This window comes from Microtus oregoni, unplaced genomic scaffold (genome assembly GCF_018167655.1).
Source record: "Microtus oregoni isolate MIOR12 unplaced genomic scaffold, Mior012 000029F_ref0000214, whole genome shotgun sequence".
In the NCBI taxonomy this organism is placed as follows: Eukaryota; Metazoa; Chordata; class Mammalia; order Rodentia; family Cricetidae; genus Microtus; species Microtus oregoni.
The window spans coordinates 8,411,897-8,700,254 of record NW_024543088.1 but is presented as its reverse complement, the minus strand read 5'-3'; the positions used below and the strand labels follow the sequence as shown (position 1 = coordinate 8,700,254).

Here is a 288,358-nt window from a genome sequence, read left to right as displayed (position 1 = left end):
TTGAACTCGTGGAGATCCACCTGCCTCTGTGTCTCAGAGTGTTGATATTAAAGGCGTGTGCCACACGCTTTTTGCTCTGTTGGTTTCATGGTGTTGAGAGGCGAGAAGCACACCCAACCAAGTCACCTTTCTTCCAGACTTTTATCTTGCTCAGTTCATTCCCACCTTTGGGTTTCAGAACCCAAAGTCTTCTATTTTTATTCCTTTGAACACACTGATTGATTGGTTGGTTGGTTGGTTGGTTGAGATTGGCTTTCTCACTGTGTATCCCTGGCCGGCCTGACACTGGCTGTGTGGACCAGGCTGGCCTCGAACTTGGAGAGATCCACTTGCCTCTGCCTCCCCCATGCTGTATTAAGGGCATGTGCCACTACAGCCTCTTGGGTGAACAAAGTTTAAACAAGTTGAACAAGGACAAGATTGTGTCAGAAAATGAAGTGTCCCATAAATTGCACAGCACCGCAGCTGCCAAGTTCACAGTTTCTGTCACTGGAATGCCTTCCCGGAAAGGACTCTGTGACGGATCGTGTAGAAAGAACAGCCCAAACCACGGCATCTGCACACTCATTGAAGAGGGGAGAGATGAACTATTGACTTTAGTCTCTCGTTTTCCTCATGGGCCTACGAGCCAAAACCCAGCCCCGTGGAGGTAGCAGATACCCACACACAGTTTTAATTCAGAAAATTCAAGCACGCACAATTGCACTCAGATCTGGTGCTGGGCCGACACAAGCATTTCTCCTGGTCCCATGCACATGAGGCTTGGGTTTTCTCCTAGAACATCAGAAATCATCCTAGAACTCAGAAATCATCCGGGGGTGTGTGTGGGGGGGACAGTGGTGACTGCTGACTACCCTGGCTGTTCCTGACCCCGCCCCCACGCACCCGCCCCGCAGTAAACCAAAGGCCCAAAGTTGAGGGTTCTTTGGGCAGTACGAGAGGACCAAACACTGTTTCAAATGATACAGACGCTAAGGTAAAAGCAAAAGTTGCTTGTTGTCTTGTCCTTTCAATAGCCACTCTTACATTTCCAGAGCCTGCCTCCTCCCGTGCCCTGTGTACACACTTTTACGCCTTGATGGCCAGCAAAGAGCCGGGGAGAGATGATGGCCCACTCCATTCAGAAAGACAATTTACAAGGCCATAGCTGGGCTACAAATTTTAATGCTTGTAAGCGTCACCTGTGGAGCTTGTAAAAAAAAACACATTCCCAGTCCTGACTCAGGAATTCTGCATTCCACGGATGCTGAGAGAGGATACTGTTGTCTCAGAAGTGCACACCTCATACCCCAGGCTGGCTTCCAGCATCCCTTCCTAAGCTGACAGATGCCAGGGCTCCCTGGTCAGGCCATGCCTTTGCGTGAGATCCCGTGGGGGCCTTCACTGGGATGGGAGGAGGGACAGGGTGTTCTAGGTCATTGCCCAAAGCAGGAAAACCCTCCGAGGTCGCGGCTTTTCCAGGAAGCTACAGGGAATGGTAGGTGTGGGTGCTGGCACTGCCTCTGCCTGGCTACCTGGCCTTGACCCATCCACTTCCCCCAAGGCCAGCTTCCTCAGGTGTGTCAGGCACAGTGTGGCAGCGCTGTTCCCATAGAGTCACAGCTGGGGTGGTGACATAATGGCCTTCCTGCTGCTGTCCTGGCTTGACTCATTTAAGTTCTTGTGTTGAGTGGTATCACTGGGGATTGTGGAATTGGGCTATAGACGACTGTCCTGGGGGCCAGGTCCTCAAGAATTCCCAACTAGGACATGTGGCCAGGGACAGATCTCATGAGCCTGTGGTGACAGCAGACGAAATAGGGGCTTTGAAAGAATCATGCACTTCCAGTTTCTTTCATTTGAACCACTTGGCAGCAGAAGTGTCTCAGATTCTGGAGTTTGTGGGGTTGGGGGTGGCGGTGGTAAAAGTCTTTGATTCCAACACTAAGGAGGCAGAGGCAGGAGACTCTCTGTGACTTCCAGACCATCCTGGTCTATGTGGTGCTTTCCAGGTCATCCAGAGCTATATAGTGAGGCCCTATCTTTGAAAAGGGAGTGTGGCCTGGGGGTGGAGAGATGGCTCAGTGGTTAAGAGCACTGACTGCTCTTCCAGAAGTCCTGAGTTCAATTCCCAGCAATCACTTGGTGGCTCACAGCCATCAGTAATGAGATCTGGTGCCCTCTTCAAATTCACACTTCTAGCTGAATCTTTAAACAAGAGTCATGTATTTACTGCAGCATTTTGGGGTTTTGCATAGATTCACATAGCACCCATGGTCACCTCATGTTGCAGATGAGGAACTGAGGCCTGCCCGGGATGCTCTGTTCCCATGCCTGTACTTCCTTTTATTTCTCAGCGTCTTCAGGGCAGCGATGAGGTCGATGCTAATGGACTTCTACCATGCACCCCTGACCTTTTCTGTCCTCCTGGGCCTTGCTCCCGTGGGCCCCCTTGACCTCTTGACACCTCTTGACCTGCCTGACACAGGCTGCTCCGTACTTATGTAAAGCTACTGCTGAGTGTTTGGAGACCCAAGCCAATCAAAACAAAACAAAGCAAAAACCAGAAACAAACAACAACAACAAAAAACCAGAAACAAAAAAAAAAAAAACAAAAAAAGACAAAACAAAACAAAACAAAAAAAAAAAAACCATGAAGTAGGGGAGGCTGGGATTGCAAAGGAGGCCAGGAAAGGCGATCTTACTGTGTAAGAACTTGGGACAGGGCTGAGTGAGGAACACTCAGTATGCAGAGGGTAGCTTTGAACAAGCTCTAACAGGCACAAATCGTGACTTCTTGCTATGCTCACGGAATTGTGACGTAGGCAGGCAATACTTCTCACACTGGAACGGACTGAGATGTCTCCCGCAAGCTGATCTGCTTGAATAGAACATGTAACTGAAGTCAGTGTCTGCACATGGTACTAACACATGAACACAGGCCTCGGCCACAGGGAAGTGTCTGATTGGCTCAGGAGGAGAGAATCTGGTCCGTTTCCTGGATTAGGGCCTGATCTTGCTTCTGTGCTTCTAGTCCAGCACAAAGAGATTCCTAGGGATGTTTTGCATGACTGTTGAGGATTTCAGCCCCTGGGCCCCACCGGATGAGGCCTGCCTTAGAAGTTAGTGGGTTCGCAGATTGCTGGGAGAGAAAATAATTAGCAAATAAGTCATGGTCAGTGTGGAAGTGGGTGTGGGGTCCAGGCAGTTTCTGTATCTATTTTCTGCAGCTTTTGCTGCTATCAGAAACGGTCCAAAGACAGGCTATGTCGTGTCTTTCTTCGGGGCAGAAGCAGGATTGAATATCTTTCCTCTAACCCATCCTGTGTTCACCTTAAAGGATAGTCCTAGTCGATAGTCCTCAACTCCCAGGTCTCTAGGGGCCCCCCACAGCCTCCATGGCCCTGGGTGGGTGTTAATTGGATGGTGTTTGGATTCAAGCACATGCATATATGCAAAAGGCTTGCAAGCGTCTTTAATTCTCAAGGCACCAAATGTTCACCAAATCATAGGAAAGAATGGATCAGCCCCTCCAATCTAATCAGACAGGTATCGGTGTGTACACAGCTTTCTCTACTCTGGATCTTCCAGTTGCTACATCAGGTGCCTTGTGACATCTCGTCTGTCTCTAGGCTTCGAATTCCAACGAGCTGGTAATCAGATCTAGGAGCCTGGATGGATTTGATTCTTTTCCTTGTCAAGGCGTGCCAGTTAACCTCCCCTGACTGTCACTCTGCTCTGCGTATGTTGTATGCATGCATTAAAATGTCACAGTGTACCTCACAGATATGCATAATTCTATACGTAGATTAATATATATACACTATATGTAATAAATATATAGTAGGTTGCTACTATCCTGCATATCTGTGACTTAATCAGTAGTCAGTTATTAGAAATAAAAATGCCCGACTCTAGGTGATGTTTTATTAATTAATATTTTAATTTATTCTTTGAAAGTTTCATACATTTGTACTAAGTTTTTTTTTTTTTTGATTGTATCTGTCCACCACTATCTGCCTTTGGTTCCCACTTAGGTCTCCCCAACTCCATGACATCATTTTCCACTGTTGTCGTTTTGTTGTTGACTCCCCAAGTGTCCCTCCTTCAGCAACCAGTAAGCGATGGCTCCTCCGCCAAGGATGAGGCCTTAGTGTCCCGCTGCATCCCTGCTGGAATTCTGACTGCTTGATTTTGTGTGGGTGAGCACAGTGGCTGTGAGCTGATGTATGTAATGGCCATGTCGTGTCCTGCTGTCTTCCTTTCGCAGCTCTCCTCCCCATCCTCCAGTTCTCACATCCTCTCCGCCCCCACATCTGTGACATCCCTTGAGACTCGGATGGGGGAGACACAGCTGAGTACACACAGACACCTATACTTGGCACTTCGGCCGGATCCAAGCCTCTGTGTTAACTAGTACTCATTGTAAAGAGAACTTTCCTGAAATGTTTTGATTGTGACATGTTGATAGCAGCAAGCATCTATGAGGGTTTTCTTGTTTTTTTGGTTTTTTTGGCTTTTCGACACAGGGTTTCTCTGTAGCTTTGGAGCCTGTCCTGGAAGTAGCTCCTCAAACTCACAGAGATCCACCTACCTCTGCCTCTGGAGTGCTGGGATTAAAGGCGTGTGCCACCACCGTCCAACACATCTAAGAGTATTTTTTAATGAATGCACATTTTATTTATTTATTTATTTATTTATTTATTTATTATGTATACAGTGTTCTGTCTATCTGTCTGCTTTCTGGCCAGAAGAGGGCACCAGGTCTCATTCCAGATGGCTGTGAGCCACCATGTGGTTGCTGGGAATTGAACTCAGGACCCCTGGAAGAGCAGTCACTGCTCTTAACCCCTGAGCCACCTCTCCACATCTAAGAGTATTAACAGAGAGATTTAGAATGCATTTTGACAGCATGGCCCTTTAGCAAGAAGACAAGAGCAGGTTTCCTCCAGGGTCCTGGGCTTTGGACCAGCTTTAGAATAGCAAGCATAAAATCCCTCCAAGGGAGCAGGCCTCATATTCCATGAGAAACTGGATGGTTACCCCTATAGCAGTCAGACCACTATTGAACCAGTGGGCACATCTCACCAGGTAGGTTGTATTGTAGCTTGCAGGGGCCAGTGTTGGATGAGACCATTAATATCTTTGGTGTTCCAGTAGCCTGCACAGCACATCTCAGGCAGGGGGTGTTATGTTCAGTTGAGACTGATTTCTCTATGTCCTACATCCAAAATCAATGGTGTCTTCAGAAATAGGGTCTTACTATCCTCTTATGGTGGGCAAGTGAGAGCAATGGCAACAATCTTTGTTCTTTCGGGGATTTCTGGGGCCTCCCTGATGAATAATTTATAAGGAGGTATCCTATACTAGACACAGAGATGTTCAATTAATAACCAATATCTTCTAGGAGCAGCATTGCTTGCCCACAAAGGGTACTTCTGCAGCATGTTCCTCCCAACATGGTCCACCTCGGAGAGACCTGTGGTCTGTGTCCAGTGTAAGCAAAGAGCTAACGTTCTGTCCTGAGTGTTGACATCCTCGTGCATGGACTCTGCATTATGATTTTGCTTGTAACTACGGGTTTAGGGCACCCCGTTGGTCATCATCTTTAAGGGAGGCTTCTAACTGTTTTATTTTATATATTTTTATTTTTAATTGTGTGTGTGTGTGTGTGTGTGTGTGTGTGTGTGTGTGTAAATGCAGTGCCATGGATACCAGGAGAGGGCATTGCATCCTCTGAATCTGGAGTTACACGTTATTGTGAGCTGTCTGATTTGGGTTCTGGGAACCAAATTCCAGCCCTTTGGAAGTGCCAGAACAGCTCTTAACTGCTGAGCCATTTCTTCAGCCCTTTGTTTTGTTTTGTTTTTGAGGCAGGGTCTCGCTACATAACCAGGGAACTCTCAAACTCAGGACCCTCCTGCCTCAGCCTCCTGAGGGCTGTATGAATTTTTAATTATTATTTTTAAACCCTCTTCCTTGACCTTGCTGATCCAGTGGAAGGGTTCCTTTTTTACTGTGTGCAGGGAACCTCAAGAGTTCACAAAGCAGGGGTGTGGGAGACTGAATGTAAACTGAGGCCTAAGTTCTTCTTGACTTTGGTTAGGAATCTCAAAGGAGTTTCCAAATTAGGACATCTTAAAGGGCAATGAGCATCCTAAGGGGAAAAGAAGATCCCAACACTCAGGAGACAGAGGCGGGAGCACTGCCAGTCTGAGGTCAGTTTGGGCTACACGCCATGAGCCTGTCATTAAAAACATGAATGAATTAATTAAGAGAAGGGGCAAGAGGAGGAGAGGAAGAATTAGGAGGCAGAAGATGGAAAAGGAGGAATATGGAGGAGGAGGAAAAAGATGGAGGAGGAGGAGGAAGACGATGGAGAAGGAGGAGGAGGTGAAGGAGGCAGAGGAGGAGAAAGATGGAAGAGGAAGAGAAGGAGGAATCAGCAGCACCTGAAAAGTCCCCTGAAAGAGTCCGTTCCTACTTTCACTGGAACAGAAAGGCCCTCTGTGCCTTAGGACAAGCCAGGCCATAAAGATAAGCCCTTAAGCCCTTCTACTTGGAAAGCCTTATCAGTCTTGGGTTTGGGGAAATGCAGCCTCCCAGGAGGACTCAAGTGCTCACCTTGGACTTTATAAGCCCGTTCTCTCAGTCTGTGGTGTCAGGGCTCCTGTGTCTGTGATGGGAGGGGAGTGAGGCCCCCACTCTTGGGTGGTTGAAAACTACACCCTCAGTGGGGGTGGGAAACTGGTTAGCAGTGATGCCAGGCTGGCTTCTTCCAGGCCCTCTGTACTTGGGGTAGGTTTAGAGGAGCTTTCTCATTATCACCCTGACCTCCAGGGGCCCCGGGCTGCTGGTTAATCATTAGTGAACAAGGGCTGTACCCCTGGCTCCAGGGTCTGTTTTCACAGCGCTGGGTTTATTACTGGCCAAGGGGCCTTGGCCATGTTTGGATTATGCACTGACAGCCAGCCAATTGGCTCTGGTTCAGCTGTCCCCCACGCCAGAGCCTAGCCTCTCGTGGGAAACTGGGGTGTCTGGGTTGGTTGAATCCCCTTCCCTATGCTGCTGATAGTCATTAAAGCGCCTCAAGTCTCCACTGTGAGAAAGCCACAGAACAAAACGGCTGCCCTAGGAGGCCCAGACTGCGAGCAGGAAACCAGTCAGAAGGCCAGAGAGGCCAGCGTGAGTCATGGCCACCTTCCTTAGGGACTCTGATCCTGAGCTGACATCTGGACTGACGGTGCATCCTGTCCTGAGAATTATCTGCTTGGTGATTTACACACACACACACACACACACACACACACACACACACACACACACACCATCCACAGAGAAGTAAAGATAAGCCTGGGATACTGAACACATACCCTGAAAAAGAGTTCTCTTCTACAGCGCCCCTGATAACCATGGGGAAGCCCTTAGTGATTAAACGTCATTGGGGAAGCTTGACCCCTATGTCACACTGTATGCAGAATGTGGCACCCACTGGTTCATCTGCATCTGAGCTTCAAGCTCCATGGCATCTCAACGCCTGGGCCCATGGGGACCCTGACAGTCTCTGTCCCCATGTCTGCTTTCTCATTGTCCTGTGTTCAGCCATAGCCTAGATTCCTGTCCTTCCAGTTTGTCTCGTCATCCGAGTTGGGCCACTGTGGGGTATCCTGGGCTCAGGGTACCTGGCTGCCCAGCTCCCCTCTGCATGAACACAGGGCACAGCTCAGGGTTGTAAACTGTGTGCTGCCTTGAGTCTCTGGGCAATGATTCAGGTCTAGGGAGGTACTGTCCGTGAGGTCAGTGCCCCTGGCTAGGGCCTGGCTCCCCTTCCCTTAGAGAGCTTCAGGTAGGTATTACAGAAGCGAGCTGAGTTCAAAGGGGACCCGCATCCCATCAGAATCGCAGGGGTAGAAATTCGTAGAAAACAAGGACTAGCCACTCTCCTCTGCTTCCTTCCCCGAACTGTGTTTGATGAGGCCTGCTCAGTGATGGACATTGGGGTGGGAGGTGTTGAGGCTTGACCACCTGCTGTATTCCAAGCCCCTCCATGGTCCACAGCTCCTTGGCTGTGTGTGTCCTTTTTGTCACCAAGCAGGGCTCTGCTATACGAAGACAGGTGAGAAGGTCAGGTGGGTCCAGCATAACCCGCCTGGGCCCGGGCTCCTTCTCTTTCTCTTCATCCTAGAGACACCTCATCTCCCACCCTCTTCTCTCCCTTGACAGCGACGCCCTGCTATCTGTGGTCCAGGCTTGCTTGGCGCGGCTGGAGAAAACAAATTACAAAGGAGCCAATGTCAAGACTTAGGGACTACTAAGGCGTTCAAGGAGGAATGGGATTCCAAAGACAGGACAAGAGGCCTGGCCATTGCTTCTGATGTGGCTTCTTATATAGCAGAGCAGTGAGCACTTTGCTGATCTCTTTAAAGGGGCAGGGTAGGGGCTGACTGGTTGAGAGTCACCGTGTGCTCACTGTGTGCAGCGAGGCCCAGCTTCCAACACTATCATGGCTATGACATTTGGCCTTGTGTGTGTCCACTGTGAACCAACAGGAGGGTGGTAGGGCTGAGGGTGTCATCCCCCTCCAGAAGAGCCCCTCCGCCCTCCACCTCCGAGTTTGTTTGAGTGGAGTTATGACTGTGGTGGCAGACAGTGAGTCTGAGAAGTGACTCCTTGGGATCCTGTGAGGGCCTCACATCTACGGCCCCTCATAAGCTCTTCCTCAGGGTTTGCCTTAAGCTCGTCAGACAAGACTTGGTTATTACAAATAGGGCTTCCTTCTATTACCCAGTAGATAGTGTCAATTTCCCGTAAGATTCCCTTTATCAGCCTCTGTTTTTATTAATCCTGTGGCTGTGGATGATAATGATCTGATAAAAATAGCTGGGTGAACTATTGCTGCAGCAGCCTGCTTAGATGTTTGCTACTGTGGTCCGCGTCCTGCAGTGTTGGAGCCCAGGACTTTACAGTAAATACACGGCTGAGAGACCAATAGGCGGATCCACGGGAAGTGTATACGTCCACGTCCACATGGAACAACCCGTTATACAGAGGGGCTCCAACACCGCAACAGACATGTGTAGTGTTTGAGTAGTCTGAGTCTCTCTCTCCCCCTTCCTGTCTTCCTCTTTCTTTTTTGAGGTTGGGTCTTACTGTGTAGCCCAGGCTGGTCTGGAACTCTGCCTCCCAAGTGCTGGGATTACAGAGGTGTCCATCTATCCCCAACCCCTGCCCCGGGGCACCGCCAGTAGTGAGAGTCTACAGCAGTGACCTCTTTCATACAGGTCCTCGTGTTGTGGTGACCCTATCCATAAAATTATTTTTGCTGCTACTTCATAATGCAACTTAGCCACTGTTATGAATTGTGATGTACATATCCGATATGCAGGATATCAGGTATGTGACCCCTAAAGGGTAGCGACCCACAGGTTGAAAACCTTCTAGACTCTGCTCTTTACATTTTCCTGCAAATGCAGCTGATCGTGAAAAACGTTCTTAGCGAGCAGGGCGGTCTGTGTTCCCTGGAAAAACAGGGCAAATCTAGCTGAAACAAAGAGGAGGCCAGTTTGAACCCGTGATGACACTGAAGACAGCCCAGCAAATAGCGCCTGGTGGGAGACACGGATCTTTGTGATCTAAAGCTTCCTTCTCCCTTTCTAGGTCTCTGGTTTTCCTCGGCCACACTGCTCTGGGGCATGCAGGACGGGAGGAGACTCTAGGCGTGTGGTGGTCCTGCCCATAGCAGGGCACACACCCGAGCCTCTCTTCGTTTAGTCACAGCTTTGACTCTGCATTTACATCGGGCACCTGCTAGTTGATGGACTTGAGTTAGACTTTCAAATAAAAAAAAATGACTTTAATTGCTTTGCATTTTATGAGCGAGGTATGTCTCAGGGCAATAGAAAGAAAGCTGTACAGAATGCTGAGACCTGATTACTTTCTTTTTCTTTCTTTTTCCCATGCCGGATCCATCCTAGTAGCAAGTGTTCTACTGCGGGGAGAGAGAGAGATCAGCACCATTTCTCAGTGCTGGCTTTTACAGTGAACGGACAGAGAGATAATCAGGGAAGCTCCGCCTAATCTTTCTTCTCTTCTTGTCCTAAGTTAATTGTGGACAGTCACATCAGTGGTTTTTAAGAGAGACGCCCTCTCCCTGGGTCCTTGGTCATGGGTAGAGCCTTTGCAGAGTTCTCCGTGGGAAAAAAATATTGAATTCCTTGCAGCGGTCACACTGGGAACCCATTGGTTTCTAGTCAGATGATGTTCAGTGATTGAGACAGAAGGAGCCTGGCCTAAGGACAATGAGGAGCTTGTGCTGATACCTGCCTGGGAGGTGACAGAGGCCCATGAGCTAGGGACGTGAGACATACCTGAATTTTCACAGCTTCTGACAACATATAAGCAAAGCGGGGATGAAGCGCCCCATCTTCTCATGGCTTTTGAGTCCATTACTACCAGGAACTTCCTGCTCCTGAGCTTCAGGGGCAAGGGAAGTGATGTAACAGCCCCATCCCAGTGACCCCAAGGCCTTCATCTTTGTCCAGTCAGTCTACCACACATACTGGACACTCTTGGTTTAGTGTTTATTTATACATCTCTCTGTCTCTCTCTCTCTGTCTCTCAATCTGTCTCTCTGTCTCTCTCTCTCTCTCTCTCTCTCTCTCTGTTTGTGTGTGTGTGTGTGTGTGATAGAGAGAGAGACAGAGAGAGAGCATGTTCCTGTGTGTGAATGCAGGAGCGCCCATGCCTCTGTACATCCTTGGGCATCCGTCCTCAGTTCCCATCCCGTTTTGGGGTCATGGGGAGAGTTTTCTCTGTTGGTTGCCACTGCTCTGTGTTCCAGGCCAGCTGGCGGTGAGCTTCGGCTGTGGGTTCTCCTGTCCATCCTGCTCTAAGCACATTGGGAATGCAGACACACACCGCCTGGAGCTGTGGTGTCCCAGGATGAGAACTCAGGTCCTTAGGCTTGCGTGCCAGGCCCTTTTACCAGCTAAACCTTCCTGGCTCCCACACCGGACACGCTTTCCACACCACTGCATTCCATATGTTCCTGCACACATAGCCCCTACGTCTAAGTCACATTTATGACCCACTGGCTGGGACTTGGCCTCTCTTTCTGTCTCTTCATTTATCTCTGCTTGTGCTGTGTAAAAGTCAATACTACACGGACATTCCCTTCTCAGACTCTGGGCTGGCTAAGTCAGAAAAGAAGTGTCTTGCATACCCAGCTCTCATTTAGTCTCACCCAAATCCATTTGTTCCCAACACAGATCTCTTTGTTGCAACTTCCCCATCACACTGTGCCCTGGCCTCTTCCGCTGTAGCCCAAAGCAAGCATCAGATGGGGAAACACAGACCAAGATTTCCAGTGTGGCATGAGTGTACCAAACTGTGCTACATCTGAAGACCTTCCCACCTCATAGAAAGCCCCACCAAGGCCTCGCTGTCTTTGCAAAATGGAAACAGTACAGGCAGGCATGGCTTGTTATCAGTAGCAGGGCATCGGCTCCAGGAACACACAGCTATCAAAAGCCCAAGATGTTCTAACAATGTTTGCAAGAACACACAGGGCTTGATTTTTAATACCTAATATAATGTCAATCCAATGCAAATACTACTATACTGGGTTGTTTAGGGAATGCTGGCAAGGATTTTTTCCTTTCATCTGTACATGTTCTGCATAGACATATATTTTCTCATTATTTTTGATCCATATTTGGTTCACTCAGCAGTGCAGTAGCCAACCCATGAAAAATACAGGCACAAGCATTTAAAAAATTTAATTTTATGTGTATGAATGTTTGGTCTGCATGTATGTCGGTGCGCCATGTGCATGCATGCCTGGTGCCTGCAGAGACCAGAAGAAGGCTTTAGATCCCCTGGAACTGGAGTTACCAACAGTTGTGGGCTACCGTGTGGTTGCTGGGATTTGAACTGGGGTCCTCTGGAAGAGCAACCAGTGTGCTTAACCACTTAGTTGTGTCTCAAGCCCCTGCACCTGTATTTTGACATATGCTGGCCAGAACTATAGACAGTTCACATTCCCTGGGGAAACAAACTGATTGGAACAGCACACGTCGTGTTGCTGAGAGAAGCCAGATGCAAGAGAACCTCCAGGAAACACGTAGGCAGGGAGGGCTCATCTGGGGCTTTTGGTGGTGGCCAGGGTAACGGATGTCACTGTGGCTTGGGTGAGAAGGGACACCTGGGGTGCTGGCAAAGCCATGTTTTGAATCTGTTCAAGTTAGGTAAGTAGGCCCACATGGTGGGAAATTACGAGGATTTCCGTAATTCATCTTGTACTCTAAGATTTTCCGGAGAAAGCCCCCTCATCCTCCAATTTTACAGAGGGTGTCTAGGGGACTATTCTTTCAGTCGGTTCCCTGTTGGCAAGTGATCTACTTTTTCTTTTGCTTATTTTGAGACAAGGGCCTCTCAACTCTGGTTACTCTGGAACTTGCTCTGTAGACCGGACTGGCTTCAAAGACACTGAGATTCTTCTGCTTCTGCCTCCCCAGTGCTGGGCATGCGCCACCACACAATGGTTCCCCTCCCACCCAGTTCTGCCCCAGAGCACAGGAAGTTCCAGTGTGATGAGCAGAAAGGCAGGTTTTCTTCCATCCTGTTTGGAGCCACAGAGAGGACGTCCGAGAGCAGGAAGCTCATCACCATGGCCGTGGCTGCTGTCATGCTAAGGGGACGGGCACAGCCACCCATACCTGGACGCTGGACAACCTGAAACTAACCCCTCTGTTCTCAGAAAGAGTGATCTCATGTTGCTCATTCGGCCTGTGGGGGACTTCGGCTTCAGGCATCCCACTTTGCAGTGGGTTTGTACTCCAGTGGAGGGTGACAAGGCCCCATCAGGTGGAGTAGGAAGTGAAGAGCTGGGACACAAGGCTCAGCTGCCCTAAGAGTGGCACCCACTCAGTTAGGCATTAACCAGGGATCAGCCTCGTGGCAGGCCGGGGCTGCAATAGAAAACCGAAAGGAGATGTTTATAGCCGGTGGCCTTCTAATAAATTACCTCTCCTGCCAAAAATGTGCCCTCTCCCCTTTTCCATGTCACCTTGTCTCAAAATTGAAATGACAGGTGAGCAAACAGCAAGGTTCAACAAGCAAAGAGGCCCAAGGTCCGACAAGCAAAAAGACCCCCTCCTCACCTCAGAGGGCCACAAAGCTTCCCTCAGTCTGACCTGAGAGTTTCATTATCGCTTGGGAGCAGTTTGTACAGATAATACTGTCCTGGGAGAGAACCCGGGAGGTCTGGGAGGGGAAGGGAGGAGACGGTGCCTGGACCACGAGGGCTGACGGGCAACCCCCTGCCTCAAAGCCTCCTCCGGGATTGGGTCTTCTGAGTTTCTTGTTCTGTGGCAGCAGAAAGCAAGCAGGGGTGAGGCGGGATGAGTGACTTTTATTGTGAACCATGATGCCACTCACACTGAACCCAAAATTCTGGGCAGTAAGACAGAGTAAAGGAGATAGCAAGTCCATTGAGGAAGGCCCAGCAACCCACTGCCGGTCTGTCCTGAGACCATATTTGTACACCTGGAGTGGTGGTGGGTTCTGACTGATGGCGTGCGTGTCTCCATTCTGTCTCTCTGGTCTGTTTTCTCACACCTCCTCTCCCGCCGCTCTTCACGTTTCTCTTCTGTATCTTTTAAGCACCATGCATAGCTCATCTCTGCTGCGGTAGCAGCATGGAACGCAGAGGGAAACCAAACTGAGCGGATTTTGCTGCATGCAGTTCCCACCAGTTGGGAGAGAGTCAAGTATGTGGGGCCACCTCTGACCCTACAGGTGGCCAGTGGCATCTGGGGAAGCACCTCCCTGGGCAGAGCCAAGCCTCAGGATCAGAGCTGGAGGAGCAGGCCCATTGTGATAAAGTTTAGCCACGGTCTGAAGCCCAGAGCCAAACCACTTGTACCTTGGCTCAGGTACTTTTGTCACAGTGATGGAGCGCTACCTGACCTCCATTTCCTCTTTCCTGTGATAACCCACTTGATGTGAGGTGGAAGTAGCACCTGGCGCCACTCTCCTCGCTGTCCTTCCCTTTAGCTCCCCTTCACTTACGCTGGAAGAGATTCATGCAAGTTTCCGTGCCCTGACCAGCCACGCTACGAAATCTTGAACACTGCCAACTTCCACTGCCTTGTCTGTAAAACACCGATGATAATTATATCCATTTCATGTGTGGCTAGTAATCATGAGCGTGGAGAGAAAGTTCAGTCAAAATGTAAGACTATATGAGAAGAAACAGGGACGCCAACCTTTGGGCAAAGTCTGAGCTTCACCCTGAAGAGGCTGTGGTCCTCGGAAACACTCACGGGTTACCAGTGGTTTATTCTAAGCATCAATAATCAAAGATGCTAGGTACAGCAGCAGCAGCCTCTACATCATCTGACCCCGCAGATTGTGATCCTCGGTGTTTACAGATGAAGAATCTGGGGCTCAGAGTGTGATGTTCAAGGTGTTGAGTGTTGCAGACCGATGAGGACCGGTGCCCTCGACAGAGTCTAAACTCAGGGCCTGCACACACCAGGCAAACATCATCCTTCTGTGTCTCATTCCAGACCTGCGTGTGCGCTCCTGGTCACCTCACTTCGCCGATCCTTGACTGAAGGAAGATGTTGGGTGACTTCCTGTCCGGGTGAACATCACCTGCATTACAAGGGCCGCTGTCCCGGGAGCTGTTGATCTTCTCTCTCCCATCTGGCCCTCCCCAGGCTGCTTAGAGGTGGCAGTGGGCAGGAAAAGGCCCATCTTACCGGGGTTGTCTGGAGAATGCAGCTCCCTTGAGCTGCAATCCCCATGAGAAAATAGCTTTAACTGTGTTTTTCAGGGACGAACCATTGCCTTTTAGCTAAAAGCATTGTATGTCTTAAAAGATGCATTGTTTTGGCCTACTTTAACGGCTTGTGTGCAAACCAATACTGATTACTATTTACAACTAGCACTTAGGGACATCTTAGACACAGCCAACACGTTGTGTGTCCTGCCCTCACTCTCCAGGGACAGCTGAGCCCCGTGTCCACTTCTGCTTCTACTGTTTACAAACCCTTACTCCAGTGGCCTGGACCCTGAAACCCACTTGATCTCACTTGTCCATGGAGCCTACCTCACCTGCTGCCAAGGTGCTGCCCTGGCAGGGCCGGCTGTGGAGCCTGCAGGTCCTCTTCCTTTATCTTCCCTGACCCACATCCCCATTAGCTCTAGGTACCCAGTGCATGCTGGGGCAGGGATTTTACAAGGTTCACCAAACAGTGCTGCCCTGTGTCCTCAGCCTAGGAGCACTGGCATGGAGAGTGGGTCGGGGCTGACGTGCAAGGATTCCTAAGGATTTACTCTGTGTTAAGCAATGAGTGTGAACAGATAGGGCGAAGGGAGACCCAGCAGGCTAAGATACAAGGGGAAGCATTGGCTACCCTCGGGACACGGAGGATATCTTGTTCGGGGGAGTTGCTTGGTCATTAGGCCCCTGGAAACTTCGTTCTTTGCTTAGCCACAGCAGACTGGGGTGGGGGTGAGAGGCTGGAAGACCTCAAATTCACACACCCCTTCCTCAACCAGTCCTACTCTTTGTTGGCTTTGTTACTTCTTATCATCTCCAACCCAAGACTCTAAATGAAGGTGTGCTCATATGTGCTGTGTACAGCACCCCCCTCCCCGCAACTCGTGTCCTCTAGGGTGTGGTTTGTCTTCCTGCGCCTCGGCATCACGCCTCGGTAGCGAGCATCGCTCATTGCTTCTGCCACCCAGCTCCCCAGCGCTCAGCACACCAGCCCTCTCTGAGTGGAGGGGCTTGTGTTTCCCAGGGCTGTTCCAGTTTTCTCCTCTCCACTCTGGCTCTATTTGCTTCCGAGACCTCCTGGGTCCAGCAGCTCAACTCTGGGATACCTTCCCAGAAAAGTCAACTAAGGAAAGTCCCGATAGTTACAACTCGTGTCTGACTCCTCTCTCTTCAGAGAGCCTCATCCGTTTCCCCCAGAACTCGTTTCCCCTGTTTAGAGACGAGAGCAAACACCTCCCAAGTTACAGAGCCAAGGCTGCCGTCTCTTGCCTTGCCTTCCTCGTCTGAACTCGGTTCTGGGATATCCGTTTACTTTGGGGCGTTAGTGACTCTTTATTTCTTCGGGCCTTGTATTTATGTCACCCTTGTGCTTGATCATGCCTGGTGCTCTTAGCTGTGGCCTCCACGCTGAGAATTTCGAGCAGCGGGAGGGGAGGGGCTCTCTGGATCTGGGTAAAGAATCCAAACACTTTCTGCTAATCGCAGGGTTTGTTGAGGCTCTTTGCTTAGAGGCTTTATGGCCAGTGGGAATTGATGCTTTCTGTTTGCTTTCCAAATAAAGGAACCTCGGAGGTAGAAGAGGGCATTTTCTGTGGATCTGCTGACTTCTGAAATCTCAAGCCCTCTTCCTTATCTGCCCGGTTTATTACAGGTTTCATAAATGTTTTATGAGGGACTGCTGAGGCTGCTGACTAGGGGCGGTGGCAGCTGTCCCCAACTTTCCACATTGTTGCCAAGATCAAAGGACAGATTTACCACCTGATAAGATAGTCTGGATAAGATACAGCAGATCCTGTACTGACTTCTTGCCTCCATGCACACAGGCAAACAAAACTTGCTAGATCTGAAGCCCCCACGCCCACCTCCTGCTTGGCACCATCTATAGGGACCACTGGGCCTCCTGGCAATTTTGGCCCCTCAAAGCTGACAATAAATTTTCCCTCATGTCAACACTTTTCAGAACGTAAGGCAAGAAGGTATGTCTTCAAGACATAAGTATGTTTAGTGATTTTATGGAATCAAAAACACTGAGCATGCCAGTCTCTGCTCTGCCGGGGCAAATGCCATTCATTTGAAAGTGTGTGCAGTGTGGGGCTGAGGAAAGAGTATATGAAAATAATTTATGGCCAAATAAATCATCTCGAGAACGTTTATACTTTCAGGTAGAGAAATTGTATTGACTTTATTTCTAGGCATTGTTGACTTTGCACTACAACTGCCTTAACAATCTTTGACAATGTTCTTTAATTTGTCCCATTACAATTGAATACTAGGAGCTCCCTTTATCACTAGAAGGCTTTAAAGGTGGTTTTATTAATTTTTCTTTCTGTTCTTTTTAAGAAGCAAAGCCCCCACCCCATCCTTTTTACCCCTTGTTGCCTTGCTGGCATTGCACAGACCAGGGTGAGGGTGATGGTGGAGGGGACAGCACAGACATGGGGGGGGGGCACAGTCGGACATGGATCCTGAGGCATCTGCCTGTTAAGGGACCAATTGGGAGGAAATGAGGGGTGTTTCCACAAGGGTAAAGCAGGTACTGGGGCAACTCAGCAGGTTCCAGAGCCGACCTAGGTCACCTGTGTTTTCTTTGTGGTGCCTTTCCCACACTCCACTCCCTTCCCCCATCCCAGGTTCTCCTGGCGCCCCAGCACCCTGATTTTCCTTGGCTGTGGTCACCTGCGGTGTATTCTGAGGACCCCTGAGGATTTCGGAGGACATACTACACACTCTTCCACCCTCTCATTTACAGGTTCGTAGAGAACGGAGTGTTTGGTGACATTGCAGCCAGGGAGGATCCCGTGTGTCTCCTCACAGGCACATACATCCTGGGACTCCCGTGTATGAAGTGTGTTCATCTCCCCAGCTACATCTTTGACTCCTGTGGTCCAGCACGTTAACAGGTGCACATCAGTGATGCTGCAGGCCTAGAAGCAGGCAAGAACTCCATCTTTTCATTCCTATATGGGAGAGAAAAACACACCCTTGTTCTGTCCACTCTTCCTGGGGCTGGAGTTGTCTATTCTAGAGGCTGAAGGTCCAGCCTTGGAATGGGTCAGGCCTGGGGATCCTCATAAAGCAAAGAATTCTTGGAAAAAGATTGGGGGAGGGGGATGGATAAAAGCAAAGGTGGTTTTGGCTTTGTTTTTAAATTTTTTAAAAATTCATTTACTTTTATGTGCTTTGGCATTTTGCCTGCAGGTAAGTCTGTGTGATAGTGTCAGATCTTGGAGTTACAGACAATTGTTAGCTGCCATGTGGGTGCTGGGACTTGAACCTGGGTCCTTTGGGAAAGCAGCCAGTGCGCTTAACCACTGAACCATCTTCCCAGTCTCCTTGTTTTGTTTTTAAAGATCCATGAGAACCTTCAGAAGCACTTATGTATGCCCAGAAGGTAGGGAAGCCTCTCCCTTAGCTCTCCCCAAATACTCTCCCCAGACTCCCCCCCCCCCCCAACTATGTAGCAACAAAAGGTGTCCAAAGACATTGCCTCATCTCCTCCACTGCACGGGTATTTAAGCCCTTAATTAAGACATACTAAGGACTACGTGTGTCTATTTAAAAGGCTGATTCCCAGCTCACAGAAAACAGCTGGCCTGGATGTCTGCCTCAGATACAGGACACCAGTTGGCGCCCTGGAACTTACCTAGTGGGATGAACAATCCAGGTACCTTCTAGTCTCCTGTTAGCCTCTAGTCGGCAATGACTTGGGACAAGTCACTTGCATCTATGTTCAGAAAGGCCACACAGTGTATCCTCTGATCCCAACCATAGCTTCCAGATGGTCAGTTCAGGTCAGTTCAGCTTGTCGTCAGCCTTCCTGGGCTCAGAAGTGAAATGTTCTAGACCTCAGAGAAGAGGATGGTGAGCAGGGAGGCTAGATTAGCAAAAGAGTGTTCTGGCTTTCCCCAGTGGCTTCGCATGCCAGGCTGACCTGGGTTCTTGGCAAGCCCAGCTGTGTGTACTGACCGTGCTGTGTTCTTCTGAGCCACAGAGCCTTCCTCTCCGGTGTGTCAACGAGCAACTGCACTCAGGACACAGAGCATTCAGGGTACCCCAGTTCTTTACCACCTGTGTGGCCTTGAACTCCTGCGTCATCTCCCAACCTCAGTTTCTGCATCATTAAAACAGAGATGATGATAATGACGATGATAAATTCTCTCATAGATTTTGGGGGGAATATTTTATTTTTATTTTATGTATATGGTGTTGTGCCTTCGTATATGCCTGTGTACCACATGCATCCTTGGTGCCCACAGAGGCCAGAAGAGGGTGACAGATCCCTTGGAACGGGAGTTACAGATGGTTGTGAGCCAACATGTGGTGCCGGGAATCGAACCCAGGTTCTTTGGTAGAGCAGTCGGTGCTGTTAACTGCAGAGCCATCTCTCTAGCCCTGGAGGAGAAATCTTTAAAGGTGTCAGCGGTTATAAAAGTGCTCAGCTGGGCGTCTGACTTGTGATGTGACTGCTTGCTTGGTGTAGCTTCTGTTTGTCATCGTGATACACTTGACAGTTTACAAAGAGTTTCTGCTATTTCCCGTTCCCTCTGACTTTTCACAAGGGCTTCCGCAGGGAGTAGGTGGGTCAGGAATTCCACAGATAAACTGCTGCCGCCGTGATGATCTCGGGACTCTAAGCCAGGGTCTGCTGATGCACCAGGAGCCTCCTATTGGTGGATAAGCCTCTTTTGAAAGGATTCTAGTTCATGGTCTTAAAGGTGTTCTGTGCCCACAGTTGTTTGGGGAGCTATTCTCTACCCAAGCATTCCATTGTCCCTCAGCCCTCAGCACGCTGGTAGGTAAAATTGCTACACTTGCCGTTGGGTGGGATAGGGACATCTCTTTCTCCTCCATCCCTGTCACTGTATCCCAGGCCACCAATCCCTACTGGGATCATGATGCTGACAAATGGGGAAGGGAGTGCAGGAAACAACCTCCACACAACCTTTCTACACAGACAGCAGCACCATGGACTCTATGGGACTAGCGTTCCCACTGAGCTCTGATTCAGGCAGTCAAGGACCCCAGAACTGCATCTGCTTCAAGAAGGGAGAACTTTCTTCTAGATCAATGAAAATATCTCATGGGAGATACTTGGAACCCAAGGCTGCACAGGCTCAGCAACTGTTTGGAAGCCTTTGAGTGACAACAGGCTCTCAAGCTCTTAGGAGCTAAGGGGAACACTGGCTCCTTTTCTTCCAAAACCCATAAAAGACTCAAAAGGGGGGTCCCTAAAAGCAGCAGAACCTCAGTACTGTGGTCTCAGGGCTGCGGGACACAAGTGAGAGACTGTCAGTACAGACTTTATGCGCCAAGTAAGCATCGCTTACACCAAGCACCACTTGGGGGACATCGGGGCAAACTGATAGTCTAGACAGTGAGAGAGCTCAGTGCCCCTGAAAGAAATAGGGGCTGAGTGTGGCAACACACACTTGTAACTCCAGCACGTAGGAAGTAGAGACCAGAGGAGCAGGAGTTCAAGGTCAGCTTCAGCTACTTAGTGAATTTGAGGTCACATGGTCCCTGTCTCCAGATTAAACAAAACCAAACCAATCAAGAGGAGAATGAAGGAGAAGTAGGAAGAAGAGGTGGAGAGAGGAGGAGGAAAGAGGAGGGAGGAGAAGGGAAGAAGAGGAAGAAGAAGAGGAAGAAGAGGAGGAAGGAAAAGAAGAAGAAGAAGAAGAAGAAGAAGAAGAAGAGGAAGAGGAAGAGGAAGAGGAAGGAGGAGGAGGAGGAGACGATGACGACGACGACGACGAAGAAGAAGAAGAAGAAGAAGAAGAAGAAGAAGAAGAAGAAGAAGAAGACAATAATGAACCAAGTTTCAAGCTTCTTGTTTAAAGACCATGACTCCTTTCAGGAGTGTGTTGTGCTCAGGAGCACCAACACTGACCGTGAGGCCCCTCCCACAGACAACTGCACATCTGTGGGCCACACTGCAGAGGGAGGTCCTCTGGGGACAAATGGTCCAGGGGTTCATCTTTGCCTGAACACACTCACAGCACAGTTCTCTCCAGGGCCCCCTATATCAGTGATTCTCAACCTTCCTAATGTTGTGATCCCTTAATACATTTCCTCATGTTGTGGTGACCCCAACGATAAAATTGCTTTCATTGCTACTTCATAACTGTAATTTTGGTATCATTGTGAATCATAACATAAATATCAGATATTCAGGATATCTGATATGTGGCCCCTGTGAAAGGATCTGTCAATGCCCAAAGGGGTCGCAACCCACAGGTTGAGAACTGCTACCTTAGATCATCACCCACTCAGGCAGTAGGAAGCCGGAGAACTGGTGGTCTTCCATGTAGAGGAACCACAGAAGGCTCCCAGACCCATCCTGTTCTAAGGAAGAAGCCCACAAAAGCAGAGGGAGCCGAGTTCAGTCTTCACAGGACCAGCTTCTTATGGTGCAGTCCGGGGAGATGGCTCTTGGGATTGGGCAGAGCGGGTGCTGAAGAAGGCCAGGAAAGGCGCTTTTATTATCTATGAAATTGTTTCCGAAACACTATCAGCTCAGATTATTGGCCACACATTTTCATCCTTAAATCAGAGAGTAATAGGTTTTTACAGAGCTGTAAAAAGCATACGAGCTGGTCCTGGGGTTGTCTCTCCTCCCATTGTCTCTAATGTTTTATCAATATTGCCATAATTTCACACTTGTGAATAGAGGAAGATTGTAAAGTGTCCATAGATCCCGTAAACCGTACTGAATACAGATTAGTATTACAACTAAGTTTAAACCCTAGTAAAAGATAATTAAGTTGATGGATGTGGCTGTAAATCTCTCTTTTATCAAGTGCTTACTCGTGCGGGAGCAGCCTGTAGCTTATTATTTTACAGCACCATTAATGCCTTGGCAGTACCAGCATCTTACATGGATGCTGCTACCTGCGCAGTGAGGAGACGGTTTGATGCACCGGGCAGATGCCTGTCTCACTTTCTCCCAGATTTACTGTGGTGCTTAGCCATGGTGTGAAAGCTCGTGCAGCGGGTTACCTGGTGCACACTGCCAGGCAAAGGCAACCCAAGAGCATCTCCCAGCCATAACCCATTTGGATCCCCATATTTCCTCCAGAGTGCACAGAGACTACCGTATCCCATGCTCTCGAGTGGGACGATTTTCTAGACGCCCCTCTGGGCTTGCTACAGAGGTGGTTTCTTTTGTGGCATAACAATGCTGGGTTTGGTGAAAATAAAACTGCCAGAGCACCATGAAGTGGAGGGTCCTGAAACACAAACGTCTTAAGTCAGCTGCAGATGGTGCCACTGAAAGGGGTGGTCCCAAGACGGTACGCTCTGAATGGTCCAGTCCTGGCAGATGCCCCTCTCACCCCAGGCAATGGGAGCGTTCTCTACCTTGACAAGGTTTAGTGTTGAGAGCAGAGTTTGGCTGCCACTGTGGAGCCCTGGGACTGTCCCTCTTTGAGGACACGTCTCTGGGGCTGCCTACTAAGAATTGCTTGTGGAGAACCCTCATCCCTACTCCATCTTTCCCATGTCCACAAGCAGATTCTGTGATGAGACTTGGTCAAGGGCAGAAACAGTGAGAGCCAAGGAGCGCTACCTGGGACTGACTTTTGGTCAGGGGTCAGGGCTGGCCAACACAGCATTTGTCTATCTGCCCAAAGACAGTTCACCCGCCATCTAATTCCTTCTCTCCAGGGCACCTAGTACCCACTACCAACCAAGATTCTTGCCTGATGGTGCAGCACCTGGACGCATGGCCCCAGGGCAGGTCGAGAGAAGGTGAAGCAGGCAATGTGGGGGCATTGTGTCTCTGGCCTTACACTGAGCCTAGTTCAGCTCTTGCCTGGTGCCGCTGGGCGTCCAGATACCCTCTTCTGCACATGTCAGCTTTCCTTGGCTCACCAGAGTTCCAATCCGGCTTCAAGAAGGGATTTATTTATTTAGAAACCTATCGAGAACCTGGAGGCCAGAGAGCTTTCTCAGAACAGCTCCTGACTTTGACTGTGATCTCGAATGGGGACTTTGGGAACCGGGTCCTGCTGCCTCCATTGAGAGGCTGGGTTCTCAGGCTTTCTGGAAGAGCTACCCTGACTGGCCTTGACTGGGAATTAGGACACAGAGAACCAGGAAATAGCCTGCTGGAAGAGTCATCTGGGAGAGACAGGATTTGACTCCAAAAGATAAACATACTTCTTTTTTTTTTTTTTTTATTGCCTGAACCTGAGCGATATGGACCTTGGTTGGAATTAGCAGGCTGAAAGTTCAAGCGATAAGTGCTTCTCAGGGGCAGGAGGATCAGTGGGGCCAGCTTGAGGCTCGTCAGGAGGCCCTGGCTGGGGCTGCTCACCTTTTGAACTGGGTGTGGATGGATATGAGCTGGCTCCCTTGGCCTGCTTCATCCCAGCATGGTTGTGAGCAGAGAAGGGGGGTTGGGGGAAGGAAAGTGGGGGGGGGGGGAGTGGGAGGGGAAGATGACTGGTTAGCCCCCTAGTTTCTCATGGTTGAGCCCTTTTCCTTTCTGATTCTGAGCAAGCCTGTGCCTCTAGGGAAGAGGGTGTAGCCAATATGCAGAAGCCTATGGTTCTCAAGGCTTTGGAGCCTTTCCAGGCCTCATCTTGGAGGAACCGAAGTGGGGTTGAGTGGCAGACTTGTGACCCACACTTCTCTTTGTGGGGTCTTGAGAGGACAAAAGACTGGTTGGAGTGATGTCCATGGGAGCATCTGCTAGTTCAAAAATGCGCCTTTCAGAATCCTCTCAAGGCCTGCCAGGAGGCCTTGAGACCTGACTCACTGACTAAAAGTCCCAGTCTCAACAGGGTTCGTTCCTCTCTTTGGTTCAGAATCTACTTGCCAGAGCTGAGAGTTCAAGTTCTCGGGGTTAGTTAAATCCCCAGCCTGGCCTTCCTGGACCTTGAAAGAAATAAAGGAGACAGACTGTGTGCAGAGAAGAGTGACAGTCAGCACATTGTCCCCTTACCCCCTGGACACACAAATGTGTGGGCGTGTGTGGGGTGGGCTCTGGGCTGGCATGCCTGGGGATAGTGTGCGCTCGTGGACTCTTTAGACCTCATTCTGCTCCACTAATCCAAGTCAAGTCCTAAAACCGCACACACCGGGCTGAGGCCAACTGTAACGTGCCCTAAGTGACTTAAGCTAATAAACCCAACTATCTTGAAGAGCAAACACCGTATTGTTGCGCCAACTATTAGCTCTTTACTACTCTCCAATAAAGCGAGCGCTTTATTCCTTTCAAATAATATTCCGCCCATTGCTTCCTAAAGATTAACAATTGAAAGAGGTGTCAACAGGTCTCACTCTTTAAATTAAGTATAATAGGCTTTTTATAGCACAGCATAAAGATATCAAGGAGAAAAGCTGCAATCACTACGGAGGAACCGCTAGGTCTCTTTATCTGTCCTTGCAGCTCCAACGTGACACTGGTGGGTTGAGCAAAAAGATCAGCAGACCCTGGGAAGCCGGGAGCGTGCAGATTAGCAAAAGGATCAGCAGACCCCAGGAAGCCGGGAGCGCGCAGATTAGCGCTGGAGCTAATTGCAGGCTCAGTAAAGTTGTGATTTAATTAACTAGCGGTGCTGTAAGCAGAATCTGTAGGTCATTTTCCTTTCCTGTAAGCAGGAGCCTGCACCTGAATATGCCTCAGACCACGCGTCAGACCGGAAAGGAACGTTTGCCTTGGGGTCCCCTGTCCTCGACTTGCTTCTGTTCGGGGTGTTTCTGTGGACTGGGCAGTTTATCAGTTTAATTTAGTTATGTGTATGAGCGTCGTGCCTGTGTGTGTATCTATGTGCCGCTTTTGTGCCTGGTGCCCGAGGAAGTCCGAAGAGGGCATCGTATCCCCTGGAACTGGAGCTGCAGATGGTCGTGAGCTGCCACGTGGGACTTGAACCTGGGTCCTCTGGAAGAGCAGCCAGTGTTCTTAACTGCTGTGCCATCTTGCCAGCCCCCCTCATTTTGAATAGTTTCACAGAGACTGCAAACATCTCCCCTGTGGGTGTTGACCTGATTGCCCATGTATGCCTTAAACATGTAGATGCCAGGGCCAGTGTGCTGACATGTCTGTGTTATGGAATGGCGGGTCTTACAGGGAACGTCTGCCTTCTGGCTTCACCTCTGCTACCAAAGAACTGGCTTCCCCATCCACTCGGTTAGGACTTGCATGCCAGCTGGGCTGCAAACTCTCCTCCTGGCAGAGGGAGAAGTATGGGTCAGGAGTCTAATTGCCCACTTTGGATTCTTTCCAGAAAGGTCAAAATCCCTCAGCGAACAACCCACTGTCCCTCAAGGTGCCCTTATCTTCTTTGGGGGCCCAAGAGGACAAAGAGCCTGGAGAAGGGGAAATCAGTGTCTCAGGCTAGGGCCCACTGAGCCCCCCCCCCCCAAGTCTCTGAGAGTGGTAGGATGGCCAGGGTCATAATGGGTGGGTGCCAGGGCTGGGTGCTCTTAGGTGGGGCTCTGGGGAAGGTCAAGCCTTTAGCTGCAAGTTGACAGTAGGAGGTCAGTGCTGAGTTTGAGCCAGATTCTGTGGGAGGAGAGAGATCCTTTTGATTGAGGAACCATTATTGAGTTTGAATTTTACCTTATGTCTTACCCAGAGCCACAAGCTCTAACCACATGGACCTGTAAAAGCAAAATACTTCTTCGTAATGTAGTATTTTAATTTGAGAATTTCATACAATTATATTCCGACATTGGCTCCCGCTCCTCCCCCAGCTCCTTCCAATCCACCCCTCCACCTTCCTACTCCTCTCGAGTCCATGTCCATTCTTTTTTTTTTTTATTTTAAGGAAGATACTCTTTAACTTTGATACCATAAAACTGACCACACCGGCCATTATCATACGGGCAGTTCAGGGGCGTTAGGTCCCCTTGAGTCATCGCGCAACCCGTTCCAGCCATCCAGCTCTTCAGCAGGCAGAACCGAAACTCTAGCCAATCTCATTATCCATTAACTCCCCGCCCCCCTCCTGCCAGCTCCTGGTGGCCAACGGCCTACTCTTCCTCTTTTAGTCTGACCTCATTTAAGGCATCTTCCTTTAGGGTCTGGCTTATTTCAGCTGGTGTCATATCCTCAAGTTCCAGCCACGTTGTAGCCTGCGTCAGAATTCATTCCTTTTAAGGCTGGGTACTGTTCCATCGGATGCAGAGTCTACTTTCGGTTCATGTTGGTGGGTGCTTGGCCACTAGGAACGATGTGGTGATAAATGCAGGTGAACTGGAGTCCTTAATTCATCCTACCTGCAAGGGGACACAGTCCAGGACCACGCTCCCACCCCACTCCCAGCCCCCGCCTAGGATGCTTGAAACCGCAGGGTTCTTGGGCACAAGCACTGTGATCCTGGGGACTAGGACAGTCAGTCTGAGAACTGAGCTATCTACCAAGTGATTAAGAGGAAGGTAGCATATACTGCGTGGAAACACTGGACATAAGGGTGGCACACCCTAGGCAGGGAGGAGCGGTATGACAGGAGGCATCATGCCTCTCAGAAAGGTGCGCAGTTAAGAATCCGTGCAGCGTTTACTCCTGAAATTCTCTGTTTTGTATTTTCAAACGGCAGCCGACCACAGTCAGGGCGAAAGGACTGCAAAGGAACTGAATGGCTTTAAAGATTCCCTGAGAGGTCCCAGCAAGCATCTGAGTCAAGAATGCCCAAGGTTGGGGCTGGAGAGATGGCTCAGAGGTTAAGAGCAATGACTGCTCTTCCAGAGGTCCTGAATTCAATTCCCGGCAACCACATGGTGGCTCACAACCATCTGTAATGAGATCTGGTGCCCTCTTCTGGCATGTGGGCATACATGGAGGCAGAATGTTGTATACATAATAAATAAATAAATCTTTTAAAAAAAATGGCCGAGGTTAAGGACTTTTGAGAACGTATTATACACCACTGGGTGCCGTTCAAAATATTGAATGGGTGTTTGCTAAATGGGTGTTTGCTCAGTAGCTCCTAGGCTCAATGAAGTGGGACCCATGATCATTGTTGCAGTCAGAAACAAGACACGAAAAAAGAACACTTGGCTTGGATGCGGTGGGGCTAAGGTACATTGCAGCTGGAGCTCAGGGCCTCTAGACCAGCGCTATGCTATTCAGTCCCCGACGGCCTGGTGGGCGCTTCCACTTCAGGAGAAAGTGTAAAGGGACCCTGGGGTAACTGCTCTGGGGGCGCTATGGCTTAGAAACTGCGTCAGAAAGCAGGCTTCAGCTCCACCCTGGAAGGGCTTTTTTTTTTTTCCCCACATCAAATATTTAGTGAGGATTTTTAAAAAAAGGTTGTTTAACTTATGTAATCATAGTTATTTTGTTTTTACTAACAACCTCGTGGTTACTTTATAATACTTTATTGAACTAGGATTCCTGCCTGGATATTTTCTGAGGTTCTGGAAAGTAGACGTAGTGTCCTGTGCCTCAGGCTTTGTGTTACCTGTGACAATACTGCCCTCCTGTGGCGGCCTGGAGCACCGTCATGTAGCTAATTCCGCATCCGTTCCAGCCAGCGCAGGTGAACCATCAGGCCGTGTTTAAACGCTTGATGTCAGTCAGACCATGCACTCGCTGTTTCAGAGTCCAGGGCACACACAGTTCCTGCTCCTTTTGTCACTCGGAGGCTCCTGCTCAGAAGATGGGCTCAGAGGTTAAGAGCACTGATTGCTCTTCCAGAGGTCCCGCGTTCAATTCCCAGCAACCACATGGTGGCTCACAACCATCTGTAATGAGATCTGGTGCCCTCTTCTGGTATACAAACATACATGGAAGGAATATTGTATACATAATAAATAAATAAATAAATAAATCTTAAAAAAAATAAGGTGTATGATCAGGGGCTGGAGAGATGGCTCGGCAATTAAGAGCACCTCTTGCTGTTTCAGAGGACCGGGGGTTCAATCCCCAGCACCCACATGGCAGCTCACAACCATCTGTAACTCCAGTCCCAGGCAACTCGGTGGCCTCTTCTGGTCTCTGCAGACACCAGGCATGCATGTAGTGCACAGATATGTGTGCGGAAAACACCCATGCTCATAAAACAAACAACAAAAAAGTAAAATGAAGTGTATGTTCAAGCAGAATTTATCTCGCATGGCCACGGATTTTGAAGTCATCAACACAGTCAATTCTAAAACATTCTTGTCTTGCTACATAGAAAGGTCAGACCCCTTAGCCCCCCCGCCCCAGGTCCCCAATGCCCTGTCCACAACTATATGCTACTTCCTGTCTCAATGGCTGAATAAAGACAGGGACTCAAATGTCTCCAGTGTCCCCAAAGACCACCGTCATATCAGAGGCTTTGTCAAGGCATTGCTGTTAGAAAAAGTGCGTATGGGCATTAGCAGGGAGGTGCTGTGGGGCGAGGTGGACCGGGTAGACAAGGCACCAGGAAAGGGCGTGAACTCGAAGTAAGAGTTCGGTGGAGGAAGGCAGAAAAGCCAGAGTTATGCCATCCCTGACAACCATTCTGCCCTCGGGGCTTGGTGCCTGCCGTTGTTGATACTCAAGAGTTACTTTTAAATTTATTTTATCTTTAATTGCGTGTATGTATGTGAGTCTGTGTGTGGGTATATACATGTGAGTCTGTGTGTGTGAATCTGTCTGTGGGTGCGTGTGTGTGAGTCTGTGTGTGTGTGCGAGTCTGTGTGTGTGAATCTGTGTGTGGGTGCATGTGTGTGAGTCTGTGTGTGAGTCTGTGTGTGTGTGTGTGAGTCTGTGTGTGGGTGTGGGTGTGAGTCTGTGTGTGGGTGCGTGTGTGTGAGTCTGTGTGTGTGTGTGTGTGTGTGTGTGTGTGAGAGAGAGAGAGAGAGAGAGAGAGAGAGAGAGAGAGAGAGAAGGCACCCTAGGAGTCTATTACAGGCAGTTGTGAGCAACCTGACATAGTGCTAAAAACCAAACTTGGGTCCTTTGCAAGAGCAGTATTGGATTTTAATGGCTGAGTCATTTTTATAGCCCCAATACATGTTATTTTCATAAGTTAACGAATGTGAGACATAGAGCAGAGTGTGAGGGACTAAAAGAACAGTAAATCATAAATGTAACAATAAAAGATTATTTGTATTAGTTTAGGTGTTTTTTTCTGCATGGATGTATGTGAACCATATATATGCCTGGTGCCTACAGAGACCAAAGAGGGCGTTGGATCCCCTGGAACTGGAGTTATACATGATCGCAAGTCACTATGTAGGTGCTGGGAACCGAACTCAGATCTGCCAGAGCAGTGGGCGTTCTTAACTCCTGAGCCATCTCTCTGCAGCCGGTATAAAAGTTCTAAAGACGAAAGGAACAAGACATCTGCAATTACAGTGGCTACCATCCACTTGGCCAGGGTGCCCTGGATCCACCCAGCTTACAGTCTGTGGGGGATTTTTGAGCTCAGGGCAACCAGCTACACAACCAGTGTGTGTGGTCTTTCCTCTCGACCTCACCTCCCTCCTTCCCCAGTAAGCTGGACAGACACACAGACATGCCCCTCCCATCTTTTTCTTTTTCTTTCTTTCTTTCTTTTCTTCCTTTTTATTTCTTTGGAGACAGGGTCTCGCTATGCAACCTTGACTGGCCTGGAACTTGCTGTGTGGACCAGGCTGGCCTCAAACCCGGAGATCTGCCTACCTCTACCTACTAAGTGCTGGGATGCAAGGCATGTCCCATCACGCCTAGTCCTTCTCTGCTCTTCGCCTTCCCCTGAAGTCCCTGGGTTTCACTTTGAGTCACTGCTCTGTGCTTCTCCCTGGCCCATGTTGGGTTCCTTAGTGGTCTAACATGCAGTGGACTCACCGGGACTAAGGGGGCTGTAGAGAAAATGGGCAGTTTCAAACCAAACATCCCCAGGGCTGGGGAGACGGCTCAGAAGTTAAGAACTTTTATTGCTTTTGCAGAGGAACCAGCACCCATACTGGGTGGCTCCCAACTCCCTGTGACTCCCATTCCAAGGGATCTGACACCCTCTTCAGGCCTCTTCAGGTACCAGGAATGCACATGGTACACAGCCATATTTACAAACAAAACACCCCATCTACATAAAGTAAACTAAAATGCATAAAATATTAAAAAGGAAAACTTCTTTCCGGAGTCCACAGAAACCTTGAGCACTGTGAGCTTCCCAGGACACGGGGTTGAGGTTAGAACCCGTTTAATCTGGTCCCACCAGCTGGTGGAGCTCACACCAATCCTTCAAAGGTGGGTCTGCTGATTTGTAAGTAAACTGAGGTTCAGAAAATCTTAACCATTTGTCCCATGCCACAAGACCCAGGCTTAGAAATTCCGAGCTAAGGGCCAGCCCCAATTTGTCCTCCCAACTCCTATATCCCCTTTATGTCAACTTGACACAAGTTAGAGTCATCAGAGAGGAGGGACCCTCATGAGAAAATGCCTCTATAAGATTGGGCTGTAAGCTCTGCTGGGTATTTTTAGTTGGTGATTGATGGGGGAGGGCCCAGCCCATTTTGGGTGGTGCCATCCCTGGGCTGGTTGTCCTGGATTCTATAAGAAAGCAGGCTGAGCAAGCCATGTGGAGCAAGCCAGTAAGCAGCACCCCTCCATGGCCTCTGCATCAGCTCCAGCCTCCAGGTTCCTGGCCTGTTTGGGTTCCTGCCCTGTCTTCCTTTGGTGACGGACTGTGATGCAGAGGCGTAGTGAAATACACCCTTTCCTCTCCAAGCTGCTTTGGCCATGGCATTTCATCACAAGAATAGAAACCCTAACTGAGACAGGGGATGATGGCCGGCTTGCTTGTCTGTGCGGCACAGACCCAATCCCATGAGCTAATGACAAAGATCTCCTTAATGCCGCATTTCCAAATAAAATGCAATTTCTCTAGAAACTTCCCTTCATAAATCCCCAAATGCCTTGTGCTTCTTCAATAACAGTGACCTTTGTTATTGAAGCAGCGCTTTTGATGATCTGAATTCTGTGTGATGCATCAGAATGGCTGCCTGTGGTTCTTCGGAAAGAGATTTATTAAGCACAGCCAATTCCGGAAAATGATGAAGTTACCACCTACCACCACTAGAGGGAGCGGAAGCACAGCTCTAGATGGTACTGAATAAAATAACAGTAATCACAATGATTGATTGGCTACTGTATTCTTCGCCTTGTACTCAGCCTTCTGTGGATCTCCCATTGCGTTCTCCCAGCAGTTATATTAGTACATTAGTCATCCTATTCTTGGGATCTTTCATGGAAACGCAAGCACAGAGCTCCTGATGTGCTCAGAAGTCTGTTGTGGGATTTCCTCCCCTGCTGTGGCTATCAACCAGGAAGCCCCGTGAGTACAGAGGGCTGACTGGGTAGACAGATGCTGCTGGTGCCCACAGAGACCAGAGCGGGTGTCAGGTCCCCTGGAACTGGAGTTATATAGGTGGTTGTGAGTTACCAGATTTGGGTGCTGGGATCTGAACTGGGGTCCTCTGGGAGAGGGAGTGCCCTTAAGCAGTGAGCTGTCTCACCAACCTCAAGAGGTGATAATTAATGGCCAATAAATAATTGGTGATTGCATGTGGAGTAGGGAGCTAAGTGATTTGATTCACTACTTCTAAAGCTCGTGACAACCCGATTACAAGATACTGCCACAAGCTCGCTGATATTCTTCACTTTAAGAGCAGGTTGTAAATGCACTAGGGCGGGGGACCAGAGAGAGTAGAATGCAGACCCTCAAGTTCATCATTTGATTTCTTACTCTGTCACCTGTGGCTGCGTTTGACATCATCATCATCACTGGCAATCATCACTTGGTTGTTATCTTAGAAAATGGCATTTCCCATAAAGACACCGTAATATTGTGAAATGAACGAGAATCTTGTAACATCTGTACTCAAAGTATAGACTCAAGTTGTCCCCCAAACGTCCTTCTTAAAAAAATAATAGTACTGTGGCTGGGCGGGGGTGGCGCACACCTTTAATCCCAGCACTCAGAAGGTAGAGGCAAGTGCATCTCTGTGAGTTCAAGGCCAGCCTGGTCTTCAAGAGCTAATTCCAGGACAGGCTCCAAAGCTACAGAGAAACCCTGTCTAGAAAAACCAAAAACCAAACCAAACAAACAAAAAAGTACTGTGTATGTGCATGTGAGTGTGTATATATTCATGTGTCTGTGTGTGAGAGTGAGCATATGGGGGTGTGTGAGCATGTGTGTGGCGTATGTGTATAGACCAGAGAACATCTTTGTGGAGTCTATACTCTCCTTCCATTTTTACAAGGCTTTCAGGGGACTGAACTCAGGTTTTTCAGGATAGCACAGTAGGTATTTTAACCAGCTGAGTCCTTTTACTCCAGTGCTCTGACCAAATTGTCTCTTATAATTAGTGTCTTTCAACCAGAATCCTAGCAAGAGCCACTCTTAGACATATCTTTAAAACGGAGACCTCAACCACTCTTTGTTTTAAAAATGGCTTCGGGCTGCTGGGATGGCTCTGAGGGTGAGGGTACTTGCTGCCAAGCCTGACACCCCAAGTTTGATCCCCAGAACCCACGTGGTGGAAAGCAGACACTGACTGGGTTTACAAAAGGGAATTCATTTAAACCCTTTTGTAAACTACACAAAGCAATGTGACTTAGTCACGGGATCATATACGTGTGTCTACTGTGAAGATGGTAAGATACATTTCCTCTTTGAGAAGCCCACACCCTTGCTTGGGAAGGCATTGCAATCCATTTTAATAAATTCCAACTCTGCTTCCTACTGCTGTGTCCCAACACCCCCCCCCCCAACCCCTGTGGTGAATCAAAGAATCCTGGGCTTGCTGGAATGGAAGCCTCTGGAAAGAAGTCCTCAGGAAAAGAACTCCAGGATGTGTGCCTCTGTTCTTATCACCTGCTGACAGTCCCATAATTGTCAGGATTGTGGGAAGTCTCTTTCTTAGGGGCAGCTTCCTCCTCTGGCTGGCAACCAGCTACAGTTTTTTTTTTCCTAGCATGAGAGTCCAGTGACATTCATTTTTGGTGGTGGTGGTGGTGGGTGTCTGTTATTTTAATAGTCTGACAGTCAAAGGGAGGGGCATTTACCTCTTCAGAAGCTTTTCATTCCTGCCAAGTGTTTATAATTCTCCACTCTGTTTTTATGCCTCAGTCTTGAGGTGAACTTTGCCTGTGTTTAGAAAAAACAAAAAATGAAAAACAAAACAAAAAACCTCCCCACAAAACACTAACAGAATACAAGAAGGAGATGTGATTGGAATGCATTCAGTCAGTGTCAGGAACCCCAAGAACCACACCGTGGACTGGAGTGCCAACCTAGCAGTTAAGAACATTGGCTGCACTTGCAGGGGACCAAGGTTCGTTTCCAGCACCCACATGGAGTCTCACAACCGCCTATAACTTTGGTTCCAGGGGATCCAATGCCCTCTTCTGGCTTCTGTGGGTACTGTGTGCAAGTGGTATACACACACACACACACACACACACACACACACACACACACACACAGGTAAACACTCACATACATAAAATAAAAATAAATAAAATATCTTTAAAAATACCTCCATAACCTCTTGACCTTAGTTTTGGAAAAGGCTGGCATAAGAGACTCCATTTTTGTTGTTGGCTTTGAGACAGGGTTGTGCTGTTCCCCATAGCCATGTGGTATCAGCCTTGCCACCCTATTCTTTGACATTGCGGTCTGTGTCCTTTTGAGCTCAGAAAACTTTCATGTTCTGAGCACCTGAGAGAAAGGGCCTGGTATGAGGGCTCCTCCCATCACAGAATTATCCCAGGATGTATGTGCCAGGTTGGTGACCACACATGCCGTGATGGTATTGGCAGCAATTCTGTCAGCAGAGGCTCGAGAATGAGAATTTCACCCTGAAGTGTCAGGTCCTGGTGTCCTGTTCTCGGCAAACGCCTGACCTCACAAATGGCTCTCAGCCTTTTCCCTTTGCCCCGGGTGTGAAGTTCACTATCATGGCAGCGCCTTGGCTTCATTTGGTTCTGGCTCTCTGAGCTTTCCTTTATATTTTGTGAGGAGTCCTTGCTGTTCTGTACAAGCTACCCAGTGGGTTGCTGTTATGACACCCACAATGCCTGGTACAGTAACAAAGTCATTGAGAGTCCAGGCCTGGTGGATGGCTGCTTTACCCGGCAGGAGTCTCAGCTGAGGGAGCTGGAGATTCAGACCCAGAAACCTCCGTGGTTTGCCTCCTTGTCCGGGATGTTACCAGGGAATGTGGAACACGACCCGGTGTACTTACTGACTTGTGTGCAATTTTCCTATGGAAGTCAGTTAATACTTTGGATCCCTTGATGGCTTCAAAGAGCTCACTGGGAGCAATGAGAAACAAGAGTAGGAGAAAACATACATTTTATTGTCCTAGATGCAGGCCCACTTCTTGACTTGGCGTGGCTGGCCTTGACTCCGGGGCTGCAACCTGAGCAAGTATGGAAGAAGCGACCTCATTCCTTCAACACTGGCTTCCTAACCTGCCTCCCCCGCCACACGCCCACCCAGGTTGGTATTCAGCTCTCCAAGACTTCCCTTGGCCCTGTGCTTATGCCAGGCTGCCAGCTGGCTCCTTCTGGTTTTCTGTTTCTTGTCTTTCATCTCCTTGTTCACAGCACTCTGAGCACAAGGAGCTCTTCCCTTCCCACACAGGACCATGGTGCCTGATTTATTTTTTCCTGGAATACTATCCTCGGACCATCTTACATTTTGTTCCTTCTTGCCTTTGAGGTGTCAATTCAAATGTCGCACCTTTTCTGTCTGTTTCCTTCGAACTGACCATTTTTTGTTTGGTGTTTTCTTCATCTTCCTCCTCCTCCTTCCCCTTTCCCCTCCAACCTCTTCTCCTCCTTCCTTCCCTTCCCCTCCCTCCTCCCCCTTCTCCTTCCCCTTCCCTTCCTCCTCCTTCTGCCCTTCCTTCCCCTCCTCTCCTTCCTCCTCCTCCCCTCTCTCCTCCCCTTCCTCCCCTTCCTTCCCCTGAGACAGAGTCTTTGCTTTGTTGATCAGGCTGACTTCAAACTCATAATTGTCTTTCCTTTGACCCCTGAGCACCAGGATTACAAGCTTGCTCCACCACGCTGGGCAGGGCATGTCATTTCTTAATTCTCTTATTTCTTTATAGACCCATGCCTTCTGCATGGTAGTTACTGGATAAAGTTTTACAGAATAAAGAGACATGAGCTAGTAAGCAGAACTTTTGTGTTTGTGGGTATATTTGAAAAAAAATTAAATTTTGTATCATATCTCAAAATATTTCCGCTCATGTACTATAAAACTATAAATTGCCTTAACACATGGGAAGTTAATTTACACGAATGGGTAAATTCACTATTTCGGGAACAAATGAGCGATGGATGAAGAGTTGGTGATCGCAGGGAATGCTCCAGTTTTATCCTCAGGCATCTTAGGCTTTCTGGCACCGTATGGGGTGCACAGGCCCCAGAGAACACAGTCCCATGGATCTGCAGGGAACACGATGCTCTGTCAGCCTCTCTCCTCCTTATGGGGAAGACAGAAGGAGCGCAGAGTCACAGTGTCCTCGGAGAAGTGAGGCTCCGGGCTGCCCTCTGCTGGGGGTTCACAGTCCTCTCTGGACTCAGATGGCTCACGTCTCCCCAACCCAGGCTCTCCTGCTCAGAGGGAGCAGAGTTCCTGTCCTGAAAGAGCATTCCTGGCTCAGTCTCTCCTGCTCTTCTTTGAAGAGCAAGTCCAGAGGCAGCCGCCTAGTTGTTTCTGCTTGTTATTGAACTTGGGGTCACACAGCTTGTGGCCCCAAACAACAAAATAAATTGGTTTATTTCTAATAAACCAATCAAAAGAGCCAAATCAAAAACAGGAACTAGAAAAAGGGGTGGCCACGTTGGGAAGAGGGACAAAGAAATCCAGGGAATGCCTCAAGTTTGTCTTCCGGGTAAATGTTAACTAGAGGGTTCAGGGTATGGACATCTAAGCAGCCTCTGGCACGGTGTGGTCCCACCCTCCACTGACCCGGCTTTGTCTGGGCTTCACTCTCCTGCTGTCAGTGGCCTGACAAGCTGTTAGAACCCTGTGGAATCTCTCTCCAGAGACAAGGGCCCCTCTGGCTGGTCCTTTTCCTTCTCCCAGCGTGAGATTCCTGGGGAAGGGGGAACATTTCCCATTTCTTTGGTATCAATCAGATCAGGAGACAGAGTTGGAATATCTTCATTTCTGCCAGGTTAGTATCATCCTGTATTGCTAACCCTGCACTAGCAACTCAGTGTTTGACTCACTTTTAAGAGCATCACAACCCGGTTGATGCCTGCCTTCGCCTAAAGGCTTTGGGCAGCACCCCCACCTCTGTGACCTCAGGAACTTACACAGAGCACAGCGTGAAAGCATCCTCCAGGAAAGAAACAAGAAGAGGACTACAGCTGTGTCCATCAACTGGCAACGCCCCTCCCCTGCCATTCAGGCAATGCCCACCTTCTTCACAGTACAGCTTCCTGCTTACAGATTTTTGCGTCTCTCTGAAAGAAAACACCGAAATTCTCTCGTCTCCATGGTTCCTATTCTGCAGTTCTCCCGAGGGACTTTGTGAGCATGGGCACAGATGAAACCCTTGCAAACACACTGGAGATAAAAATAAAATAAAACAAAACAAAACAAACAACAAAAAAAACCCAAGTGTTTCTTTCTAGGAGGCAAGGCATATTTGCATCTTGACCAGTATAATCTCCCCAGCACAGAAGTTGGGAGTTCCCAAAGGACAAGCTTCCCCAGTTACAACAGGGACCCACGGTGTATGCAGCCTCCAGGAACTTGGTGAAGGGTCAAAGGGACCTGATGGGTGACAGTCATGCTTTCTGCTGTACTTTGTTGTCCTCTGTCTTCTGATACCCAGGAAGCCACGGCAAGTTAATTTGTTAGCTGGGCAAGCAGGGTCAAAATACTTTGTGGCTTTGGAGAGATGGCTCGACTTTTAAGAGCATGTACTGCTCATGCAGGGACCGGATTTCAATTCCCAGCGTCTATGCCAGATAACTCACAAGCACTTGTAGCTTCAGCTCCAGGGGAATCTGGTGCCCTCTAGTGGCCGCTATAGGTGCTGCAGTCATTTGTTCAACTTTCCCCACACTTGTAACTAAAACAAACAAAAAACCTTCAAAATTTTATCTTAGGAATCTCTGCCAGACGGGGCTTGAGGCAGCGACCTCCACAAGAGCAGGAACAAGAGAGTGACTGCTGAGGGAGAAGGCCCGAGCCAGAGACCTCCGCCAGAGTAGGCCTGAGCCAGCAACCTCCACCAAAGCAGGCCTGAACCAGCGATATCCACTGGAGCAGGCCTGAGCCAGCAACCTCTGTGGGAGCAGGCCCAAACGACCCCCTGTACTGCAGAGCAACCCCAGGGAGCACTAAGTGACCTCCAGGAACACCGAGTGACCTCTGGGGTGACTGGAACCGTGACCGTGACTGCACCCTGAGAAGCAACCATCTGGGCCTTGGATCCACTGACACCTGGAAGATTGATCACCTGAGACACAGACAGCCCCAACTACACCAGAGGAAAAGATGGGTAGACAAGGTAAGAACACACTCAACATCACAAAGAACACCATGACACCAACAAAAACTAGCGGCTTTACAAAAGCAAGACTTACAACCAAATACAGATTAAGCAGAAGAAAATTACTTAAAAAATAACTTTAGGAGAATGTTTGAGGCCTTTAAAGAGGAAATGAAAAACACCCTCAAAGAAATGAAGGAAAAGGCAAACAAAAAAATTGGAAGAAATCAACAAATCCCTTAAAGAAAACCAAGAAAAAGCAATCAAACACGTGAAATAAATGATTAAACACTTGAAAACCAAAATAGAGACAATAAAGAAAATACAAACCGAGGGAAATGGAAATTATGAGAAAACGATCAGGAACCACAAATGCAAGCATAAACAGCAGAATACGAGAGATAGAAGAAAAAATCTCAAGTGCTAAATATACAATAGAGGAAATAGACTCATTGGTCAAAAAAACATTAAATCTAACAAAAGCTTAACACAAAATATTCAGGAAATATGGGACACCGTGAAAAGACCAAACCTAAATATAATAGGTATAGAAGAAGGAGAAGAACTCCAGCTCAAAGGCACAGAAAATATATTCAACAAAATCATAGAAGGAAACTTTCCCAACCTAAAGAAAGATATGCCTATGAAGATACCAGAAGCTTACAGAACACCAAATAGACTGGATAAAAAAAATGTTCCCTCGCCACATAATACTCAAAACACTAAACATACAGAATAAAGAACGAATATTGAGAGCTACAAAGGAAAAAGGCCAAGTAACATAAAGGCAGACCTATCAGAATTACTACACCCGACTTCTCAGTGGAAACAATGAAAGCCAGAAGGTCCTTATGAAGCATTATGCAGACTTATTAAGAGACCAGGGATGCCATTCTAGACTACTATACCCAGCAAAACTTTCAATTACCATAGATGGACAAAACAAGATATTCCATAACAGAACCAGATTTAACCAATACCTAGCCACAAACACAGCCCTACACAAAGTAGTAGAAAGAAAACTAGAACCCAAGGAAGTTGGTTATATTCACAAAAACACAGACAATAGATGATCTCACAGCAGCAAATCCCAAAGAAGGGAAACACACACACAATAACAACATCAACAACAAAAACTAAAATAGCAGGAGACAGCAATCACTGGCCATTAATATCCCTTAATATAAATGGACTCATCTCACCTGTAAAAAGACACAGGCTAACATATTGGATATGAAAACAGAATCCATCGTTCTGCTGCATACAAGAAACACACCTCAACTTCAAAGACAGATATCGTCTCAGAGTAAAGGGTTGGGAAAATTTTTTCCAATCAAATGGACCTAAGAAACAAGCTGGTGTAGCTGTCCTAATATCTAACAAAATAGACTTCAAACTGAAATCAATCAAAAGAGACAAAGCAGGACATTTCATATTAGTCACAGGAGAAATCCATCAAGAGGAAATCTCAATACTGAACATCTATGCCACAAGTATAAGGGCACCCTCATATGTAAAAGAAACACTTCTAAAGCTTAAAGCATACACTAAACTCCACACTAATAGTGGGAGACTTCAACACTCCACTCTTCCATGGGACAGGTCAGTCAGACAAAAAATGAACAGAGAAATAAGGGAACGAACAGATGTTATGACTCAAATGGACTTAACAGACATCTATAGAACATTCTATCCAAACATAAAAGAATATACATACCTTCTTCTCAGCACCTCATGGAACCTTCTCAAAAACTGACCACGTACTAGGTAATAAAACAAACCTCAAGAGATTAAAAAAAAAAAGTGGGATAACCCCATGTATCTTATCGGATCATTATGGCTTAAAATTAGAGTTCAGCAACAACACTAATTCCAGAAAGCCCACAAAAACATGGAAATTAAACAATACTCACCCGAATCATCAATTCAGGTCAAGGAAGAAATTAAAGACTTCATAAAATTCAATGAAAATGACCACACAACATACCCAAATTTGTGAGACACACTGAAAGCAATATTAAAAGGAAAGTTCATAGCACTAAACACCTACATAAAGAAGCTAGAAAAATCCCAAACAAGTGAGTTAACAGAATATTTGAAAACTTAAGAACAAAAAGAAGCAAACTGACTCAGGAGAACTAGACAGCAGGAAATAATCAAATTGAGAGCTGAAATCAACAAAATAGAAGTAAATAAAGCGATATAAAGAATGAATGAGACGAAGAGTTGGTTCTTCAAGAAAATCAATGAAATAGACAAACCTTTATCCAAACTAACCAAAAGGCAGAGAGAGAATATCCAAATCAACAAAATCAGAAATGAAAAGGGGGCATGACAGTAAACACAGAGGAAATCCCGGGGAATCATCAGGTCATATTTCAAAATCCTGCACTCCACAAAGTTGGAAAACTTGAAGGAAATGGATAACTTTCTGAATAAATATCACTTACCAAAATTAAATCAAGATAAACGGGGGAATCTCAATAAAAATCAATAAAATAAAAAAGACCAGATAAGCAAATTAAATAGACCTATAACTGCTAGAGAAACAGTCATCAAAAGTCTCCCAACCAACAAAAGTCCAGGACTAGATGGTTTCAGCACAGAATTCTACAAAACTTTCAAAGAACTAATACCAATACTCCTCAAATTGTTTCATACAATAGAAACAGAAGGAATACTGCAAAACTCTTTTTATGAAGCTACAATTACCCTGATACCCAAACCACATAAAGATAAATTACAGATCAATTTCTCTAAGAAAGAGATTTACAGATCAATTTCACTTATGAACATCGATGCAAAAATACTCAATAAAATACTGGCAAACAGAATCCAAAAACACATCAGAAAAATCATCCACCATGATCAAGTCAGCTTCATCCCAGAGATGCAGGGGTGGTTCAACATATGGGAATCTGTCAATGTAACCCACCATATAAACAAACTGGAAAAAAAAATACATGATCATCTCATTAGATGCTGAAAAAGCCTTCGACAAAATACAACATCCCTTCATGATAAAGGTCTTGGAGAGAGCAGGGATATAAGAAATATACCTAAACATAATGATGGCAATATAGAGCAAGCCAACAGCCAACATCAAACTAAATGGAGAGAAACTCCCAGTGATTCCATTGAAGCCAGGAACAAGACAAGATTGTCCACTCTCTCCATATCTATTCCATACAGTTCTTGAGGTCCTAGCTAGAGCAATAAGACAACAAAAGGAGGTCAAGGGGATACAAATTGGAAAAGAAGAAGTCACACTCTCACTATTTGCTGACATGATAGTTTACATAAGTGGTCCCAAAAATTCTACCAAGGAACTTCTATAACTAATAAATACCTTCAGTAATGTAGTAGGATAAAGAGTAACTAAAAAAAAATCAGTAATCCACCTTTACACAGATGATAAATGGGCTGAGAAAGAAAACAGAGAAACATCACCCTTCACAATATCCACAAATAACATAAAATATCTCAGAGTAATTCTGACCAAACAAGTGGAAGACCTGTATAACAAAAACTTTAAATCTTTGAAGAAAGAAATTGAAGAAGACACCAAAAAGTGGAAAGATCCCCCTTGCTCTTGGGTAGGTAGATTTAACATAGTAAAAATGTCAATCTTACCAAAAACAATCTACAGATTCAATGCAATGCCTATCAAAATCCCAGCAAAATTCTTTACAGACTTTGAAATAACAATACTCAATTTCATATGTAAAAGTAAAAAAAATAGTATAACCAAAACAATCCTGTACAATAAAGGAACTTCTGGAGGTATCACAATCTCTGACTTCAAACTCTACTACAGAGTTACAGTACTGAAAACAGCCTGGTACTGGCATAAAAACAGACAGGAGGACCGATAGAACCGAATCGAAGACCCAGATATAAATCCATACACCTACAAACACCTGATTTTTGACAAAGAAGAAAAAAATATAAAATGGGAAAAAGAAAGCATATTCAACAAATGGTGCTGACATAACTGGATGTCAACATGTAGAAGAATGAAAGTAGATCCATGTTTACCACCGTGCATAAAACTCAAGTCCAAATGGACTCAAGTCAAGACCTCAACATAAAGCCAGCCACACTGAACCTCATAGAAGAGAAAGTGGGAAGTACACTTGAACACATTGGCACAAGAGACCACTTCCTAAATAAAATTCCAACAGCACAGACACTGAGAGAAACAATTAACAAGTGGGACATCCTGAAACTGAGAAGTTTCTGTAAAGCAAAGGACATGGTCAACAAGACAAAACGGCAGCCTTACAGAATGGGAAAAGATCTTCACCAACCCCACATTGAACAGAGGGCTTATTTCTAAATATACAAAGAACTCAGGAAATTGGTCATAAAAAGAACAAATAATCCAATAAAAAAAATGGGCTACAGACCTAAACAGAGAACTCTCAACAGAGGAATCTTAAATGGCTGAAAGATACTTAAGGAAATGCTCAACATTCTTAGCCATCAGAGAAATGCAAATCAAAACAACTTTGAGATTCTGTCTTACATTTATAAGAATGATGAAGATTAAAAAACAAACAAACAAAAAACATGGATGACAACTTATGCTGGAAAGGTGGGAGTGCAAACTGGTACAGCCACTTTGGATATCAGTATGTTGATTTCTCAGAAAATTAGGAAACAACCTACCTCAAGACCCAGCAATACCACTTTTGGGTATATATCCAAAGGATGCTCAATTGTACCACAAGGACATGTGTTCAATTATGTTTGTAACAGCTTTGTTTGTCGTAGGCAGAAGCTGTAAACAACCCAAATGCCCCTCAAGTGAAGAATGAATAAGAAAAATGTGGTACAATTATACAATGGAGTACTATATATAGCAGAAAAAAATAATGACATCTTGAAATTTGCAGGCAAATGGATGGATCTAGAAAACATCATATTGAGTGAGGTACCCCAGACCCAGAAAGACAAATATCACATGTACTCACTCATAAGTGGCTTTTAAACATAAAGCAAAGAAAAGCCAGCCTATAATTCACAATTCCAGAGAACCTAGACAACAAAGAGAACCCTAAGAGAGACATACATGGGTCTCAACTACATGGGAATAAGAAAAAGACAAGATCTTCTGAGTAAATTGGGAGAATGGGGACCATGAAAGAGGGAAGAAAGGGAGGGGAGAAGAAGGGAGGGGAGCAGAGAAAAAATATTTTCAATTAAAAAAAATTATCTTAGACCCCTTATAATTCTTGACACTTTCCTGGTCTTTATCGACTCTTGTTTGATGGTGTCCCCCCCCTCCCAAATTCATGGATCAGGACTTTAATGCCCTGAGTGTCAGAAGGTGAGGCTAGGTAGAGATGGGGTGAAGCCTTTATGGATGGATCAGGGCCTTCCCTGCTGAGAGCTGGCATACTGACAGGATTAGATCAGTCGCTCTGAGAGGAGCTGGTTATGCAGCACGGTCCCTCACCTTGTCTCTTATGCACATAGTCACGTGCCCTGTGCTTTCTGCCAGGAGTCAAAGCAGCCCCAGATTCTCCCCAGCATTTGATCCTGGTCTTCCACCTTCTATAACTGTGGGCCCAAATAACCCTGTTAATAAAAAATAAACTACCCGGTTTCAGGTATTCTGAAAAGAGGCCCATGGCCAGAGTGCACCAGCTACTCTTGCAAAGGACCCCAGGTTTAATTTCTGGCTCACAAATACCTGTAATTCTAGTTCCAGGGAAATCCAGCTTACTCTTCGGGTTGCCACAGGTATTGCATGCATGTGGAGAACATACAGAAATACAGCAAACACTCATACACTTGAAGGAAGGAAGGAAGGAAGGAAGGAAGGAAGGAAAGAAGGAAGGAAGGAAAAAGAAAGAAGTCTTAATCAGAATCCCAGACTGATAAGAGGTTTCTAACAGGCTCACTTTGGTTCTCAGGAAGGAAAGTGGTTAAAAGAGAACCAGCTCTTGTGGATAAAAGTGTCTTGACTCACTGTCTGCTCCCCCAACTTGAGTTTGGGGGAAAGAAGAAAGAAGTACTATCCAGCCAAGATCTGAATGTACGGTTCCTAAGTTCAGTCTGTGGTGCCTTCCAGGCTTCAATTCTGCTTCTTGAGAAAACTTCACGGTGACCCTGCTGTGATCCTTGCAGCTTAGTCCTGGACACCTGCCTGGGAGTGAGGAGTGAGTGAGTATAGGATAGACCATACACACGGACAGGAAAGCTGGGATCAGGTGGGGTGTGCACTCTGGCGGAGACACACCGGCGACCACTGTGGAACCGAGTACCTTATTTTATACCTCCGAATCGAGGAGCAGGTTACTGTGTGTGGCTGAACAAGGAGGCAGGTTCAGCTGACCTTGGTGGGCCATCTCTGCAGAAGTCGCAGGCTGTAAATATCCGGGCAGGAAGCTGTGTTCTGTTCTTTCTGTGCACACTGCCTACAGCATCTGCCTCTCCATTTCCATGGGTCTGAGACCGTGGGGTCCCTGATGTGTCGTGACAACAACACCCATTCGCTTAGGGCTTCATCCTCTCTCCACCAACCAGTGAACCAGCCACCTCCAGCAAGTGACCTTACGGTTTTTCCTTCATAAAAGATCATGACAGTCAAAAGAAATGATGCCCGAGGGAAGGGTTTGCTGTACCCAAGATTACGACCTAGTTATTGTAACAACAAGCAGAGATCACTGAGCCACAGGCTCAGGAACAAACCAGAAGATGGCGCTTTGGTTCTGGTACACCTGCAGACCTCTGCAGACCCCAGAGATTGGTCGAAACAATGAAGAGGAGTCCAGGTCTGTATTACATTCTCTACACATTATTCTGAAATATAAAGTCAAGGTACTAGAGACTAATCTTTGTGGCAGCCTGCCAACTCTGCTTTAAAGTCATTATATCATTGCACTTCCAAGAGGCTCGTGAACTGGGCAGTAGCTTAATTCCTATTTACTGACATTTGTTTGTGCCTTAGCCGTGTTTTCTCCTCCCGTTGCTACATCTCTAGGTTGAGAGATGGCACGGCCGAACATGGACATGGACACCACACACTGTGAGTGGCATAGGAATGTTTCCCAAAGCAGGTTGGGGGGGGAGGGACATTAGGCGCTTCCTTTCCCATCGTCCCTAAGGATGTCATCAGTTCCTCAACACACTCCTGTGCTTTCTCCAGAAAACGGGGAAGGGAGGCATGTATCCCTGCCTTGCCCTGTCCCTCCACATCTGGTCCATGAGGCTTCTGTGACCCAAGAGCCTTCCACGGTATTTTACTGGCTGACTGGAGGAAAGAAACAAGCGGCTGGGACGCAGCGCAGCCACCCGTCTCTTGAGAGAGTGTGGTATAGCCATGTCTTAGTCTATTCAGATTGCAGGAGCGCATCTCCCAGACTGGGTGGTTTGAGCGACAGGAACGGACTGCTCAGAGTTCCAGAGGCTGAGAAGTTCCGAGTGAAGGTGCTGGCAGATCCATTGTCTCTAGAGGATATGATTCGTAAACAGTTCCCTCACCACACCCTCAACAAGGTGCAGGGGGCACGGTCACTGTCTCGGGTCTCTCTCTTAATTATTTTTAGATTTATTTTATTTTACATGTACGAGTGCTTTGCTTATGTGTATCTATGTGTATCGTGTACGTGCGTGGTGTCTTCAGTAGAGAAGAGGGTGTCAGGCTCCCGGGAAGTGGATGGTTGTGAGTGTGGGTGCAGGACATGGAACCCAAGTCCTCTGCCAGAGTGGCCAGTGCTCTTAACCGGCGCATCCTCTCCTGAGGCCTTCTTGGGCCTCTTTTAAAAGGGCACCAATCCTATTTTCCAGAGCTCCACCCTTGTGACCAAATCACAAAGGCCTCCTTCCCAGCCTGTCACATCCGGAGCCTGGGTTTCAACCCATGAGGTCTGAGAGGACCCAGGTACTCATCCCAGCTGGAATTGAAGTCTCCCTGACAGACTGATCTCGGGGATGATGCTCCGTGAGAAGAAAGGCCTGTATCATCTTTGATGCTGGGAGACTGCTTGCAGGTCTTAGGACCTGAATGCATGAATGCCCTCTCCTGGCAGCTCTGTGCTGCTGGGAGCTCCTGCTTCTCAGATAGAACGGGACGAACAACAGAGATCGTAGATGTCAATGAGCCACTGTACCAATTACTGTTTTGTTTCTGTGACAAAGCCCCATGGCCAATGTAATGTTAAGTTGGGAGCATCACCCCAGTCCCTGGCATCCATCTCAGATCCCTAGCCTGCTAGTTGCATTGGTCTAAACTCCAAATTCCAGCATGCCAGGTCCTGACCCCTCCCCAGGGGCGGGTCAGGGCCACTCCCACAGGGTATTTAAATGGGTGCCCAGAGGCGGAACACGTAGTCCTGGGTTTTACACGTGCTCCCTGGTTTTCTGTCTCCTCTGCCATGCTCTTGGCCTCCCGAGAGTGCTGTATTTATTAAAATATGGGCATTTTAATTTTGTTTGATTTGACCTGATTGGATTTCTTTGCGCCAGCAGAGCGGCTCGTCTTAGGATTTTTCCTAACAATCAAGGCAAATTATGGAAGAAAGAGTTTTGGCTTATGTTCCAGAAGGATAAGAGTCTGTTATGATGAGAAGCATGACGGCATATGGCAGGCATGGTGGGGTGGCAGGAACAGGAAGCTGAGCACTGGCATCCTCAGTGGCAAGCAGGAAGCAGAAAGAGAACCGAAGTGATGTGAACCTTTATCAAAGCCGCCCCCTCCAACCTCCGTGATGCACTTCCTCCCGCAAAACTGCACCGCCCGAACCTCCCCGAGTGGCACCACCAACTTGGGACCACGTGTTCAAATGCCACGAACTATGGGGGACCGTTCGTGTTAGGTAAAAGTTGGTGCTAGTCTACCTCAGGGACGGTTGACATATTTCTAGACTTGAAAAAAGTCCTAGACTAAGGTATTAATTTTTCTTCTAATGTATATGGGTGTGCACATGTGTGTGAAGGTGCACATGCGTGTGGAGAAACACATACATATGTGTGCACGTGTATGTGAATGTGTGCATGCATGTGTGTGGAGGTGTGTGTGCACATGTATGTATGCATGTGTGTGAAGGTGCACATGTGTGTGGAGAAACACATACATATGTGTGCACATGTATGTGAAGGTGTGCATGCATGTGTGTGGAGGTGTGTGTGTGCACATGTGTGTGTGTATGCATGTGTGTGAAGGTGCACATGCATATGGAGAAACCACATACATATGTGTGCACATGTATGTGAAGGTGTGCATGCATGTGTGTGGAGGTGTGTGTGCACATGTATGCATGCATGTGTGTGAAGGTGCATATGTGTGCACATGCATGTTGAGGTGCACAGGCATGATAAGGTATGCGTGTATGTGGGTGCCCATGTGTGAAGGTGCACGTGCGTGTGTATGCACATACATGTGGCGGTTGAGGACAACACCGAGTGTCATCCTCAGAAGTACCATCAGTCTCCGTAGAGACAGGGCTCTAATTATCCTGGAGCCCATCATTTAGTCTAGAATCGCTGCCAGAGAGCCCCGGGGATCCTGTAGGACTCAGCAGCCATGCATCCCACCCTAACAGACTGCTGGATGCCCCTAGGAGACCAGAGTCCCAAGAGTCCTTCCGTGTGCTAGAAGTGGCACATGCCGACAGCGGGAGAGCACTCAGTGTGGCTGCCATGCTGTGTGGGCCTCATGGTCAGGAATACATGTTTGTAGAGGGATATCAGAAGCCAGCAAATTAGACCAGAGGGTTGTGCATCTAGAAGAAAACATGGCGTAGTAAAGACATGCTTCTTAATATTTGGCTTTTACTTTTGGATATGAGTTATTCTGGATAAATATAATCACATTGGTGGTTTACATTGTGGGCACAAACAACTCATTTTTTGGTATGTGTGTGTGCGCGCACACACGTGTGTGTATATATATCCATCTGTATACGTGTGTGTTTCTGGGTGCAGGTGATATACATTTGTAGATGGGTACATGTGTGTGGGGAGACCAGAGGACAACCTCAGTGCCGTTCTTTAGAAGTGTTCTGCTTTGCTTTATGAAGATAGACTCATCTTTCCTGGACCTTGCCATGTAGGCCAGGCTGGCTGGCCAGCGACTCCTAGACCTCCATCTGTCTAACTCCTCCCAGAGATGGGGTTACTGTGTGCTTTTTATACTTGGGTTTAGGGACTTGAACTCAGGCAATTTACTGACTGAGCCAAACGGCTCTTTTTTATGTTAGGCAAACATTTGCCTGTATATAGAACAGTGTCCACTGCTGATTTCCCTGTGACAGCCTGTTCTGGGTCCCCCTGGGATCTGCACAGGTTTGGCTATTGTGCTAAGATGAATGACCCTGTCATCGTTAGCGTTGGTTGTCCAGTTGATATACCTGGGAAGAGAGACCCTCAGTGGAGGAACCGCCTCCATCAGTTTGGCCCATGGCCATGTCTGTGGGACATTTTCTTTATTGGCTAACTGACAGGTGAGTGCCCCGCCCACTGTAGATCACTGCCTACCCCTGGGCAGGTAGGTGGTCCTGGATTATACAAGAAAGCAGGCTGAGAAGCCAAAGTGAACAGTCAGTAAACAGAGTTCCCCCATGGTCTCTGCTTCAGTTCCTGCCTCCAGGTTCCTGCTTTGGCACCGCTGGAAGACGGATTGTAAACAGGAAGACAAATAAACCCTTTCCTCCCCAGGTTAGTTTTCATTGTGTTTCATTAAACCAGCAGAAAAGCAAAATATGGACAGACTCCATACTTTAGGGATCACTTCTGGTACGCTTTGGGACTGCCTTCTCCCATTACCCACGCACCGGGTGATGTGTTTGCAGTCCCAGAGTGGGCTCCTCTGCCTGGGGTAGATTTCTAAGAACATCTTCAGGGCAGCCTCTTCTCTCTGCTCTCCACCGTTGGCTGGGCCAAGCTGGCAGCACCATCGTCTGTGCCAAGCTTTCTCTGTCCTTCTCAAGTACCATGGCACCCAGCACATAGGGTACTTAAGCAGCCACACCTCAGTGTCTCAGACTAAAGGCAGATCTGGAACGGGTAGCGGGCTGTGTTTTCAGGGCTAGCCCCGGGTCCTGTTTCTCAAGCAGTGAGTGAAACTCAGAATCGGGTCTGCTCGTGAAGCCTGGCACAATGAGAGATGGTGTGGGAGAGGAGGCTGGGTTGGAGCAGCCCCAGATTTGGGTCCTGGAGCCCCTTTCTTCTTGTCTGAAGCCGTCTTCATAACTGAAAAGGCCGCTTGTTACCCTATGCCTAGGGTTGCACTTGGGGCTTTGAGACACAGTCTAAAGTGCTATGCCCATGCTCCTGGCCTCTGGAGGAATGAAAGCCAGTGTCAGCCTTGTTAACTGGTGGTATGGTTCGCGAATGAAATGCCCCCATAGGCTCATGTGTTTGAATACTTGGTCCCCAGATCGTAGCACTGTCCCCTAAAAGCATTGTTATTTGGGGCTGTGGAACCTTTCGAGGGTGAGGCCTCACTTGAGAAAGTGGGTCCCTGGGTGTGGGCCTTGAAGGTTTGTCTCTCTGCTTTCTGATTTTTGGGGATGTAAGGGGACCCAGTCACACATGCTTGCTGTCACGAGGCTGCATGCTGTTGTGCCTTCCCTGCCAAGATGGATAGCATTCTCTTAAACTGAGATAAATCATCCCTCCCTTGAGTTGCCTTTCACAGCAAAGAGAAAAAGAACTGATAAAATTGGCGTGTGAGTGGATCCTAGGCAGGAGACAGACTTGGTGCAGAAAACACGAAACTAAAGAACTCTCTTTAGAAGTGGGGCCTCGAGTTAAGATATATCGCTCCCAAGTGACTAAAATCAGAGCTCTTTTGGAATGGTTGTGGTGGCCACAGAGGCCTGTGGGTTCCTTGAGGGCATCACCCCTCTCTTCTGGTCCGGTGGGCTCTTGAGGTTTGCACACACTTCCTGGATCACAGCTGGGTTTGTGGCATCTTAGCAAAGGGAAACGAGTCAAATATAAAATGGTGACAACATTCGTGACCGGCAGAAAACATTGCCTCCTAATCAAAATAGCCTCAATTAGCCTGTGAAGTCATGTTCATATCTGGTGACTGTCTTCAAGATGCTGATGACACCATGGCAACCTCAGACAGTTCCGGAAGCCAGTTCTTTCTCGTGCACCACCTTAGGTCCTCATCTGCATGAGTACATCCACGGCGGAGCACGGAGGCCTGCTCTCCACTTAAACGCGGTTCCTCTGGGTACACATCAGGACTGACGCCCTCCTGGTGTGAAAATGGTCGCCTTGGATGGCTTTGAAGGAGCCCCCAGGTAGTAAATAAGGTCTTTCATCGCAGATGCTGAATAATGAGAGTTATTTAGAGACAAAATTTTGGCAATTCTTTACCTGTCAGATGGAAAAGGCACAGAAAATAAGCGTTTTAAAATAGCAGAGGGTCACACAGCGTGACGAGGTGGCTTGGAGCCTGAGAACCACAGTCTAGCAGCAGGGCATAGCGTGAACGTCACCCTCACAGTTGGTCCCTCCAGACCTCTTTGGCCAGGAGCCTTCTCTATTAGGTCTGAAGGACCAGGAGGGGCTTTTCCCTGGGGTGTGACCTTGAGACAAGGTCTCATTCCCTTACTTCTCATTGGAGTCTGAGCTTGGCCAGCATCTCCATTCGGTTCCTCCCCACCTGAAAAACAACACACAGACACGTGTGTGTGCACGCACGCACGCACCCACACCCACACACTCACATGCACGCAAACTCTGCAGAGGCAGATGGATTTTCACTTCGCATGAGATTTTTTTTTTTTTGGAGGTGATATATAGAAAAGAAGGTCTAGAATATTGGGGATATGCAAGTCAAGATTATGACGAGATGCTAGCTCACCCCAGTTAGAAGGCCGGCAGGATGGGTGCTAGAAACTTGGGTGCTGTTGCCGAAGGTAAACTGGTAAAGAGCCTGCAACTTCCGTGGTGGTCCCGGTCTTTCTAATGGAGTTTGGCAAGGTCCTCCCTATTCTGCTTCTCTAGCTCCTCGGGAGACTTTTGGACCAGCTTGACATTCAAGGTCTGCACCCGTACCCAGCAAAGCAGCTTGCATGGAAGGTTTTAGAAACACAGCAGTAGCCATGGTGACCAGATTTCAGCAGAACTAAGAAGTATGAGGCCGATCTAGTGGGGTTCTTGGGTTCCCGCAGAGAGGTACCGGGACATTGTGGTGCTGAATGTGACTTTACTGACTGGGAGGGCTTCCCATCCACCTGAACCAGGAAATCATATCTATCCAGATTTTCTTAAAAACATCTTTTCATCCTGGAAATTCCTCAGATATAATTGACTGGAAATTGACTTGGGGAGTACAGGCCCCTCCTCCCTTCTTAACTGAATCTTCAAGCAATTTCCATAACTGTTCTGTCTTCGTGAATTCTGAGGGAGGAGCATAGGAGAGATGCCTATGATATATAGTTGTGAGGATGAAGTGGGACGGGAAATTGAGATGTCAGTCAGAGCTCATGAGCAAACTGTCTCGCTCCTTTCTCTTTCTCCCAGCATCACCCACAGAAGCTGGTAGCCATCGGCCCCGGTCAGTCTTTCTTTCCTCGTGGTTGTTAGGAAAGACCTTGCCGTACAGTAAATGGGAACGCTTTGAGCAGTCAATCTGCAGATGTGGCTGAAGGGAAGGCTATTAAGCTTTAGAACCTTTCTTTCTGACTCCCCCCCCCCCCCCCCCCCCCGTGAGTAAGCTGGCTCTGGAGGGAGAGATAAATACAGGCTTGCTTGTCAAGGCCACAGAAGAACTTCAAAGCTCTCCGCAGCTGAGCACTGGCCCAATCTACTCAATATTCATCCCGTTCTTTTCCTTTCTAACAAGTTTCAATTTAAATTTCTGCTGGCCGAAGGCTCTGGGGCTCCCCCCATTCTGCAATAAAAACAGGAGCTATTACCCAGACCCTGTGTTTGCAACCCGCGAAGGGGACCTGCACTGACTTGTCAGTGGTTGAACAGGGCCACCTGAACCTCTTCCCTCGGTGGCCACAGGACCTCCAGAAAGAGAGGCCTGCCTGGGCTACACCAACCTTCGGTTTCTAACTAGAACAGTAACTTTCTTTCCAGCTTCTGAAGGAGGTTGGGGGGGATGGCAGAGGGGGTGGCACCTGGCTTTCTATTTTCAATGCCTTCGTTTACCATGCAGGTGGGAGTTTCCAAAAAGACACATGCGAAGTTTCTGAGTGTCGGCTCCAGCAATCTCTTCATTGCATTCCCGAGTTCCCTGAGAGGAATAGATAACTGAGGTCTCCCTGGACAGCCTGCTACCCCATCTCACTCGGAGCTGACGCCCCACATCCCTGAGGCCATGGGGTAAGCAACCTGCCTCGACTGTTCCCACTTTCAGCTCTCGGCCTCCAGAGAGGAGGTGTGGAGCCCTCTCATGCTAAGGCTGATGTCCCTGGCTGACTCTGGCCTCTGGTGCCTTTCACTTTGTCAGGGGCCTGGTCTGGATGGCTCCACTCTATGCTCCTGTGCCCTGCTTAGCTTCTCTACTGCTGTTGCAGTAATGAATTTAAGTGTGACTCAGTACCCAGTGGCTCGTTCAAGGACCCTAGCTTACCTACAATGTCTCTAGCTTACCTGCAAAGATCCTAGCTTACCTGCAAAGATCCTAGCTTACCTGCAAGGGTCCTAGCTTACCTTCAAGTGTCCTAGCTTACCTGCAAGAGTCCTAGCTTACCTTCAAGGGCCCTAGCTTACCTTCAAGGATCATAGCTTACCTGCAAGGGTCCTAGCTTACCTTCAAGTGTCCTAGCTTACCTGCAAGGGTCCTAGGTTTCCTGCAAGGCTCCTAGCTTACCTTCCAGGGTCATAGCTTACCTGCAAGGATCCTAGGTTACCTTCAAGAGTCATAGCTTACCTTTAAGGGTCATAGCTTATCTGCAAGGGCCCTAGCTTACTTGCAAGGGTCTTAGCTTACCTAGAAGGGTCCTAGCTTACCTTCAAGGGTCATAGTTTACCCTCAAGGGTCATAATTTACCTACAAGGGCCCTAGCTTACTGCCTGCCCTTCAGGAAGGAGATGCTTCATAACACCGCCAACATTTGCTGGCCATGAATGCAGAGTGAGAATTAACACTTTGAATAGCCATAATTTGGATGATTGTTGTCCCCTCCACCACGTGGCCTGTATATTGATGGTTTGGTCCCTGTAGTGGCACTGTTGGTAGATGGTGGTACCTCTCTGAGGTAGGATCTAGTGAGAGGTCTGTAGGTCACCGGAGACCTTGATTAGGAGATGTAGAGCTGGCTTGCCAAGTAACCTCCAAAACTGAGGGCTGACTCAGCACTTTTCTCTTGATAAGTTGATTACCTTGGGCATTCTGTTACATCAGGAGAAAGTTGACTAACATACATAGCATGCAATTCCGTGTCCAAGACTATGTTTCCTTGCTTAGGTCCCGTGCATCCTCTATTGGTAGACAGTAAATTCTCACTTAAAAGTAACTGAATTGTAAGTGGATACCAAAATTAGCAGGAAATCCAGGGAAAATATGTCTTAAAAACCAGCCCATCACCAAAATTTTGTGAAATGAGATAAAAGATGCCCAGGTATTTTTTTCAATTAGTCTTTCTAGCTTTCTGTAACTCTGAAAAAAAAATTTAACCTGGGGAAAAGTCCCCGAGACTAAAATAGGTTCTGTGAGTTTCAGGCCCACTTCTCATGCCTGAAGCCCTGAAGGCCTTCCTTTCCCTCCGCTCACCACTCAGACCATCTCCACCCCAGGAAGTCACATACTCCTGAGAGATCAGGAGCCGTATCTTCATGTCACTTACGACACCAGGGGCTGTCCCATCACTAGCGCAACGAGACAAGGAAAGGCAGGACCAGCCCACAGCTTCCATTCACCCCATGGCTCCTTTGCTGATAAGGGCAAAGCTAGACTCGGAAGGAAGAGTCGGTTTGCTGTATTGCACCTCCACTGCCAGGGCATCCCCTGTGCTGAGGCCAGCCCTCCCTGTTCTTGAGGCCGGCCAACTCTTGGCAGACTCCCGTGGCTCTTTTCCAACCAGAGGGTTCGTCTCCTCCTTGTCTTTGAGCACAGTGGTCCTATTGGACTTGTTGGGCTTTGTCAACTTAATACAATCTGGGTCATCTGGAAAGATGGAAACAGTTGAAAAAAAATGTCTCCATCAGACGGCCCTATAGGCAAGAGTGTAGAATATTTTCTTGATTAATGATCATGTGGGAGGGCCCAGCCCATTGTGGGTGGTGCCATCTCTGGACTGGTGGTCCTGAGCTCTATAAGAAAGCAACCAGCACTCAGGAGGCAGAGACAGGTAGATCTCTGTGAATTCGAGGCCAGCTTAGTCTACAAAGAAAGTTCTAGGACAGAGAGGACACAGAGAAACCTTGCCTAGAAAAAAAACAAAACAAAAACGAATACAAAAACAAAAACAAAAATCCAAAAGCAAATCAATCATATAAACAAAACAAAACAAAAAAGGAGGAAAGAAAGGAAAGAATACAAGCTGGGTGAGTCATGGGTACCAAGCCAGTAATCCGTGCTCCTCCATGGCTTTGGCATCAGCTCCTGCCTAAAGATTCACACTTCAAGTTCCTGCCCTGACTTCCCTCAGTGATGGATATGACGTGGGACACACAAGCCAAACAAACTTTTTCCTAGTCACATTGCTTTATTCATGGTGTTTATCAGAGCAATCGGAAACAAGCTAGAAGAGTTATTGCCGATATTTTTCTATTTACAATAGTGTTTTGTGTAGCCCAGGTTGGCCTTGAACTCCATGTGCAGGCAAGGAAAGATTCTCTTGAATTTCCGGTCCTCTCCCCTCCACCCGCAGTGATGGGCTTACAACTGTGCACTACCTTACTGTGTTCTGAGGTGTCGAGGATCAAGCCCAGGGTCTTACATGTGCTGTTAAGGACCCTACCAGCTCAGCTACACCTCAGACCCAACATACTATGGTACTCCCACTGTGTGCCAGCCAGATCATAGTGTCCAAAGAACGCCAGACTACCCCCCACTTCCTCCTATGAATATTATTTTTTAATTATTTCAGCTATACAAACAGGTTAACTCTGCTTAGAATTTGCACTTATCTTTTATTTGAGAAAGGGTTAGGCATTCAAACCCTTTAACACTAGGGTCCCACATCTCTTCAGGGATGGTATTTAAAAAGATGGTATTTAAAAAAAATCTTTATTAAAATCAGATTGAATGCATCAGGGCGTGTTTGAAGGACACGAGCGTGGGGAGAGCCCAAATAGTTATTGATAGCATTAGAGGGGCCTGCTCTGGCTGGTCCTATTCTGGAGAGGGCTTGATGTGTCTGAAGTCCTCCTGGGAATGTTGTTTCTGTGGGGTGTGAGCTGATTTTCCTTTCTTAGGAACTGATGGAGGAATGTAGGGCCTGGAGTATGCTAGGTACACACTCTATCTCTGGGCTGCACCCAGCCATTGAGTGTACATTGTCATATCAGAAGAGCCCTAGGACAAATTTTCCTCCAAACAGTGCCCAGCTTTGAGATAGTTTCAACCTGAGCCTTCCCCTGGGGAAGATTCCTGTTCCACAGCTCCATGACAACAGAAGATCAAAGAAATTCACGCTGTCAGAATCCCATCTGACAAGCCCAGGCAAGTATGCCATCCCTCGCTTTTGTAACAGAGGCTCTGAAACTGTGCTGTGGAGAGTCGGAGGAATTGGCAGTTTCTATAGGCTGAAGTCACAGCCCAGAACCTGGGGGAGCAGAGAATGGTCTTCCTGGGATGTTAGAGTCACCAAAAGACCCAGAGGGCCCTATGTATGGGCTGTCCCAGCCAGGGTTAGCTGAGTGGGGGAAGAACCTCCAGTTATATAAACGGTCCCGTGGCCGGGTGAGCTCAGCTTTGACTCTGCAGACAAGCAAATCTCCCTCCTCTGTGGCTTGGCTCTGCCTGGTGACCTCAGAACACTGCGCTCACATGGCTCATGCACACTTCAAAACCAAAAGGAAAAGGAAAAAATGCCAAACAGGGCCCCTCACCACCCATCTTTCCTCCTTGCTGTGCAGCAGTGAATCAGTCATGACAAATGTCAGGGAGTGCGTCCCCTGGGAGGAGAGCCCTGTGCCCTCACTCTGTGTGGAAGAAGTCACTGTGAGTCACACTTCAAACCATTTTTGAGTATGTCTAGTCTTCCTAGGATGGCACAATAAAAGAAAAATCTCTTTTTTTCGGAAGGATCCCACCCTGAGGGCTACCAAACGGTCCCAGGATCTGGAGCACTCAATAGTTCTCACTGCTGACCACATCCTGCTCAGAGGTGTCACAGTTCCAACAAGTGACACCCTCCTTTGTCAAGGAATGTCACCGCCTCTCCTCATGCGGTAACCGTGGATGCCGCACTGAGTTTGTTTGCTATGGCCAGTTCACTGTGTGTTGTTTGGATTAGGCTCTCGGAAAGCCACTTGGTAAATTGTGCAAGTGAGTCTACTCAATTATGCTGAAATGTGATGGTGTGTTTCTTTCCAAATTTCCTAAAAAACATTATCTTGTAAACTATTCAGCATGGAAATCCATCAATTTGCCAGTGCAGAAACACCTACTGTGTGCTAAGTTTCTATCTATTTACTTTTATGTGTGTGAAGAATATATTGTCTGCATATCTGTCTGTGCACCATATGCATGCGTCTATTTTGGCCTGCGTGCATGTCACGTGATGGTATATATGGCCACACTCGGAGGCAGTGATGAAAGAACACCTTGACCAGATCTTTACACATGGAGTTTCAAAGCTGCGCTCATTAGCAAGCACATTACAGCTAGATTACTGCTAGCAATTACGAGGGGAAAACAATAATTAAGCAAACAGAACTGTGGAAGATGAGATACAGTACGCACGGTATGTATACCATATGCATGGCACGAGAAGGGGCAGGGGCTCCGTGGCAAGTTTGAGATAGAAAATCCAAAGTCTCTAGTTTAAAATGTCCCTGCAGTGCACCCACACACTGTGACAATGGGGATGTTCTATCGGGAACTCACCAAGGCCAGCTGGCCTGGGTCTGAAAAAGCATGGGATAAAACTGGACTCCCTGAACATAGCGGACAATGAGGACTACTGAGAACTCAAGAACAATGGCAATGGGTTTTTGATCCTACTGCACGTACTGGCTTTGGGGGAGCCTAGGCAGTTTAGCTGCTCACCTTACTAGACCTGGGTGGAGGTGGGTGGTCCTTGGACTTCCCACAGCTCTTCGGGCTGATGAGGGAGGGGAACTTGATCGGGGGAGGGGGAGGGAAATAGGAGGCGGTGGCGGGGAGGAGGCAGAAATCTTTAATAAATATATAAATAAATTATTAAAAAAAATAAAATGTCCCTGCATTCAAGGGCCACTGCAGACGATACAGGGCAAAAGAAAAATAGGAGCTCCAGTAATTGAGGCTGCCAGGGATCCCCTGGGTCTAGAGCATAGGCTATTATTAAACCTTCTTATTGCCAGGCTTTAGCGCTCTCTGAAGCTCAGGCACAGAATTGCCCCACTGGGTGACTTGTGGTTTATTATACAAAGCCCAGAAGAAGAAAAAAGAGCCAGGACTGAAGAGCATTTTGTTCTTGGGTATGAGAAAATTCAAATACAAAGAACTTGACATTCTTAGATGTTCTCATCAGATACTGGACTTTCTCTCCCTTCCCCTCACCCCTCTGCTTTGTTTGCCTAATACATACCGATCATGGTGACGTTTTTTTCCCCCTGGGCCAGCAAGGTGCACATATTGTGGGATTTGAGAGGCAAAGGTGCCACTCTTGAAGGTCTTCTCTTTGAGTCAATTGGGATAATCCATCCAAGAGAAGGGGACCTGTCACCAGGCCCCAGGGACTTATGCAAATGTTAACAGTCAGAGCACAGAGCAAATAGGACAGGAGTATCACTGTGACTACAGGTAGCAGGAAGCAAAGACCTGTGTGACAATCTTGTCCCTGTTGGGAGAAGAGGAGCATTCAGTAGAGAAAATGAAGAGGGCACAGCTATCTGGGTACACGGAAACCAGGAAAAGGAGAAACAGGGAGGAGGGAGAGCTGTTCAAGGAGGCAGGGGCGAGCATCTGCATCAGTGATGGACACAGGTAAGGAGGCAGGGGCGAGCATCTGCATCAGTGGCGGGGACAGGTAAGGACACAGGAGCGAACATCTGCATCAGTGATGGACACAGGTAAGGAGGCAGGGGTGAGCATCTGCATCAGTGATGGACACAGGTAAGGAGGCAGGGGCGAGCATCTGCATCAGTGATGGACACAGGTAAGGAGGCAGGGGCGAGCATCTGCATCAGTGATGGACACAGGTAAGGAGGCAGGGGCGAACATCTGCATCAGTGGCGGTGACGGGTAAAGAAAGAAGGATAAGAACAGGTCATTGAGCTTATGATGTGGTGACTATCCATGGGGACCTTACACTATTGGGGAATGGACCAAAGTCTGAAAGGAAGGGTCGGATGAAGTGAGGAAGGAATGTGTAGCTCTTTCAAACTTTGCTCTAACTCAGAATAAAATAATGGGGTGGTCAGAGTTTTGGGAAAATGTCCTCAAAGATCCAAATGTTAGGTGCTGTTGGAAGATAGTAGATCTTTTAAGGGGTGGGGTCTAGTGAGAATCTGTTTGTCACTAGAGGTATGGCGTTGGAGGTGACTGTGTCACTCCAGCACCTTTTCTTTTTCTCTTTTTTCTTGGACAGGCGAGGTAGTTTTGCCATCCTACTTCCCCTCCAGAACCTTCTGATCATGAACTGGACCCTCGAAAACAGTGAATCAGGGCAACAACTTCCTCTTTAGAGATCAGCTGCCCCCATGTGTGTCTTACAGTAACAGCCAGCTGACAGATACAGGGAAGATGGAAGTTTGCGAAGGGAATGCAAAAGATGGGAGATGCTAGAACATTTGTGAGACTAGCAAGTGATTCAAAGTCAGGAAAAACTTTGGTGCAGAGAGACAGTGTGTAGTTGCTAGAGCAAAAGCCTTGAATCAACGAGAAGAGATGATTTCCAGAGCAGAGGTTTTTTTTGTTGTTGTTGTTTGGTTGGTTGGTTTGCTTTTTCAAGATAGGGTTCTTCTGTGTAGCCCTGGCTGTCCTGGAACTCACTCTGTAGGCCAGGCTGGCCTCAAACTCAGAGAGATCTACCTGCCTCTGCCTCTCAAGTGCTGGAGTCAAAGGTGTGCACCATTACTGCCTGGCTGACAAAAAGTGGTTCTAATGGGCAAATGGGGGAAAGAAAGGGATGAAGGGAGATGACTTTGGTCTCCATTTCTTTGCTCTTTACGGATGGGAAGAAGGTCTCTTCTTTCCTTGAACTTGCCATGCAGCCAAGGCTAGCCTTGAACTCTATTCTCTTAACTACACCTCCCAAGGGCTGGGAGTATTACAGGCACATGCTCACCAATACAGGAGCAATGCACTTCTCATGAATACTGAATCATGATGTACAAAGACTAGAAAGAGGTGAAGATTGATTATTCAAAAACAATTGCCTTTGTTATCAAAGCAAAATGACCTGGGGGGAAAAACTGGCACTGAAGAAAAACAGAACTGGAAAAGAGCAAAAACAATGTCAACCCCAACACATAGAGTTTGTAAATACAAACAGGCAAATCTGTGGTATGCAAGATTTGGGAAGGCCCCACAGAAGACCTCTGCAGGCTGGGAAAAGGGAGCTTGATATTAATTTCTTAGGAAAATTAGAATGTAATCAAGCTACCCAGCTTGATGGGCTTATTCTGTAACCCTAGTATCCAGGAGGTGAAGGTAGGAGGACAGATGCTCAAGGTCATCCTATTGCAAGTTTGAGACCAACCAAGGATACTTGAGAGCCTGTTTCAGAAGGAAGGAAGGGAAGAAGGAAGTCTTCATATAAAAGCAAAGAGTTAGTGAGGATAAAAATGCTGAAAAGTGCTAAAATTTTGAGAAAAGAGAAGTTGAGCATCCCAGAGATGAGAGTGACTAAATTTTCATTGAATTATCTAAAATTGGTATGGTAAAAGTGGCAAGAGAAACACAACATGCCACCACAGGAAGTCAGCAGCCTGGTACATGGAACATAAGGGAGGCAAATTCTAATTTGTTATGGGTGGTGTGAGGAATTGATATTTTAAGACAGGGAAGATAAAAACGAGGACGAAGTATTAACACAGAGAATAGCTGTGAATGTCACAGCCACCACACCTGCTGCCCAGATGCACTCTAGACTGTGTGAATGTGTTGTTCAAGTAAACACACACCTGCTCATTCCTCTCCATGGGGTCTCTTTCCATCATGTTTTTCTGATTGTACTGGTTAGATAGGAACCCAAAACTTATCCTAGGGAGTCTTCCCTCCTCCCCTCTCCTTCCCTCTCCACCTCTCTGCCTCCCCCATGCTGACTCGCCCCACTTTTCTCTCACCAGATATTCTCCCCTGTCACCACAACACACCCATAACCCGGTGCCTTCAATGCCCAGAGGGTTTGGTTTCAGGGTAATCTGTAGTCAGTGCTCAGCCCTTGGGTGGCGTTTCAGGACCATGGACAGCGTCGCCACACTGGACTAGGTGCCTCTTGCTCATTTAACCCACATTACTATGTGTAGGGTAATGTGCGCTGTTCAAATAGCAACCAGCCCTTGTCTCCAGTGGGACTCACAGCAGTGAGTGACACAGGCTACTCTGTTGAGAGCTGTGGTGTATATATAGGACACTGGTGGGAGTCTTAGAAAGAAGAGTTCTGAATTAGTATGGAGGAAAACACTATAGAATAGTGGAGCCTCAACCTTGAAGGCACTTGGCAGTCAGGGGAGGGGAATCAGAATTAGCATATTAGCAGCAGCAGCAACAAAAACATTTGCAGTGGCAGAAGGACCTGACTCACTTGGAGTGATGCATATAGTTAAAAGTGTAAGGAAAAGAAGGTTCCAAAGAAGAGCAGGTGTGGACACAGGTTTGAAAAGGGACAAGGAGAACACAACTTTGGAATGAACAGACTCTCAGGAGTGTACTTGAGTTGACATGGAGTAGTAACATTCTATTTTTCTTTGGTGCACTAGAGATTTCTAAATGACTATGGGAGTTGGGGGAGGAGGCAAGACTGGAGAACATTCGGTCAGAGCTTTGATGCGTCAAATATGGTCACTAAATTTAATAAATTAGCCAGGTGGAGGTGGTGCACACCTTTAATCCCAGAACTTGGGAGGCAGAGGCTGTCAGATTTCTGTGAGTTTGAATCCAGCCTAGTCTACAGAGTGAGTTCCAGGACAGCCAAGGCCACACAGAGAAGCCCTGTCTCAAACCCTCAAAAAACTGCACTGTGGCTCTTGCGGAAGACCCAGGTTTGGTTCTCAGTACCCACATCGTGTCTCACAACTGTCTGTGACTCCAAGGGATCTGATACACTCTTCTGACCTCTATGAGCACCAGGTACACATAGACACATAAGCAATCAACTCATACACCTAACATAAAAATAAATACATCTTTAAATTAAAATTGAATAACACTAAACATTCAGTTTCCAAGCCAGGCTGGGCCCATTTCAGGGACTGGATGGGGATGGACTTATAAAGCCCAGATCTATAAAGCTAATTCAAGTAGAAGCTACGTGGTCTAGAAGGAACATTAGCAAGTAGAAAGCCGTGAGAAGAAGACATCTGGTCTTTCTCAGATAAGGTTTTATAAAACATCACTTTATACCGCATGACTTTATGCTTGCTAGCTTTCCTAGCTGACTTTCCTGGTCTTCACCTTGTTGTCTGCCACCATGCCACACACTGGTATTCCTCGGATAGCCACTGTATTGTCAGCCTTTCCACACACCTGAAAGCTAGTCCCAACTCTATGTCCCTGTCAACTCTATGTTCTATGAGTTGTAGCTATGGGAGAGTACAGAGGAGTAGAGTCTGGCTTTGCAGGAGGGAAGGCTGCAGATTCTATAGCAAGCAGCCCAGTTCAAGGCCCCTTGTCATTTACTCCTCAGAGAGTCAGGCCTAGATAATGGTAAATGTGTTTAGTAACGGATCCCTTCCATACGCACAGAGCTCCCCGCTCATGAGCTGGGATCCAGAATGAGATAGAGACGGTAAGATCTGCTGGCGTGGATTCACCATCATGCTGCACTGATGGGTGGTGATGGATTGTGCTCACTTCCCTTTGAGCCCAGATGACAACCTGTGGAACTCAGCTCAGGGTCCTTGTGTAGGGAGAAGGTAGTGCTGGGTGAGGACTACCCTCAACCTCAGGTGTCTCTTCCACCGGAGTGGATAAGTCTGGGCTATTCTGAGCCCCACAACCTCCTCATTTTAGGAAGTAGAACCCTGTCCCGGGCTAGCAAAACTCTTAACATCAACTAACCCCTCCAGCCCACAGAGTGCATGATGGTTGGAGTTCAGTAGGAAGCAAAGCTCACTCACTATCTGGATGAAGAGTGGGACAGATGCTAGGGAAGCTGGGAACCCCAAGCATTTCCTGTCAACATTCTTAGAATTCTAGCACTGAATAGCAGGAGACATTTTAGTGTCTGACCCAGCATCCTTATTTGAAAACAAAACCAAAATCTATGCTTGGAGAGATGGCTCGGTGGTTAAGAGCACTGGCAGCTCTTGCAGAGGATCCAGGTTTGATCACCGCCACCCACATAGTGGGTTATGACCATTTGTAAATCCAGTTCCTGGGGATCTAGTGTGCTCTCCTGACCTTTGTGGGCACCAGGCGTGCATGTGGTGCACTTACATACCCTCATATACATTAGAGAAAAAAAATCTTAAAAAAGAAATTAAGAAAAGCAAAACTCAGACTAATAAGGAGTGTGTCCATGGCGACGCAACACAGATGTGACAGAGGCAGGATGCGAGCCCATTCCTCGTCCAAGACAAATACTTGTGCCACTATATAAAGCTCATTTCTCAGGGAAAATGTTGGGAATGAGCCTTTTGCTCTGAACAAAAGCCTGGTGGCCAGGATAAATCCTACAAGTACAGGCAGCACAAATTTACTTGTTTTTTTGGACAATATTCTGTGCTTGTCACTGAGCTAGCCTTGACTGAGTTCTCTGTCCAAGAGCCTTGGCTACTGCCCTCATCCTTTTCTAGGCAGCCAGCAGCTGAGGGGCAGGCAGCAAGCACCATGGGCTGTGAATAGAGATGAGAGCTTGCCTTCAGAAACCTTGCCTGCGATGTGGGGGTGATCAGCCAGTCCTTAGGGTGCTGAGAATGCAAATAGAATCCTACCCAGAGCCCGGTCTTGATCAAACACACAATATGGAGATGTTGTTATCCAGGCACCAGACTCCAAAAGAGGCCAAGTGAAAAATACTTTCAGTGATTTGAAGTGAGGCTCAAGACATGGATTGGGCAAGACAACATGAAGTTGCTGCCCCCAGAGTTAGGCAACTTCGTAGGAAGACCAGCATAGGTATAGCAGGGTTGGGTATAGTATGAGCGGAAAATGCTGATGGGTGGTCTGGAAGCTCAGGGTTGCTAAGAAACCAAGGACAGTAGAGGCAGGAAATGAGAAGCAGTGTGTCAGACAAAAACCAAGAGTTCAGCAGGGCTCAGCTGGGTGAGGATGTGAGCCACACAGCACAGTGCAGTGAGTGAGGGCAGCTGTGAGGATGACTATTATCATCCATAAAATGGGGTCACCCAAGGCCGGTCCCACCAGGGTCAGCGTGGGTACCCTGGTGGGTGGGAGACAGACAGATTCGTCATGCAGAGAGGGCTTGGGTATAGAGTTTATTTAGTGGATATTGGGAATGGTATAAGAGTAAGGGGTTATGGAGGGGAGGGGAGAGGGGAGAGAGAGAAGAGGTAACACAGAAAGAGAAAAGAGAGAGGAGAGAGGTAGGGGGGAGGCAATAGTTACCTCCTCAGAAGAGTGAGGGACAGAGAGAGAGCCCAGGCTAGAGAGGAGACCCCTTACCTTGGTGGGAAGGGAGTGAGCAGGGCTTGTCTCTTAAAGGGACAGGGTGCCAGGTGACAGGCCAGGCCAGCAGATCACAACAATGACTGCCGCCCACGGAGGGAGTTGAGGCTCACCAGGTGCCTGAGATTAAATACCCAGCAGGAAGAACCTGAGCCTGGCAGCCTACCTTCCCCAGAGAATGCCTGGGGAAACTGTCCTCTGGGGATAACCAGGGAAGGCTCCTACAAGGAGGGAAGCCTCCTTCCTAGAGCAACAGGGGAGTCTGCTTAGTAGGCAAGGTCCTGGAGAGGACATGGAGGAAACACATGGTGACATGATGCTGAGAACCTACTGAGGTTTTACTAACCCCCATCACGTGCTAGGTCCTGGGTTTTATATGTCCCTCAGAACACAGCTATGGCAGTCCTGGACCAATTCATGGGCCAGTAAGCTGAGATGCACACATGAATAGCAAGGAGAGGGCCTCTGAAGGTGCATTGGAAACTTACAAAGTAGACTGAGATACAGGCCTGTTGCCCGTGCTCAGGTTGACTGTTTATCAAAAAACAGAAAGCTGTGGTTATTAAATTGAAGGTGTTCTTTGAATTATTATTATTATTATTATTATTATTATTATTATTATTATTATTATTATTTTATGTGTATGGCTGTTTTGTATTATGTAGTTAGTGCACCTTCTACATGCCCAGTGCTCATGAGTATAGTCTCAAGGAGTCCAGAAGAGGGTGTCAGGTCCCTTGGAATGGAATTTACAGGTGGTTATGAGTCACTACGTGGGTGCTGGGAATTGAAACTGGATCCTCTGTGGCCGGAACTCTTAACTGCTGATCCCTCTCTCCAGTTTTTTGCACATAGTGACTTCTTTCTCTGTTGCATCGTGACAACTGCATGAGCAACGACGTCAGCTACAGAAACACCTCATGGACCTCCCCAGGGCTCTCTGTCCAGATGTCGTCACGCGGTGTGCAGGTCTGTTTTCCTCACTTCCAGCATCCAGATGTGGAGTCACTCTCTGTTGGACTGCCGTGAAAGCAGCAGAACAAGCCTTCCAGAAACATCTAGAAGCAACATGGAGGAACAGCTGGTTCCTAGAACTCTAGAACTAGATCCTCCCCCCTCTCCCAGACCACATGAGCCTTGTTCTAGCAACACTTTCTGGGCCTTCTTCAATCTTTATTCATTTTTAATGAATACAATGGAATTTAATTATAGCAGTATTGAGCCAGGGAGAGGGGTGGGGTGGGAAGGATCCTTCTGAGTAGAAAATAGCTTTATTCATTCATTTAAACAGAAATAAGCAAGGGAGATATGTTGATCAGTCAAATAACATTGATATAATCTTACTTCATTTCCTGTTGCTATAACAAATTACCCAAGACTATATATTTAACAAAGAAGAAGAAGAAGAAGAAGAAGAAGAAGAAGAAGAAGAAGAAGAAGAAGAAGTTGTTTATTCGGTTCGGTTTACCATTCTGGAAGTTGAAAGCCCATATTCAACTTACATATATCCATCTCCCAGCCTCCACATGGTTGCTCATAACCATCTATAACTTCAGTTCCAGGGATCCATCGCCCTCTTCTGGCTTCTGTGAGCACTGCACACACATGCTGTACACATATATATGTAGGAAACACACACAGATATATTTATATTATATATATATATATATATGTCCCAAACAAGAAAAATTATAATAAATCCAACCAGGCATTAGATCTTTAGAGTTAAATGTATCTACCTTTCTTTGTCTTGCTCAACTGATTCTCAAAATGGGAAAGGGAGTATTTTTCTTCTATGGCTAAATATCATACTGCCCAAAGAAGCTTAATTACAGAATGCTAAAATCAGGCCACTCGAATTAGCTGAGCGAATTATAATTAGTCCAAAGCAACGGTTATAGAATGCCAAGCTGAAAGCCCAACGACATCCCTGGGTCCTAGAGTTGGGATGCTCACCACAGCGATAGGCTGGATTTTAACTTGCATCTCAATTGTCACTTCTTCCTCTGTGCTTTGTGTAACCAGAACCACTATCCTGGTCTAATGAAGTGACATTTTATCTGAGGAAAAACTACCGAGTGAAAATGAACTTGACCATGATCACTCTGTTTACAAAAGGATTTACCATGCATTTCTCTTAGGTCTTAGAGAGTTTTGTACAATGTGTGTTGACCATATTCACCCTCTCCCCCAATTATTCTCATATCCACCCCTTCCCTTCCCTACTCATCAACTTTGTGTCATAATCTCTCTCTCTCTCTCTCTCTCTCTCTAATGCTTCAAAACCAATTATCTTCTCTATATATTCTTGGGTGTCTATTCTTCCACTGGGGTGTGATAAACTTACCAGGGCTACACTCTTAGAGAAAATGGTCTCTCTTCCCAGCAGCCCCTTTGTTAGATGTGAGATTTAATGCCCCGCTCCTGTCTTGGTGCTGGGATTTAGTATAGCTGGGCTCACATAGGTTGTGTGCAAGCTGTCACAACCATGGTGAGCTCATATATGCCGCTGCCTGACTGTGCCAGAAGTCGGTCTTCTTGTGATTATCCATTGCTTCTGGCTCTTCTTCACTCTCTTCCACAGTAATACCTGAGCCTGGGAAGGAGTGCATTAAAATATGCTTCCTAAGATTGAAAAAATTCCAATTCTTTGTTTCTAGAGAATGGAGCTAAAGGGAGCTGCCAGGAGATGGATTTCCCTCCCTCTATTCCCCCTATCAGAAGAAACACTTCTACATGCCTTAAAGCATGGTGGCGGAGTCCCTCTCCAGGAAGCACTGGAGGTGATGAAGAATCTACTTAGGAGAGGAGCTGTGGACTTCGTGTACATGTTGAGAAGGATAGAAGAAACATTTGTCTCTAGAGCTGGTAGGCTGGGTTTGTGAAGACTGGCCACCACTAGTTTGTGCAGAGACATCGTGTAGCCCAGCAACAGCAAAAGCCTGAAGCTGGATAAGCCTTAGCACACTTGGTCTGAATCCCTCATTCCACATAGGCAAATGGACACTACGGTCAGTGGCGACACTCAACATCACCACAGAGTCATCGTCAGCAAAAGCGGATGTGCTTCTCAAGGGTTAGAGGACCTGATGTTCATGTGGTGCCCCCGATGCCCTCAACCTGGGGTTTTACACACTGGATGACTGAGGAACAAGAGTCAACAAGGGATGCTGATGTCCAGCACACAAGGGATATAATTTCCCCTGCCTAAAATAGCTCATCAGTTACATTGGAGATGAACTGAGAGAGGTTCACAGATAGGAATGTACCTGGATGAATCAGGATTCCAGTCCGGGAATGAAGGAGTATAGTGTTGGAAGCCAGAATCGTAAATCACAGAGAGGCACAGAGTTCTTGAAAAGTATCCTGTAAGTCATGTTGGACAGGGTGGATGGTGAGATGAAGTAAATGGGACATCTGAGGCCGGTCCAAGCCATGCTTGGCCAATGTGTCAAAGGGTTGAAGAGCAGAGTGGTGCTATGAATGCTGGGAGTCTTTAAGGGATGGAGCCTAGCTGTAGGCCACCGGGATCATGCCTTCAAGGAGATGGTATGGTCCTGGCCACTTCCTCTTTCTATATATCATTCCCATCCACAGGTTATACATCCCTGAATATTTACATGATCGGAACTGAGACATTCGTGGGAGGATTCCCTTTAGATTCCTTTCATTTGGGTTATTACTACTCTCCTAGAGTGCAGTAGGATGTTTTGGTCAAGGGTGGACAGTGTATGTGTTGGTGGTATCATAAGAGTATGGTGCCTAGCAACATTATAAACATTTTGGCTTGTGCAAGCACAGTCATTATGTTCAGACAATGACAAAATCACCTGACAACACTGTTCTCAGGATGCACCCTCACTGGTATGCCATATATACCTATACTCAGGAACCCATTCTTTAGTAAGTCTTTATTGTGGTCACAGGTATACAAAGTTGTAACAAAGACCATTTCTGGAAGCCAGTCCCTGGGCTGAGTGCACCAAGCTCCATGGATGTGGTAGATACCATAAAAATCACATTTTGATGGATGAGAAAAATGACTCAAAGCTGTCTTACTTAGTCAAACAGCTACAGAGGTTATAGCGATTTCTTCTCAGATAAAACCTTCCAGCTCCTAAGACATTCTAAAAGGCAATGGGATACTCTATCCTGAGGGAAATTCCTGCAGGATGCTCAGGAAAGGACACAACTCAAAAGCTTCAGGAAGTCCCTGAAACTTATCAGATTCATTAGGTCCTTCTTTCCCCAAGTATACATAAGCAGTAAAGGTTTCTGAGATGTGGTTTTAGAACTGCTCAGCTGCCAAGAAGACTCAGGCCAGCCAAACTGCTTGGCAGAAGCAGAGACTAGCTGAACTGCCTAGAGATTCTCAGACCAGACTAGATGGCTGGAAGAGACTCCGAGCAACTGATACCTGGAAATGACACCTTCCAACCTGTGGAGCTGCCTGCAGGCTGTGCAGTGTGCTCCAGGTTTCCAGCCTTCATGGACTGTCACCCATGCTGGGGTGGGACTTGGTGATGTAGCTGTCTTTGAGTCATTTCTGCTCCTGTAAGTCACCCCTCCCCCATATTTCTGTCAGTAACCCTGATAAACTCATGGTTTACTTGTCAGACTTGGGTGATGTCTCTGCTTTGGTCTGTCACGGGTTCCTTATCTGGGGTGAGTAGACGTTTGCTTATGTCTCCTCAGAAATGGTGTCACCCAACAATCCTAGACTTCTATCCTTTGCTCTCCACTTCTCTTCCTTGCTACTCTTCTTTCTACTCTTCTCACTTCTGACTTCATTCAAGAAAGAAAATTAATAGGTCATTAAAGAATATCTTCTCCAATCAGTGTATAAAAGGAAGGCAGTCAAGGTGTTGTCTAGAAAACCCCAAGTCTTTAGAGAAAACTCCTCTGAGTGGGAAGGACCGACCAGTCCCTGAATGGGAGTCTAAAGTACATGATGGTGGCCAGCCTGCTAGCCTGGTGCCTGGTATCTGGTATCTTGTTTAACCCATTTTCCTTTCCCAGGGAGAATGCCACCCACTGCAGATGGCAGTGTTGAACCTAGAGAGATGTCCAGTGATTTCTCCATTGTCACCTAAGGGTAAGGCCAGGTCCACCCTGTAGGTCCTGCACTGTCCCTGCCTGGGTCTACCTGAGCCCTCAGAATGCCTCATGGACTATCTTGGAGTCATTCAGCCTGCATAACGATGGTGGATCAAATTTCCTGTGTAGGGACTCCAAGACTGAAGCTCTCATGGCCAGTGCTCAGCCCCGGTAGCCAGAACACAGCCCCTGTCACTCAGACTGCTTTGCACAATAATTAGCTCTCTAAGGAAAATGAAATCCTATTTCTTTCTTGAGTCCTCAGAAATGGGTGACATATAGCTTTTTGGATTTCTAAAGATGAAAAAAAAAGCATTGTTTATTATGATTGTGATTTCCCTGTTCTATAGATGTACCAGTCTCCTGGAGTTTTAATCATAATTTTTATCTGTTCCTCCATGTGGATTCAAGCCTCACTAATTCGCTACTCCTGCCCTGAGACTAAAATGGAGATTGACATCTTTATTTATATGGATTCCAAAAAAATCTTTTGGTTTTCTCTCCACGTAAGGTGGGCTGAGCAATAGTCTTCTCTTTCCATTAAATACTTTTTCTGGTTCCTCTAGGAGCAAGTACCACAGCCAAGGTGAAATGGCTGTCTGGGGATTGTAAATTAGGGAGAACTGAATGGATATACAAATTATATAGGTCTCCAGCAGAGTGGAGAGCAGCTTGCCTGAAAAAGAAGGCAGAAAATCACACTTAACAACCAAATCACTGGGATGTCTTTCTACATCAGTTCATTTCACTCTCTGTCTAAAAGGAAGAGCAGTGGGCTGGAGAAATGGCTCAGCAGTTAAGAGAGTATACTGCTCTTTGAGAGGACCTGAGTTCAGATCCCAACACCCATGTTGGGCGGTTCACAGCTCCCTGTAACTACATCTCCAGGAGACAAGACACCCCTTTTCTGGCCTCCTTGAGCACTGTACTCATGTGCCCACCCCCAACATAAGCATAATTAAAAAGCTGAGTATGAACAAGGTCTGTACATAACTGTCAGACACACCCAGATGTAGCCACATAAACATAGCCACAAGCACATGAGTTTTTCATGAGTTTTCTCTGAGCAATGAAAAAACTACCAAAGGGGCATCAAGGACCAGTTAATTCTGTGGTCCCAGGGCTCTGTGGAAGGTATCATCATGACGACCACTCCCGTTGTGTTCTGAAGTCCATAAACCCTCACTGAGAACTGGACCGTAAAGCGCCAGATGTTTAAAGGGGAATAAGCTGGGATTTCCTGGTTCTGTAACAGTACCCTGTTACAGGCAGATCCGTCCAGATCACTGTTGTAAATTACCCATCTGGAGGCATGCAGGGTGGCTCACTCAGAGGGGAAAAGCAGGCTGATTGAAAATTGGATTTGGTTCAAAGCCAGATGACCTTTTTTTTTTTTTTTTGCTTGTAAAGCTCTGGACTTGAAAAAGTGGCTTGCACCCCAAAGCATCTTACCTAAGTCCTTGCGCCCATCTCTGCTGCTATTTCTAAGGTTTCTCTACTATATTGGGAAAGGATCTATCAGTTCATTCAGAGCAAACATTAAATGAGTTTCTGTGAACCCCTGGCTCAGATCCACCCACCTCCTTAGATCCTGGGTGACAAAAATCCCCTCAGGCCTTGGTTTCACCTTAAGAGGCTGGAGTAGATTGCAGTTCTGAGAGAATCCCATATTCTTCCCCAAGCAGAGACTATTTAAGGTAAGCACACCTTTCTCTCAGGTTCGTACGTCCTGAACATGACTTCCTGAGCACCGCTTACACTTAAAGCAAACTACTATGTGTGGGGTCAGCAAACACGGAAGAGAGTCCCCCGCCCCTCCCGCACTGGAGTGCGTGCGTTTGAAGATTGCATTGGCAGGGTGGTGTGTTCGTGTAGGGACAATCTGAAGTTTATCAGAAAGGTGAATGCAAAATTATGTGCACTGAGAAAAACGTGGTTTTCCTGTTGAAGGTGGTTAGCTTGTCAAGGGCCCATGCTTCCTGAACCTCCTTTTCACCTTCAGGTTGACTATCTGATCTTATCAGATTGGGAAGTCAAACCCCAACCAATGGGTTGAGATTCAGGCACCCCTTCTGGTAAGGAGAAAAGAGAGAGGCCATCTTGGCCATGTGTGCATGCATCCTTTTTACAAAAAGAAATCACCTTGTCGAGTTATTTTTGCTTTCTTCGTGAGGTCCTTCATATGGCACCAAGAGTATTCTTTTCAAACAGCACTTTCAGATGAATTTAGAGAGGGGGACTAATGGAAAATCGTCTTACACGTCAGGCCTGTAGGAGACGCATTCAAACCAGTCTAGGCCATGCACCAGGTTCATGAGAGTTAGGGAGGCTGATAAAACGGACCCGGAAGCAGGGTGCACGGAGCTCCATGGTCTGCTAGCCACTGTTTGCAATAGTTAGTGAGCAATGGCTGTTGGGGGGAACTTGGCTCTGCCTTGAGTCCTAGGAGACCACAGCAAAGACAGATGTACTGTGGGGACAAAGTAGTTACAGCCTACCGGGGAGAGAGAAAGCAATGGTGCCCTAGAGCGAAGACAGTGTAGATCCTGACATGCCATCGAATGCCTCCCTCGAAGGCATCTGGATTGGTTCCGAAATATGTAGACTATTATTAGCTAGGAAGGATCTGTGGGTGGTAAGTGAATTTATCCTTTGGCCAGAATAGGGAGAATAGTGGCTTGAGTGTGCCACTAGAGGGCAGTAGACTGGGCAACAGCTACAGTTTGGCTTGCAGCATTAGCAGTGGGCGGTGGCGGAGGGATGCTTTCATTTTGGAGTGTTTGATTAGGATTTGCCAGCGTGCAATTTGCTGACATGGAGGTCACACCTCATGATGGACGGCAGTCCCAACTGGCCACTGTGCAGTTCTGGGAGGTGACGTGAACCACTGAGCCACAGAAGTTCTTTTGACCAAAGGTTAGATCTGGGCAGAGGTTTGGGTCACAGGCCAGGCAGCCACAGTTTGGTGTCACGAGGTCAAGGCATTCCACAGCTCTCAGGAGATTTTCCTGTTTGGGACTTCTGAATCACACGTGTAAGAATTCTCTAATGGGGACCGAATTTATTTTCTGAGCTATTAGGAATGGCCTTCCCTTTGCATGACACAGCTCAGAGAAGTGTTGGGAGTGTGACGCTTCTGGGACAAGAGACCAAAAACAGAGCTCCCTTAACCCGGTTGCTGACAGAGTCACTGGAAGAGGTGACCACACTCCAGAGTCTCAGGCCTGTCACACATGCTCCTGCGGAGGCCAGAGGAGGCCACGGCTTTACCATATCACTCTTGTTTATCCCTCTCTACCTTATTCCTTTGAGACAGGAGTTCAAGACTTCCCCTCCCCCAGCTAGGCAGACAACCTGCAAGCCCCAGAGATTCTCCTGTCCCCCAGACCCCCCAGTGCTGGAATTACTGGAATACACACTGTCGTGCCCCACTTTTCACAGAGGTACCAGAGAGCCAAACTCAGGTGTTTGCATAGCAAACACTCTTACCCCCTGAGTCATTGTTCCAGCCCAGAAACCCATTTTTGAAAACCGATTCTTTCAGTGGCATGACGCTAGCTCCTGGCACATAGTTCAGAGGATAACAGACCCAGGGAGATGACCTTCGCGCTTCTGTGCAAGCTGGTGGGTCACTGCTGGGATGCTTTAGCCTATTTTATGTGAGGCCAAAGATGGGTGTCCTAGCCATCGGCTCCTACTTAACAGAAAAATTAGAATCTGAGTGACGGGCTAGGGCTCTTGATCTGTAACGCAATATCCATTTTCATTTCAGGGAATCTACTGAGTGGACGCCGACTGCACAAAGTCAGAGAATAGACCGATCTCAGATGCCAGCCCTGGGGTGACATCTCTTCATCTTATCAGATATATGAGTCATGAGAGAGTAAAGGAAGAGATCCCAGCAGAGGGTAGATCTGAGTGTGAAACAGATGCCCATCCCCCAACCCAGACCTTCCCCAACGCGCTAAGCGTCGCTTTGGGGACACGTATTACAGTCCACGTCCACAGTAGTTTCCAGCTGCACTTCCGTTTGCTTAGCAAGCCTTGGTGGCGGCTCTCTCGCAGCACCACAGAAAGGAACAAGCCATTCTTATCACGGTTGACAGCTCAAAGGGATGCATTAAAAGCAGGCAAGCAATGTAATTCTTTGTGATTCAGAAGCGCAACTAGTCTTTGGAGGAGACCTTGGGAGGATTCCTCCCTCCACTGTCAAGCTCGGACTCCGCTTGGTTATTAAGTTGGTGGCAATTCACAAGTAAGAACCGATTCCAAGGGTGTCGGGCATTGTTGTTCCTGAACAGTCCAATTGCTTGAAAATGACTCTGAGAATTGCTATTTCTGGGACACAGGCCAACCATGTCCCTGCAGAAACATTCTGACCAAGTGAAAGCAACAGCAAAAAGCAAACAATTGTGTGGCAGTGGACGGCTAAGGGTGATTAGCGCTAGACTCCTCCTCCATAGGAATCTACTGAATATGAATCCCCATGTAACTCTGGCTAAGCTGGAACTTGCTATGTAGACCAGGCTAGCCACAAACTCACAGATATCCAGCTACCTCTGCCTCCTCAGTGCTGGGTTAAAGTTGTGACCATCATACTCTGCAACTTAAAATTTATTTTGCAACAATTTATTGCAAAATAATAAAAGTGTTTTCCTGCCTTCTTTTAAATTAATATACAAGGGAGAGATGACTCAGCAGTTAAGAGCACGGGCTACTCTTGCAGAGGACCCGTGTTCAGTTCCCAGCACCCACATGGTGGCTCACAACCACCTGTAACTCCAGTTCCAAGGGATCTGATGCCCTCTTCTGACTTCTGAAGGTCAAATAAAATACTAGATAACCGGACTGCAGTTCGGGTTTCATGGCTGGATGGAAGTGCCCCACCCCCAACTCTTATTTACTGAAAACGTAAAACACAAATGTACAGAAAGGCTCACTCAAAGTTCAGGGATGGTTGGTGCCTGGAATGGAGTCTGTCTTTGTTCTCACAACTCTCCTGCACTGGAGGGCTGAGGCCGACAAGGTCCTCTTAACCACAAACCTCCCACTTGAGGGAGGCTGCTACTCTTACATCACAAATCACCTGATGGCTTGGGCACTTTAATTTGCTCCTGGAAGTATCTAATAACCCAGGCGTGAATCTGAAACACGGAGGGGAATAATCTCGGTGTTCATCTGACTAAGCCTGAAAGAACCCAAGGCTCCTCGGCAGGTTGGGTTAAAAAGCAGTTTATCCTTCTCCAAGAAGATTGCCTTCTCTTTTATTTGGGTAACTTATCTTGATGTCAGCTATGTGCCCAGCATCCTGACATGCCTTGGGGACACTGAGGTGACCCAGACACTATTGTGAGTCTAGTGGAACAAGGAGAAATGGGTGACTCAGCAACAGGTCTGCAGGGGTGCTCTTCTGTGACCTCACAGCTTCCGGTAGGAGACTCGCAGGCCATCTCCAGTGCAGGTTTCTGTGTAGTCCGTCTCTTGTGGTGATCTTAGAGGATTCTCCATGTCCTGGACACTTAGCGTCTAGTTGACACAACTCCTGTCTTGCCCAGCTTCCACTGCTCTGACAAAGGACCTGAGAATATAAAATGAAAGGAAGAAGTTCATTTGGGCTCGTGATTTCAGAGTTGTTAGTCTGGCCAGTTGGCCAACACAGTACCTCATGGTGGAGCATGTGGAAGAGAAAGTTTACCACCTTATGGTGTCTGGAAAGCAAAATAAGAGAGAGACAGAGATACACAGAGACAGAGTTTCCAGAGTCCCAATGTACACTTCCAGAACACATCTCCAATGTCCTAAATTTCTTTCTCTATTTTTTCTTTCTTTTTTTCTTTCTTTTTTCTTTCTTTCTTTTCTTTTCTTCCCCCCCTTTTTTTGAGATAGAATCTTACTGTGTAGTCTTGGTTATACTGTAACTCACTATGAAGACCAGGCTGGCCTCAAACTCCTGGAGAGCCTCTTGCTTCTGCCTCCCAAGTGCTGGTATTAAAGATGTGTGCCACCACCAACGACCTATTTTCCTTCCATTGGGTCCTGCATCCTCAAGATCTCACCATCTCCATTAGTACTGTAGGCTGGCAGTCAAGCCTTAGCACCCAAGGGTGCTATATGTCTAAGCCAGAAACCACAACAGTTCCTAATCCTTTGTGCAGGGGGCAGGACGCTGAGGTCTGCTGCTGGCCTCCAGCTCTAGCTGTGCCGAGCTTTGCTCCTCTGTGCTGCTCATTTACATTCGTGAGCTGTGCTTTTATTGAACTGGTCTGCTGTGCATCTTTCGTTCCTGAACTGTAAGAACCTGAAGGCTCTGAGCCCCCAGTGTCTCTCACTGGGTTGTTACACATGAGATATATAATAGGCAGTTGTTGAAATGATCATTGGACAATATAAGTATAATAATGTATTTTGCTAGCATTTTAAGCCATCTGCTGGGTAATTACTATATTAATAATGCATATGTATACCGTATACACACCATGGCCATCGTTGTTATTTCAGAGGTTCATCTCTGAAAAAACCGTAACAAACCGTAACATCTTGGCTTTCTGAGTGGATATTGGCTCTTTTGAGGATCGTTTCTTCTCTCTGGATGGGTCAGAGTGAAGTGGTAGATACTAGATACACTTTAGCTCAGGGAGGCAGGATACCCACTGGCTTTCTCCTGTAACCACAGCAACCATGGAAGTGTTGACGGAAAATGAATAGTGCCATCCCACCAGCTAAACTCACTGCTACTTCCTGGAAAGGATTAGAAGGCCTTTTCTTGCCTTTGGGAGTCTACCTCTCCGTTTGGGGTCCCTGGACTGGAGAGGCACCCTTCATGAGAACTGTCCTTACCAAACCGATGATCTCCTGCACCCCAGTGTGTCGTAGCTAGTCTCCGACTTGCCTCTGCTGAAATGGGAAACATCCAGCATCTGCCATTTGCATAACGTGTGTGTTTTTACAGCTTAGAATTTTCTGTTTCTGCAAATAAATGCTCGTTATAATGAAACTGAAGTGCCAGAAAAAGAGAAACAACCTACTTTAAGGTCGCCACTGCCTCCCAGCAAGGATGTTTAAAAATAACCCCCAATCTGCTGTGTACTCTCAGCTCTCAGTGTACCTGCTTAGTGGCAGAGCCGGTGCCACACGGACATCCTGGGCCCTGTGTGTGTGTGTGCGCACACACATGTGATCTCACTCGTGTACTATGTACACGACATGAGGTGTCTGATTCTGATATCTGATTTGAGGGTCCCTCCATGAACATGGTGAGGGGCATGAGGCCGGCCCTTCCATTTTGCCACCAGTTTTCCGAGGGGATGAGCTGGTTGAGGGCAGGCAAAAGTCCACCCCAGGAAGGCTCTGTGACATTGCTCGTTTGTAACTTCAGTCTTATGAAAACCAGTGGTGAAGGAAACGTCATCCCGGGACTGCTGGACTCTCAGCATGGTCATCCTAGGATATGTCACTAACAAAATGTTCTGAGGCCGTTTATAAATGACGTGTCTTCGATGAAGACAAACAGATCAAAAACATTCTCCTGCAAGGCACGGCTCCTATGGCACAGATGGACTCGTGTTTCTCCTCCTGGACTCTACACTCTGCCTAGACACAGTGCTCGCTAGAGAGAAGCTGTCTTGGTGTGCCGACTAGCTGCAAACCTAGTCCTATAGAGTCTTGTTCACCCTCGTCCTCAGGCCCTCACTGGGCTACAAGGAGGAGAGCAAGCTCAGACCAGCCTGCCGGGTGAAACTAGTGACCTCATGTATCCCTGTTTGTCAGCCAACTGCCAAACAACCACTGGTCATAGGAAGGATTGTTGTCAAAACCAAATGGCTGTTCCAGCTCAGTATCCAGTTAACAGAGAAGAGGAGGCACAGCCTGGTCAGAGTAGCGGAAGTGCTGAGCTGACTTTCAGACTTTGTGGACGAGAATTTACATTTTAATAAAATATATATTTTAATGCTTTTAAAGCTACTGAGTTTCTAAGGTTTATTAAATGTTACTTATTTATCCCTATGAATGTTTTGCCTGCATGTATGTGCCTGGGGTCCACAGAGATCAGAAAAGGGCATCAGATCCCCTGAAACTGAAACCATCTAGGTGCGGGGAACGGAACTTGTGTCCTCCAGAAGAGCGGCCAGTGACCTTAACCGCTGAGCCATCTCTCCAGTTCCAGAAAGTCACTCCGCCCCACCTCACTGGAGCACACCCACACCCCAGGCATCATTCTCAGTGAGTTGGGTGTTCCACCATTGTTTCTGAAAGCTGAAGATGACCAACTCACAAAGAGACCGGATTATTGTGGCCTTGGAGGTTTCAGCTCACAGCTGATCGGTTGGCCCCGTTGGTTCAGACTTGTGTGTGGTGAGGAGAGCACCGTGGCAGGTGCATATACTCATTTCACAATAGGAAAGCAGAAGAGGGAGATACCAGGTTCCCACAAATCCCCTTCCAGGACATGTTTCCAGTGAATTGATGGCCTCTCATTAGGCCCCACCTCCACAAAAGCTCACTCCGTCCTAAGAATGCCAGCCTGGGGGCTGAGGCTTGCATGCCTGTGCCTTTGGAGGACATTATCTAAATCAATATCTAAACTACTGCAAACTCTTTTGAAAGCAATAATTCAGCTGCATCAAATCAGAACAAGTATAAGTTAGATTTACAGCTAACCTGCTCAGGGCACAGTAAAACAATACTCCAGTGTCTTGCTCGGCAGTGTTATAGTTCATATAATTTGGATTGATTTAACTTGCATGATATTTGCCATAAAGAAAAAACCTGTGAGTCAGTTTGCCGTGCTGCTACAACACAAATACTAGAATAATTTGACTGCACTGTCCAGGTAGTACTTAAAAATGTCAGAGTTAAATTGTCAGAAGAGCACTGTCTGAAGCTGCCTTCCCAGGAAAAAACGTTGCCCACAAGCACCTCAAGTGGCATTGTCATGGTGATCCCGGCTGTCTTTGTGTGCTTGGTGCTTCCTGAGAGCGTCTCAGAACTGCATTTTCCTGCCTGGAATCTGGGGCACAGGGTTGATGAGCGATGCTGAGTTTCATTACCACCTTCATTTCTACACCAACGGCTCGCTCGGTGGTGGCTGAATCATCCTCGTTTCCAATTTTAAGACATTGTTCAAAAGTCAGGGATCTTTATATATTTTGGAGATCAAACCTTTGTCAGTTGCAGGGTTGGTGAAGATCTTCTCCCAGTCAGTGGGTTGTCTTTTTGTCTTAGTGACAGTGTCCTTTGCTTTACAGAAGCTTCTCAGCCTCAGGAAGTCCCATTTATTCAATGATGCCCTTAGTGTCTGTGCTGCTGGGGTTATACATAGGAAGTGGTCTCCTGTGCCCATGTGCTGTAGAGTACTTCCCACTTTCTCTTCTATCAGGTTCAGTGTGTTCGGACTGATATTGAGGTCTTTAATCCATTTGGATTTGAGTTTTGTGCATGGTGATAGATATGGATCACAACAAGGACTTCTTGAATTTTGCATACAAATGGATGGAAATAGAAAACACTATCCTGAGTGAGGTAAGCCAGACCCAAAAAGAGGAACATGGGATGTACTCACTCATATTTGGTTTCTAGCCATAAATAAAGGACATTGAGCCTATAATTCATGTTCCTAGAGAAGCTAAATAAGGTGAATCCAAAGACAAACACATAGGCATCCTCAGGAATATTAACCTTCATCAGGCGATGAAAGGAGACAGAGACAGAGACCCACACGGGAGCAGAAATCTCAAGGTCCAAATCAGGAGCAGAAGGAGACGGAGCACGAGCAAGGAACTCAGGACCACGAGGGGTGCACCCACACACTAAGACAATGGGGATGTTCTATTGGGATCTCACCAAGGCCAGCTGGCCTAGGTCTGAAAAAGCATGGGATAAATCCGGACTAGCTGAACATAGCGGACAATGAGGAATACTGAGAATTCAAGAACAATTGCAGTGGGTTTTTGATCCTACTGCACGTACTGGCTTTGTGGGAGCCTAGGCAGTTTGAATGCTCACCTTACGAGACCTGGATAGAGGTGGGCAGTCCTTGGGCTTCCCACAGGTCAGGGAACCCTGATTGCTCTTCGAGCAGATGAGGGGGGGGGACTTGATCGGGGGAGGGGGAGGGAAATGGGAAGCGGTTGTGGGGACAAGGCAGAAATCCTTAATAAATAAATAAATTAAAAAAAAAAAAGTCAGGGATCCGTCACTAAAGAGTCAAGGTTGTTCAGGGGACAGTTCCCAGAACTTCAGAGCAACTTCGCAGGTCTACAGACTAATGAAGAGTTTTCAAAGGAAAATCATACAAGCCAATGACTTTAATAGGCTTTCCGTCCCCTAAACATTGTGCTCAGAATTACTTAACTAATAATACATAGCAGATACACAGTCCCCTGGGTCTTTATTCTTCATTCATTCAAACCCGCTCCTCCCTAAAGATAATTAAACGATATCTAGAATTCCCACCGCTAACATAAAGATATTGCTAGTGATTTAGTCGAAGTCTTAGATAAAATCTGTGTACACAATGACTGTATCTATGATACCACATACACCTGTAGTCCCGACACTCAGGAAGCTGAGGCAGGAGGATTGCTGCCAAGTTCAGGTCAGTCTGGGCTACAGAGTGAGACCATGGCTCAAAGCAAGAAAACAACAAACAAACAAACAAACAAAAACACCAACTAGTTAAATTAGTATAAGATCCTTAGTGAACCATACCATTTCTTTGTTTTTAGTCTAGGTCACGTATTTTGATTAAAGCGTAAATTAGTAAATGACCGACAAGGGTCAAATCATTTCCTCAGTACTCATAACAGTGTCTCAAACACGAGAGCAGTGTATTTGCTGAAAATCCACTCTGCACAAGGCACCGTGGGAAACACTTTACTTTTTCAGGGCATCCTCACAATGGCTCCTTGAGGCATATATTAAATCCCTGGCTTGAAGACAGCAAAACCAAGCCACATGCCACTCAAGAACAGGTAGAGAAGCAGACGGTCTCATGCTCACTGGGACAATATCTGTGTCCCTGCACCCTGCATCCCTGCATCCCTGTACCCTGCACCCTGCATCCCTGCATCCTCTTCCCTGCACCCTGCATCCCTGCACCCTCATCCCTACACTCTCATCTCTGCACCTTGAATCCTACATCACTGCACCCTGCATCCTGCATCCATGCACCCTCATCCCTGCACCCTGTACCCTCATCCCTGCACCCTGTACCCTCATCCCTGCACCCTCATCCCTGCACCCTGCATCCCTTCACCCTGCATCCCTGCAGCCTGCGTCCCTTCACCTTGCATCCTTGCACCCTCATCCCTGCACCCTGTACCCTCATCTCTGCACCCTCATCCCTGCACCCTGTACCCTCATCTCTGCACCCTCATCCCTGCACCCTGTACCCTCATCTCTGCACCCTCATCCCTGCACCCTGTACCCTCATCTCTGCACCCTCATCCCTGCACCCTGTACCCTCATCTCTGCACCCTCATCCCTGCACCCTGCATCCCTTCACCCTGCACCCCTGCAGCCTGCATCCCTTCACCTTGCATCCCTGCACCCTCATCCCTGCACCCTGTACCCTCATCTCTGCACCCTCATCCCTGCACCCTGCATCCCTGCATCGTGCATCCATGCATCCCAAATAGTTCTTCACAGTTTTTCTAGATGCTCAAGTAACATTCATACTAGACTAATGACAGTTTTAAAACGTGTGCTTTTCATCTTTCAAAATTTATAATTCCTGATTTGTAAAAATCCAGACTTCCTTGACTTTCTCACGATTTTAGAATGTGTCTCTGAGCCCTGATCTAGAGGCTACACCAAAGACAAATTGAGTACACACTGCCTTTTGAAGATTCAGTCAACTCCCTAGGTCCTTTCTTCCATGCCTGTTTCTCCCAGCCAGGGACCAGTGGCTCAGACCCTCCTTTCCTGGGCTCTCTTTGTCAGAGTGTTCTTGAAGTTTCTCCATCTAGACACCTTTGACCCACCCCTCTTAAGTGCCCTGAAATTCCCCGAGCAGCAGCTACTGCCCCCTTTAGTCATGGATGCACCCAGGGCTTGTGATTGTGAGCAGGTCCACTGTGCACCAGTGACCAATGTGTCTGAGTGCTGTGACACAGAGCTTATTGTGAAACTGACTTATTCCTTAAAATTGGTTGCAGGGAGCCAGGAGGTGGTGGCGCACGCCTTTAATCCCAGCACTTGGGAGGAAGAGGCAGGCGGATCTCTGTGAGTTTGAGACCAGCCTGGTCTACAAGAGCTAGTTCCAGGACAGGCTCCAAAACCACAGAGAAACCCTGTCTCAAAAAACCAAAAAAAAAAAAAAATGGTTGCAGGAAGCAGCAGAAGCCTGGATGCATGCAAGTTGGTCCCTCAGGGTGCAGGGAAGATTCCAGGGTGCACAGAATCTTGGCTGTTTGTGTGCTACGGTTCGTCTATAGGTTGAACATCACACAGAAGCTCAAGTACTAGGAGCTTGGTCTCCAGTGTGCCGATACTGAGAGATGGTGGAATCTTGAACAGTGAGGGATGGTGGAAGTTAATTAGGTCACTGAGGACTCTGCTCTTGCAGGAATTGACACAGCTCCCATGGGACCACAAGTGGTTTTGGCAAATGTGAGCTGTTTAAAACCAAGCCAGTCCCTTTGCGCCTGGATTGTTTTATCACCTAATTCTCTCTGTCTCTCTCCCTCTCTCATGCATTTTACACCACAGCACTATCCACTATGGAGTGACACAGTGGAGGGCTCATGAACATGCTGCTGGAACTTTCTGTCTCCAAATCTGTTCTTTACAAATTACCCAGCTTCATGCGTCTCAGCACAGCAACGTAAACTAGACTCGTGGAGACTGTCTCCCTTGCGCTTCAGTGGGGTGGACCCTATGTTGATTATTTTCCCATTGCTGTGATAAACACCATGACTAAAGCAATTTGGGGAGGAAAGGGTTTATTTCAGCTTGTAATGCCCAGGTCACACTCCATCACTGAGGGAAGTCAGGGCAGGAACTCAAGGTAAGATCCTGGAGGCAGGAACTGAAGCAGAGGCCACGGAGGAGTGCTGCTTACTGGCTTGCTCTCCATGACTTGTTCATGCTTTCTTATAAGACCCTGAAGCATCAGTTCAGAGGTAGGTTGGGCTTGGGCCCTCCCACATAAATCACTAATTAAGAATATGCCCCACAGATTTGCCTATAGGCCAGGACGATGGAAGCAGTTTAGCACCTTCCAAGAGACTGTAGATTGTGTCAAGCTGATAAAAACTAAACTGGACAAGCTCCAAAGGCAGCATACCCTTGCTTATACACCGTTGTGTGTTCCTCAGGAGCAGTGCGATGTGCTGAGCTGCAGTACTGAAGGTGCCCTGTTTCTAGGCGTGATTGAGAGCCAATCCTCTTCCACCTCAGAATCAGACAGCTCCTAACAGTGAAATAGTCAGTCTATTGTTTAAGGAGTACAAATAAGAAAATTGTATATGTGTGTGTATGTGAGTATGTGTGTGTGTGTAAATGTATGTGTGTAAATATGTGTATGCATTTGTGTGTATGTATGTGTGTGAATATGTGTATATGTGTATGTAAGTGTATATGAGAGTATGTGTGTGCATGTGTGTATATTCATGTGAGTATGTGCATGTGTATATGTGTGAATATGTGTATGTATGTGTGTGCATGTTTGTGCGAGTAAGTGTGGGTGTGTATGCGTGTGTATGAAAGTATATGTGTACGTGAACATGTGAGAATCTATGTGAGTATGTGTGGTGTGTGTGTGGGTGTGTGCATGTGTGTAGAACTGGGTCTGCCCAAAGGTCAGTCCAAGATCACTAAATGAACAGCCTCACACTCCAGTATGCATTAAGGCCAGCAAACGAGAGAGTGCATCTCGGATGGAAGTCAGCTTTTCTGACACACAAAGATAAGCTGAACAGAAATCTTCGGATGGAAAATAAGTTCTAACATAGCATAAAAATAAAACCCTGCCCAAAGGACCAGAAAGGTCATTTCAATTTTTTCTTCTGTAGCAGTGACTAGAAAAATTCAAAGACCTCATCTGGTTCTGGTCTATCATTCTTAATCGATAGCACTCTGAATGGAATGTCTGATGGAGTGGGCACAGACCAAAGGCTGGGGTGACGATGCATGCTTGCTGTTCTGAGTACCCTGTTCATCACAGACTCACGCTTGTAATCCCAGCACTTGGGATGTAGAGGCAGGAGGAGTGTGAGTTTGAGGCTAGCCTGAGCTAAAAGTGAGTTTGGGGCCAGCCTTGGCTACAGAGTACCTCAAAGATAAACAACGAAACAAAAGACTACCCTAGCTCTACTCTCAGCTTGTGTTCTGATGGAAACTGAGTTCTCTGACTTTCCTGGTTATGATGCAGTGAAAACGAGGGCTTGGGGTCTGGGGTCCCCGACAGTAGGCTCCTCCCCCATCGCTATGGTGAGTCAGCCTTCTCATGCTATGTTCAGAGCAGTGTGAATAAAAGCTCCAGGTCACAGAATGTGCTGAGCACTGAGGCCTCTAACACCCTTTTCTGATGCACAGTGGGAAAGGAATGTGTGCATACAGAAGTCTGCAGTGCATCCTGCGGAGTAGCACACACAGACAGGGAAGATTTCAAATGCACAGAAATAACTCAAAAGCAAATTTCAAAGCGTTGTATATGGAGTGCAATAGACGAGCCAGGCTTCTTGGTCAAGGACTACCAAGGTCAGAGCAAACTAACTCTTGGGAGCTCAGGGCTGCCAACCTGGGGAAGGTGGCATCATGTGAACACTGTAGACAGGGGGCAGCAGTCCCTTTGCAAGGTTGAGACCCAGCCTCTGATTAGGTTTGAGAACTACCTGTATCATTGCCTCCGTCTCCTTGCAAGGAAATGATGGAACACTGACAATCTCTTGGTTAGGACAGTGAACCCTGCCCAGTGGTGGTGAAGGCATGCTGCTGCTCAGCCTCCTTTCTCTTCCTACAGGGTTCCTCCCATCTCAAGAATTTAGTCAACACAAACCCCTCAGGTGTGACAGGGGCCTCTCTCCCATAGGATTCTGGATTCAGTTAAGCTGGCAACACTGACCATCACAAAGATCAATAAAATGTAAATCTCCAAGGGATTCTGGACTGATAAAGGAAGGTAACAGGTGCTATGAAGGAGGACCCTAAGAAACTTGCCTGGACACAACACACAGGCTGAAGCCCCAAAGCCCCTGAAGGCCGATAAGTCAAGGTTGGTGGCTGGGTCAAGCATCTGAGTGTCAAATACTGAGAGCTTAGACTTTGGAGGAGGCTGGTTACATGATCCATTTTCCCAGCTAGAAACTGAGTCAAGCTTTGAGATACATAGACAGCAAACTAACCCCTTATCCCTGACTATTTTTATGCTAAGCTAATTATAAACGCTCTATTTCTGTATACGTCAGTGAGGCTGCCATGCATCTGTGACTTCAGCTTCTTCTTTTTAAACATTTTATATTTTAAATTATTTTACTCCACTATAATTTCAGGAAATCACATTTACACCCCAGATGCCTTAGGCAGTCATTTCTCAGCTCTCTCCATCACTAGCTTATTTCCCCCAGAAAGATGACATTCGTCATAATTTAAACACACATACACACACATACAAATTCATGCACGCATACACACTCATGCACACACAAAATCTCTCGTCTTTGAATTTTTTTTTTCATCCAAATACTGCCACTTTTAAATCAGACTCTCAGTTAAACTCACACAATACCAGAGTTACTTACAGAAAAGTAGAGAGAAGGGGGAGGGGACAGTGACAGAAGAGGGGGAGGGGCAGTGAGAGAGGGTAGGGAGGGGGCAGTAGGAGAGGAAGGCAGGCTTAAGGGACCTGGTTAGCAGGAACCAGCAGAGAGGGAACCGCCCCCAGGAATATACTCCAGCTCCAGACTTGGGGGAGTCAGATCTGCTTCCTCCAGTTGGTTGGGAAGTCAGTCCGGGCTGAATAGGATTGTCTCCTTGCAAGTCAGGTCACCCGGTGTGCAACTTCGAGTCACACCTGCCCAACGTCCCGTCTTCAGTCACTTTGGAGAACTCCTTGACACTGTGTGTTCAAGCACAAGGTGGCTTTCCTGTCCCTGGGGTGTGACAGGCTCCTCCTGTCAAGGGGGTGTGGCCGGCTGATGACTTGCAGTTCACATTTTAAAACTATTAAAGTTTGTTTGGGACCCTGTTACTAGTTTAGATGTCAAATGCCTCCCTTCAAAGCTCCTGTACTCAGAGGGTTGTCTCCAGGAGGGGGCGCTGTTTTGGGAGGATGTGAGGTCGAGGTACAGCAGGCTATCTTTGTAGACTGTGCTATCTTTGTGTTTTCAAAGTTGCTAGGGTCAGGGTCTGGCAACCCTAGCAAGCTAGTGTGGATCACATGTTCTGCTTTTTTTTTTTTTTTTTTTTTTTTTTTTCAAGAGAGGGTTTCTCTGTGTAACAACTCTGGCTGTCCTGGAACTCTCTCTGTAGACCAGGCTGGCCTTGAACTCACAGAGATCCACCTGCCTCTCCCTCCTGAGTGCTGAGATTAATGTGCCACCACCCCCCCCCCAGCAAATCACATGTTCTTAATAGCCACACAAACAAATCATAGGGAAAGGCAGAAAAAAGAGATTTTCTCAGTGTGTCCACGTGGCTTAGAAGAGGAACAAACAAAGAGGTCCAGTGACGCCACCACAACACACACCAAGTTCATTTTCTAGGCTCAGACATGAGCTTTAGATTTATAGAGAAGTGTGCCTGATTTGGTTAACATGTGGTCCTGCCCATCATCGACCCATCAGTTCCTCAGCTAAATCTCTCCTGCAAGGTGCTCTGGCAAGTCATCAGAACTGTAGATCTCTTCCTAAAAGACAAGCACTCCCTCCTGCTGCCCTAGGAACGCAGCCTCTTCCTTCTCCCAGCACAAGACTCCTGGGAAAATTCCAATTTCTTGGAGACTATTGTAGTTTGAGTGAGAAATGTCCCCCACAGGCTCACGCATTTTAACACTTGGTCTCCAGTAGGTGGCGCTGTTTGGGGCAGTGGTGCAGCCTTGTTGGAGGTGGCACATCACTGGAAATGGACTTTCAAGGTTTGAAGCCTTATCCCCATCTCTCTTTTTCTCTCCCACCCTCTCTCTGCTGCCCACGTGTGGCTGTAAATGTAATCTCTCAGCTTTTTGTCCCAGACACCTGCTGCCATGATGAACTCTTATCCATCCAAAATCATAAGCCAGCTTCCTTTCTCGCTCCCCGGCCATCTTGGCGGCTGGTCTTGGTTGGGGGCCGTCCCGCACCTAAGGCAGGAAGATGGTGGCAGCAAAGAAGACGGAAAAGTCTCTGGAGTCGATCAACTCTCGGCTCCAGCTTGTTATGAAAAGTGGGAAGTACGTGCTGGGATACAAACAGACTCTGAAGATGATCAGACAGGGCAAAGCGAAATTGGTGATCCTTGCCAACAACTGCCCCGCCTTGAGGAAATCTGAAATAGAATACTATGCCATGTTGGCTAAAACTGGTGTCCATCACTACAGTGGCAATAACATTGAGTTGGGCACAGCGTGTGGAAAATACTACAGAGTATGCACACTGGCCATCATTGACCCAGGTGATTCTGACATTATTAGAAGCATGCCAGAACAGACTGGTGAAAAGTAAAAAGTTTTCCTTTAATAAAACTTTACCAGAGCTCCTTTTAAAAAAAGAAAAAAAAAACAAAAAAATCATAAGCCAAAGTGGACTTTTTCTTCTATGAGTCACTTTTGGTCATGGTGCTTTATCACAGCAACAGAAAGGATGGATATGGTACCATTGCTTTGAAGGTTTGGCGGTCAGGGTGTGTGTGCATGTGCGTGTGCATGTGTGTGTGCGCACACGTGTGTTTGTGAGTGTGTGTGTGTGTGTTAGGAAGATCTTCATTCCTACCGAGGCAGTAATGTAGCCCCTTGCTGTCACTCTTAACAGCCGTCTGTCATGGTGTGTGATATTCCTTTGCCATTCCTGCAGATAATCTCTGCAATCATGATCTCCCCAACTGCCCATAGACTGAACTTTATGGAACTGTGAACCCACTGTTCCTCTCGGGTATTTTGGTCACACTGACACAGAAGACATTGCTAGGAACCCCGGGACTATGGGGGACCCTTTCTTTTTACCAGATTTGGTTACTGGTCAACTGATCTCTATTGCCGTTACGTCTTGAGTTGGAAATTTTCGAGGCAGGGTCTACTCCAGAGATTTGTGACCTTAGGACCTCATGGTAGAGACAGACCTTGATAGTTTGTCCCCACAGAGCTCACGTAAAGCAGGTTTCAGACCCTAAAAGTCCTGGACAACCCCTAATAGTTATGGGACCCGCCCCCCCCCCCCCCACCAAGGCAGAAACGAAAGCCCATCACGCTACAGAGAAACAATATGAGGTTGATTTCCAGGCTCTCACTGACTGGATGATCTGCTGCTTATTGGTCATCAAACTTCCAGTGACTGATTGGCTATAGCTACCTGAGATTGCTAAGTGGCCCAGAACCCCCAGATGTGTCCTGAATTCCACTGATTCAAGTTTTTCAAAATGTAAGCCCCAAGGATGGTATTTTCTATGCCCTCTCTATTTTGAACTATGTCTGTGTCTTTGTGTCTGTATGGGGGCATGTGCACATGAATGCAGGTTTCTACAGAGGTCCCTGGAGCTGGAGTTCTGAGCTGCCCAGTGTGGGTCCTGGGAACTGACCTTAGGTCCTCTAGAAGGGTAGTGTGTGCTCCTAACCCAAACCATCTCCCTATCTCCCTTTTAATTCTTTTTTGAGTCATGTGTTCATACGGCTTCTCTGTGTAACAGCTCCGGGGACCCTCAAACACAATTGAAAGGGTTGAAGAACATGCAATTATAGTCAAAGTGTACAACCTTTTTGTATTTCCATCAGAAATATAAATGAGAAAGCATTTAGGTTTTCAAAAAGGCTATTTTTTTCTCCTAAAATACACAGGGTATCCTATAAAGATTCAAACTAGGTTACAGTTCATGAATATGAAAACCACAAGTCAAAGCTGTTTAAATAAGGCTTTGGATTTAATGTACATTGCTGAAGGAGCGAATACATCTTGTTAAATGCTCCCCTGAATAGAAAGCCATTTAAACCTCCAGGACTGGATATCCATCTAGAGGAGCTGAGGGGGAGGCTAGCTTCACCTGTGTAGGTGTTTCAGCCTGCACACACGCACACGTGTGGGCATGACCCACCCCCCTCCACAAGCAGCTGCTGCAGAAACCTCGGGCCCAGGAGACAGGTGTCTGTCCCCCAGGAAACGAGGTTTGTGGGGCAAGAATTGGCTGCATTTATGCTGGGAGGAAGGGACTTGACAAGTTAATTAATTTCTTTTGTCTAGAAGCATCCGCAGCTCAGTCCGGCCCAGGCTCTGAAGGAGCTTTTCCAGAGTCACTGATGTTTACAGTGGCGACAAAGCCCTCCCATCGGAGAGCTTGCCTTCCTCAGGCCCGAGGGGCTATTATTAGCTCTGGGAGTAAACATTTAGGATTAGAGTGTCCTGGACCAGCACAGGGTGTGGGCTGCTGAGGGACTGAGGCATTTGTGCTCCTTAGCGAAGGGTTGATCTTTGATTTTCCTTTTGACTATTTGTGACCTACAGGCCCTGGCATCACTCACAGCAGGGTCGCTTTTGCCCTGTTCTGGAAAATTGCTGACTGCTTTCCCTAGAAGACTGAAGCCCTAAGGCCTTATGTATGCTACCTGGGCCCTGCCCAGCCCCTTCTGCAAAGTGGTACCTACTGGAGGCTAGGGAAAAGGCTCTCAGCACGTCCACTGTCCCGAACTCAGACATCTTCTACAGTAAGAAGACAGGCAGGACTGCGAGGGACGAGAGGTTTAGCAGATGTCTTTGGGAGGGATTCCGGAATTATCCATAAACAAATTTGACCTTAGGGAAAGGCCAGCTGAAGGAAATTGCTTTAACTGTCTGAGTGTCTGCTGGCCAGGAAGGCTCATGTCTTTAATTTGTCCTTAAATCATTTGCTCAGCTATTTATAAGCCTCTTCATGTCTTCCCTCCAAATTCTGTTCAACCGGGGAAGAAGCTGGGGTGAGGGGTTATTTGCTCATTCCAGATGTTTCATTCGCCTATGTCACCTGTCCAGGGATGGAGGCGAGCTTGTCATGTCTTGTCCCATTAGAGCGGAGAGGACTGGTGGCTTCCCGCTGTTCTTCTTCCAAGGTCATTTCCCATCTGCCCTCGGATTATCGTGACCTCTTGTCATGGGCTCACCACGTCAGAAACATAAATGATCTGTCTGTGTCTTCCCACAATGTTAGAATCTTCTGCGAAGAAAAATAAAGCAAAAGGTGCTGCAGGACGACATTCACAAGTGCCGGGAACTACCTTGCTCACATTTCAGTTGTCACTAATAATAACTCTTGGATCATGCATTACACATCAATGTATGTATGTATACATGTATGTATGTATGCATGCATGCATGCAGGTAGAGTACAGAACAACTACGAAGGGTTAAAGGTCAGGGAAGTCTACGAGGCAGGGAAGTCTCTGGGATAAGCTGACAAACCTCATCGAGTCGAGAGGCTGCTGTGGCTGGTGGTTGCATTGAGTCAGGCAGCAAGGTCAGAGTTGAGCCAAAGGAGTAAGGTGCACTGAAGGCTGTAGAGGCTAAGGGCATGCCCAAGTCCAGCTTGCTGGCTGCCTGGCTGGCTGGTCCAGATGCATGAACAGGAGGATGGGCAGATGACTGTTTGAGTCAGTTGCATCCACAGTGGACACAGAACTGACCTGAGGTCCCAAGGACAGTGAGGAGCTCTCTGCCTTGACACACATGGGGTGTCCAGATGTCGGGTTGGTGAAGCGACTGCCGACTGCCGTTAGGTATTAGGGTCCAGATGGAGGAGTTGCACCTTTCCCTTGTCTAGTGTGTCTGCTAACTTTTAATGTGTCCTGGGTTTCCTGATGGTAATACAAGGTGACTTTCTATTCCCAGGAAGAAATTATTTGTCAGTCTATGTTGTGCTGGTGACACTGGACAGACAGAGTCTTGGCCATATCCAGTAAGGCCGAGAGTCCTCCTTCATCCTCAAAATGGAGTCCAAAGCTGCTTGTGACATGGAGTCTCTCAGGACAAGATATGGTCTAGAAAACATGGCTTTATACAATCTGGGGTAATCTAGGACAGGCCCGCTCATAACACGTCTTTATTCCACAATTCTGGAACACCCTGTTTTGCTGAGTCATCTGTTTCCAGACAGACTTTGTCTGGCACAGGAAAAATCTAAGCTGCCCAAGTAAAGGGTCTTGAAACTGCCTTTCAAGCCGTCAGTCTGGGTTTAAAAAAAAAGGGGGGGGGGGGGTTGCCTCTGTGGATAGCCTTGAGCAGGAAAGTTCTGCTGTAAATCTCCAGCAAGATTACAACCCTGCAGCCAGGACACCCACAGACCTGGCAGCTGCTGTATGTAAAACAGGGAAGGGGGCTCAGTGGGTAAACTGGGTTCAGATCCTCAGCTCCCATGGAAGAAGGCCAGAAGCAAAAGTAGGCCCCCACACAGGAAGAACACAGTGTGAAATTCAAGTTACATTGCTGTAAACCAAGACGTTACCACCATTGATACCCACCATCCGTGAATAATACCTGTGCTAGGGCCCAGCACCACCCATGGAATTGTCCAGAGCCGCAGAGAGGAGCTGCAGGTTACCTGTCTGTCAGGGTCTTTGGTCAGTAGAGGGAGCAGGGAAGTTTGCCTAGTGCTCAACATCCTGGCAATCCAGGAGAAACTCAGTCAACCTTTGATTGGTTCAACCCCCAGAACAGAAACTCGGAGATTAGGACAAAAGGGTGATTGCTTAAGTAATGGACCTGGGTCGGGGGAAGGAGGGGATGGCACCTCTGTTCTGGTTACTGAACTTGCTTTCATTGACAGAAGAAAGTTGACTCCACAAAAGGCAGGGGTTGGGCTGGATGCTAACAGCCCTCGTCTCTGCTCTCCCTCTTCTTCCCCCTTCCTTTCTTTTCTTTTTTCTGTTTTAGACCCAGGGCCTTCCACATCCCAGGCAATGATTGCCTTCTTTATTCTGGGCAGTTCTTATTTTTCTTTGGGTTTGGAAACAGAACCAATGTTTTTGCTTTGATTTCAGAAACTTATGGTGAACTTGACTGCTTCGTTAAGCCGTTGGCCGTTACCACCCTGCTTTTAATTTTTAAGTGCATGGTTTAGCTTTTAAAAACGGTCTCACAATTTGTGGGAGATGAAGACAGCAATGCACAAATGGAACAGTAGCAAGCCTTTTAAAATTGTTTCATTATGGGTTGTTATTGTATATTCACATAATGTGCAGGTACAGTCCATTACTGGGCTACGGCTGGCTAGGCCCAAGGTCTGCATCTTCCCTACTTTACTTAATAAAAAATTGGATTCTGGGTACTGATGTTGCAAACCTGTCTACATCCTAATCAGTCTATCTTTGCTTTAGGTTTTATACCTAGAGCTCATGGCTATGTTTTAACAGTCGATCCAGGCTTTACAATACACATTTTTAAAACTTATCTCAGTCCAGCTTCCAGTAAGGCTATATGATTTTTAGTATTATTTCAGAATAGTATGATAGTGTTTTTGCATTTTATCTGTCCTGGTTTTTGTGCTATTATTGACATAAACTTTAATTCTATTTATGTTATAAACCCCACAATACATTGCTAGTACTTCACTTGAAACGGCCAATTGTTTTCCAGTTTCTCAAAGAGATATTTGATGGCTAGAGAAATAATTGAGCAGGTAAAGGCATAACCACCAAGTCTGACCTGACAGTTTGATCATCGAGTTCTCCGTAATGGAAGGAGAGAACTAACCCCAGCAAAAATGGCCTCTATATGGCACATTTGTGGGCTCACACTCATATGGGTACCAATGTACACATGCACATGTGCACACATATGCACACATGATAAATAAAAGCAACTATAAAACAAAAAGACATTTGGTATTTGAAAAGTGAAGGGAAAATGAATTTGCCATTTGTCCAACATCTGTATTTCCTCTCTTCTGTGTTCTCTTGTGGAAACTTCTCGGCTGAAAAATAGAAACCCCTCCCCACAAACGTCCTTCACTATGGCAATGCCAGACTGCTGCTGTTGCATCCTTTAATTTGTGTGTGTGTGTGTGGGGGGGTCTTTGTTCTGCTTTCATTGTTTGAGAGTGGTTTTGTTGAATACAGGATTTCGCCTGATCGCTTTCTTTGTGGTTTTTTAATGATGTCACTCCATGGTCTTTGGATAACGATGTCACTCCGTGGTCTTTGGATGTGCACAGCTTCTATCGAGAGCTCTGTAGCTTTGGTTCCTCTGTAGCCAATGGCTTTTTCCTCCAGCGGTTCCAAGATTTTACCTTGATCCTTTGTTTTAAGCATCTGGGCGAAGATGTGCCCTGCCTTCATTTTCTTTTTTCTTTCTTCCTTCTTTTCTCTCTTGGAATATGTTAATATATTTTTATGTGTGAAATTTTGAGTTTCTTTTGTGTTTAAATGCTTATTTGGGCCATTTAAAAAATTATTCTAACTTTTTTGTTCTGCTCCCCCAACCCCAAGGGGAACGCCAGCTTCACAAATCATATTCTTGATATTAGTTCCCGGCTGTGCTAGCTCTCTCTCTGTTGCTGGTATAAATACCATGATAAGAGCAACTTGGAGAGGAAAAGCTCCCACCTCCGTCACAGTCTCTCACTGAGAGAAACCAAGGCGGCAACTGAAGCAGAGACCATGGAGGAGTTCTGGTTACTGGCTGCTCCCCCTGACTGTTTCCTTACACCCTTCACGACCTCCTGCCCAGGGGTGGCCCCACCCTCAGTGAGCTGGGCCCTTCTAAGATGGTCAACTTGTAAATGGGTCGGACTTATCCTGGCTGTCAGCTGTGGTCGTTTGGCTCTGTTGCTTTGGGGCCTAGAGCAGAGCCCAGTGTTGTGGCATGGGGTGTGGGGCGGAGCACAGCTGCTCTCCTCAGAGCCGCCAGAGAGTAGAAGGCTGGAGAAGGGCCCAGGAACCAATGTCCTGTTGAAGGGTAGGAGGTGGCTAGGGCCTCAGCACTGCATAGCTCCTCAGCACTGGATAGGGCCTCAGTGATGGACAGGGTCTCAGCGCTAGGTAGGGTCCCAGGGCTTTAGGCCAACGCAGAGACGCCATCCTGTCCTTCTCCAGCTGACTACAGTTGGGAAAATGGATCTTCCAGGTTTGATTTTCAATGTTCCCAAGGCTCAGTGTGGAGCAAGCAGATTTTCCAGAGCCAGGGCGAGGGACAAGGTGGAGCCAGGAGCCCAGCTGCAGCCCCAACTGTCCACTGGCAAACACTGTCCCTGTAGACCTCTTTTTCTTGGGCTTGCTCTAGCCCAGCAGACCCCTTGGGCATCAGATACACACCTGGTAGCTTCTTCTATAAATAGTTGCACGAGACCAGACTTGCCCGAGACTCCTGACAAACACTGGCTGTTATCAGGCCATACTGCTGCTCCCAAGAAGGAATTAGCTAACGTGTTATATTTCTTCCCTGAACCTGAATTGCTCTCTGATTTTTTTCTTAGGTAGAAAAAGAGACCTTCAGGTGAAGGTGACATCACCCAGTCCTCCAAAACCATTTGTGGCATGATAAAGGACACACATTGGCATCTCCTGCGCTGGAGAACTGGGTCCCAGACACTCACATGAGGGTCACATGATCAACAATGAGTGAGAAGTTGGGGCAAATTGAGTGGAAACTAGACCTGCAGTCAATGTCTTAATCCCCTCTTCAGATGCAGGACAAAGTCACACACATTATATTACAGACTTGCACTGGGTCATTCTGACCACAGATGCATTGATTTGGTGCCTGTTTTCTTTTGCTTTCTGCCGCTGTAAGAAACACCATGACCAAAAACAACATGGGGAGGGAGAGGTTTGCTTTAGCCTACAGTTGTAGGCCATCACTGAGGAAAGCGGGGTCAGGAACCCGGAGGCAGGAACTGAGGCTTGCTCCCCATGACTCACTCCTCCTGCTTTGTTAGAGTGCCCAGTACCACCCGTCCATGGATGGCACCGCCTGCAGTGAGCTGGGCCCTCCCACATCCATCTTTTATCAAGAGAAGGTCCCACAGACTTGCCCACAGGCCAGTCTTCTGGAGATATTTTCTCAGTTGAGGTTCCCTCCTCTCTGGCGACTCTATGTTAAGCTGACAAAAAACTAAACAGGTCACATAATTTTCACTCGGACAAATTTTAGGTGGCTTACATTTCTTTCTAGTCAGTCTTCTTTAGACAGAGATGCACCAACTTTCAAAGAGGCGCCGACACAGCGCCTGAGAACCGTGGCTTCTGCTTTCCCCTCAGCTACCTAGGCAAGGAGAGATTTGTCTCTCAGCCCTCACTGGCTGGCAGAGGAAGGCCCCTAATGAAAGGCTGACAGGACAGACACTGGTGCCTTTGTTTACTATAGGTTTGAGGTAGTGTGGGTAAGTTCAGATTTTCCTTTTGGAATCTGCCGAAATCAAGTGTCAAGAGACAGATAGGGGCAAAGGCAGAAAAAAAACAGTACCCGGAGAGCTGGGTGGGTGTGGCTTAGAGACCCTGGGAGGGAGAGGGGATGGGTTTGGTGGGTCCTATGAATGAGTTTGGAAGAGTAGTAAATAACATATATGTGTATGTATATATACATATATTTATATAAATAAATAAAATTATATTTGCATGTATATTTAAGTGTGTGTGTGTGTGTGTGTGTGTGTGTGTGTGTGTGTGTGTGTGTTTGGGGGAGGAGGTAACCAATGAGACTTGAGTGTCCTGGGACAAAGGTCCCTGGGCTCTGAAGTGCTGCATTTTGAGTTTCTCTGTGATAGTGGCTCGATCTTCCTGGATTGATGAGCTTTCAGTCAAAAGACTGGAGACAGTTGAGTTGCTTTTTGGCGGATGTGTTCTTTAGGTAGACAAGGGAGGTGGAGAGAAAGAGGACTGGGAAAGTGGAAAGGGGTGTCCCTGAGGCTGCTTCAGCTAAGCCTGGCAGTGAACCTTAATTTGGGTGTATTATTTTCTGAAGCCTAACAGTGGTGTGGGAGGGGGAGATGGTGAGCCGAGCCAAATGCTTGCTGTGCACACATGAGGACCAGAGTTCAGATCCAACTAACCCTGACATAGGGGTGGCACAGAAAGGTAGATCCTGGGGACTCACTGGTGGGGGTGGGGAGTGGAGAGGAAACAGGGGACTTGTGAGTCTTCACACCCTGTTGGATGAAGAGTGGATAGGTATAGAGAGGTACTATGGAACAAAGGGGGTCCTGGTGTGCTGCTTGTTACACTTGGGGACACGGCACACTCGTCTTGTTCCGTCTCCTCTGCAATGCTGCATCTTCAAGCCCAAGCTTGACCCTTTCCCTGGGTAAAGAGAGGGTAGATCATCTAAGAGGAACCCTTCGTAGGTGGAACAAAGGTGAGAGTGAACCCCTCCCCATGCCTGAGGCTGGCTCCATGCCAGGTGTCCTATTTGGGATGACACATCCTGAGTCCCATCAGTGACAAGCTGACTGTGTGGCCATGGTCAAGATGTCCTCCTACTTGGTTGTCTCATTTAGTCCTAGAGGATTTACACTAACAATGACGTTTACCCGGGAATATTTGAGGGTAGGAAAGCCTACTCTGGGGAGGTTTGGGAGCCATAAAGACGAGGTGTATGGTTTGTCAGGGTCTTCTACGCATACACAGAGCGAGTGTCTGAAGCTGGAGCTTAAAGTTGAAGTCTGGCCCGAAATCCCACAGCGGGCATGAACAGTGGAACCTGCCCTTGTAGAGAAAGCACCCAACTGTTTACAATCTGCTGTGACAGATGCAAGGTCTAAGCAACCTGACTATGCCTATCTCATCCCCAACGTCTGCATGTCACCTCCTTTCCCCTGGCTCCACATGATAACCCACTAGGATGATAACGAAGCATAAGCCAGCCCCAATGGGATGCGTTCCTTTATAAGAGTCGCCTTGGTGGAGGTCTTTTTACAGCAGCAGAACAGTGACTATGACAAGCCCCCTCCCAGAGGGAGGTTCCAGAAACAGTAGCACTTGCTGAGGAGAGGAGTCTGGGCTGGCTGAGCTCCCCGAAAGGCATGCAGGGAACTCCTAGGATGCAACTTTCATGAGCCGTCTTGCCATCTTCTTTATCAGCTTGTTGGCTTGTTTTGAGACAGGCTGTCTCTTTGTAGCCCTGGCTGTCCTGGAACTCACTATAGCAACCCACCTGCCTCTGCCTCCCAAGTGCTAGGATCAAAGGCACCTTTATGCCAGGCTACTTGTGTCCCGGTAAGGAACCCTGCACCCACACTCCTGTAAGTAATCCCAGTAAACTCACTGTTCCCCAAGCTAGGCATGGGCTGAATGGCTTCTTTGGTCTGTCACCTGTGCCCTATCTAGGATGAGAGATGTTTGCTCATGTCACCACCAGAGAAGAAGCACAGAGCCACGGACATTTCCCCACCCCTGAAAGCTGCTCCAAGGCTTTCAAGTCTCACATCCAGATTCGTGGAGCAGGCTGGCTGGTTAAGACAACTGTGCAGGTTGCTAAAGCAGTCAAAAAATAATCACAGAGTAAGAATTTGATGACCACAAGCAGTTATTGATTAAAATTTAATTATGGAGAATTAAATTAATTACGTGTTCAGGGCTTTTGAAGGGATGTATGGCTCCTCGCATTTAACACGCACAAGTTGGGCACCTGCTATCTGCTGCCCGAAATATGGAAAATTTGGGCCCTACAGATAAACAAACATTCCTAGAATTACAGCGTGGGGAGAAAACAAATGTGTTTCCATCATTTGATTATGAAGTGTCCCACCAAGGGCTCACGAGCTAAAGGCTTGGTTCCCAGCACAGCCGTGTTTAGGGTGAGGCTTTGGAGAAGTGACTCTGACTTCATCACTGGGTTAATCCTCTGAGGGACTCACAATGCAGCAGCATTCTTGAGAGGTGGTGGAGAGCAGTGGGTGGGACCCAGATGGATAGAGTAGGTCACTGGAGTTGTACCCTGGAAGGATTGACCCTGTTCCCACCCGTCCCCCACTTTCTGGTCGCCGTGATTTATGTCACTCTGTTTCTCCATGCCAAAGCAGTCTGCCTTATCATGGCCCAGGGAACAATGGAGTCAGGCAATCTTAGATGGAGACCTCCAAAACCGTGAGCCAACAGATTGTCTTAAACCAGTGGTTTTCAACCTTCCTAACACCAAGACCCTTTAATACAGTTCTGCATGTTGTCTTGACCACCAACCAAAAAATTATTTTTGTTGCCACCTCATAACTGCCATTTCGCTGCTGGTTTGAACTGTAATGTAAATATTTTTGGAGCGAGAGATTTGCCAAGGGGACCGTGACCACAGGTTGAGAAACTGCTATTTTTAAATCTTCTTTCTCAGCACATTTACAGCCTGATTTCCTTTCCTTCTAATGACCGTGCCCTGTGCCCCCGTCCATCTGGAGAGCAAGTGCACCCGATAGCTAATTAGGACTAAGCCACTTCATCTCCCCAAAGAGCCATGCAGACCGTACAGAGGCAACCAGGCCCCTCCATCACTAGGCATCGGCAGGGACTCTTTTTCTCAGCCTCTTAAGTGAACAGATCTACAGTCATCTGCACAACCTTGAGGCTAGTTGTATTTCAGATTCCAGAGAATTCACAAGACAGGGCAGCACGGGTGCGTTTTATTTAGCTCTGTCCTTGGGGACAGTCTAAGACAGTAGTCTATAATTAAACTCACCGTCTTTTCTGTAGCAAGGGGTATGAATAGACACCCCAAGTGCAATGAATTAAGATCCTAATTTGCCATGACATCAGAAAGAAGGCAAATACCTTGCCAGGTCTTAGACCCTGGAATCATAGCTCCCGGGGTGTGGGCTGGTTCTATTGCTTCCTTAACCCATCTAATGCCAGCCAACAATACATCTTTCTCCCTTTGTTCACGTTATTGGTCTGAGATGGAGCCATGTCCCAATTCTGACTCAAATGCTATCCTTACATATCTCTAGTATAATTGTCAGAATAATTATTCTCAGGTCACAAAGCTACAATCCCCTCCGTGCAAAGAGAACAAACAGGCATAGAGAAACCTGGTCTAAACTCATGTTTTCAATTTCTTAAAACAAATTAGTGTCTTGCTCAGCTCTGCAGACTCTCCAAATCTGAGCAATCTATGTCGGGGAGGGGGAGGTGGGCCTCTTGAGTTTTGAGAACACAAATGGATGTTTTAAGCGAATGACTCCCTCATCCTTCCTTCATCAGCTAAATCAATGAGGATTATCAAATGGTTCCTAGGCAACGAATCTCACAAGAATGATCCAAGAAATGCTTTCTAGTGGCAGATGACTTTCTGAAATAGCATGGTGTTACATGCAGATGATTACGCCAAGAAATAAAATTTTAAGAACAGGATCCAGCAGAATCTAGTAGATGCTTCGAACATGGATCTGAGAGCACTTTATACCCTGGGCGTGCTGACCTCGCGGCTCTCCCGGGGCCCAGGTTGTGGCCACTGCTCCGTGTCTCATGGACTTTACTCAAGAATGGTTGTTCTTACTTACACGTTCTGTCTTATTTACACATAGCAGCAGTGTCTGTAATAGCTAAAATGTAGAAGAAACCCAGTGTCCACTGGGGAATGAACTGAAAAGCAAAACGGCTGTAGAGACAGCTAACTGAATGTTAATATGTTTCGTAGAAGAAGGAAATCCTGGCATGTGCTATACTGTGCGTGAGCCAAGAGGACTTCACGCTAAGTGAGATAAGCCTGCCCCAGAAGGAGAATATTACAAGATTCCACTCCCATAAGCATCCAGATGAGTCACCATCACAGGGCAAAAAGAAGGATGGAGGTTAGTGGGGGACCAGGGAAGAAAGTGAGGATGAGAAGTTGGTATTTATTCCGTGCAAATTCTCGGTATGGGATAATGAAATGGTTCCCAGAGGTGGGAGGTGGTGGTGATGGCAAGACAGAATGAATGTCCTCAACACAACCGGGACGTAGACCTCAGAACAGTTACGATGGTGATTGTGGGGCTGGAAAGATGGCTCAGGGGTTAAGAGTGCTGGCTGCTGTTGCAGAGGAGCCGAGTCCAGTTCCCAGCACCTACGTGGTGGCTCATGACCATCAGTAACTCTAGTTCCAGGGAAGCTGATGCCCTCTTCTGACATCCTTGGGCATCAGACGTGTATTAGAGGTGTACATGGGGAACATACATATATGAAGGCAAAACATCCGTACACATAAAATGAAATAAAAAATTAGAAAGTTTAAACACAATAAATGTGTTATATATGTGTAGGTGATATATATTGACTCATAAAAAGTAAAGAATCGACACAGTCTGTAAAGGACATCAAGCTAAATGAAATACACAAGCACAAAAGGACAGCTTCTGTCTTGTGACCTTTATAGGAGGGTGCTATAGCAGCCAAATTCAAAGAGCAGATGGAGACTGCTGGTTGCAGGAGGCCTGAGAATGAGGAAGGAGGAAGTGCGGGCTTCTGGGTAAATGAGCATGGCATTGCAATTTGGAAAGGTGAAAGGGCTTTGGAGGTGGTGATGGACACAGTTGCTCGCCAGCCTGAACCACCCATCACAGGAGCTGGTAAAGTGTCTACTGTGCAAACCTGAGGACCCAAGTCCAACCCTGTCACTCACTTTAAAAAATGCTGGATTTAGTACCATCTGCTTGAGATCTTGGTGCTGGGAGGCAGAGACAAGTGGGTCTCTGGAGTTTCCTATCTACCCAGCCTCTCCTGATAGGTGAGTTCGAGGTAAAGTGAGAGGCCCCGCCTCAAAGGAAAAAAGTGCACAACATCTGATGAAATGTACCCAAGCTTGACCTCTGACCCCCATACATGCACTCCTACACACGTGCGCATGCTTGCCCCCTCCCTCAACAAACACGCACAGGCATAAAACAAAAATGCCACAGTGGGAAATTTTATGCTGTGTCTATTTCAGCCACCAAATTCCCACGTAGGAAGAGTGACTTTTTGACTTGTAGCTTTCAAGAGTGTTCTAAGTTCTAACAATAGAACATAACAATGAAACATCAGAGCATAACTTAAGCTGAGAAGCCCAGATAGGAAGAAAAAAGGAATCCATTACCTCAGCTAAGTAAACCTTCTGTCCATTCTGGCACCGTCGTTTTCACGTGTGAACCTTCTGACAACTTTGACAGAGGGGAGACGAGCGAGTCTCAGCTCGGGAAAGCAGGGCATGGAATCTTTCAGAGAAGTAGGCGCAATGGGTTTCTTATGTGGATGCTTTCTCTTCTGTCTTGTTGATAAATAAAAGCAGACACCATGTCAAATAAACTTTGCTCACAGATGTTGCCAAATGGCTGTTTCATGGTGACCAAATTTATCTCCACGGGCCACGTGCACTGGTTTCTCAGTCCCATGGATGATGCTTGTCACAGCGCCTGCTTCCGCAGTGTGGGAGGCAAGTCATGATGCCTTGCAGTGTGGGAAACCATTTGCCAGATACATCCCGGCTGTATCAAAGCAAGTCACCACAACCCTGCCAGCTTTGACTGTGGAGATTCTCAATTTCAGCTGTACCCCAGTACAAAAAAATTAGGGTCTGTGGCCCTGGGCATCTGGGTGAGAGCCACTGTCCTAAGACAGTGCAATCCCTTACACAAAATCTTTGAGAATAACAAAAACTATCAAAATACTGTCATTAAAAACGCATCTTCAGGGACTGGAGAGATGGCTCATCAGTTAAGGGCTCTCACTGCTCTTGAAGAGGAACCAGGTTCAGTTCTCTGCACTTACGTGATGCCTCACAACCAACTGCAATTCCAGTCCCAGGGGATAGGATGCTATCTTTCAGCCTCTGTGGGTACCAGGCATTCAAGTAGAATGTCAACATTCATGCAGGCAAACACTCATATACATAAGATAAAATCATAACTTTTTAGAAATGAAAAACATGTATCTTTAACAAGAAGTGGCTGTATACATAGTCTTTATCTTTAATCCGTACTCACGAGGCACAGGGAAGTGGATCTGTGTGAGTTCAAGGCCAACCTGGTCTACATAGTGAGCTTTAGGCTAGCCAGAGTCACAGAGTAAGACCTTGTCTCAAAAAGTGCATATATATATATATATATATATATATATATATAATGTTTCAAGAGAGATTTTGAATGTTTTAACATAGAAATTTAAAATATTTTAGTAGATGAGTTTACCCTAGTTAGACATATTGAAAGATCATATGGAGCACTACAAATATGTACAATTTTATGTTTCATGTGTTAAAGTACAATTTAAATACATTAAAATTTTGTGTGTATACACACACACATACACACACAGAGTGGTGGTGGTGGATACCTTTAATCCCAGCACTTGGGAGGCAGAGGCAGGCAGATCTTTTTGGGTTTGAGTCCAGCCTGGTTTACAAAGCAAGCTCCATCCCAGCCAGGGCTACATGTAACAGACCCCCAGATCTTAGCACAACTGACTCCATGATGGAAGTTCCATTCAGGCTGTAAAACTCAGCACATAGACAGTACTACCTGCCAAAAATGAAAATAAACACATGATCCATCAAAGTCCATACAGTTCTGGAAACGTCTCTAAATGTGCTAACCTTGCTTTTAAATCTCTTTAGTTCTGCTTCTGGTTCTGCTACCATTCTTGTTAATTGAAATATGTCAACCCAGAACATGTGCTTAAAAGCTCATGCTGAGAAAGGTTCGGGCTACACTGGGATCCTGAACACCCAGTGTAGTCACGGACCAGCTAATAAAGACTTTCTATTGGCTTAAACCCATGTCTGAGCAGTCTTCACTGGTCTTCACTGGTGAATACACATGGTGAGATACCGTCTCAAAATAAGTTAATGTGTATGTATATCTCAAATTTTCTGTTCTTTTTTATGTTCCATTCCTTAAAAGTACGGCAATAGCCCAGTGAGAGTTTGCATCTCAAGCCCACCTGCCTTACTTCTGAAAATGATCTAATTAACTGCAGTATAAACTGTCTTTGATTGAGTAGCACAAAGCACCTGTCCCAGGCTCTGGGAATATGCGAGTGGACATGGTAGCATGTCAGCCTTCTTGAAAGCTCACCTTTCTGAAAGCACGTACCCTCTGGGGCAGGATGTACCCAGCCAGCTGTTCCAGCTGTGGGCCACCAGTAGTTCCTACTTAAGTCCCTCTCTGGGTTCCTTCTCCAGGGATGGGGTAGGGGGCACACATCCAGAAGATGGTGGATAGGAAATGGGTTGCCAAGCCCCTTTCTTCTCATCTCAGTTTAGGGTGATCCCAAACCACCCCAGAACTTCTCAGGGAGTGGCAGAGGCTTTGAAACTACCAGCTCTCAGCTGGCCTCTTCTCTGGTCAGGGGTGCCTCTCCAGGTCCTCACAGGTATTGGTCCCACTTAGTACACCCACACAAAGTCCTGTGGAACTCATCCTAGCCTGTGACATAGCCTAAAGCAACCTACATAGCTTCCACCACTATAAATGCAGCCAGCAGAGAGGGGGTTTCCTGCTGGAATGTGAGTTCTCTACACTCTGTAACCAGACTGTGTGGTGTCCTCAGCAATAAGGTCTTGGCATCCCTCCCTAGGGGGCAGCCAGTGAATTTAGGTCGTCTTGCTCCAGTGGCAAGCACTTCATCAGCTGAGCTATCGCCCCAGTCCTGCATCCATTAATTTCATCTTAAATTACATCTTGTGAAGCTGGTGCCCCCGCCCCCCCCATGCATCTCTTTCTCAGTTCACAGATGCAGGGTGAGAGCCTGGGGCCATCACTTGCTCCATACCTGTGGTCACTTTACAGCTGTGGATGGGAGTCTGATGCTGAATGTGTCTTATCTAATGAGACCGAGATGGGCCCCTCGGGACTTCTCTGAGAACCAGATAAATAGATTAGGGAAGGCTGTGAATTCAATTGAGCTAACTCAAGTTTTATGCCATTTAATTCTAATAGGAGATGATTAGCTCATAAATAAGACTTTTAATGAGTTGGGATACAGATGTGTGAGAGCCAACATTGAACTGAAGCCATTATTTCAACATCATTTAATCTGATTCATCTCAAGGAGAATTGAGAAGGCATTTTTAGTGACCATCGAGGCTGCTGATTGGAATTCTAACAAACCGGGTGTCTTAATCAGTGTTCCATTGCTGTGAAGAGACACCATGAACAAGGCAACTCTTATAACAGGAAGCGTGTAGCGGGGGCTGGCTTACAGTTTCAGAGACTTAGTCCATTATTATGGAGGGGAGCATGGAGGCACACAGGCAGGCATGGTACTGGAGTAGTAGCTGAGAGTGTTACATCCTGATCCACAGAGGCTGGGGTGGGGGAGACAGACAGACAGACTCTCTCTCTCTTTCTCTCTCTCTCTCTCTCTCTCTCTCTCTCTCTCTCTCTCTCACACACACACACACACACACACACACACCACGACTGTCAGACAAACAGCCAGATAGACAGATTGACAGACAGACAGACAGAAAGACAGACACAGAGAAAGTCAGAGAGAAAGAGACAGGGAGACAGAGAGATTGGGCCTGGTGTGGGCTATAGAAAACTCAAAGCCCACTGCTAGTGACACATCTCATCCAGTGATAAATCCACTCCAACAAGGCCTTCCAAACAGCTCATCAACTGGGGACCAAGCATGCAACTATGTGAGCTTGTGGGGTCATTGTTATTCAAACCCCCACACTGGGTCTGGGAAGGTGGAACTCCCCCCTATTAAATGGTGGCCGCATTGTCAGCATCTCTGAGTCAGCAGGTAAAAATTCTGCCATCACAGGTATTAATTCTTCTCTTTATCCGTCATTAAGGCCCCAGGATCCAGAAGCAGATAATATGATGCGGACCACACATAGACTGCCCCACTGTGATTTCTACCATTTCACTCTGTCCCTCACCAGCTCACGGGCTCGGGGAGGCAGGGGTTGAGCTCTTTGGGGCTTTTGTCACTCCATCTGGCTCAACATGTTTGAGTGACAAAGAGTTTTAAGACATACGCACTTCATGGAATAATGTTACTGTATCGGCTCCTCCTGCATCAAGACATGTTACTTGAAGAAGACAGAAGGCTGAAGTGAGAAGGGTTGCTTCAAACCAGGTGCTGCCAACACCATGGCTAACTCTGACACGGAGTCCTCAGGCACCTGCTGAAGTTCAGTGGGGTCAGGAGCAGCCTCTCATGACCACCAGACACTGGAAGTACCAGGTTCCCTGAAATCCTGGTTCTGCTGAGAAGCACGCTGCAAACAGCTCAGCTGTCTTCTCTACAGAAGCCAGTGTCTCGGGCTTTGGAGTGAAAGTCGGGCTCCTGCGTTTGTTGGGCTGGTAGGCAGGAAGACAAAACCGAATGAGTGCTAGCGAGAGCTATGGAGAAGGGCAGAGTGGAGACAAGGTTTGTGTGTTGGGGACACGCTAGCAGTGATGATAAGACTCCCTAGGGCAGTGGTTCTCAACCTTCCCTTTAAAACAGTTCCTCATGCTGTGGTGACCCCCAACCATAAAATTATTACATTGCTACTTCCTAGCTGTAATTTCTCTACTACTATGAATCATTATGTAAATATCTGTGGTTTCCAATGGTCTTAGGTGATGCCTGTGAAAGGGTCATTCCACCCCACCCCCCCCAAGAGGGGTCGCTACCCATAGGTTGAGAACCGCTGCCCTAGGAGAAAACAGACTATCGGAGAAAGCCCAGAGGAAGGCAGGTGCCAGTCATGGTCAAGCATAGGTGCTCTTTTAGAAGAGACAACCAGGGTAAGGGCCGACTCCAAGTGGGATACAGGGTAAGGGGAGATGGAGAATCAGGGACACAGATTGCCTAAGAAGGTACAAGGAATTGGGCTTTCCTGTGTGGGGATTGGGACCCTATCAAGGGGCTTTGGCCAATAGAAATCATGTGGTTTATATACAAGAAGAATAAGCTGGACAGTAGGAGGGAGCCAGCAGGGAAGTCCATGGAGTGAGCTAGGTGAGCAGAGCAGGCTCTTCCCCTCTCTCTCTCTCTCTCTCTCTCTCTCTCTCTGTGTGTGTGTGTGTGTGTGTGTGTGTGTGTGTGTGTGAGAGAGAGAGAGAGAGAGAGAGAGAGAGAGAGAGAGAGAGAGATTTGGACCAAGATGACAGAGTGGACATCCTGAGAGGTAGGGGAATCTGGAAGCAGTGTTTTCATTTCTTTTTTTTTAATATGTTTCTTGCTAATATTTGTATTTGAGCATTTAGTAGTTGATTGTTTGAATTTATTTCCTACTCTGTTAGTCTTTATTTAATAGGCTAATTTTAGAGCAATTTCAGATTCGCAGCAACAGTTGAGCAGAAGGGTACAAAGCGTTCCCATCAGCCCCCCTTCACCAAGGCTTGCACAGCCTCCCAGACTGTCACTGTCTGCCACCGGAGTGGTGCGCTTGCTATACTTGATGAACTTTCCTTGACAGGTTTATCACTCTGAGTTCACAGCTCAAAGCTCAGGGAGTTTGGAGCAATGCACCCCACACATGTCCGCTGTTAGGATGCCACTGCGCTAGAATCCTCTGCTTGCCACCTTCCTTGCCCCGGGAAGCCATCTGTCATTTTATCACATTCCCGCTACAGTTTGGACTTTTCCTGAATGCTAAATAGTTGGAATCCCATAGTCGAGAGTGGAATGACCCTTTCACGAGTGTCACCTGAGACCACTGGAAAACACAAATGTTTACATTACGATTCACAACAGTAGCATACTATGGGGCCTTTTTAGATTGACTTCATGTAAGATTCTCATGTACTTATTTGTGCTTTCATGGTTCATTTCTTATTCCACTCAATAATATTCTACTGCCTGTACATGCTATGACTTATTTTCCCATCTCCCCACTGAAGGATACGTCGGTAGCTTCAGTGTTTGGGCAAATTAGGATTCTGGATATTCTTTGAAGGTAAAGTTGATCATTTCCTCCAGATTTGGGTGTTTCCTTTGCCCAAAGTATTTGGTCAGTGCAACTGAAGAGTGGAACTCTCGTTTCCTCTTGTACGAGGGCAGTGGGGGGAGGCAGCACAGGCTTGGAGCGGCAGCTGTCACTGTAAGAGTCTCAGCTGTGTGCCAGGCAGGGTGTATGTGCTATGGGTACAGCCCCGGTGGCTGGTGCTGTGAGCATTCTCATTTTACAGATAACAAGGTGAGTTGCCCACTTGCTCAAGGCCATGTGAATCTGTTCATGCCTGGCTCCCGAGAGCATAAATATTATACAGAAACTGGGTTCACATGAGTCAACTCCTCAAACATGAGGCATTCACCATGCTGGCAGAACTAATGTTTGAGGGTATATAAGGCCTGAAATCAGGCTCCAAAGTGAGCCGCTACTAAGGATGAATTAATATCCCCCTCCTATTAATAATAGGCGACTGCAGTCTGTGTGCTGTCGACAGCATGTGTGTGCTCTTATTCCCAGGAAATGCCCAGTGCACAGTGGGTGTTCCATCGACACAGCCACTAGCCTGGAAGGTGCCTGACACCCTCGAATTGCTTAGAGAAAAGCTGCTTGGAATCTGAAATCTCCTGAACACTTTCCCCACTGATTCAACTACAAGAAATTCTTCTGTGAGTCCTTTGAATATATACAAAGTCCACACCACACAGGCACATTCAGCAGCAGCTCTCAGGAGACATGGCATTTTCTCTCTGATGAGGGACATAAGAAAAATCAGCAATGCCACAAGTTTTCGTGGAACCAGATGTGTTTAACTCAATGCATCCTCCTCTTTCTTACCTGAGGTCTCTGCGTGCTTATGTATGCTTATGATTATAAAAACATTTACCTTAGGAGGCTAGAAAGATGGCTTAGCAGTTAGGAACACTTGCTGCTCCTGCAGAAGACCTGGATTTGAGTCCCAGAACCCACAGGGAAGCTCGGTACCACCTGTAAACCCTGCTCCAAGGGGGGTCTGATTCCCTCCTCTGGGTGGAACCAGGCGGGCACATGGTGCACAAATAAACATATAGGCAAAATATCCATTCATATAAAACAAATATAATCGTTTTTAAAATTAATTTTTACTGCAAAGTGATCATAAAAATCTCCAGACACAGGCTGGTCTAAATGAGCATATTCAGCAAAATGATAGTTTGGAGAGTCCATGTTAGTGTCTCCTTTCCTTGGCTGTTACTTTACTGACAGTAAAATGCAGTAGCGTATGAACCCCATGTTCCTGGTGTCATAAATGTTATGTGATCAGTGTAAACTCAGACATGTGTAAGTCTCACATGTGGACAGAAACACACATGGGAAATAATCTACCATTAAACTGGGCCATTCTTCTTGCCACGCAAGGCATGCAACAGTCCTCTCCAGGACAGGCTCCAAAGCTACAGAGAAACCCTGTCTCGAAGAAACACACACACACACACACACACACACACACACACACAGCCCCCCCACACACACCTTCCTTCACTGTTGGCAAGAACACAGCTGGAGCTCTTCCAGGTGCACTCCGCAGAAGCGTAAATTTAATATGCCAGGCTTCTTTGCATTGCTGAAGGAATTAAATACAAGGGATAATGCATTCACTGCCCCACCTCTTCCTGCTCCTGCTTCATTTGTCAGCACCTCAAGCCAGGATGGGAAGTGTGGCAGGCCATGCTAACACACACTTTGGCTGAAACATATCCAGTATGGTTGGCTTCTGAAGTACCCTAGTATAAGACAAACATCGCATCCATAAAACGCTCTGTTTCCCCATGTCAAGCTGCCGCTGATTGCAAAGTAAAAAAAAAAAAAAAAAAGTCACAGTTAACACCAAGGCGCCAGCATTTACCAACCTCAGAGGAAAGGGCATTTCTGGGCTCACAATATCTGCTTTCCTCAAACCACTCAGAGTAGGCCACTGGGTGCTGTTAAACGTAGGACACAAGGAAAGAGAGAGCTGGCAGCTGCTTTCCAGGTGCCTTAAGGACGGGTCTCCTGGGAGGTCCGCTCGGCTGCGGAAGCACAGTGTCAGGCTAGGTGGCAAACACCAAGCTTCACAGGAGGGCTCCTGACTGCCTCGTCATGTGAAAATCAATATCACGCTGGTTAAAGCAGACACCAGAACCCTCCACACATATGGTATGGGAGTTTGGATGTAGGCTCTAACCAAACTGGAAGATTTAAAATTTCTTAGTAAGCGGTCAGAAGCTAAATATTGAAGAGTCTATAAATGTCACACACACACACGTCACTAACAGTGTCCTATAACGCATGGAGAATTAACCAAGGAGACAGAGTCACAGGCAGGTCTCTTCTGACCCTCATTACGGAAGGCTCTGCAAAACTCTCCAATCGGCCCATCCATCCCAAGTTATAGAGGGCACCCACAGGTCTCCACCTCTCCACTCCTCCGGGAAAGTGCCCATTTGGGGAAGTTTGGGGGCATTCTATTAGTCAACTTTTTGTCCTGATAACAACCTACCCAAGACAATCAAGTTACAAAGAAAAGAGGTTGACGTGGGGCTGCAGTTTTGGAAGCTTAAGAGCGTGTTTATTTGGCCCCATTGACTTGAGCCTGAGGTGTGCTAGCACATTACAGAGAATGCGTGAGGAGAAGCAAAGGCAGAGGACAGAGCCTAACAGCCTAAGCATCTCCTACAAGGCCCTCCCTCCTGCAGGTTACCCTACCCACCAATAATGCCACTCTGGGGGAACCACACCTTTACAAATTCATATTCTCTCTCTCTCTCTCTCTCTCTCTCTCTCTCTCTCTCTCTCTCTCTCTCTCTCGTAGCCCAGCCAAGCTGTGGTTTGAAGGACAATGAGACCCATAATAGGCTCAAATGCTTGAATACTTGGTTCCCCCCACCCCACCCCCACCCCCACTGGTAAACTGTCAGGGATGGATTAGGAGGTGTGGCCTAGTTGAGAAAAACCTGCCGCTAGGGGTGGGCTCTTGCCACCCCAGTGCTCTGCTCCCTGCTAGCTGTTTTGTGAGAGGTGTGAGCTTTCAGCCCCACCATCATGGACTCTAACCCTCTGGAACTGTAATCCTAATGGAATGCTTTTTTTTTTTTTAATAAACCACCATGGTTATGGTGTTTTGTTATAGCAATAGAAATCTTAATTGATAAACCAAAGATGACCTTGAACCCCTGATCCCCCTGCCCCCCTGCATCCTTTTCCTGAGGTTGAAAAGCAAGATACTGGCAAGCAGAGAAGCAAAGAGAAGCAGAACTAAACCAGCGAGGAACTGACTGCCCAATGCCAGGGAAATGCTTCCTGTAGCTTCAACTTCTTTCCCGTGAGTTACTCCAGAGTCTTCTCAGTCAGACAGTAAAATGCGTTAATCTAGTTTGAACTGGATTTCTGCTTTGTGGCAACGAAAGTCTTAAGCACACCAACGAATAGGAAATTTGAAGTAAAGTTACAACAGTCATTCAAGGGGTGAGGAGTCCTCTCTTCTTTGTCTTATACCGTACCACATATAATATTTAGACTGTGTTAAATATATGTACATTTAGAAAAGCTAAATATAAGGGGACAAGAAAGGACTTCATGCCATGAATGGAAGTGACGAAAGAGGATGTAAAGTGAATTGTTTCTCTAGTTCTAATTCTTCGTGGGCTTTTTGCCTGCCGGTGGATAAGTGCATAAAACCATTCAATGCTGAAAGTGTGAAACTCCCTTTGAAGCTCCACAGTCCCCATTCTGAATGCAATTTCTAACAGTATAGATGCTCTCTTAGTCGTGTGACTTAGAGTCTGGTTAGTCTGGGGGCGGGATGTTTTTATTTATCTGAAAGTTCTTTGAGACAATAAAACAAATTTTTTAAATGGTGGGGGGGGGGATGACAGGGAGTCAGCTGATACCAGTCACCTGGAGTCACTGAGCAAACACAGCTGCCAGCTCTCAGCTCCCAGGCTCCTCCACATGACAGGACTCAGCTCCAGGTGTGTGTCTACTTGATTTCCCCTCTTCCATTCTTCTCGGGTTTCCTCACGAGACCCTGCATACCTCTGCTAGATCACCCGGCACTGTGCACTTGGTTCCTTGTCCATGTTTCCCAAACATGCCACAGAGTGTGAATTCCAGGTCCAAGGAACAGCTCAGGGGCAGGACACTCTCACAGCAGTGAGAGGTTGTGGTTTCAGGTTTGATCCTTAGCTCTGGGACACGTGTAGGCAAACTCTACTGCTGAGTAAATTGAGCAAGCGTGGTCAAAGTCTAGGTTGTTGATATTGTCCTATAAATTCACTTATCCCGAACTGCACAAACAATGGGAGGCTCCTGAAATTTGTCCCAGTGGCTTCATCTGTCTTTTTTTAAACTGCTTTTTTGATACAATATGCAATTGTTTATTTATCTACCTATTTATTTATTTATTTATTTTTGATTTTTCAAGACAGTGTTTCTCTGTAGCTTTGGAGCCTGTCCTGGAACTAGCTCTTATAGACCAGACTGGCCTCAAATTCACAGAGAGCCTCCTGCCTCTGTCTCTCGAGTGATGGCATGTACCACCACCATCCAGCACCATTTTCCATTTTTAAAAATAAAAAAGGTGTTTATTTTACAAGTGCTCATCTACAAGTAGAATGTGTACCTTGGGCATGTGATGCTCAAGGAGGCCAGAAGAGGGTGCCACATTCCCTGGAACTGGAGTTACAGATGGTTATGGGGCACCTTATACATGTCTAGAACTGAACCCTGGTCCTCTGCAAGAGCAGCCAGTGCCCTTAACCACTGAGCCACCTCTCCAACTCCACATTGCTTTGCTTATCCCATTTCTGCTCATCATGCAGAGATTAAAGGAGAGATGGGAAGCCCTTTACTGCAGCACTTGCTACCTGGGATGCTATTGATTTTTATCTGATCACTGGACTATGCTGTGCCCTTGAGTGCAAAGACTACATCTTACTGAATTTCTCCAAGCAGGCTTTAATACAGTCCTTGGCACAACAGGCACCTGATGTGTCCTTATACAAATGACTAAACTCCACAGGGGGACCTCACTTCTCAAAGTGTGATGTCAGCAGCAGCAGCAGCATTGAGAACTGATGCTGGGACCCCTCCCGGGAACTGATGCTTTCTAAGTTAAATTTCGAAAGTGTTGCTGCAGAGAATATAGGACCCAGAAAAAGTCTGGGAGCCTTCTGTGGGACACGACGAGATACAACACAAACTAAACAACCCCACTGCGGCCCAAGGCAGAATCAATCTGTGCAGGGAGAGTTCCGAAGCAGACTAGATGGAACAGTGCCACACCTTGGCCTTGGTGAGGCCGAGGGAAGGGGACGGGTACCTGAAGCGCAGGTGAGAGATGAGGACTTGAAGTGGAGGGTCTTGGCGGCAGGAGAGCTGGAACCACCCTGCAGAGCCAGCAGCTGATGGATGTGAATAAAAGAATTTAGGGGATGAAAGGGCTAAAGCTGGGAGCAGGAATTTCCGTGAGAATCAGGGGAGGCAGAGGAACCAGGTGATGCCCTATACGAAGGGTCCTCAGGATCCTTTGCACTGCACATTTAGGTCACACGGAAATGTGACATCTCCCACCTTTAAGCTGGAGATCATGTTTAAATTTAAGATTTGATCCCGTTCCGGGATGAGAGTCGCAGGTCCACCCTTGTAAGGCAGACAACCTTCAGGATCTTAGTCCTAGACTCCACGGATGTGGTAATGGAAATAATAAATTAACAGTGTCACTTTGGTACTTAAATGAATATTGGGTTTGGGCCAGTGCCTGCAGGAAGCTTTTGCAAGAACGCCCTAAATGATTTCCACTGGCAAACAGTTCCAGGCGTGCTTAATAAGTAAACTGGGCGATGATAACGGCGATCCAAGGAGCAGTAGCTTCCATCCGGTTAAGTGACCATCCCCAGGGAACAATAACACCGAGTTTACAGAGTAGCCAGCTGCAGCTTGCTACTGGAAGGCTCCTCGGCCACAAGCTGCTCATCGCGCATCCCTCCATCACATCCCGAAAACCCTATCGCCCTTTGCAATTCTTCTGGTCCTAAATCCGGTAGTTTAGGGAAAACCATGATGAGGCCGAGCCCTGGTGGCTAGGACTCCTCAGGAAAGTCACAGGAACCAAGCAGGACTCCAGGCTTTCCTCCAGGAGCGGGTGCAGAGCGGGTCTCCGCATAACTGCGCGGGCGTCCACGGTAGCGGGCTCCAGCCCGGCGCGCGGCAGCGACCTGTGGGGGCGCGCGCGGCCTCCTGGGGTTCCCGCGGATACGCGCCGGGCGGGGAGCGCGCAGGGCGGAGAGCCGGGCGCGAGCGCCGCCGCTCACCTGCCGCGGGCGCCACCGCGGACGTGCCACGCGGGTGGCCCGCGCTCTTCGGCAGCACCGGTGGAACCCCCCTCGGCCTGGGCGTGCCAAGGTGACCCCCGATGAACCCCTGCCCCGCAGGCTGCGCATCCCCGCCGCTAGGGAAGCGGCCAAATGCATGCACATCCTTCTCTCTGTCTGTCTGTCCGGGCACCTTGGTGGTACACACCTACCTTTTGTGGCCCTTGCTCTCTGAGCCGTGCACACGGGGAGAGGCTGGGACACCCCCCACCTCTTTGTTTGGGTCCGGAGGTGTGTTTGGGGGTGTGCACGCTCGTGGGGGATGTTTGGGAAGGGTGGGAGTTCGAGGCCCTTAAAATATTCTACCTTCCTGCAGACTTGTAGCTGCTGGGCGGTGCTCTCAGCTGCCCAGATGTCAAACAGTTGTTGCTTTTTGGCATACGAGATGCAATTAGACAATATCGGTTCTCAGCGTTTTGGCGAGGGCGCTTGTGCTGCCTCGGGAGTCCTGTCCCCTGTTTTCCTAGATGACAAACGGCGGTTCGGTTGTGGGGTTTAATCCATGCAGACTTCAGCTTTTGTTTCTAATTCCTGAAGCTCGTGGCAGTTTTGACACTGGTTATCTGAGTCCAGGACTGTCTGTCTGTTTCTGTGTGTTTTGCATGATCTTGGATTGGCATCCTACCGTACCCAAACATTAAAAAGCCTGTCTTTCCGTTGAAGAGGAAGGGGTTAAAATGAACGAAGACCCGAAGGTCAATTTAAGCGGGCTTCCTCGGGATTGTATAGATGCCAGTGCTCCGGAGAACATCTCAGCCGCTGTCCCCTCCCAGGGCCCTGTGGCGGAGTCAGAACCTGAGCTCGTTGTCAACCCTTGGGATATTGTCTTGTGCAGCTCAGGAACCCTCATCTGCTGTGAGAATGCCATTGTGGTCCTTATCATCTTCCACAGCCCCAGCCTGCGAGCCCCCATGTTCTTGCTGATAGGCAGCCTGGCTCTGGCAGACTTGCTGGCTGGCCTGGGACTCATCATCAATTTTATTTTTGCATACCTGCTTCAGTCAGAAGCCACCAAGCTGGTCACAATTGGACTCATTGTCGCCTCTTTCTCTGCCTCTGTCTGCAGTTTGCTGGCTATCACTGTGGACCGCTACCTCTCGCTGTATTATGCCCTGACGTACCACTCTGAGAGGACCGTCACATTTACCTATGTCATGCTGGTTATGCTCTGGGGGACCTCCATCTGCCTGGGGCTGCTGCCTGTCATGGGCTGGAACTGCCTGAGGGACGAGTCCACCTGCAGCGTGGTCAGACCTCTCACTAAGAACAACGCTGCGATCCTCTCCATCTCTTTCCTCTTCATGTTTGCACTGATGCTTCAGCTCTACATCCAGATCTGTAAGATTGTGATGAGGCATGCCCACCAGATAGCCCTGCAGCACCACTTCCTGGCCACGTCGCACTACGTGACTACTCGGAAAGGGGTTTCAACCCTGGCTCTCATCCTGGGGACCTTCGCGGCCTGTTGGATGCCTTTCACCCTCTACTCCTTGATCGCGGATTACACCTACCCCTCCATCTATACCTATGCCACTCTCCTGCCCGCCACCTACAATTCCATCATCAACCCTGTTATATATGCTTTCAGAAACCAAGAGATCCAGAAAGCCCTCTGCCTCATTTGCTGCGGGTGCATCCCTTCCACGCTGTCCCAGAGAGCACGGTCTCCCAGCGACGTGTAGGAACCTTCCAGCCGCAAGACACTGCTCTACCAAGCACCCCCACTGTCCAGGATGGCCACTGCGTTCCTCTGCTTCAATTCTTTGCACTGGATTCTCACAAGCAGAAGTGATGACATCAGTCAGATAGGCGAAGACAGTGGAAATCATGTCACCAGTGTTAAAAAAAAAAATGACGTCTCTGCTCAGCATTATGTTGCTTGGTTCGGAAGTTACATTTATTATTATTTTTTAAATATTTTATTTAACAAGTTTTGTTTGTTTGGAGGGTGCTAGTGGGGCCCCATGTGGCCATGAAATTATGCACAAGTCCCAGGATTTTTAACCTAGACTTGAAAATAAATCAGAGTTTTTAAGGAACCTGGAGAAGGGATTACTTTTTTTTGGACTTTTTTTAAAATCAAGGTAGATCTTCCATTCTGTATGTATCTAACAGGATATGAACTTTTTCAAATGACCAAAATAGTTTACATAATTACGTTTGGAAAGACTTGTTTTCAGGAACATGAACTCAGTAGTAAGTTATAAATAACAAAACCCCAAACAGCCGCTGCTCGTGAGAATTTCCTTGCAGTTTCTCTGTGTTACAGTTTGGTATGCATGGTTACTTGTGGTAGTTAGACCACTAATTGCAACGTTGCCACGTGAAACCCAGAATTAAAAGAGTCATTTTTCAATACAGTTTTAATAGATTCTTTTCAAAATGAGTCTCAAGAAAACATTTTGAATTACATGTGAGGTAGCTCTGACTAGATATGCCATTGTAATTTTTAAAACTTCAGTCTGGTGGTTTTCAGAAAACATTAATAGTATCTATTGAAAGCAGATTGTATTTATTTTTAATATATTCTGAAAAAAAATAAACGAGTCTGATGCTGTTAAGAAATATACAAACATCACCTTTCATCTTTGTCTATGAATATATTGTTTTTCCTGCTTAAAATGGGTAGAATTAAGTATTATAAGCCAAATTTTTCTTGTTCATATTGTTGGTAGGGCAAAGTGCATCTGAAGCAAGTGGTTTCCTGTCTTAATGACCAGGTCTGTGAAATGCCCAGCTAACATGACTGGTGTGTGCCATCTGTGATCTGTGCCCTGCGGGCTCACGAGAACAATGACCATGTGTTTGCTGGTGGAAAGTTTAACTTATTTTCACCAAAAGATTCTGTGAATGCAACAAGGGCTCTGTTACCTGTTTTCAGAGAGCAAAGGTATAGCTGGAAAATTATAACAAGAAGGGACTTGAAACGCTCAACAAGGTCTGAATGTCATTTTCCGTGAGAGCAGGCAGATGCAGACACAGATACCATCCCTCTGTTTGTAATGGGCTCATTGCTATGTCTCTACAGAAGTGTAAGAATTCCTGCATGGTGCGTCAAGACCAGTATCCTTAGGGGGATTATTTGTAATAGGTCATCCTCAAAGATTTGTCCCAGTCAGTATGCCCATGGTGGTTTTAGGACCAATCTACAAAGCCTGCATGCCAAAGCCAATCCTCCAAAGCTGCTTCTCAAGCTTCACAAGTGAGGATAAATCCTCTACCTGAATCTGCAACTCCTCTTTGAGGCTCTTTGCAGAAGCACGTGAGGGGGTGAAAGAGTCAAGACGTGGGGAGGAATTTTCAGCACTGTGTATTCACGCCCAATCCAGATGACAGCTTTAAAACATCTCTTTGGAATATCGGATAGGCTTGGTAGAATGAACAGGTGGAGTCTGTTTATTTATTTACCTAAATATTTTATTTATTTTACTTACATGTAGATGCATGTGTATGCATCCGTGTGCGCGCAAGTGGGTGCAGGTGCCCAGAGAGGCCAGGAATATCCAGCTGGCCTGGAGCTGGAGTTACAGATGGTTGTGAGCCACATGTAGATGGTGGGAAAGAACCTGGGTCTTCTGCAAGAGCAGCCGGTGCTCTTAACCACTGAGCCATGTCTCCAATAAGTTAGTTTAGACATGGGCATGGGAACCTTCACAATGAGTTCTTAAAGCGACAGACGATGTTTCATGGAAATGGAAGCTCTCATTTGCGTGTCTCTGGTAGGAATTACAGGACAGCAGTACGTTCGCCTGGACCACGTGTGTTCTCAGCCCCACATGTGGTGTCTTAGCAGCTTTTTTAAAGACATGGTGGCTGCGAAAACACGCTGGTGGTGAGAAAACTGCAGCTGCAGAGAGAGGCGAAGAAACAGAGCAAGGCTACAGAGCTGGAGTGGGGGGCTCGAACTGACAGCAGGCTTTCCTCAGCATAGATCGGGTCCCTTCCCTGCATAATGTTGTCTTTGATCCCTCGCTCCATAGAAAGCTGCTCTTTAACAAGTCCCTGTCACAAAACCTGGGTTCTAGAATTAAGAGAAAGCTTCCAATTTAAGATTACATGGGGACCAATAGCCACTGTGGGTAAATGCTTTTGTACATAGTGAGTTGTGTGAAACGGTCTTATAAATATTTATGAAGTAGTTGTTTAAAGGTTTTTTCATTAATTTGTGTATGAGTGTATGTGTACATGTGTATGGGAATGTGTATATGTATGTGTGTGTATATGTGTGTGTACATGCATATGCATTTGTGTGTATTATGCGTGTATGTATGTGCTTGTGTATGTATGTGTGTGTATATGTGTGTATGTGTGTATGTGTGTGTGTGTGTGTATGTGTGTGTGTGTGTACCATGGTACAGGTATGGAAGTCAGAGGACAATCTGAAAGTTATTTCTCAGATCTTTCTTTCTACATGTGGGTTCTGGTATTGAACTTGAGACATTAGGCTTGGTGGCAGGTGCCTTTTACCTCCTGAGCCATCTTACTAGCCCAGTGGTTGCTATTGACCCATGTTTTTGAAGAAGAAAAAAAACACACACCTAATTTTACCTGAGAGGTTTTTCTTCACTCTCATTTCCTACAAGATTTCTCTATATTTTGATAGGAATGCCACTAAGAAATGGGCACCTTTCTCAATATATGTATTTGTGTACAAGGCTATGAGTATATATTAGTCATATTTTGGACCACTTTAGAACAGCAGAGAACAATTGCAATTCCTACTTACTAAGTAATTTATAGTCTTGTCAGTAGACATAGTTGTATCTGTGAGACAATTTAATTATTTTACCAGACTCCTTCATTAGTCCTGAGTATTTACCCAGATGGTGGCTGAGTTCTGTCTCATTTTATTTTTTGCCTTTCTTTATTTCAGTCAAGTCCACTTGGTTTTCCCTCTTTTTCTTTTCCCTTGTTGAGGTTGAAACTCAGCTCTTTGCTCCCGCTAGGCAAGTTCGCTGTCACTTAGCTACATACCCAGCTCCTATCAAGTTTGTTAGTGGTAGGAGCGGTGGGTCCTTCTCCCTTCCTGGTAGCTGAGATGGGGGCCATGGTCTTCCTCACTTAGATGCCTAAATCAAAGAACCAAATTGTGGACCAGAAACAGTCATAGACCTCCCCAGGCTTTGGAGCAGGATGGGAACACGATAGAGACAGGGGTCAGAGATATTTCATACCCTAAAAAGCAGAACAGAGATTCCTTAAAGTTAAAAAAAAATATACTCATCAGTTACTAAAATACTGGTTACCTTTGCTTCACAGTCTCAGGAAGCATCCTGCGGAGGGGAGTAGACACCTTCCCACGCTGGAAGAGCACACTGCATCAGTGACCACTCTGGTGTGATTTTGAGCCATGTTCACACTCATTCCTACAGTGCTGATTCTCACAAGGTGGATACTGGAACATGCTGCTTTCTTGTCCCATCTGAAAGCAGTAGTGCTTATTGGGGTGGTTTTGGTGTTCACTTAGGACCTTTAGATCTCTCTTGAACTTTTAGGAATCATTTAACTTGTGGCTGGAGAGATGGCTCAGTGGTTAAGAGTACTGGCTGCTCTTCCAGAGGACCCGTGTTCGATTTCCAGCACCCACATTATAGCTCAATACCGACTGTAACTCCAGTTCCAGGGAATAGGATGCCCTCACACAGATATACATGCAGGCAAAACAGCAACGCATATATAATAAAATAAAATAATAAAAATCATTCAACTAAGGATTTTTGTAATAGTTTTATGCATTGTAATTAAATTAGGAGATGTATCTGTTTCCTTGAAAATAATGAAGGAAAAGATTATAGTCACTTGCATAAAGGTGACTAGAATGTTCTATATTTAAGAGCATATGAATCCCCCAATAATCTTGTTAAAAGTCCAGATTCAGGCTCCTGGGTCCTGGGCATAGCTGAGTGTCTCACTAACTCCTGAGGGATTCTGATATTGAGTGTCTGTAAGTGACACTTTGAAGTCTCACAAAGAAAATGTCAAATTTCCAACATATGCAAAATATTAATATAATACATAAATATCAACCCAATAAATACACGTCTTTAAAGTGTTTATACTCCTGAGTGCTAGTGACTAAACAGAGCATGTCCAAAGGCCATGAACCTTAACCCTTTCCTAGAATTTCCCAATATGTAGCTATAAAGACCTAGGACTGTATGGGTTCCACGTCATGGTCTCGCTGTTCTAGATCTAACTGTCATGATCTGAAGGCAGTAATTTCCAGAAACTCTATGTAGTGTCCCATCTGCCGATGCCCCTCCCAGCAGCAAAGGTTTTCAAGGACAGAGGCTCCTCGTGGCTTGAGTGGTTTGTGTGTGTGCATGGGCTCACCTTGGGGTAATTAAAATGAAAACCTTTGTTCTTCAGGCTCAGCACTGCAGCTGAATTCACCACAAAGCAATCGTTCTCCATAGGGACATCAAAGGCCTGTGAAGCGATCTCACTTCCATTTGACATTTATCTGTAACCTTTTTCTTTTGTAGCATTAAACATTCTGTTAACCTTAACCCCAAACATCCATCTCCTGTGCTTTCGTTCTGTCCAAAGAGACGAGAATTTTGCGTTTTGTTTTCTCAGACAGAAGTAGGTTGAAGTAAATAGTTGTGGTGAATACCAGCACACAACTTAAATATTTCCTTTGTAGAAAATAGTTTTAAAAGTGATTTAGGTTTGTTTTTGTTTTTGAGACAGCATCTTTTTATGTAACCTAGGTTAGAATCTGATTTTTTTCCCTTTAGATTCCAAGTCTAGTATGAAAGGGTAGGCCTGGGACACTGAGGCAAGAGGGTCTGGAGTCTAAAGCTAGCCTGAGAATCTAAGAATTTTCCTCTTCCTCTTCTTTCTCCTCCTCCTCTCCTCTTTCTCCTCCTCCTCCTCTTCCTCCTCCTCATTCTCCTCCTCTTCTCTCTCTATAGGAGTCTAAAGTTGGGCAGCAGTGAAAGACTTTTCACTTGAAAGTAAGTTTAGAGGCGAAATGAAAATACTTACTTGGACACAGATTATGTTGGTGTTTGGTTATTTGGATAGATCATTTAGTAGAACATTTTAAACACTAAACCAAAGAATAATAAGACTACAGAATTTTCAGTAAGGTTCGGAGTTGCATTTCTCAACCAAGCAACTTATTTTGAGTCCAGAAGAGTCTTGCTTGGGTGACTGAAAATGTGAGCTTTTCCACTGGGAGGGGCTGTGGCCATTCTTCTACAGATGTCATGAAGTCATTGTGGTAAACCCTGAGAGAGAGTTGCTTCTGATCCGACTGTATCTTCCTTCTAGGGCCATTTGAACCACAATAAATTGATTCTTGTTTTCTACATCATCTAGTACTTGGAAGGAAACCAATAAAGATGTCTTTTCTAGGCCAAACATGAATCATCTAGGTCCAGGTAATTTTGTAAACAGAAGCTGTGAACGCTCCGGTAATAATGAGCAGCAATATGTTAGTATCCTTACGCCCAGGTTTTCCCCATTGCCTTAGAATTCTGTTTTGTCTGGACCTAGCATCCGGAGGTACGGAGACACTTTCCTAATCCCAGGAGTTATGATCACAGTTTTGTGTTGAAAAAGATGTGTTTGTGGTTGGCTGGAAAGATAGCTCAGTGGTTAAGGTAGTATACTGTTTTTCCAGAGGACCTGAGTTCATTCCCACAGCCTGTCAGTTGGCTCACCTGTTAGTCCCAGCTCCAGGGGATTGGGTGCCCTCTTCTGGCCTCTTTCGGTACTGCAGTCATGTTCACAAAGCCACACGGAGACCGCACTGTTTAAAAGAAAAAAAAGAAAAAGAAAAACAAATCTTTGAAAAAAATTGTTGACTATTAATGACTTTTTCCTTCAAGTAAAATCACCCCAATTATCTAAATCATTTATTTTGAATTTTATTTTGTGTATTTCTGGTTATTTTCCCCATTCGTTGACAGTGTTTCTTCCTCTGAACAAACATTTTCTGGCATCAAGTCATCGAAGTGGGGAACCATTATCCACTAACAGAATATTTACTGGTTAGAGAGAGCAGTGTTGGCCACTCTGTTCTGCAGAATGCAGGTGTTTAGAGAGTGGTCCATCGCCATCACCACCAGCAGCATCTCATGGGAACATACTCTAACAGATTTTCCAGCCTGGCCCCATTTACTACTTAGAACTCAGGGAGTGGGGCCCCGTGGTCCAGGGTTAGCCCTCCAGGTGTTCCTGATGTGCAGAGTTTGCTGCGCTCTAGCATCAGATAAGACACTGGTGTCTCTGCTTCATCGGGACCCTCTGGAGTCGTCTCTGCTTCATCGGGACCCTCTGGAGTCGTCTTTGCTTCATCGGGACCCTCTGGAGTGGTTCGGCCACATTGGTGCCAAGCAGCCCCTAGAGACGATAGTGAAATCAGCCTGTAGGTTTCTGGTTACTGTTTTCAAGGCATTGCTAATTTCTCAAGCTCAACTAAACTCCAGCTCCCATGAGCTCTGTGTCATGGTCACCCTGTATCTGATGTCCCTCAAATAGAGAGCAACTTGGCAATGAGACATGGACATTGCGGAGTCTTTTTCTGTTCCTGGGTGACGGTGAGTGACTGAATATTCTAGCTGGGCTTCATCCATCCATCAATCATCTCTCCATCCACACCTGGTCTCTCTAGTCCTGTGCTGGAGTACACACGAGTTCACATACATGTGTGGGTGTATAGACACACTCACACTTTGCCTCCAGTCTAGCTTGATAGTAATTTTAGGGAGGGGGGGCACCTTGGCAAGCCTGGGTCAGAAGGACACCTTTGGTATTTTGCACTGAGTCCTGGAAGGTCTGGGTCTGTACCATCTCGCCCACCTTCACACCAAACTCGTGTGACTTCGCACCAGCCTCTGTGACTTAAGAGTCCAGAAAGAGCAATATCCAGTACCAGTGAGCAGACCTGAGGTGAAGCTTTTCTGGGTTTGACAGCCGGCTGGGTTGCACCTGCTGCCTCTAAGCTTTGATATTTGGTGATATCAATAGACCGCTTCATCACCCACATCATGGCACTGTTTCAGACAGTCCCTTTAGAAATGCCTGATGCCAAGGGACCACGTTCCAAGTACTCAGAATGGCTATTATTGAAGCTGTTCCCTTTTGTTGAGGTTCTGGTCCCAATCACAGAGGTGGTGACTGAGCTTCCTCCATTCTCCTGATGTGTGCAGATAAGATCTGTATCCAGTCTCTCTGGGATGAGATGGGACTGGAGCTCAGAAACCATTGCTGTCACCTCACCTCCTGCTCAGCTGACCTTTCCTCTCCAAGATGGCAAGTTCTGATTTGCTAAACTGAGCATGCTCCCTGAACCCATCTCCATATTAGGGGAGACGTGATAAATATTTAATATGCGCAGTACAGACAGGTTATGGGTAAGGTCCAGGAGCACCTGAACGGACACCTGTCTGCTTGGATGTCACATTCTGTGGTTAATGTCACCATTGCTGCCTTGGCATTGTCCTCACTGCTACTTCCCCAAGGCTTGTCAATTGCTAACATTGCTTCCATTTGTCCATAAGTGAAGTACCCAGATCTCAGGTAATCATTTCAGCAAAGCCATGAGGTATGCACTGATATCCCACCACAGATAAAGAAACGGCATGCACAGAGAGGTGAAGCTACTTGCTCAAAGCCACACAGTCTTTTGCATTATACATTACTGTTAATACTTAGGAATAAGTAGTGCATACTAGGAAATTCCAAGTGAGGCAACCCAAAGACGGATGGAGAAGGACAGGGAGACTGTCCAAAGACATTCCCAGCTCAGGGACAGGGGTGTGGTGCTGGACCAATGGGCTACAGAGGCAGGTACGATTAATACAATATGTGCACATACACATGTGTGTGTATATATGTCTCTGTGTGTGTAAGCCTGTGTGCATGTGTGTATGCATATATGTATATGTGTATATATGTTTGTCTGCATGTGTAGTGGCATTTCACTTGTATTTTAATAAATAAAACTTGCCTGAGAATCAGAAAAGTAAAACAGCCACACTGACCAGCCTTGTAGATAAAGTCCTTTTAAAAAAAAGAAATATAGTAGGATGTGAAGGCACACACCTTTAATCTCAGCACTGGGGAGGCAGAGGCAGGTAGATCTCTGTAAATTTAAGGCCAGCCTGGTCTACAGAGTGAGTTCAGACAGAGTGAGGACAGCCAGAGGTACACCAAGTAACCCTGTCTTAATAAAACCAAAAAATAAAAAATAAAAGTAAAAGATATAGAGTTAAAATAAATCCATGTAAAGATGGAAAATACTCAAGTGAAGGCATAAGTCACAAACAATGCCACACCAGTTTGGAATTATGATTAATAGGGTGGTATTTATTTAAAGGGGAAAAAACTTACAGATCACCATCCAAGACAACAGCCCTCTACGCAACCAGGAAGGGAGTCTAGTCGCCAGCGGAGCAGGAAGTGAAGAGAGAGAGGAGAGGGAAGTGGCCACTTTTTTAAAGGGAGAGAGACCACGCCCCAATGGGCTGGTATCTCAGCAGCTATAGGCTGGAGGAGTGGGAGGACCTCCCGCAACACCTCCCCCTTTTGTTTAAATAAGAGAGTTCTAAACCTACTATGAAATTATATACAATGAGTACAAATATCCCATTCTAACTAGCTTAGGTCTTGTATAATAAATAACTTGGCCAAGTCATGAGAGAAAGTAACTACATTTATATAGTCTTCAACCCCATCGAAGATCTGAGAAGGGAAATAATGTTACCTGGGTAATTAGGAAGTTCAGTAAAACAACTTCCAAAACATGCAACAAATCACAGAGACAACTAGCTACCTGGGCAACCACCTAAAGTCACGTTAGCAGCGTTGAAGCAACCAACTTTGGCTAAGGCCTAACATAACTGACATACCATTTTCAAAGGCAAGCAACTTTTCAAAACTATCTTACCCTGTCTTGGCAGGATATGACAGTCCTGTTTTATCCATTGATGCATGCTCTGTATCTTTGTCAGTGGTTGAGGTATGGGCATTTCTTTGCCCAAAGGCCAGTTCTGCCAAAAAGAAAGGTTCCACGTGGAGTGTCTTTGGTGTTCAACATTCTCTCGGGAATAGAGTGGTGTTGCCAGGAGCAATTGTGTCTCACTACCACAAAACTCTGAGTTAGATTAAAGGCCATTTTCTACAGCTCTTTGAAGAAGTTGAAGATTATCTATCTATACTGAGTATAATCTCTATATATCTAAAGAACCAGATTAGTCTAATTATAAATGACAAACTTAGATGACTATTTATCTATATAATTCTCAATATCTATCTAACTTAAAAACTAAGACAATAAACGACTGTGAAGCAAATGAGGACAATGACCTCCAAATATAAACAATGTACAAATATACATTGCAGTAGGTAAATATATATCAATACACAAACATTATATAAGTATCTTAATCAGAGGTAGAAATGTACACTGCAATATGGTAAATAAATACAATATATATATCAATACAATATATGTCAATACATAAAAAATGTTTTAAACAGAGGTAGAAACATGCATGCATACAATAGTCAGTATAATTTAACTTTGTATCAATATACAAGAATCGATACCAATATATTTGTCTAAAACAGTAATCACAATTACAAATCTATTATCCCATCATCCCTCTTTTTTCTTTTCAAAATGATCCCTGAGCTTATAAAATTCCTCCCCCAACCCTCAGTCGTATACTAATTATAATCAACCCCTAAATGATGTCCCTAAACCCAAGGGCAAACTTTACTGGGAGAGAGGACGTCGTCCTCTAGAATTACGTCCAGCTGTCATGGTGGCGACGTTCATTCTGGGGGATCCTGTGAAAGTAAAATGGTGGTTAAATTTCAAGATCAATGTCTTTTAAAATTGCCAATAGTCTCTGAGTATTTTGTGCAGGTCTGGCCAAAATGTTGTATAAGATGTGCACCATTTCAGCTAACCAAGTTGGAACTGTCTTGTGCAGCTGGTACCTAAAGCAGGTCTTGTAGTAGCGCTATCAGTATCATGACGTCATATCAACCAGGTGGAGTTGTTGTTATGGGGCCCCATCTTCTTTCTGGAAACTTCAAATGTCACTTCAGGAAAAACTCATTGTTCATTGTGAAAAACTTAAACATTAATCATATAGACATATATGTATATATTCACTGAAAGGCATGATAGATATATTCAATGAAAAGTATGATAGATATGAAGAAAAGCAAAGATGTTTTCTAAACTCATATTTCTTTCTGTCCATATCATGGCTCTTGACATGAGACAGAAACTCCAGAAACTCTGGGTTTTTCTCTTACTAACAGGCTTGGAATTGGAGAGGGACTGAGCCAGAGTCCAACTTCAAAACCAGCTTTATAAATTTAGAAATATGGTTTAATATTACTTACACAACCCATTAAGTTTTCTTGATATTTCCTATTGGGCAGGTATTTTTCCATCTGTCAGTATCCAAACATTCAGGGTCCCTTGAATTTTTCAAAGATGAGTGTTTTCCTGTGGAGATAAGAACAGAACCCTGCCCCCATTCTATATGTTTTTCTTACCACCTGTATGAATATCATCATTGTGGATGAGTTGTCATTTCTCCTTTCCAAGAGGTTTCTCCTCTTCAAATCGAAACTTTATTAATTTTGATGGTATCCACAATTTTTCTTCTCCTGTGGAAACAAGAGCAAAACCCCTCCCCCAACGTAGCACATCTCCTGGCTTCCACTGAGAGGTCAGCACATCTTTGAAATAAATCGGTTGATTTAGTTCAGCAGACTTTTCCATTATCCAATGTCTTTCTGCTGCTGTCGTTCCTTTCTCATTAGCGTTAAGAAAATTCAAGGTTAATAAAGCATTATGTAATCTATTTCTGGGGGTATTTTCAGTCCCTTTCTGTTTGTTCAGCATATCCTTTATAGTACGATTTGATCTTTCTATAACTGCCTGACCTGTAGGATTATTTGGTATACCTGTAATGTGTTTTATATTATAATAATCAAAAAAGCGTTTCATTTTCTTAGATACATATGCTGGACCATTATCTGTCTTTATTTGCGCAGGTATACCCATGATGGCCATAACTTCCAATAAATGTGTGATTACTGAATCAGCCTTTTCTGAGCTCAGGGCAGTAGCCCATTGAAAACCTGAATACGTGTCTATGGTGTGGTGTACATATTTTAATTTACCAAATTCCATAAAGTGGAACACATCCATCTGCCAGATTTCATTTCTCTTAGTACCCTTTGGGTTACTCCCTGCAGACAACGGTGTTTGATTATAGAAAGAACAAGTAGGACATCTCTTTATAATGTCCTTAGCTTGTTGCCAAGTAATGGAAAATTCTTTCTTTAGGCCTTTACTATTGACATGATGCTTCTTATGAAATTCTGAGGCCTGCAACACACTTCCAATCAATAATTGATCAATCTCAGTGTTGCCTTGGGCTAGAGGACCAGGCAGACCTGTATGGGACCGGATGTGTGTTATGTACATCGGACAAAGCCTGTTCCTGATTATGTCTTGTACCTGGATAAACAATGAAGTCAACTCTGTGTCATCTGGTATAAATTCAGCGGTTTCAATATGCAAGATAATTCTTTCTGCATATTGTGAATCTGTAACTATAGTAAGAGGTTCTTTAAAATCCCTTAGCACCATAAGAATGGCATATAATTCTGCCTTCTGGACAGAATTATAAGGGCTTTGTTCTACCTTACTCAATTCATCTGACTTGTAACCTGCTTTCCCTGATTTATTTGCATCAGTATAGAACGTACGGCCTCCAGTTATTGGAGCATCACGTACAATTCTAGGAAGAATCCAAGAAGTTCTTTTTATAAGGTTAAGTCTACCACTTTTGGGATAGTTGCTATTAATTTCTCCCAAAAAAATAGCACAAGCTCTTTGCCACGGTTCATTGTCTTCCCATAACTTTTTTATTTCTTCAGTAGTAAAAGGCACTATAATTTCTGCTGGGTCTATACCTGCTAGTTGATGAAGTCTCAGCTTACCTTTTATAATTAATTCAGAGACTTTTTCACATAAGTTTTTAATTTTTTACTTGGTTTATTAGGTATAAATATCCACTCTAAAATAATATCTTCCCTCTGCATTCGAATCCCTGTAGGAGAAATTCTGGAAGGCAATATGACTAGGATGCAGCTAAGATTTGGGTTCACCCTATCCACATGTGCCTCCTGTAATTTTTCCTCAATCATTGTCAGTTCCTTTTCTGCTTCAGCTGTCAGTTTTCTTGGACTATTCAAATCTTTATCACCATCTAAGGTTTTGTTTAAATGAACTATTAGATCAGGTGTTATCCCAACAGCTGGTCGTAGACTGGAAATGTCTCCTAACAATCTTTGGAAGTCATTAAGAGTCTTTAACCGGTCTCTCCTAATTTGTGCCTTTTGCGTTTTAATTTTCTCTAACCCTATTCTGTAACCTAGGTAATTAATAGAATTTCCTCTTTGAATCTTTTCAGGGCAATTTGTAATCCCCACCTAGGCAAGACTTTCTTTACTTCTTCAAACATCCTTTCTAAAGTATCTTTATTTGAATCAGATAACAAGATGTCATCCATGTAATGATAAATTATGGACTTGGGGAATTGTTTATGAATTATTTCCAATGGCTTACTTACAAAATATTGGCACAATGTAGGACTATTGAGCATACCCTGTGGGAGGACAGTCCATTGATATCTCCTATTAGGCTGAGAATTATTATAAGTAGGCACTGTGAAGACAAATTTTTCTCTATCCTTTTCTTGTAACGGTATAGTGAAAAAACAATCTTTCAAATCAATAACTATAAGAGGCCATCCTTTTGGTAACAGAGAAGGCAAAGGAATTCCAGATTATAGTGGGCCCATAGGTTGAATTACTTTGTTGACAGCTCTTAGATCTGTCACCATTCTCCATTTACCAGATTTCTTTTTTACAACAAACACAGGAGAATTCCAAGGGCTGGTTGATTCTTCAATATGGTGAGCATCTAGTTGCTCTTGCACCAGCTGTTCCAATGCCTGTAGTTTATCTTCAGCTAGAGGCCACTGTTTGATCCATATTGGCTTCTCAGTTAGCCATTTTAAAGGTAGGACTGTTGGTACCTCTAAAGGTTTGGTATTTGCTGTATGTTCTTGTACAGCCTGAATGGCTGGTGACCTTTTTCCATAATACCTCATCATATCCTTCCCAGAATTATGAGTTCCTGGAACTACAGGAATGTTAATCTGGGTATTCCATTGTTGTAGCAGGTCACGGCCCCATAAATTTATGGCAATATTGGCTATATATGGCCTTAGTCTTCCTTTTTGTCCTTCGGGCCCTATGCATTCAACCCATCTTGTGCTTTGTTTTACACGAGATAGGGTTCCAATTCCCAGGAACTGAACATCTACCTCTTGAAGAGGCCAATTTGGATGCCAAGATTCTGGGGTAATGATACTTACATCCGCACCTGTGTCTAATAAGCCTTCAATAAAAGTGCCATTTATACAGACTCTTAGCTTTGGTCTTTGATCATTAATAGAAGTCTGCCAAAATATATGTTTACTCTGTCCTACTGGGTTTTTTGACTCATCCTCCACATGTAATTCATCATTTAGACCAGTATTACTTTTTACAGCAGAAATTGGGGCTTTTAATTTTCTTGGTGAGGCACGTTCTCCACTGTGACTGGGAATGACTGGGTCACTGTTGGCTTGGGGGCCTGCGAGAGGCCCCCCAAGGAGTTTCCCAATGATATCGGATTGCCCCATCTGTCTGTTGTTGACCTACATTCGTTGGACCAATGCCGGCTTTTACCGCATCTCCTACACATACCTGAAGGCCGAGGTCTCCAATTTTTGTCATTCCCAGAAGATACTTTATTCCTAGAAATTCTTTGCCTGCAATCCCTTTGCAAATGTCCTAATTTACCACAATTAAAACACCTGGCAGTTTGATGTCTCCTCATTGCTTTGGAAATCGCTTCTCCTACCCAAGATTCATCATTATAGCTAAACACCTCAACATTCATCGTATGCTGAATCCATTCATCCATAGGTGCTGATCTAGACTTTAAAGGCCCAGGCCGCGGCTGAGGAAGGAAGGCTCGCGCCAAGCCGAACTGGCGGCCGGCAGCCGAGCGGGGGAAGGAAAGGTCCTAACACCAAACGTTGGGTGCCAACTGAAGGTGTAAGTCACAAACAATGCCACACCAGTTTGGAATTATGATTAATAGGGTGGTATTTATTTAAAGGGGAAAAAACTTATAGATCACCATCCAAGACAACAGCCCTCTACGCAACCAGGAAGGGAGTCTAGTCGCCAGCGGAGCAGGAAGTGAAGAGAGAGAGGAGAGGGAAGTGGCCGCTTTTTTAAAGGGAGAGAGACCACGCCCCAATGGGCTGGTATCTCAGCGGCTATAGGCTGGAGGAGTGGGAGGACCTCCCACAACAACTCAAGGATCTGGATACTGTATGCTATTGTGTTGTCTTTGAATTGTTTGACTGCTGAAGAAGGAGCAAAAGCTGCTAAAAGACATTTGATTATAAATGCTGCTAGAGCCAGGCGGTGGTGGCACACGCCTTTAATCCCAACACTCAGGAGGCAGAGGCAGGCGGATCTCTGTGAGTTCGAGGCCAGCCTGGTCTACAAGAGCTAGTGCCAGGACAGGCTCCAAAGCTACAGAGAAACCCTGTCTCGAAAAAATAAATAAATAAATAAATAAATAAATAAATAAATAAATGCTGCTAGATTAATCCAACCTATATATTTTGAAAATGGCTTAGTTTAAAATTTTAAGTCAAAATATAATGTTAGTTTGGAGAAGAGGTTTTATTTTGTCAAGACTGCTGGCTGAGATGTTCCAGCCTCACAGAATACCCAGTCAGAAATTGACAATAATTCTACATTTTCTTTGGGTCCCCATAAGAATATCAGTGCCTCCAAATGAGCAGGAAGTACCCTAGAAAACTACAAAAAATGGATAATGGATGTTTATCTTTGTTTAGTGTGTTGTTTGCAAGTTGTTATGGATAATGGTGAGGAAAAAAACTAAACAAAGGAGATAAGACTCAGGGTCTTGCTTTAAAAAGAAAAAAAAGGGAAGTGGTGTGGGCCAATGCTTTTGTACACTGTAAGATTTGTCACTTGTATTTGTTTAATAAAATGCTGATTGGCCAGTAACCAGGCAGTAAGTATAGGCGGGGTGACCACACTAGGAGAATTCTGGGAAGAGGAAAGGCTCAGTCTAAAGTTGCCACCCAGACACAGAGGAAGCAAGATGAGAATGCCTCACTGATAAAAGGTACCAAGGCGTGTGACTAACATAGACAAGAATTATGGGTTAATTTAAGTTGTAAGAGCTAGATAATAATGAGCCTGAGCCAATAGGTCAAACAATTTGAAATTAATATAGTTTCTGTGTGTTTCTTTAAAACTGAATGGCTGCAGGACCAGGAGGGACAGAAACTCCACCAACATGTGTATGCATGCATGTGTGCATGTATGTGCACTCTCAGGTTTTGGCAATGAAAAACTATTGAGGATATGTAAAATAAAGATAGCTGAAATATGGTAAAGAGGATAGTGTCAGACTACAGAGTTCCGGCAGTATGTGCTCAGTTTATCCCAACTTGTATTTTTAAATTCTATATTTTTCAAAATAGACCACTTAACAATTAGTGGTTTTTCACGGTAATGTGTCATGCTTATCTTGGATCTTTAACTTCAGCTGGAAAATGTTTAGTCTAGAGTGGTCAAAGGCAGATGACTTGTTTGAAAAGTTTGACCAGGAGATGGGACGAAAGGTGCCCATAGGGCAGTCTGGGTCCTCATGGTCTGGCCTGTCTGTAGCATCCACAAGGCACCAGCCAGATGGGTGCCTTATGACAAACAAGTGTGTTGGAGATGTGGAGAGAAAGAGGCACTGAATGGTTCATGTGTTGTGGAAAGAGACACATCTCTTCTGAAGAAGAGAGGATGCTAGGGAATGAGTTGGTATTGACACCTGCTTGCCACCCGCAGCCAGGGTGGCATCATGGCATGGGCTGCTACCTAGAGCCATGTCTGAGTCTGTGGTCCTACCGCATTTGGGGTGTGTTGACCATGACCGATATTGTCACCAAGGTCACTGGGATGCCAGGCTGCTACCTGTGGCCATTTTGGCATCCCCAAGGCCTGTGCTACCATTGGGACCACGGGGCCATATTGATCTGAGTGGTCTGCACTGCCACAAGGTGCCACGATGATGTCTAGGCCCTGGGTCCGTGGCCTTACCACAGCCAAGGTCTCCTGATACCATCAAAGGCCATGCCAGTGCCAGGGGTCTGGGCTGCCAACTGGGGCCATGTTGGTGTTGGAGGGTCAGGCTGCCATGGGAGCCAAGCCAGTCCGAGTGGCCTGTGCTGCCACCTGGGGCCATGGTGACATCCAGTCCTGGGCTGCTACTGAGGACCTGGCTCCATGGTCCTACCATAACTGGGTTCTACGTTGATGTCCATGGTCCGTGATACCACCAACGGTCACATGGATGCCCAGAGTCTGGGCTGCAACCTGTGGCTATGTTGGTGCCTGAGACCCATGCTGGTGTCATGATGATCTGGGTGGCCTACACTGTCACACAGGATCATGGTGTCCTCCAGGACCTGCCTGCTATCATGGGTCATGTCTGGGTCTCTATGACCAAACAGCAGCCAGAGTCTGGATTGATGTCCACAACACCTGTTGCCATGGGGGTTGGGTGTGGTGAGCAGATGCCCAGGGTCTGGATTGCCACCTGAGATCACGTTGGTGGACCTTACTGCCAATAGGGCCATACTGATCTGAGTTGCCTGTGTTGTTACTGGGGTCATGGTGACTGAGCTGCTACTGTCTGGGTCAGTGTTCCTGCTACAGCTAGGGTCTGTGATGATGTCCATGGCCCATTGGTAACAGGAACCATATGTGTTGAAATCTGAGAGCCATACTAAGCCAGCCTTGCACCTCACTGGCCCTGGACTAGCTGGCCCTGCCTGTTGTTGAATACTCGGGAGAGTTGGTCCCACCTCTCACCATGGGTGTGGGAGAGCTGGTCCCAATAGCATGGGCCCAGGAGATCTAGCTCTGTCCTTTGCCTGAGGGGGCAATTCCAGTGTCCCTGACCAACCAGCTCAGCTTCCATTCAGACCCACATCCTGAGTCTTGGGTTGGCCCAACCTAGCATCTACTCCATCTCTGACCTGCTGGAGTGCATGAAGGGACTGGTCCTGTGGAACAATAACTGGAGCATCTCCATGACTGGGGGCAACAGCGGGATATCCAAGAGGAGTTTCCGTGCAGGTCCGGTGATGATGCTGTGCCAGAGGACCAGACCAATGACTCGCCGTGATGAACATTTCACGGGTGGGGCTGATTGGACAAAAGGGGCAGACTGCATTCGACATGGACACTCTTGACGCCACTAGGATGAATGAAGAGGTGTTGGAAAGTTGGAGTTGTTATTGGTTTCGTTTTTAATTATTTTTTGGAGGTATGCTGCAGGGTAAGGGGTGGATATGGAGAGATTGGGGGCTGAGTGGGATTGGGGTACATGATGTGAAATTCCAGAAGAATCAATAAATTAGGTTAAAAGAACAGCTTAGTCAGCCACAGTTTCTGCTTATTGATTACGGAGGAAACAGAAGGACTTCCTGATGGAAGTTTCTGGTTTGAAACTTGCTTGTGTCCTTACACCTCACCTTCTGTGGCTCCTGAGTGTTTGAAGGTGGAGCACAGGTGAGAAACTTAACCTTTAGTTGCCCTTACTTTTAGCCCACTTACATTTAAAAGCCACACCTAGCTGCTAGCTGCCATGTTGGGCAGAACATACCCAGGTATAAAGGAAATTTTTTGTGGAGACATCTATAAGAGATTTTTCTCAAAAAATTATTTTATGTGTACGAGTGGCTTATCTGTATGTACGTATGTCCATGTACCTTGTGTGTGCATACCCACGGAGGTGAGAAAAGGGTATAAAGTTACAGATGGTTGTGAGCCACCATGTGGGTGATGGGAACTGAACCCAGGTCCTTGGGAAGAGCAGCCAGTGCCGTTATCTCCCGAGCCATCTCTCAAGCCCCAGGAGATTTTTTTTTCCCTGCCTTTTCCAGACAGGATTTCCCTGTGTAACCCTAGCTGTCCTGGAACTCATTCTATAGACCAGGCTGGCCTCGAACTTACAGAGATCCCCTGCCTCTGCCTCCCGAGTGCTGGGAATAAAGACGGATGCCGGCGCCTCTGAGATGATTATGGTAAAACCAACAGTATTATTTTTGGAGGCCTGGTTCCTGCTTCTTCCCTAATCATTCTACCAGCTTGAAATTAGACACTTCGCCTGTTTCTTTTCTTTTTTTAATTAATTAAAATTTTTCATTTTTTTATATACCATGGACCAGTTTCCTCTCTCCTCTCCTCCCACTCCCCTGCCTCTCTTCAGTCCCTCCCCCATCCAGTTCTCCGTCTTCATTCAGAAAGGCCTCCCATGGGCAAAGCATGGCACACCGAGTTGAGGCAGGACCTCTGCATCAAGGCCCGGTGAGGTAACCCAGCATGGGGAATAGGCCCAAAAGCCAGCTCAAGTGCAGGGGCCGGGGTCAGGTCCTGATCGCACTGATGAGAGCCCCACAAACAAACCAAGTGATACAACTGTCATACACATGTAGATGGCCTAGGTGGGTCCCCATGCAGGCTCCCTAGCTGTCCGTCCAGAGACTGAACTCTCACATACTCTGGTCAGTTGTATAAGGGGGTTCCCCCATCATGGTCTTTGAAAGACCCTACAGACCCCCTCCTCAAAACCCGCAGCTAGCATGCTCCCGGGGTAACGTCCTGTTTGCTTTAAAAAAATTCTCCGGATCAGCAGCCAGCCTGCTCTCGTAAGAACATCCCATGTGCTTGAGAGAGCAGGATGTCTATGAGATAGGAAGACTGCAGGGCAGGATGTCAATAAGATAGGACATCAACAAAGCAGGTTGACTGCAAAACAGGATATCTATGAGATAGGAACAGTCATGCCCCCCGCTTCATTCTGATAACCACGCTTTTGCTTCTGTAAACTTGCTTTTTGCTCTTCCCTATAAAAAGACCTCCCCCCAGTCTGCAGGCGTGCAAGTCCTCTAAAAGACTTTGCTGCCCGCAGGTACCTGTGTTTACTCAATAAACCTCTTGCTAATTGCATCCTGTGGTCTGGACTCGGAGTGTCCTGGTTCTGGGGACTTCATTGGAGGAAAAGGTCCTCTCTGAGGGTCTTTCAATCTTGACCTCCCTGGCTTGAACAATCTCTCCTTCCTCACTTTAGTAGAGCTCCCGGAGCTCAGGCCAGACCTTGGCTGTGGGTCACTGCATCTGCTTCCATCCGTTACTGGGTGAAGGTTCTATGACGACAATCAGGGTAGTCACTAATCTAATTACAGGGGAAGGCCAGTTCAGGCACCCTCTCCACCAATGCTAGGCGTCTTAGCTGGGATCATCCTTGTGGCTTCCTGGGAGTTTCCCTGGCCTCGGGTTTCTTCCTAACCCCAAAATGCTCCCCTCTCCCCTTTAAGACAGCTCTTTCGTTTCTCTCCCACTCCATCCCCTCACAACCTGATCCCTCATGTTCCCATGTCCTTCTCCCCCCTCTTCCCCCACCCAGTTTACCTGAGAGATTTCTTCTATTTCCCTTCTCAGGGAGTTCCATGCGTCCCTTTTTGGGCCCTCCTTGTTACATAGCCTCTCTGGGAATGTGGATTGTATCCTGGTTATCCTATACTTTACTCCTAATATCTGCTTATGAGGAGTGCATACCATGTTTGTCTTTCTGGGTCTGGGTTACCTCACTCAAGATGATTTCTTTCTAGTTCCATCCATTTGCCTGCAAATTTCTTAATGTCATTTTTTTTTACAACTACGCTCTGCCTGTCTTAAGAAAATTTAGCGAGCAGGGCGGTGGTGGCGCACACCTTTAATCCCAGCACTCGGAAGGCAGAGGCAGGCGGATCTCTGTGAGTTCGAGGCCAGCCTGGTCTACAAGAGCTAGTGCCAGGACAGGAACCAAAAACTACAGAGAAACCCTGTCTCGAAAAATCAAAAAAAAAAAAAAAAAGAAAGAAAGAAAGAAAGGAAAGAAAGAAAGAAAGAAAGAAAGAAAGAAAATTTAGCGTACAGAGATATCAAATCAATGAAATAGTAAAGACTGGAGTGATTGTCACTTTGGGTGATAACTGTAGCCCTGGAAGGTTCACTGTGGCCCTTTAAAGATAATAGCCTTTCCCTCTGTTCTTCCTTTAAATTGAATTGATCTGTGCCAAGTGAAACGAGCTATAACCATTCCTGGACACATTCCTGGTGACAATTCTGGGCTGAGGGCCAGGGCCACTTGTTCCTGCTCCAGGTCAGGCACCATCTTTTTCAAGCTGTGTCTGGAGCTGCTTACTCAGGTATGTGGGTACAGAATAGGACTAGGCGCAACCTGGCTCCACAGAGAGACTCCGGGGTCCCTTCTCTTCTGTCAATCAACTGCCCAGACAATTTTAGTCCTGTGTTTAAGGATTTCCTTTTGCCTTTTTAATCCAACAGGCTTCTGGCAATGTTTACTGCAAACATGCCGTTAAGAGCTTTATGGAGATTCGTAACTGGGCCAGGTGTCCTAGGCAGCTTCTTATTTTATCTCCTGATTCCAGAAAAGAGAAGAGGCCAAGGACTCATGAGGGTCTGATGACAAAGAGCCTGTAGGACATGGAAGGAGGGTTGTTTAGGAAGCTAGAATTTGAAACGGTACTGTTAGCCCTGAACCATCTGTATCCTGGGATTGGTGGCTGAGGTGGCACCAGACCGGGAGGGCAGAAGGTAAAGTGGGAAGGGTTGGGGACATCGTTCAGCAGTTAGGGGGTCTCTGTTGTGAGCAGGATGCTGAGTTCAGTCTCCAGTAACAAAGAAAAGGCAGAAAACCAGACTTCTGGTTTAACAGCAGAGAGAAAACATCACTGAAACTGGGAAGAGTTAGGTTCCTGCCTCCTTGACTCAATGCGTTCCTGGGAGAGAGCAGTCGTCATTAGCAAGTCAACTTCTCCCTATTCTCCTGATGGCCTGCAGAGGGCGATGCATCCTTTGGGAGGCGCTTCAGCGATTTCTGAGACATGCGCTGTAACTAACTGCCTGGCAATAGCTTTCCTTTTCAATGATTTGTCAGTAAACATTTTGCTCAGGGAACTTAACTGATCTCCATTATATGATTGCAGTTGGATGTCCACGCTGTAGGAGCGCTGCCCCTGCTAACAAAAACAGCCTTAACTAAGGATCTGACTGTGTGCACACCAAAAGGCCACTTGTGCACAGTGGTGTGCCTTACCTGGTTACCTACTTCGTTTTTCACACTGCCTCTTAAAACTATTCCTGTAGCCAGGCAGTGATGGCGCACACCTTTAATCCCAGCACTTGGGAAACAGACGGGCGAATCTCTGTGAGTTTGAAGTCAGCCTGGTCTACAAAGTGAGTTCCAGTTCAGCCAGGGCTACACAGAGAAACCCTGTCTTGAAAAACAAAAAAGAAAAGAGAAAAGAAACCACTACCACCACCACCACCACAACTAAAAACAAAAAACAAAATTCCTGATTCTTCGAACCTCAATCTTTAAATGTTTAGTGTAAGAAATAAATTTTTTTTGGCAAAGCCCTCAAAGACTTTTCACTGTGGAAGGAAATCCACTCATGGGACCTGAATGATCTGTGCGGTATTTTAATTTTTGAAACAGCGTTAACTGTTGTCTTGGAACTTATTCAAAGTCACGACTGTACGATGCTGTAAGTCGATGAAACCACTCCTCTCTCCAAACTGCAGAGCTTAATTCTGCAACTTTTGGCTTAGAAAAACAAAGAAAAATCCCAAAAAATTAAGCCAGAGGAAGGCAGAGTCCTTTTTTATTACGTAGTTATGAGAACCTGGTAAGAATAATTTTGTATAAACAATTGAATTTTAATTTGTTATCCTTATGTAATATTTGTGTGTGTATGTGTGTGCATGTGTGTGCAGTACACCAGTGAATTTCAAAGGACACATTGTATTTGTGTATGTGTACGTGTGTATGTGTACGTGTGTGTATACATGCGCACACATGCATGTGTGTGCACACCTGTCACAGTACACCAGTGAATTTCAAAGGACACGTTATATTTGTGTATGTGTACGTGTGTGTGTGTATATATGCGCACACATGCATGTGTGTGCACACCTGTCACTGTACACTGGTGAATATCAGAGAATACCTGGCGGGAGTGTATTATTGTACTTATGTGTGTGTGCGTGCCCGCACATGTGTGTGCATGCACGCACATGCAGCACACGGGTCACAGCACACCTGTGATGATCTGAGGACACCTGGCAGGAGATGGCTGTCTCCTGTCTCCTTTCAGCATTTGAGCTCTAGGGATCACACTCATGTCACCCAGCCACTCACCAGTCACCTCACCAACCCAAAGCACATTTTATATCTTAGGTTTTTTTGGGGTTTTTTGTTTGTTTGTTTGTTTGTTTAGTTTATTTAGTTCCCTTTCTTTTCTGTTCTGGGGACCCAAACCAGGACTTTTAGCCAAGATAGATAAGCCTTCTACCAGTAAACCACACCCCCAGCCCCAGAGAGCAATTTTATCAATGTAAAAATAAGCAAAGATTTATGTGAGTCGTTCCACAACCGAAGCAGCAAATGAATATCGTTTTCATGTACCTCAGAAAATGAATTCTGATTTTCCCTCTGAGAATTTACCTTGCTTCAACAATTTAGGCTTCCTAGCACTAATAATGCTACAGATTCCTCAAATTTTTCTACACACATTGATAATGGACAAGTTCATTTTCCCTGTGGATAGAGATGACTGCTAGACCTCTGCTGGCCATCCTTTCTAGCTACTGTCCTGTCTCTACCCTCTGTGCTGGACAGGCTTAAATTGTTCTACAGAGAAGCCTGTCTCCAACCTGCAGCCTGAGTGGGCTTTCCCTCAGCCTGGCCAGTATTGCCTTGAGTATCCAGGTTCCCAGAGGCATTAGACATGCCAGCTCTGGGACCAGATGACATGTTCAGCTCACTTCTTCTTGATGAGACATGGACTAGCCTGATGTATATAACCTTTCACCAAGCCACATGCCTAGGTGGCCCATGATGTGGTGTGTGTGTGTGTGTGTGTGTGTGTGTGTGCGCACGCGTGTGTGTGCGTGAGTGCATGTACATGTACGTGAGGGGGTGTCCTCCCTGATCAGAGCCCACATGAGCTGCTCTACACCCTGAAAGACCCCCCTGGCTCCATTCAGTGCCCTCTATGTGGTAGAAGGCTCTCATATGCCCCGCGTGAGAACCACAGTGAGCCATTTTTGATGCTGATCTCTAGTTTTGTCCTGTGGAGGGTTGTCTGTGCACAGTGAACAGTGAGACTGCATCCAATCCACTGCCCACAGACAAACATGTAAAACATCCATGGGCTCAACCTTGTCATTTGTTGATAACCCCAGAATTGTGGGAAAGCCTGGCAATTCTTTATAAAAATGATCTGTTTAAACATGTTTGTTGGGGTGTGACAGTGTCACAAGGTGTGGTGAGTGTGTGCACAGCTCTGGGCTCTGGGTTGGTGAGAATGATGAGCACCATGACAGGTAAGATGACTTCATCCTTTCCTGCATGGCCCTGCTGTCCAGAGACAGAAAAGAAGCCCAGAGAGAAAGGAAAACCTATGTCTGTGACCCCCAGTGTGTATCTGAGCTCAGAATCTATGTCCACTGGGGGCGCCACTGAGCACAGGACTGTCCGTTCACACTTGTGTTCGTTGGTTTCCTCGCCACTGCTGCTATTTGCCCATTTTCTGCCACATCATCAGTTTGGTTTTCCCTGTTGCCAGGATGGCCTGCAAGGGTCTTCCTTCCAGGATTGACCTGTTCGGCTCAGGGCTGCAGTTTCTAGGTTGACCTGAGTAGATTGTACCACATGGGAAACAGACATCACGTCCTTGAACCATACCATTTAAAATAAGTAAACAAATAAATGTTTATTAATAATAAACTATAAATAAGAACTCAACAAAAAACAACAATAAAAAATAAACAAAATGAAATAGTAACCATGAAAACAACAATATAAAAGAATTAAACAAAATGAAGAGAGATATTTTCTCTAAAGTACCACACAGGAGTGGAGCTGCTTCTCTGTAGAACTCAGCCGGTAATTCCACTACCTAGCCTAGATATCAACATCAGGCAGCGGGAAAAAAGGCTCTGGGTCACCTAATCCCACAACAGACACTGGAAATAAGAGCTTGACGTGGGGGACACGTGCAGCTGCATCTAGGGAATCGGCTGGTGTGGGCAGAGGCTGATCAACATTCAGAAGCTGCGCTGGTTCAGCTTCCGACTCAGTAGGTTCCCCAGCCGCCGGGTCCACGACATCAATGTCCTCTTGAGTTTTCAGATCTCCCTGTGGCTCTGCCCCAGAAGCTGGACTTAGATGCAGTGTCTCTTGCATCCCTGAGGTATCCTGTTCTGGGGCTTTGATGATCTCACAATCTAAGGACAGAGAGATGGACCATTAGTGGAGATGGTCTAGAAGTTTCCAGGATTGGGGGGGGGGGCTTCCGAGAGATGACCTTGCTGGTCACACAAGACCTGTTCATGCCAGAGAATCTCCACTCTCCTCTCCCACAACAGGACATATCACCTGACTGGTGTCCTCTGGCAGGTTTTTTCATTCTTTGTGGGCACTACCCAGCTCCCAACTAAATACGTGGAGACATTCTTTCTTATGAATGTGCAGCCTTAGCATGGCCTGTTTCTAGCCAGCTTTTCTAATTTAAAGGATCCTGTTTCTCTATGTTTTGACTCTGGACTTTTTACCTTTCTTTCTTCTATATAACTTCCTTTCTTTCTTACTCTGTGACTGGCAGTGTGGCTGTGTGGCTGTGTAACTGTGTGGCTAGCCCCTGGCATCCTCCTCTCCTTTTCTTTTTCCTTTTTTTTACTCTCTTCCCTAGTTTTCTCTTCTTATTTATTCTGTTTTCCCACCAGCCCCACCTATTTTTCTCTCCTGCCTAGTTATTGGCCATTCAGCTCTTTGTTATATCCATCAGGTGTTTTTAGGCAGGCAAAATAACACAGTTTTACAGAGTTAAACAAATGCAACATAAAAGAATGCAACACATCTTTGCATCATTAAATATATATTCCACAACATAAACAAATGTAACATACCTTAAACTAACATTCCACAACAGTATCCAACTCTGGTTCCAGGTCATGGCTTCTGGTGAATTCCAAAGTGCAACCCATCACCAAAACCAGCTCCTACCTTCTTAGACACCTACCTCTGGCCTCCTCATCCTCTTCATGTATTTCCTGGGACTCCTGCTCCTCCAGCTGTGATATCAGCTTCTGGACGTGGAGGTGGAGGTTGGAAAAGGGCATGTGGAGTCGCAGGTAGATCAGAAACTTGTTCAAGACGACCCAGTCTGGATTCTTCTTAAAATCCTGGGGCACTGTTTTCATCATCAGTCCCAAAAAGAATTCTATGGCGCTGCAGGAAGGCATACAGATTGGCAAAAAGTAGAGTCAGAAACCTGGCCTCCCTTCACCAACACAGCAGTGGTCCCTCAGATGAGTAAAAAGATGCCCCGCACCAGTACTGCAGGGCAGAGTGGTCAGGGCTCCAGACAATTTCTGTCCTTTAGAGGACAGACTGGGCAAACTGGGCTGGGCTGTGGTGGGGATGGATTCTTCTAGGGCCCTTTAGCTTCATCCTTCCCTCTGCTCTCAGAACTAGGAGACTGTTGGCGATCTCTGCTTTTCTCCACCTGCATGTGAAGTCTCTGGTACCATCTCTCTAGTGGAAATCCCAAGAGCACGGAGACTGGGAATGGCTTAGCTTAGTCCTCAGTCCTAGCCACCCCAAAGATCCCACTCCGCATATGGGCTCTTACCTCCCTCTTCACCCAAAGCCCACTCACATCTTTGTATTCTGATCCTTCATGCTGTCAGACTGCAAAGATCCATACCTGTGGAATTTCATGCGTGTGTCACGGCTAATGCTTTGTGTCCCCCAACCCACCCAGAGATCTAGAGGGAGGTACTTGACTCTGGTATAGGAATAGAAGCTAGGGAGAGGGTAGGAGTGTAGGGGGCTCTTTGTACTCTTCTGACTTCCATGCTGAGGGCCTGGGAATGGGCATCTGGCCACGGATCTTCAAGGACATGAATGCAATGGATGAAACCCAAGTTGCTACCTTTTAGGTTTCCAAAGTCTACAGGATCTCCTGGGGCCCCTGCAGGAATCCTTGTCTGGCTCCATTGATCCCATATAACCCAGATAGGGTCTAGAACCTTCTTTTCCAAGTGGGAAAAGACTACTCGAGGCATAAGAAGGAGTAGTGTTTGACACTTCTTGGGAAAAAGTGAATATCACAAGCTAGATTCATCTCCCTGCCCTCAATCTCTGGCCATGACACTTTAAAGGGTCAGACAGCACACTAACACTCCTGAGGTACAATCACTCTTCTCCTACACGAGCACACAGCCCTGGAGAAGAGCAGTGTCCTCCTAAAAACCGAACCGGGAGACGCGAGGGCCGGAACTCAGGTGTCGACACTCACGTTTTCATTATCAGCTCCAGCACCTGCCAGGTGGTGGCAAAAGCTGGGTAGACATCAAGGAAAGTCATGACGAAGTCATAGTTGCCAGTGTTCAGAGCAGTCGCTAGGTACTTCACATTTTCCAGGAGGCTTGACCGTTTGTGACCAAACCTGAGGGGCTTAAGTAGGGAGCCCAGGCCCATTTGACCCTGAGGAAGGACCAAGGAAGGAAGGAGGGTTTAAATGTGGAAACTCTGAGAGACACCAACAACCCATTACCACACAGTGAAGTGAGAAGTGGGCATAAAGAATGTTCCTCAGTCTTCTCAGAGGATCATACCCCCAGGCAGGGACCGGAAAGGATTCCTGCTACAGGCTGGCATGTCTTACCTTATCTTCCCTGTTCTAAAGTAGCCAGAGGTGTGTGAGAAGGCACACCCAACGTCCCCAAAGGTGGCCAAGGACACCTCCCTTGCCTTTTCTGTGGCCTGAGTGGCTAGATTTCTGGAAACAGGAGAACATCTTTAGTAGAGGCTGCTGCTGGCCTCTGGCTACCTGGTAACCAGGTTTCCAAGTTCCATCTGGACCATTGTTAAGAAAGTGAGGTCACTTCCTAGGGTCCTCTGGTCTGAACCTCCTCCACACAGGCTTTCTCTAGGGCTGACCGGGGCTGCCAACTTCTCTCCTTCTGCCTTTCCCTGTGTACAATGGGACACAGTTGTGTCCATATGCTCCTGCCACACACTAATCTGAGAAGCCTGGCTTCAGCCAGACCCTCACCAAACCATTCCATCTGTACCACATGAGTCCCAGGAAAAAAAAAAATTTCCTCTTAGCATCTTCCCATAGTCATAGTCCTGTCCTGCTCCCTGAAGGTCAGTCTAGTGTCAATTTCCTAGTATGGCATTACGTGTGTGTGATCACAGATACCCTACACTAATCTGGGAAACCCTATTCCAGTGTCAACAGAGGTAAGACAGAAATAGGACATGTACCCAAGTCCTCACACCCACACTCACAAGGGCACACAGAGGACCCACTTACAAATGCCCAGGAGCTGGGGCTGGAGAGATGGCTCAGTGGTTAAGAGCATTGCTTGCTCTTCCAAAGGTCCTGAGTTCAACTCCCAGCAACCACACGGTAGCTCACAACCATCTGTAATGAAGTCTGGTGTCTTCTTCTGGCCTGCAGACATACACATAGATAGAATACTGTATACATAATAAATAAATAAATAAATATTTCAAAAAAAAGGAAAAAATGCCCAGGAGCATGTAAGTGTAGAAAGGGCCATGCTTAGGTGGCCTCCGAGTCATTTAGGTTAAGGTTAGTATTGGGTAATAGACAGATTCAACCTGTATGCACTTGTGTTTAATCGTGCATTTCACAAAGAGGACCAGGCTGGGCTCCTCTCCTTTTCTATGATGTCTAGTGTTTACTCCCTTTGGGCTTCCACAGGCAGCAGTGTGCCTCCAGGCATTGCAGTCTGCGTACTGGTTTCCAGAGTATTCCAGCTACTTTCAACATTCCTTACCCTAAGGAAAAAGTGCACACTTGATGATTGTTTAAGATTCATTCATATTTAAGTCTCAGGCTTGTTAAAGGAAAAACAAGAAGCTTATAAATTCAATGCAGAGATGTGGGTGGCCTGTGTTACTACCCAGAGCCATGGTGGCACCAGGGCCTGAGCTGCCAAGGGCCAGGTCTAGGTCTGTAACCCTACCATATCCAGGGTCTGTGCTGATGTCCATGGCTCCTGTTATCACCAACGGCCATGAAGATGCCCAACATCTGGGCTGCCAACCGAGGCTATCCTGGTATTTGAGAGCCATGCCTTCACTGGGGACATACTGATCTGAGGGGCCTCTGCCATCAACAGGGTCCATGGTGACATCTGGGTACAAGCTGCTGCCGAGGGCTATGTCTGGGTCTGCTGTCATGCTACAGGTGGGGTCTGTGTTGATATCTGTGGCCTGTTCTTCCACTGGGGCCATGCGAGTTGGAGTGATGAGGCGAGCAGGCCTGCTTTTTGTCCCACCCGGCTCCCGCATGGCTACTTAGCCCCAGAAATAATAACACAGAAACTGTATTCATGTAAACACTGCCTGGCCCATTATTTCTAGCCTCTTATTGGCTAACTCTCACATCTTGATTAACCCATTTCTAATAATGTGTATAGCACCACGAAGTGGTAGCTTACCGGGAAGATTCTAAACTGCGTCCATCTTGGGTAGGAGAAGCATGGTGTCTGCCTGACTCTGCTTCTTTCTCCCAGCATTCTGTTCTGTCTACTCTGCCTATCTAAGCTGCTGTCCTATCAAAGGCCAAGGCAGTCTCTTTATTTGACCAATGAAAGTAACACATAGACAGAAGTCATGTGTATTGAAATCCAAGTACCATGCTGAGAGTGTCCTGCCCTTTGCTGACCCTGGGAGATCTGGCCCTCTCCTTTACTAGTTGCTGCATCAGGAGTGTTGGCCCTGCCCCTCATGAGAGAGCTGGCCCCAACCCTCACTGGCCCTGAAGACTCCAACCCTGGGAGAGCTGGCTCCGTATTCAGGAAAGCTGGCCCCACACCTCACCACAGGCATGGGACAGCTAACCATGATGGTGTAGATGCAGGGGAGCTGGCCCAGACCCTCACTTGACAGGGAAGGTCCAAGCAGAGGCCTGGTTTGACCAACTGAGCTACGGCCCAGGCCCACATCCACAGCTTTGAGTTGGCCCAATCCAACATCTACCCCATCTATGACCTGCTGGAGGATATGAAGGGACTGGTCCTGTGAACCACAGCTGCAGGGTCTTTAAGACTCAGGGAAACCACAGGATACCCCAGAGGACTTCTGGTGACGGTCTACCATTAATGGTGTACCTTGAACCAGACCAACCACTCATTGCAGTGAACATTTATATATAAAGCTGTTTGGACAAATGCATCTACTGCATGACACACCACAGCTCCCAGTGCCACTAAGACAAATGAAGAGGTGATGGAGAAATAGGGAAAAATGAGAAGTGAAGTACCTTTTTTTATTAGTAGTAATTTTTTCAGCTTTTTGTTTGTTGGAGGGAACACTGCAAGGGTGAGGGTCAGATACGGATGGACTGGGGAATGAGTGGGATTGGATGCATGATGTGAAATTCCCAAAGAATCAGTAAAAAATATTATGTTTAAAAATGTTCAATGCAAGACGTACAGCGGCACATGTTTTTAATCCCAACACTTGGGAAGCAGAGGCAGGCATATCTCTAAGGTCAAGGACAACTTGGTTTTTTTCTTTATTTTTTGTTTTTAATTAATATTCTTACTGTTTTTTATTTTTATCTTAATTTTATTATTATTATTATTATTTAGTTTTCCTTTGGGAGGCCAATGGCAGGATAAAGGGCAGATATGGAGGGACTTGGAGGCAAGTGGGACTGGGGTGCAGGATATAAAATTCTCAAAGAATCAATAAAAATTATTTTAAAAAAAAACAAGAAAGAAAAGAGAGAGAGAGAGAGAGAGAGAGAGAGAGGAGGTATCCATCTCAATCGACATCAACATGTATATATCCTATGCATCAAAGCCCAGAAATCATGCAAAACTATCTCTAAAGAGAGGCCAATTCTAAATTAATTTCAAATTTGCATTTTAAGTTTGTCTGGCAAAAAAGAAAACTTGGAAAGTTTCTTAGCGCTTAATAAAACCATATTTTAAGAATTGAATCACCATTTAAATGTAAGATAGTGCTAGTCTCTCCAGTATACCCATAACAAGATCATGTCACAACCTCAGTTTCCAGAATTAACATGTGAGGGCACCAAACCCAAACCACTGCAGCCGGAGGGAAGCTTGAAAGGCCTGTGGTAAGCAGTTACCGTTTTAGGGAGGCTTGCCAGGGGAGACTCTCCTGTGACCGTTTTCTTGCAGTCTCGGATTGTAAGGAAATGATTGACTTCTTATGTCTTAGGTGAACATCTTGTGAAAGGAAAAAAGGAGAAAAAATAGGTAAAAGCAACAGCTCTTACATATTAAATATGTAATCTAAAGTCATTCCCACCCAAATTCACCAGGGCCCACCTTTCAGCCCAGCACTCTGGAGGCAAAGCCTCCCCACTCACCCCTCCATCTCCTCTCCATCTGTCTGAGACTACACCATGAGAAGAAACATGTGAGATACTCAGCTAAAGTACGCAGGGAAAACTAAAGCTGGGAACAATTTAAAACAACCTTAAAATCTGTAGCTGTAGTTCAAGCATAAAATTCGTACAACCCAAATATGTCTCCGTGTGCTTTAGCAAACACTTTCAAAACATGAAAACCCCACATTTAAACGTTTCGCTTTGTTCTCTTTTTGTAAAATATGGTATTGGAAGCAACTTGGATTTAAATTTTAGACTAAATCCAATTTGCTGAAATACTCTAAAAATAATCTAAACTGAATTCTAGCCACTTTCCACTCTTATAAAAGTCACAGAATACAACGGGGCAAAAGTTTTCTCACTGGCTATGTAATCAAACCAAAGCTAACTTGCTGATGAACCCAAAGGACAACCCACAACTGAGAAGCTGATGAACACATGCAAATCAGGTCCTACAGACAGCAGGCGCTCAATGACAATTTTACTACATCAGCGTCTGGGAGATTGCTTTCACTGTGCAAGCTTGCCACAGGTTCGATAACATGTGTTAGCAGGCCAAGTAGTTTTGATGTGTATGTAAAGCATCTTTGTCTATAATGGACCTTATCTATTTTCTTTTGGAGTTAAGGATGGTTTGCTCATTCCTTCTCACTGTGTTTATTCGAGGCCCCTTTTGTTCAGTAGGCGAGGGCTTCTTCAGCCACAAAACCAAACGCTCCAAAGGTTGGGTGGAGAGAAGACATCATAACTGGAGTGTGAATTCCCCTCACGAGTCCATATGTGTTCATCAAGGCATTTGTGTTCCAAAACACCTACACCCAAATTTACCTTTGGATGGAATCCAAATGAAGATATGCTTACTCCACCAACCTTGATTCATTAAATATTAGTACATTCACTAAACAAATTCGGTGTCTGTGCATAGCACTCTCAACCATGTAACGTGAAGGAAATCATGAAGCACGTGACTGAGATATGGAGATTCATCTTCTCTCCACTCGACTCGACACTTGAGCCCTGATTAGAGTATGTGATGGCCTGTGATTTTATGATTTTAATAACAAGAAGAATTACGATTACTTTTGTAGTTAAATTCATGGCAAATGTTCTCCATTCGATATTTTATAATGAACATTATGTGGAGAATACTAATATTTCTAATGTTTTGTTTTGTTGAAACGGGGTTTCTCTGTGTTCCTTTGTCTGTCCTGGAACTCACTCTGTAGATCAGGCTTGCCTCAAACTCACAGAGATTCAACCGCTGGGATTAAAGGTGTGTATGTGCCACCACCACCAGGCTGAGTACAACTATTTCTTTTCAGACCTATCCGACGTCTTTCTTCAGCACCACGCCCAGCTTGCAGTATCTATCACTGCAGAGACTAGGGCACCAGGCTGGTAGCCAACCCTGTCCAGTCTCTACATCTCACTCTAGAGGTTAAGAGTTAGGAGCATTGTGGAGTGACATCTAATCCACAGTGTACACGCATGTGTCAAAAGAGGAGCAGAAAACTTTACACTTTAGTTCACCACATGATGGGGTTGTGTGTGGCTGGGCAAGTGTAGAGCACACTTTTAATCCCAGCGTTCTTGAACCACAGGCATGCAGGTCTCTGAGAGTCTGAGGCCAATCTAGTCTACATAGTGCATTCAAGGCCAGCAATCTGAGAATCTCTCAGCAAATCCCAACCACATGGTTAGAAGGTCTGGCTTTGTTGAGAGTGGACTACCGGCCTTTATCAACTGCACATAACCACCTCTTCTAGCCACATGCTCCTGAGGAGCTACAGGTGTCATAAACAGGTAGGGACTTAAGTTCTTGGACAGTAATCAGAACTAACATTGTCTACCTAGCTCTGTGTAGTACGGAGCGGAGCGGCAGGGATGCATTCCCGCCTAGCTCTCGCACGGCTAGCTTTATACCCGAAATAACAACACACAAATTGTATTCTTTTAAACACTGCCTGGACACATGTGGAAGATGAATGACCCAGAAGGTTAGCTGCTGAGCCTCACCTAAAGGTTTCCTCTTAAACAGCCAAGAATGATGAAGACGCATCCAGGGAGCCGAGCCGACTTGATCCCTTTTCCTTCAATGTATACGTCAAAGGTCTTTCCTTAGTGGTTGACAAGAGGAATACATGCAACATGCTAACATAAAATCATCACTTGTAAACTTACTTAAACTGACTGAAAGCTGTATAAAACTCCTGCATTCTTTCATTCCTCCTGCATCCGTTATACTATCGACATCACAAATCTCTCTCTCTCTCTCTCTCTCTCTCTCTCTCTCTCTCTCACACACACACACACACACATATACCAATTATGACTGACATTTTACCCATTTCCTTTTATATTTTATGAAATGATAAAGGGGGAATATTTCCCAAATTATGGGAATATCTTTTGAGATTTATTTATATATTTAATTTTACCAAAGAATTTTACAGTATCTCATGAACTGATACTTTCTAGTGTAAAAGTACACATTGCACTCATTGTAGCCCATTAGAATAGGAGCAGAGTGTTAGACAGCCCATTCCCCTTTCCTATGAAGTATTTCCAATCTGTTGTCACTACAGTAACGCCATCAGGACTGACTTTTCTCCCAGATAACTTAGTGGCTAGGAAGGCATTGGATTCAGCAGGCTTCCTTGGACCCTTTCCTTTGGCTGACATAATTTTTGGGTCTGTTGTTGACTGCTTTTCAACAAGTAGAGTAGTTGCTAAAGGTTGCTAGTTTCCTTTAGTGCATCTGCCTGAATTTGATTGATTAATATCAGAATTTACTAAGAATTGTTAATTAGGCGATTTGTTTGGTATGATTACATTAGTAACACTGCTACAGAAAAACATAACATACATGTCATTACTAGTACTTTTTCCACATCTGCCCCTAGGGTTCATTTAAACATAAATTACCTGGGAGATTCAGTAAAAGACAGGACTTCCTGAGGACAGCAGTACAGATGTTCTTAAGTGTGTGCAGCTGGGCTGAGCCAAATCCCTACTGTCAGAGTTCGCAACACAGCGTGAGGACAAACTGAAATTCGTGCAGTTCATGTGTTTAGTCGAGGTCGCTGTTTAATACTTAACCAGGGTTATCCCAGTTTGAAAATGCTGCAAGTCAACCAACATCTGTCCTTGTCTGTGGCGTCAGGCAAACTGCAACAGTCTAGAGAGCAAACAGCTTCAGTCGCCTGTCTCCCACTGATCTCTTTCCCAAAGGCCGCATCCTTGCTCTTTTGAACTTAGCTCATCGTAAGCTCATACTTGGGAAACAACAACAGGTGCTTCTGTGAGCAGGACCAGGGCAATGGCGACGAGAAATGTCTTTCCAAGGTGAAGCGAGCGAGTGGCAGGTGTGGAGTGCTTCTCACGGTGTCAGAACCCCGACGGTGACTTCCTTTCGACAGTGCTGTTAGGTCACCCTACCTTTTCTTCTAAATTGCATGTGTGGTACGACTTCCTGTCTTAAACCTCTCTTGGCCTTGCTTCTATCCAAGCCCAGAGCTGTGTCTTCACGCTGGAGTATAGACATGGCCATAACAACACATCTGGGTATCCACTTCTGACCCACGCATGTATGATTACATAAGGCCACCTTTCTGCACCTATGTAATGTTCTTTGGGCATATCCTATATAATAAGCTACCTTCTCTTTCTCTCCTCCTTCTTCCCATTTGTACCCTCAATTCCCCTAGACATCTTCACTTTACTGTCATTTCATGTGTACATAAATAATTTTTGTGTCTACGAACACTAGGACCCACAAACAACTGAAACATCCAATAGTTATCTTTCTGAGGCTGACTTAACTTGCTTAATTTGCTTATTTCTGGTTGCATCCGTTTCCTTACAAATAATATAACTTCATTCCCCTTTTGTGACTGAAAAGATTCTATACCATATTTTCTTCAATACCCATGTTGGTTTTATAACTTAGCAATCACAAATTATGAGTACTTCAATAAACATTGCTATGCAGATAATGTTGACACTGAGACTTTGGTGTATGAAAAATAATTTATGTATCCAGTGTTTTGGAATATATGATTCTGAATAGTTTATCACTGACTACAGAACCCCTAGATCTGTGAAATCATGGCAGGAAGCATTGTGGTGGAGCATCATTAAGAGGCGGAGATCATACGGCAGGGCAGGAATCTAGCATGGAGTGGGAGCCAATAACCACTTCCCATTATGCTTCTTCCCCTGAAGTTTCTACCACCTCTGAACACCACCATACTGGAGTTCAGTCTGTGACTCATGAACTCTCAGAGTTCAAACTATATCCAACCAGGCAGTGATGGTGCACGCCTTTAATCCCAGCACTCAAGAGGAAGAGTGAGTTCAAGGCCAGTCTGGTCTACAGAGAGAGTTCTAGGACAGACTCCAAAGCTACCGAGAAACCCTGTCTTACGCCTGTAAGAATGGCCAAGATCAAAAACACTGATGACAACTTATGCTGGAGAGGTTGTGGGGTAAAGGAAACACTTCTGCATTGCTGATGGGAGTGCAAACTGGTACAGCCCCTTTGGATATCAGTATGGTGATTTCTCAGAAAATTAGGAAACAACCTTCCTCAAGACCCAGCAATACCACTTTTGGGTATATACCCAAAGGATGCTCAATCATACCACAAGATATGTGCTCAATTTATGTTCATAGCAGCATTATTTGTCATAGCCAGAACCTGGAAACAACCTAAATGTCCCTCCACCGAAGAATAGATAAGGAAAAATAATGGATAAGGAAACATTTACATAATGGAGTACTACACAGCAGAAAAAAATGACATCTTGAAATTTTCAGGCAAATGGATGGATCTAGAAAATATATTGAGTGAGGTGACCCAGACCCAGAAAGACAAATATTATATATATTTACTCCTAAGTGGCTTTTAGACATAAAGCAAAGAAAACTAGCCTACTTTAGCTTAGAATTCACAATCCCAGAGAACCTAGACAACAAAGAGGACTCTAAGAGAGACATACATGGATCTAATGTACATGGGAAGAAGAAAAAGACAAGATCTCCTGAGTAAATTGGGAGAACGGGGATCATGGGAGAGGGTTGAAGGGGAGCAGAGAGGAAGGGAGGAGAGTGAAGAAAAATATATAGTCCAATAAAAACAATAAAAAGAAGAAAAAAAAAACAAAAAAAATCCACTAATTATTATGGTAGCTGGAGAGAAGGCTTAGTGGTTAAGAACACTGACTGTTCTTCCAGAGGACTTAGGTTCAATTCCCAGCACCCACATGGCAGCTCATAATTGTCTGTAACTCCAGTGCCAGGGGACTTGACACTGTCACACAGTCATACATGCAAAACATCAATGTACATGAAATAAAATAAGTAAGTTATTTTAAAAAAATCTATATCCAAACTATAGTCCTGTAAGTTTTAGTTAGTAATGATGGTGAATTCATTAATGAAATGTATTATTTTCTGTTTTGATACAGGTTCTTCCAAATACAGCCATTTATATTGACATTACAACAAACGTCAATCAGGAGTGACCACATCTCATCTGCTCAGAGTCCAGTGGCTTCTGTGTGAGATAGTGCAGGAGGAGATTTACCTGGAGGAGGAAAGAGTCTCGGGATGGTTAAGACTGGATCAGGCACAGGACGGAAGATGATTGGCAGGTCAGAAGACAGTTTATTGCAAGAGATCGCTTGGCAGCAACTGAAAGTGGGTGGAGACAAGAGACAAGAAGGCAGACCTTCCGGAAGCACTGTTGCCTTGGGCATCTTTATGCAGATGGCCATGGAAACAGAGGACCAGAAAGCAGCGTGACACAGAGGTGGAGGAGCAGTTCCTTCACTTTTCCGGGCCTCAGTATTCTTTTCCAGAAAGTGAGGCTGCTGACTATATCCACCTTGTAGCGCCTATGGAAGGGTCAGTGACTGAAGCACATAGCCATTTAAACTGGCCTTCTTCAGTGATGGCAGGCCCTGGAATGTTTTCTCTGCTGACTTATTCCCTAGTATGAATTAGGGACAAGGGATACCACAAGTGACTGTAGGATTGATACCATGGTGACAGTTGTGGACACCACGTTTCTATTTTCCATGCTCCGAAAAAGAGCTAGCTTACTTCAGGCAATAGGAAGCAAACGGTGCCCTCTCAACAAACTCTCAATTTTTTGATCAATGCAAACTTGAACTCTTATCTCTTGTAGATACAAGCAAATACATCGTATAAGGGAAAGCTACTCTGTAACTTTTGCCCCCGATACCCTATTGAACTCTTTTCATCTGCAGTAAACATTTGTGGGTAGAATGCCAAGTCTCAGGAACTGGATAGCGTCCTGTTCTCACTAGATAAAGGCAGCATGAACCCAATTTGCCATTTTAGGTCCTAAGTCCAATCTAGGTCCAGGATTGGTTTAGTCTGTTGTGAGGTTGTTGTGGAGGGAAAGACGCTGTTATTAGCATCTGTTTTCAAGATTAGATATTTTGAGGGTGAAGTTCAAATCAGTATAGATGCTATGCTCCAGAAGAACCTGACAAGCATCATGCTAAGTGAAAGAGTGTCATCTTCGTGATTTGAAGGACCCAGAGTGAGTCGTCCTACAGAGACAGACACAATGGTGGGTCAGAAAAGGTAGAGAGACTAGGAAGAAATTCATAGCTTCAGATTAGCTGAGGTGTCTGCACTAAAGTGAGTGTGCTAAATAAATTGTTCACTTAAAAACAGTTCTTTTCTGCCAGATGTAGTGGCGCACACCTTTAATCCCAGCACTCAGGAGGCAGAGGCACGTGGATCTCTGTGAGTTCAAGGACAGCCTGGTCATACATACTGAGTTCTAGGAGAGTCAGGGCTATGTAGAGAGATCCTGCCTCCCTCCCCCCCCCCCAAAGAAGTTAATTTTCTATTGCACTAATTTTTATCATAATACATTACATTGGTTAATAGCAGCATGTTATTCACAATGGATGTTCATATCTGCATGTACTGCAGTTTGGTCACACTCACTGGGGACCCATGAACCTCTCTTCTCTGTTCCAGTCCACAGACCAGCTTCCCAGCTGGTCTCCCTCCCACTTCCATGTCTGTCTTTTCTGACCCACTGGGGTTCTTAGGCTTCCTTACAGGATGAGGGCTCATGGAACACCTGCTGCGGACCATGAGACATATCATCACTCCGGCGCCTACGAAGGACAGAGATGCTTCCAGGGGCCTGGCCAACCTGCCAACTGGTCCAGGATAGAGTCTTAATGCCAGAAGCATGTGACCCATCGCCTTTTATATACCCTGATAGCTTTCTTATATGAAGGGATTTTTAAAAAAACAAACACCATTGTTGTAATTCAGTAAGTGCAATTTCTGAGAAATCGCCAATTAAAAAAAATGGGATACAGACCTAAATAGAGAACTCTCAGCAGACGAATCTCAAATAGCTGAAAGACACTTAAGGAAATGCTCAACATCCTTAGCCATTAGAGAAATGCAAATCAAGACAACACTGAGATTCCATCTTACACCTGTCAGAATAGCCAGTATCAAAAACACTGACCACAGCTTATGCTGAAGAGGATGTGGGGTAAGGAGAACATTCCTCCATTACTGGTGGGAGTGCAAATTTGTACAGCCACTTTGGAAATCAGTATGGCAATTTCTCAGAAAATTAGGAAACAACCTTCCTCAAGACCCAGCAATAGATGTTCAATCATATCACAAGGACATATGCTCAACTATGTTCATAGCAGCCTTATTTGTAATAGTAAGAACCTGGAAACAACCTAGATGCCACTCAACCAAAAAAAATGGATAAAGAAAATGTGGTACATTTACGCAATGGAGTACTACACAGCAGTAAAAAAAAATGATATCTTGAAATTTGCAGGCAAATGGATGGATCTAGAAAAAAAGCCATATTGAGTGAGGTAACCCAGACCCAGAAAGATAAATATAATATGTATTCATTCATAAGTGACTTTTAGACAGACATAAAGCAAAGAAAAACCAGCCTACAATTCACAATCCCAGAGAACCTAGACAATAAAGAGGACCCTAAGAGACACATACATGGATCTACAAAGGAAGGAGAAAAAGACAAGATTTCCTGAGTAAATTGGGAGCGTGGGAGTCTCAGGAGATGGTAGAAGGGGAGGGGGAAGAAGGGAGGGGAGGGGAGAAAATTTATAGCTCAATAAAAACAAGAAAAAAAATCTAGAAAAAAAAAGAATGGGACTTTAAATCAATACAAAGTTCTAAGACATTTTTGTGGGCCGACAACATTTCTTAAGTATAACTAGTTAAGCTAGAAGTTTGGGATTACTAATTGTAGAAAAGTGTAGCAGTGCTGGTGCTCTTTCTGAGCATTTCCACTTCTTTTCCTGGTGGCTGGGAATATAGCTTTGGTAACCATAGCAATACCCGCACCCCCCCACCCCAACCCGCTCCTGCCCAAGGGAGGAAGGAAGTGCTTGATTTGCATTGACGTCTTGATCGTTGAATTAAAGGGAATTTCTTTGGAGACTTTCCTTTCAGGTCCAGCTAGGTTCCTGCCTGCACCCAGGTGAAAAGTAATTTCTTTCTCGGGAGCTTGTTTAGCGACCCAAGGCTTTTTCCTGTGTCTCTAGGGGTAAAAGCATAAACAGTTAATCTCCTGGGCTATGATCTTATGTTAATTGAAACCAAGGTGAAGGGAAAAAATAAATAAAAAATAAAAACTCAAACACCATTATTGTGATTCGGTAAGTGCAATTTCTCTGATTTAAATGCATACCCTCAAGTTTATGTATTCGAAACAGTCTAAATGCATCCTGACAAAGAGACTGAGCCCTCAGGAGAGACAGGCTGTGCTGGGTCTGTTTTCATATATAGATTAAGGCTGTTGTTGCAGTCATGAGCCAGTTGCTGCAGGACTGGGGTCTTGAAGAAGTGGTGAATCTGGCCTCTTCCTTCTCTTTCATGCTCCATTGTCCTTCCTCCCTTTATTATTGGGAGTTTCCATGCGTATTTTCCTTACCAAATTGTGAGACTGTCAAGGAATTGTTTAGGTAATAGTCAATATTATATCTGTAGGCCCTTGCTGGATATTTTGTATCTAGTGGATATCCTGGCCAGTAAGTTGAACGGGACCTATGTATCCAGCCTGACCATGTTACCAAACTTCCGTGAAGTGCCTCTGTCACAGCCACCCTTAGTATACGCTCAGGATGATTGACCAGGATTCTGTTGACAAGTGGTCCCTACAGGAAAGACCACAGATGGATGGATGGCATTGAAGCTGATGGATCTCTAGGCAGTGTTTAGCAACCTCTCAAATTGCCCTGTCATAGACTGCAAGCTAGACAAATCATTGGCCAAGATATGTACCCATTCAGCTGAAAAAATTATATATCTAAGGACAATGGGTACAAAAGAAGCAAGCAGCAGTAAGCCCTTCAGCCACCAATAGTAAGGCAGTTGTCACTATAGCGGCACCCCAGACTCTCCCAACAGTAGTAGAGTTTAGAGAGAAAATTGATCAGTTTTGCAGGGAGGAACAAAGTACTCCAAAGTAGGATGTCTTAGTCAGGGTTACTACGCTGTGATGGAACACCATGACCATGCAGAAGCTATAGAGGGGTGCTTCTTACTGGCTTATTCCCCATGGCTTGCTCAGCTTGCTTTCTTATAGAAGCCAGGACCCCTTGCCCAGGTGTGGTCCTATCCCCAACGGTCTGGACCCTCCTCCATCAATCTCTAATTAAGAAAATGCCCAACAGGCTTATCTACAGCCCCATTTCATGGAGCCATTTTCTCAGTTGAGACTCCCTTCTCTACAATGATTCTAGCTCCTGTCTGATGTGGGATTTGCTCTGTATGCTGTGAATACCATTGGTTAATAAAGAAGTTGTTTTGGGGGCTGGAGAGATGGCTCAGAGGTTAAGCGACCAGCTGTTCTTCCACAGATCGTGAGTTCAATTCCCAGCAACCACATGGTGGGTCACAACCATCTGTAATGAGATCTGGCGCCCTCTTCTGGTGTGTCAGCATACATGGAGGCAGAATGTTGTATACATATAAATAAATCTTTTAAAAAAAGAAGTTGTTTTGGGCCTGTGATAGGGTAGAACAGAGCTAGGAAAACTAGATTGAATGCTAGGAGAAAGAAGGAAGCGAAGTGAAAGATGAGAGAGCCAGATGGAACTTTACCTGGTAAGCCACAGTCATGTGGTGATACACAGATTAATAGAAATGGGTTAAATTAAGATGTAAGAGTTAGCCAATAAGAAGCTAGAGCTAATGGGTCAAGCAGTGATTTAATTAATACAGTTTCTGTGTGGTTATTTCCGGAGTCTGGATAGCCAGGAAATGAACAAGCGGCCTCCTACAACAAATTGGCTCTTTACTATATAGTGGTCAACTATATCCATGTAAAACCTGAGAAAGCTTGGAAAGGAACTCTAGACACAGAAAAACAAGGTTTAGCTGCATTTTTCTTTCTGGCTGGTGGTGTGCTACAGCTACCTTAAGAGAAGTTGTCCTGATTCAGTGGTAGCAGAAAAAAAGCAGAAATGGCAGCTTTCTGGGCCATGCTGCCAGCGCGAACTCTGGCTCTTTCAGGAGGTCAAGCATTTAAATGGGGTTTGTGAGCAGAGTGCCACAACTTCCTTAATGGTGACAGATCCACTCTGTGCTTGAAAATGGGGCACATGTCAGGGAAAACTAAGCTAAATGCTGGGACAAAGAAGGCAGAGTCGAGGAGAAACCATGGAACCACTTCCAGAGACACATATGTTGGAACTTTGCCAGTAGGCCACAACCTTCATGGTAAAATATAAAATACTGGAAATGGGTTAATACTAGATGTAATAAAAGCTAGCTAGCTAGCAATACACTTAAGTGATTGGCCAAGCAGTGATTTAAATAATAGTTTCTGTGTGATTATTTTGGGAGTCTGGGAAGCTGGGAAAACAAACAAGTGGCTTCCTACTACGTGTGTCAAGTTGACTTAACTAGCTAGCACACAGGGTGAGTCTCCTTGTTGGGTGTGATGGGTGAGAAATCACTCTACCAGGCTCAATTTTTTTCTGAGTTGTGTTTGGATGAATAATTTCTAGTCCTAAACAGCACAGAGGAGCCTTATAGGAAAAATAATTTGGGGCTATGGAAAAGACTCTGAAAGGTTGCTGGGAAAGGGACCCAAGTTAAAATTTCTAGTACCCATGTATTCACTGGGCTGGTGGCAAATGTCTACAACCTTAGAAATGAGAGGAAGGGTATGTGTTAGAAAACGGTGGTTCCCAGGGCCTGGCTTCCTAGCCAGTCTAGCTGAAGTAGCAAGCTCTGGGTTCAGTAATAGATCCTGTCTTGAAAAATAAGGTGGAAATAACAGAAGGCAACACCCAGTGTCGACTTCTGCATACACTGCACACACACGCACACACGCGCACACGCGCGCGCACACACACACACACACACACACAACTAGAAAAGATAGCCTTGCACTGGTAAAGATGTAGATGTGATTTATCTGTATGTTTAAACGAGTTTTGGAATGAGAATGGGCATGAAAGATCTCTGCAAATTAGAAGAAATGGAATGCCAATGGATCTATTTGAGTTTCTAAAAGAACAAATATTCACCCCGAATATTTGTTCCACTCATTCCACTCAAAAGAGGTCAGAGCAGAATTCTCCATGAACTTTTAACAGTTGTCACTGAAAAGGCCATCTCAGTTCTCCAAGTTCAGGCAGTGCAAGGGAGGACTTTTCTCCTGGCTGCCTCGCTGACACCTCCTCCTTTCCTAGCACATAAATACCGCAGACTGGCCTCAAGGATCTCAGCTGGGCACAGCAGGGAAGCGCTGCAAGACTCTCTGCTGGGAAGGAAACTTGGAGCCAGAACTGCTGAAGGAGAGCTGAGATGGAGCTGATCCCCAACTTTTCCACAGAAACCTGGGTGCTGCTGGCTACCAGCCTGGTGCTCATCTACATGTGAGTAGCTGCCCAAGCTTCTCCCTATCTGTAACTGGAGTTGGGGTGATATCCAGGCCCCCCTTTCCCTTTCTTGGAACACCCGAAGAGAACATGGAGGAGAAGTTGAAATCAACACTTGGGTAGTACATTTGCTACTGACATTATTGCTGATCCTTTGAGCTCCCGGCTTTATGGTTCCCTCCCACACTCAGAGGGTTTTGACAAGACTTGCTCCTGGGAAGATGTAGCTGACTCTCGGTCTGCACCTAGACTAATCAACATCAAATCAGAGAACTCATTAACAATTGGCCACCGGGGGCTGGAGAGATGGCTCAGAGGTTAAGAGCATTGCCTGTTCTTCCAAAGGTCCTGAGTTCAATTCCCAGCAACCACATGGTGGCTCACAACCATCTGTAATGAGGTCTGGTGCCCTCTTCCGGCCTGCAGGCATACACACAGACAGAATATTGTATACATAATAAATAAATAAATGAATAAATAACAATTGGCCACCATAACCCTTCTGAGTTTTAGGAGTGGCAAGATCACGGAAGGTGCTTAAACTTTTTCTCACTATCCTTGCCTCCTGGCTTTTCTTAGCATGGAGGGAGGTGTGTAGGGTTGAGGGTTGTCCCCTGTGCATATGTATGCCTATTGTTTTTTCTCATCCCCCAACGTACTTTTCGCAAATTCCTATTATGCATCCTACCGGAACCCTCACCTGAAACACCCTTCCCTCTGGATAACTCGTTCATTTTGCCTTGCAGTATCCAGAACCATTTCCCACTCAGTGCCCGTTTTTACAGCAGAGGACAGGTAGCACGGGTCCCGAGGGAGGGTCTCAGTTGACCACGCTGAAATGTTCCTGGCATTTTCTTTTACTTTACAGATATGGGACCTATTCTCATGGGGTTTTTAAGAAGCTTGGCATTCCTGGACCCAAACCTCTTCCTTTTCTGGGCACTGTTTTGGGCTACCGAAATGTGAGTACTGTTTGAGCTCTTACTCTTCTTCTTATGGATGCGACTTCGTGTGTATCCGCTTATGGGTCACTTCCATAGATGCAAACGCCAGTCCTCGGGATGAAGTGTAGGGGTGTTAGACCACCGAAAACTTTGTGTCCTTCCAGGAGTGTGCTTGGGCTTCCCATTAGGACTTGTTGACATCCCTTTAAAGGTTGCTTTTGTTAGGAAACAGTGGCTGCAGACACGTTAAAGCCCAGCGTTCAGGACTTCGCACACAGGTTGTAAGGAACTCTGGGGTTTTCCTCAGTGGAGCCTCCAGGAAGGCAAACGTTCCTAAGCCAGCACTCATGGGAGACCATGCCTGGTCACGGTAGCGCCACACCAGCCTGTGTGCACTAGACTAGACTTCACACCTGACTCTGGAGCAGCATTTCTTTTCTTCCTGCTGGCCAGCTCTGCAGTATCCGGGCATCAGGTTGTCTGTGAATTGACTACAGGGAACTCCCCCTTACCAGAAACCTCCCAGGGACTGCTAAGTCCCCTGCAGTTACTTCAATGGCTCCATGCAGCTTTAGTACCCAGGCCATTTTTGAGAGTTTGATAGAATAACGGTGTTCTGTGTTGCTTCTTTTCCTCCAAGGCAGCACGCTGAGGGCCAGTGTGAGCAGGATGCGGCTGGGCTGTGACTGAGACAAGGTGGTGCTTGTTTCTTGCCCTCAGATATACACAGGGCAAATGAATTTTTGCTTTTCTAAGTGGAGGCAAAGTCCTTCATAGAAAGGATGGTTTTATCAAATCTCTAGAGCTCTTGAAAAATGCACCATAAATGCCACACGGGTCATTAACGTTGCCTGATTCATTGTGACTTGCTTGGTCAGTAGAGGCTGGCACCTGACTAGCAGATAACGAACTCAGGCACTGAAGGCCATCAGCAGAGCCTCAAGCAGGCTGCTCTCTGCTAGAATTTCCTTCCCCAAAGACTGCAGTTGCCTGTCAGAGTCCAAGTTTCAGAGTTAGATGCCTACTGCAGACCTGAGGTCTAGATGAGACCACCATTGCCTCGTGGCTGCCTAGGAAATCCTTGAAAGGGGAACAGTTTTCATAATCTTCCCAGCACATTTCCCTTCCTGAACCTTCTTTTGCATTAAGTCACAGCTTTAACACCAGGAAGAACATTTCCTTTTCTTACCTTTGCATCAAAAACTCAGATTTAGGGCTGGAGAGATGGCTCAGAGGTTAAGAGCACTGGCTGCTCTTCCAGAGGTCCTGAGTTCAATTCCTAGCAACCACATGGTGGCTCACAACCATCTGTACTGAGATCTGGCTTGCGGGCATACATTGAGGCAGAATGTTGTATACATAATAAATAAATAAATCTTTAAAAAAAAAAACAAACTCAGAGCTAGTGTTCCCTTTGCTCTGTTCTGCTGTAGAAAGGGAGCCTCTCATTGATTCCCGCATTCCGTCACGATTTTCCCATCGTATCCACTCACCCCCTCACTTTCTCTGTCTTTCCTTTTTATCGCTTAATTTTTTTGATTTCCCTTGTTGTTTTCTCAATTTTCCTTAGTTCTCTGAGAATTGCATGCAATACATTCTGATCAGATTCACTCCCTACCCGAGGATCCCCTTGGACCACCCCTCCTTCCCTGCCCATCCAGTCTGTATACGCTTTTTGAAAGCCATGAAGTCCAATTTGTGCTGCCTATATACTAGAAGTTGTGTGGTCATGCACAGGATCACGGTTGGTCTATCAAGAGCCACACCCTTAAGAAAAACTAACTAGTCCCCTCCCAGCAGTGGTCAATTGCCAACCGCTCCCCAGGTGGGGGTGGGATTTCATGCCCTTCTCTCCTTTCCATGCTAGCAGTTTGTCTGGTTTGTTCTCAGGTCCTGTGCATGCTTTCACAAGCACTGTGAGTTCCTATGTGCAACTGCCTTGTTGTGCCCGTGGAAACACTTTGTTGCAATGTTTTCTGTCTCTGGCTCATGCAGCCTTTCTGCCCTTCTTTTACAATGATCCCTGTGCCTAGGGAAGGGGAACTGTTATACAGATGAGATGGCCCATTCCGTGCAGTTTCTGCAGTTTCTTATTCTCTGCACCTTGACCAGTTGTGACTCTTTTTGTTCCCGCTCCTCTAGATGTTGAGATGAGGTCTCAACATGCAACCCATCCTGGCCTCAACTTGTCCATCTTCTTGCTTTTTCCTGAGGGTTAGGATTACAGGTGTGTGCCACCAAGTGTGGCTTCACTCTGTCACTTTCATACTAATAAAACAAGTGGGATAACCCTGAACGAGGAGACAGAACAGTCTATACCCTGGGAGGCTTATACACATTCCCTTACTTTGGATACTAATAAAACAAGTGAGGTAACACTGAACTGGGAGACAGAAGAGTCTAGACCTTGGGGGTTTTATACATATGCCCTTTGGAATCTTGAGGAACAGCTCAGAGTGGTCTAGGATTTCAAAGACAACTTACACACACACACACACCTCAGATGACAAGCTGCTTGGTATCCATAAGTAAGGACAGTTCTTTAAACAGATCCAACACTGAGAAAATCCAAAAAAAAACAGCCTTAAACTCTCCATTCCAGATACCACTTCTAGCCTCCCCTATTCCCTTCAGGTGTCTCTAATAAGAACTTGCCTCTAATCACCAGTGAGGGACAGGAAGCCTGACTTCACAGAAATTGAGTCATTTGCACCCCAGTTAGAGAAAGATCCATTGTATACAGGCTAATAATGGATTTAACTTTATTTCTCTCCCCAGGGTTTGTGGAAATTTGATATAGACTGCTATAAAAAGTATGGGAAAATATGGCGGTGAGTAGTCTGGAAACTTCCATTGGGTAGGCTTGTAGAATGAAGCACTCACTGCATGAGGACAAAGTCTTTGGAGGTTGTCCTGCCAGGATCTAATCCGTCACAGTTGTTAATTCGAACAGCATGAATTCCATTAGGGCTGTTGCCTACTAGGACATCCTCCAGGACATCCTCCAGACTGACGAACCAAGGGCTCCAAGACTCTTTGCACCTAGTGCTCAGAACCTTCTGATATGGGCTCAGAAATGCAAGATCATATCTATACCAATTCACTTTTAGTTAAACCCAGAACTTCTCTATATTAACTTAAAAGTAATGTATGCTTTTGAGAGACAGACTGGGAGATGTAAGTAAGCAAATTAGGAACTCATTTATATCCACTTTAAAAACATCTTTATCATAAAAAAAATTAAATTTACTGGAAGTGTATATGGGTATTTTCTGTCTATTTAATTCTGATGCCTTTGAAGAAGAGATCTCTGGGGGTCACACACTTGATAGACAAGGGCTCTACCACTGAGCCACACCTCCAACCCAGATGCTGACAAATTTAGACACCAAAGGATGGTATTGGCAATAACCATGTACATTTGCCTAGCCTTAACCTATGTTCCAGAGTTCACTCTTAACTAGGACTCTTTGAAGGGCCATTTCATCCTAAGTTTCTCTTCCCTGCTTTAGCCACGCTACCCTTCATTTCACGTGACTCCAGTGGCTTCTATGGTTAGAACTTGAAGTTGGGGCACATGTTGCTGTGCTATATATATAACTGGGGGTGTGGCCAGTGCAGCCTCAGGGGTGGAGTCTAGAGTCCCAGGTGTGTATCCAGGTGCAGAATCTGGCTTCTGAGGTTGAGTCCACTTATTTTCCCACCTCAGGTTTTATGATGGCCGACAGCCTGTGTTGGCTATCACGGATCCAGAAATCATCAAAACAGTGCTGGTGAAAGAATGCTACTCCATCTTCACAAACCGTCGGGTAGGTGTCCTTTTTAGAAAATAATGACTTACTTTCATTCAATTTTATTTTATTTATTTATTTTTCTTAAAACTTTCGTCATAATCATTCCATTTTAATCTGGAAAGAATTACATAATCACGAGAAAGAGCCATCACCGTGCTCAGAAAAAGTCTTGGTTTTTGTAAATGGTAATGTCTTGTATGAGTGTAAATATAATATATTCCAGCCAGTATATAAGATAAGGTCAGTATTGCTATCACATTCTGAGTGGCATCCCTTCATTTGAGTGTGTGTATGAGTAGTGTGGACTGTCCCTTCACCGTGGAACTTCCTCTTGTAAACGTGTGGTAGTCACCGTCAGAATCTTGTCTTTTCTTCTTGGCAATGTCTGATGCATTTTTATGGATGCTTTCAGGGTCACGTTTGAGAATATTTTGCTTAGCTTTCTTATTTTTTAATGGTAACTAATAGTTTCATATTTTACATTTACATCTATGGTCTATTTGCAATTTTTTTGATATGAGATACACAGGTCAGGTAAAGATTCCTATTATACCATGCATGTCCAACTGTTCCAATACTATTTTGGGAGAGGCTGTTCCTGCCAAAGCTTATAAGTTCTATTACTTGTGTGGGATTCTTTCTCATCTATTTTCTTCAATCAATTGACCACAGTGTTTTCCCCTCTTTGGGGACCATTCCCTCTTAAAGAGTGACATTGTGTGGATTAATTCCTTCTTTTTTTTTTTTGGTTTTTCGAGACAGGGTTTCTCTGTGGTTTTGGAGCCTGTCCTGGAACTAGCTCTTGTAGACCAGGCTGGTCTCGAACTCACAGAGATACTCCTGCCTCTGCCTCCCGAGTGCTGGGATTAAAGGCGTGCGCCACCACCACCCGGCCCTCCTTTTTTTTTAAAAAAAAAAAAGAATTGTGTGGTTGTTTCTCAGACCTTTGCTTTTCTATCTTAATTATGAATATTTTTGTCTCAATTTAAAAGCTAAGTGTGATTTTTGATAAAAATTTAAATAAATATAGGGGAAATATTTTTTTCTGGTTTTTTGAGACAGGGTTTCTCTGTAGCTTTGGAGCCTGCCCTAGAACTAGCTCTTGTAGACCAGGCTGTCCTTGAACTCACAAAGATCTGCCTGCCTCTGCCTCCCAAGTGCTGGGATTAAAGATGTGTGCCACCATCACCCAGCAAGGGGAAATATGTTTACTGTGCTCTGTCTTCTAATCCATGGCTACCATGGGCCTCTCTGATTTTTAGTTTACCTTTGCTTGCCACATTGACAATTTCAGGTTAAAGACTCAGAACATATTTTGTTACATTTATGCTTTAAGTATTTAATTTCTAGTTATTGCTATAACATCACTTTCTCAATGTTTCTCTGCTTATCATCGCGATGATGTGCAAATGCGTTGACTTCTGAGTTGTCATTGCAGCCTACAACTTTCCCAAACTCACTTCTTCCTTCCGTACATCTGTTCTGTGCGCTGCTTGGTGTGCTCCCCATGGGCAATGGTGGTGCCTGAAAATCAGGACATTTCCACTCATGGCTTTGCAAGCTGTGTGTCTTCCATCGGCTTTTCTTACATTATTGCACTAGCTGGCATTTTGAGGATAGTACTGAGTTACAGTGGTAAGAGGAGACTTCTGGATTGTTCCTGGCTGGAGGGTCAAGCATGCAGGCTTTCACATCAAGCGTGAAGCTGGCTGAGGCTTTTGTATACATTTCTTCATGGAGTAGAAGTTTGGTTCATTCCTTTCCTTCTGAGCTTCTAGCATAAAGGGGTTTAAAAAGAGTTCATTTTGGCACAAACTATAGAGTTTTGGAAGAGAAGAAAATTCATAGCTAGGAAATAGAATTATCTTTCTTGTTTCCTTGTGCCCCTATATATAAAATTGAAAGGATATTCTTGTGGGGCTGGAAGGACGTCTCAGCAGTCAATCAAACCCATGTTGGCTGGTTCACAAGTGTCTAGAACTCCGGTCTCCTGCCACCTGAGGCTTTCTTCTGGCCTCAGTGAGCACTATACACACATAGTACACCAATATATATGTAGGCAGAACACCCATATGCATAAAAATAAAAATAATTTTTAGCCGGGCGGTGGTGTCTCACACCTTTAATTCCAGCACTCAGGAAGCAGAGGCAGTCAGATCTATGTGAGTTCGAGGCCAACCTGGTCTACAAGAGCTAGTTCCAGGACAGGCCCTTAAGCTACAGAGAAACCTTGTCTCAAAAAAAGAAAACAAAATAATAATAATAACAATAATTTTTAAAAAGCAAAAAAGATAAAAAGATTTCCATGTTATAGTTCTTTAAAATAACAGATAATTCCTTAATCTTTTTTATTATTGATAAGGGTTTTTTTTTTTTTGCTTTTGTATTTGTTTGGTTTTTTGGTTTGGTTGGTTGGCTTTTGTTTTTCAAGACAGGGCTTCTCTGTGTAACAGTCCTGGAACTCCCTATGTAGACCAGGCTGGTCTCGAACTTAGTGAGATCTGCTTGTCTCCCTCTCAAATCCTGGGATTAAAGTGCAGGACCACCGCAGGCTTATTGTTTTATAATTGTGTGTCTGTGGGGGCATATGCACATGGAAGAACTGTTGAAGTCCAGCTTCAGCTATGTTAAGGTCCCAAAGACAAGGTGTGGAGTCAGCGGGGAACTGAATGTACTTCTGAGGGCTCAGCTGCTTTCTCTCTCTCCCAAACAGAGATCTTCTTTATCTATATAGCATAGTGACTACATAAAACATTTGGCAAACATCAGAGTCCTGGATCTCTTTTTCATTTCCCCATTAAACATCCCCAGTGGAAAAGCAAAGTACAAAACAGACTGTTGAACCTGAGGCAGCATCCTTGGGCAGCAGCTGTCAAATCTGGAAGTTACAAATTTTGGGGGGGTCTGTAAAGCATAGGATCTTGTATTTTACAATCTGTGTCTAGCTTGGATGTTCATGCAGGTACAATATGTTAGACAGTCTGAAATTATTTGTACGTTAACAAAGTTACATGTAGAATCATTTGACGTTTTCTAGAATGCAAGCTTTACAAAATATCTCACAGTAAGCCTTTAACTGACTGATCATAGCGTTTTTGTTGTTCTTTAGTTTTATAGTAGGGATCTCTTGTTTTCAATGTGTTCCCAGGAAGGAAGGTTCTGGGACCTCATTTTTTCTTATTCCCTCTATATAAGCTCCAGTGTAGGGCAGTGGATATACTTGTGACAGCGTGCATACAGAGCTGAGCAAGCAGTTTCTCAGAATCTATGCTACTGGTACCAAGGTCCTTGGGGCGCAAGAAAGACTTCCTTCTCTGGCTCTCAGGCCAAGACCCTCTACCTTTGAAGTTTTCTCTTGGGAAGATGCATAGATTTCCCTAGGGGCTGCATAAGCAGAAAAGTCCCTTTATGTAAACAATTGCTTCTAAAATGGAAGCAGAAGCCAGTACCTTGGCGAACACAATGCTCTCTGCCTCAGGACCCAAGCAGCCCCATGTGCAACAGCCTGCACCAAAGAACAGTTTTCCCCTGTGCAAAAAGGGTTTCCACTTAAGAAGAGACTTTGAAATAAAGACATGAAGCCATGCCCTGTAGATAGATGACATCCATATTTATGTAGGCTGTGAGGTGTCTTCAATGAAGATGTATTGAGAATAAACAAGGGTCTGCCACTTAAGAAGATCAGTAGATACTTATTAGGCAAGTGATATTTGTTTGATATATTTTCTGTGGCTATGAACATATACATAATTTCAGCAAGGTAAGCTGTCTTTCAATTTGAACTCCAGACTTTTGGTCCAGCGGGTACTATGAAAAAGGCCATCACCATATCTGAAGATGAAGAATGGAAGAGACTTCGAACACTGCTATCTCCAACTTTCACCAGTGGAAAACTCAAGGAGGTGATGATGGAGAGGGAATTTCCTTAGATAATGAATCTGGGAACAGGTAGGAAATAAGCCCATAGTCCCTTTCCAAGGGTCAGTCCTCTGTGATGGGCTTTTGACTTCATGCCGAGAGGACCCATTATAAAATTCACTGTAATCCAGGTGTGGTGGCACACACCTTTAATCCCAGCGTTTGGGAGGCAGTGGTAGGAGGATCTCTGTGAGGCCAGCCTGGTCTACAGAGCGAGTTTCAGGACAGGCCCCAAAGCTACACAGAGAAACCCTGTCTCAAAAAGAAAAAAAAAAAGAAGAAGAAGAAGAAAAGAAAAAGAAAAAAGAACAAACAAACAACAAATAAATAAACACATAAATAAATAAAAATTGCTGTAACATCCCGTTCATTGCTTTGTGACTGGGGATGACTTGTCTTTCTGGGACCTGAGTTTCTACATTTAGCTACACATGCTGTGCTTTGTGCTTAGATGTTCCCCATCATTGGACAGTATGGAGATACATTGGTGAAAAACTTGAGACGAGAAGAAGAGAAAGGGAAGCCCATCACCATGAAAGAGTAAGTGGTGGTCCAGTTGATGGGACTGTAAGTACATTAATGTCCCCTCAACTCCAGGAAAAGGACATCCGCAAACCAACCACAGGTAAACATCCCATGTGTGAGTGTTATAGAAACCTCGGTTCTGACTGTGTGGCTCCCTGCCTGGGTAGCTCAGAAGGAAGAGCTGCCTCAGATGCAGATGTTGATTCTCATCTTTCTCTCTCTACTCAGCATCCTTGGAGCTTATAGCATGGATGTGATCACTGGGACATCATTTGGAGTGAACATCGATTCCCTCAACAACCCACAAGATCCCTTTGTGCAGAAAACCAAGAAGATCTTAACAAATTTAGATTTCCTTAACCCACTTTTTCTCACTATATGTAAGTAGCCACTTCCTCTCTTTTATTTTCCTCCCTCACATACTTCCATCAAAATAGCATCATTCATCCTTACTGAGATACAATTTATATTGAAAAATAATGTACCTGGGCTGGAGAGATGGCTCAGTAGTTAAGAGCATTGCCTGCTCTTCCAAAGGTCCTGAGTTCAATTCCTGGCAACCACATGGTGGCTCACAACCATCTGTAATGAGATCTGGTGCCCTCTTCTGGCCTACATACAGACAGAATATTGTATACGTAATAAATAAATATTAAAAAAATAATGTACCCATTTACAATGTGTAATTCAATTTTTGCAATGTGTATTCATTGCCATTGTCAAACCAGGGAAGATTTTATCCAAGAAAACCTGCAGCTTTTCATTCCTCCCTGCAATTAAAACACCAGTTTACTGCTCCTGTAGATCTGCCTATTCCTGGTATGCCACAAAAATACATTATAAATGTCATAGAATGCACAGAATTTAGTGACTAGCTTCTGTCATTTAACATAATATATTCAACAGAACCATTTGTTGCTACTCCCATGTTCTGTAGACAAACCAAATTCCGTACCATATGACGGTCATTCCAGTTATTTTCAGATTCAGGGTATTGCAAATAAACTCTTATGGACATTGGCATCTGAGATTATGATTGAACATTTTTTCATGTTTTCTTGGTAGGCACTTGGGGTGAAATTTGCAAATGACATAGGAATTCTGTGTTTGACTTATTGAGCAACTGAGAAGTTTTTTCTTTGATAGATGGATTTTATGTTCTGGTTAGGAGATCATGAGGCCCCCCATTCGACACTTTGGGTTGTTGTTGTTTCATGATGGTCATCCCAGCTCCCTAGTGGACATTCAATAGTATAACACCAGGAGAGCTGGGTTGTACTTTCTTTAAGTTGTAATCACACTCTCCCATTTGGGAGACATTTTTGTCCTTAGATAAACATTTGTTCAACCTTTGCTCCTGTATAGCTGAATGGTTTGCGTGCTTGTAAGTGAGGTGTAAGACTGGCGTGTGTATCATGAATAACAGTCATTTTCCAGATATGTAATTGACATATTTTCTCTATTTTTAGATGTCTTTTAATGTTCTTAATAGGATCCTTTGAAGTACACATTTAAAATTTTTATGATGTAGAATTTTATGATGTGCTGTGATTTAATCTCTAAATCACAAGGTCAGAGCTGAAGTTATGAACATTTAACCCCTCCCTCCAGTTTCATCTTAATTGGGCAGCATATTCCTGAAACTTTTTTTCCCCTGGATACAAGTTCCTGGTTGTCCTGGCCTTTGTCTCACAGATCCACCTGCCTCTACCTCCAGACTGCTGGGATTAAAGGCATGTGCTCACCATGCCAATCTTAGACCTTTTTATCTTTGGCCCACTTTTAGTTAAATTGTATGCACTGTTATCAAATGTATTCCTTTCTTGCAAAGAGGTACAAAGAATGTAAAGGCTGGAAGGTGAAGAGGAATGTCATCTTCTGGACACAAAGAGCTATCACACGCTCAAACTCAAAGCAGTTCCACAAGATCAAGCCAACCAATACTCCTTCCCTAGATGCTCTCTAGTTCCCACCCCTTTCTGAGAACTTTTGGCAGTTGATAGCTGCCAGGGAAGAGAGAATCATTCTTCTTTGTTGGTGTGGCCACTGGTCAGTTTCCCATGCTTCAGTGGATGGCCCCACGCCCATGCACATGAGAGCAACACTTAAGAGTTTTATTAAATAACAACAACCCAAAGTTGTGAAAGGGATGTCTGAGGGGGATCCTGGAGAAGCTGCAGAGAGACTATAGAAAGTGGGGTGAATATGTTGGTTCACTGAATGTAACAAATATTTCTTCCTACATTAAGTATTTTTTAAATTTTGTTTTATTTTTAATTATGTGTGCATATATGTATGTAGACACGTGAGTGCCGTGCCTCTAGAGTCCAGTAGAGGGAGGTGGGCTTGCAGCTATGAGCCATTCAGAGTCAAGTACTGGGAACTGACTTGGGTCTTGTGTAAGCAGCAAATGCTCTCCACCATCTGAGTATTTCTCCAGCCTGTATCTTGAGTGGTTTACGTTTTGATGTATTATAAACACAACTATTGTTAACATCACTTAGGCACCTTCCTTTGAGTTGAATAAAAATACAAGTGGATCCCGGAGCTTAGCAGAAGTTGCATTTGATTTCTAATAAGTGAATAAGAATTCAGTGCAGATTTTCGTTACGCTTTCTCTTTTTTCTCTGTAGTTATGTTTCCATTCCTTACTCCAGTTTACGAGATGCTAAGTATCTCTATTTTTCCAAACCGGCTAATGGACTTTTTCTACGAATTTATAAAAAAGATGAAGCAAAATCACCTTGATTCAAATCAGAAGGTAAAATGTGGTTACTGTCAGAATGCTCATGGTTTGATCATGTGTCAGGCTGTGAACATGTCATCTCTAAATGTCCATCATTGACTTTTCTCTCTCCAGACCCGAGTGGATTTTCTTCACCTGATGATGAACACTCAGAACTCCAAAGGCAAAGAGTCCCAGAAAGGTAACCCATGATGGTTCATGGCGCATGAATCAAAAAGCCCAGAGGAAAGAGGGTGTCAGGACATATGCATGGGGGGAGCGGTCAAGGATGGAAGCATTTCTGCCAAATTTCAGAAAGATGCAAACATGGATGGTATCTATGGAGTCCACAGGATCTTTCTAGAAGTAAACTGGTTACATGTCCAAGAGCCTGTAGGGCAGCCACAGAGAAGCATTTTGTGCCCAGAAGTCCTCAGTGGTGCAGGGTCATCTATCAGAGCAGAGTTTGATTCTCAGTCCCTTCCAACCCCACTGATTCTGGATCTCTGCTGGGAATTTGCATCTGGGAGTGAGTGGTGGAATTGTGTTCAACAGCTTCATCTGCTCTGTGTAAATAGTGTCTGAGAAATCATGTACCCTGCTCTTCTTCATCCTTCAGGCCCCCGGTTTATAACATAGTCCATGCTAGCTTTGTGACAAAAACTATTATTGTGGTGATTTTTAGTTTGTATTTTGAACCAGGCGGTGATCGCACACATCTTTAATCTCAGCACTCGGGAGGCATAAACAGGTGGATCTCTGTGAGTTTGAGGCCAGCCTGGTCTACAGAGCGAGTTCCAGGACAGGCTCCAAAGCTACAGAGAAACCATTCCAAAAGCCTCCCCTCAAAAAATTGTATTTTCATAAATAAAGCTTGCCCGAAGATCAGAGAGTAAAACAGCCCCACAAGTCATCTTACAGACCAGGCAGTGGTGACACACACCTTTAATCTTAGTAGCCACACTAGTTTGCCATAGGAACCTGGCAGTAGTGGTGCATGCCTTTAATCCCAGCCCTAGAGAGGATTATAACACAGGAAGAGACAGCTTTCAGACACAGTCCCATTCTGAGATTCCTGGAGGCAGGATCGCCATTTCAGACTGAGGTAGCGGTAAGAGCAAGTGGCTGGCTGTTTTGCTTTTCTGACCTTCAGGTTGAATGCCAGTATCTTTCTCTGGGTTTTTATTAACTGTGCTACATATTATTACTATTATAGCTACAGAATGACTTTTAAATTCTCATATTTGTCCCACATTTCTAGATATTATCCAGCATAAGAAGAGTTTTCAAGCCTTACTTATTTGCTTTTTTAAATATATCAATCAGAAATATAGCCATTCATTTTTAGCGGTGTGATCTTTTGCATCCCCTGTTACTTTCTTCTTGTGATTAGTTACTTTGCAATTCAAGTTGTCATGCATCATAGTCTTTTGGCCTCAGGAGGCCTTGCATTATCTGTTCTTTAATTTCGAGTGCGAGGAGAGACTTTAATTTTAAAGTGTTTTCTGGTCGAAGCAGAGCTTGGGGGAAGGATACAGGAAGATTCCCTGTATACCTCTGCATACACTCCTCCACCGCAGTGAAGCATCTGCAGGACGAACACTCTACCATTTCCCGCCTGGTTTTGTTTTTTCCATGAAGGAAAAATGATCTCACATTTACTAATAGTAAGGTGTTTGTCCTGGTCACTCATGCTGTCACTGTGACAAATGCCTGACAAAAAACCCTTTGGGACAGGATTATTCTGACCCACCATGGTGGTGAAGAGCTGGTGACAGCAGCGGGAGGCCGCTGGTCACATTGCATTAGTAGTCAGGAAGAGGAGAGCTGAATGCTGGTGCTTACCTCATACTCTTCTCTTTATTCAGTTGGGGACCCCAGGCCATGGGATGTCCCACCCACATTTAAGATGGGTCTGCTGACATCAGTGAAGATAATCCCACATGGTAATGTTCAGTCTCATCTCCTAGGTGATCCTAGATCCTGCCAAGTTGTCAGTCAGTATTAACCACTACCTTTCTTTATAAGTGTGTGTGAGGACAGGCTGTGGTGGGCAGAGCTACACATTTGTGGTGGCGAGTCTGCTCTAACAGGACAGACAGGCCACAGGTGGGCACCAGAGTGGAGTTCAGTCCCAGTGACTCTCGACCTCCTTTCTCTGTTCTTCCCTAGACAGCTGGGAGCACCATTTGAATTTCTTCTCAACTGTGATGTTCTGCTTTGATCTTCCTTATCCACCATGTTCTTTTCCTTTTAGCCCTGTCTGATATGGAGATCACAGCCCAATCAGTTGTTTTCATTTTTGCTGGCTATGAAGCCACAAGCACATCCATTTCCTTCATTATGTATACACTGGCCACACACCCTGATGTGCAGAAGAAACTTCAGGATGAGATTGACAGAGTTCTGCCCAATCAGGTGAGGGGATGGTACCCAGAGAGGGAGGGCAGAGGTAAAGGATTAGAAGAACATGTCTCATCACTTGCAATAAGAATTTTTACAGAGAGTCATACAATGGTTCTTCCATCCTTTTTAGCAAGCGTCTAAAAAAGAAACAAAGAAGGGACATAGGAGATGAATGCAACCCATAGAAATACTCAATCTTTAATACAGTGCTGGCTCTGATGTATCTTTATCTATTATGACAATAATATCAAGTAAGAGACACCCAGAAAACCTGTGTGACACTTGAGAATAAGCACCAGTCCTTAAGGTATCTGGACAGTTATCTCTACTGATGTCCTTGGGTGCTGCCCCCACTATCTACGGTGGTAGGGTGGCCTTCACTGGTCTCTGCAGGCTGGCCTGACACTCCTCTCGATGGCTCTGCTGTCCAGTGCAATAGCATGGCATTTATTGTGTGGGTGTGTGCATCAACTAGGGGATTCTTTTCTCTCCTGCAGTTTTCACAGTGTATCAGAGGACTTGCTGTCTGAAGCCCTGACTACAGTTAGTATCAATTTCATAAGTTCCTTGAGTGTCAGTGCCCTCTGCTGGCCATAGCTTGCATTACAGTCCGTGTGCAGGACAGGTTCTCTCAGGGAGTCTCTAGGTCAAACCCTCTGGGGTGGCTAATGTCTCAGCTTCAGCTGAATGGGAATGCAGCTAGACGTGCTCAAGAGAAGTGCTTGCATTTGTGCTTTCCACACCTCCTAAGTGCTGGTCGCCTGCTGGAGGGACGCAGCTGTGGGTGTGTCAAGGACAGTACTAGGGCTTTATTATAGGGGCTCTAGAACAGAGAGGGACCCAGCTATTGAGTTTGGGCTCAGGGCTGTCACACTCTACAGTTATTCTCAGTATAGGAGACCTGTTCAGGACAATCGATGGGGTACACCTTTCTCTGAGCACTTTATTTCCTCAGCCTCCTGCCACATGTACTTTTAAGCTCCTAAACATCTAACCCTCGCACTTTACAGTCTCTTAGGTAGTCTCTTGCCCTAGGGTTGTGGCACATTAAGTTCAGCCTCCTTGTCTTGTGATTGGTCCCTATCCTCTGCCTCCCTGAGCAGTTCAGTTTCTAACGAAAGGTTCTCTATAAAGATGTCAACTATCGCCGGGCAGTGGTGGCGCACGCCTTTAACCCCAGCTCTAGCCAGGAAATCTGCCTTCTTCTGGACTCCTTGGGCACCTGCAGTGATACGTACATAGATGCGTGCATGCATGTGCACGTACACACACCCACACACACTTCAAAACTAAACATAAAACTTAAAAATAGAGGCAGAGGCAGGCGGATCTCTGTGAGTTTGAGACCAGCCTGGTCTACAAGAGCTAGTTCCCCGACAGGCTCCAAAAACCACAGAGAAACCCTGTCTCGAAAAACCAAAAAAGATGTCAACTAGCTTCTACTTTCTCAGTCATTCCCAGTGACGACACTGGGAACTCCTCCCCACGGCTGCAGAAGTCAACCCCCACGATGTCACCTCACTCCTCACTGGTTCTGAAGTCTGTGGAGGCTGTGGGAGTGTCCTGGACGTAGGACTCCCAGCCCCTTTCACCTAGCCTCTTGGTTTTTTTGGAGGGCCTTTGCCTTCCTCCTCCCCTGGAACTGGGGAACAGGGAAGCCAGTGCCATCTTCAGCTTGGTTTCTTTTCTATGAATCATCCATTTTTTCCACCATGCTTTTTTGATGTCCTACTGCCTCCTTTGTGTCTCTGAAGCTCCTCCTCTCTCCTTGATATAGACTGTGTTTGGTCTGTTTACTTGTTCTGACTCTTCACACACAGAGGCAGTTTCTAATGTGCCATGTTCCCAGGAGTTTCTACTTCATTCAAACTCACCCCTCTCACTACTCCCAAAGGAGGTAGTTAGCAGAAACTGCCGAGTCTGAGAAGCTGGGGACACAGTTCAATCACACAATGCTATTTATGAAGACCCGAGCTTGATTTCCAGAACCCATGTGGGGAAAAAGTTGTAAGTGGAGCACTGAGGAGGCAGACAGTGTGAGCCTGTCTGCTCTTGGAGCCAGCCAACCCAGACTACTTGATGAGTTTCAGACTACTGAAAATCTGTTTCAAAATATGCATAGAAAGTAAACTCCATGAGAAAAGACACCCAAGGTTGTTTTCTAGTTCCCACAGACAGGCCAACGCACAGCAACTGTGCACATGTCCTGAACATGCACACACATGCATATGCAAAACTGGAATAATCGAAAAAGCCTGATGGGAACCGAGTGGGGAGTTTGTTCTTTGCAATGATGTTATTCCCTTGGTGTATACGGACAGTATATGGTGATGAGACAGTGACCTCAGTGGACTCTGTCTGACTGTAACAGTCATAATACATTGGTCATATATGATCACATGATAAAGAAATCAAGAGCACAGCAATGCTGAGGACGAGGGGATCTGGACAAGGGAGTGTCCCAAATGGCCCCTATATTAAAAATTATACTTCACAAGCCGGGCGGTGGTGGCGCATGCCTTTAATCCCAGCACTCGGGAGGCAGAGGCAGGCGGATCTCTGTGAGTTCAAGGCCAGCCTGGTCTACAAGAGCTAGTTCCAGGACAGGAACCAAAAAGCTATGGAGAAAAATCCTGTCTCGAAAAATAAAAAAAAAAAAATTATACTTCACATCCTAATGGGCCATAATCAGGACAAAGGTCATCATAGGTGCAGAATGATTTATTAAGGCTAAGCTAATTGAGGTTAGCCCTTGGAGTTTCTGATGTGTAAGAGCACCACACACTGGGTTGAAGAGTGAGTCCAAACCTCATCTGCAAACATGTTTCCTCTTCCCAGGCACCTGTCACCTATGATGCCCTGATGGACATGGAGTACCTGGATATGGTAGTGAATGAAACTCTCAGATTGTACCCGGCTGCTAGCAGGCTAGACAGGATCTCTAAGAAGGATGTGGAAATCAATGGAGTGTTCATTCCCAAAGGGACTGTAGTTATGGTACCAACCTTTCCTCTTCATCGGGATCCTGAGTACTGGCCAGAGCCTGAGGAGTTCCGCCCAGAAAGGTACAGAGACCTCGGGAAGGGGTCCCCACTAGGAACCAGGCGAACTAAACTATTAACATGTTGTTTACTGGAAATGGCATATATGTGATTTCGTATCCCTTTGTATCTTTCTGTCTTTTGGGAATCAGACCTTTTAACATTATAAAGTGAGCTTGGCATGGTGGACACGCCTTTAATCCCAGAGTTTAGGAGTCAGAGGCAGGCAGATCTCTGTGAGTTCATGGCCAGCCTGGTCTACAGAGTTCCGTGACAGTCAGGAAAGCGCGTCTCAAAAAACAAAAACAAGCAAAACAAAACAAAACAAAAAAAGCCTTACGGTGGTGACACATGCCTTTAATTCCAGCACTTAGGAGGCAGAAGCAGGCAGATCTCTATGAGTTTGAGGTCAGCCTGGTCTACAGAGTGTGTTCCAGGACAGCCAAGATTGTTTCACAGAAAAACCGTCTAAGAAAAAAAAAAAAGAAAATGGGCTGGAGAGATGGCTCAGTGGTTAAGAGCACTGCCTGCTCTTCCAAAGGTCCTGAGTTCAATTCCCAGCGACCACATGGTGGTTTACAACCACCTGTAATGAGGTCTGGTGCCCTCTTCTGGCCTTCAATCATACACACAGACAGAATATTGTATACATAATAAATAAATAAATATTAAAAGAAAAAAGAAAATTACAAAGTGACCGGGCAGTGGTGGCGCACGCCTTTAATCTCAGCACTCGGGAGGCAGAGACAAGTGGATCTCTGTGAGTTGGAGGCCAGCCTCTTCTACAAGAGCTAGTTGCAGGCTAGGCTCCAAAGGTTCAGAGAAACCCTGTCTTGAAAAATAAAACAAAACAAAACGACAACAAAAAATGAAAATTACAAAGTGATAATTATTGATGTTGTAAAAACAGACCAGAAAAAAAATTATTCATGGCCATTGAGAGTCCCAATATGCTAACATTAATTCCATTAATAGTGAAATGTGTCCTCAAGAATTTATTTGTAGGCATGTAAAGGGTTTGCAAAAGCTAGTATATTTTAGTTGTATTTTGAATCACTAATCACCTAAACACTAACCTGTTGTAGAACATTACTTTTAACTATGTAAAGACGTCTTATATTTGTGTTGCAGAATATTACTTTAACTATGTAAAGGTGTGTTGCATTTGTTTATGCTACGTTTGTTTAATGATGTAAAGAAGTGTTGCCTAAGGCCCCTGATTAGTCTAATAAAAAAGCTGAATGGCCAATAGCTAGGCAGTAGAGGGATAGGTGGTGCTGGCCTGCAGAGAGAATAAGTAGGAGGAATGTAGGTTGGGGGAGGGAAGGAGAGAAGAGAGGAGAGGGAGACAACAGTCATGGAAGAAGCAGGAAAAGTAGGACATAGAGAATGAAAGAAAGGTGAAAAGTCCCAAGGCAAAACATAGATGAAGAGAAATAGGTTCTATTAAGTTATAAGAGCCAGTGGGGCAAGCATAGGCCGAGCATTCCAAACTAATAATAAGTCTGTGTCATGATTTGGAATCTGGTTGGCAACCCAAGGAAAGCCTGCTCCACTAACCTATGTACCACATCTTGTCAGACAGACAGACAGATAGATAGATTGATCGATCTTATTTGGTGACTAGGCAGTAGTTGGTGTTAAGTGATATCTAAACTAACACATGTAGGATTCTTGGTTTTTTTTTTTGGGGGGGGGTGATGTATGCTGTGTGCTGGTCCCTAAATTTACCATTAGCTTTAAGAACTTCCCATTATCTGTCTAATTAGAAATTGCCTTCTTGAAGGTTGAGGCAGTAGCATACTTTTTGCTCTAATTCTGACTTGACTTTCAGAATGGGAACATATACCCATCCCAGACAGAGTTTTGGTATTTAAAGATACACTTCCTCTCTAAAAGCATTCAACTCAGTTCAGTTCAACACCAAAGGCTCCTCTATTTTTATGTGTATGGGTGTTTTCCTGCACATGTACCTGGTATCTGAGAAGGCTACAGGAGGGTGTCAGATGTGCTGGGAATCTAATCTAGGCCCTCTGGAGAAGCCCCTGACTCACAATTTTATACTGAGACATCCACAGCAAGGGTTCAGCTCCAACTGAGGGCTGTGAGGACTCAAAACACAGAGCTCTTGGGGTCTTTATGTTCGATAGCCTCGTTTTCATCCCTACTGTGTCTCCAGGTTCAGCAAGGAGAACAAGGGCAGCATTGATCCTTACGTATACACGCCCTTTGGGAATGGACCCAGGAACTGCCTTGGCATGAGGTTTGCCCTCATCAGCATGAAACTGGCTGTCATCAGTGTCCTGCAGAACTTTACCCTCCTGCCTTCTGAAGAAACTCAGGTGAGGCAGATGCCTTGTACAGAATGAAGGATTTGAGTAACAAGTGACCTATGAGCTTTAAGGTCCTTCCATTCTGGAGCTGTAAGTCTGTCTGGCTAAAGCACAGAGAAACCATTTAGAGTTCATGCAGATCAGAATGACTTAAGTATAGTGTCTTTGAAATCATGTCCAATTTTTTTAAAGATTTATTCATTATGTATATAATGTTCTGCCTGAATATGTTCTTGCAGGCCAGAAGAGGGCACCAGATCTCATTACGGGTGCTTGTGAGCCATCATGCAGTCTCTGGGAATTGAACTAAGGACCCCTGGAAGAGTAGTCAGTGCTCTTAACACAAAGTCATCTCTCCAGTCCCTGAAACCATATCCAGTTTTAAATTGTGTGGCTAAATGGAAACGGGGAAACCATTGCACACACTCATAGCACGGAATGATAACCTTGCTGTGGTTTGTGAATGGTGGGCTTCTAGAGCTAAGTTCCCAGGAGTCAGGGGCTTCCCAGCATTGGCTGTGCTTTTAATTTTGTAACTTTAAAAACTCACCGTGCCTAGTTGTCTCAGATACACGGAAATAATTTACCCAGAGCATACATTTAAGAGATCCACACTGTGCACAGTGTGCAGTGCACACTGATTTCAAGCACTATTATATTATATAAAGAACTTCTATGGGTCTGGAGAGATGGCTCAGTGGTTAAGAGCACTGGCTGCTCTTCCAGAGGTCCTGAGTTCAATTCCCAGCAACCACATGGTGGCTACAACTATCTGTAATGAGGTCTGGTGCCCTCTTCTGGCCTGCAGGCATACACGTAGACAGAATATTGCATGCATAATAAATTTTTAAAAAATATTTTAAAAAATTTAAAAAACAAAAAAAATTGTAAGAAAAATTTATAGCCTGATGGTGGTGGTGCACGTCTTTAATCCCAGCACTTGGGAGGCAAAAGCACGCAGATCTCTGTGAGTTCGAGGCCTACCTGGTCTATAAGAGCTAGTTCCAGGATAGACTCCAAAGCTACAGAGAAACCCTGTCTTGAAAAACCACCCCTCCAAAATGAAAAAAACAAACAAACAATACATTTAGACAAGTTGAAATGTTGCCTCCTCCCCAAACTTAACACAATTGTCTTTTGTTCCAAATAAAGCAATGACTGATAAGGTCATTTCTAAGCTCATGTATGCAGCTCCTCCCTTCAGTTGTCTTTTCTTTCTGGGCCATTAGAAGAGAGGTAGTTATCACCTCATTTGGTCCCAAGGACAGCTGGGTAGCTAGCCTGTGTGTACAGTGGTTCAGAAAGATGGACAGAAAAAGACTTTAACCTAGATAGCAGGCAGGTCTCAATCTTTAGTCACCCATAAGCTGACATTCTTCAAATTCCTTGATTCCCTGGCTTCCATACCCTCTACCAAGACCAGATTACTCTGTTGGTGGCTTCCCTTCTCCCACTTAGATGGAAGAGACTTAGGCAAAAGGATTAGTGAAAACATTGACTAATGCAGTTCACTATTTATATTACCTAGGGGCTAAGAGGAGAGATGTTAGGAAACAAGGCTCAATGCTCCCTGAAGTTCTTGCCCACCCTTAAACTAAACAGGCACAACCAGCCTGAGAAATTGAGTCGGGCCCATAGAGGTAAAATGTCTGACATCTGTTCAGGATTGGCTTCTAAGTGTCCACAAACATAAGATTAACTTCATACTGCCAGTCTTACACACACTTAAAATGTCATCTAAAGTTTTAAAACTCAGCCTTTTCACTTAAATTCGCATCAATGAAGAACACAAGTCAACATGTTCCTCCCCTGCGGGTTCTCTACACAATAATTACTCCAAAAATAAATAAATAATTACTCCAAAATGGCTTTATTGCAGGAACAGATAGACTAGCATCACTACCCAATGCTAACGAAGATGTATATATAAAGAATTCATGACATATAAAGACAAAGGTGCTTTGCATATATAAAATACTACTGTCCTGAATGTGTTCTGCTTTGCTCTGTGATTCCTAGCTCATTCACTGCTTCTCAATGTGCTTCTTCAACCACCACAGATACCCCTGAAATTAAGCAAGAAAACACTTTTCCAACCAGAAAAACCTATCATCCTGAAAGTTGTGTCAAGATAAAATCACAAATGGAGCAAGAATTTCCCTCAAGAGTTCTGCTGTTCTTCAAGGGGGCTGTGCCACCCAACATCAGAAAAATCTAATTTGCCTGTGAATGAATCAGCTTAATTTCCTTGATGATTAGGTGTTCATTGAGCAAGCTCAGTGTTTGTGCTGAGTATCATATATTGTGTGATTTAAAGGAATGAAAGATATGGAGATTTTTCTTCGATTCTAAGGGGACCATCCCCTTTGAGCTCTAGTTTGCTACCTGCATTCTGAGTGTAATAAGCATTTCTCTATAATCTTATCAATCACTTTTAATGAAATGGGAAGTACTGTGGTGATTCTTGAAATAAATCTGTTTCAAATGTTGTTCATAATATTTTATATTACAAATAGAAATCATCTTTCCAAAATATGTGATGTCTTCCTATGCATCAATGGGGGCACTAAAACAGAGTTGATAAAACTGAGAAACAGCATTTCCGATCATGGTCACTCTGCTTGGATCCGGTTTGGTCTCCATTTGGCTTACCAGAGCTTCATGATAGTCACTTTCATCTAGCACAATGCTTAGAAATTTTATTTACAGCTTATTAATTTTCAAGATTTTTAAATATAACTAAAATGGGGGGCTAGAGAGGTGGCTCAGTGGTTAAGAGCACTGACTGTTCTTCCAGGGGACCTCGGATCAAGTCCCAGCACCCACGTGGCAGCTCCCAACTGCCTGTAACTCCAGTTCCATGGGATCTGATGCCCTCACACAGACATACATGTAGACAAAACATCAAAGCATATAAAATTTTAAAAAAAAAAGTGACAATGGGGTGAAGTTTTTCTCACACCTGATGTTTATGCAGGGCAGAGATCATTTTTCCTTTTGGAATCCATCTTGAGCTCCTCCCTGTCCTACAACAGTGGACATAAAATAGAAGTGGCCGACCGGTCAATGGACTGGGCGACAAAAACTCGTGTTCCAGTCCTACCCGGTATCAGAAGCATCACTGGGTTCCTCCATTTTAGTTTTCAGCCTTCCATCCCTTCCTGAGTCGTTCGGTCTAAAACCACTGCACGGGGCACATGAAGGTGTCTATGTATTATAGTGGAAGAGCAAGTCATGGTAACTTCAGATGAGATCCAGTAGTGCAGGGAGGGTGTCTACAAGGAAAGCAGTGTTGCCTGCCTCGCTGGGGGTCACCAAGAGGTGTCTTTACACAATCAACAAGTAAGATGCAGAAAACCAAAGATGGGTAAAGAAAGCACCCATTACTGAGAACTCTCTCTGTAGACCAGGCTGGCCTTTCACTCAGAGATTCACCTGCCTCTGCCTTGAAAGGGCTGGGATCTTAAGTTTCAGAAGCTGAGGTCATTATCTCAGGGAACATGGTGGCATGCAGGCAGACTTGTGCTGGAGAAGAAGCTGAGCGCTACATCCTAATCCACAGGCAGCAGGCAAGGGGGTGGGAGTGGGGGCAGGGAGGCCTGGTATGAACTTTTGAAACCTCGAAGTCCACCTCCAGTGCCACATCTTCTCCAACAAGGCCATATCCACTTCCATGAGACCATACCTAATCCTTCCCAACAGTCCACCACCTGGGAACCAAGCATTCAAATACGTTAGTCTATGGGGATACTACTACAGTATCGACAGGAGAGTAACAAAAAGAGTAGTCACAACAATACTAGATGATATTAGAAAAATTCAAAGAAACAAAAAGATACTAAAAGGATGTAAATTTAAGTTAGAGCAGCCAGGAAGCTGCAAATCTCAAAATATAAGTCTTCAAAGATAGCTGCAGTCTAGTATAGAACCCCATCTGCAGATCACACCGTTTAAACGACACAGGCAACCATTAGTTTCTTCCTGTATTAGACCCACAAGAGACACAATATTACTAAATAGAAATTATCCATTGTTACATAGCCTTTGGATATGCCAGCTTTGTTTACTGGAAAATGAATGATAGTATTACAGAAAACCCTTCTTTGTTCTTCACTGCAATACCAATATGTCAGAAACATTCAGTCACACTATGACTTCCAGGGAATCTCCCAGACAGTAACCCAGCCCATTGTGTTTCAACTGCCTATCTGAAACCCCTTCTAATGCTGTTACAGCCACCACATCTTGCAGGAGACTTAAGTTGGGTATCGTGGGGTATGCCAACAATCGAGGCACTTGGGAAGTTGATAGAGGTGGACTATGAGAACAAAGTCAGTGTAAGCTACAGAGGGAGACCTTGTTTCAAGAACAACAGAAACTAAGTCCAACAAATACCAATTTTCTTTCTTTTTACCACTACCTTTTATTTATTCTCATAGTTTTTCCAGCTAACCTGGATAGAGTGTTGACAGAGGTTTGGACAACTATATCCACATAAAACCTGAGAGAGCCTGGGAAGGAATTCTAGACACAAAGGAACAGAGTTAAGCATGGCTTCTTGGTAGCAGCATTATCTCATTTAAGAGATGCTTCCTGGGGCTGGAGAGATGGCTCAGAGGTTAAGAGAACTAACTGCTGTTCCGGAGGTCCTGAGTTCAATTCCCAGCAACCACATGATGGCTCACACCCATCTATAATGAGATCTGGTGCCCAGAACACTATATACATAATAAATAAAATTTAAAAAAAAAGAGAGAGAGATGCTTCCTGATTCAGCTTTAGGTGCAAAAACCTTGCAGCTCTTTTAAGAGGCCCTGCCACCAAACACCAAAATGGTGTTTATGAATAGCCAACCCATGCTTCTTGGTGGTAGCAGGGACCTTGAAACTCTATAGAGTTGTAGCATTAAACATGGCTCCCGCCAGTATCTCTGCCATGAAGCTAGACTCTCAGAAAGCTAAGGAATGGGGTGGATCCAGTCATCAAAGCCATGGCTTTAATCCTATCGCTTAGCAATTTAAAGACTCATGTGGTCAGAGAAAGAGAGATATACAATAAAGATAGATTCAGACAAAAAGAAAAAAACCCCTAAGCGGTTTACAATGTGTTTAAAAATATATGTAGGCTTGGGAGAGAAAAGAAAAAGGATAGCTAAAGTCCTTAAAAAGAAAAGAAACAGAGTAGTTGGGTGTGGTGGCACACACCTTTAATCCCAGCACTTGGGAGGCAGAAACAGGCAGATCTCTGTGAGTTTAAGGACATCCTGGTCTACAGAGTGAGTTCCAGGATAGCCAAAGATGCACACAAAAACCCTGTCTCAAAATAAAATAAAATAAAAGTGAGTTTAAAATAAAGCCACATAATGATGTAAAATACACAGAGAATCTGGATACTGTATGTTATTGTCTTTGAATTGTTTGACAGCTGAGGAAGGAGCAACAGCTGCTAAAAAAACATTTAGTTATAAATGCTGCTGGATTAATACAACATATATATTTTGAAAAAAAATACCCTGACTTCAAAATTTAAGTAAAAAGATATGTTACTTTGGTGAAGAGGTTTTGCTTTTGTTTCCACAGGAAATGAGAGGCTGTGGATTCATTCTGGGTTAAGAAAAATCAGGTTTTATCAAGGAAGAGCCCCTGAAAAATCTCCGATAGGAGCGGATGGCCCAGATGACCCAACATTTCAGAGGACCTCTGTTGGGAGTTTCCTCTGAGTTCTACATCCAGAACAGCCTCAAGAGTGTTGGCTGAGATGATCAAGCCTCACAGCATTTTTCAGTCAGGACTTGATCTTAATCTTAAATTTTCTTTAGGTCCCCATAAGATTATCAGTGCCCCCAATCAGCAGGAAGTAGCCTAGAAAACTATACCCACATTCCCCCCAAAATGGATTATGGATGTTTGTCTTTATTTAGAGTGTTGGTTACAAATTGCTATGGATAATAGTCAGGATAAAAGCTAAACAAAGATTAGAGTTCTTGTTTTGAAAAGAAAAAAGGAAAAAAAGGAAACTGTGGGACAATGGTCTTGTACCCTGTAAAGATTTGTCACTTGTATTGTTTAATAAAACATGATTGGCAAGTAGCCAGGTAGTAAGTGTAGGTGGGGCAACCAGAACAGGAGAATTCTGGGAAGAGGAAAGGCTCAGTCTGTTGTTGTTACCCAGATGTAGAGGAAGCAAGATGAGAATGCCTCACTGATAAAGGTACCAAGCCATATGGCTAACACCGACAAGAATTAGTTAATAAGAAGCCTGAGTTAATAGGCCAACCTGTTTATAATTAATATAGGCCTCTATGTGTTTCTTTGGGACTGAATGACTGTCTGCCCTTAGAAAGGACACAATGAAGATATATGTGATCTCTCTGAGACTCGGGCAAGATATCTAAACTGGTATCCCTGTATTTGTGATGTGTCAGGACTCTTTACTCCATTCAGGCTCTAGTCTCTCCAGGAATATGTGATTCTCTCTACCTTTCACACTAGACACCAAATTTCTTTCTAGTTCCACTGCCATCAGACTACAAATGATGAGTGTAAGTGATAGAATCATGATATTTTGGTTTTTGTGTTTTGAGACGGAGTTTCTCTGTCTGTCCTGGAACTAGCTCTGCAGACTAGGCTGTCTTTGTCCTGCCTCTGTCTCCCAAGTGCTGGGATTGAAGGCATGCACCACTGCTGCCTGGCTAGTCTGGGCGCTTTCACGTGTTTGTGCTCATCTGTGTGGAGGCCAGAGGTCAACTGAAGTGTCTTCCTCAACTGCTCTCTGCTTTTTGAGTCAGGATCTCTCACTGAATCAATTTGGCCAGAATGGACAATCAATGAGCCCTGGGGATCTGTCTGTCCCCCAACTCTAAGAGTATAGGCATGCTTCACTATGCCCAGCTTTGACCTGGCTGCTAGGGACAGAACTCAGTTCCTCATGGTCTCCTGGCAAGCATGTTACTGACTCCAGAGCCCCAGGAGTGCCATTTTATTATAACACTTCCTTTATGGTTTGTTTCCATGTCTGTCCATTCTGCTGCGTCCCATATGTGGTACTAATCTTTTTTTTTTAAAGATTGATTTTATATATTTGAGCACTCTACTGACTTTTTGCCAGAAAAGGGTATCAGATCTCACTATAGATGGCTGTAAGTCACCATGTGGTTGCTGGGAATTTAACTCAGGACCTCTGGAAGAGCAGCCAGTGCTCTTAACCACTAAGCCATCTCTCCAGCCCTTTAATCTCTCCAAAGTAATCTTTAACCATGAAAAACTACCCCTTGGGGCTGGAGAGATGGCTCAGTGGTTAAGAGCACTAGCTGCTCTTCCAGAGGTCCTGAGTTCAATTCTCAGCAACTACATGGTGGCTTACAACCATCTGTAATGATATCTGGCGCCTTCCTCTGACATGTGGGCATACATGGAGGGATAATGTTGTATACATAATAAATAAATCTTTAAAAAAAGAAAAACTACCCTGACACTTGTCACTAAAACCATCAAGGGATAAATGTATAAATCTTGTCATACAACAGCTACAAAATGAAATAAAAATCTCTTAATTACTGATACACAAAGACCTTCAAATCTTCTTTGACTCATGCCCCATAAACCGACAAAAGTTATTTACCCCAAAGTCCTAACTTTTACAAAAATTTTTCACTTTATGAATGCACTCTGTGTTATTTCTGGGCATCCAATTAACCTTATGAATTGAACATAATCACTAACTATAAGAAAAGTTAAACATGGAGGCATTTCTAAATCTCTCAGGATTTGACATGAAGTATTTTCTTGTAGTCTGACAAAGTGGTACCAGCCACACATGAGAGAGACCTGTGTCATATATTCATAGGAACATCCAAGTAAAATTGACTTGTTCCTTCTAAGAGCAAATGTCTTTTCCATGAAGACGGAGACTTGCTCTGTCTGTGACCTAGTAAATCCTCAGCACCTGTCGCTGCACTTGCCACCCAGTGTGGAATTAAGTATTTGGAGGTGAACAGTCACAGTGGAACAACAGAGAGAAATGAGTCCACACACGGTTTGTCGGGTTTACTGGTAGAAATAGACTTTTAATGCATACTTTGTGTTTATATAAACTCTACGTTCTTTTAAAGGCCTTTATTTTTTGGAGCTTTTTGGCATCCAAATTAACATATTTTCTATGCATTTCACTATTTAATAGATTTTAAAGTATTTTAAATTTTAAAACTAAATTTGAGAAATCAAGCATGCTGTAAACCCTAACTAACCCCGAGAAGTGTTTGTACTTCTGAAAAAGTCACAAAAAAACGAACTTAAACTATTCAACATAAAATTTTCCACATTCCATTTATGAATAAAGAAATACTAGGTTCATTATTATATATCACTCACTCTCTAGTAAGTCAGATTGTCAGACACGCTTCAGTAAACAATCTCTATTTTAACCTATAATTTAATTCACTTCCTCTTAGAGATGATCTTGTCACTGTTAACCCTGTGTCATATGCAGTCTAAGCCCCAAAGCTTAAGTAAGTCTCAAACTTGTAGTTTTTAGCATGGATATGTTCACCATAGTTACATATCTGCATACACACATACAGTGTGCTACGTGTTAAACTATTTCAAGTAACTTAAGTATATCTAGCAGACATTCAGCAAACAGTCTACAAAGACTTAGACAGTAGTGTCCAAACATAGCACTGAGCTGCAACTGGACAATCCCAGCCATACCTACTGCTGTATTGAAAGAAAGAATCATGAGTCCTAACATACTGAGTTGTGCAGATACAAAAGTGCTTAGCATGACAAAATTACCAAAATAAAAACATTTTGAAGGTTATTTGGTTCTAGCAATATTAACTATTCTTTACTTTTGGATAATTTAACATCTGCATATTTAAATTTTATATAAACAACCTCTTTGTAACAAGTTTTAAAAAAAAAAGCACACAAAAAATAGTGCAAACTATAATCTGATAGGTTTTTCATCTTGATTACCTCATCACAAGTAACTCAAGAAGTGTTTGACTATGTGGCTCCAGTAAAATACAGCACTGACCAGATCCTGTCATTTCATCCATTGTTTGCGGCCCCAAATTCTAAGACAGGCCGCCGGCAGACAGGACAGGTGCAGTTCTCTGACAGCCAGCGATCAATACAATGAATGTGAAACTCATGCAGACACGGCAGCTGCCTGAGCTTGTTCCCAGCCACATAGTCACTGATGCACACACTACACACTTTACCTAACTCACTGTCAACCCCGGTTTGTTCATAACTCCTGGTAGAAAGATTGTCAATCTGCTCTTTGGTTAAACCACGAACTGGATCATCATCGCCTTCATTCAGTAAGAAGAAATGAGCGAGGCGCAGAATGGGCAATGTTCCAGCCTCAACTACACTGTCCGCTCTCTCTAACTGCCTTCTATTCCTTCTGCTACCGCTGTGGGCCTGTGGCGGGGTGGGCTCACTCACATCTAGCATTTCAGCACTGTCTTCTTGGGCCCTCCTGGCTTGTGAGGAACCTCCACCCAGCTGACTGCCGTTGTCAGCCACATCTACGTTATTCAGTTCTAGGTACAGCTCTGGTAAACGCTGATCATTTCTTTGATTCTCCGACTCGGGTTCCACCTCTGTTAGTGAACTCAGCTCTCCAAACCCAGTCATGATCTGCCTTAAAATCGACCGAAGAGCCACAGAGGATGGTTCAACCACCTCATTCTCAGAAATCCTACGAAGAGGAACTGTTATGGTACTCACATAGGTTCGGACACCTGAGCGCTCTAAATGAGAAATAGTTCTGTGAAAGCCCCCGCTGTTGCTTTCAACTGTACTTTCTGCCAGCCCTGCCCTAGATCGGGTTCTGTTTGCAATGCTATCCCTATCTCGAGTTTCTCCAGGACGAATCCTCCTGACTTGCAGGTCTAGAGTGATTGCTGGGTGACGCTGTGTGGCAGCTGAGGACCTGTTGGATTCTCCTTCTTCTACTGTTATTCTTGACACAAGTCTTGAGTTGGACAGTGGTGTGTAAACAGTACCTCTGCGTGCCCTACCTTGTTCTAAAAAGACTTGAGTTACACCTCTATGCCTAACAGACCTGTTCCTACCAGTCTGCTGGACTGGTCTACTCTGCCTTTGGGAATTATGATAAACAGTACCATTCTGTGTCTGAATTGGGGACCGGCTTCGACTCCTGAAAGCAGGACGTAATCTTATTGGCTCTAATCTTTGGTTTGTGTTCCTCACCGTAACATCACTTCTAGCCCCATTTTCCCAAATATGTGCTGCTCCAAACCGCTGTCGTTCCCTTTGCCTGAAATTACTACCATCTGACTGGTTTGTGTGAGTGTTGATAACATTAGTGCGATGGCCATTAACTCTAGGAGCTCCTCCAATTCCATTTCTTAACCTTCCCCGTGCTGAGAAGGATCCCTGCACTGACCTCTGACCCCTTGCACCACGCCTACCCTCTGGACCACTGGAGTCTCGACCACTGGAACTCATGGCGGTTTGGCTTCTCGTTCGCATAGCCACAGGACTAGATGATCTTTGCTGCCTGGGATCTCTGCTAACACCTGACAGAGGAATGTCTGTATAATCCTCCCCATTAGCTTCAGAGCCTCTGTTGTCAGGATTTATGTGGATTTCCAGGCTGAACCCAAACTCTCCACTGTTTGGGTTTGTTCGACTCACAGCTGTCCAACTTTGGTTCCCATTCTGTCCAGTTCGAGTCACATTTCCAGTGCGCCGAAAAGTGTTCAACCATCGTAGCAGAGAATCTTCATCTGAATTTTCTCTATGGTTTTCTGAGTCTAAAAAGTAAATCAGATCAACTTAAGGTCAAGTTCTATAATGATCAGACCTGATCTTTATTAAAACACTGCAAGATAGTTTTATTGAATTAAATATCTGCCTTATTTAAATGAATGAAAAAAAAATCAAACTTCCTCCTAAAAGTGTATTAAAAGCACATTAGAGAAATTAGAACGCTGGGCCTATGATATGGCTCAGTGGGTAAATGCTGCCAAGCCTAACTGACATGAGTGGAAGCCCCAGAAACCGCCTTATACAAATTGTCTTCTCTCTCTCTCTCTCTCTCTCTCTCTCTCTCTCTCTCTCTCTCACACACACACACACACACACACACACACACACACAATTGCACAATTATGTTTAAAGAAAAACTCTACTTTCTAAACTCAGGAACCTTCACCAGCTGACACCATCCACAAGGTCCAGCCCAGTCTTGTGTGAACCCCATAAAGCAATCTCTCCCTTGGGTCAGCTGTCCCACTATAGCCCAAGTGAATAAGGCAATCTCTCCTCAACTGGGTTCCATCTCTCTCCTGCTTTGAGAACTCCCACCAGTCACCTCCATCCATGTAGCTGACCCAGCATGGATTTAGTAAGGGACCTCTTCCCCTCAGCTCAACCCCCTCAGAACTGCCCTGGGTACTCAGACCATCTTGAAACAGAAAAAAACATCTAACAACCTAACTCCAGATGCCCAGGGCTTATTGCAAAAACAAACTATAGAAAAAACCAAGACAATGTCTGCTCAAAAAAATTAGCAATGAAGAGGACCACTTAGGACAAAATTTCAGCACAGAATTCAAAAGAAGAATTAAACACAATCCAAGAGTTCAAAGAATTTGAAGCAGACAAGTGTAAGTATCTGAATGAACTTGATGTGAGCAGGAATTAACACAGAGCCAAGGAAAACAATCACAACATGAAAATAGGACGTGAAAAAGATAGACTATTAAAATCTAATCTGAAATGAAAAGTTAGGCAATTTAGATAACATAGTAACATCAGAACTTGAAGGCAGGCTAGAAGATTTGGATCATTCGTTCAAAGAAAATAAGAAATGGAAAAAAGCATAAACAGAACATGCAGAATCTTTGAGCATCATGATAAAAATCAAATTTATAAATTATGGGCATAAAAGAAAGATAATTCCAGGTCAATGGTACAGAAAACATTTTTCAATAAAATCTCAGAAGAAAGCGGGTAGTGGTTGTGCACGCCTTTAATCCTAGTACTTGGGAGGCAGAGGCAGGCGATCTCTGTGAGTCTGAGGCCTGCCTGGTCTACAGAAGGAGTTCCAAAGTAGGCTCCAAAGCTACAGAGAAAAACAAAAAACAAAACCAAAAATCTCAGAAGAAAATTTCCCAAGTCTTGACAGATGGCCTTAAACAACAAGAGCAGAAGAGAAGCGACTATTATATTGCAGATAAAACACAGAGGAAGGGGTATTGAAGCTGCAAGTCTCATCTAGGCAGGCCCCACAAAGAAATAGCTGGTTAGCGAATAAAAACCCTCAAAGACATTACCCAAGTTCTGAAAGATCATAAATGCCAGAATAGTAAAGCCAGCAAAACTCCTCTATAAATGAAAAATAAAAATGTTCCATGATGCACTCGGGAGGCAGAGGCAGGCGGATCTCTGTGAGTTCGAGACCAGCCTGGTCTACAAGAGCTAGTTCCAGTACAGCTTCTAAAACCACAGAGAAACCCTGTCTCGAAAAACCAAAAAAAAAAAAAAAAAAAAAAAAATGTTCCATGATAAAAACAGATTAAACCAATCTGTGACCATTAGCTAGCTCTACAGAGGATACCAGAAAGAATACTTCAGACTAAAACACATTCCCCAGGTCACAGGAGATAAATAAATGATATCAGGAAATTAATCAAAATATGTCTCACACCAAACATTCATCAAAAGGACAAAAATTAATATACACTCTTCAATAATAAAGTTAAACTGGCCTTAATTCACTAGTTAAAGACTATCAGGTTAAATTAGAAAACAGGATTCATCTTTTTGCTTCCTCAAAGAAATATGCCTACTCGTGAGCAACAGACATCCCCTTACGGCAAAATGATAAGAAAAAGTACGCCAAGAAAACAGAACTAGGAAACAAACAGGCAAAAAGCTGTAGCTACCTTTTTGTTTTGTTTTTTCAGGGTTTTTGTTTGTTTGTTTGTTTTTTAAGACTTCTCTAGTGACTTGGCTACTTTGCTTTTCTGGTTTTCTTTTCTTTTTCTTTTTTTTTTAAGATTTTATTTATAATGCATACAGTGTTCTGTCTACATGTACACCTGCAGGTCAGAAGAGGGCACCAGATCTCATGGATGGTTGTGAGACACCATGTGGTTGCTAAGACTTGACCTCTGGAAGAGCAGTCACTGCTCTTAACCTCTGAGTCATCTCTCCAGCCCCTTGAGACAGGGTTTTTCAGTAGCTATGGAGCCAGTTCTGGAACTCACTCTGTAGACCAGGCTGGCCTCGAACTCACAGAGATCCGCCTGATTCTGCCTCCCGAGGGCTGGAATTAAAAGATGTCTGTTTCTCACAGGTAGGCATGTTTTTTTGAGGAAGTAAAAAGATGAACGGACCTAACAGACATCTAGGGAACATTCATAACTTTGAAGAATACACATTCCTCTCATAACTCATTGTACTTTGTACAAAATAGAGCACACAGTAGGTCACAAAGCATGCCTAGTGAATATAGGAAAACTGAAAAACTGAAATAACACCCATGTTCTTTATCACTACAAAATAAAGCTGGGCATCAAGAGTTAGAAAAATACAGAAAGTACAAAACTCACAGAGCCTAAACACAATATTGAGTAATGGGTCAAGAAGAAACCAAGATGAAACAAATAATTTGAAATAATAGATAACTAGTAATGAGCTTGAAGTAGTAACTAAAAGTCTCTCAACTAAAAATTAAAAACCAAACCAAACAAACAAAACAGCCCAGGACCAGATGGACTCAACACAGAATCCTACCAGCCCTTAAAAGGAGCATGAACACCAGCACTGTCCAAAGTACTGCATGGGACAGAAGGAACTGAGTGAGACACCCAAACTCTCTCCATGAAGCCACGTTTATTCTGATACCAAAACAAGAAAAGACACACACAAAAAGAGAACTAAGGCACAAATAGTACTCAAAATGGTTACATTTTACTCTAAGGCCATCTGTTCCCTTGCCAAAGGGACAGAGAGGACAATGTTGTTGAACAGATGATCTCTGAGTTCTGGGTTGAATGGATGAGTGCCTCAGGTCACTCTCGTTTCCCAGCTGCTGCTTATTATGGGAGGGGCACTACCACAATGGAGGGAGCTAACAGCACTGCCTGAATTAGGGGAAGGTTAATAAGCAGCAACTTTTTTTCTTATAAAGTTGCTTCATTTGAACACAGAACAGTAACTGGGACTGACTCTGCCCTGAAAGACATAATGGCTAAGGTCAAAGGTTGTCTCCCTTCTCAGACTTGACTGATGGACTAGGAGCCTGAAGGAGCATCACTTGCTAACCTTACCTTATAATCTTAATTGTTAATCTTTTATCCACATTGTTGGTGCTCTCACAGCACTACATTTACACTGGGACTCTGAGCTCCACTACCCTTATTACTAAGCACAACAAACACCAAACCAGTGATACCACCTCAAAGACTGCAAACAGTTTCACTATGAGGAAGAGATGTAACTATCCCTCCAGGACTTGAAAAAGGGCAGTGGCTGTATCTGAGGGAGGCACAGCTAAGCTAGGCTGGGTCTGCTGTCACGGGTGACTCTAGAATGGCTGACTAGAAGGTCCCTTTCCTGCCTTCTTCTGAACTGGCAGCTTTTCCATGAGAAGAAATTAGTTTTTAAGACTGCATTATGAACACATTTATTTCTTGAAATAAGTGATAATATTTTAAAGATTTATATAATGCTTGGAATACTGAAATAGATTTTGAAAAAAATTTAAGGTTTTTATTTGTACTGAGTTACCTATATAAAACTTTTCTATCTGAAACACTAGAGTTGCCTTAAGAGCTAAAGTAACAGGCAGCATGTGTCTATCTATAACTGAGGCAATGATCCAATTTTCCCACTATTTCTCTTTATGTCTTTACTTTAGAAACCCAGGGGTCTTAGGCTTAGTTAATGTCCACTCAGCTCTAAACATGCAACTTAAAAATCTTCATCATGAGGTGCTGGAGAGATGGCTCAGAGGTTAAGAGCACTGGCTGAGTCCTGAGTTCAATTCCCAGCAACCACATGGTGACTCACAATCATCTATAATGAGATCTGGTGCCCTCTTCTGACCTGTAGGCACTCATGCAGACAGATCACTGTATATATAATGAATAAATCTTAAAAAAAAAAAACTTAATCATAAACTCAAAGAAAAAAATCTCCTATTCAGAGTAATAAATAAATCATGCTACCAAGCCTCCAATTTCATGGATGTAGATCCTAGCTTCCTCTCTTTAGTTTATCCTGTGTGTTTATCCTGGAGTACCCAAGAACCAAGACACTAGAGCCATTGGGAGAGTGAGGTGAGAAAGAGCCTAAACTAGGACATGTAATAGGACACAGGTAAAATGTAAGCCAAGTGAATACTAGGCGCAGAAAGACTACAGGGAGGGGATTTATTAAGAAATCTCATTTTCTGCATCTAATGCTAAAATCACATTAGTTATCTCTGCATGAAACTACCCAGTGTCTAGCCAGAGAGAGCAAAAGAACCCTCAGCTTACTGGTGACAAAACTGCTAGTGTGACCGTCTCTGGGAGAGGAGGCAGAACAGAAGGCGGGCTCTAAAGCTGGGCTTGCTTTTAAGTCTACAATTTCTATTAGTTTGAAGTGATTTTCATGAGTATCTGGCTTACCACATGATTTTTTTTAAATATGATTTAGGGTTTTCTTGGTAAAATAAAAAACAAACAAACAAACAGAACAGAGTAACAAAACCAGTTTCCCAACTGTCAGTCTCTCTGTACTATGCTGTATATAAACTTTAAGTCACATCAATATAAAAAAAAATGTAGTGTGTATGCTAAGATTAAAAAGAACTTTATTTGAGTAGGGGTTGTAGCTCAATGGTAGAATATTTATCAAGTACACATAAGGCTCTGGCTTTTCTCTCTGGAGATTAGAGGAAGGATAAACGTATATAAACTATTTTGTATGAATAAACTTTCTGAAGGCAATCTATGTGTGAGAAACACTCAACCTATTCTTCTGCCCTCTGGTCCCTGACAGTCTACTATAGAAGACACACTGTTCACTACGGCAGCAGTCAAGCCTGCCCTAATAGTGAGCACATCAGTACCTCCGTCACTTGTCCCACTCCTCGAGCCAGGCTGGGATGCCAGTTGTTCCTTTGCTCTATCTAAGCGCTGCTGTAGCTCCTCCGATGTTATTTCTCCTGAAACAATGAAAAAAAAAAAAAACACTTTAAATTAGATGGTCGGTGGTGGCACAAGCCTTTAATCAGGAGGCAGAGGCGGGAGGATCTCTTTGAGTCCAAGGCCAGCCTGGTCTACAAGAGCTAGTTCCAAGACAGCTAGGGCTGTTACACTGTTACACAGAGAAACCCTGTCTCAAAAAACCAAAACAAAACAAAACAAAAGCCGGGCGGTGGTGGCGCACGCCTTTAATCCCAGCACTCGGGAGGCAGAGGCAAGGCAGGCGGATCTCTGTGAGTTCGAGACCAGCCTGGTCTACAAGAGCTAGTTCCAGGACAGGCTCCAAAACCACAGAGAAACCCTGTCTCGAAAACCAAAAAAAAAAACAAAACAAAACAAAACAAAAGCCTCTCAGTAAGAACCTATAAGCTAAGACTGAAGTGATGGCTCAGCAGTTCCCAGCATCTGCACACTCCCACACTACCGACTCTACTCTTAATGCCAGTTCTAGGAGGTCTGATGACCTTGGATCTAGGGGCCTCTTCTAGCCTCCTCAGACACTTGCACTCGGGCATTCATGACACACAGGATTAAAACAAAAATGAATCTTTAAAAGAACAAAGAAACGAGAAGCTGCAATTATGCATTAAAAGTTTAAAAGAAATTAGGAAGAGAATAGTTTTAGGGAAATATTCAAGTCTTTGTGCTTGAGTTCTACCCCAATATTTTATCATATGAGCCACCAACATACAAATACGCAAACACAAATTTCAGCTAATTTATTATAAAGTCAATTTGAGAAAAAAGTTTAGAGAGGACACTGGACTTTAGGGTGATTATTATCTAGCTGAAATGTTACACCTCAAATTAAGAATTAAGTTTTAGCTGGCAGTGGTGGTGCACACCTTTAATCCCAGCACTCAGGAGGCAGAGAAGGATCTCCATGACTTCGAGGGCAGCCTTGGTCTACAAGAGTTAGTTAGTTCCAGAAAGCCAGAGCTGTTACACAGAGAAACCCTGTCTTGAAAATCTAAAAAGAAAAATTTTAAATAACATTTTATTTATGCAAATATTATGTAAAAGAAACGGAGAACTAGAAGTACAGTTCAATTGTAGAACACCTGCCTGGCATACATAAAACCCTAGGTTCAAATCCCAATCTCATCTACATGGGGGTGGCGGTAAGAGGGTGGTGAGAATTAGACATGAGAACATTTAATACATACATTAAATTTTTAAAGTTTGGTCTGAGTATAAATCCATATATCCAGTATTCTCATGTATTTATAAAACACAGAAGGCAGTGATTTTGTTATACTTTTCTTTTTCTGTTTATTTTTTTCAAGACAGGGTTTCTCTGTAGCTTTAGAGCCTGTACCGAAACTACTCACAGAGATACACCTGCCTTTGCCTCCTGAGTGCTAGGATTAAAGGTATGTACCACTACTGCCAGACAATAATAATTCTTTTTATTTTCTTTTTAAAGATTTATTTATAATACAACATTCTGCTTCCATATATGCCCACACGAGATCTCATTACAGATGGTTGTGAGCCACCATGTGGCTGCTGGGAATTGAACTCAGGACCTCTGGAATGGCAGTCAGTGCTCTTAACCACTGAGCCATCTCTCCAGCCCCCTGAATAATTCTTAAGACTCACAAAAGACTGCTCAATGCACACCTTTAATCCCAGCACTCGGGAGGCAGATCTCTGTGAGTTCGAGACCAGCCTGGTCTACAAGAACTAGTTCCAGGACAGGCTCTAAAACTACAGAAAAACCCTGTCTCGAAAAACCAACAAAACAAAACAAACAAACAAAACCCAAAATACTGCTCAAAGGGAGGCAGTCTCTTTACTTTGAAATTTCTCCTTTCAATGACAGAAAAAAAAAATATTTTGCTTTTTTGCCCATTTCTTACCAGGGGTGCCTAAAAGGTTATGGTCTCTCATTAGCCGATAATCTTCATCATTGAGCTCATTAATAAACTGATAATAGGCTTCTTCTCTGTGGAGACGCTCTTGTTGCCATCGTCTCTCATTTTCTTGAAATGGGGTTTCTTCTCCACTACCACTTGATCTAGATCTAGATGGATTCATGCTGAAACTCCCAGATTCCTGTTCAAAGAATACACACAAAGTCAATGCATTAGTCTCGGGCTAACACAGCTGTACACTTTCTTGTTGTTTTTGCTGTTGCTTGTTATTGAGATATACTTTTACTATGTAGACCTGGCTTGGCATGGAATTCACTACAGAGGCCACTAAGAATCCTTCCAATTGTGATTAATTTTTACCTTTAGAGACTATTCTGAGCTGGACGGTGGTGGTGCACACCTTCAATCCCAACACTCAAGAGGTAGAGGCAGGTGGATCTCTGTGAGTCTGAGACCAGCCTGGTCTACAAGAGCTAGTTCCAGGACAGGCTCCAAAGCTACAGAGAAATCCTGTCTTGAAAAACAAAAAAACAAAACAAATCAAAAAGAGACATATTCTGATTTATGAAGCACATTACTTTCCCTGATTTCCTCATCATGGTAGGTTTCTGTTTTTTATGTAGTCCCCACATTCAAAATCCCCTGGGACTAACCATTCCAGGCTGAAGGACGGTGCCTGATAGAGGCAGAGCTCTGCTGTGCCCTGTCAATCCTCAGAGCCATGCATGACATACTGTTTCCTGTTGGTTTTCACAGTCTTGGGGAGAGCAACTGAGTCTCTTCAGCAGACAAAGTAGGCAAAACTATTTTCATACCAATAAAATACAATGAGATGGTGGTGGTCACATTACATTCATGATCTTTTCTGGAAAGAGTACAACATCCTCTACAAATGTGGTGGACTCTTGTCTATCTCTTGTAGACCAGGCTGGTCTTGAACTCAGAGATCCGCCTGCCTCTGCCTCCTAAGTGATGGGATTAAAGGTGTGCGTCACCACTGTCTAGCACAAGAACCCTTTGTATATTAAGGAAACAAAAAAATTCAAGACTAGAAAATTTAATACTATGACGGCTTTTATACTTAACTTCTTTGAGAAACAGAAAAAAAGTTTTAAAAGATGGTCAGTTTAGGGCTGGAGAGATGGCTCAGAGGTTAAGAGAACTGACTGCTGTTCTAAAGGTCCTGAGTTCAATTCCCAGCAACCACATGATGGCTCACACCCATCTATAATGAGATCTGGTGCCCAGAACACTATATATGTAAAATAAATAAATTAAAAAAAAAAAAGATGGTCAGTTTGATATTCAGATATGAGAAATATGTGCTGAACAGTGTCTGGTTCAATGACAACTTTTACGCATTACGTAAAGTAGTAAGCTTAGTTCTGTTAGCTCCTAAAAGTTCTGGGGTTGTCGTTTTTAATGTGTGAGTTCTTCATTCTAAGATTTGACAAGCAAGCGAGGTGGTGGCACACGCCTTTAATCCCAACCCTCAGGCAGTAGAGGCAAGCAGATCTCTGTGAGTTTGAGGCCAGCCTGGTCCACAAAAAAAATTTGACATGCATTTGAGTACTGGATGCATTTAAATAATAAAAAAAAAATAAACTAGCTGGGTAGTGGTGGTACAGGCCTTTTTAATCCCAGCTCTTGAGAAGCAGAGGCAGGTCAATCTTTCAGTTCAAGGCCAGTCTGGTCTACAGATCAAATTCCAGGACAGTAAGGGTTACAGAGAGAAACCCTGTCTCAGGGGGGAAAAAAAAACAAAAACAAATACAAAAGAACAAAAAAACTAAATTTTAAAATGCAACGCTAGGTAGAGTAGACCTGCTTTTATTCCCAGCACTCAGGATAGAGGCAGGCAGATCTCTGTGTGTCCCAGGTTAGCCTGGTCTACAGAGTGAATTCTAGGACAACCACGACGACACAGAGAAACCCGGCCTTGAAAAACAAGGGGGGGGCACAAAATTCACTCAAGATGCTAATTGATAACAGTAAAAACTAAAAGTTTTCCGTTTGGTGGGTAATCAGGATAACTGGCAAAGAACATATTTGGTGGGTAGAGCAGTCACATGATATTTTAAATAGAAGTTTAAAACGTAGAAATCTAACCAAAAGAAAAAAACTCAGGCTCCTTAGATATTATGCAGAACCTAAGATTTTCTCCTCCAAGGCAATATTCTTGGATAAACTAACCGTTAAGTAATACCATAAGTAACCAAAGTGAATACCTTATTTTCCCTTTAACATTCTTTTAACATATGAAACTGTATCCATTCTTCTGTTGTTTGTGCCTTTTTTGAGAGCTGCTCATCTGAAGTAATAAAAAGAAAAGTTGAATTATTCAGTACAGATTCTGAAGTCCGAGAACACCTGGTAGTCTCCCCACTCCCCTGCAAGGCCAAAGCTAAAGTCTCCGGAAGGTCTGCCACACGTTCACCTACGAAATTAGAAACTTATACAATTAATAACAAAAACCTCCCAGAAGGCCTCTCCTCCTGCACCGTCACTGTTGCAAGGATTGAGCCTCCACCTTTCTCAAAGGCCTTCCTATCACGTTCCCAGCTGGATGTAGATAGGGTTAGGTAAAGAAGTGAGGTTAGCTGACTCCAAACCTTCACTTTCTTGTCATCTGCCCCCACTATCTCGGTACCGGTTCTTTTCCTTACCCTGTTAATTGAAGCTCCGGGGTGGGGGTGGAAGGAAGTTCCCACTCCAATATACAAACTGGCCTCGGGAACCCGACCAATCTCACCTCGATCTAGCCTCGAGTAACGCTTCCCCAGCGACCTAGATTGGCATTTGGGCCAATCAGCAACTGGAAAAAAGCTCATCCAGCAAGCAGTTAACCAATGGGATAGGAGGTAAGTAGCCCTGGCACGTCCTGCTTTCAGAGGCGTCTCCCGGAAGTAGTAGTGAGACCCACCAAGATGACCCTTCCCCCCTCTGACCAGCGCCCGCTCCCCCCACCCCCACCCCGGACCCCACCTCCAGCGGGATGACGCGCAATTGTCCTCTCCGTGGTTCTACGGCCGAGCCTTCGAAGGCCGCTGCTCCCACTAACCGGCCGTTGAAGCAGAAGCTCAGAATCTCTGCCGCTGTTCGGGGTCGACCTGCAGTAGAGAAAGCTAGGAGAGAGGGCCGTCCGGTGTCGGGCCTTCTCTCACCACCTTAGAGCAGAGGCGCGCCACCATCTGCGCAGCACTCGCCGGTGCGTCTGGAAACGGTGCCCGCCGGAAGCCGAGCCGCGGTGCCTGGGGCATGAGTTCCGCTTCCGCAGTGCCCAGGTCCGCCTGTCTCGGGCTCCCGTCTAGGCTGACAGCGCGGGTCTCAGCTCCCAGTTCGAAAATGCAACCTCTTTCCCACTCTTTGGAAATGCCAGCTCCTCCTCTCATACTTCAGTGCCCTTTGACGAAGTCTGGCGAAAAGCGCATCTGCCGAACTGTCGCTCCGTACTGCTTGGGTGTCACTATTTACTACCAAGTCTGAACATTTTCCTTGCGTTAAATTCACTGGGACGAGGAAACTAAATGCGCAAACGCTTGTATTGGGAAAGCACTTTGAAACTCCCAATAGTAACCATTCTCATTCCTTCTCTCCTGTTATCCCTCATTCTCCTCTCTCTAGAAAGAAAATTCTCCTCTCTCTAGAAAGAAAATTTCCCGTTATGTGATATCAAACTTATCTAACCATTACTTGTGGTCCTAGCAGAGCCCTTTCCTGACACTCCCATCAGCCAAATGTCTTAATCCCAGTTTAATACACGGATGGTGCTGTGAATCGTAAATCTTTCTTCCCTTCTTTCTTTATTGCATAGATTTGTTTTGCTTTGAGATAGGGTCTCATATAATCCAGGCAGGTCTTTAACTGGTGAACTTCCTGCTCTTAACCAAGAATGTGCTATTGTGTTAATGTTTGAGAGAGTACTAGATGTCTATGATTTGCAGGGGGTTGCCAGGATGCAACAAGCCTTACCATCAGTGAAGGTACAAGTGTAGAAGGTGATACTGGCGAGCAGGTGGATTCTTTTTCTCCATCAGCTAAATAACTAAAATATAACAGAATGGCAGAAGTTAAAAGTGAGGTTAATTGACAAGTTTCTGGTAGAAACGCCCCCCCCCCCAAGTTGGAAAGACCACTGGCTTTAAAAGGGGTTGGGTTTTTATTTGTTGTTAGGATGCCCTGCCTGGTGATTCCTTTCCCTTGCTTTTACTATTGCTCCAGAAATGTCAATCTGTCCCTTTTACATTGTTGTTCAGAGGATCAGACTGACTGACTTCTCTCTGACTTACCTTCTGGAAGCAGCTTTGGAATCCTCTCCCCCAACCTCATCCGAGAATTACGTGGCTGGAATTACAGTGTTAGGCTCACTTGTCTGTGTTAGGCTCACATCTTTGGTTTTGTCTTTTCCAGCATCCTTTTGCTTCATGAACTTCCAAAACTTTCCTTGTCTCAATTGGGGATATAGTCTATTTTTGCCCTTATTTTGGCTGTACCTATGTTAAACATTCTGCGAAGCTGCTTGACGATTAAAACTTGCATAATTATGTTACAGGTTGAAGCCATATTATCCTGGCTATCTCCTCCCACCCCCAATAGCCACTCATTGCTCATTTCTTTGTGTGACCTAACATCCCTGTGACTAGTAAGTTAGGGCTTTTGCAATGTACAAATAGTCCCCTAGCTCCCACCAACTTGAAGGTGAATAATGCCAACAGATAGTCTCTGTGGACTGTTGCAGACCCTTCCTTGCTTTTTTGTAATCTACCTGCCTGTTTCCACCAACATATTTCCTCCTTTCCTCCCTCTCTTTCTCTCTTTTGGTTCATAATAGGGCTTCTCTGTGTAATGGTCCTGGCTGTGCTGGAACTCCCTGCCTGCCCCTGCCTCCTGTGCTGAGATTAAAAGCATGCACCACCACACCTGCCTATCTACCAAGGTTTTTGTTTTTTGTTTTTAGAGACAGGGTTTCTTTACGTAGCTTTGGAGGAGCCTGTCCTGGTACTTGCTCTGTAAACCAGATTGGCCTTGAATTTGGAGATGCACTTGCCTCTGCCTCCCAGGTGCTGGGATTAAAGGCCTGTGCCATCACCGACCAGTTCCACCAAGGTTTTTTTTTTTTAAGTGTCTTGATTTTGTTTTCTTTGTTCTGTTACTATAAAAACTTCATGAAATGGCTACTACCAAGAATCATGGAGTTTGGAGTAACGGAAATCTGTCTTTCAAACCATGGTCACTGATGTTTGGCTCCAGGACAAACTATCTCTTCTGCTTTTTGAGGCACGAGCTGTTTTTGCATTAGGAGGTTTTGGTAATTGAATGTGGAGCCCCAAGGATGATCCACTTTCGTTGGAGGGGTCACTGGACTGGTGTCAGGATGGCCACTTGTTTGTGCCAACTGTCTAGAACTGACTCCACACCTGAATGCTGGTGAGTTCTTTCCCTTGGTTTGGTTTATTCTGAGCTGGTTGTAAGGATCCTATTTGTCTAGCTATTATATTATTTTTATACTTTGCTTAGAGAGCGTTTTGTTTGTTTTAAGTCATCCCTTTTGTTTGGTCTCTGACTGTTCAGCTTGCTTTTTGATTTGTTTGCTTTCAGGACATTTGGTTCGTTCATTTGCTTCTCCTGCCACTCCTCCCATGTCTAATTCAAGGAAGGAGGAAATGTTTGGAGAAAAGCTGCTGTTTGACTCTCCAGCTGGCTTCATGTTTGATATTGTGTTAGTTTAACTTAAATGTATTTGAAAAATGAGGAAATCTAAAGACAAACTTAGATTTATGCTTCTCTTCATGAAAAACATTTGATCCGGGCCGGGCGATGGTGGCGCATGCCTTTAATCCCAGCATTGGGGAGGCAGCGGCAGGCGGATCTCTGTGAGTTTGAGGCCAGGCTGGTCTACAGAGCGAGTTCCAGGACAGCTAGGGCTGTTACACATAGAAACCCTGTCTCAAACAACCAAAAAAAAAAACTTAGAAAGTACATACTGGTGAGTGTCTTTAATACCCCACTAGGGAGGCAGAGGCTGATCTCTGAGTTTGGGGCCAGTGTGGTCACAGAGACCAACCTGCCTCTACCTCCCAAGTCCTGGGATTAAAGGTGTGCGCCACCATAGCCCAGTTTGGGGTGGGTCTTATGTGTAGCCTTTGATGGGTGAGTTTTCCCCTTCAGGCCGTGTTTTCTATTGCCCCAATGAAGAGAGAGGGGCTTCTCTTTAACAGTTATAGATGCTTTTTTCACAATTTAAAACCCATTCACCCAATTTTCCTAGCCTAGCTTCACATTTTTCTTACTGTTGTGCTCCACTTGCTGCTGCTTCTCCCTGTCTTCCTGGGTGAACAGTAAGCAGTAACCATGACACAGAGCAAACACTATTCTGTCTTGACGTTTCCTCCACCACGTGAATTAGTCTCTTACTTTTGCCGTCAGCCTTCTTGTGTTCTCAAGACCTGGGTGGAATGCAGCCCAAGCCTTAGCTGGAATCAGATAGGATGAGCCTATCCCAGTTCCTCCTAGTCCTTGTTCCCACCTGAAGCCTCACAAACAGGTCTTACGTCCTTGTTCCTCTCACTACTTGTGTTTTCCAGATTTCCACCAAGATCCCCCTTTAACTCTGTTTACCGTATCCAAGGTCTTTTCTCCAAGAGGTTGGAATCCCAACCTCTTCTCCAGTCCTCTTACAAACCAGTTGTCGGCTGGGCAGTGGTGGCCTTTAAACACAGCACTTGGGAGGCAGAGGCAGGTGGATTGGATCTCTGTGAGGCCAATCTGGTCTACAAGCTACAGAGAAAAAAAAAAGCAGTTGTCAAGGTCTAGGAACTGCATGGTCAGGTTGATAATCTTGCCTCCTCCACTCTAGGTACCAATTTGTGTTAGTTACTTGTCTTGTTGTAATCATTATCCTGACAGTTTGATTTGATTCACAATTCTTCTGTAGGATGGGAAGATTGTGGTGGCAGAAGTTTGAGGCAGAGTCTCAGAGTTCAAGGCCAGCCAGGACTAAGTAACTAGACGCCACCACACCCATCCCAGGTCCCACCTTAAGGAACGGTGTGACCCACACTTAGGGTGGGTCTTCTCTCCTCAGTTAACCTCATCTAGATTCTCTGTTCTACAGGCGCAGAGGCTTGTCTCCCTTAGATCTCCTAGATTCTTATCAAGTTACCAGTCAATATTAACCATTGCAAATGGGAATGAAATCCTACCAACAAGCTTCACCTTTGGTACTTTTCCTTTTTCTAGGCCTTTATTATACCTGGAAGGTATAAAGACACCAACCTTTGTCTTTGTTTCCCTAAAAATACTGCCCAGGGCTGGAGATATGGCTCAGCAGTTAAGGTCACTTGCTGTCTTCCCAGCATTCACAATGTTCCTTACAACCAACTGTAACTCCAGTTCCAGGGATCAGATGCCCTCTTCTGTCCTCTGTGGGCACCAGGCAGGCATGTGCTATAAAACATACAACCAGGCAAAACACTCATACACATAAAATAGTGAGACCATTTCTCAAAATAAATTTAAGGTCAAAATTCATTATTCCAGTATAAAACTGGTTCCTGGTTCTCTATTTACAGCAAGATACTTTTTTAAAATTATTAATTTATTCTTAGTAACATTTACAGAAAAATGATTTAGAGAACAAGATTTTCACGTTTTATTTTATCCTTTAAAGAACCACTTGAGGGCTGAAGAGATGGCTCAGAGGTTAAGAGCACTGACTGCTCGTCCAAAGGTCCTGAGTTCAATTCCCGGCAACCACATGGTGGCTCACAACCATCTATAATGGGGTCTGGTGCCCTCTTCTGGCCTGCAGGTATACACACAGACAGAATATTGTATACATAATAAATATTTAAAAAAAGAACCACTTGAAATCTCATTAGATTTTATCCAAATGCTGTTTGCATATTTCCCCAAGTGCAGAAGCCTTCATTTGTGCAATAGCCATTGCCTTAGGAATAGGGGAAATTCTCTAAAAAATGGGACATTCATGCTAACTTACATAATAATTATAAAACTTACTTCAATAGACAAATATTTAAATCTATGTATTAAAACTGACTGACTGCACCAAATTCTCATTGTGCCTCTTCTTTGATCCGTACATCTGTAGTTAATTTATAGACAATTAACACTGTCCAAATTTGCTAAAACTTTTAGCTTCCTTTGCCTGAGACATTCTCATTTATTCTTCAAAATCTGAGATCTATTTTTTGGCAAACATTTGTTATTGCCTTATTCATATAGTACTGGGTACCCTCTAAAAAATAAAATCAAATCTGTGCCATCATTCTCTATTGATATGAGCCAGATACTGCTACAGGGAACTTTTTTTTTTTAGTTTTTCGAGACAGGGTTTCTCTGTAGCTTTGGAGCAAGTCCTGGAACTAGCTCTTGTAGACCAGGCTGGCCTCGAACTCACAGAGATCTGCCTGCCTCTGCCTCCCGAGTGCTGGGATTAAAGGCGTGCGCCACCACCGCCCGGTTTACAGGGAACTTTTAAACATAACTGAAATTTCAGAATTACTTACCGAAGTTCCAGGAAAAGAACAAGGAGAATGACTTCATCAATTAAAAAAAAAAGCAAAAAGGATAACACATTAAAGACTTCCTTTAACCTTTGTAAAGGGATTCCTTCAGAAACTTTTGTTTTTTTTTAATATTTATTTATTTATTATGTCTACAACATTCTCTCTACATGTACGCCTGTAGGCCAGGAGAGGGCACTAGACCTCATTACAGATGGTTGTGAGCCACCATGTGGTTGCCGGGAATTGAACTCAGGACCTTTGGAAGAGCAGGCAATGCTCTTAACCGCTGAGCCATCTCTCCAGCCCAAACTTTTATTTGTTTGTTCTTTGTTTTTATTTTATGAGGCAGGGTTTCTCTGTGTAACAGCTATGGTGGTCCTTGAACTTGCTCTTGTAGACCAGGCTGACCCTGGCTCACAGAGATTCGCCTGCCTCTGCCTCCTGAGTGATGGGATTAAAGGAGTGTGCCACCAATGGCGGATCTCTGTGAGTTCGAGACCAGCCTGGTCTACAAGAGCTAGTTCCAGAACAGGCTCCAAAAACCACAGAGAAATCCTGTCTCGAAAAAACAAAAACAAACAAGCAAACAAAAACAGATTTATTTATTAACTATGTATACAGTGTTCTGTCTGCATGTATTCTGCAGGCCAGAAGAGGGCACTAGATTTCATGGATGGTTGCGAGCCATTGTGTGGTGGCTGGGAATTGAACTTAGGACCTCTGGAAGAGCAGTCAGTGCTCTTAACCTCTGATCCATCTCCCCAGCTCCATTGTTTGTTATATTTTATAACTTATGAGCCTGTCTTTTAAAAAATATTTATTTAATTGTGTGTATGTATGTGTGTGTGTGTGTGTCTGTATGTGCCTGAGTGTATGTATGTGCCACTATGCGTGTGCAGTGCACACAGTGGCTAGAAAAGTTTGTTAGCTCCTCTGGAACTGGAGGTATAGAGGGTTATGAGTCACCATGTGGGTGCTGGGAATCAAATCTGGGCTCACTAGAAGAGCAGCCAGTACTCTTAACCATAGAGCTATCTCTCTACCGTAAGCACCTGTGTTTCTTGGTGAATATTTAAGGTTCACTATAGTAAAATTACTTGGTATTTTAAAAATTAAATAAGTCATATTTTGCTGATAAAAAGTGAATGGACTAACCAGAACCTGGAAACAACCTAAATGCCCCTCAATCGAAGAATAGATAAGAAAAAATGTGGTATATTTACACATTGGAGTACTACATAGCAGAAAAAAATAATGACAGCTTGAATTTTGGAGGAAAATGGATGGAGCTAGAAAGCATTATTTTGAGTGAGGTAACCCAGACACAGAAAGACAATTATCACATGTTCTAGCTCATAGGTAGTTTCTAAACATAAAACAAAGAAAGCCAACCTACAAACCACAATCCCAGAGAACTTAGACAACAATGAGGACACTAAGAGAGACTTACATAGATCTAATCTACATGGGAAGTAGAAAGCAGAAAAAGACAAGATCTCCTGAGTAAACTGGGAGCATGGGGACCTTGTGTGAAGGTTGAAGGGGGAAGGGGAGAGGCAGGGAGGGGAGCAGAGAAAAATGTAGAGCTCAATAAATATCAATAAAAAACAAAAACAAAAAAAGTGAATGGACAAGAAGAGTGGTGGTGGCGCATGCCTTTAATCCCAACACTCAGGATGCAGAAGCAGGCAGATCTCTGTGAGTGTGAGGTCAACCTGAGTTCTCAGGACAGGCAGTGTTAAGCAGAGAAACCCTGTCTCTTCTAAAAACAAAAGAAGTGAATGAACAATATTAAAATGTGACTTCTAGGGGCTGGAGAGATGGCTCAGAGGTTAAGAGCACTGACTGCTCTTCCACAGGTCCTGAGTTCAATTCCCAGCAACCACATGGTGGCTTACAGCCATCTATAATGAGACCTGGCGCCCCCTTCTGGCTTGCAGGCACACGTGGAAGGATTGCTATACACATAATAGAATAAATAAATAGATATTTAAAATGTGACTTCTATTGAACTCTACTATAAAATATGAAAGATTTGATTATGTAAATAAAATTTTAAAAATTAAAAATATTGCCGGGCGGTGGTGCCTCACGCCTTTAATCCCAGCACTTGGGAGGCAGAGGCAGGCGGATCTCTGTGAGTTCGAGGCCAGCCTGGTCTACAAGAGCTAGTTCCAGGACAGGAACCAAAAGCTACGGAGAGGGCTGGAGAGATGGCTCAGAGGTTAAGAGCATTGCCTGCCTTTCCAAAGGTCCTGAGTTCAATTCCCAGCAACCACATGGTGGCTCACAACCATCTGTAATGAGGTCTGGTGCCCTCTTCTGGCCTGGAGACATACGCACAGACAGAATATTGTATACATAATAAATAAATAAATATTTAAAAAAAACAAAAAACAAACAAACAAAAAAAAACAAAAGCTACGGAGAAACCCTGTCTCGAAAAATCAAAAAAAAAAATTAAAAATATTTAATTATGCAGGCTGGAGTGTTGGCTCAGTAGTTAAGAGCAGTGGCTGCTCTTCCAGAGGACTTAGATTCATTCCCAGCAACTACATGGCAGCTCACAATAGTCTGTAACTACAGTTTCAGGAGGTCTAACACCTTCACATAGACATATATTCAGGCAAAACATGAATTACATGAAATAAAATAAATATTAAAAAGTGTTTAGTTATGTTTACAAAATCTGTGGAATCCTGATTTCTCAGAAGTCTGACCTCATAATTTTTTGTTTGTTTTTTTCGAGACACAGTTTCTCTGTAGTTTGGTGCCTGTCCTGGAAGTAGCTCTTATTGACCAGGCTAGCCTTGAACTCATAGAGATCCTCCTGCCTCTGCCTCTGGAGTACTGGAATTAAAGGCATGTGCCACTACCGCCCGGCTCATAATATTTTTGTACATGCAATAATCTCCCCCAACTCCTATACAATTTTGTTAAATGAGAATTTGAGTTACTATTATATTATTATCCAATTTAATCTGTAATGTGAATTTTCTACTTACTTCCCTAACCTAAAGTTTGCTCCAATACCAAGACAACTGGGTAGATTTGTTACCCACAAACAAAAGATTATTAATTTAGGTATTAAGGCCAAGCTCTCCTAAATTAGAACTAACAGTTTTTTTCTCTTTATTTATTGGGTGTTTTGAGACAGGTTTTCTCCGTGTAGTCCTGGTTGTACCCAACTTGCTCTGTAGACCAGGCTGGCCTTGAACCACTTGGAGATCTGCCTGCCTCTTCCTCCGAGTGCTGGGATTAAAGATGTGTGCCACCACTATCCAGCAAATTCACCACTCTTTATGAGGTTATATTTATAAATAAAATTGACTTTAAAAATCCACTAAAATTAGAAGATAATACTTTAAATTTTTCTAAACATTCAGTGAAATATTTCAGAGTGAAAATCACTGTAGACACAAGAGGAAAAAAAAGTGGATCTGCCTGGTTTTCTCTGTGTGTCTCTGTTGCATTTACTTCTTTGGGACATATTGAATTCTTTTTTGTTTTTTTGTTTTTTGTTTTTTGTTTTTCTTTGGTTTTTGAGACAGGATTTCTCTGTGTAACAGCCCTGACTGTCCTGGAACTCACTCTATAGATCAGACTGGCATTGAACTCACAGAGATCCAACTGCCTCTGCCTTCTGGGATTAAAGGCATCTGCCACCACCTCCTAGCTCATACTACATTCTTGATTATTGTTTTAAAATATTTTATTTTCATTTTTTAAAAAATATTTATTTATTTATTTATTATGTATACAATATTCTGTCTGTGTGTATGTCTACAGGCCAGAAGAGGGCACCAGACCTCATTATAGATGGTTGTGAGCCACCATGTGGTTGCTGGGAATTGAACTCAGGACCTTTGGAAGAGCAGGCAATGCTCTTAACCACTGAGCCATCTCTCCAGCCCTTTATTTTCATTTTTTATATTGATGTTTTGCCTGCATGTATGTAAGTGCTCTCCGTTTGTCAGTCAGAAAAGGGTACTGGCCGGGCAGTGGTGGCGCACGCCTGTAATCCCAGCACTCGGGAGGCAGAGGCAGGCGGATCTCTGTGAGTTGGAGACCAGCCTGGTCTACAGAGCTAGTTCCAGGACAGGCTCCAAAAAACCACAGAGAAACCTTGTCTCGAAAAAACCAAAAAAAAAAAAAAAAAAAAAAAAAAAAGAAAAGGGTACTGGATCGGTCATACTGCAGTACAAGCAGTTGTGATACACCATGTGGGTGCTGGGAGCTAAACATGGGTCCTCTGTGAGAGCAGTAAGTGCCCCAACCTCTGAGCCATCGACCAGTCTTGTTCTGGATTATTTCAATTGTAGGTATAAATCAAACTTGGATCATTATAACTAATAGATGTGACTTGATTTTATTCAGGTGGTTTTTTGTCATTGTTGTGTCCTTACTAGTTACTCTAGTTACCTTACTAGTTACTTCTCTCTCCTGAACCCTGGCTTTCTTGCTTAGTCATCCTCATCTGTTATCAGATTCTAGAGACAAACACCTCACAGTGTGGGACATCACACATTAGACCTCCACACATACAAAGGTGTGATGCTTGGCCAACAGGGGGAGCTTTGAACTGAAGTTCCCCCCACAAAAGATCTGCATCTCAAAATACTATATGTGTATGTGTGGGGGTGGGGGGGTGGGCAAGAGATGGCTCAGCAGTTAAGAGTCCTGGGTTCAATTCCCAGTAACCACATGGTGCCTCACAACAATCTATAACAGGATCTGATGTCGTCTTCTGGTTTGCAGATATATATGCAGAGTACTCATCTATGAAATATAAATAAATAATTAAAAATTAACAAAACTATTTTACAAGCGAGATTGATTAAAACTTCCACAATTAGGGAGAACTGGGATGTTACCAGTTGGAAGACAAATTATCTTGGGCTATTTTTAGCCACCAGAAGTCTATGTATTGCTCATCTCTGTTTGTGAGGTTTTTTTTTTAATATTTATTTATTATGTATACAGTATACAATATTCTGTCTGTGTGTATGTCTGCAGACCAGAAGAGGGCAGCAGACCTCATTACAGATGGTTGTGAGCCACCATGTGGTTGCCGGGAATTGAACTCATGACCTTTGGAAGAGCAGGCAATGCTCTTAACCACTGAGCCATCTCTCCAGCCCTGCACATCTCTGTTTGTGACCTAACATCTTCATATTAGTTAAGTCTTTAGGGGATTCATAAACAGATCAGTAACTTCCACCAACCGAAAAGCTAAGAATTGGCCAGAAGAGGACATGTACGGCCCATAGCAGATACGTTCTTGCTTTTCTTTCACCAACCTACTCGCTGTTTCCACCAGTGTGTGTGTAAGTGTTCTTGTGTATGCACATAGGTGTAAGCATGTGAGTGTATGCTTGTGTCTGGAGGCTAAAGGTTGATGTCTGTCATGGAACCTTGAGCACACCATTTCAGTAAGACTAGCTGGTCATCCTGCTACAGAGATCCTGCCTCTTATGCATCCCTAGCAGTAGTATTACAGGCACACATAAATATGTATGGCTTAGGGGCTGGAGAGATGGCTCAGCGGTTAAGAGCATTGCCTGCTCTTCCAAAGGTCCTGAGTTCAATTCCCAGCAACCACATGGTGGCTCACAACCATCTGTAATGGTGCCCTCTTCTGGCCTTCAGGCATACACACAGAAAGAATATTGCATAAATATATAACCAAAGTAAGATCTTTTTTTTTTTTTTTTTTTTTTTGGTTTTTCGAGACAGGGTTTCTCTGTGGTTTTGAAGCCTGTCCTGGAACTAGCTCTTGTAGACCAGGCTGGTTTCGAACTCACAGAGATCCGCCTGCCTCTGCCTCCCAAGCAAAGTAAGATCTTAAAAAAAAATATGTATGGCTTAAAAATACCCCCCCCCAAAAAAAAAGGTGCTTTGACTTCTTGACGATAGACTAACCGGTAAGTTGATATAAATCCTTTCCTCCCTAAGTTGTGCGTGGACATGGTGTTTATTACAGTAACTACAACATGTGCCAAGCATTTAATTTATCAATCTAGCCATCAATCACCCCAGCCCCCTCCGTTAAGTTTGTTCTCTTGGTATAAAGATTTCAGTAAACTATTTCCAAGTTGGAATTTGTGATAATAAATCTATGTTCCTAAGCCATGACCACTCATATTTGGCTCTAGAATAAACTCTTATTCTCTTCGAGGTGATAATTGTATTTTTGTGTCAACAGACTTAAAATTAGAGTTCTATCTTCACTGAACGGAAAATAGCTTTACCTGACTTGAAGTATAATGGTACGCTTCCCGAGAACTTCAATGAAATACACAGTCAGATGAAGGAAATCAAGCCATAAATACAATTGCGTAATTTATTGTAGTTAGAGACAGGTAGAGGCTTGGAGGGAGGCAGCAATAATGTTGTTTAAATCCTGTAGTTCAGAAGTCACTCCAATATAAAATACCCCTTCATTAACGAGTGTCTTTTGCTAAGCTTATATGGGCTAATTTAGATTGTGAAGCTATGGTTTTGGGAAAAAAATAATCCTCATGCAGCCGCAACTGGTTGCGAGATGGACTACCAGTCCCATCATGCAACGCTCTCAATTCGCGACGTCGTAGAGGAGGCGGCTAGAGCAGCCACAGTGTATTCTGAGTCTTGTAGTTTCTGGCCGCGCGGTTGACCGGGTTGGTTCACGTGGTGAGTCTGTCTGCAGCTCCGTACCGCTGCTGAGCGAGACCCTTTTGCGTGCCGGCGTCAGAAGGGGTGGCTGACACCTCCAGAGCCGCTCGCAGGTGGGGCGGAGTCAACGTGAGGCTCCGCGACGTTTTTACGACAGCGGCTGCCGTGTTCGGCGCCCGCCTGCCCGCCCTCCTCCTCTCTCGAAGGGAGCTACCGGCTGTTGTGTGGCGTTGCTGGTCTGTCGGGGCTGATGGCAGCCTGAGTGTGCGTGAGCGCGTGTGGGAGAAGGTGAGGCGCGGACGCGCGTGGGCGACGAGCAGAGCCAGCCGTGGCCGCCCCGCGCCCGCAGCAGCACGCGCGGCCAACCGCGCGCGAGCCGGCGCCCCGGGAGCGCGGGGACAAGGGCGGACGCCGCTCCCCGCCCCCAGCGCGTCCCTCGGCTGTCGCGCGCCCGCGGGGACCGCCCGGCTCTCCCCTGGATGTCCCCGACGCCCGCGCGGGGCCTCCTGCCGTCGCCGCGTGAGGCGGGCTGGTGCTGCGGCCGGCGAGTGTAGCTCGGGGGCTGCGGCTGCCGCTGCCGCGCGGCCCGATCTCTCCGCTGCCCTCGGCCCCCCACCCCAGCACCCCGGCCTCGGAGGCTGTGACAATGGACTATGACTTTAAAGTGAAGCTGAGCAGCGAACGGGAGCGGGTCGAGGACCTGTTTGAATACGAGGGCTGCAAAGTTGGTCGAGGCACTTACGGGCACGTCTACAAGGCGAAGAGGAAAGATGGGTGAGTATGGGTGTCGCGGGTGTCCCCGAGGCTGAGAGGCAGGTGGCCGGCCGTGGTCCCCACTACCTCTGCTTCTGTCCCGGCCAGTCTGCTTTGGGGAGGAAGTGGTGTCCGTCCCAGGAATCTAAACCCACAAGAAACCCTGCGTTCGAGAGGGAGAAGGACCGTGTGTCTCATGGGCAGTGTACCTTTTTTAGTGAATTTCAGCACAGTACAGTTTTGTTTTAGTCGTTATAAAATACATGCTTTTCTTTGGTCGATTTATCGCGGTAACCTTTTGGGGACTAACTCACCCGCCTCTGGAATGACATCCATCCGTCTGGAAGAGAAGCAGAGATCTTTTTTTTTTCCCTTATCAATTGTGAACAGTGGATGACCAAATTTGGATTTGATTGTTGGGGGGGGGGGGTGCGAAGAGGAGTGAATGTCTGGAGAGTTCCATGGAGGATCATCTGCAATGTAAATTCAGCAGTTGCTCTTCAGGTATCATTAGCTGTGAGTTTTTATATAGAACAATGGGGATTTGGTGCAGAGTGGATGGTTGTGGGGGGGAAAAAACAAGTGACAGATAGGGGCTGTGTTGTGCAAGTTCTTTAACCAGAATTTATCAGCTGTCAGTGAACTTTAAGTAATCTTTTAGCTCTAGATAGTCTCCCCTAGAAACAAGAAAAAAAACCTATGACTGGTAATGCTCTCAATTTTGCTTCTTAACAGTGAATTGAGGCCCTCAGTTTTTCTTTGTCAGTAAATGACTGCATTGTAATATTAACAAAAGGAAAAGTAATTCTTAGTTGGGGAGAAAATGTTTATTAATTTCCCATCTTTCTCTTGTACACGTAGGTATTATCTCTGTTGCCTTTGACACTAGGAAATTATTGGAACAGATTGCTGTAGCTTATTTTTTTTGGATTTATTAGAAACGGCTTTCCTTGAGCATCCCTTGTTTGGCTAGTTGCTAGTTCGCTGTTTAGAGACGACGTTTTCCTATTCATGGAGTGCATAGTCAGAACCGCATTAGCACTACGAAGTGACACCGTTAAAGCTGCCGCGTTCTTTTCGATGGAGCTTATTTATAAATACTTCAGTAATCTGGGTAATGGAGAAGGAAGTGTCTGCTTATTAAACTCTTAGATTTATCAAACCGTCTTATAATGTATTTCAGTGCTTTTGTGCAGCAGTGAAACCATGCAGATATAGGCAGGGGTGGAAAACTTAATGCTCTGGGTGCCATGTGGCTTTACATGTACTTTTTAGCAGAATTGATAAAGCAGTGAGTGACATCCAGAGCCCTTGTTGATTCTTGTCTAGCTAGATTTGTTTGTCAGCATTTTACTAAAGAATTATATTTAAAGAAATCATCTGAATTTGCAGCATAATATTTTTCAAAAGGGTTAAAGCATCTTTCATTTCTCAGTATCACACAGTTTGGGACATGGTCATAAAATCTCCACTCCCAAGACATTTGATATTGTGGTACATTTGGCCAATTTGTCGTATTTTTCAGAATGCTAGTGATTTTTATGTTTTATTCTTGTGAAAGGAGCCAGTTCTGGTTTCACAAATTGCTAAGTTACTCTAATAAAATACCAAATGTGCTTGATTGTGGGCTTTTTAAGTATATAATGTATACGAGGCAGGTACTTTAAATACCTTTTACATCTTGATGGTAGGTTCCATCTGGGCTGTTAAGAATAATTTCAGAAGAAATGACATATCTTAAAAGTAACTGGTGTTAGTGTGTATTTCTTAATCATTTATTGCAATTGCAGATGAATATTTGCATTTGGTGGAATTTGTTTAAAGCTGTAATCCTTTGGGTTGGTTTTCCAGCAACCTTTAATGATTCTGTTTATTGTGATGAACCTTAGTATCTTTTGTAGTGAATCAAATGTCAAGAGAGTTTTAGAATGAGAACAGTTTTGTTTTCCACTGGGAATACTTTTCCGTTTGGCTTGTTCATAAGGCCAGACTAGTAAAGTGCTACGTTATATTTTTGAAGTTTTTGAGCTTATGTCATTGAAGCATAAGTTTATGCATTTTTAGATTTGGTATATAATAAACTTTGTGGCTGTTTTAATCTTTTATAATAAGATGGTCAAGTTATTTGCTTTTGGTAGTGATTTGCTTTCAAGTCAATGATATATTCTGCCACTGAGATGTCATCAAGATGTAGTTCCTCAAGGAACCTGGGTAGGCAATAACACTTTGCAGAGATTCTAGAGCCCTCCAGTAAAATTAAATAATGAAGATTACCTTTGCTTGGACATACTTGGGTATTAATGAATACATGAAAATATTTCTTTCAGCTGTACAGTAAACAGAATATGAGCAATTAATAAAATAATTTAGAGTAGGGGAATTAGCTTGTTAAATTATTAAAATTTAGGAGATAACTTTGACATAATGAGTTAGTAACACTACCCTCTTGTATACCACTTGCCAGATAAAAATCAGCATCCTAAGGAATGCAGGGAATGGGGAAGTACTTTAAGCATGACTGTATACAGAGATAAAGGATCTTTTATAATCCTGCTAATTTCAGATTTTTAATCGAGTTAAAAATAAGTTCATGAAGTACATCTTGAAATTAATTCATTCTTTAATGTGCAATAAATGAGATAGCATCTTTCATTCCTTAATATCCAAAGAGTACTCCTTAGGGGGCAACCAAATGTATGTTTGAAAGAATGGGATTTTTTTTTTTTGTTGTTTTTGTTTTTTGAGACAGGGTTTCTTTATATAGCCCTAGTTGTCCTGGAACTAGCTCTTGTAGACCAGCCTGGCCTTGAACTCAGAGATCCACCTGCCTGAAATTAAAGGGCGTGCACCACCACTGCCTGGCAGAATGGAAGAAATTTAAGATATAAAGTTTGTTTTTACGATTTTCTTCATATAATCACTGGGCATTTATAGAATTAAAAAAATTAATTTGTCCAGAAGTGGTGTTGTGTGCTTGTAATCTCAGCTTTTATGAGGCTAAGGCAGGAAAATTGAGTTTTAGACTAGCCTGGGCTGCTGAGCAACACCCTGAGGTAGGTTGTGTGAGAGATTGTGTGTGTGTGCTCACACACGAGAGAGAGAGAGAGAGAGAGAGAGAGAGAGAGAGAGAGAGAGAGAGAATATTAAAAAAAAATCAACTTAGAGCAAGAGTTTCCTGGGGGGAAGCACAGAAGTGGTTTATTTTGTTTGTTTTGAGATAAAAGTCTCACTGTGGAGCTTTGAATGTTGACCACAGAACAGGCTAGCCTTGAACTCAAAGATCTTGCCTCTGCTTCTTGGGACTTGGTCCCACCAAAGTATTCTTAATCTGTTATAGTTACATTCAGTAGGCCAAAGAGGAGGTAGGGGAGGGAGAGAGAAGCAGGAAACTTTGGACCATGTTTGTGGAAAACTCAAGAAATTAGTTGATAGAGGTAATGGTACCAGTCCTAGGTCCTGGCTGAAGCACCCTACATTTATTTATTTAATTTCATAAGAACTATCAATCCTATTATGGTCAGGAAACTAAGCCATTAAAAGATAAGCAGATTTGTCCTGTGAGTAGCCATGTCAGTTAGGACTTGAGAACATCTTTGCAATATGTGTATTCTGGAGCCCATGTGTCCCCACCCCCCTTGCTTTGTAAACCATGCTGGCTTGGAACTCACAGAGGTTTGCCTACCTTTGCCTTCTGAGTGCTGGGATTAAAGGAGTGTGCTACCACACCTGGCTGCAATGGAGCCCATGCTCTTAACCACTTTGCTTCATTCATATAGTTAAAACGACGACTCCAGACAGCATCCCTACCTCCATTGACACTTCAGATACCATCGATCTGCTGGCTCATATAGTCCAAGATGACTTGCAACCACTCTGTGACTCAGGCTGGTCTTGAACTTAAACAACCCTACTTTAGCATCTTGTGCTTTTTAATTTTATTTTGTATGTATGAATGTGTACCACATACATGATTGCTTGAAGTTATGGATGGTTGTGAGCCATAATGTGGATGCTGGGAATCAAGCTCAGGTCCTGCCTAGTAGTGGTGGCACATGTCTTTAATCCCAGTACTTGTGAGGCAGAGACAGGCAATCTCTGAGTTCGAGACCAGCCTGATATACAGAGTGAGTTCCCGGACTGGCTCCATAGCTACTAGGAAACTCTGTCTTCGGGGGATTTGGGAGGGCGGATATCCAGGTCCTCTGCAAGACCAACAACTTAGTTACTGAGCTGTCTCTCCATCCCACTCAAGTTTAGCATTGATTCTCATAAGTTGTCAAAATTAAAGATAAAAAAATTGGGCAACTCCCAAAGATGCAAAAGCTACCCAACATTCATTTTGCCACCTTGACTTTGGGTTAATACCTGCTCCCGTGGTTGTCTTGTTGTTGGGGAGCCAGCACGAGGGACTCCCCTTGCCCCCACAACAGGGTTTCTCTGTAACTATCTCTTTTAGACCATGCTGTCCTTGAACTCACAGAGATTCTCCTGCCTCAAGTGCTGGGATTAAAGGTGTACACCACCACTGCCTGGTGCACAAGGGACTCTTGATTCAGTGTTTATTATAGTTTTGATTCTTTGGATATACATTAATAAGTGTTTCTTACAACCTTTTAAAAACGTAATGGAACTTTCATGTAATTGAAATATAAAATATAATATACATTAGATTGTGCTACAAAAACAAACGTAATGGGAGGCAGGCAGTGGTGGCAGAGGCAGGCAGATCTCTGTGATTTCAAAGTTAGCCTGGTCTACAAAGTAAGTTTCAGGACTGTCTCCAAAGCTACACAGAGAAACCCTTTCTCGTTGGAGCAGGGGAGAGTGATGGGAAGGAACAAGAATAATATTTACAGTGCATATATGTGGCATTGAGTAGTACATTTTTAGCTCCTGTTTTAAAACGGTCATTTTCAGGTTTGATGCTTAGAATCCATCTTTTTTTTTTTTATTTTCTGTTTGTTTGCTTCTTAGTTGTAGGGTTGGCAAATTAATTCAATTGGAACTTGTTCGTGTGAGCTGTTAGTTCGATTGAGTCTTCCAAGATTAGAAAAACTCAATTCACTGAGCTATCTATTGGGCCTTTCTCTGTGCCACAGTCTGAAGCATTGGGAAGGCAAAGGTGGATGAAACATTGCATTATTTGAGGAAGTATCTCCTGGAGAAATAAACTCGTCAAAAATTATAGCAATTTTAATAAGCACTATAATAATGTTATTGTAATGCAGGGAAGGAAGCTCTGGATTACTTTGGGATTTTTTGGAAAAACTCTTCAAGATGACAGTATTTGATTGTTGGAAAATGAGAAGAGCTCGCCAGGTCATTCTGAGGAATAGGAAAAATATGCTTTTTATTGTTCCTGCAAAGCCTCATCCGTGGGTGGAGGTTTTTCTCTGCCATGCTTTTCTGACTTATTTTCTTTTCTAGTTTCTTTTGTGCCTTGCTGTGTGTGTAGTAGTTTAAGCCTCATAAATGTTCTCTTCCCCCCCTGACTGTAATAAGGTCTCTGTTTTGTCAGTCGGGCTGTATTTATCTACATGTACCAAACAGCTTATTTGTAGCAGCTTTCCATCAGCACAGTTGACCATGCAGTCCAGGTGGCCTCTCAGATGCATGGAGCTACCATAACTTGGCTTGGCCTCACAGAGAGCTGGAGCTAGGGTTCTATGGAAGCAGCAGTGACTATAGATTGAGGTGGGTGAGTCTTTCTCTAGTTAAAGGTTTAGGAAATAGTGGAATTTCTCTGGTTGGCACTCTGATGTGTAGAGAGACAAAAGGTAGGGGTGGGATTTCTCCTATACCGGATTTCAACTAGGAAAATAAAAATAATAAAAAACTATTGTTGACCATTTGTAAATTATTTTTAGTTATGAATTCTGATTTACAAACATTTGAAATGTGATATATTTGTTAGTAGGAAGGATATATGCCAGATTTGTGGCAGTTTTTTCCCTGTGCTTGGTGCTGACCTTTTCTTTGCAGTGTCTTTTTATTAATGAATCCAGTTCTGATTGCTTTACTCTTTTTCTGTCCTTAGCTCCTGCTAGAAATTAAATATACTATTGCCCTTTCCTTTATACTAGCTGAGATAGATGTTGGCCATCTCTTTTTTACTTAGAAGTTACTACAATACTCTCTTTGTCACCTCAAGGAGTGTCTGGTATGTCTAGTTGATGGCATTCACTTATTGCTGTAATTTATTTTTATTGTTTTTTAAAGTATATGTATCTGTGTGGTTGAGTATGTAAACATGAATACTGGTGCCCTCAGAGATCAGAATAGGGCATCTGGATTACAGGTGGTTGTGAGCTACCATATGGTGCTGGGAATGAAGCTGAGTTTTCTGCAGGAGTTCTCGCTCTTAGCTGCTGAGCCTTCTCATCTCTCCAGCCCCACTCACCTGCTGTTTTAACCTTAATACTTGAAGACTTTGGTGTCAATGATTTTTCAGTATTCTTCAAGGCAGTTATCAGAAGTTCCAAACTGGGCCAGATAGATGGTTGAGCAGGTAAGAGTACTTGCTGTGTAAGCCTGACCTAAGTTCCATCTCCAGAACCCATAAAGCCATAGTGGAAGGAAATACCTTGACTCCTTAAAGTTGTCCCTTTACTTCCACCTGAGGCATGAACGCATGTTTGTATACACACACACACACACACACACACACACACACACTCTTTTAAGGTCTCCAAATGAGTTTCTACTGTTGTAAGTTGCTTTGATGTAAGCTATAAAATTCAACCTCACTGTATTTACAGGCTGTGTAGCCATTGACATTGTCTCATTCCAGAGCATTTCATCCATAAAGAAGTTAAGTGCCCGTTACCAGTTACTCCTATCTTCTCTTGCAGCTTCTATTGCCTTTCTTGGGGTTAAGTTATAGTGCATTGTGTGAGTATACCATATTCGTCAGTTGGACATTTAAGTTGTTTCCTCTTTGAGGCTGTTATAGATGATGCTATTATAAACTTTTAGGTATGAGTTACTGTGGATGTGTTTTCAATTATCTTAGGTATAAACCTGGGAATAGAATTTCTGAGTCATCCAAAGCAGCTGAACACTGGTTTTAAAGTATCTGTAGTAACTTGTTTCGGACCAGGGTGTATGTTTTTGTGTGCAAGGCTGTATTAAATTGGCTTAGTCTAGGGTAGTACACACACCATGGTCTGTCATGGTGACTCAGAAATACTAAATCTATTCAAGTGAAAGTTCATTCATCACCCCACAAAATATAATTTGCCCTGGATTGGTTTATTATGTGGCTGCTTCAGTGTATCTGTACTTACTGTTTGTATGTCCTGTGGGTTTTTCCAGTGAATATTTATGGGTGAGAAGGTATAGATTTCTTCTAGGGCAGCAATTGCTCTCAGCTACTGGCATATTGCCAAATGGTGACAGGTGCATGTGTATGCACCTGAAATTCATGCTTGCAAATTGTTAAATGTTGCTGCAATTAAGAACTTGAGGCATATTATAGGAGAGTAGAAATGCAGTGCCTTCCAAAAATAGCACGAGAAGCAAAGGTTGCTGGATCAATATCCTGAGTGAGCTTGAAGAAACAAAAGCAAAGGCAGACTGTGGAATCCAAGTGTGTTGTTCAAGTTCTTTACCCAGCCACTGAAAACTTTAGTGTTTTTGAAATACACTTTACAAATGAGTCTACGTAAATGAGGATTGAACCCATACTTCTGAAATTAAGAAAGATATAATTGATCTCTGAACCAATGTTGGCATGGAGTTTGTGGTTTACTTTTTTGATGTAAATGATTATTTAGGTTACCTACTACTCAGTTTCCCATTTCTCTAAAATCCGTAACATCATTATAGCCCTGAAATTAACAAATATTCTTATAAAGAGGAACTCTGGGGCCTCTGCCCCTTGTTGTGTACACCTGAATTCATAGGCTTCTAGAGCACTAAAGGAGTTTAATAGAAAGGAAACTTGTTAGTGCTGTGGTCTCCATTGAATACATTGAGTCGAGGAAGCTAGGGAGTGGGTAGTGAAGCATTTATGGTTTGAAGGCTTCTGTTCTAAAAGAAGTGATGTGGGATTCCCCTCTGTATGCTAGGAATACCATTGGTTAATAAAGGACTGATTTGGACCTATAGCAGAGCAGAACTTAGATAGGCAGGGAAAACTAAATTGAATGCTGGGAGAAAGGAGGCAGAGTCAGAGAGAAGCCATGTAGGCTGGCCGGAGACAGGAACCAGAATTTTAGCTGGTACGCCACAGCCACATGGTACTACACAAATTAATAGAAATGGATTAAATTTATATGTAAGAGTTAGCCAATAAGAAGCTAGAGCTAATGGGCCAAGCAGTGATTTAATTAATATAGTTTCTGTTTGATTATTTTGGGTCTAAGCAGTGGGGGGCAGGAACCAACAAGCAGCTTCCTCCAACAGATTGGTGTGCCATCGTGGGTAACTACATCCACATAAAAACCTGAGAAAGCTTAAGAAGTAATTCTAGACACAAAAGAACAGTTAAACATGGTTTGTTTTGGTAGTGGCATTTTCTTGGGTGGACTGTTGGCTAGAAGCAAACAGAGGCATGGCTCCTTTAAGAGAGGTTTTCCTGATTTAGCCATAGCAGAAAAAAAGCCACGTGATTTTAAAATGTGGCTCCCTGGACCGTGCTGTGAGCGCAAACTCTGGCTGTGGAGCATTTGAATGGCATTTGTGGGTGCGGGTGTTTGTGTGGCCACTTGGTTGGGAGGAAAGTAGCTGAGACCATGCCCATGGCTCAGCGCTCCCCACCTGGGCAGGTGGCAGGATCAGGTCTACTAGGCTTGCACAGGCAGGAGAGCCTGGCGGATTTCCACCACCACACACAGAGATATTTCCAGGCTGCGCAGTGCTCTGCATGGCAGATTCAGCTATTACTCAGATGAAAAGGGTTTATGTGTTGCATGCTCATTCTCAGAGTTAAAGTGCTGGGGGCTGGAGAGATGGCTCAGTGGTTAAGAGCATTGCCTGCTCTTCCAAAGGTTCTGAGTTCAATTCCCAGCAACCACATGGTGGCTCACAACCATCTGTAAAGAGGTCTGGCGCCCTCTTCTGGCCTTCAGACATACAGACAGAATATTGTATACATAATAAATAAATAAATAAATATTTAAAAAAAAAAAGAAAAAAAAAAGAGTTAAAGTGCTGAGCGTGGCTCCTACCTGGCAGTCCCAGAGCTGGCAGTAGTGGTACCTCCACCATTTTAAAAGTGGAGAGAGGCGGAGCCAGCATCCATAGCAGCTGCAACCTAGCTGCTCACTGTTTTAAAAGCTCTTCAAGACAGTAAAGAATTACAGATACGCAATAGGACAGATTCAGACATAAAAGACCTCTAAATGGGTCACAGTGTTGTACATAGGCTTGGGAGAGAGAAGAAAAAGAGTATAGATAGTTGGAAAACAAGTAAATCATTAAAAAAAATTAAAACAAAGTCTTTAGGGAGACAGTATAGACAGTCATATAGGGAGTAAAAAAATAATAAGCCATGTAAAGATGGAATATACACAGAGAGTCTGGATTATGAATATTATTGTGTTTTCTTTGAATTTTTTGACTGCAGAAGACATTTGATTCTGGGAATTGCTAAGCTAAACCAACATAAATATTTTAAAGGTATGTCAAATTCAAAATATGGGTCTAAGGACATCTTGCTTTGGAAAAGAAGTTCTGCTTTTGTTTTCACAGAAGATGAGAACTTGTGGAATACTCCAGACTAATATGGTTTGATGGACCAAAATCCCCTGAAAGGTTGCCTTGAACACCCCTCAAAAAAATTACTTCGCCCAATAAACAGCAGGAAGCAGTTTGGAGAATAACTATGCCTATATTCCCAAATACTGATTATAAATGCTCTTTTACATTTAAAGGGGGATAAGCATAGAGATGAGTACTTTGCTTTGGTATGGCTCTTACTCTATTGATACAAATTTAAGGTGAATTTTGTTAGATACTGTGTATATGTATATTTCTGCTCTTAATTAAGGTATTGTGTTTGTACAGCTCATTTGAAAATATAATGTATAATTAAGAAATATAGATTAATAGATAATCTTTAATAGTCAAGCTTGTAGTCATGTTAGATTTTCTAGATGTACGGAGATGTATAGGCATTCTTTAAACCTTTCAAAGACCTTCTGAATATGGTATATGGCATCTAAAATGTTTTAAGAACTTAGGATTTTTCTTTTTTTTCTTCTTTTTTTTCTTCTTTTTTCTTTTTCTTTTTCGAGACAGGGTTTCTCTGTAGCTTTTGGAGCTTGTCCTGGAACTAGCTCTTGTAGACCAGGCTGGCCTCGAACTCACAGAGATCCGCCTGCCTCTGCCTCCCGAGTGCTGGGATTAAAGGCGTGTGCCACCACCACCTGGTTTAGGATTTTACATGACAATGAGACACATCTGCTCCTGGCAGCACCAATAGCTTGAAGAGGAAATGCATATTGAAGAGGCTCCTTATGGAGTTTGTTAGCCATTTGGACAAGAAACTGCTCTTGCCTGGATTGCTTGATGAACTGGATATGCAGGACCCACAGAGAAACGACTGCTGAACTTGCCTAAAGGTGAGACCATCCTTCAGGGTTCCTGCTTTATGAAAGAGTCTGCTAGACATTCTGCAGGACAAAGAAAAATGTGACTGACAAACTGCCAATGTAGGTGGAACTGTCTTTGAAATTTCCTGCTTCATGGAAAAGTCTGCTGGATACTATGGGCCTGTGGGCTGAAGATTGGATGCCCCAACAGTACAGAAGAACTTTGGGTGACTGTCCAGGCAGTGAGATGTCTCTGTCAATTCTAGAGCTTTTTACGTTGCTTACAGTGCACCTCCTGTTTAATTAGGTAATATTATATCCTTCTAGAGTCTTTGATGGAGTTGAAGAATTTATAGTTTATAGTTATAGTTTTCCTTAGTTATAATAAAATATAAAGAAGATATAAATATTGTAGCTATAATTCTTGCTTGATACCTGTTTTGTTATATGTAATTTTACCTTTTTTTTTTTTAAAGATTTACTTATTTATTGTGTATACAGAGTTGGCACCAGATCTTATTGTAGATGGCTGTGAGCCACCATGTGGTTGCTGGGAATTGAACTCAGAACTATCTAGAAGAACAGCTAGTGCTTTTAACCTGAGCCATCTTGCCAGCCCTGTTATATGTAATTTTACTATGTTAAAATTAAAACCTTCCTTTTTATTTAAACAGGAAAAGGGAGGTGATGTGGGATTCCCTTCTGTATGCTGGGAATACCATTGGTGAATATTGTTTTGGACCTATACCAGGACAGAACTTAGGCGGGGAAAACTGAATGCTGGGAGAAAGGCAGAGTCAGAGAGGCTGAGCAGCCAGGAAACAACGAGCGGCCTCCATGCAACAAGGAAGTAGGTGAATCATGGAGGTTTCAGGTCACAGGATGGATACACTTGCTAATGCTTGTTTTCTCTGGGGTGGCTTCACCTAGTGGTTTAAATATGACTCTGTTTCCAAAAATTGAATTTCTATCTGATTCCAAGGAAGACGTCAAACAGAGCCAGATACACTTTGCTCACTGACATTTATTTTAAATGTAAAATTACATCAGTTAATTATTTGGCATTTCATTTTGGTTTCTCTTTGGCAATAGTTCTTTTTGTAAATTTGATTCCTATAATGTATTTGGTAGCTAGTTAAAGGAAATCAATTATGCCCTGAGTTCTATTCATGTGTCAGATACAGGTGATTCACTGTTGAACAACCAGTGATTTAACTCTTTAGGAAACTTAGAGACTTCTGAAGATTGCAGGCAATTACACTAGAGTAAGACTGCAAAATAGTAAACTTACAGGTTGCCATAGAGGTACCCAATGTACTCTTGAGGGACTCAGGGTGACATTTCAGGTGTAACTTCCTGGGAAGGTAATTAGAAGTTATGCTAATGAGTGTGCAATGGCTCTTGGAATAGACAGGTGGCATCAGCTTGTGGATCGGTAGTGACTCTTTGGGACTAGGAGTCGGAAACCGGCTGACCTCAAACTCATAGATATCTGCTGGCTCTGCCTCCTGAGTTCTGGGATTAAAGCCTACCTCCTCTTTGCTTTCTGTCAAGGTCTTGCCACATAGCCCAGGCTGGCCTTAGTCTCTCAGTCCTCCAAAGTATCCCAGTCATCAGCCTCAGTGTCCCAAGTACTGGGATTATAGGAATGTGCCACGATGCTCCACTCAGAATTTCTTCATATGCGGGAACTGCAGTCTGCTTCTAAGGGAGCACAGTAATATGTATTAGTGTACTAGTCAAGTAGTTGTTATTTTTTTTTTTTGAGGTAATTTTGAGATCTCGTGAGTTATGAGGGAAAAGGCTAAAGCTCCTACCTTTGGAGCCACTAAAAAGCCTGTGCAGAGGTATGAAGGAAAGCCTTGGTGAAGTGAAGCAATGGATGGAATCCCAATTTCAGTCTTACAGAGGAGTGAGGGGCGGGAAGATGGGCATTCAAAAAAAAAAAGTTGGAGATGCTGGAGAGATGGCACCTCTTCCAGAGAACAGATACTGTTTCAATTTCTAGCACTCAACAGGGCAACTCACAACTGTCTGTAACTCAGCAAGTTCCAGTGATCTGACTTCCCCACACAGACATATGTGCAGGCCTAACACCAGTGCACATAAAATTAAAATAAACGAATTTGTGTTTTTTCTCTGTTGTTGTTGGAGACATAAGTGTTTTTTTTTAAATATTTATTTTATTTATTTATTATGTATACAATATTCTGTCTGTGTGTATGCCTGCAGGCCGGAAGAGGGCACCAGACCTCTTTACAGATGGTTGTGAGCCACCATGTGGTTGCCGGGAATTGAACTCAGGACCTTTGGAAGAGCAGGCAATGCTCTTAACCTCTGAGCCATCTCTCCAGCCCATAAGTGTGTTTTTGAAAATTATGTTCTGTGAGAATCTGGATAGCCTGGAGATCTAGGACTAGACCCCCTCCCCCCAAAAAAAGTCAATGAAATTTCTATTCATTCTCTGCTATATTCATAGACCAGAGCCTAGCATAATTGTCACCAGAGAGGATTCATCCAGCAACTGACAACAGATACAGAGACCCATAGTCAAACATTAGGTAAAGCTCAAGGAATCCTGCTGAGGAGGGGAGGAGGGATTGCAAGAGCCAGAGGGGGTCAAGAGCACACAAGAAAATGGCCCATAGATTCAACTAACCTGGGTTCATAGAGACTCACAGAGACTGAACCGACCATCAGGGAGCCTGTGTGGGTCTGTTCTAGGCTCTCTGCATATATATTATGGTTGTGTAGCTTGATGTTCTTGTGGAACTCCTGACAGTGGGAGCCAGGACTGTTTCATACTCCTTTGCCTGCTTTTAGGGTCCTTTTCCTCCTACTGGGTTGCCTCATTCAGCTTACATTTGAGGGGATGTGCCTATATTTATTATAACTTGATATGCTATGTTTGGTTGATATCCCGGGAGGCTTGTTCTTCTCTGAAGGTAAAGGAAGAGGTGTTGGATCTAGGAGAGAGATGAGGGAGGACTGGAAGGAGAGGAGAGAGGGAACTTTAATTAGACTGTGGGATGACATGGTCTTTTCCTCTTAATGTTCCTATTAATTTCACTGTGTTTCTTTCTTGCCTGAGTGGGAATAAGCAGTGAAGAGAAAGAAAACAAGGTAAAAATGGTTGTCAGGAACTGAGCGTGAAAGAGACTGTATGTGGTGCTAGTTCTCTGGACCCCACTAAGAAGACTATTCACCTGAGGGTTAAGAAGGAAACTAATTGTGCAGAAACCTCAGTAAACATAAGGGGACTTTTGTGGCTTTGATGAGACCCATGGTGGGTCATGATTTTACAAAGAAGGAAAGGTTCTGGAAGGGTCTGTATGACTTAGCCTGGCTTGTGAATTGGGTTAGTAAAATGATAAAACTGTCAAGTAGAGAGGAGAAAAAGAAAGGAGTAAAAGGTTCTGCTTGGGTCACTCGGCAGATTTGGAAAGATTTGTGAGTAGCTGGAGTTCCTAGGGGTAAATTGACAGAAAGTCCAATGCTGTGCTTCTGGACTTCGGAGAGAGAAAGAGATACTTATTATCCACACCCTGTCTCCTGCTGAGAAGGAAGATCTGCAGAGTCACAAACTGGCCCTCTTACTCCCCCAATGGGGTGGTCAAGGTTTGTGCAGGTATATACTTTTCAGGTAGGGAGTTATTGGTCCCCTACTAAGGCACACAACATTTACGCTTGGGTGGATACAGAAGCAGGTGCACCTTGGTCTCAGGTGGTCCCAGGAGCATTATGTGTACTAGAAGATAGATATGGTGCTAGAGCAGTATGCAGGTGAAAATGATTATACTTGTCCTAAGAATGGAAAGGGTGGAGTGTGCTATGCACATTTCTTGCCTGCAAGAAGTAAACTAGGAGTGGAAATTGTTTCCCCAGATCATCAGCCAGGTGTGGTCATAGAGAGGTTGTTAGGGTGTTGGGTATTATGCCAGTTTGTGGCTTCATACCACAGGGAATCAGACTCAGGGAGCTGACTCTAGTGGCAGGTACGATAGAAGAGAACATGGCTCCATTTTCTCCTAGGTTCTAGGCCAGGCCATGTAGGAGCCCAGCCAGCCTTAGGAGCCTATCCAGTGTGGAGAGAGGTACAGTGGCCAGAGGTCAGAGTGCCAAGAATAAGGGGCTATTGATGTGGCATAGCGGCCCAATGTGTAGGATAAGATAATGTCATCTTACCAAGGTCCAGGAGACATTGTGCAGGAGAACAGGAAAAAAAAAACCCACAGGAACTAAAGGAAGAGATACTAGGTGCAGAACTATGTCTTCCACGTGTGAGATCTGCCGTTGCAGTCTTGAATTCAGATCCTGCACAAGACCTTTCCCTTGTGGAAGGGGTCAGGGAACTCATGAGACTCTCCCCTCTCTGAGTAGCTGTAAATTACTTAAAATTGCTGTGGGTGCCATTACAGTGGTACATGCCTTTAATTCCATCCACTCAACAGGCAGAGGCCAGCCTAGTTTACATAGTGAGTTTAGGACAACCACGGCTACATAGAGAGACCCTGTCTCAAAAAAGCAAACTAACCAAACCTAGACAGAACAATTGCTGTGGGAGGTACTTGTGTTGGTGTAGTTGTATGTAAGTTGCTCATGCTCCTGTAAGTAACCCCAGTTAAACTCATTTGTTTGCCTCGCTGAACTTGGGTAGAATTATTTCTTTTGTCCATTGTCTTTGGTGAATAGAAACTTCGCAGGAAAAGTCAGTACATAGTTAGCTCTGAATTCAGAGCCAAACAATGGAAAGAAAGAACAGTTTTGGTTGTTACTGAAGGAAGCTAAACTTGTAGATTCCTCTTATTTATGTATATTTATTACATGCTATTTATTTATTTATTTATTTATTTATTTATTTATTGGTTTTTTTCGAGACAAGGTTTCTCTGTGGTTTTGGAGCCTGTCCTGGAACTAGCTCTTGTAGACCAGGCTGGTCTCGAACTCACAGAGATCCGCCTGCCTCTGCCTCCCGAGTGCTGGGATTACAGGCGTGCGCCACCACCGCCCGGCTTACATGCTATTTAAAACCAACCTAGTTTTTCAAATAGAATAGCCTTTAAACTCCGCTATTGGACAGTTAATTTTGGTTGTCTTTCCAAATTATCACTCACTCTCTCTCCCCTCTACCCCCTCATGAGTGTGTAGATTAGTAAAATCTATATATATATAGCCTTATGTCCTTTCATTAAAATTATTTCCTTTGGCTGGGAAGATGGCTCAGGTGGTAAAGAGGATTGACTCCTAATTGTCCTCTGACCTCCATGCACATTTTAGGGCATGCATGTGCACTTATAACACACAACACAAATTCATACATAATGTAAAAAAAACATATAAAAGGGTAAATCTTTTAAAAATTATCCATTTCCATAAGCATATAGTTTTCAGTCATTATTATTATTGCAGAATATTTCTATGCATGAACATAAATATGTACTTAACTATTTCTCTGATGATAGACGACATTTATGTGGTCCTCAGAATTTTGCTCTTTCAATTGGCAGTTGATGTCAATAAATAACCATGTAGTTCTCCAGTGTGGTGTCATATTGTTGAGGTGAGATTTCAGATCAAAGTATATTTTTGTTAGTGGCTATACAGTATATTTTTATTATTGAATACAATTGGATTTTTAAAAATTAATGTATCCTTTTAATAAAATATTCAAATTGAATAGAAAGATACTCAGGAAAATCTCCCCACCCCCTTCTATCTTGGGTTTAATTCCCCATGGCTCCTTGTGTATTTGTGTGTAGAAGCATATATATGCAATGGTAGACTGGAAAACTTAGTATTTTCTTTTTTTTTTCAGACAGATAATGCATGCGTTTGTTAATGAATGGTATTGCATGTCTAGGCTTGTCTCATTGGTAGGCTTATTCGTCCATCTATGTGAGCCAACTGTTTCATGGATAAAATGCTAATGTACTGGCCTGATCAAATGCATTTGGGTTTTTATTCTCTACTAAAACTGTACTGAATGTATCAACCTCACCTGTCTGCATATAGCACACTTTGATGTGGAGGTGGCGCTCCAGAGGTGTTCAAAGCACCCCAGAAGGTTGTTGGTGTGGGTGATATTTTGGCAGGCTGTGAAGATTTCATCAATCAAAGAAAAAACCTTCCTCTGTTGTATTTACAAAGTTAAAAGACTTCTTTTACCTTTTGTCCACACTTCCAGAGAGTCTGGTGACCTTGAACTTCTGGTCACCTACACATCCTGACCTCTGTCAGAATTACAATATTAAATAACCATGACAAGTTCTGTGTCACTGGGGATAAAACCAGTATTTAGTGCATGCTGGGTAAGCACTCAAACCAATGGATCTACAGTCTGTGTTTTCTGAAAACATGGCATAGTTTCGGTCATACTAGAACCTCAATAAGCACCTCAGAAATGGATGTGCACAAAATACTGTTTGGGTCGTGAAGTTGTACTGTTGAGATGGTTCTTGTGGAGATTTTGTACTGAGCTTTATTTTCCCACGCTACTGTGGATGGATCTGTATATTTTAGATGACTATTTAGGATAAAGAGCCATATTGGTATCTAAATTTACTATCATTTTATTAATTTCATATCTTAGTTTCATCACATCTGATTCTGACTTCACACTGTTGCTACCTTTAGTTCATTTCTGTCACATATGTGGATACCCAAGTGGTCCATCTCCACCTACTCTATTTAATGCTGATTCTTAGTTCCCTGATTCTTGGTTCATCTTGATATCCTGATGCTTGGCTTTGGTTCTGCTCTCATTGTATGTGCCAGTGATGACTTCTCTATTCATTTCCCCCTTTTTTCTCCAAGCTTTCTGATTCGCGTTGCTTGTAGCCTTGACCTTGTTCTTATCTCCTTTTCTAGTTGCAGTTAGTGCTAGCCTTTCTTGCCTCCATAGAATGGGAACCCAAGCCCCTTCTGATCCAGGAGTAATTAATAGCTTAGCTGCTTGATGAGCAGAAGGTTCACTATTTCTAAGGTACTTCTGATTAACCTTTGGTTAACAAACAAAAATGGGTTTTGATATGACATTTTGATACATATATAATTATCATTTGCTCTTTTTATTTTGGTTTTTGAGACAAGGTTTCTCTGTAGCTTTAGTGCCTGTCCTGGAACTAGCTTTTGTAGACCAATCTAGCCTCGAACTCACAGGGATCCGCCTGCCTCTGCCTGCCGAGTGCTGCCCAACCATTTGCTCTTCTTTTAGCCCACTATTGCTCTCTCTGTGCCTCCTCTCCTTGTTGATCCCTTACTTCACAACAAAGAGGCCCACCTTTTGCTTTTATAACATGTTCTATTTCTCTTTTTCCCCCTGCCTCTACCTTTTGATCTCTTCTCTCTCACACATTTTCCTTTACTTTAATCTCCCCCATCCCTCGTTTACTTTCTACATAGGAGAAAACACGAGGCATTTGGATATTTGTCTTTCTGAGTCTGGTATAGTCACTTAACATAACAAACTCTAGTTCTGTCTGTTGTAGTGCAGATGTAGTAATTTCATTTTTCTACCAAGAAATTCAACTGTAAATTTTCTTTACCCGTTTACTTGTTGATGGACACCTAAGCCTCGCCTCCTCTCTCTCTCTCTCTCTCTCTCTCTCTCTCTCTCTCTCTCTCTCTCTCTGGTTTTTTGAGGTAGGGTTTCTCCTTGTAGCTTTGGAACCTGCCCTAGAACTCTCGCTGTAGACCAGGCTGGCCTTGAACTCACAGAGAGCCTCTGCTTCCCAAGTGCTGGGATTAAAGGTGTGTGCCACCACCACCTGGCTCACCTTATCTCTTGATATTGCCCTTTGGATGGGTCTTTCAGTGGTAAACACTCAGTTTGGTGCTCTTAAGAATTTGATGTTTCATTGCTACCACATCCTAAATAAGCACGTGCCACCTGCTTGCGTTATACTAGTGACTATTCACTGAGTTCAGTATGCTTGCCAGTCTTACAGTAGAATGTACAACTACTTGTAGTTCTTTTTTTTTAATATTTATTTATTATGTATACAATATTCTGTCTGTGTGTATGTCTGTAGGCCAGAAGAGGGGACCAGACCTCATTACAGATGGTTGTGAGCTACCATGTGGTTGCCGGGAATTGAACTCAGGACCTTTGGAAGAGCAGGCAATGCTCTTAACCACTGAGCCATCTACTTGTAGCCAGCCCTACTTGTAGTTCTTTAATGAAAGGTGTACTACAGTTATGGGTGACATCTTTTGGAATGTAACATAACATTGACTGCTAGTTTACTTAAGTATTTAAAACATAGTTTTGCTTTTGTCACATTGTACTAAGTAGGAATCTAAATCTTAGTTATTTTCATGGAGAAAATGTCACCTGTAGAAATGCTGCAAAGAAGCTGTGTACAGATACATTGTTCATGAAGCTTCTTTAGAGCTTTATTGAGATTTAACTCAATAATACCCCTAGAATATGCAGTTTGATGCCTTTTCATATAGTCATGAAACTGCACTGTGATCTAATTTTAGAGTGTTGTTCCTCCGCTCCCCTCTGCTCCAAAAAGGAAACCCTGGGCCGAGTTACTCCTATTTTCTCCATACCTAGAGCTTAGGTGGCTTTCAGTCTACTTTTTTGGTTTTGGAATTGCTTCTTCTGAACCACTTCATATAAACAGTACCTGATGTGGTGACTTGGCTGACAATTTCTTGTTCTGTGTAATGCTTTCGAGGCCTTTCTGTAGGGTAGCGTGTGTTACATTTTGTTCACTCTTTCACTTGTTTCTCCTCTTATGCTTTTGCGGATGCTGCTGCTGTGATGTACTTTGGTATACCTGTGCCTGAGTTCCTGACATCAGTCCAAAACAGGAAGCTTACCCATTTGTCTTGTGCCAAACTAATTGCAGATTTTGCATATTAAATTTGTTATTTGATTCTGGAGTACATTCTTAATAAATGTGATTATTTCATGTGTCATTTGAATGTACGTTTCTCACTTTGTTCTTTTGCTAATGACTTTATTCAGTGTTTATATTTCTTTTATACTGTGGACCTGATATTAGATAAAATATAAATTCAACTGATTTTCTTTTTCCTTTCATTTTGGTTTTTTGAGACAGAGTCTCTCTTGTAGCCTTGACTGTCCTGGAACTTGATCTGTAGACCAGGCTGGTCTTGAACTCTGCCTCCTGCCTCCTGAGTGCTGAAATTAAAGGTATGCATCTTTACTGCCCAGTTCAACTGATTTTCCATCTGAATTTAAAATGGGTCATAAGAGCCGGGCGGTGGTGGCGCACGCCTTTAATCCCAGCACTCGGGAGGCAGAGGCAGGCGGATCTCTGTGAGTTCGAGACCAGCCTGGTCTACAAGAACTAGTTCCAGGACAGGCTCCAAAGCTACAGAGAAACCCTGTCTCGAAAAACCAAATAAATAAATAAATAAATAAATAAATAAATAAAATAAAATGGGTCATAAGGCAGCAGAGATCACTGACAACATGAGCAGCTCATCTGGCCAGGAACTGCTAAGGAATGCACAGTGCAGTGCTGGGTGAAGAGGCTTCACAGGGGTCAGAGTGTCCTGAAGATAAGAGCACTTGCAGCTGTCACAAGCTGACAGTGACCAACTGAGAGTGGCCACCAGTGCCGGATCCTCTTACCACTACAAAAGTAGCCAAAGAATTCAGCATGTGCCATCCAACGGTCAGTTCTGTTTGAAGCAAATTGGGAAGTGGAAAAGTTTAGTAAGTGGGTGCCCATGAGCTGAGTGAAAATCAAACCCTTGTCATTTTGAACTGTTGTCCTTTCTTACTCTACACACAAAAATGAACCCGTTCTCTTTGATTGTGATGTGTGACAAAAAGTGGATTATATATATACAACCACCAGTGACCGCTTAGTGACTGGACTGTGAAGAAACAGCAAAACATATCCCAGAGCTAAATTGACACCCTCTGAGTCATGGTTTGGTGGTCTGCTGTAGATCTGATCCAGATTTCTGAATCCCACCCAGCATTATTGGTCAAGAATATTCGTCAGTGTATCAGTGAGATGCACTGAGAATGGCACCATGCAGCCTGTATTGTCCACAGAAAGGGCCGAGCCATCTCCATGACAATGCCTAGGAAGCTGCACCTTGCACAGCCAACACTTCAGAAGACAAATGAATTGAGCTATGAAGAAAAGCCTCTCTACCATATTCACCTGACTTCTCTCTAGCCAACTACTGCTCAATCATCTCTTTAACTGTTTGCAAGATAAATACTTTTGTAGTTGAGAGGATGCAGGAAGTACTTCTAACAGTCCTTCAAATCTTGAAGTACAGATTCAAATTTTTTAAAATTACATTTTCTTTTGTGAGTTGTGTGTATGGGAGTAACTTGTGTGGTCCTACCTACTCAATTTTATAATAAAATATCAGGAACCTTCATTATATCTAGAACCAATTTGACCTTAACGAGCTATAAATACAGAATAAGCACAAGAAGTTCTGCCAAACCTGTAGGTAGATGATTTGCCTTTGAACACTGATGAGCCCAGACCTGTGATGTGTGCTATTTTACATTTATTACTTTATTTGTTTATGTCTACTTGAGTTTCTCTATGACCGCAGAGATTGCCCATTGTAGCAACAGTCATCTCCTGGGAGTTAGTCTGTCCCTTCGGGGGAGTTATTTGGACCATGTTGTAGAACCAAACTGAAAAAAAGATAAAAAGAGATCACACTTTGGCTTAGCCACTTAGTAGTGTACGTCTCTTGCCCTTTGTCCCAGTTTTAAATTAAGTCCAAAGCCTGTCTCTTTATTCTAAAGAACTCGGGGTTATTTGATCTTTCTACCAGCTTCCTCAGCAGGGCTGCATTCATTCAATCTCTTCTCTTTGTTTCTCTCCTTTACTTGTCATTTTAATTAGTATGTTGGGACGGGTGACCAACCTGAGCCTGTAGGGCTGCTGGAGCTGGGGCTTTCCTCCTTAAAACCCGGTTCCACTGTGATTTAAAAGGGATTTGGACTATAACAATTTTAATTAATATATGAGCATTTATAATCCACTTTGGTATCATATACATAATATAAAATGATAAGTACATATGTGTAACACATAAACGTTGTATATTAGTTACTTTCCTGTTGCTTTAATAGACTGCCAAAAGCATCTTAAGAGAGAAAGGAAAAAGTGTTTACTTTGAGGTTACAGATAGTCATGGCAGGGCGTAGAGTAGCAGGGGCTGCTGATAGTGTCTTCAGTATCAGTAAGAGTAAGAAATCACCTAGATAATACCTCAGCTAAGGTCTGCTCTTGTATGTTATGTTACAAAGCTTACTTCTATGAAGGATCCATTACTATTGCCTTGATGAAGATGGGAATCACCTTTTGTATGACCAACAGAGATTTGCCATTTATAAAAGCCACTTTATAGTTGAGTTTGGCTCTCTGGAAAACAGGTTCATTACAAAAGGAACTGTGTAGCTCCCAAAGAGAAAATGTGTGCACTACGTCCAGTGTGTGCTTTGCAATCATTCCCAAGGTTCTGTTAGTGAATTTTATTGTGAGGCTGTAAAAAGGTAGAAATTCACGGAGTATGTTTAAGATTGGAGATAATCACCGCCACGGAATATAAGTTTTTATGAATTTTTAAAAATGCCGGCAGCTAGTCCCAGGCAGAGACAGCTGCGGGGCTCCAGAGTGGGCCATGTGGCTGCAGGCAGATACATGGTGGGCGGACAGGAGACAGAGACATGGATAGACACAACATGTTGAATATTTATTCAGGGGGTTATGGAGGGGAAAGGGAGAAGGGGAGGCAGAGAGAGCGAGAGGGGCAGAGAGAGAGAGAGAGAGAGAGAGAGAGAGAGAGAGAGAGAGACACGCCAGAGAGAAATCCAAGATGGCGATGAGAGGTCAGGGGTCGCCGGGAGTGGGCGTGGTTCCTCTTAAAGGGACCAGAGATCAAAACCATAACATAAGTGGCTTTATAAAACAAGAGAAGGAGACTAGAACACAAGGACAACTTCTGCTTCTTTCCTATAAAGCTTTGTGATGTCTGAAAGACTGCTAGCCAGAAGCTATGACCAGATGTAAACCCTGGAAGCTCAGAAGTGTGAACTAAACCACCATCCTCTGGAAATTTGTCCTAAGCTAAACTTTGGTCTTCATCAAGTTTCCCAGGCTCCAGTATCCTACTGTGTAACACAGAACTGAGTAATACTGGTGATACAGACATTAGACTAACAGCATGCATTTTTTGGTAGACAGTATTTGGCCAGGCCTCCTTCTTTGCTTAGAGTCCATAATTGAAGATAACATTTCTAATGTGACTACCCTGTACTAACTCTTAATTGGGTTGTGACTGAGCCCCAGAAAGTCTTGATTTTTAGACTACAGGGGTTCAATGCCCTCTTTATACTTATAAGACTTTTCTACATACTCGATAAATAGTAGTCTCAGAATTCAGAATTCCCTTTGTTCTTTCCACTTTTCTTGAATTGTCAGGGCCCATAGGCCTCAACATAGAAACTATTTTTCACTAACTTGACCCGTATGGAGATGCGAGAAATAATGACACAGTTCACACAGCCATATCGGAAGGGTATCTCAGGCTTTATCCATTCCTGAAGGTCTACCCGCATTTAACACCTTCTATCCCCCAGGTAAACCAAGGTGGATGCTCATTAATATTCTCTTTCTGGGAAATGTGGGGCTAGCGAAACACCTGCAACTTAAGTCACCAGCTTTGGAGAACACCTCTCCCCAGGCGATATACATTTTTAACAAAGGAGAAGGAGCCGTACATCCTGGCCTTTGTTAGGTGGCCATCTTGCTTGTTTGGCAGGATTACAGCTGCCTAGTGGCCAGTGAGCCTGCCTGTAAATATTTTGTATGAAATATGTGCCCACATTGAATATTACAGTCACTTTGCAAAATGAGTGGATAGTATCACCTTTTAGGCTGGGAACACAAAATTGGGTAAGGGTTCCTTCTCCTTCCCCTCTCCCCTTCTTCCCCCCCTTTGTTTAGGCACAGTCTCATGCTCCATATAGACCAGTCTCAAATTCTGAATTTCCCTGCCCAAACTCTTCAGTTCTGGACTTGCACTCCACACCCCAGCTAGTAGGTCAGTAGGTTTGTTTGTTTGATTGTTTTTAACACTCTCCTGGTGAGCTGTAGATTTCCAGCAACAAAAACCTGAAGTCTAACAGAAGAATAAAGAAAATAGTAGCCAGGACACACTAAAAATACATGATCATTAAGTTCTCTTGGGAAAACCTTGACATTTGGACTCTTGTCAGAGTGACTTTATTATCTTTTTCTGGTTTTGGTTTTCAAGACAGGGTTTTTCTGCTACTTTGGCTGTCCTGGAACTCACTCTGTAGACCAGGCTTGCCTTGAACTCACAGAGATCCCCCCTGCCTCTGCCTCCTGAGTGCTGGGATTAAGATGTGCGCTACCCCACCGCCGGAGACCTTTATTATCTTAATCATGGATTATGTTTATGAGAGATGAGATCTGGACCTTCACGTGCTCAGCAATTTTAATAAAAAGCTTTTCTTGAATAGATGAAGTCATCTATTACTCTCTCCATACCAGAGTATATAACTAACACTTTTTTTTCAGATTAAACTTCTAAACCACTGACACCATAAAAGGGCCTACCCTGAGATCACCAGAAGCTGTTTTTTGTAATACTAGGGACCAGACTCTGGGCTGTCCTAAACAAGTGCTTTGCCACTGAGCTATAGACTTAGCCCTCTTACTTGGTTTTTAAATTATGACCCATCAACAACTAACCCAGTATGAATTTTCTAGTGTTTCTGGTGTCTATTTAGGGCATAGTTTATCAGCACTAGTTTCTCCCTTTTTAGGAAGTAGAAGAGTAGCATGGATCAACAGACTTTCCCTGAAGAAAGCCAGAGAATAAACGTTTAGATTTGATGGGTCACATGTAGTCTCCTTTTTTGTGGAGATGTGGGGGTGAATAGGTGGGTATATTTTAAGCCATTGTTTAAGAATATAAAAAACCTGCATAGCTCGTAGACAGTAAGTATATTAATGGGCCATAGACTGAACTTAATTCTTGAATACTAGTTCACTGTACTAGCATTCTCTCCAGGAACAAAAGTGATAGGATGAAAAAATACAGACTTTATTAAAGTCAGCTTCAAATATCAGCAATAAGTGTCTCATACCTGAGTCTTAGAACCCAGTAGTTTTTGGTCCTTGAGGCTTGATGTCTCTCTGGGAAGGCCCACAACCCAGTAGTTGACTTAATTCACAAGCTGGGGTGCCTCAGAAGCCCCACTCTGGCCTCAGAATGTTCCTGGAGAGTCCCAGGTCTTTATTCAACAGTGGGAATACTGGTTCTGAAATCAGTGAGAGCAGCAGCAGCCGCCACAGGGTAAACCAACGCTAGGACAGGGAGGGCCGAGCTTGGAAAAGGCAAGTCAGGTGATCTTCCCTCTGCCATGGTCCTTCTTTATGTGGGCTGCTATAAGAAGGTGCTGCTCACACTGGGGTGGGTCTTTCCACATCATTTAAGGCAATCAGGACAGTTCTTCAATTGAGGCTCCAACACAGAGGATGCTGGTTTGTGACAAGTTGATTTTAAAATCACCCATTCCACATTATAACATGAGTGGAAATACAGGAGAGATAAAGTCATAGGATATATGAGGGATGCTTTCTTGCTGAGTGTTTTCTTCAGTGAGCACCAAAGATTGTACAGTATGACTGACCTTGGAATTTAAACTAGACTGCAGAGAACCCTCACTGGTTAAGAGTATTTACTGTTCTTTTAGAGGACCTGAATTCAGTTTCCGGAACCTACATCAGGCAGCTTACATCTGCCTGTAACTCCACTTCCAGGGGATCTGATGCCTTTTTCTGGGCTGCTGGCACCTGTCCTCATGTGGCATATATGCACATATACATGTAACTAAAAATAAAATAGAACTTAAAAAAAGAACCTTGAAACCAAGTCAGTGAAGCTTCATTAGTTGCGTGGACTCTGACTTTCTCAGAAGAAATGGGTAGTGGTTATTGGCCCATGTGTCATGAGGCTTTTGATCTCTTTTTTTTTAATATTTATTTATTTATTTATTATGTATACAATATTCTGTCTGTGTGTATGTCTGCAGGCCAGAAGAGGGCACCAGACCTCATTACAGATGGTTGTGAGCCACCATGTGGTTGCTGGGAATTGAACTCAGGACCTTTGGAAGAGCAGGCAATGCTCTTAACCACTGAGCCATCTCTCCAGCCCCCGGCTTTTGATCTCTTGATTCCCTGGCAGCAATACCAAAACTTTCAGATCTCATGTATGAGTAGCTGGAAATTCTTAACGGTGATTAATAATGTTCAGAGGAGGAAGCTGCTAAATTTTCATTTTAAATTGGAAAAGGTCTGCTCCCAGGAAAGAGACTTGGGTATTAAGGACTTGGTTCAGCCTTTTAATACCAACCTGATATGGGATGATGGCAACCTTCTGCCTGATGGTCAGTGAATCTTTGTGATTATCTCTTAGTATGTGTACTGGGTGTATACCTTCTCAGCTTGCCGTATGTCTTTGAGCCTAGATAGGAAAGTGACTGTGAGGGTTTCCTATTCCTGTGTTCAGACAGCATCGTCTGATGGTCCTGCCAGAATAGATGCCAGAATATGGTTCTGCTCCAGGACTTGCTTAAAACATAAAGGGGACTTGTGGAAAATCTCAGAGCAGAGGTGTCCTGAGGAACTACTCACTCTCCCCATGGGAGATCTATTGCATCAAAGAAGATAATTGGGAAAATACATGGAGCCTTCAGCGTGCTAAAGATAGAATGTGTGCAGGTCAGGCGCGGTGGTTTATAACCTGTAATTTCCATAATTAAGAGACTGGGACAGGAGGATTGCTTCAGAGATGGAGGCTAGTGTGCGCTCCATAGTGAGTTTAGGACGGTATGTCTCCACAAATAATAAACAGAAATGTCGGGATTGGGGTTTACAGGATAGCCGGGGTGCAGAGACAGAAATATAGTCTGTTTACAACCCTGAGATCTGAGTCTATCCCCTTTCGCTTGTCTGTGCAGTCTTCCTGCTAGCTTCTACTTCCAGAAGGAACAGCCTGAAGCTGCTGGATTGAGTCTTCACAAATGTGCAATTATCAGAAGATCTTTTCCCCTTTAGACAAAGTTGTAGAAAAGAAGCTGCAACTACAGATACTGACTTGATTAGAACTTCAGTGATGTGAAGAGGTTGGAATATTGCAAGTTCAAAGCCAAAGTTATCTTAGGCTACCTTTAGTCCTCTGCCCCCAGCCATTTATTGCCCACCTCTGTATGTAACTTCACTGACCCCTGGCTTCTCCAAACCTAAGAATGTCTTTAGACAGAATCAGGTGTCTATAGATTTCCCAACTTTGTGGTAACTACCTCCCTGATGTTTCCATCAATGTATTTTAAAAGTGTCTTGATTTATGGTTTAATTTGTTCTGTCCTATTAAACTTAATGGAACTAGTTTGGAATTGGATTGACACTCAGAGTAACATGAATCTGTGTTCCTAGGATACAGTCACTCATGTTTGGTTCCAGAATAAACTGTCTCTTGCCCTCTTTGAGGTGAGAGTTGTGTTTTTACCTCCGTGTCCCTTTTGTTTACAAAAAGTCAGATTTTATTTAAATATAGAATCCATAAGCAATGTCCATGCCTGTCACACTATTTGTCCCCGGAGGGTTAAAGTTTAGGACATTGCAAAATATATTGTACAATACTTAATCAGTTAATACCCTGCATATAAATGTGCCTAGTAGACTCATCCTGGTCCTAGTGTGTTTATGTCTTTACTTATTTTGGACTTTGAAAAATCATTTAGACTTAGTGAGTATTAAATTACAGTCATCCTTAATATCTTTCTTATATTATGAAGCCTGTGGAGCTTTTACTATGAAGTATGTTGTAAAATCCACTATTATAAAACAATTTCCCCATGGTGAATACCGTCATAATTGAATAATTGAGATTTGTTAGAAATGTTGTAAAGAAAAAAATAATGTAAGTTATTTTTTATTTTATTTTATTTTTTTTGGAGACAGCGTTTCTCTGTGTTGCTTTGGAGCCTGCACTGGAACTCACTTTGTAGACCAGGCTGGCCTCGAACTCACAGAGATCCGCCTGGCTCGGCCTCCTGAGTGCTGGCATTAAAGGCGTGCGCCACCACCACCCAGCTGTAAATTTTAATAATAACTCAAAGATTAAAGCATTAAGTGACCTTAACTGGCTTTGAAAGGGTTGATGCAAGCAGTCCCTCACTATACTCTCTCTCCCTGCATTTCCTGTTAAGGTGTGACTTGATACTTAAATAAAAGTCATCAAAGTGAAACCGTGTTTAACTTTTTCTCTTTCTTGACCTTCTTCAGGGTCCTCAGTAATATCCAGGAAAGTAATGGGTATCAGAGTCCCCAATGCTGAGCCATTCCCCATTTAGATGATACTTCTGAGAAGTTTTTGTTTGCGTCTTTGTCAGAGTCGATTTATACTTGGCCTGTTGTAGCACTCAAATTGTGTTATAGCAGAGTAGTTATACAATATAGTAGATACTTGAAACTCTGTAATTGGTGGAACCCTGATGTATCCCCAGTTTTTGATATATATGATACTTAGAAATAGGTGCTAAGAGAGTATCTCTTGAAGGTACTTAGATGTGACCTAAGTTATGAGAGTATGATTATAATGTGCTTTGTTTTTAAAGTTACAACGTTTTTTGCATTAGTGATGTATTTTTACTTTTCTGATACTTTGACACATAAACTGGCTTTATTACATAATTAGAAGGAAACTTGTCTCTAGAAATCCAAAGCGCGATATCTGAGTTTATCAAGCACACATAACTAGAGTCCCAGACAAGGCTTTGCATTCTGGTGTTAACACCTCCATGAGTAATTGCCTTGACCTACATATCTAAGATGAATTTCCTGTCTGACGTTGGTGTTAAACACATGGTTTGTTTGTGTGTAGTACTTTAAAATGCATGCAAACATAGAGCTACCTGTATATTAAAATGATTTTGTTTTTACAGGAAGGACGATAAAGACTACGCTTTAAAACAAATAGAAGGAACTGGAATCTCTATGTCGGCATGCAGAGAGATAGCAGTAAGTGAAGTTTTCGTTATTACCATATCAGTTGACTTATGAATGTCAGCCGTGCAGATCTCTGTTGTATTTACCATAATATGAGTTGAAAGCTGTTAAATATTTTTCTAGACAAGTATTTACAGAAAAAAAATTAAGAAGAAGTAAAGGTGGCATGTATACATTTTTTTATTTGGGGTAAAATTAATTTTGGTTGTTTGTGAACACCCTACTCCAATAAATATCACTAATTAAACTTACTGTTGTTACTTAGTTTTGGTCAATGACAGTTGTTACATCAAGCTAACAGTTTTCTGTGGCTAGGGTGGGATTGATGTCTTCATGAGCACCTGTTAAAATTGAGATTCTGTTGTTTTATTATCACCATGTCCATTTTTCTTTTGGAAGCACAAGCTTTCATGTGGTAATTAGAATCTCCTTACTTCAAAGGAAGTGTTCTTATATAAATATGGTCAATAATTTGCATATATTTAAACTAAACATTGCATCCTTGAGATTGACTTGAGGTTTTTCTTCTATAAAACTCTGGCTCTGGGCTATTATAGAGATGGCTCTGTAGATAAAGGTTCTTACTCCCAAGCTATATGACTTAAGTTCAGTTCCCAAACCTGAGTGGTAGAATTAGAGGACCAGCTCTCACTAATTTTCCTCTGACCTTCAAACACACACGCTCAGTGATGCAAACACACATACAATGACAATAAATTTTTAAAAAAATTGTGATTCCAAATGCATGTTTCCTGACTCTGTAATCAGACCTTCATATCATGAGTCACAGTGTCTGCCTGTGTTATTGTTTTAGTTTTCCTGTCCTAAATGTGGCTTCTGTAATCTAGGAATACTCGTTTAAATAGTCACACTCATTTTACAGATTCATGTTAATGTATCTTCAAAACCGGCCATTTGTTAACAGAACATTTTAAAGTAGGAAAAATTAAGATACACAAATTTGGGTCTCTGTTTCTGAGTATTTTTACACTGCTGGGAAAAGAGACTCATAAATCTTAACAGTACAAATAAGTGAGCCTGGTGTTATGATAGAAATATATGGGGAAAGGAAAGAATGCTTGTTGAGTAGAGAGTTGGCAATGGATCTATCTTCATGGTTTCTTCAACAATAGGACTTAACCATTTCTCTTGTAGCAGGTTTTCTTTTGGGACTGCCAACCAGTTCCCAAATAAAGACATGGAAACTTATTATGAGTTATGAATGCTCAGCCTTAGTTTAGGCTTGTCCCACTTGTTGCAAGCTGGACCACGTTGGGCTGTCATACATGAGGTGCCACCTTTTTGGCATGACTTTTGCCAGGCTCCTAGCCATGTGGGTTCGGTTCATATGGTCCAAGGTAGGGGCGTGGGGCTTAGAAAAGTTAGGTAGGAAGAACAGAGATAAAGAAACACAGACACTTAGGATAGTATTGGGAGGCCAACTCTGTGAATACTGAATGCTGAATTCCTTTTCTGAGTTTTGAGTACACCCACGTTTATTTTTCTATACATTTTTATACCCCAATACAAAAGGGGAAAGAAGGCAAAATACTGCTTTAACATAATACAGAGAACAACCAGCTCAGTTACTTGTCCCAGTGCTTCACATCAAGTTATTAATTATTGAGAAAAACATTCTGTTGTTTAAGAAGTGAACCCACCGTAGACCAAGTATCCCGAAGGCAGCTAGTCCTAGGTCAAATTTTCTATATCAAAAGAAGGGGCAGAAGTATTCTTTGGTTAGGGTGGAGAGGATACACCTTAACGTCCAAAATACCAAGTAACCACACCCTAGATCAGGGTGTGTAGTCAGAGTTGTGTCAACAACTTTGAGCAAGCCAAAACTCTGACCTTCAGACAAGGTGGAATAGGCTTACATTTTGAGCCTTCACACCCATTAGCTCTTACAATTTATTTTGACAAGTTTCTCTTCATCTGCGTTTTGCCTTGGGCCTTTTTTATCTTTCTTTCATTCTGTACGGCCCACTCTGTGTGTCTGATTGGCTGGCCCCTTTCTCCCTTGTTCTCTTTTTTTTTTCTCTCTCTCTGTCTGTCTCTCTCTCTTTCTCTCTCTCTTTCTCTCTGTCCACTTAACCCTCTACTGTCTAGCCTTTGGCTGTTCAGCTTTTTACTTAGACCAGTCAGGCGCCTTAGACAGGCAAAGCTACACAGTAAGTGTAAAATTTAATGTGAAGCTTCTCTGGATATGTTGTTATTGTTGATTGCTATTTTTTTGTGTGTTGAGAGAGAAAGACTTTTTTTGTTTTGTTTTGTTTTTGTTTTTTGAGACAGGGTTTCTCTGTAGCTTTTGGAGCCTGTCCTGGAACTAGCTCTTATAGACCAGGCTGGTCTGGAACTCACAGAGATCCGCCTGCCTCTGCCTCCTAAGTGCTGGGATTAAAGGCGTGCGCCACCACCGCCCGGCTGAGAAAGACTGTTTTAGAGGTACATACTCAAATACTTATTGGCGAAATAGTATAATATCTGGAATTTAATTCAAAATAAGTCAAGAGGTGGAGAGAAGAATGAACTTGAATGTGGATAAAATGACTCTGAGTGGCAGGCTTAATAAAAGGTAAGGAAGGAAAAGAATTTCATCTTTGTTTTACTGCCTTCTGCCTTCTATTAAATCCTTTAGTTCCTCCCTGACTCCCCCCTTTTAGCAACTTGCTCACATTCAGTCTGGTTCTTTTTTTGTTGTTGTTGTGTTTTGTTTGTTTGGGGTTTTCTGTGGTTTGTTTTTGTCATTGTTATTGTTGTTTTGCTTTGTTTTTTCAAAACAGAGTCTCTCGCCAGGCGGTGGTGGGTGGCGCACGCCTTTAATCTCAGCATTCGGGAGGCAGAAGCAGGCGAATCTCTGTGAGTTCGAGGCCAGCCTGGTCTACAAGAGATAGTTCCAGGGCAGGAACCAAAAAGCTACGGAGAAACCCTGTCTCGAAAAATAAAAATAAAAAAAAAAAAAAACAAAAAACAGAGTTTCTCTGTGTAGTGCTGGTTATTTTGAAACTTACTCTGTAGACTATGCTGGCCTCGAACTCACAGACATCTGCCTGCCTCTGCCTTCTAAGTGCTGGAAAGACATGCACCACCATCTCCCGGCTCAGTTTGGTTCTTTAATAATATTTATTACAAATAAAAACCTTAGGATTTCTGTTGCTCACTTTGAACTATTGTCACCCCTTTAGGGGCTAGCCTGTGATACATATCATCAGCATGGCCTAGGAGAGAATTTTGAGAGATTCTTCCAAAGCTCTCATTTTTTTGTGAGCTGTTTGCTACATTCATTTCCAGAATTCCTGTGGGCTGGAATCCCTTTAACTTAGTGTACAGCAGGTATCAGTTGCCTACCACCAGTATATGCGAGAGTATCTGATAGATGGGGTGGGTCCATATTTAGACGGCTTTCACAATGCACTTGCACATCAACCTCAGCATTTCTGTTTTTTTTTTTTAATCAGTTTTTAAGAGTTTGGTTGAAGAAAGATTTTCAAATTAATTTTTTTTTTAAAAAATAATTTGGCATAATTAAGGTTCAGTTTAACTATTAACATGATTAAGGTATACATTTAAAACCTGGTTATGCTTTTAGAAATTGTTAGAATACAGTGTCAAGGTTGTGGAGATGGTTTAGCTGGCAAAGTACTTACCTTGCAATCACAAAGACCTTTATTTACTTTTTAGCATCCAAGTAGAAATGCCTGCCATGGTCATAGCAGGGCATGCTTTGTAATCCCAGTGCCCAGGAAATAAAGGCGGGAGGCACCCTGGGCTTGTTGGCTGTCCAGTGTACTGTAATTGGAGAGCTCCAAGCAGTGGAAGACTGTGTCTCAAAGGAGGTGGGCAGCATGTCTGAGGAAGACACCAGAGGTTGTCCTCTGGGTTGTATACACGCATCCATGCACACACACACACACACATACACACACACACACACACACACACACACACACACACAATTTTTTAAGAAAGAAAAAACCACTGTCATTTTGAAAATATTACAAATTTTCTTACCTAGTTTCTTCCGCTTCACTCTGAGAGACATATATTGGCATTGTATGTTTCTAAATATTATTATTTTTTTATCCTTTACTAGTTTAAATTAAGTATAACTGCAGTAAATTAGGTTTATAGTGAATGATATATTCAAAGCAGGCAAATATTCAGAAAACTTAAAAATTTTTAGTCCCTGGGATCCACCTGTCTCCACTGACCAGCTCTGGGAATACAGGCATGTACTGCCATGTCTGACTTAATAAATACATTATTGATGATGATGTTTTTAACTTGGGATGACTTTATCAGAATGTAAATCTGTTGTAAGCTGAGGAATGTCTCTCTATATAATGGTATGCTTTCACCTATAAAAGAGGAAGGGACAACTGCTACACGCTACAACAAGGATAAACCTTGAAGATAATACTGAGTGAATGAGCCAGACAAAAAGGATAAGGTGTGAAGCTGGTGGGTAAAGTGCTTTCAAGGTACCGAGTTTAATCCCTAGGATCTACCAAAAAAAAGTAGGTGTGGTGGTACATGCCAGTGCTTGTAATCCCAGTGCAGAGGAGGTGGGGATGAACTGGCCAAACCCAGGCCAGTGAGAGATCCTATCTCAAAAATAAATAGATGGATGCATGGATAAATGGATGACTAAATAAATGGGTTGGGGAGATGGCTCATTGGTTAAGCACTTGCTGTTCTAGAGGATAAAACTTTGGTCACTAGCATCCACATCAGGTGGCTCACAACCGTTTATTATAACTTCAACTTTTGGGGATCTGGCTCCCGATTTTCATCTGCGTGGGCCCTGCACATGTAGCAGACACACAGATACACATAAAAATCAATCAATCACATGGATGGCACGTCAAAAGTGATACCCAAAGTTGTCCTTCCTCCTGCCAGCTCCTCAGTACCAATAGTACAGGTACACCTGTCAACACAAATAAGAAAGACAAGGTGTTATGAGAACCTACCAACACTAGGTGTTTGCCATAGAAACCCTTAGGGACAGGTACTAGAGTTTACCTAGAACTGGGTCGTTGACAGATACAGCATTTCTGCTTGGAATGTCGAAAACATTTTATAGTAGTGATGGTTCAACAGCATTGAATAATGCCACCAATCTGTGGACTTAAACATGGCTAAAATTGTAATTTTGATAAAAAGTTAAAATTACCAGTCAAGCAACAAATGACAGATTTACTGTTACCCCTTTTCAGTATCTTTTTCCCTGCAGGTTTTCTGTCACATCACACTATGTGGGTGTTGACTGAATGCTTAATATCAGTAAGCATTGGCTTTGTGTTGCCTTTAAATTGCAACTGGGATGGGGGATGGGTGAGGTCTGAGATGGAGCTCTGCTTTGTTGCTTAGTCTGGCTGTGGACTCCTGGGCTTCAGGTGGTCTTTCTGCTTCAGAATTTATCTTTGTAGACCTTCGTTCAGTTCATAGCAGCAGGTAGAAATGCCTGCCATGGCGGTAGCAGAGAATGCTCATAATCCTTGAATAGATATATGTGCTACCACACCTAATTTGGTGTGAATCTTTTTTTTAAAGGTATTAAAGGTTTGTGTTAAATTTTGAATGAATCTCCTTTCTTTTGTAGTTACTTCGAGAGCTTAAGCACCCAAACGTCATCTCTCTTCAGAAGGTGTTTCTGTCTCATGCTGATCGGAAAGTATGGCTTCTCTTTGACTATGCTGAACATGACCTCTGGGTAAGGTGGACTGCTGGTAGCCAGGACTGTTGTGTTCAGTCAGCTTCCACTGCACTAGAAATCTCCTCACTGGAAGCTTTTGCTTTGTTCAGTGGGTCGAGTTGCCTTACTAAGAAAGGAAATAGAAGGGTTTCAGATGTGGGGTGGGTATTTGCATATGTTTAATGAGACATCTTAGAGGCTGAACTCACATCTAAACTTGAAATTCACTCGTGTTTCAGTTTTATATTTGCCTTATACATATAGCCTGAAGGGAATTTCATACAGTGTTTATAACAATTTTGAAAGTGAAACAGTGTTTCATGGTGTGGAATCATGTTAGCTCTCACAAAGTTCTGGATGTTGAAGCATTTTGAGTCTTCAGACTAGGGAGACTTTTCTTTTTGATCGTGGTGTGTTGGCCTTTCTAACAGACAGTAAAGTAAGAGGAGTGTGACTGAACATTGCAGAGCATTGTTTTCTAATTACAGAGTTGATTTTAAAAGGTGAGCTTGTTTACTGTAAGGTTTTGAAAGAACTTATTTTCTTTTATTCTGTAATGTGAAGGACTTTAAAATGAAGCAGTACTTGTTGGGTAAGCATGCTATAAAAGGATAAACGGGTCTGGTTACTGTCCCTGCCCCTGTACTGTGACACTGGGAAGGTCTCCTAATAGTCCTGAAGCTGTTACAAGCTGTATAAGCTAAGTGTGGAAAACTTACTAATCATTTTTTAGTTATCCACAGCAGATGTTAATTTAATGTATTCCATTTTCATTGGCAATAATATGCTGTATTGTTTAAATGGGCATGCTTTTGTTTAGGTGAAAAAATCATTGCTGATGAGAGCCACACTACAAAACAAGATTTGTGCAGAAGTGGGTTGCAGCATCTCTTGTGGGTTTGTTTCTTAAGTTTGTGTGGCCTATGGCATTTTTACATATTTAGACCCAAATTGTGTATTGCAGATTTCTCAAATGGGTGATTACAGTTTACCGGTTTAGTCAAACCCATAAAAGACTCATACTATATTGATAAGAATGTAAATGTATCTTACCTTAAATAGACAAAATAAAAACATTTCCCTATCACCCATGTTCATGCAACCAACCTTAATTAAAGTTAGTGAGTCACACACATAGTATAGGACATGAAAGCAGAGGGGATGTCTAAGGATATATACGGTAGTTATATATTGTTATTTAGTGTGATGTAACAAGTATTTTATATATGTTATACTGCATACAATTTATATATAAGCAATTCATAATTGCCTTTTTCATTTTACTAATACTTATAAAGGCAAATGAATATTTCAATAAAAACAGGATAGTTCACTTCCCTAAAACTTTACTCTTCCCCCTACTTTAATTGGAATATAATATGTGGATTGACTGACATAAGGTAGCAAAAGTTATAATTAAGAGTTGTTTTGAAATCATTTAGGCATTGGTGAGATTTATAGCCTGTTTACTGTGTATTTGATTTTTTAGCCTTGGAATATGAAGAATATGAGGCAAGAGATTCCCATGCTATAGGATTTCATTTATTTATTGTTTTTAAAATGTTAGTTTTTTTTTTTTAAATCACTGTGGTATTTGGCATGTGACCTGAAGAAATACACTTTCAATTCTCTTACCTCTGCGACTTGGTTTTTGTTCTGGGAAACTTGAAGCTTTTAAGTTCTTTAATGTACTCTACTTAAACCTATTTTTATTACATTTGGACAGTCAGCGGATTTTCTTCTTACTGGTACAAACTCGATAGCACATTTTAAGATAGGTGATACATATTCTAAATTATTAAGTAATGCCTGAGGTAAAAAACTGAGAAGAAACTTAAGGTAGCCTGGTGCTGTTATTTAAATATAGACAGGCATGTACCAACGAGTGAGTTTCTGTTCTCACTGCAAATGGCTCTGCTACATTTCCCCCTTTGGGAATACAGCTCTTTGGCTCACAGCTTACTAGTTATTCCTTCTGTCTGTTATTCTGTATAACATCAAGTAGAAGACCAGATGTTAGCCTGCAGTGTTAAGCTCACACTTCTACTCTTTTTTTCTTTAACCACAAGAATCAGCTTAATGATGAAGAACCCCTGTGCAGGATGTGCAGTGGTTAGCACACAGAGCTGACTTGAAAGTGTCCTGAAATTTACAGGTGTGCTATAGAAAACAGAGAAGCTCATCGCGAGCTTGAAACACTGGAGAGGAAGAAACCTTTTCATGTACATTTATTTGCGAAGTGTTTTAATTGATGAAAAGTTGTACTTTATATTCTCTCTAATTGTCTAGTCACGTGGACAGAGAAAGCTTTGCAGGGTGGCAGGCTTTTTCCTCATCTGGATCCTTTATGTTTCTAAGTATATTTAGCTTTAACTGGCTGTGTACTTGTTACCATTGTTTTAGTTTCTATATGTTGGGTGTTTTACTGAAATCCCCATTTCATATCGTGTGAGTGTCAGAAATTGTGCTGTTCCATCTGTCAGAATTTTGTCTTTCCCTTTTTTATTGAATCTTTACAGAATAAAAATGGTTTTGTTCATGAAAATTCCTGCTAGATAAACAGGCCCATAGTGCCCCCAGTATAATCATCTTTAGTTATATTTTAAAGAGTAGAGCACCCTAGTTCCTGACATCTTCGTTTCCTGAGATGCCATCACTAGCTTTAAAAATGGAGCTGACCGTTTTTGTTGTCAGTGTCTTGGGTGATCTCGGCATTGCCTTTTCTTACTTGTAAAGCTTCTTGTGGTATTTTCTTTCTTTCAGCATATAATTAAGTTTCACAGAGCTTCAAAAGCCAACAAGAAGCCAGTTCAGTTACCTCGGGGAATGGTGAAGTCACTGTTGTACCAGATCCTAGATGGGATTCATTATCTTCATGCCAACTGGGTGTTACACAGGGATTTGGTGAGTCACAGTTGGGTTCAACTAGGAAATATGTTTATAGTGGGTACTTTCCCCATTGTCTGTAGAAAATCTTGCCATAGGTAAGTAGGCGGGCAGCTCTTGGGGCTTGGTGGTGTGTGAACATGCAGTAGTCTTGTCCTTGTGCTGTTGATAGGACATACTTACAGGAGGTGGTCATCAGCTATGTCCTCTATTGCTTTCTTCACTGTTAGCTTAGACAGTGCTGCTTACTGGACTTAGTTCTGGCCCTTTCCACTAGACTAGCTGGTTAGTGAATCTGAGCCCTGAGAAGCCCAGACACCCACTGTCTCCACCATTTGTAGAGTGACAGCCACACTTGGCTGTTGAATGAGTGCCGGGAGTCCAGGGCCTCCCGCATGTGCAGCATGGACTTTACCTATTGAGCTGTTTCCCTAGCCCTTGTTTGCTTAAAAAAAAAAAAAAACAAAAAACTAAAGTATTATTGTTCATTAATTCATTAAGTCTCCATAGATTTAAATTACTTGGATTGCTTTCTTGTTATGTAAGTAAATGTGGGGTTTTGTTTTTTAGTTCTTTTCTTTGTAAAGGTGTTAACTTAAGTCAGCTTTAGAGCAGCGCTCTTGTTTTAATGCACAGTGCAGGAATTTTGTCTCTCACCACATGTGTACATAAGAACAAATTCACAGACTGAAATGGAGCCACAGGGCCACTGTGCTGTGGTTCTTTCAGTCTCTAGTCTTGCATGAGTGATTCCAGTGAGCTGCTTTCCTGGAGCCTGAGGTAGTCCTGTCAAGAGCCTTGAGCATGAGTCATTTTGTCCTGGCCTTCACACCACAGTGCTTTCAGGACCAGTAGCAAAGAAGTTTGCTTGAGTCCTTTTCTTTATGCAAACTCCCTTCCTAATGGAATTGAAATACTGTATGTAGACACAGTGGGTTTATAGGACAAAAATAGATAAATATTTCAGTTTTTTATGACGTTAAAGATAAATCTCAATAACAGAAACATTTCTGTTTTTTCTGTCTGCTTTGTACTACCAGCTTTCTTCGTGACTTGTAAAAGAATGAAAATTCCATTGGAAGGACATTTTTCTCATAAAACCAATTAAGCTAGAATAGCTCTACATTTTGTTTAGTTTTGTTTGTTCTTTTTAGTAATTCACATAAAATATTTACTCTCAGACTCTGTTTAGAAGCTATGCAGCTTTTAGCGTCATATTCTCAAGTATTAATGCAGATGAAACACTTATCAGAACAAATACTGTAATAGTCCATTATAGTTTCTGTGCCTTTGAAATATTGTTGATAAATGGTCACAGTGATGCATGAAACACGTGTATGTAATTTCTGATGTTATGACTTTGACCAGTTAGTTGGTGGAATGTTCTGCCTTGTCACAAGAAACTGCATGGTAAGGTGGATAACTGATGCACATACCCTGAAAATACCCTTTTGATAATCAAGGATTTACTGAACTTTCTGTGTAATTAAATCAGGTTTATCATTAATACAAATACTGGTTTGAGCATACCTGTGATCCCAGCACGCAAGAGGCAGAGAGAGGCAGGAGGATCACAGTTTTGAGTCCATCCTGGCTACATTTGCTCTCAAAAATAAACGTGGAAACATTCTTTTGTTGAGATGATAGAGACAAATATTGAGCTTTTACCACTAATACTCCTGTTTGGTAAGTGAAGATTTATATTGTCATCATTAATGATCACACAGCAGAGGCTAATGGTTCAGGCTTGTTTTTGTTAGGGAATGTAGTCATTCATGTAGAGCCCTGTGTGGGCTCAGGGCAAGAAAAGGACATTTGCATGGATGTGCTTTGTTAGTTTCTTGTCATAGTGCTGGGAATTGAAGGAAAACGGTCTGATAGGAAGGAAGTACAGATAGTAATTTATGGATCTAAATGAAACCTTTTCATATTACAACATTAAGTTCCCCAGTCACTTTGAAGGAGAGAGAAATTAAAGCAAAGGTACATGTCTTACACTTTGCCTCTCCCTGTGCTGGTGGCTCCTTCTCATCCTTTCCCTGCTTCTAGGCAGTGAGAATGTTTGTAGCAGTTACAATTCTGTCTCTGCTGCTCCTGTTCGTGTTAGGCTTTTCCAGAGCAGCAGAACACACAGGGTGTGGGCATAGAGACATATAGAAAGCAGTTTATTTTGGGAAATTGGTTTGTGCATTTTAGAGGCCTAGTTATTCTGAATCTGCAGGATAGACTGCAAGGTGGAGATCCAGGAAGATGTAGAATTAAGTTGGACATGCAAGCCCCTGCTGGTGCATCCTTTGTTGCTCGCAGTCAGTCTTTCTATGAGATCCGTTGTTTGATTAGATACCTTCTCACAGGAAGGAGGGCATTGACTTTGCAGCACTGTAATAAAATACTTGACATCATTAACTTACAAAAAGAAAAGATGTATTTTAGATCTCTCAGTTCATAGTAGACGGACCTTATTGCTTTGGGCCTTTGGTTGGTTAGGTGACGATGATGGGGAATAAGAGATGGAATAAAACGTTTGCCAGGAAGTAGAAGAGGAAGCGATGAGGCTAGGCTCCCATGCCCATGAAGAGTGAGTTTCTAGTGAGCCATGACAAGGGTTCCACCACCAGGCCTACCCTTCTGAAAGGTCTGCTACCTCCCAGAATTGGTTTCAGGTCTGTAGTTCACAGAGATATCTAGATTAATGTTTGACTCAAACACCTGGGCACTGTGGCCCAGCCAAGCTGAAGTGTTAATCTTTCTATACAAACAAATCCCTAGAGGTTCCAGCTCAAGTAGTTGGGATAAGTTACTTCCATGTTTCTCTCCTATTATCTGGTTATCCATAGAAGGCGTTCCACATGACTTTTGACTGTGAAGAGGAGTTCATGGGAACTTTTCATGCAGATATCAGTAAGGATGTTTAGCCCTTTTGTTCTTCTGGTGGGAATGTAAAATGATGTAACCGCTGTCGAAAAGAGCGGCAGTTCCTCCCACAGTTAAATGTGGAGTCACCACAACACAGCAATTCCTCCACTTCTGGATATGTGCCCAGAAGAACTCAAGGAAAGGTCTCAGAAAGTTGTCTGTGAATACCTTTTTAAAACCATGTGCGTGTACGTGTCTGTCTGCCTTGCCTGTCTGTCTGTCTCAGTAGGCGCTCATGTTGACCAGAGTTCAGCCTGTGTGTATATCTGTTTACGTGTCCAGGCACTCATGGAGGACAGAGTTCAGCCTCTCTGTGTGTGTGTGTTTATGTGTACAGGTGCTCATGGAGGCCAGAACTCAACCTCAGCTCTGCCTCAGCCAGCCTCCACTTTGTTACTTGAAACAGGGTTTCATTAGCTTGGGTTGGTTGGTTAGCCCAGGGTCTGTCTCTACCTCGTCAGAGCTGGAATTAATAACACATATCACCACACTAAGCTTTTCATGTGGGTTCTGACAGATATTCCCTCAGCCCTATGAATTCTTATCCTTAGAACCATTTATCCACAATAGCAAAAAGGTGGAAGCAGCATGAATATCCATTGATAGATGAGCACATAAAAAAGTGTAGCATGTACATACAGTGGAATATTACTCAGCCTTAGAGGGGAAGGGAATTCTGATATATATATAATACTGATGAGGCTTGAGGACCTTTATTACAGATGAGATTATCAGAAGTGTATTAAACATTGTTCTTTAAACAGCTTTTTGGAAGAAAGAGACTTTGTAATTGTTAGTTATAGTCATTTTTGGGAATTTATTTGGTACTCCATAGATTTATTTTATGAATTTCTAGTTTGTTTAATTAGGTAGCAAGTGAAACATGAGTTCTTCTATACAATTTAGAAAAGGGTAAAACAGACATGCTAATAGTGAAGGCAAACTTAATATGAGGTTTGCATTGGTTATAGTTTATGAATATTGTGCTTATGCCAACAGGATTTTGCTTAAATGACTAGCTAGGTAGACAGTTTCCTTCTCTAAGTATCTGTGATCAATTGTGAAGAACACTTTGATATCTAGATCAGTATTTTCCATGAACTTAACATTGATAATATTGAAAATGCATAGTGAGCTGCATTCTGTCCTTTGTAATGTTTTCCTAGAGTTAGAGCTGCAAACTGTGGGTGTGTAAGTGTACATGGACCTTTACAGGAGAGGTGGCTGCTCGACAGCTTAGAGGCCACTGTCCTAACACAGTGTTAGAATCTTCTGTCGAAAATGCTTATTTTAAATGATGTCTTAAAGATTTTCTTGAAGTAGACTTGAAGATGATGTTGAATGACTTTTGAAGCTGATGAAATATAGAGGATTGTTTGAATTAGGCATGTTTTCTCCATATTCCATATGACCTATGGGAATACATTGTTATATTTTAAGTTAGGTGATTGCTCCTATTTTTTGAACAAAGTAGATGGCAGTAATGTTTCCAAAAACAGGACCAGTATGTGTGTGTTTCTTAGGCTTCTTGTTACTAGACAGGATAATTTTCCAGGACTCAGCTTACCTGATATAAACTGTGTGTTACCTGCTGAGATACATGGTGGGCTTCCAGGCTTTTTTCTTTTGACTTTTAGGCTTCTCACATTACAAAAGAGAAATACCGTATTTATAGACAAAACACCATAAAATAGTTTTTCTGAATAGGATTTAAAATTTTTCTGAAGCCGGGCGGTGGTGGCGCACGCCTTTAATCCCAGCACTCGGGAGGCAGAGGCAGGCGGATCTCTGTGAGTTCGAGACCAGCCTGGTCTACAAGAGCTAGTTCCAGGACAGGCTCCAAAACCACAGAGAAACCCTGTCTCGAAAAACCAAAAAAAAAAAAAAAAATATATATATATATATAAAAAATAATAAAATTTTTCTGTATTATCCTGTTGAAAAGCATATAAAAACGGTCTTAATTGTGCTACTTAAAAAGCATAAAAAGTAGACCACCCAATCTAACTTTTTAGCAATTGTTAGACCTTAGATTTTTGTTATAGTCCAGATTTCTAAAGAAAACCTGATTTCCAAAGATACGTTGTAGTTTTTTAAAGTTTTCTCAGGCCAGGGTAAAGTGCCTGTCTTAAGGCATGAGGATCAGAGCTCCATCCCCCAGCACTCAAATACAGAAGCCAGGACTGTGATGCATACCTGTAATCTCAGCCCTAGGGAAGTGGAGATGGGTGGGTCACTAGGTTTCTAGCCTACTTAGTGAGTTCTGGCCAATGAGAGATCCTGTCTTTAAAAACAAGGAGAACAGCACCCAAACCTTGTTATTATTTCTGAATCTATTTTAAAGTTCAGAGCCACAGAAATCTTTGATGTCTTTTCCAGTTTGTCCATGGGAAATAATCAAATAGAGGGCAAAGGTGAGTGAGTGTTCCCATAGAAGCAAGCTTGTGAAGCTAGCCATATTGCAAAATTGCTGATTTCCCCTAAACTCGTGTAAATTTTTGTAAATGTTGTTTGAGTCAACACACAAGGGTTTTTTTTTTTTTTTTTGAGTTAATAACTGAAAGTATGTTGGGTACAATTAGATGCAAAATCAGCAGCACTTAGTGGACTACTGAAAGTACTGAAAGGATGCGTATTGCTGTCTGGCCTCCCCCCAGTGCATGTACTGGGCTTTGTTTTCCCTCTGCACAGTGATCATGCTGCTCCTGCATCAGCTCTGGTTTTAACTCATGTGTAACTGAATGGGCTTTTATGTGTCAGTGTGTGTGTGTGTGTGGGGGGGGGATGACGACAGGACATGCGTGTGTGTGCTCTGCCTATTTTAAGTTCTAAGCTCATAGTTTTTAATTTTCAGTCTTTCTAAATTATAGATAAGCTTGTAATTTCAATCAATACCATTTAGCATGCATATTTAACAAAAATAAGGGATATGGAAAACAGACTAGTTTGTCTTGACTCTGCCTAAATATCTCTTCATAGAAGCAGATAATTTGAAATAAAAAACCATTTATTTGCTTGTCTGTTTATTGTACTCCCCAGCTTCCTGTTGAAAGGTATCATCTGTATAAGCACCCAAGTCTCTTGCCTGCTTGGTTAATTCTTGGTGAAACCTTTTGAGATATGCATGTTATCTCTTTACATAGCCCCAGTGAGCTTGGTTTTCTCTCTTCAACATAGATATGGTTACAGGACTGTTACCTGCTAGGTGAGGATTGCAGTTTACAGCATTTTGAACTTTGATCTTTGTGAAATCAAATGCTAAAGAGAGGGGAAAACTGAGACTGAAGAAATCGGTAAAAACTGGGGAGAGACGATATAAAAAAGAAATTAAGGAAAATAGAAGGATGCATTAGAAAATAATTGATTTTTCTGTCATCAGAGGGAAAAAAATAAGCCCCAAAATTAAGCCCTGGTTGTGTTGAGCTTGAGGTTTGTTTGAATCTTGGTTCCACCTTTGTAGCCATGGGAAGGATTAGCCACTAATGGCTTGTTGTTGGCGTTCATGTGCTGTGGTGCTGAGTCAAAGCCATAACTTTATACTTGGTAGGCACATGTCCCACCATTGACCTCCACTCCCCACCCAAATGAGCTGGATTCTTCTTATCCAGAAGAGAAGAGGCATGTGTACACACACGTGTGCAGACACTGTAGTAAAGATTCATAGGAAGCATTAGGAAAGGTTCATGATGTTCAGGATGTGTTTCACTTCCATTATCACATTGCCCTGGAGATGTATGCACAAGAATGGTAATGTCTGCAGTGCAGGTATCTGCTGTGGGAGATGCTGGTTAGGGTTTGGGAGGTTAGGCACAGGGTAGAAAACAGAAAAACCGTCCAGTTGTAAAAGAGAATTGTTAATGCTTTTAAGGGAAAGGTACTGTAACTTCAGACAGTATCGCATCTTTAGTCTTTGTCAGTGCCCACTGGGCAGTGATGCTCATTCTGTTCTATTACCATGATGTGAGAATATCTTAAGTCGCATCGGACATCTGGTTTCCATGGAGTGTGCGCCCCTCACAGTGTCACCCAGCAATGTTCTGCATCTTCTTTCAAGGTGACCGGGGCACACCATGAAAAATATTTATCACAGATTTTGGTTCCATCTAGGACTGCTTGGAGGCAGGTCCTGGCTTTGGAAACTAAACTCCTTTTAGATTCTTCTACTGACAACAGAAAGGGAAAAATCTAGTTTTATAGGAAACCAGGTTATTATCTTAGTATGGCATTGAGTAATGAAGTAATTACCTATCCAATCTTTTGGAGGCTTCCTCAGTTCTGACTAAACAATAACATCAAGTGTTTGACAAGGCTAGTCAAACAACACAACTGCACACTCTCGCTCTTTCTTCCTCTCTCCCTACACACACACACACACACACACACACACACACACACACACACACACGGAGGGAGGGAGGGAGAGAGGGAGAAGAGGCATAGATACAGCATGTCCAAATAAGTCTAAGCCACTTTAAAAGTAATGAATAAGTCTAAGCCACTTTAAAAGTAATGTGATTTTTGGCACTTTGCTAGATGCCCCAGGTAAGGATTGTGGTGATGATGATAGCAAGACACGCTGATCCAAAGAGCTCTCTGCCTTAGACTGTTCAGAAAAGAATGCTGTTAGGAGGGATCGACCGTAGTCTCTGCACTACATCTGTCTTCCAGGCACTTGCTTTCTGGTGCTGAGTTGCCTCCTCTTAGAAACTAGGAATTTGTAACCTCTGATGCCATAGCCTGCCATTTTAACAGCAGCATTTGTTTTCTTTTTACTTCTAATTTGATTTTTCTAATATTTGTTCATTTATGTTTCATTTGCATTGGAGTTTTGCCTGTATGAAGGTGTTGGATCCCCTGAAACTGGAGTTATAAACAGTTGTTTAGAAAAAGACTATATTAGGTTTTTTTTTTATATTAAACATAGGTTTGTATTTTGCGGCTTCCAAAAAGGAGTATCAGGTGGAATTCTTGCCTGAAATTAATTTGCTACTTTGTATTAAATGATCTGTGGAGATTAATTTTTTTCTTAAACTCTTAGAGCATTTTATATAATTGAAAGCATGCATCACACCCGGTGGCTTTTGCCAGAATCCCAGCACTCAGGAGGACAGGGTGTTAATCATCATAAGTTCAAAGCCATCCTGTGTACATCTCAAATTCTAGGTTAGCCAGGACTTCAGAATAAGATTCTCAAAAATAAAACCAAAAGTGGGAGACGGAGACCAGTAGATCTCTGGGAGTTGAAGGCAGCCATTGTGGTCTACATAGTTAGACTCAGGCTAGTCAGGGCTACATCATGAGACTCTGAAATAAGAAAAAAAAAAGAAGCCAGCCAGTGGTGCACATCTTTAATCCCAGCACTTAGGAGGCAGAGGCAGACAGATCTCTGTGAGTTTGAGGCCAGCCTGGTTTACAAAGTGAGTTCCAGGACAGGCGCCAAAGCTATAGAGAAACCCTGTCTGGAAAAACAAAAACAGAGAGGGGAGGGAGGAGTGTGGGGGGAGAGGGAGAGATTGATTTCCAGTGCTTCACCGTGAAGACCTGTCGATGATTAAGGGCCTCAGCTGTCTGCTACTGCTGCACTGGGACCTGTGTATGGCTTTACTGTATACACATTCAGTTTCTGCCATGGCTTCCTGCATTTTTTAGTAAAAATTTTTATTTAAGTAGATTTATGTTATATTGACATATTTGTCTATTTAAAGGAAAACTACTGTCTATTGAAAAGAATTTTTTTTGTTTCCACAGAAACCTGCTAATATTTTAGTTATGGGTGAAGGTCCTGAGCGAGGAAGAGTAAAAATTGGTATGTTATATCTTTGATAAGTCACAGTTCAGTACACTTTTAAAATTGTTGTAGGTAGCTGTATCACTGTTTTCTGTATCAATATGCACATACATATTCATAGTTTCAACCGTCAGAAACATTTCACAAATGTACAGAAAAGGGAAAATCTCCAGGTGTCAGACGATCCTTAGAGAATCAACTTCTATAGCTGTAAAGTAAGCCACACAGGCTTCCTCCATCCCTCTGCCTTAGTTAGACAGCCTGTAGAGTGGGCAGCTTCTGTCCCCAGCCACTCTGATTCTTTTATCAGTCTCCTTAGTCAGGTTAATGAGAATAAGCTCTCGTGTTGATGCTCCAGCTGAGACTGCACATGCACAGCTCTTGACCTGCAGGACTGTGCCTGGCCTTGTCTAAGGGCAAAGGCATTCATGGCTCTCTGCATCCTCTTTATCAGATCTCTCCAGGTTGACACTCTGTAAGGACAATTAAATCTATCCTAACCTGGTTGCTTCTTCCATTGTCATTTTGCCAAGCAGTGTTTCTCACTTGCATTTGATTTGTTTGGTTTAGGGGTGGAAGGCATGTAATTAAGTTATAAATTAGTGTAATTCTGATACAGAATTGTAAGAACACAGAACACAATTAACAGTGGCTTCTGTTGCAATGTTTGATATAAAGCAGAGCAGTGGTTCTCAGTGGTCCTAATGCTGGAGCCCTTTAATACAGTTCCTCTTGTTGTGGTGACCCCAACCATGAAATTATTTTTGTTGTTCTTTTGTAACTGTAATTTTGCGACTGTTATGAATTATGATGTAAATATCTGTGTTTTCCAGTTGTCTTAGGTGACCCCTGTGAAAAAGGATTCGACCCACAAAGGGGTCAGAACCCACAGGTTGAGAACAGCTGAATAGAGGCACCTGTAGCTGTGTCTCCTCCTCACCAGCCCAGTAAAACTCAGCTCGTCACCTCCCCCATCCTACTTTATTAGTCCCCCAAATTCACTTTCCACTTTTCAATAAGTTTTTTAAATGCTCTCTTATGATGCAGACTTGGCAAATTCTTAGCTGTGAAAACATGTGATGTACTTGGTGTACTCTGAGCCATTGGCTGTCATTGATGTCAGACCCTGTCTGTGCTTATCTTGGGGCTACCAAATGCTTTTGGTCTTAGATAAGCTTTTGAGGGGATCTCTTCAGTCCGATGTCACAATGTCAGATTCAAATGCCAGTTCAGGGTATGCAGAATCGACTAGACCCAGCCAAAGAACAATTTTAAATGTGTCTTTTTTTTTTCCCTAAAGATTTATTTATTTATTATATATACAGTGTTCTGCCTGCATGTATTCTGCAGGCCAGAAGAGGGCACCAGATGTTATTATGGATGGTTGTGAGCTATCTTGTGGTTGCTGGAAATCGAACTCAGGACTCTGGAAGAGCAGTCAGTGCTCTTAATCTCTGAGCCATCTCTCCAGCCCCTTAAATTTGTCTTTTACTGTCTGGTTTAGAAAGATTTTGCAAGGCACCTTTAAGACCTCCTTTAGAATTACACTTTTATGTAATTGTGCGCAGTGATGGGAGGTTGGGTGATACTGTGTCTTCGAGCATTCACATTTCACAGAAAACATTCGATAGATTCAAGGTGTTTACTCTTTGCCAAAAATTTGGTTTTCCCCATCCGTAGTCGTTAGTTAAAGGAGAATTTACTTCATTAAAATTATGTTAGAACAGAACTAAACCTGTCCAGATGGTTGTGAATCTTGATGTCTCCCAGTGGCTGGTAAATAGGGGCCATCCTGTCTTTGTGTTTAGTGACCCTGTATGTGGTGTCATACAGAGGCAAAGCCTCAGATCATGGATTAGCAGGGCAGAGTCCGTACCTAGTAGCTTGATGGCATGGTACTATTGCCATGAACTCTCTTCAGGGCCAACTTGGGGCTTGGGTTTGTGATCTTTTGAACTTTTGTCTCATGTGAAGAAGTGTAAGACTGAGAAAAAGCCTTTTCCAACGTAAGTGCCATGAGTTTTAAAATTAAATTAGTGGAACTCTGGCCAAATCGATGAGGAAAATAGTATTAAAATACAATGTGGTCAGCCCTGAGGGCAGCTGTGAATAGGCTTGTTGATGCCGACAGTGGAAAGCCCCACTCTGCTGTGCCCATGCTCTGAGAACTGAAGTACAGCCTAATGTCCAACCTGTCGTGTTCACCCCCCACAAGCTGTGGCCCTCTGAAAGAAATCTGCCAGAGGAGCAGCCTTATGCACAGAGCCTGTCATAACCTCGGTCAAGAACTGAGTGACAGTTGATTCAAAAACACTGTGGTCTCACACTTTTTTACATTTCTGTTGGTAAAAGCAGTAAGGTGCTTCATTTGCTGCCCCAGGCCTGAGCACACTCTTAATAAACAACACTGGCAAGTGGGGCTGTGTAAGTAAAGTTGACCTGTCTGTTTACTTATGTGGTTTTCTTGTTGTTGTTGCAGCTGACATGGGCTTTGCCCGATTATTTAATTCACCTTTGAAGCCTTTAGCAGATTTGGATCCAGTGGTTGTAACATTCTGGTACCGAGCTCCAGAATTACTCCTTGGAGCACGACATTATACCAAAGCAATTGGTGAGTAGGGCTAATTAAAATTATAGAACTTTAATTTTTTTCTGTGAAACACATATTTTTGTACATGTTTAAATTAAGTAACAGACTAAAATATAAAAACAAAACCCCAGAATTCTACCACCCATATATATGTATTAGCACCCAGGAGCATAGAATTGCACACTTCTCTTTTCAAAAAAGGTTCAGAATGTTTTGAGTAAAAATTTTAATTTTATATGAAAAGAGCAAACTAAAAATTTTAAGTTCTGGAACTTCATACAAATGTTCTTTCTGCTAACTTCTAAAAGATCCTCCAAAATTAAACAAAGTAGGCAAACTCAAGTTAGAACCTTTTCAAAGTTAGGAGCCTGGAGTCTTGCTTTCTCATGTCCCCATTTATCAGCCGTCTTAGAGGTGTCACGGCACCAGCAGCTCTTCCGCAGTTCCTCTGCTAGCTACCATTGCAAACTGTTGATAGCTAGCTTACACGATCCAGTGAGTGGAAGACCCGCTGCTTCCCCATGACTGATGTCTTTTTCTCTTCATTTTCCCAGGGTGAGTGTTGCGGTGAAGTACTGTTTCCCTAGTGTGCTCTGCCCTCTCCGTTTATGTTGATGGTCTTTGGCTTGTTCTGTTGTACAGGGTGGCTTGCAGCTGCTTCTCCTGTGACGTATAACCTAGGCCTACTCTACCACCTCCCCAAGACATTTTCCTTTTTATTCCTCTAGGCTGTTGTGCTTTCTGCATCCCATGATTGTTTCTTTTATTTTCTTCTCCTGTGACTTTCCTTGGGAGAACATTTTAGGTAAATTGTCTAATTCATAGCATTTCTGGAAAAGACCTTTAGTTACTTGATGGTTTAGAGTCATAGGTATCAAGTTGTGCTCTGATATTTCTTTTGCCTTTAGGTAGCAGTGTGGCTAATCCAGTCTCAGGCCAGTCTTCTCAGATTACTGTGGATCACCTAGGCTTGTCCCTTTCTGAAGACAAATGCCATTTCTCATTTCCACATTTGACAGCGATTTTCTGGACACAGTCATTCAGCTCATATCTGGTGTCTCTGGACAATTCTTAAGGTATATGGTCCTTTGATTTCCCCTCGGAGATTTCTGTTTCTCTCTTCCTGAATGTACACTTAGGAGATGCTGCCTCTTGGTGGTTTCCACTGTGCTTTTTCTTCTGATGCCTTTCTTGGGTGCCCCTTTTCTGACGGTGACTCTTCGTGGCATCTTGTATTGGTTTATGAGAAGAAAAGCTTTGCTAGTGTCTTTGAAGGGATCACAGCACTTGTTTGTGGTTTGCAGTGCACCCTAAGTTATTACCTGCCTGGTCTGATTTTTAATTTATTGAGTTGGAAGATAATTGTTCTGTGTTCTGGGGAGTTGGCTATTGTCCTTTCAGAGCTTCTGGAACTGCTTTAGTGCCTGTAACTCTGAAGTCTTTAGCACACTGAAGCTCACTGTTTGCTCAAAGCCATGCATTTGTCTTTCCTGTCTGCATGTCCATTTTGGGGGATGGAGCAAGGGCAGACTGAGGGACAGACTACAGGTATAGAGACATGTTATTGTGGTGCTTCTTGAAGCAATTTTCTTGCGGATGTAGCAGGAAGTCCGGCATCTTCTTGGTCACCACACCACTGAAAGACATTTCTTGTCTGTGTAGGTGCCCTCCATGGCTTCTTTGAATGTCTTAAAGCCTAGATCCATGTTCCTGTAGTAGCGAGGAAAGTTCTTCTTGCCAGTTTCTGACTGCAGGCACCTCTTGCTTTGAAAGTTTGGGCTGTTATTAGTAAACATGCTCAGTCTGAATGTCAGCCGTTTTCCCAGCAACCTGAGGAAAGAACCTGTGTTTTCTTTCTGGGCTCTGTTTTCCATTTGTGTCTTCATTTCTCTTCTGGTTCTAAGTGTCCCTTAATTACTTAGATGATTCCTAGTTTCTCTTATTTGTACTTACGTTACAAAAACTTCTTGTGTACTCTGTTAGATCATGGGGCACATAGGTTGTGATTATGCTTTGCAAGTTCTACAACAGTCAGCTATCACCCCCAGAGACCCCGATGCCAGGATGGAAGAGTCTGTGTTCTGAGGCCAGTCAGACTTAAGAATCTCCTGGCTTTTGGCACAATTGCTGATTATCAAATGGCTGAGGACATTGGTAGTCAGTGGGGAGAAGGGTCATCTGTGTTGAAACAGTTCTTCCCACTTTGACATGTCTGTATAGTTTTGAAGGACAATCTGCTGCTCATGTACCATACTGTAGACTGAGGTCTTTTTTGCACTCTTTCATCTGCTTTCCATGGTCCAGAAATGTCTGCTGCATCTGTTAACTTTGGTCGAAATTCTGTCTTATCACAAAGAGCTTCTGAAATCATGATATCTGGGATAACCTTGCTCCCTCATCCCTATCACATTCGCAACTTTCTTTCTTTGTTTGATTTTGTTTGTTTGTTTTAAAAAGAGTTACCCCTTGCAGCTCTGACAGAGCTGGCCCTCACTCTGTAGATCAGGCTGGTCTCCAACTCAAAGAGATCCACCTGCCTCAGCCTTCTGAGTGCAGGGTTTAAAAAGTGTGCCACCACCACAGGCCATACTATGGATTTATATCTATTAAGCTTTTGTTCATATTTCTATGTAGTCTCTAGATGGAAAAGGGGGATACTTGTAATCCTCCTCTGAGTTAATCTTGAATCTATCATGTCCCTTTTCTTGGCAAATACTCTATTAAGTTCACTTATGCTCTTAATCTACTTTGAGGTCACATTTTATTTTATAGAAAAACAATTATAAAGATAAGTCAGATATGAAAAATATCTCTCTACATGCAGCTTTGTATAAATCTAAAATTGTTCCAAAATATTTACTTTTTAAAAATTAGAAAAAAATATTTAAGCTAGTAACTGTTTTTGAATATGTGCTGTTAACTAAACACATTTGAATCTTTTGTGAAAATTCTCTTAGAACAAATTGAAGACGACTTTCTCAGTTAATATGACAGTTATTTTTTCTTATCAAAGAATTTGATATTTCAGAGCATTGTTACTTTTGGTAGGCTCTTACAGTATACAAATAGTGATGTGATTACCAAAGTTTAGCCCTCATGCACTGAGCACCTGAGACTTCATCTGTTTCTCCCATACTGTAGTTCAGTAGTTTCAGCTGAGCAAAGAGAGTAGCAGTGGCTCTCCATAGGATTGTGGATTTATTGCTGACGCTTGGAGAGTATGTTCAGTCAGACATGCCATCTAATTCTTCATTGTTATTTCTGAAAATGAGAATCCAGCTAGAGTCAAATGCTTACATGGACTGCATGAACTTACATGAAGTACCATGAACTGCAAGGTCTATGGCTTTATTTAGAAACGTTTGCCTTATGCAGTAGGAGTCAGAAAGGGAACTGACTTGGTTACAAATGGCTGGAATCAAGGCCATTGCCATTTCTTCAGCAGTGGTGATCACTGGCCATGTGCATCTATTTGACCACAGTGCCTTTTGGAGACTACTTCATTTCTATAAATACATTGCTTTAAAGAGCTATAACATAGTGTCTTTCTTAGATGTTGTTTGACTCTGAGAGGTTATATACTTGCCATTTTCAACATTTTAAAATAAGAGTGAGGTGGTATAAGAGGAAACTTTCAGTTCTAGTTTCTACTTCACAGTTTTCATTTCTACCCCTTACCTCCATTGGTAGCCTTCAAGGCTTGTTCAGTGAAGCACTCAAATTCCCCACACCATTTAAAGATTCCTGCAAGAACTCTAGTAGCATTTGGACTTTGCTGTCTGGTAGTGTGTAAGCAGCTACACTGCCTTTGGAGTTACACATCACAGCACTGAGAGCTTATGCTCGTGTCCATCTTCATAGTGTTATTCAGAAGGAGTCCGCTGCTGGAATCCCAGGTTGTAGACTGAAGAGGAGAGTGCACAGAAAGCACATCTGCCTTGGATGGTGACAAACTGCCACTTCCACATACTCCACTACACACATACTTCAGTGTGGATATTCATCCATTTGCACAGCACTGGAAGTGGAATCACTAAACCAGAGAGGAAATAATGGGCCAGTGAGCATGTTATCTAGAAGACAAAGACTTGAGTGTTTGGTTTTTAGTCTTGCTTGTTTGGTGTTAGGGAGGAAACTGAAGGAGAGGTATGATCAATCAGTCACCAGTGAACTATTGCCAGAGTTGTTATGAAAGTTTTTCTGAAGCGTAGACTTGAGCCCGAGGGCTGCTCCTCCAGGTGCTGAGTGTGAGCTGATTGTGTGACTCTGAGTGGAGAGGGGAGAAAATGGGGAAGGAAGGAAGCTCTGCTGACTGCTGTGTTCAACAGGTCCTTCTACCCTATTTGTTTATGGGTGACAGTTACATTGTAGCTGCTGTAGGTTTGGAGGAGTCGGTGCACTTTTCTCAGGGAAGGAGTTACGCAGGTGGGTAAAAGGAAAAAAGAGCCTTCCTGTAGATTCGGCTTATTTAAAAACATGAGCAAGGAAAAGAGAGACCTTCTTGGAAAGAATTAGGGAGTTTTAGGGAATAAATACGCAGTCATCTGACCAGAGTTTGATTGGTGATTAAATCAAGATTGTGAAAGTGAAAGGTAGAAAATTGGTACAGACAAGAGACAGATGAAAATAGTAGACTTAGAAATGACTAGGATTCAGTCAATCAAGATTCAGTAGCTCTTGTCCCATCCACGGTGCTTTTCCTTCAGTATTCCCTGGAAAACTACTCCATTCGTCTTCAGGATCTTAGTAACTAACCGGATTAATCATTACAGTGTCCTTTGGGTATGTTATGAGTTGAGTTTTAAGTGTGTACAATGATTCATTTCCCATTTTTTAATCCTCCTTAGCTCGTCTATCCATGCAGCAGTTAAGATGGTCAGAGGTTAGGTTTGTATTAGGTAGATATATATCTATATTAATCTCAGAATACCTTTACTGTGTTCCCTCTGATATTAAAACAAAATAGCTCCATCTGATTCTTGATAAAACTTTCTCAGTGTGATAGTATTGACCAGCTTTCTGATATGAAAAAAAATATGTGATTAAAAAACTGTCAAATTATGAATCCTTATGCAAGTAGATTAATTTGTCACTCCAAAATGTAAATGTGATAACTTATACAATGAGAATTTTATGTATGAAATAAAAACATCACAGTTGTAATAAATACATTCCAGTAAAGTTTAGAAATCCTCATAATTAGCATTTTTCTCATTTTCTCTTAAATAATAGTTTCTCAGGTACCTGAGTAAGCAGCTTCAATGTAAGCATGATTTTTGTAATTTGTCCCTGTCATATTCACATTTGCCCCAGGTTTTGTATAGGTCATTCAGAAACCACTTGTTGAGCATCTGCTCTGTATACAAACTATTAAATATACATTAGACAGCACCTTCAGATGAGCTATGTGTCAAACAGCAGGATGTTTTCAGCTTTGTACTCTAAGAAGGTGGATAGTTTTTGTCTCTGTTAATAGCTATTTTGAGTACAAACTTGGTATGGATGAAAGTGATTTTATGTCTCATGAAATACTTTGCAATTTGTCTACTGTAAATAACTGTTACTAATTTTTAGCCTACATGCCCATTTTAAAGATAGGTTTGTGTTTTATTTCTTCCTGTGTTCTAATTAACTTTGCAAAGGTGATGCTGCTGCTGTAGCAGGAAGAGGTGAAATAGAATATGTGTCTTTCTTGTTAGTGTTAGCACAGATGATACTGAATAGGCTTTGAAAATAAACAAGATGAAATTATTTTATCATGACAAATGTTCCTGTATTCTGGCAAGTGCCCAGTTTCAAGGGTTATGTAGATTTTCTGTTTGTTTTGTTTTAGTTTCATTTGTTTGTGGTTCCCATGTTCCATTTGCAGACTGTGTAGCTATGATAATGTTTGAAGCATTTAGAACTCACCCAGATTGAACAAATAAACAGGCTTCTATGAAGTCACTGGATGGATGAGATATCACAGGAAATGAAAGCTTGGTGGGTGGGGGTGTATTTACATGGTCCTGTGGTATTTAGTGGTTATATTTGCCCAGGGATTACTATTAATGTGCAAGAAACAGATAAAGAACACTCCCCATTAAATTAAAAATGCATTTTCTTTTGGAAAGAAGCACTTTATTTTCCTCCTTTTTCTTTTTCCTTTCCTTTTTGCTTTTTATTTTCTCTTTCCTGTTTTTTGTTTTTGTTTTTCTTTTCTTTTTCTTTTAAAGATATTTGGGCTATAGGGTGTATATTTGCAGAACTACTAACGTCAGAACCAATATTTCACTGTCGACAAGAGGACATCAAAACTAGTAATCCTTATCACCATGACCAGCTGGACAGAATATTCAATGTAATGGGATTCCCTGCAGGTACACACTTGCTTTTGTTGTTCTCAATCGTTGTTGTTTGGTATCTTCTTTGGAAAGGTTGTATTTTTGGCTTATGAAAGCTTGAATTACATGATTCTTAGTTTTTATGACTTTGATTTTTCAAAGAATCACAGAAATAGCAAAATTCATAGAATTCAAATATCAGCATTAAAATACTTAGGGGTTTTCTGAATTTGATGAGGTTTTTGTTTGTTTCATTTTGGTTTGTTGTTTTGGTTTGTTGTTTGGTATTTGAAATGATGAGATATTTACAATAGTTGGGTTAACAGTTAACTTGATACCTTTTATTCCTGCCAGTGTAAACTAAAATAAGCAATAGAAAAATTTTTTTCTACTGGCAGCGTACTTCATAGCTGCTGCTTGAATAGAAAGACTGAAGGTTGTGTTTATGTAGAGTGTTGTGCAGAACCAAATCCTGTGGAATAACGGCACTTCTGCTCCATCACTCTTGTCATTATCTAATATTAGTATTTTTTAATGTTTTATGAAACAGCCAGGATGTGAGTGAAAGTCATAGGCGTGGATTTCACAGCAGAGAGAAAATGTATGGGTGTTCCCCTCTTTAGAGTTAACATCTTTCTGGGTGTATCCCAGATCCTAGTTATACCACAGAACAGTAATTCACCAGCCACTAAAAACTACCCATGGGTCCAGAATAATAAAATGTGTGGAGAACACCTAAATAATGTTGGCTGGTCAGGCATGTGACTGAATCATGTTTTATGGGAACTGCTCCTTAGGTCACTACAGCTTAAGACTGATAAAGGTAGCTGGGAGCTTGCATCCGCGGTTCCTTGTAGGATTGTTAAGTATCAGCAAATGCAGAACAGCTACACAGACTTCCCTTCTTCAGCACCACCCAGTAGTTTTGTGAAGACCTCATTGGGATAAGAATTTCATTTACTCATTGCATGTTGGGGTGCTAGTGTGACCCAGTTACTATCTTGAATAAAATGTATTAACATGGTGGTATACACCTTTAACCCCAGTACTTCAGAGGCAGCAGCATGTGGCTCCCAAGCAGTTCAAGCCAGCCTGGTATACATAGCCAGTTGTAGGACAGAACAACATAATGGAGGGACCCTGTCTCAAAAAACAAACAAACAAAAAAACCAAATTAGACAAACAGATAGATAGACAGGCATATGTGTATTATGATAGAGACATAATAGTGATTCTTGCCGTCTTAAGCATTAACATTGTTAGGATGTTGTAAAAGTAGACATGACTTGAGTGACTAGAGAAGAATTGCTTCTTCTTCTTCTTATATCCAGGTTAGTTCACTGTTTCTGAGGCCCATGGGAAGGAGATATGGGACTGATTGGGAATAATGAGGACCATACTCAGAGATGACTCTTGCTATGGGTTTAATAGTTAGGATGACTCAGTTAATGAGAAGCCAGGAAAAGCAAGCAGCAGCGAGCTAGGATCCATATAGACACTTGCATCATAGACGGAGTTTCAGAAAGGTCAGTGTGACTGTGGAACACTAGAGTTTTCAGTGATAGTGGGCTGAGGTCAGGAAACCAGCGATATGTACCACAGCTGTAAAGACATAGTAAGGACAAATAGATAACTTTTTAAAAGAAATATATAATTGAGGGAAAACTAAATGGTTGCCCTAAAATTTTTAGCTTGAGAAGTTGGCAAAGTAGAGAAATTGGAACAAATAAGTAGTTGAGAAGAAACTTCCATTTTAAAGTTCAAGTATATATTTAGTTTACACTGGTTGTTGACTGTGGGAGATACATAGCCAGTGTTCCCAGCTGCCTAGTGCACAGACTGTGTACCTAACAGATCCTTGATAACAGCCACTGACAGCTTCAGAAAGGGCAGTGTAGCTAGCATATATCCAGCACTTCTGCTGCCCCAGACTAACTGGAGCATTGTTCTTGTCTCCAGAGCTCACACTGTATTGAACAATAATAGTAAGAGTAGCCAAGGTACCGGTATCTCACCGTTTGTTTGATGTGAGGAGCAGCTTTAAAGGTGTGAAAGGAGGGCTGTGGTTTAGAAAAGTGTGGTGAGCCAGTCAGAGAAAAGATCTTAGATTTCTCAGTTAAAGATACTACTTGCAGATGGAACCAAAAAATTTTCTGCACGGGGAAAAATAAGTAGGTTTACTAATAGAGAAATAGGACTGTATAGTAACAAATATTTCTGTGATTAATTTCCTTTTAGTAATAGAGTGATATTGGCAGGCTCTAGTGGAACAGAGCAAGTGTAGACTGACACTTGAGCAGAGGTAGAGCTGGAGCCATGGGTTTTCCTTACAGCTCAGGATGTAGTTGCAGCTGAGCACTTCTGTGAGAGCCAGGCTCTTAGAAAGCTCTCAAAGTAAGGTAACCTTTGTTAGCATTCTTGAGACTAGGAGCCTAGGCAACATAAACATTTATCAATGTATTTCACAGATAAAGATTGGGAAGATATAAAAAAGATGCCCGAACATTCAACATTAATGAAAGATTTCAGAAGAAATACGTAAGTTGGAAAGAAAATGGACCCTTTGTTGATTTTAACTTTTCCAGAATAGTCATGATAAAATTAAATGTTCAGCATGCCACAGCACTCACCTAAGTTTACCGAAGAATTTTACTTACTCATAAATACTGTTATGATCTTAGTTCTCATTTTGTGAGATAATAAATTAATTGACAGAGGTGACTCTAATCAGCCCCTGATTTGGAGATGAGGGAAAATCAACTCATTTCTTTTCATATTTACTACTTTCTGGAAGCCAGACAGACAATAATGGGAAGTACTGTAGCCAAAACAGTACAATTATGCAAGCCTTGCTGGTGGCCACTTGTCTACCCATTTAAAGTGTATAGAATTGAAAGCAAGTATTAATTAGGGAAAAGCAAGTGTTTAAAAGACCAGGGGTAGGCAAAATCCAGTACTTACACATATAACAAGTAAATTTTAATCTTATACTGGTAAGCCTGAGTTAACCTTTAGCACAAATAAAATAATTATTAAGATATAATTCATTGGGGAAAATACTATCCAGGATGTATTCATGAAATTTTCTTGAATTCCACCATCAGTACCCACTATGAAGCGACTAGTGTGGCTCAGTTGGTATTACAGTGCTTGCCTAGCATGCACGAAGCCCTGGGTTTGATTCCCAGCACTGGGCTTGGTGGCGCATGCCTGCAAACCCAACAGTAGCATCAGATGTTCAAGGTAATGCTCAGCATTGTAGTGAATTTGAAACCAGCCTGGGATACGATATACCCTGTCTCAAGAGAAAAAGAAAAAAAAAAGTCATTATTAAGGCTGGGTGTGGTGGTGCATACATACCTATAGTTTCAGCACTTGAAGTGGTGGCAGGAGGGTCAAAAGTTCAAGGTCATACTACATAGTGCTGGAGGCCAGCTTGAGCTACATGGGACCCTATCCCAAAAAACAAAAACACCCAAAGACTAGTGTGGACTTTAAAGAAAGTATAAAATTGGCTGCTATTTTATGCTGCTCAAAGCATCTTTGATGTGTGTTCCCTGTTGGTTATGATCAAAATAGTTGTCTGTGGGAAGCTATTGGCCAATGTAGAATTCACCTCTGATCTAATGTGGATGTTTCATGGTGTTTCTCTTTCAGGTACACCAACTGCAGCCTTATCAAGTATATGGAAAAGCATAAAGTTAAACCTGATAGTAAAGCATTCCACTTGGTAAGCCTGGGACAGCAGCACAGATGAATCCATGTGGTCACTTAGTGCTCTCAGAGTGATTTCCAAAAAGTACCAAGAGAAGCCCTCCTGCCACTCAGAGACTACATTGACTCATTTTCTGCACTTGAGCTCTTGTCATTTCATTTCTGGAAACGAAAGCCACATCCTTGTCCTTAGATACTCACCTTGAGCAACACTTATAGTTTTGTACTGACAACTACTTGAAGATGGTTTACAAAATTTTACCTTCTAAGTTAACCTTATCAGATTATGTCTTGAAATCCCTTTGCTGATAGTCGTGCTCCATTTTCTGGAGAGAGGGCATGCATGTTGTATAAACGAACTAGGCTAGACTCTAAAAGAGCCAGTGCACCTGCAGGGTGGTCAGATTCAGCTGTTGTCGACTTTGTTTGTAATAGAATGTCCATTATGACGCTATAACTGAAAATGTTTTTCAGTTTTGGGTTTCCACAAAAGGTTTATGATATATAAAAGGTTTAGGGAAGCATGCATTTTTTTACTTGGCCTAAGATTCTTTTACAATGTGTTCCAATGTAATCTTAGATGGGAATCCCTTGACTTTGCTTCACAGCAGCTAAACCACTGGGCATGCAACTCTTTCTGATCTGCCTGTGTGTTTCCTTTTCCCTCAACTGTCTCTGCTTCTCTGTCATCCTGGCTGTTATATCGTATTTTACAAGGTAGTGCTTAACTTTGCCATGTTACTACATCCAAAATGTGTGATAATGATTTATTCAAATGTATTTGCGACAGAACCCAAATTGGGAAATTAGGTCAAATCCTTCAAGATCCAAGACTTATTGATCCTAACAAAATATTGGCAGGTGCAAAGACATGCCATGCCTATCCCCAAGTCCCATGCCTTCCTTGCTGTCTAAGACTTGTGGAATCTGAGAGACTATGCTTTTAGCTTAATGTTTAATGTTTTTAAAAATTCGTTTGTTGTAATTCTCGATTTTAACCCCAGCACTTCATTTGTGCCTGTGTGTGCTTTACTTCCAGGCTGCACCCCAGCTCTGTCTGATTTTATTGGGGTGAGCTGTCTTAATTATAAATAATCTCAATTTCATCCAGATAGCTTTAATTCCACTGAAAGTGTTGGTTTTTTGTTTGTTTGTTTGTTTTTATCTTTCAAGACAGGGTTTCTCTGTGTAGCCTGGCTGTCCTGGAACTCATGCTATAGACCAGGCTGGCCTCAAACTCACAGAGATCTGCCTGCCCCTACCTCCCAAGTGCTGGGATTAAAGGTATGTGCCACCCCTGTTTGGCCAGGTGTTGGTATCTTAAAGAACAAACCCAAATCCCCACCCCCCCGAAAGATACTTCCAAGAAAATTATAAAAGATCATTAAATAATTGAGGCTTGCTGTCCCTGCATTTTAAAGATATTTTTGTGGCCTTTTATTCTTTTTTTTTTTTTTTTTTTTTTAAATATTTATTTATTTATTTATTTATTATGTGTACAATATTCTGTCTGTATGCCTGAAGGCCAGAAGAGGGCGCCAGACCTCTTTACAGATGGTTGTGAGCCACCATGTGGTTGCTGGGAATTGAACTCAAGACCTTTGGAAGAGCAGGCAATGCTCTTAACCACTGAGCCATCTCTCCAGCCCCCTTTTATTCTTTATGAATCATTACTCCTACGTCTCAGTGTATCTATTAGTTTGTTACTTTTCTTTCTTTTTTTTGTTTTGTTTTTCGAGACAGGGTTTGTTTTTCTGTGAAGCTTTGGAGCCTGTCCTGGAACTCACTTTGTAGATCAGACTGGCCTCAAACTCACAGAGATCCGCCTGCCTCTGCCTCCCGAGTGCTGGGATTAAAAGTGTGTGCTCCCACTGCCCAGCCATTCATTACTTTTCAAACCAAGTCCATGTGGGAACAGCTGGGAATTTGTTAGAAATGCAAGTCATTGGGTTCCTGTTCACATTTGTCTGTCAGAGGCAGGAAGAGCAGGAGCTCACAGCCAGACTAGAAAGTTTCAGATCAGCCTATAGGAGACAGTGTCAAAAAGGAAAAACCAAAAGCCCCCAGTTGGTTAAAAAGCAACACTTCCTGGATGTGTGGTGGGCTCTGGGCACAGCGCTCAGCTCTCTTATCTCTCAGGCTCTAAGAACAAGGGCTCAGCTCTCTTATCTCTCGGGTCTAGGAATACTGGGAACTAATTAATGAAACCAATTACCATGGTACTATTTTTATTCTCCATCTGGACAGATATGGTTACAAAGAGGTGAACTGACCTTCCTGGTGCCTTCAGCCAATAAATTTTGAGTCAGGGTTTGGACTGAGCAGTGGAGTAGGGCAGCCTCTTGAGCACTTGATTACCTGGTATGGCTGCAAGAATTATTTTTTAAATTATAATGCAGCTATGCTGAATTAGGTACAAATCTAACTGCATGTGGCTTGTGTGTTGTTAAAAGGAGTAGAAAATGCAAGTTTAGTCATTCTAAATTGTGTGGCTAATGAAGGGAAAAGCACTGGGGAGGTTTAGGCAGTGTGAGTGCAGTCAACCTGAGATGATTGTGTGTGCTGCTACTTTAATAATTGTGCTTTGTTACTGATAATTTGGGAGAATGAATGATATTGTATTGGTTTTCAGAAGCACGTTACCCTCATAAGTACTGACATAAAACTTTGGGGACACTATACTAATGTGGGAGCATGTGCTGATAATCCTGTGACTTGTGATTTCAGCTCCAGAAGTTGCTCACTATGGACCCAATAAAGCGAATTACCTCAGAGCAGGCCATGCAGGACCCCTACTTCCTAGAAGACCCACTTCCCACGTCAGAGTAAGTGGTGGATTTGCTGACTCCCTGAATGTTGGTTGGCATCCCTGAGCACTCTTCCTCTTAGTTGTCACACAAAGTTGCCATGCCTCTGAGGGACCTGAAGAAATTGAGCTTTGCTACCGTAATATGTCATTTTGGGTCTTTGTGGTTAAGAAGCAATACTGAAATGAATTCCTTTCAATAGTCATCCATTTACTAGTGATGGATTCACTCTTCCGTGGCTCCTTCTGCTCACTGGTATTGTGTAGGACTGGCTACACTCGGGGGCTCTGGTGTTCCTAAATAAACTTACGTTCTCTTTACTGTCTTTGTTTCAACTGAAAGAAGGGCAGATAAAACACCGAGCAGAGGTAGATGCTTTGTTTGCACTATTGAGAGCTGTCCTGTTGGATGATTATTAATTATGGTTACACAGGGAAGCACCTTCTGACCACCTGCTGCAGTGTCATTGGTTAAATGTTTATTTGTATCAGGTTTGCATGAAAGATGCTTCTATCTGTAACTGTGGAGACAAAGTCTTCTCCTTAGTATGTGACACTGAATTACCTAAGTGGAGCACTGGAAATACTAGGCAGCGTGTGAGTCAGCTCTTTCTTTTCTCTTGTGAATAGTGTTTTTGCCGGTTGTCAGATCCCTTACCCCAAACGAGAATTTTTAACAGAAGAAGAACCTGATGACAAAGGAGACAAAGTAAGTATTAAATTACAGTTGGTAGTGCCTTACTTATGACTGCTTCTTTGGCCTTTGGATTGTCACCATCTTTGGTTCTCCTTCTGAGTTGAACTATGTTTTCTGTTTAACCAATTGAGAAGAACCAGCAGCAGCAGCAGGGCAATAACCACACTAATGGAACTGGCCATCCAGGGAACCAGGACAGCGGCCACACACAGGGGCCACCCTTGAAAAAAGTGAGAGTTGTCCCTCCTACCACTACCTCAGGTGGACTCATCATGACCTCCGACTATCAGGTACTACAAATGATACTGATCTGTTCTTCTGGGGTTTCTGTTAAAACTGTGGTCCAAAGTAGCCTTGGTGTACCTGGAAAGATATGTCAGCATGGAATGTTACAGGTATGGAAGATCACAGACATGGAAAGTAGAAAGGGATCAGACTTCTGAATAGACTTTGAGTAGAAAGTCTAAGGTCGGCAATCCAATAACTTGAGACCTCTGTGCACATTACAGAACATCTGCAGTGGCTGGGAGACAATGCAGCCAGGAAAACATTCCCACCCCAGCACCCATGTAAGTGCTGGATAGCTTGGTGGCCCATCTGTACCCTTTTGTTCCATCATTTCAAAGGCAAAGGCAGGATTCTAGTCAAGTCAGTGAGCTCTGGGTTCAAATGAGAGACCTTACTTCAGTATAAAGTGCAAAGCAACCTGGCCTACACACACACACACACTGAAAATATTGGCTTCAGTGGTTTTTTTTTTTTTTTTTTTTGCCTGTAAAATGAAATTGGAAAATCCTCTTAGACATGGTGTGTCTAGCATTTAGCAAGTCATCTGAACTCTAGTGGCTGCTTTTTATCCCCAACCTTATCACTTACTTTTTAAGCCTTGAATCAGAAGGGATCTAGATAAACTGAGAAGGAAGGTAAGATGAATATTCCCTCTAGACAGCATCCGCAGTTGCAGAGTAGGTACAATGCTTAGAATGTGAAGTTTGGGAAGAATGAACTGGCTGTGCGTGCTGAATGTGTTGGTATAGACAGTGCCGGTTATTTTTATTTTGTTATTATCATTGACAATCTTAGTGTCATTCAGAGTAGTAAGTGGCCTTACATGGTTGGGTACAGCTCATTAAATATTTAACTGTGTTTTGGCTTTGTACTTTATGTGTTTATATATGTGTTTATATACTTGAACACACATGTGAGGGCATGAGTATGCATGTGTATGGACGTGTGGAGTCCCTAAATTGACATCAGGTGTCTTCCTTGATTTTTTTCTTTATTTCCTTTATTTACTGAGGCAGTGTCTCACACTGAACTAGGAGCTTACACATGTTGACTAGTCTAGCTAGCTGCTTCCCCAGGAGATCTGTTTCTGCCTCCGAAGTGCTGGAATTACAGTAGGTGCCATGACTGATGGCTTTTACATGGGTTCTGGATATCCAGACTAAGGTCCTAATGCCCATGTATCAAAATATGATAAAATCTCCCCAGCATGTAAATTGGTGTCTTTTATATCCTATATTTGACATTCCTAAAGAGAAGCCAATACTGGAAACCTTGGAATTTTATTTGCTTTTGTTCTGTTTTCTTTTGTATGGGCCAGTTGTAAGGTTTTTGTTGTTGTTTATTTGTTTTTATTATTTTAATTCTAAAGCTAGTACCTTGCAGAAACTTTTACATCTTTGCTTTTTTGGAACAACACTTCAATCCCCTGTTGGCCATGCTGGCATGGAGCCAAGCTACTTCAAGAAGTTCCTGAATCACGTTTTTCCCTCGTCTTCTTTCCAGCGTTCCAATCCACATGCTGCTTATCCCAACCCTGGACCAAGCACATCACAGCCCCAGAGCAGCATGGGATACTCAGCTACCTCCCAGCAGCCTCCACAGTACTCACATCAGACACATCGGTACTGAGCCGTGCTGGAGTCTGTCAGTGCACTGTTGCTCATGCTGCAGGGCTGGCTGCAGCCCTCTGCGGGAACCTGGTGTGGGCCATGAGAATGTACTGTACAACCACATCTTCACAATGTCCAGTAACCAAGTTCCACCAGTTGTCACAGATTGGGGTGGTAGCTTCCAGGTTGTACCTAAGTTTGGAGTTAGACTTGAAAAGAAAAGTGCTAGCACAGTTGTGTCGTGGGTTTGCTACTTCCATAGTTTACTTGACAGGGTTCAGACTGACCAAGCATAGTTTTCAGTGACAGTCTGTAGCAGTTGAAGCTGTGAAATGTGCTAGGGCAAGCATTTGTCCTCGTGTGTGGTGACTTTCATTGTAACAGCGTTATCTGACCAATAGTACACAGAGATGTAAGGTTTAACTGGTACTTGAAACACAGATTATGTTAACAAAATAACTGAGACTTAAAAGATTATTTTGGTACATCTTTCTTTTTAGTGTCTTATCAATGGGTTGATTCGTCTTCTACAGAAATCAGTGTTTTATGACCAAGAATATTGCTTGGATTGTTTTGAAAGTACAAAAGAACGACATAGTTTCTACTGACAGGTCTCAGAACTCCCAAAGATTAATTTCCAACTTAGAGGTTTGTTTTTATTTTCAACCTATGACTTGACTGGTCTTAAAGCTGCTATTTGATAGTAATTAAATATGTTGTCATTGATATAAACCTGTTTGGTTCAGCAAACAAACTAAAATGATTGTCACAGACAGTGTTTTATTTTTCTCGTTGGTGTTGCTGATTTGTGAGCATGCTTTCAAATGAAAAAAGCATGAGTGGTAACCTCCTTAAAAAGGCACGGCATCCAATTCACATTCTTTGTCCTGAGTTTAAAGCTGGTTAGTGTAGTGCTATTAAGATTTTATTCAGTTGACTTTCTTTTTAAAAAGTTGTTCGCACATTTTTTTAGGGTGCCCTTACTTCAGCAAAGGAGAAGGAGTAGGAGAGCCTTAGAATTTTTGAGGGGAAAATAAAAAGCTATAACATACAACGTACTGTATCAAACTATTTTACATGAATGACACAAGTATTCTGAATAAAAAATTGAACATTGTTAAAAACAAGGTGTTATGTAATAAATTTATTTTTCATAAATCAATGTATGGAGTCAGCTATATTTTTCACACTCACAAAGGGCCTTTCGTGATTTAAAAATGTGCCTCTGTATAGCTCTTCCCTGTCATTTATTGGTGATGTCTTCCAGCTGTGCTGTGGACTAGTGAGACTTAGGCAAAGGTATGGATTCTGGTCAGCTGCTGAGACCTGTAATGTGGGGAGACCCTGCTCCAGTCAGTTACCCTTTGTTCCTGCCCATTCCTGTAAAAACATTCTTGAACAACTCAGGAACTGAGGAATCACTACATTGATAGGTCTAACCCTAACAGTAGGGTAATTTTTAGGAGTGACATTTGAGTTTTCTTATCCCAGGTCACTCCTACACTGCATGCCTTTGATCCCTTAGCTCCCCTCCCTAACCCCCTGTGCCACCGCAAGTGCACAGTGGAGTTAAAGCCTCCTGTGGTTGTGGTTTGGCTCTGTCAACCTTACCTCTCATCGTGCTTCTTATGTCCCTTCCTCTTGGTCTCCTAGTGTTTCTCTATTCTTTGCTAAGTGGCCTAGAAGCTCAGTGACTGTGAGGGCTCTCTGTACATTCCCCCTCAGGATCTAGTTCCAGAGTTTGATTCAGTAGAACTTGGGTGGATTGGAAATGTGCCTCCCTTTTTAACAAACTCTTCGAGTTCTGAGACATAGGTCTGAGAAATGTTGTAAGAAAGACCATTCTCAGGGCCCGAAGAGATGACTCAGCAGTTCAGAGCGCTGGATGCTCTTCTAGAGGACCCAGGTTCAGTGCCAAGCACCCATATGTCAGATCACAGCCATTTCTAACTAAAGTCCCAGATGCCCCCTTCTGGCTCTGTGGGTACTGCACACAGGTGATAGATGTGTATGTACACTGAGGCAAAGCACTGAGGAAAGAAAACTTTAAAAAAGACTATTTCACCTGGTGCTGGTGGCGCACCTCTTTAATCCCAGCACTCGGGAGGCAGAGGCAGGCGGATCTCTGAGCTGGAGGCCAGCCTGGTCTATAAGAGCTAGTTCCAGGACAGGCTCCAAAGCTACAGAGAAACCCTGTCTTAAAAAAATAACAAAATAAAACATGACTATTCCAAAGTTACTCAGGTTGACAGTGAGCAAGAGATTGAGCCACAGCAGCACTTAAGTGACTTGAGGGAGGGCCTTGATATACTGACAGCCCATCTCCTTTTCCTCCTTGGAGTTCCAGAACCAAAACGCATTATAACAAGCTCCACACTGCTGTCAGAAATGCCTAGGAGCTCTCATGTTTCCTGAATTTCACTGCCATCACCTACTCCCTCAGTGAGCCTGTCCAATCTTGTGTTAAAATGTGTCTAACAGATTGACATACCTAGTCTGCTTGCTTCCAGAGCTTCCATTCCCTTCATGTCATTGCATCTCTTACAGAGGACTCATATGATCATACCTGACAGCTCTCTCTATCCCATACGTCAGTTTTATTATGCTGTGTAGCATTTATCACATGACTGGTCAAGTCTGTTTCCCATAGAATGGAAGCTTCTTGAGAGCAGGACCTGTCCCATCTGTATCCATATTGCTCCTGGATAATGTCATGCAGGCACGTGACTCTGTTAGGCTGGTGATCCCTACATTTCCAGTCCAGATCCATCTGTCCTGACTGACCTGTTGCTATTGGTGATACTGAGTGCAGCTGTCTCAGACCAGTGCCTACTCTCTGCCTCCTTCAGACCCAACCGTGTCCCAGGGTAGCTGCCTACCCCGTCAGAGGGCCAGGCCAAATCCAGTGTTACCCTTTCTCACATGCTCATATGTCTTTTTCGGATATGTGTCTTGTTGGCTCTCTTTAAAATGGTCTGTAGTTTAACCTTATGATACTATTCAATAAAGCTCTGAATTTCAAGTTTGGATCTTCTCCAAGGCTAGCCATTCACAGTCCAGCCCTCTCCTGGGGCACTGGGCAGCACAGTGGGAATAATCTAGAAACGCAGTGATTGTAGCTTGGCACAGTAGAAGTGGTAAAGCTAGAAGTGTCAACAAAGATCCCTCTAGACCTCAGATCGAATTCATGCTGCTAAAGCTATCCTGAGTAGTACACACATGGAAATTACATTCAATACACTATAGTTACTGACCAGTCTAGCTTAGCGAGGACCACACTGAAGGTTTTTGTGTCTCTTGTGACCATGTAGCTACTTGACAATTACTTCATTAACCTACACGTTACTTTCCTCATCTCCCACAGTCTTCTCAACACAATGGACCACACGAGCATTTTAATGCTGAGGTCATGTCCTCTGCTCATATCCCTCCAACACATGTCAGGAAAAGCAAAGACCTTGGTGTATCCTACAAGTACCTACATATCCTGGTGCCTTCTTGTGAAATCTGTCTTCTGATCCTCCAGTCCCACTGCACCGTGCAGTTCTTAGGGCTGCCAGGCATTTCCTTGTTGCTTCTTCTCTACTGCCCTCAGTGAAAGTATTCCTTTCTGTTTCGATCACATGGGCACCGGCGTCCTACCTCTGCACACCAGCATCCTCTTCCCTGTGCTTGCTCTGTATCGCAATAACCGGCACACCCTGTAGTTCTTTCTCCTCTGCAACAGAAGAGAAATTTCGGAGGATACTCTTAATACTAGCAGCTAAAAGAAGATGCCAGAGTATAAGTGAAACGTCCCGAGAGTTGGAGTCCCACTTGATTTCTAGGTGGTACTGCCTTGGTGGTGGTCGGAATCTTGAGGATGTGGAGGCTACGTGGAGGGCATGGGTCTCTGGGAGGCAAGCATTGAGGGTAGTTGGTTCTGTTTCAGGCCTGAGCTCTCAGCTGCCGACAGAATATACTCATACTCCAAGGACACAGCCAGAAGCTTCTCCTACCATCACGCCTTCCCACTGATAGAATGCACCTTTAAACAGTGAACCTAACAACTGAAGCTATTCAAATAACTTTATTGACCATGGACATTTTAATTTGTTTTTATGGAATGGGGATAGAATACTTTCTCAAATACATAAGTAAGTCATGTCCCCATTTCCTGAGACACTCATCACTGGTTACCACTTTTATGTTTCTGAACTGTCTTTTTTTGTTTTTTTTTTTGTTTTTTTTTTTTTTTAAATTCAGCTTAAACTGTTCAACTGTAAGGCCTAAATCCAGTGTCCCTGCCTCTTTGAACTCCACAATTGGATTTCTTAAAAATCATGGTGTTTAGCCAAAGGTACTACTTCAGAATGAAATCTCTCATTCTTATTAACCATGGGAAACATAAAGGTGGTTGTTTGTGCATTTAGGGACTGAAGTATTGAATGTTTGGACTTTGCAACAGCAAAGTGAGATCATACAAAACTTAGATACTCCTTTAAGATTGCTGCACACAGACCACCCTATTGTTGTCAGTTTTCTAAAAGGACTAAGTCTGTGTAGTGTGGTAGAGGTGCCATTAAAGAAAAGGAATATAAAACAATTTCACTTACCATAGAACGAAAAGAATAGGAAATTATGCTACATGTGTACATCCTGACTATCTTGGGGGAAAAGGCATCATTAAGAATATATGCTGGCAGGTTGGGGAGGTGGCCACCCCAGTGACACAGGACATCTGACTCAGATGTAGGTGACAAGATGGTCAAGGCCAGAGGATGAATATCTTCAGCTATGAAACTCCTCATTAGCTGTCTCCAAACTTCCTAAGTAAAGTAACTTTTTTAAAAATCTGCCTTTCCAAGCCAGGCATGATGGCACATGCCTTGAATCCCAGTACTTGGGAGGCAGATTTCTGTAAGGTCAAGAATAGCATGGTCTAAAAAGCAAATTCCAGAACAGCAAGGGCTGTTGTTGTGTAAAGAAACCCTGTCACAAAAACAAAACAACAACAAAAATCTGTCTTCCCTAGCCACTGACATCTTTATATCATGTAGCTTTCTGACTCCTCCCCTCGCCATTTCACCACCTAGTGATGGTTCCTGAGAGTAGATGAGAAGAGCTGTGATGTACCCTTGTGATCCCAGTGCTTGAGACAGGCAGCACAGCCAGTTAGTCTGCTTATTCTGCAGAGAAGGTTCCAGGCTCACCAGGGCCATAGCAGGGCCCCAACCCTAACAGACACAAAGCCCGGAAGAATGCTCACTTTATGTTTTTAATCATTCAGTGGTCTTTCATCACACTGAAAGTAAGGTCAGCGTTACCTGATGCTTTCTGGAACAACCCAGTTTGTTTCCTTCCTCCAGTCCAAGTACTTCAGACTCCTAGAAAATGTTGATCTAGCACATTCCTGTCTCCTGGCGCTCATTTGTGCAGCCTTCCTGGAGTTCCCGTGCCCTGATTCTGTCTGACTTTCTGTTCACTTAGTTTTGTGCCAGTCACTTCCTTGATAGGGGTGCTCCCTCCTAAGCATGTCCAGAATGTTTCTTGGGACAGGTTAAAATTGGCGTGGGCCTTGAATTCAGCAGTGCCAGCAGCTCTGGCCATGCCAGTGACTGTAAATAAGGCCCTGGCCGAGCTGTACAGAATCCCGAGAACTCAGGCATTTTGGGTCACTGGACACAGTTTCAAAAACTAACTCTAATTGCTAACTAGGCGCTATGCTGAGCAGTGCCCACACGACTCTCATAACTGTTATGATGAAAGTGTATTTTGTAGATGAGGAATATGGTCTTCAGAGAAGTTGTGCGTGCATAAATATGAATTTAGCCCCAATTTGAGCCCTGATCCAGCTACCCAGCCCCAGAGGAAGTCCTTAGCCTGGGTGGTCATACTTGAGTAAGTGACCACTCAGTAGAGGGCAACATGTAGCCTGGGCACTAATTGCTGTAGATAAAAAATTGGTGAGCATGGGGGCCAATGAGGACTGTCTTATTTACAAAGTTTGTTAGGAGTGTTGACCTGTTATTGTCAGAGTACAAAATGCATTTGTATTTCGCTGGTTGCTATATATACCTGTCCAAAATACCATTTAACTCTATGGATTTAAAGATGTGCTAGCTGCATGCCTTTAATCCCAGCAGTTGGGAAGCAGATCTCTGTGAGTTCGAGGCCAGCCTGGTCTACAAAGTGAGTTCCAGGGCATCCAGGGCTGTTATACAGAGAAACCCTGTCTTCAAAAACAAAAAACAAACAAAAATGCACTAGCTGAATATGCTCTAAAATCAGTTTGATTAATGTCCAATAATTCTCCCAATCCAGTTTCTTCATTGGCACAAAATGTGCTAAAAGGAGACAAGTAGCTATTTTCTCTGGTTTTAGTAACCTAGACTTTGGCTTTGCTCATTTTCTCTGGCTGTAACAGGCCACCTGACAGTAGGCACCTTGCACAGAAAAGGTTTATGTTGGTTTGCAGATAAGGAACTTGAGTATCCACTGATTTGCAATACCATTGATTGGTTTCTTAAACTTAACCATTCCAATGGATTTGAAAGGGTAAATAGGCAAGGCACATACTACTTCAGGGTCTGTTACTCAGTGTACATGTTTGTTGAAGGAGCTGCGGGCCACTTCCTGGCACCCAGCTCCCGGCCGCCTGGCTAGCTTATGCACCGAAATAACAACACACAAACTGTATTCATTTAAACACTGCCTGGCCCATAATATCTAGCCTCTTATTGGCTAACTCTCATATTTTGCTTAACCCATATTTAATAATCTGTGTAGCACCACGAGGTGGTGTCTTACCGGGAAAGATTCAGCATGTCTGACCTGCATCCATCTTTGGCTGGAGCTTCATCGCATCTTGCTCAGAACAGAGAGGCATGCCGATTGCCTCACTTCCTCAAGCATTCTGTTCTGTTTACTCCGCCTACCTAATTTTCTGTCCTATCAAGGGCCAAGGCAGTTTTTTTTATAACCAATGAAATCAACTCAAAACAGAAGACCCTCCCACATCACATGTTAATAACTTAGATCCTCTTGCTACATTGAACCTTTTGTTAAAAGACTTTATAACGCTTTGTATTTAAAGTCTTGTCTAGTCTGAGTTAGTATGGCTGTGGATTCCAAACCAATCAATGTTATTGCATCAGATTAATGGAACAAAGAAAAAAAAATTCCAAATGGAAATTCTTTTCATTTTCCTTCATGAGGGGAGGTCTTCAGAAGACAATTTGTGGGAGTCAGCTTTCTCTTCCACCCTTTATGTGGGTCCTGGGGATTGAACCGGTATCTTGCTGTACTGGCTGCGTATTTATTGTGCCTGGACTGAATGTGTACAGACTTTTCTTGTCCTTATTTTCTGAGAAATACAACCATTTACATAATGTTTACATTGTACTTGGTATTTGAAGTCAGCAGAGATGGTGTGGTGAGACCACACAGGATCCGTGCGCACCGCAGCCTTTCAGATAGGAACCACCATTTGCCACTTAAAAAAAGTGGCTCAAAGGAGGAGTCCTCAGTTAATATCAGGTTGCACTCAGCCTGAAGCACTTCCCATGGCCCACAGATGTCTTTGTTCTACCCCTAAGGAGTAGGAGTGGAAGTGATGCCAGAAAACCTCCAGGGACCCACGAGAGTAAAACCGGGTCAAGGAGTTGGTGCATTCATCTGCCCAGATGGGTCGAAAGGGCCTTTCCATGTAGTAAAAATTCCCAGTCTCTTCTTTAATTCAGAGGGTTTTATTTTCTGCTTTTATATTTTTAAAATATTTGTTGTAATGTGTGTATCTGGAAACCAGCAGAGGGTATCTGATCCTCTGCAGGGGGGAGTTAGAGGTGGTGGGGAGCCTCCCTCCCCATGTGTGTCCTGGGAACCAAACTCAGATCCTCTACAAGAGCAGCCGTCTCTCCAGCCCATGAAATTTTTATTTGTCAGAAAAACAGCTGCTTTTCTGGGCTGCTGACCCCGCTGGTTACGAGGAACATGGGACTCTTGGCTCATGCAGCGGCGAGGGCCTGCAGCTTCATGCATACCCTGGCTTAAGAGGATTTCCTCCATCTCATTCCCATCTCCGAAGAACACCCCAGCTTTCCTCTCCAGTGGGGCCTTCAAGAACAGATGGCTGACAGGAACCAGAACGTTATGGACTCCTCTGACCTGCCCTCCCACATCAGCGTTCATCTTCATAGGCAAGGACATTTACTGCGTGTTGAGCCAAGGAGTTTTAAAAGCTGAATCTCATAAAGGAAACTTCCTTGGGACTCTTTTGCTTGCTTGCTTTCTGTTTCCAGAGGCAGATGCTTCTGGAACCAAGATGTTTACAGCATCCTCTCTCCTTGGGCTGCCAAACCAGCTTGGGAAAGATGCTTGCAGCCTTTCTGAGGATTTTAGACTGCAGTTTGACTAAGATGGTCCCTGGGCTTATAGCTCTTCGAGCAGACAGAAAAAGCCCTGGGGAGCAAACTTGTATTTTTCTCACCTGATGCAGTTTCTGCAGTTTAGTCCTGTTCTCAGATTTTTTTTTAAACAGAGAATTTAGAAATTCTATAATTTTGGAAAAGCACAAATAAACATGTAAAATTAAATAAATTTAGAAAATAAAACATTCTTTATCATTACACTATATGAGATTTAAAAATTAAACATGTGCCATTATATTTTCATTAAAAATATATTTTAAAAATATTTGTATGTTTATAAAAGTACTTTTAAAATCTGCAATGCATGCTGAAGTATTGCTGCAAAATTATTCTTTTGTCTTGCTGAAGCGGGTGGGTGGGGAATGCAAGGTGCAGGGGCTGAGCTGCACTTGCACAGGGGGAGTTTGTGTCTCTACAGAGCCCTGGATTTATCTGCACGGGTGAACAGACCTTTTAAGAGGACCTGGGGTGACACCCATGGCATCCCCCGCCACTCTGGGACTTGCCTCAGCTTTACACACATCTCCAGTGGCACCAGGCATGGCCCACAGGAACAAAGGGGTAGCTTGATCATTAAACAAAACCAGTGAAATAAATTGATCGAGGAAGATGATGTGTAAAGCTAGCGGTTTTAAAGAGGTGTTTCCCCAAAGAGTGAACTGAACGGAAGAGGAAAAATGACAGGCAGGAAGGAGAATATTTGAAGCTTGTAATGATTTTAAGTATATTTTCATAGTTCTTTTTTTTCTCTCCCTAGAGGAAATCTTGTGACCGTTTTGATTCTGACCTCAATTCCAAACATTGAGCATTTCTAGTAAGCACACTGAGCTGTCTGCCTTAACGGCAGCCAAAGAGAAACAGGAAGATGACTTTTCCTGTTCCTGTCTCTTCCATAGCTGTGTGCCACATCTGTAGATACAATATCCTCCTATACGTCCATGGTGCTTGGTTTAAAAGCAAATGAAGCTAAAGGTCAAATTGATGTTTTATAATGAAAATCTTAAAAACTTTGAACAATGCTGGAGGCTTTTGTCTTTCACTGTCTCCTCTGCTTATCTTGGGATAAATAAAGCTAATACTGTATGTAGGCCGGAGAGCTGAGCAGACAGACCCTAAAATCCGAGGGGCATCGATATAGACCCACATCCTAGAAACTGGATTTTCAAGTTCCATAAGCCAGTAAATGTTCTACCTTCTGAGGTGTTTTAACCTACTTCTGCCATTTTCAACAGAAAGCAACAGATAGACCAGGGCTGACGGGGTTTTACTATGGGTACCTCTTTGGCTCACTCCCTACAAATGTGCTTTGTCCGTCTTTTAATGCAGGTTCAGTTGGTGAGTATTATATACCAGTTGAAAATTAAGCCATGCCCCTAAGTGGACTTTCTGATGCTTAAAAATGTATCTTGTTGCTTTAGTTTTCATGGGCTTTGCTTCCTCTTTGGGCTTCTGCATTTATTCTTTGCCTCTGAGAGTTTATGAAAGTGTCACTCAACATGGAAACAAAGGTGACATTTATTTCCTGGGGATGCGTTACAGACTTACTCTCCAGTTCCGAGCCCTCAGCACTCATTTCTTAGCTCATTTATTTATTTAGGAGCTGCAGCTGCACAATCCCAGCCTTGTCCCTCTGTTGGGAAAAGAGCCTACCGTGTTCACTTGGCACTGACCCACTTAGAAATGTCTTGTTTCGGTCCTGGCCGAGGTCTCAATGATACTCTTATTCTTAAACAGAAACCACTGTCTCCCTCCACCTGGAAGCCCTTGATCGAGCCACCAGCCCCAGAGACAGGAGGAAGCAGGAATCTAAAGGCTAATTACACAGCCAGGTGACCTTTTTTTGAGCAGTGGCTTGAGAGCAAAATGGTTTTGAATGCTCAAAAGTTTTGGTGGTGAGCCAACCTTTTCCCTGCTCAGCTTTCCTGGGAAGTGGGGAATGCAATGCTCAGGGTGTGTGGGGTCTAAAGAGGAGGCAGTCTAGCAAATGCCAGCATTTACATCCCTGGCTCTCAGAGCGCAGAGGCAGAGACCAGGCCTCTAGAGTCCACAGAAGATTGCTTTCCGTCCTGAATGGCTTTGGCTCGTTGTGGGTCAAGAACAGCCAATAAATAAGGGGAGAACAGCAGGTGTTTTAAAGCCCGAGTCTCTCCCAAGAAGGGAGACAGCCCTGATGGAATGCTGAGCTGCCTTCCTGGTCAGCAGGGATGGGAAGCTCTCTGGACTAAGGGGACATTGACACCCGACCCCAGAGCCAGCTGAGACTCAAGGCAACCCAGGACCGGCTGAGAGATTTGTATCTAAGGGAACTGGCCTTGCCCCCAGTCTCCACTCTTGAGGGAGGAATATTAAAGTAGCCTTGGGGGATATCAGGGCTCTCTTAAAGCCCATGAAGAGTAAGCCATTTCCTCCTTGAAATCTAACCAGAATCTGCTTCTGGCCCTGGGTGGACAGTTCATTGCCTCTCTTAAGCGTGAACCCAGGGGCTGCAGATATGGTTTAGGGGTTAAGAGGGCTTGCTCCTGCAGAGGACCCAGGTTCAGTTCCCAGTACCTACATCAGGTAGCTCACAATCACCTGAAACTCAAGATCCAAGGAATCTGATATCCTCTTCTGGTCACTCCCCATATGCATAATTAAAAATATTTTTTTAAAAAGGAGTTAATGCAACTGGGCCTGTTAGTCACTTTAGGAATGAACACTCTTCAGGAAGGCCAATTCACCTGAAGCCACTGTGTGCCAGACTCAGGCCACACCCCAACCATCCTCCAGAAATGCAGTTTTTTCCCCAAATGTAGTGATATTTTGTGAGACGCGTAATTATTCTGCATGGTGTCTGTCAAGGCATGGTATGTCGGCTTGCAAAATTGTACGTTTAAATATACCATTGTTTTTCTTAATTGGTTTTTGGAAGATCTTCACTTTTTAATATTTTGGATGATTAAAACAAAAGAACGGTGCCTCAGAGAGGGCCTGCTCAGCCTGACTGTCAAGCTGCCTGGAAGGATCTTCTCAAAGTAGAGGCGGTAAGTGTAGCCACATCTCCTACCTTTTGTTCAAGGTACACAAGCCCTGGTGTATGACAGTTTACCTTTCAACTTTTGAGAGTTCAAGATGTAGCACTGTAGAAAATGCAAGATGGGCACAAGCCCACAGAAGCCTAAGCCTGTTGAGAAGGTACCGCTGTTTCGCCTCCCCGTGGGTTGGGTGTCCTCCTTAGCACAGCTCTTGGTGCTCTGAGTGGTGTTAAGGTGAGCACCCGCTGGCACAGTGACGGAGGCTGTATGAAGAAAGTGGAAGCCATAGCCAGTGGTTTCAGAATCTTCCCACTCCACCTCTTCTCGTGGCTCATCAGAGACAGAGGGAGGCAAAGGTTCTGCAGAACCTGGTAATCTTTTACTCAATCATGGGTCCTTTTCTATCTGAATCTGATTTCTGAGAAGCTGAAGTTGTCACCAAAAATCCAAGAGGATCAAGTGTGTTAAAGAAGGCAGTGCTTGGATTTCAGCTCACTTACTCAATAGTTCCTGACTGAGCACCTGGGTCAAGCGATTGTGAGAGAGCTGCTCCTGGGGCCATGCTCAACCACTGCCGGTTTCAGAGGCCCTGAAGATTTTTACAAGTGAACATTTGCAATCACTTTGATGGTCGCTAACAGGGACCTTGAAGAGACAAGGGACAACTTTCAGGAGTCCACTCTCCTCCATGTGGGTTGGTCCTGGGTATTAAACTCAAGATCGTCAGGCCTGGCAGTGAATACCTTTATCCACTCAGCCATCTCACCAACCCAGGCTACTTCTGTAAGCTTCAAGTTCAATGTCTGTAAAATGGAGATGGTAGAGATGATTATTCAAATAAAAGTTCTGTTCAGTGAATAATGAGAATGGGTCTCCAAGGGTCTTTGTGCAATGCCTGGCACATGTCTCTGTCTCTCTCTCTCTCCCTCCCTCCCTTCTTCCCTCCTAAGACAAGGTTTCTCTATTTAACAGTCCTGGCTCTCCTGGAACTCACCCTGTAGACCAGGCTGGCCTCGAACTCACAGAGATCTGACTACCACTGCCTCCAGAGTGCTGGGATTAAAGGGGTGCGCCACCACTGCCCGACCCACTTCAGCATATATTAACCATGACATTTATTGCTGTTTTTCTCCCAAGAGATTCAGAGACAGGCTCTCTCACAACCTACATCTCTTCACATCACCGAGCCTTAGAAATAGGAACACCAAATTAATAGTTCCCAACAAGATAGCCAGTGCCACCAGATACCATATGACCTCCCCTACCTTCTCCCTGGGAACGAGACACATATTGAGAAATTGTCGTTATTCCCATCACAATTTTTAGATTCTCATGTGACTTATTTGAAATATCATCTAAGTCTGTTAAAGTTTCGTGCTAATTTACACTGATCTATGGTAGTGAAAATAGTCCTCACGCAAGTCTTTAGTCAGAGTAACCCTTCGCTGACCTTTGAGGCCAAGATAACTGGTTTCTGTCTGCCTTTGGGGACCATTATAAGCACTGACAACACTATGCTCGAAAGGAAAACGGGTTTCTAATGTGGGTTTGCAGATGATGTCTCAAGGAGAGTTTCAGAGAATTCACCCTGAATCTCAGCAACAGAGGTCCAAGTATGTTAGTCAACTCTACTGATGCCCAGAGGCCAGACCAAGCATCACCAGCTGCCCTTTGAATATCTTTGCTAACATATCTATTTTGCAGTAGATTTTTACATTCATGACATTTGCAAAGGATTTGAGTCTGAGGTCTAGGACCAGTTAGCTGGTGGCTCTCCCCTCATCCCTAAATGCTATGAAATTCCTTGCTTTCAACAGCCCACAGCCCCTTAGAGATGTGAGGAGGTCATTATGGAATGCTCTGCAATCAAACTCTTGGGCCTGGAATTGGTTGAACATCCTGTTTTTCTAGTCTTCCGTCGATGTGCCTGCCCCTCTTGTCAGCCTTTGTACTTTCTTGTGTGTCTGTGAACCTACGCAGGACACATTAATAACATGGTGATGATGTTTTATTGTTCTTGCGGTTTTATTGTGAAGGCTTCTAATATTAAATCATCATCTTGAAAGGCAGGGACTATATCAGGAATTAGGAAAGAGCACATCTTGAACATCTCTGAGAAAAGTTAAATGTTTTAGGGTCATGCTCTCCCTTGAACCAAATTTCATATCTGATGATTGTGACCATGTCTCGCTGGATAATTAATTTTCTCCTATGTAAGAAAAGATACCATGTTGTGTTTGGGGCCACAGACAGGTGAGGTTTTATTCAAGCTGAAAGGCTTCTGCACGGTAAGAGAAAGAACCTAACAAAATTAGAAGGCAACTTTTGGAACCGTGGGAATACTTTCTGGCAACAGCTGATGTGGGGTGATCACACAGAATGCGCCAGGAATTAAAACTGCAAAACAATTATCCAGAGGACCAGAGAGGCCATTCTATGAAGAAGGTACCAACTGATCCATGATAAACAATGATCCAGAGGACCAGAGAGGCCATTCTATGAAGAAGGTACCAACTGATCCATGATAAACAATGATCCAGAGGACCAGAGAGGCCATTCTATGAAGAAGGTACCAACTGATCCATGATAAACAATTATCCAAAGGACCAGAGAGGCCATTCTATGAAGAAGGTACCAACTGATCCATGATAAAGTACTCTGTCCTGGTCACCAGGAAGCAGGAAGTATCACAGGTGTTTCAGCCACCTCAAACCTGGAGGAAGGTCTTTGTCTTCTCTTTTGTCCAAAGAGATGAGACGGATACAGTGTTAGGTCGATGCTCACCTGAAAGTGTGATGAGGTTCAGGTTGTCGGAGGTCATTAGATGTCAATGGACAAAGCAGTCCAACTTTACAGGAAGAAATGTGTCATTTGCATTGGCTGGGTTCTGCAGAGAAAGGTCAATGGGTGTTTACCCAGAAAGGCAGTTATCACCAGCTGGATAGAGCTGGACGAAGGCTGAAAAAAAAATCCTAGGGTAGTATGGTGATTTGAAAGAAAATGGCCCCCCAAAGGAAGTGGCACTGTTAGGAGGTGTGACCTTGTTGGAGGAAGTGTATCACTGTGGTGGTGAACTTTGAGGTCTCCTATGCTCAAACTATATACCCAGTAGACAGTTCACTTCCTGTTGTCTGCAGATCAATATGTAGGTCTTTCTCCACTCTCAACTCCTTCTCCAACACCATGTTTGCCTGCAT

General features: G+C 44.0%; 6 protein-coding genes across 18 annotated transcripts; 4 read left to right on the top strand and 2 right to left on the bottom strand.

Moving 5' to 3' along the window:
* The first annotated feature begins 85,395 nt into the window (after positions 1-85,395).
* On the top strand, positions 85,396-85,841 carry LOC121465093 (60S ribosomal protein L30-like). The gene has a single exon (XM_041678276.1). It carries the CDS (start codon positions 85,448-85,450, stop codon positions 85,793-85,795), a length of 348 nt encoding a protein of 115 aa, XP_041534210.1. The 5' UTR covers positions 85,396-85,447; the 3' UTR covers positions 85,796-85,841.
* A 25,508-nt stretch (positions 85,842-111,349) lies between these two features.
* Gpr12 (G protein-coupled receptor 12) lies at positions 111,350-114,027 on the top strand. Of its 3 annotated transcripts, none has more exons than XM_041677644.1 (2): positions 111,350-111,493; positions 112,529-114,027. In XM_041677644.1, exon 2 carries the CDS (start codon positions 112,617-112,619, stop codon positions 113,142-113,144), a length of 528 nt encoding a protein of 175 aa, XP_041533578.1. In that variant the 5' UTR covers positions 111,350-111,493; positions 112,529-112,616; the 3' UTR covers positions 113,145-114,027. The 3 variants fall into 3 exon arrangements, with proteins under 3 accessions (XP_041533578.1, XP_041533577.1, XP_041533579.1); XM_041677643.1 differs by having other exon boundaries at positions 111,353-111,493; positions 112,128-114,027; XM_041677645.1 differs by lacking the exon at positions 111,350-111,493 and adding an exon at positions 111,508-111,693.
* Positions 114,028-130,627: 16,600 nt separating this feature from the next.
* Positions 130,628-142,012, bottom strand: LOC121464660. Its single transcript, XM_041677686.1, has 7 exons — positions 141,870-142,012; positions 140,409-140,522; positions 140,040-140,189; positions 139,398-139,445; positions 138,759-138,967; positions 137,686-137,964; positions 130,628-130,812 (listed from the first exon to the last, which is right to left on the bottom strand). The coding sequence occupies exons 1-7, from the start codon at positions 142,010-142,012 to the stop codon at positions 130,628-130,630; spliced, it is 1,128 nt and encodes a 375-aa protein (XP_041533620.1).
* Positions 142,013-143,862: 1,850 nt separating this feature from the next.
* On the bottom strand, positions 143,863-197,116 carry Rnf6 (ring finger protein 6). 5 transcript variants are annotated; one of them, XM_041677974.1, is made up of 6 exons: positions 196,874-197,116; positions 196,117-196,199; positions 193,874-194,069; positions 191,876-191,971; positions 186,445-186,563; positions 143,863-143,979 (listed from the first exon to the last, which is right to left on the bottom strand). In XM_041677974.1, exons 3-6 carry the CDS (start codon positions 194,049-194,051, stop codon positions 143,968-143,970), a joined length of 405 nt encoding a protein of 134 aa, XP_041533908.1. In that variant the 5' UTR covers positions 194,052-194,069; positions 196,117-196,199; positions 196,874-197,116; the 3' UTR covers positions 143,863-143,967. The 5 variants fall into 5 exon arrangements, with proteins under 5 accessions (XP_041533908.1, XP_041533907.1, XP_041533904.1 ...); XM_041677973.1 differs by lacking the exon at positions 143,863-143,979 and adding an exon at positions 170,373-170,537; XM_041677970.1 differs by lacking the exon at positions 143,863-143,979 and having other exon boundaries at positions 183,814-186,563.
* Positions 156,015-178,333, top strand: LOC121464879 (cytochrome P450 3A25-like). The gene is made up of 13 exons (XM_041677975.1): positions 156,015-156,085; positions 156,957-157,050; positions 159,811-159,863; positions 160,742-160,841; positions 164,615-164,728; positions 165,196-165,284; positions 165,498-165,649; positions 167,903-168,030; positions 168,130-168,196; positions 170,252-170,412; positions 173,239-173,465; positions 175,621-175,783; positions 177,835-178,333. Exons 1-13 carry the CDS (start codon positions 156,015-156,017, stop codon positions 177,907-177,909), a joined length of 1,494 nt encoding a protein of 497 aa, XP_041533909.1. The 3' UTR covers positions 177,910-178,333.
* Positions 197,117-209,275: 12,159 nt separating the features above from the next.
* On the top strand, positions 209,276-274,901 carry Cdk8 (cyclin dependent kinase 8). 7 transcript variants are annotated; one of them, XM_041678210.1, is made up of 13 exons: positions 209,276-209,844; positions 238,360-238,435; positions 244,029-244,139; positions 246,885-247,025; positions 255,672-255,729; positions 258,191-258,322; positions 264,517-264,660; positions 267,093-267,162; positions 268,282-268,354; positions 271,066-271,163; positions 271,775-271,853; positions 271,973-272,131; positions 273,499-273,609. In XM_041678210.1, exons 1-13 carry the CDS (start codon positions 209,717-209,719, stop codon positions 273,601-273,603), a joined length of 1,374 nt encoding a protein of 457 aa, XP_041534144.1. In that variant the 5' UTR covers positions 209,276-209,716; the 3' UTR covers positions 273,604-273,609. The 7 variants fall into 7 exon arrangements, with proteins under 7 accessions (XP_041534144.1, XP_041534145.1, XP_041534143.1 ...); XM_041678211.1 differs by lacking the exon at positions 273,499-273,609 and adding an exon at positions 273,633-274,901 and having other exon boundaries at positions 209,278-209,844; positions 264,547-264,660; XM_041678209.1 differs by lacking the exon at positions 273,499-273,609 and adding an exon at positions 273,633-274,901 and having other exon boundaries at positions 209,278-209,844; positions 271,976-272,131.
* Positions 274,902-288,358: the final 13,457 nt, after the last annotated feature.

Coding starts and splice junctions, on each gene's coding strand:
- Rnf6 (XM_041677970.1), bottom strand. CDS start 194,051: ATGAATCCATCTAGATCTAGATCAAGTGGTAGTGGAGAAGAAACCCCA. Junction 191,972..193,873: donor TAACCTTTTAGGCACCCCTG/GTAAGAAATGGG, acceptor TCATTGTTTCAG/GAGAAATAACATCGGAGGAG. Junction 186,564..191,875: donor GAGTGGGACAAGTGACGGAG/GTACTGATGTGC, acceptor TTTACTTTTTAG/ACTCAGAAAACCATAGAGAA.
- Gpr12 (XM_041677643.1), top strand. CDS start 112,140: ATGAACGAAGACCCGAAGGTCAATTTAAGCGGGCTTCCTCGGGATTGT.
- LOC121465093 (XM_041678276.1), top strand. CDS start 85,448: ATGGTGGCAGCAAAGAAGACGGAAAAGTCTCTGGAGTCGATCAACTCT.
- Cdk8 (XM_041678208.1), top strand. CDS start 209,717: ATGGACTATGACTTTAAAGTGAAGCTGAGCAGCGAACGGGAGCGGGTC. Junction 209,845..238,359: donor AAGGCGAAGAGGAAAGATGG/GTGAGTATGGGT, acceptor TTGTTTTTACAG/GAAGGACGATAAAGACTACG. Junction 271,164..271,774: donor GACCCACTTCCCACGTCAGA/GTAAGTGGTGGA, acceptor TCTTGTGAATAG/TGTTTTTGCCGGTTGTCAGA.
- LOC121464660 (XM_041677686.1), bottom strand. CDS start 142,012: ATGGCCCCAGTGGAAGAACAGGCCACAGATATCAACACAGACCCCACC. Junction 140,523..141,869: donor GGCAGAGGCCCCTCAGATCA/GTATGTCCCCAG, acceptor TCCTGTTTCCAG/AAATCTAGCCACTCAGGCCA. Junction 137,965..138,758: donor AGAGGATGAGGAGGCCAGAG/GTAGGTGTCTAA, acceptor CTCTGTCCTTAG/ATTGTGAGATCATCAAAGCC.
- LOC121464879 (XM_041677975.1), top strand. CDS start 156,015: ATGGAGCTGATCCCCAACTTTTCCACAGAAACCTGGGTGCTGCTGGCT. Junction 164,729..165,195: donor CCAGTGGAAAACTCAAGGAG/GTGATGATGGAG, acceptor CTTTGTGCTTAG/ATGTTCCCCATCATTGGACA. Junction 170,413..173,238: donor ACAGAGTTCTGCCCAATCAG/GTGAGGGGATGG, acceptor TCCTCTTCCCAG/GCACCTGTCACCTATGATGC.